This window comes from Trichogramma pretiosum, unplaced genomic scaffold (assembly GCF_000599845.2).
Source record: "Trichogramma pretiosum strain Unisexual culture from Peru unplaced genomic scaffold, Tpre_2.0 scaffold65, whole genome shotgun sequence".
NCBI lineage: Eukaryota > Metazoa > Arthropoda > Insecta > Hymenoptera > Trichogrammatidae > Trichogramma > Trichogramma pretiosum.
Window position 1 is genome coordinate 544,501 of NW_019641689.1, and position 246,340 is coordinate 790,840.

The 246,340-nt window shown below is 36.3% G+C and overlaps 27 protein-coding genes across 56 annotated transcripts; 18 read left to right on the forward strand and 9 right to left on the reverse strand.

Moving 5' to 3' along the window:
- Window positions 1-3,952: 3,952 nt before the first annotated feature.
- Window positions 3,953-10,272, forward strand: LOC106650992. Its single transcript, XM_023461753.1, has 5 exons — window positions 3,953-3,989; window positions 4,181-6,432; window positions 6,664-8,437; window positions 8,507-9,331; window positions 9,398-10,272. The coding sequence occupies exons 1-5, from the start codon at window positions 3,953-3,955 to the stop codon at window positions 10,270-10,272; spliced, it is 5,763 nt and encodes a 1,920-aa protein (XP_023317521.1).
- A 3,881-nt stretch (window positions 10,273-14,153) lies between these two features.
- LOC106651047 (protein artichoke) lies at window positions 14,154-19,939 on the forward strand. Its single transcript, XM_014369380.2, has 12 exons — window positions 14,154-14,438; window positions 15,952-16,205; window positions 16,282-16,569; window positions 16,644-16,881; window positions 16,956-17,202; window positions 17,284-17,538; window positions 17,608-17,924; window positions 18,003-18,300; window positions 18,376-18,856; window positions 18,928-19,191; window positions 19,266-19,494; window positions 19,562-19,939. Exons 2-12 carry the CDS (start codon window positions 15,956-15,958, stop codon window positions 19,905-19,907), a joined length of 3,213 nt encoding a protein of 1,070 aa, XP_014224866.1. The 5' UTR covers window positions 14,154-14,438; window positions 15,952-15,955; the 3' UTR covers window positions 19,908-19,939.
- Window positions 19,940-20,914: 975 nt separating this feature from the next.
- On the forward strand, window positions 20,915-21,651 carry LOC106651070. The gene is made up of 2 exons (XM_014369407.2): window positions 20,915-21,305; window positions 21,451-21,651. Exons 1-2 carry the CDS (start codon window positions 21,029-21,031, stop codon window positions 21,615-21,617), a joined length of 444 nt encoding a protein of 147 aa, XP_014224893.1. The 5' UTR covers window positions 20,915-21,028; the 3' UTR covers window positions 21,618-21,651.
- Window positions 21,652-23,689: 2,038 nt separating this feature from the next.
- On the forward strand, window positions 23,690-50,908 carry LOC106651054. Its single transcript, XM_014369389.2, has 8 exons — window positions 23,690-24,127; window positions 47,464-47,565; window positions 47,723-47,832; window positions 48,137-48,324; window positions 49,208-49,438; window positions 49,516-49,663; window positions 49,894-50,038; window positions 50,121-50,908. The coding sequence occupies exons 1-8, from the start codon at window positions 24,055-24,057 to the stop codon at window positions 50,288-50,290; spliced, it is 1,167 nt and encodes a 388-aa protein (XP_014224875.1). The 5' UTR covers window positions 23,690-24,054; the 3' UTR covers window positions 50,291-50,908.
- Window positions 36,837-38,204, reverse strand: LOC106651055. Its single transcript, XM_014369390.2, has 3 exons — window positions 38,039-38,204; window positions 37,844-37,960; window positions 36,837-37,765 (listed from the first exon to the last, which is right to left on the reverse strand). The coding sequence occupies exons 1-3, from the start codon at window positions 38,077-38,079 to the stop codon at window positions 37,528-37,530; spliced, it is 396 nt and encodes a 131-aa protein (XP_014224876.1). The 5' UTR covers window positions 38,080-38,204; the 3' UTR covers window positions 36,837-37,527.
- A 452-nt stretch (window positions 50,909-51,360) lies between the features above and the next one.
- LOC106651053 (methylcrotonoyl-CoA carboxylase beta chain, mitochondrial) lies at window positions 51,361-55,091 on the reverse strand. Its single transcript, XM_014369388.2, has 9 exons — window positions 54,782-55,091; window positions 53,777-54,030; window positions 53,433-53,704; window positions 52,766-52,913; window positions 52,280-52,695; window positions 52,032-52,166; window positions 51,815-51,951; window positions 51,666-51,751; window positions 51,361-51,578 (listed from the first exon to the last, which is right to left on the reverse strand). Exons 1-9 carry the CDS (start codon window positions 54,893-54,895, stop codon window positions 51,461-51,463), a joined length of 1,680 nt encoding a protein of 559 aa, XP_014224874.1. The 5' UTR covers window positions 54,896-55,091; the 3' UTR covers window positions 51,361-51,460.
- Window positions 55,092-55,276: 185 nt separating this feature from the next.
- Window positions 55,277-66,972, reverse strand: LOC106651113 (vesicle-associated membrane protein 2). 6 transcript variants are annotated; one of them, XM_014369476.2, is made up of 6 exons: window positions 66,405-66,972; window positions 64,390-64,616; window positions 64,200-64,279; window positions 64,057-64,108; window positions 63,527-63,575; window positions 56,962-57,044 (listed from the first exon to the last, which is right to left on the reverse strand). In XM_014369476.2, coding segments are annotated over exons 1-5 (375 nt in total). In that variant the 5' UTR covers window positions 66,407-66,972; the 3' UTR covers window positions 56,962-57,044; window positions 63,527-63,561. The 6 variants fall into 6 exon arrangements, with proteins under 6 accessions (XP_014224961.1, XP_014224962.1, XP_014224963.1 ...); XM_014369477.2 differs by having other exon boundaries at window positions 56,990-57,044; window positions 63,518-63,575; XM_014369478.2 differs by lacking the exon at window positions 56,962-57,044 and adding an exon at window positions 58,289-60,636.
- A 2,186-nt stretch (window positions 66,973-69,158) lies between these two features.
- Window positions 69,159-74,297, forward strand: LOC106650991. Its single transcript, XM_014369317.1, has 2 exons — window positions 69,159-70,354; window positions 70,415-74,297. The coding sequence occupies exons 1-2, from the start codon at window positions 69,159-69,161 to the stop codon at window positions 74,295-74,297; spliced, it is 5,079 nt and encodes a 1,692-aa protein (XP_014224803.1).
- A 3,892-nt stretch (window positions 74,298-78,189) lies between these two features.
- Window positions 78,190-80,201, forward strand: LOC106651052 (synaptobrevin-1). 4 transcript variants are annotated; one of them, XM_014369386.2, is made up of 4 exons: window positions 78,190-78,277; window positions 78,389-78,490; window positions 79,158-79,483; window positions 79,566-80,201. In XM_014369386.2, the coding sequence occupies exons 3-4, from the start codon at window positions 79,162-79,164 to the stop codon at window positions 79,604-79,606; spliced, it is 363 nt and encodes a 120-aa protein (XP_014224872.1). In that variant the 5' UTR covers window positions 78,190-78,277; window positions 78,389-78,490; window positions 79,158-79,161; the 3' UTR covers window positions 79,607-80,201. The 4 variants fall into 4 exon arrangements, with proteins under 4 accessions (XP_014224872.1, XP_014224871.1, XP_014224873.1 ...); XM_014369385.1 differs by lacking the exon at window positions 78,190-78,277 and having other exon boundaries at window positions 78,286-78,490; XM_014369387.2 differs by lacking the exons at window positions 78,190-78,277; window positions 78,389-78,490 and adding an exon at window positions 78,589-78,779.
- A 1,925-nt stretch (window positions 80,202-82,126) lies between these two features.
- LOC106651119 (chloride channel protein 2) lies at window positions 82,127-106,218 on the forward strand. Of its 3 annotated transcripts, XM_014369487.2 has the most exons (14): window positions 93,554-94,176; window positions 94,269-94,356; window positions 100,149-100,434; window positions 100,598-100,861; window positions 100,934-101,402; window positions 101,665-101,899; window positions 101,987-102,149; window positions 102,341-102,571; window positions 102,813-103,036; window positions 103,106-103,291; window positions 103,372-103,514; window positions 103,836-104,007; window positions 104,085-104,312; window positions 104,395-106,218. In XM_014369487.2, the coding sequence occupies exons 1-14, from the start codon at window positions 93,971-93,973 to the stop codon at window positions 104,602-104,604; spliced, it is 3,105 nt and encodes a 1,034-aa protein (XP_014224973.1). In that variant the 5' UTR covers window positions 93,554-93,970; the 3' UTR covers window positions 104,605-106,218. The 3 variants fall into 3 exon arrangements, with proteins under 3 accessions (XP_023317504.1, XP_014224973.1, XP_023317505.1); XM_023461736.1 differs by lacking the exons at window positions 93,554-94,176; window positions 94,269-94,356 and adding an exon at window positions 82,127-83,000; XM_023461737.1 differs by lacking the exons at window positions 93,554-94,176; window positions 94,269-94,356 and adding an exon at window positions 98,288-98,895.
- Window positions 86,351-89,097, forward strand: LOC106651120 (uncharacterized oxidoreductase YjmC). The gene is made up of 2 exons (XM_014369488.2): window positions 86,351-87,735; window positions 88,049-89,097. Exons 1-2 carry the CDS (start codon window positions 87,331-87,333, stop codon window positions 88,892-88,894), a joined length of 1,251 nt encoding a protein of 416 aa, XP_014224974.1. The 5' UTR covers window positions 86,351-87,330; the 3' UTR covers window positions 88,895-89,097.
- Window positions 106,219-106,332: 114 nt separating the features above from the next.
- On the reverse strand, window positions 106,333-120,127 carry LOC106651100 (carotenoid isomerooxygenase). 3 transcript variants are annotated; one of them, XM_023461760.1, is made up of 10 exons: window positions 119,949-120,127; window positions 110,532-110,788; window positions 109,929-110,075; window positions 108,805-108,949; window positions 108,543-108,693; window positions 108,239-108,468; window positions 107,952-108,134; window positions 107,110-107,520; window positions 106,940-107,038; window positions 106,333-106,698 (listed from the first exon to the last, which is right to left on the reverse strand). In XM_023461760.1, exons 1-10 carry the CDS (start codon window positions 120,066-120,068, stop codon window positions 106,522-106,524), a joined length of 1,920 nt encoding a protein of 639 aa, XP_023317528.1. In that variant the 5' UTR covers window positions 120,069-120,127; the 3' UTR covers window positions 106,333-106,521. The 3 variants fall into 3 exon arrangements, with proteins under 3 accessions (XP_023317528.1, XP_014224941.1, XP_014224940.1); XM_014369455.2 differs by lacking the exon at window positions 119,949-120,127 and adding an exon at window positions 114,579-115,966; XM_014369454.2 differs by lacking the exon at window positions 119,949-120,127 and adding an exon at window positions 110,911-111,170.
- LOC106651101 (facilitated trehalose transporter Tret1-like) lies at window positions 112,579-123,909 on the forward strand. 2 transcript variants are annotated; one of them, XM_014369457.2, is made up of 3 exons: window positions 112,579-113,324; window positions 121,740-122,026; window positions 122,109-123,909. In XM_014369457.2, the coding sequence occupies exons 1-3, from the start codon at window positions 113,248-113,250 to the stop codon at window positions 123,383-123,385; spliced, it is 1,641 nt and encodes a 546-aa protein (XP_014224943.1). In that variant the 5' UTR covers window positions 112,579-113,247; the 3' UTR covers window positions 123,386-123,909. The 2 variants fall into 2 exon arrangements, with proteins under 2 accessions (XP_014224943.1, XP_014224944.1); XM_014369458.2 differs by lacking the exon at window positions 112,579-113,324 and adding an exon at window positions 116,099-116,649.
- Window positions 123,910-123,958: 49 nt separating this feature from the next.
- LOC106651103 lies at window positions 123,959-124,991 on the reverse strand. The gene is made up of 2 exons (XM_014369460.2): window positions 124,847-124,991; window positions 123,959-124,685 (listed from the first exon to the last, which is right to left on the reverse strand). Exons 1-2 carry the CDS (start codon window positions 124,899-124,901, stop codon window positions 124,027-124,029), a joined length of 714 nt encoding a protein of 237 aa, XP_014224946.1. The 5' UTR covers window positions 124,902-124,991; the 3' UTR covers window positions 123,959-124,026.
- A 1-nt stretch (window position 124,992) lies between these two features.
- On the forward strand, window positions 124,993-127,326 carry LOC106651102 (multiple inositol polyphosphate phosphatase 1-like). Of its 2 annotated transcripts, none has more exons than XM_014369459.2 (9): window positions 124,993-125,043; window positions 125,309-125,517; window positions 125,574-125,884; window positions 125,966-126,091; window positions 126,159-126,303; window positions 126,377-126,477; window positions 126,540-126,649; window positions 126,723-126,914; window positions 127,001-127,326. In XM_014369459.2, exons 2-9 carry the CDS (start codon window positions 125,349-125,351, stop codon window positions 127,158-127,160), a joined length of 1,314 nt encoding a protein of 437 aa, XP_014224945.1. In that variant the 5' UTR covers window positions 124,993-125,043; window positions 125,309-125,348; the 3' UTR covers window positions 127,161-127,326. The 2 variants fall into 2 exon arrangements, with proteins under 2 accessions (XP_014224945.1, XP_023317529.1); XM_023461761.1 differs by lacking the exon at window positions 124,993-125,043 and adding an exon at window positions 125,082-125,113.
- Window positions 127,327-131,694: 4,368 nt separating this feature from the next.
- LOC106650990 lies at window positions 131,695-136,363 on the forward strand. Its single transcript, XM_014369316.1, has 3 exons — window positions 131,695-132,263; window positions 133,120-133,305; window positions 136,244-136,363. The coding sequence occupies exons 1-3, from the start codon at window positions 132,183-132,185 to the stop codon at window positions 136,361-136,363; spliced, it is 387 nt and encodes a 128-aa protein (XP_014224802.1). The 5' UTR covers window positions 131,695-132,182.
- A 7,658-nt stretch (window positions 136,364-144,021) lies between these two features.
- On the forward strand, window positions 144,022-166,362 carry LOC106651051 (ras-related protein Rap-2c). The gene is made up of 4 exons (XM_014369384.2): window positions 144,022-145,373; window positions 163,316-163,422; window positions 164,455-164,866; window positions 165,415-166,362. The coding sequence occupies exons 2-4, from the start codon at window positions 163,334-163,336 to the stop codon at window positions 165,721-165,723; spliced, it is 810 nt and encodes a 269-aa protein (XP_014224870.1). The 5' UTR covers window positions 144,022-145,373; window positions 163,316-163,333; the 3' UTR covers window positions 165,724-166,362.
- A 3,715-nt stretch (window positions 166,363-170,077) lies between these two features.
- On the forward strand, window positions 170,078-171,828 carry LOC106651071. Of its 2 annotated transcripts, XM_014369409.2 has the most exons (5): window positions 170,078-170,142; window positions 170,828-170,982; window positions 171,114-171,281; window positions 171,416-171,457; window positions 171,591-171,828. In XM_014369409.2, coding segments are annotated over exons 1-5 (549 nt in total). In that variant the 5' UTR covers window positions 170,078-170,140; the 3' UTR covers window positions 171,773-171,828. The 2 variants fall into 2 exon arrangements, with proteins under 2 accessions (XP_014224895.1, XP_014224896.1); XM_014369410.2 differs by lacking the exon at window positions 170,078-170,142 and having other exon boundaries at window positions 170,775-170,982.
- A 2,709-nt stretch (window positions 171,829-174,537) lies between these two features.
- On the forward strand, window positions 174,538-177,645 carry LOC106651106 (prostatic acid phosphatase). Its single transcript, XM_014369464.2, has 7 exons — window positions 174,538-175,071; window positions 175,447-175,545; window positions 175,762-176,184; window positions 176,258-176,381; window positions 176,452-176,663; window positions 176,737-176,917; window positions 176,991-177,645. The coding sequence occupies exons 1-7, from the start codon at window positions 174,961-174,963 to the stop codon at window positions 177,113-177,115; spliced, it is 1,275 nt and encodes a 424-aa protein (XP_014224950.1). The 5' UTR covers window positions 174,538-174,960; the 3' UTR covers window positions 177,116-177,645.
- Window positions 177,646-177,785: 140 nt separating this feature from the next.
- LOC106651104 (protein Malvolio-like) lies at window positions 177,786-190,123 on the reverse strand. Of its 4 annotated transcripts, none has more exons than XR_001339342.2 (14): window positions 189,918-190,123; window positions 189,584-189,654; window positions 184,491-184,704; window positions 183,810-183,932; window positions 183,495-183,721; window positions 183,282-183,420; window positions 183,023-183,178; window positions 182,782-182,940; window positions 182,662-182,712; window positions 182,194-182,582; window positions 181,919-182,120; window positions 181,774-181,844; window positions 179,819-179,979; window positions 177,983-178,069 (listed from the first exon to the last, which is right to left on the reverse strand). XR_001339342.2 is itself a non-coding variant. In XM_014369462.2 (14 exons), exons 3-13 carry the CDS (start codon window positions 184,683-184,685, stop codon window positions 178,771-178,773), a joined length of 1,731 nt encoding a protein of 576 aa, XP_014224948.1. In that variant the 5' UTR covers window positions 184,686-184,704; window positions 189,584-189,654; window positions 189,918-190,123; the 3' UTR covers window positions 177,983-178,069; window positions 178,744-178,770. The 4 variants fall into 4 exon arrangements, 2 of the variants coding, with proteins under 2 accessions (XP_014224947.1, XP_014224948.1); XM_014369462.2 differs by lacking the exon at window positions 179,819-179,979 and adding an exon at window positions 178,744-178,789; XR_001339341.2 differs by lacking the exon at window positions 177,983-178,069 and adding an exon at window positions 178,755-178,789.
- Window positions 190,124-190,239: 116 nt separating this feature from the next.
- Window positions 190,240-193,592, forward strand: LOC106651105 (lipoma-preferred partner homolog). The gene is made up of 6 exons (XM_014369463.2): window positions 190,240-190,380; window positions 191,409-191,572; window positions 191,690-192,185; window positions 192,348-192,679; window positions 192,760-193,175; window positions 193,242-193,592. The coding sequence occupies exons 2-6, from the start codon at window positions 191,435-191,437 to the stop codon at window positions 193,489-193,491; spliced, it is 1,632 nt and encodes a 543-aa protein (XP_014224949.1). The 5' UTR covers window positions 190,240-190,380; window positions 191,409-191,434; the 3' UTR covers window positions 193,492-193,592.
- A 3,462-nt stretch (window positions 193,593-197,054) lies between these two features.
- Window positions 197,055-208,329, reverse strand: LOC106651118 (trithorax group protein osa-like). 4 transcript variants are annotated; one of them, XM_014369486.2, is made up of 7 exons: window positions 207,442-208,329; window positions 203,350-203,634; window positions 203,030-203,165; window positions 202,837-202,956; window positions 202,640-202,743; window positions 201,233-201,640; window positions 197,055-200,902 (listed from the first exon to the last, which is right to left on the reverse strand). In XM_014369486.2, exons 2-7 carry the CDS (start codon window positions 203,560-203,562, stop codon window positions 199,409-199,411), a joined length of 2,475 nt encoding a protein of 824 aa, XP_014224972.1. In that variant the 5' UTR covers window positions 203,563-203,634; window positions 207,442-208,329; the 3' UTR covers window positions 197,055-199,408. The 4 variants fall into 4 exon arrangements, with proteins under 4 accessions (XP_014224972.1, XP_014224970.1, XP_014224971.1 ...); XM_014369484.2 differs by lacking the exon at window positions 207,442-208,329 and adding an exon at window positions 204,800-204,950; XM_014369485.2 differs by lacking the exon at window positions 207,442-208,329 and adding an exon at window positions 204,066-204,204.
- Window positions 208,330-210,860: 2,531 nt separating this feature from the next.
- Window positions 210,861-228,746, reverse strand: LOC106651107 (arginine-glutamic acid dipeptide repeats protein-like). Of its 8 annotated transcripts, none has more exons than XM_023461762.1 (10): window positions 228,730-228,746; window positions 221,898-222,034; window positions 221,198-221,536; window positions 221,008-221,088; window positions 216,450-220,616; window positions 216,047-216,082; window positions 215,123-215,309; window positions 214,031-214,378; window positions 213,472-213,670; window positions 210,861-212,889 (listed from the first exon to the last, which is right to left on the reverse strand). In XM_023461762.1, exons 2-10 carry the CDS (start codon window positions 221,943-221,945, stop codon window positions 212,820-212,822), a joined length of 5,475 nt encoding a protein of 1,824 aa, XP_023317530.1. In that variant the 5' UTR covers window positions 221,946-222,034; window positions 228,730-228,746; the 3' UTR covers window positions 210,861-212,819. The 8 variants fall into 8 exon arrangements, with proteins under 8 accessions (XP_023317530.1, XP_014224952.1, XP_014224951.1 ...); XM_014369466.2 differs by lacking the exon at window positions 228,730-228,746 and adding an exon at window positions 224,492-227,183 and having other exon boundaries at window positions 214,031-214,360; XM_014369465.2 differs by lacking the exon at window positions 228,730-228,746 and adding an exon at window positions 224,492-227,183.
- A 5,965-nt stretch (window positions 228,747-234,711) lies between these two features.
- LOC106650989 (ankyrin-1-like) lies at window positions 234,712-236,808 on the forward strand. The gene is made up of 2 exons (XM_014369315.1): window positions 234,712-234,972; window positions 235,108-236,808. Exons 1-2 carry the CDS (start codon window positions 234,712-234,714, stop codon window positions 236,806-236,808), a joined length of 1,962 nt encoding a protein of 653 aa, XP_014224801.1.
- Window positions 236,809-237,327: 519 nt separating this feature from the next.
- LOC106650988 (protein dj-1beta-like) lies at window positions 237,328-238,416 on the forward strand. The gene is made up of 4 exons (XM_014369314.2): window positions 237,328-237,575; window positions 237,692-237,847; window positions 237,932-238,124; window positions 238,199-238,416. Exons 1-4 carry the CDS (start codon window positions 237,390-237,392, stop codon window positions 238,324-238,326), a joined length of 663 nt encoding a protein of 220 aa, XP_014224800.1. The 5' UTR covers window positions 237,328-237,389; the 3' UTR covers window positions 238,327-238,416.
- On the reverse strand, window positions 238,347-243,361 carry LOC106651033 (mediator of RNA polymerase II transcription subunit 24). 2 transcript variants are annotated; one of them, XM_023461746.1, is made up of 12 exons: window positions 243,249-243,361; window positions 242,460-243,046; window positions 242,249-242,374; window positions 241,844-242,180; window positions 240,985-241,407; window positions 240,732-240,918; window positions 240,297-240,666; window positions 239,760-240,205; window positions 239,591-239,683; window positions 239,227-239,517; window positions 238,705-239,149; window positions 238,474-238,620 (listed from the first exon to the last, which is right to left on the reverse strand). In XM_023461746.1, the coding sequence occupies exons 2-12, from the start codon at window positions 242,586-242,588 to the stop codon at window positions 238,474-238,476; spliced, it is 2,994 nt and encodes a 997-aa protein (XP_023317514.1). In that variant the 5' UTR covers window positions 242,589-243,046; window positions 243,249-243,361. The 2 variants fall into 2 exon arrangements, with proteins under 2 accessions (XP_014224848.1, XP_023317514.1); XM_014369362.1 differs by lacking the exon at window positions 243,249-243,361 and having other exon boundaries at window positions 238,347-238,620; window positions 242,460-242,588.
- A 153-nt stretch (window positions 243,362-243,514) lies between these two features.
- LOC106650987 (putative methyltransferase NSUN6) lies at window positions 243,515-245,653 on the forward strand. Its single transcript, XM_014369313.2, has 7 exons — window positions 243,515-243,974; window positions 244,045-244,170; window positions 244,241-244,433; window positions 244,513-244,675; window positions 244,751-244,958; window positions 245,012-245,305; window positions 245,372-245,653. Exons 1-7 carry the CDS (start codon window positions 243,846-243,848, stop codon window positions 245,651-245,653), a joined length of 1,395 nt encoding a protein of 464 aa, XP_014224799.1. The 5' UTR covers window positions 243,515-243,845.
- Window positions 245,654-246,340: the final 687 nt, after the last annotated feature.

Sequence of the window (246,340 nt, forward strand, 5' to 3'; positions counted from 1 at the left end):
CTCGGCTCGTTTCGCCGAGGCAGTTCGCGAATTATTAGCAAGTACTAGTTCCGAAACATGAGTACTTAATATTTCTGCGTTTCTGCAAAAAATGATCTATATTTCTGAAAATTCTCGCATATATACAAACTCTTGCGCGGTTTAGCTACATTCGCCGAGATTTAGGGCAATATGGTTACGAGGCACTAATTATTTTTTCTTCCCAACGAGCTGTGTATACTATATATATATATTTAAGTGGCAAGCAATAACGGTTGCCAATCTTCTATAACAGAGATCGAGTATGCTCGACAACAATGTTGGCCCGAATACCGATGCTTAGGCGCTGCGCGTATATAGTTACACACAATTGTAAATCTAGTATATGATACGCGCAGTGCGCGGGGACATTATATATCGGTGCTCGCAACTCGTAATGGGCTTGTTGTGTACGTCAATGCTCATCTTCGCGCGGCATTTCTGCCTCTCTCTCTCTGTCTCTACACACGCGACACAATAGCGCAGGTAAACTATTGTTTCAGCGGTTATGTGTGTTCATTGGTGCCGCTCTCGCCCGGAACCAGGTGTAAAAATGCGAAAATGCGATGCTAATGTGCTCCGATTGCCTCGCGCTCCTGCCTCAATGACTTTATACCCGAGAGCTGTAGCACGTGACTGTGGCTGCTGTTGCGGGTATGAATTACGACTCTATCTACGCGTGGGCAGTCTGAAAATGTGTGACGTCAAAGGTCTGCACTGTTGCCTGCAACTGTATCAATTTCACGCAAATTTCTTTCTCTTTTCACCAAAGCAATTTTCATATTGATCGAAAGGATAAACTAGATTTTGACAGTTGCATACCGCAAAAACAATTGGGATTTCCTTATAAAACTCGTGACGTATCAAATCGAGGTGTTCAGTGTAGAAATAGTTGTTATTTAGATGATTCTTCAATAATTAACATCAATGAAAAATATATAATTGACGAGTGCGAAAATAATGCGTTTTTTAACGCTATAAGTATAAGCTATAACATATTTCATAGTGCAGTTTGAATATAAAAATAAAATGATTGCAATGTTTGCCGGATTAATATTACTAATTCAAATTTTATTAAACATAATGTTTTAAAGTTGTAATAAATAAGCTGTAATTGGTAATATTAGCATAGTAAATATCAGTTATACTAGCCAACTCGTTTGTAATCAATGGTGCTGAGTAAAACAAATGGAGTATTTATGCGTGAGTGATTTTCATGCTGCACTAATGAGCCGTAAAAAGTCAGCCGATATCGAATCGATGAATTCAAATAATAAAATGTCTTGTTACATGTACATATTTATGCACCAGATGAACAAAATTCCAAACCAGTTTTCGGGCTTCGAACTTACATTATCGAACAAAAATGTGCAACTGACCTGCAGGCAGAGCTTTCTGCTCCCTGGGAAATGCATTATCGAAAAGAGCTTTGGTCCACGTGCGCACCAAATCCTGCTTGACGTCGCTCGGCGAAACTCGATTCTCTTCGCAAGAAGCAAGTCCGATAAGAGTCAGTAAGAGAAGAACGCAGAGCAAGGGCCACCGCGTTGCTGCCGTGCTTCGGTACATTTTGACACTCGTGTTCGCGTATCGATTCCGTAGATCGTTTACTTTTCACTCTCGGGTGGCACGGGAGGTTTTTTTTTTATTTTTTTCTTCACTGGACCAGGAGGCAAATGGGTCGACACTCTCTTTTTCTCTCTCTCGGCTCACTCCGTCCGTTTCGTGTAGCGGTCGAATTTGAACTTGTGCCGCTGCTGAAGCACACGACCGGCGATGCCTCGGTGGCTTGCGTTCTCTCCCGCACACGCGCTCGCTCCATTCCGCACGCGGGCCTTCCAAACGTCGCCTGTGTGTGTGTGTGTGCATATGCGCGCGCGCTCGCGATCGGTCTCGTACAAGCTTTAGAAAGTTGTCCTCCCTCTTCTTTCCTTTCCGCTTTTATATTATCTCTTACAGCTTTAGTATTTACCATCTTATATGTACCAGGCTTTAGGTTATTTTTGGCTCGTCGAATAATAATTGTGACTGATGTGACGCGTGGTCCAAATTTTTTTTTCTCGAAACGTGCCCCCTACTCTTTACGAGTTTTACGTGATATTAAAGCTGCATTTGCTTAACAGTTTGGCGTGTGCATGCTAATGCCGCTGCTGCAGGAAGTCGATTGGGCATGCGACTGCAGCAGGCGCAGCTTTGATAATCCGTTCACGTTATGGGTCACTTCTATTGTATACTTACTGCGCTTTTATTCATGCCATTCATAAAATGTGTACCAGGAGCTCATCGTTATTCTTACGCTGGGCATGATTTTTAACCTACATCGGGGATAACAAATAATTATCATGTATCGTTCGGAGACAACGTTCGATGTACTATAATTTTAACCGCTACAGGTGCATTTATAAAACTTAATGCAACACTGTATAGTTTTATTATTACTAATAATAATTTTCAGTTCCAATACAATGGACTTTAATATAAATTTTCTGGTTACAATGGAATATTAAATTGCGATTGAAGATAAATTTAATCTGAATTAAACAAATAAATTTATATATTTAACGATTATTTAAAACTAAGCATGATTTCCTATATTTAACTTGTATAAGTTCATTGGTTTTTATCCAAGATAGCAATTGTTTCAAGTCAAACTATTTGCCATAAAAAATGTTCAAAAGATGAAAATAGAGAAGAAACAGTACATTTAAAAAAGGAAAAACGTTAAAGGTCATAAAAAAACCAGCTTCAAAAATTTTATGGTTATTTTACATACTATTATTACATACGTTTCTTTACGTTGCTTCACGTACGTTATTTTACTTACTACTTCACATGCAATAATTTTTCAAATTCACCATTATAATTACTACACTGATCACTGTTATTTTTATATCTACTCATAATTCATAAGTCATAATTTGATTTTTGCAAAATTACCCAAACCATTCTTTTTTACCAAAGCAAATAAAACTGTAGAAAAGAGACGAGTATTTATATCTTATTTATACATGGTTTATATTGTTTTATGTATATTCAAATAATTTGTATTTAAAAAAAAACATCGCTATCCACAAAAATTAATTTAATGAAAGTTATTATTTTTTTAGAAAATCATAAGATAGGCGTAAAAGAAAGGAGTATTTAATGGAATTATAAAATAATAATTATTTCTTTCATGCATAGAGTCAAGGAATTGTCATCAAGCACTATTTTCAAGATGTGTTTGCTCGTCGTTCATTGGCCTCTACAGTGCTTTATCCGACCCTGACCCTTCGCTGTTACGTAGATGGTAAGTGAAGAGCAGATACTAGGTACAGGTTTACAACTTCTTATTTTCACAGCATGCTCACTTACTTGCAACGAGGAGACGAGAAAAAAAACGCAGACGTGCAAAAATAAAAAGAGAAAATGAAGTGGGAGAGGGAAATGTGTTGATATAAGTACTGCGAGTGTATGACTCCGAGTGTCTCGAGAAAAGTAAAATACAACTGCAAACAAGAATGCCTTGATTTTTTATCATACGCATTTATAAAAGTCAAGGTTTTAAAAGTTAAATACATTGTTAACGATGTCTAAGTTGTAATTTAATGTTTACGGTCGGGATTCAACAATTTTTTGCTAGTATGTTAGACCACACGAATTGAATTGTAAAATAAAATTTCATTTCGTGAATACTTCTAACAATATCGATCGTAAAATATAACTGGAATTCCTCTGAGTAAACTGCCTATTAATATGTAAATGTAAAATTTACGGAAATTTTATAAGAACCCACGCCATAGATTATTTATTTATACTACTTTGGAGTCGCCTTGAACGCCAAGCTATATCTGCGCCGCTCGGCTCTAAGGGTTTTAAAGACGACGAGAAGAGAAAAATACAGATTCCTTTTGCTGCTGCGCGTCTAGAGAACAAGTCCTGCTTGCTGCAAGGCATGTACTCCACAACTCGTTCGGTTGGTTCTTATGGAGGTATAAGTACATCGGGGCAAGAGGAGGACTCGCGCACATAGCTAGCTAGGGTTGGTAGAAAAGCATCGACTGGTCGGCAAAGTGCAACATTCGCTCTGCGGCCGCAATCATGAGAGCATTCGTCTTTTCTCGGATATTCTTCCGTAAACTAAATATTTATTTTATAGCTTTTTGTTATTTCGTTTGCATAGTAAATTCGAGATGCGAGGCGCGCTTTGTGCACGACGACGTCGCTGCTGCTGGTGTCGCGAAAATCGGCTCGCTCGAAGAAACTGGATCGAAGAGCTTCGTGACGACTATTGACTTGCTCGGCGATAAAGAAAAAAGTGTTGATAGTGGCGTCGTCGGTGCCAGTGAGACGAAACTCGAAGACAAAAGTGAAAATATTCGTGTGAAAGAGCATCTTCCCGCTGCTTCGAGGGCTAGAGAGAACGTACGCTTGGGAGAATTGGAGGAGACGCTGAATAAAAAAACTCACAAATCCGAGGTGAAGTCGCACAAAAGATTCGACAAGGTCCCGTTCAGAAAATTCAAGCGGAGCATACACGAAAAAGATCACCAAATATTTCAAATAGCTCAACATGTCACCGAGTCGGAAGACCCCAAAAAAGTTACTAACATCGAGCCATTGGAGCAACTCAAAAGTGTCAATGTAGATGGAATACGTCGCTTAGACGTTGACGTCGAACAAGGTGGTAAACAAAGTACTCGAGAAATTTCAACGACCGAAGACAAGGTAAAAGAAATTAAACATGAACCCGAATCGTCAGAAAAGAAATTCCATTTGAAGAAAATTGCAATTGGAGATTCTGACAATTCGAAAATTATTGATAATATTAAAGAAACAAGTATTAGCGATTCGCAAACTCATGATAGTGTGACTTTAAAAAAATCAGAAATAAATGAGCAAAATATTGATTTGAAAGAAACCGTTTCTTCTAACTCAAAATCTAACGAAAAAGAATTAGAACAATCTGATCCAAATTTGATCCAACAACAGCCTAAACACGATGTCGTTAACATTGAAAGTCGTGCTGGAGTTTTCCGACAAAATATTCAAAAACAAATGTCTGAATTCTTGCCTAAAGTACCAAAACTCTCGGAAAATCAATTTTTGGAATTATTAAAATCTATATTTGCGAAAAAAAATATTAACGAAGAGGATAACGAAACAATAGATATCAAAGGATTGAGCCCCATTCAGCAAGAAGTTATCAAGTGCGCTCAACAGCTCGTTGCTCAAAAAGAAAGAAAATCATTTACAGATAATATAACAGAATGTATGAAAGGATTCAACATACTCAATTGCATGCGCATATTTGTTTATCCTGTCATTGTGCAGTATATGCCTGAAGCAGTTAAAGGCTTGGAATCGAAATTTCCTCTAGAGGTCAATATCCCTGAATTACTTCAGGGTAATCGCGACAAGATAAAATCAGCCAGGCAAGTTCCACTCCCGAACATTTATTCGAACAATCTTGACCCTGATATGGTAATTTACGACATGCTGATGGAAGGTTTGTTGAAAACTTCTTCTGGTGACAATTTTTACTCTTATATCAATGAAAAAAATGAAACTCTATCGAAGATTTTGACGTGCAATCGCATGAAACTGCTAACAATGACTGAACAATTTTTACCGGAAAACGAGAGGCCAAATTACTCGAATCAAATGATTTCCTGTGTAAAACGTTTCGAATACTTTAGTTGCTTAAAGTACTTTTCATGGCCGACAATCAAACGTCAATACCCGACGTTGCCGCCATTTCCATTGAGTGATACGTACTTATCGTCACTTACCAATCCAGGTTATCCTCTTATCATTTATCCCGGATCAGAGAACGAACTTCCAAACTTGCCAGAAGTCATAGAGTCCAGACAAATGACTCCTGACTCTATCATTAAAGGAATTCTTCAGAGAACTTTATATCAGTATCCAAGAGTAGCAACTCCCTTTGCCCCATTACAATTTAGTATTTTTGCAAAAGGAATTCCATTGAGCTACGATCAAATGCTTTCCCTGCATTTTGCTGAACAATTACTACCATTGAATTTGCGGTCCGAGTATACTTCGAGAACTACCGAATGTATCAGGAGATTCGATTTCTATAACTGCATGAAATATTCTTCTTGGCCTCTTCTCAGACAATTTAATCCGACACTTCCAGAATTCCCCAATTTCAATGAAATTTTTGGTAATTTCCAAATACCAGATATACCACTGATCTCGAGTTTCTTTAACTTCTTTTCGCAATTCCAATTCCCACAGTTCGAATTCCCATTCCAGATTCCGAATTTCCCTGCTTTTGCCTTGCCTGACTTTACTCAGTTTATTCCTGGACAAGTTCCGTCGACTCCCAAGCCACCGACCATTCCCGAAGCCCCTTCACCACCGGCGATTCCTGACGCCCCTACCGCACCAACTGCGCCTACTCCACCAACTGCACCCACTCCACCGACTTATACACCACCTACGTACACGCCACCTACGTATACGCCACCTACGTATACACCGCCTACTCCACCTACGTACACTCCACCAACATATACTCCGCCTACGGCACCCACAGGTACTGTGCCTTCCTTCACTCCACCTTCGGTGACACCACCTTCGGTAACTGCACCTTCGATAAATCAACTGAAATCGGAAGCTGGTATACCAAACGTTGCGCAGTGGGAATATCAAATCTATAATATTTTGAAGGATATTCGTTTATCCATGGGAGCAACACCACTGTCGACGCCATCATATACGAATAGGAAAATTTTCTTATTTCCTCTGATGACGGAAGAACAGTCGAAAATATTTGCTTTGGCTGAAAGCATCGTTCCACCAATAGCTCGTGAGCCAATGATAACTAGTATTTACTTCTGTCTCAACAATAAAAATTCATTTACAACGTGCACAAAAAGTATCATATGGCCATCCATCAAGACCTATGTGAAAGGATTTCCCGAATTTCCTGAAATGAGCTTCGTTCAAAAACAGCAAGGCTCGATATCTGATTCGAAAGCTTATGCGTTTGGAAATGATGATAATTTCTTTGTTATCAGAGAGTTGGAAAAAGCATTTTTCGAAGGCCGAGAAGATGCTATGAGTTATATAATCAGATCCATTCAGATGACCGCTCCGGAGGACTTCAATTATAAAAAAATGCTTGAAATTTTGAGATCGATTCAATTTAAAACGCAAGACTTCACCGATAACCAGTTGATTATGTATCCCAGAATACAAGAATATTCTAGTATAACGGAAAATCAGGAGAATATAATTCACGCAGTGGAAAGCATCATACCAGAAAATATACGATTCAGATTCAACAAAGATATGATTGATTGCTTACAAAATAACAAATTTTCTATATGTTCGAAAAATATAATCTATCCTGCTTTGTATCCTAAATTTCAGAACATATTTTCTACTTCGTATACAAACCCGATGGCAGAAAAACAAGATTACGATATGAAAAGTTTGAACCACCCTGGCATTTACTCAGAAAGAAAAGAAATGATCCCTGGGTCAGAAAAAATTGGAGAAAATTTTGAAATAATTGGCGAAAAATTGTATCCAGATAACCCGGAATCGATTATACTTGAAATGCTGCGAAAAGAACAAGTTTCATTGCCATCTTTACCAGAACCACCGAAGGAATCTATAAATTACAATCCAGAATTCGAACAAGCCTTCAACATAAGACAAGCCTACATATTAAAAACAGCTGAACTCATTTTGCCAGATGAATATCGCAGAGGAATATTAGAAGAAATGTACAGTTGCAATCAGAAAGAATCATTTTTAAATTGCGCTCGAGATATTCTTTTCCCGGGATTGAAAAAAGCTTACTCAAACTTCCCAGATTTTCCAGATATTCAAAAAGATCTCGACCGAACACGCATGTTGGAAATCGTGAGCAGTATTGAAAATCCTACTATGTCATTGAAAATTGATTACAAAAAAAGAACATTACCTCACCTAGATGATTTGTTTAAATTCGTCTCCGAAGATAAAAGCGAGAACTTACAAATATTGATTGATAAACTACCGGATACTTTGTACTATAATTTGTACGTAAAAATGGTTCAATGTAATAAATTTTCCGACGGAATTTCATGTGCACATGATATCGTCTATCCAGCATTGAAACAATACTATGACGCACCTAATTTCGATTTGAATAAATACTACCCAATAGATGCCAAACCAGTTTTATACGCAGCATCAGAATTTCAGTATGGAAAATTGGACTATGAAATTATTTGCAAAAACATGGACTTTTCATGCTATTTAGTACCTTTTGGATCTCAGCATGTCGAAGCTCTCCCGAATTCAGACGTTCCTCCGAGCGTGCCTAAAACATCTTACATTCCTTTTGGAAAATTGAACGCAGACAGCCGCATATTCAAACAAAGTCAAGAGATATGGATTCCTCAAAACACACCGTCAGTAGGTGAACATTTTTCTCTAAAATAATTGAATTCAACATATTTTTCATTCATAAATTGAATTTAAGTTTCAGGAAAAACAGAATTCTTAAATGAATCATCAGCCAAGTACGTTCACAGTGATATTTTGAAAAAGTTGAACCCATTGGCAAGAAAAAAACGTGATGTTGATGATTTACTTGATTCATATCCAGATACAAATCCAGATAGTAACAAAAATTCGGTTCCACGACGTATTCCTACGGAAATAACATTTCCAAATGTGACTGAAGAAGAGTTGATAAAAATTTTAAAAAATATTTTAGAAAATAAGAAAAACCACTCATCTACCGAACTGCGTCTTTCACCTGTAGACTACTTTGTCGATTCATTAAATGATACTGAGAAAGCTTCACTCACAGCAAATCAATACGAAATTTTAAAATTAATCCAAGATATAAATCCAGAAACTGCCAGAGCCAGTTTTATGTGGCAGGTATTTAAATGTATTCGCAGCCTAAGCTTTATTCGGTGCGTGGGAATATTTGTTTGGCCAATGATTCAAAGTAATCTACCCTTTTCCGGTGCGGGCAATAAAGCTCGAAGAGCTCGCATAGAACAAGAAATGCAGGTTCAAAAAATTTTCGGATTATCTACGTCGTCTTTAGAAGAAGAATTAATGAATCGTAAACAGCAAATCGAATCAAACTTTATTGAACTATACAAGTCATTAACCGAAAGTTCATACGAAACAAATTTAGGTCCAATGAATATTAAAAGTCAAGGAAATGGAGAATTTGCCATAACTTTTTCAAACTTCCGTCAGAGTAGAATTTCAAAAATCAAAGATAATAAAAATGTACCCAACATATTGACATTTATTGGTGATATTATTGAAGAGGTGTTTGACATGAAAAAAAGCAAAACAAAAATTAAAAAGGAAGCTGTAAGAAAAAATAAACGAGATCGTAGCCTTTACTCGGCAGAAAAATCGAATATCGATGGTCGTTACGAAGATCCTTTACGCTTGACGAAGGATGACGAAGTCATTAGTATTTTATTAGAAAAACTCCGACCTACTGTAACGGACTATAAAAATGAAGAAGTAAGACACTATTTGGACATCGAAGATGCTTTCAAAGCTTTCGAGGTTCTTTTTGGACCGAAGTTCAGTGGCGAGTTGACGAATAAATTGAAAAATATCAATACGGAAGATTTTAAAAAACTAGTAACATTCAGAATGGTCGATAAGTCAAACACCCCTACTGTAAATGAATTTACCAATAATTTCCATAGAGAATCATTGGTTAAGCCTTCAAGTCAGAGTAGAGCGATCAGTGAATCGAGTAATCATGATTTCAGTAAAAATTTCACATCTCCGGGAAATTTATCAAAATTAAAGGCATTTTTACAAGAATACATGGAGAAATCTCCAAATACCAATAAAAATTTCGTTCAGGGCAGTATGATACTAAGGGTTCCGAGATTGACCGACGCAATAGAAGAAAAGAAAGCCACAACAAATTTGGAGGAACTACGCAGAGATTTAAAAAGTAAAATGCAGTCAATGATGCCGGCAGCTGGCTTAGCTACCTCCTTATTGATACAGTTAGCATTAGCACACGCCAAAGCCGCAGCATCGGTTGCTGGATTATTAAGTAATATGGCTCTTGGAAGCGCAATGCTCGGTATGTTGAGGGACATGATTTTCGGCCAAAATACTGAAGCCAAAGTAAAATATGTGTATGAAACTGAAAAGCATGACTCCGACTTGGCTTGGTCGCCGCATAAATCTGACCCAACAATAAGTTTTACTCCTCCGCCCGGGCAAATTTATCCATATCCCCATCCTAACTATTAACAATAGTTTACTATAAATTTTTACTTTAGTTCGTATTTTTAGAAATACTCATTATTTTACTTTAAAATATAATACTCTACGGATACGATAACTTATGCGATCATATAAAACAGTGAAATTCAAAATGTTAGAATTCATTTTTTGAGGGAATTGAGACTGAATTAAACAATAATGCAATAATGATGCATTTCTTAATTTATAAATAAGCTCATCTACTAAAATATTTTACAGGCTTACAGAAATGAGTAAAATCTTTACAATCGGTGGAGGGAATGCCAATGTGTGATACTTTTAATTTTTTCTTGTTTTTATATATCAACTCAATTTGATAGAATAAATGAAGTAACTTTTTTCTTAAAACTATTACTTAAAAATTTACCTAAGTTACTCACTTATATTTTAGAATTTTAATTGTAAGTTTTTAAGTTACAATTATATCCCAAAAATATTGTATCTTTAATATTACATGTATATTTATTAAAATCTCAAATGAAATAAATAAAAAAGAATCAACAAAAATTTTTAATTGAATATGCTTCTCTTAACTTTTGAAATAAAAAAAAAAAACAGAATTTCATTTTCAACTATGTAATGAGAAATTAATAAAGTTCCGAGGGTTTCAATCGACCTTTGATAGGGTTAAATCCTCACAATCATCTCATAAATAACACGTAGAAAGATAGTTTTAATAGCGATAATCTGAGGAAGAAATTGAAGGTAAAACTGTGCTAATATTTGAGTTTATGCATAATAGGTAAGAAATTTTTTTTAAAGGTAACGACAAAAGGAATAACGATTTGAAATATTTTTTTATTTTAAATATTTTCTGATTACGCAGCTTACTCTAGTAATTACAGAAGTTTTTATTGTGTAGAAAATTCTTGGGACTAATCTCATGCACCTAAAGCTTACTCCGATAATGTACTGCATTTATGAGAGATTCAAGGTGACTTTTTCTGTCAAATGATTTGTGATGATATATCACATTTGAAGGGTTTGCTACGATCACTTTCTATAGTTGTGTCTAGCAAGATTTCTTTTTTGTCCAAATAATTCGTCACCATGCTCGAAGGGATTGCTCTGATGATGTACTACACTGATGTATTTATTGAGATTACTCTTATCTGACAATGATTTGTGACAAAGCTGACATTCAAAAGGTTTGTTCCGATGATGTATTTTGTTGACATGACATATGAGGTTATCTTTCCTTCCAAGTGATTTGTGACAATTCTCACATTCAAAGGGTTTGCTCAGATCATGGACTGCACTTTTGTGTCTTTTGAGATCCTTTTGGTATCCAAATGATTTGTGACAAATCTCACATTCAAAAGGTTTGTTCAGAAGATGTAGTTCGTTTACGTTATTTAAATAATTAGTTAAAATTCGTTTTTCTATTTTCACTAACGGTTGACAACTTTGATACTTAGATTTGAAGATGGCCATTGAACATAAAGGAACTAGAATTTCATTATAACTACACTAAAATTGCTATGAAAATTATATTTATAGAAACACTCTATTTCTGTACAGAGAAGGTCGAAAATTTCGACTCGAAATAGGCAGAGAAATATTCACACAAAAAAGAAGTATAAATTATAAATCTATATCGTTTTTTTGTGATAACCTTTATCAACTTGTTAAATACTTTTTTTTACAGGGTTGAAGTCATATTTTGAAATATTATTTTCCGAGAAAATTCGTTCTTTTGAAAGAACTACACCATTTTTGATGTGAAACATCTATATTCGCGTTTGGTGTCAGGGGTAAACCCGTAAAAACCGAGCGTCCGTCCGTCCGTCCGAGCGAGCGCAACTTTGGTAGTAGAACTGCCTATACAGCGTCGGTTTGCGCTACGCGCTGTGATTGGCTGCCGCGCCAGCTACAGAACTGCTTTCTGCTGCTGCCCGCTGCCGAGACTCGACGCGCGTATGCCTGTGTTTACGTATACGCACGAGGCAACGTAACAGCATAAGCAACAGCAGTCGACTCAGCTCACGGGATTGACTGCGTTGAGATATCTTTCTCTCTCTTGCTTATGCGTATCGCTCATTCATATAATACGTATGTGTTGTCTATGCATGTACGTCGCGAGACTATGCACTATCATACACGTTGTCAAATCTGATACTTATTACTGCATGTATGTATACGTGTCTATGAGTGTGTTTCTTCTTAAGGGAAGTCGAAATTTTTATCATGTTATATTAAGATACAACGAACGTTGATAGCTCAATGCACTAATTTGATTAATAAAACAAATTGAAAATTGAAAAAATTAAAAAAAATCAGCTGTTTATGAACAGCTGCAAGATGTGAAACATCTTTATCAATTAATTAAAAAAAATTGAAAAATTTTAAAGTAATCGAACAAGTAAGAGTCGAAACAAAAAAAGAAGTAAAAAATTAAAAACAAATTAAAACTTGAAAAATCAAGAAAAAATCAATTTAATACAAAAATCTAAAATCAAACAAGTAAAAAGTAAGAAAACAAAAAAACAAAAAACATGAATCAAAAAAACGAGAAAATCAAGAAAATCAAGAAAAGGGAAAGTCAGAAAATCCCAACACAAGCATCGATGTTTCACACCTGGTGCGCTAAAGCTGGAGAAACTACTCTGATTACTTAACTCAATGAGAGGGAACGATTTGAAGAATAAGCACGCATTGATAATGCACCAGATGTGAAACATCGATGCTTGTGTTGGGATTTTCTGACTTTCCTTTTTCTTGATTTTTCTTGATTTTCTCGTTTTTTTGATTCATGTTTTTTGTTTTTTTGTTTTCTTACTTTTTACTTGTTTGATTTTTTTTACAAAAGGACTGGCAAATTTTTGCACGATATTTCATCAATTAGAAATAGGTCAATGTCTTATTTTACTACCATTTCATTCATTAAAATAGGAATTATCACATTTTCACGAGCTAAGTAGTTTGCTTATACATTAGAAATATGATTTAATTGATTACAATTAGTTTTTAATAATTAAAAATATTCTTTATTAATCATAATTAATGTTAATTATTAATGGCGATATATATGGCATTAATGGCTATGTTTAATGAACATGAAATAGAAAATTTTAAATTAATAAACTATTCACACTACTTTTGTTACTGATTTTCATTAAAAAGTTAAGATAAAACTAGAAATAAGTACCCGCAGGTATGCATACAACAATTCTCGTCAATATGACATCTGGTGAAAATGTGATAAACGAATCAATTCTTCTCATTCACTTACCATACGATCATTGCAACTCTGCTCTTCGGGTAAATGCGGTAAAGCATAATTATAACATCGCCGCGATGAAAAAGTGAAAACCATACATGGTAATGTTAAACAAAGCAGCAGTAAGATGTCGCTTCTAGTACACATTCGGCGCGCTCTTTCGGTGCCGATTCAAACACTGCAGATGCCTCTCACCGAGTCGTTACACGTGTATACCCGGTGGTATAATATTGCATGTACCTGGCAAAATCTACACTTTCACCAATATGGGATATATACACCTTTTCTTGTATACTCTCTGTACACTTATTCTATTTCACAGCTGCTCACAGCTGTTCTTGTTCAACATCTTTTAAACGTAAAAATTTGAACTTTTAAGTCGAATGATTTTTATGTTTATTTTTTTAAATGTCAGTCTTTATGCTCCGTAAAGATCATTCGAATCATTAGCAATGTGTGACAGGTAAGAGCGCGGCACGAGTATATATATATATATATATTGTATATAAATGGAACGTGTGTAGGAGCAAAAGTATGAAAGTATGCCTCTCTCTCTTTCTCTCTTTACGGATCGACATTAGATTGTTGTGAGCGGCACAGTAGCTTTGCAACAGCGGACAGCAACAGTTTGCTGAACGCCGCTGACGCGATAGCACTGCTTATAAAACCTTCTCTTTTTTTCCTTCTCTATACACTGACGTCCTCACGATTTTGCGTGTCCAATCAGTTGATCGCGAGCCGAATCGGCGTTTCGGTCCGGCATTGGCCGGAGAACAGTTTTAAATAATGTTCCAATCTGTGGAGGCTGTAGCAGCGTCGCGACTCGAAATACCTCCTCAGTCGAGGTCGTCGACTGCGTGATATTTCGGCAGTACCTGCTTTTTTTCACGGCTACGAAGCGGAAGATGCCTGTGGCTGTCTCAATTTAAATCAGGTAATTCCAAAATTCTTCAATTTGTTTCATAAATACGAATGAATGGTTTGATAAACAAATGAGAATTATTTGACAAACAGTGAAACTATAGTTGACCAGTATAGTAATTGTTCCTAGTAATTCGTATTCAATTTTCCACATGACGTTTTAACAGAAATATCAACAAACATTTCCTCGCTAATAGTATACTTATATTTTCCTTATTCATTGACCGACGTGTTAAAGCATTAGTAAATAATTGTAGTTCATAAAACGCAAACTTTCATTTTGAAAGGCCATTGTCAAATTATGAATGAGGGTGTTGTATTCAAAGAGCAACATGAATCCCTTTCTAATTGTGGTGCATGAATGCTTCATCGTACGCACGTGTGAAAAATTTAGTTTCCTTTATAGCGAACAGGTTCATGCTCTATACAAGCGTGATAATGCAACCAGAATCGTGAGAAGGTGAAAATGAAAGTGCACGGTAGATATACAATTTTCTTCATTGTTTTTGACATTATAATTCCATTAAATACAGATGAAAAGCCAAAGATTCGGATCGTCGCGCCAGTCTCGCGATTCTCTGCACACTTGTGTGTTTAAAGACAGAATAAGCTCATGTTTTTTTTTACTCGTTTTGTATTTAAAATTACAAAAGGTGTTTTACTCGGTGCGTATATGAAGTGTAAGCTAAATCGGCCGTGATTTATCGCTTGAGTGCTGTCCCTAGCTTTGTTTGAAGTTTCGCAATACCAATTTATTGTATAGTATACACTCCTTTCAAAGTGCAATAGCCAATATTATGTATGCACGTAAGTAATGATTACCTCGTGCATAGAAACGAGTCGTACAATAAAATTATACTTAATTGATGCAAATTCAGTATTATTATCATCGTATAAATAGCTGTTTAATATGAATTTTTAAATTGTAAAGTATTAAACAAATTGAAAAATTATCTTTCCAAAAACCAACTAAATAGAGAGTGACTCGCTTCGAAAGGCTTTAATTCTTTCGTAAAGAGAGAGTGGATATAGCTGATGAAAACGTTATAAACGTATTCGTGACTTCATCGCGTCATAAATAAGAGCTGCGACCATTTTTTTCGAATGAAATTGTGAAATGCGCGTGCTAGATTCATTTCCATTGAAAAATGTTGTTTTGATGAAAAAGAAACGATAACTTTACCTCAACGCCGAATAAGGTTTTGCAATTTTATATCCTTATAAAGTGAGATGCAGCACGTTCGGTATCGCGGCTGAACACCAAAGAGAAGATACCATCGTAGTACCGATCTATGACTTGTGAACTGCGCGAGATCACGGAAACTCAAAATTACTTCTGTGCTCGTGCAGTTCAACTAATTTTTCATTTCATTTGAATCATCAGCGCTAATTAAATCAAAATTTATATTGTTGTTATACTTAAATTTTTTTTTGAATATTGGAGTAACCGTTATCAATACGTATTCAATAAAAAATAATGATTACTTACTTGAAAAATCATAGTAACTTGTATTTTTGACTTACAGCAAAATGCTTCTGTTGACAATTTTGGTGGGATGTATTCTTCCAGCTCTTGGTGGATACATTCCACCAGGGCCGCGGTATTCTTGCCCAAAGAAAAGCGCTTACATACATCCTTGCACGTGTGTACGTGCAGATGACCAAGGTCTCTACATTGAATGCGAAAACTCGAATTTAGCCACTCTGAGTGTAGCCTTTATCAACCTTGGCAACGAAGGCATACCGATCGAAGAATTGAGACTTATTAAGTGTAACATAGGTATAACTCGAGGCTTTATATTTCAATTATAATTTAGAAGAGTCAAATTAATTCTAAAATGATACCAATTTTTCAGCACGTTTTTATGGACCAGCATTGTATCCTTTAAATGTGAGGATCTTGAAGTTTTTGGACACTCCGTTGAGGCACATTGAAGATCACAGTTTTCTCGGGGTAAATAGAACTTTGCAAGAACTTCATATGACAGGAACCATGCTTGAGAAATTTCCCAAGGAAGCTATGAAAATTTTGGGAAATCTCACCGTGCTCAACATAAGAGGACACAAGGTAGAGGAATTGCCCTCCGATATTTTTATCGACAGCTATGCTGTGTGGAAATTAGAAAGATTAGAATTTAGTAATGGTAAGTACATTATTAAGAGTATAAATTAAATTATTTCATGCAATCATATTTTAATGAAACGTTTAAACTATTAGGTAGTCTTAACTCTTTGCCGGTTGATTCTTTTACCCCTTTGAAAAAACTCAAAAATCTCGATTTGCATGGAAATCATATAAAAGATCTGAAGAAAAACCAGTTCAAAGGCTTGCGTGACGTTGAAGCTTTGGACTTATCATACAATCTAATCGACAAAATCGATCAATCTCATCTTAGCGATCTTTCAAAGATGGGATTTCTCAATTTATCAAATAATGCCATTTCCGATCTAAAGAGGTAACGTATCTATTTCAAGTTTTTCATTGTTGCTTGAATAAATTAATCGAAAATGGCAATTGAAAATTTTACAGAGGCACATTCTCAAGAAATTCATTGTTAAAAGTCTTGAATCTGAACAGCAACAAGATTAAGAAACTAGATTCGAACACTTTCCGAGGATTACGACTGATGAGGCGCCTTTACTTGCGAGATAATCGAATAGCAGATGTGGGGCGAGGAACTTTTAGTACCATGACGAGAATCGGAACAATAGATTTAGCTAAAAATATGATTAAAAAAGTAGATTACAATATGTTTTATCAACTGAATTATGCAGAGGTACCTAAATTGCTAAAATTTTATCTTGTGAAATAGATCTGTAACGAAACTCATGAAACTTTTTTATTTAATTTTTTACAGATAATAGATGTATCTGAAAATCAAGTGACAGTCGTTGAAAAATTAGCCTTTAAAGATTTGTTTTCGGCATCAGTAAATTTATCGCACAATGCAATAAGTAATATTGAAAGTGGTGCTTTCGAAAACTGTGTAAATATATTAACTTTAGACTTAAGTCACAATAAATTAGAAAATATATCAAAAACAGCGTTCGATACAGCGACTTACGCAAGTACCTTACAACTTAGCTATAATTATCTGACTTCGTTGATTCAAGTGAGTGACAATATTTCATTTATTTAAAAAAGTGTTTCTTGAATCTTTTTCATGAAATAATTTTTGCAGGTACCCTTGCACAACATGACCGGTTTGAAAGTATTGAACGTATCACACAATCATCTTCGTTCGGTACCCAAAGGAACCTTTCCAAAACTCTACGAGCTTCACACAATCGACTTATCGTACAATAACATATCCGACATTTATAATACAATTTTTATATCGTTATTCAGTTTGAGGACATTGAATTTGTCTCACAACGCTATGGAAAGAATCAAGTCTTCGACTTTTGGAGATTTACCAACTTTGTTGGATTTAGATTTAAGTTACAATCGTTTGACCGATGTTTCTTCGGGAGGCTTCGCTAAATTAGCGAGTTGCAGGTCAGTTTACTTCAGCAGATGGCAAACGCTGTATTTTACGAGCGTGCTCGAGAGAAATTTAATTGAATAACTTTTTAGGGTACTTTCTGTGAAGCATAATCAATTGACGAAAATATTCCAAATACCGATATCAGTTGGACACATCGATTTTTCTGAAAATTTGTTAGAAGAAATACCGACCACAGAGGTTTGGCCATCGATGAATTCTTTACTTCACCTAGATTTGTCAAATAATAGATTGGGTGACCGTCTCCAACATGGGAGTTTTCAAAGTTTACTTACTCTCAGAACGTTGAATTTGCAATCAAATGGTATCAGTAAACCACCTTGGGAGGCCCTAAGTACCTTGACGAGTCTCCAATACGTTTATTTGCAGGTAAAAGATTGAAAAATTATTTAATATTCATTACAATTTACTTAGCCCGCTAATTGAACCGATATTTTTTTGTAGTACAATAATATTACGCAATTGAATAAAGCAGCTTTCGGCAAATTACCAATTGTATTCGAGCTTAATCTTGCCTACAATCAAATTCAAAATGTCAGTGAGCGCGCTTTCGAAGGGCTTCTTCAGCTTATAACCCTGAATCTTACCAGTAACGATATTCAACACATTCCGAATGGAGCATTCAGAGGACTTGTATCTCTCACAACCTTGGATCTCTCACACAATCAGCTTGAAAAACTGGATAACAAAACCAATGGCTTATTGGACGATTGTTTATCTTTGGAAAGAGTTTACCTTAATCACAATAAAATTGCAGCTGTAACGCCCAAAACCCTGCCTCATGATCCATGGATTCCATATAAAATAAAAGAGGTCGATCTTTCGTACAACTTATTGTCAATTTTGAACTTTGATTTGACACTAGGAACGAAAAAAGTAGTTTATATGAATTTGAGCCACAACCAGATTAGTGAAATAAGAAGATGTGAGTGAAAAATAATTATATTTGAAAATCACACGGCTGTACGTTATAGTAACAAATAAAATATTTTTCAGATGTTTTAGGAAATATGACAGACTTACAAACTTTAGATTTATCGTACAACGAAATATCAGATTTATCTGAGCCTGATGTTTTTATGCCGCCGCAAAATTTGACAAATTTAATTTTTAATCACAATCGGTTTCATAGCCTCCCTTGGAACAAAATCATAACCATGCCAAATCTAAAAGTTTTGGATTTAAAATTCAATGATTTCAATGCTTTCGATGAAAACATAATGACAATTTTAAATAATGGCACAATAGTTGAATACGATGGTAGGTTTTATTTTGTCGAATGAAAAAATTATTACAATATAGAGTAAGTTATGAACTCTTGCTTTGCTTTTTAGGTAATCCACTACATTGCGATTGTTACGTGCGACCGCTACGAAGATGGTTCGACACATTCACTGAGATTCCTGCAGAATGGACCAACATCGAATGCGCAAGCCCCAGCTACGTGGCGGATCTGCGTTTATCGGACATTTCAGAGGTTTTACTGAGTTGCAGTGATACAGAAGTCTTGGAGGATCCACGATACGATTTAACTCCTGACGTCAAGTATCGAGATCTTGAATAGTAAGTTTGCAAATAACCATTCTAAAGATGTTTTAAATAATTAATTATTTTTATTTCTCGTCAACAGCGATCACGATGAAGGGCTTTGGAAAGTGTCATGGTACGTTACGTCGAGAGGAGACACAGGTGACTTTTACTTGGTCGTCCGAGAACCAGGAGGCAGAAAAAATATCATGGAAAGAGACATCGTTTACAAGGAGCGTTCGTACAAAATTAGAAATTTACCTGATCCAGATGCGAAGTACGAACTTTGCGTTCTTGCTCGTGATTCAGTCGGAAATATCAAAAATTTCCGAAACTCGCAGTGTAGAATACTCGATAAAACTTCCTATAATTCTAGCTCTACACAATTACCGAATAATGTTACTTTAATTCTTTCTTTCGTAGTACTTTTATTATCAATGAAATATTGAACAATTTTTATTTTAATCAACTCCACGAGAATTTTAAGCGATCACTTTTTAAATAGTATTAAAGTTTATTATTTTTGTTGCTAATAATTTAATAAAATGTTTGTAAACTTCTGTAAATGTATTTGTTGTGTTCAATTTATAAATGACGTGGAACGTCGACTGTTTGTAAAAGAAAAATTTAGATGTAAGTGTATATAAAAATTTGGAATGCGATGTTCGTATTCATTTAAAGATATTTCTTGTTGATTAAAATTAAATGTTGGATTGTAATAAATTTTTGTATCTATTTATTTTTATATCAGGCTGTTATACTTTTTATAATTGCATATTATAAAGTCGAAAATATAAATATAGTCCATATTCACAATGGCGAAAACATGACTCTATATGCTTTTATAGATTTTAAAAATTAATGAGTTGAAGTGAAAATATTATTATCTTTCATGTATTGTTTTACCCCAAAAAACTTAATACTATTTACTGATTTGTTTTGAGACTCTTGATCTAAAAACAAATTTTGATGTTGTTACATTGTGATTTTTTCATTTTACGATAATTTTTCAATTACAAAAATCGAATAGTCTTGGTGCTTAAAATAGCGATGAATGCACTTCAATTCCACTGCTAATGATAATATCCTATCAATTCATCCGTCAAGGGTTATTGAGAAAAGTTGTAATTTATATCATAATGAAGTTTTCTATTTACTACTGATATAATTTTAAAAACTTTTATTCAAGAAAGTTATGATGATTGTAGTACCTAAATTAATTCCTAGTATTATTTTTTTGCAAATTTCAATCAAATAATCATATTAAGGATGTAAGAAATCGTCAAAGATAGTTAACGATGATACTAAATATTTTTCATGTAATTTGTTTACATCTTGCTGTGTCATGTATCTATCAGTAGTGTCAAAAATATCTACATAAGAAAATTGTAAACATATCATCATGATTTTCTAGCTTTAACTGTAACGTTATTTACTTAAAAGTTTCAATAACGATTAGTGCGTAATTTTAACTCGAGATGCGAGGAATCATTCATTAGAATTTCTAAATCAATAAAAAGTATTTTTAATTTTGATTCCAATAAAAATTTTGTTGATGTACTTGCATTAAATGCCATGTGTTGATTTTTTGCTTCGGATTTTGTTTAGTTTTACATTTTGTTTAAATTGTTCTCTATTGAATAGATTTAAAACAGACAGTAAAATGAGACAAACGTCAAGCCAATATGTGGAAATTACAGATGAACCTTTAACAGGTTCATTAGTTTCACTCGCAGAAGCAGTTAATGAAGTCCTGCAAGAGCGTATCAAAAATTTAAGAAAGGATATTGAATTCGTAAAAACTATTCGAAGATCAACTAGTTATCAACTACTAGTTAAAGAATCAGGTATATTATTGAAACCTCCATCGTTTTTAAGTACTAACATTTCATTAACTCACAATGAACTTGCGTTACATGTCATGAGAATGATAAAAGTACTAAGATACCATGATAAAAGTAACTCAATTAAATATGTTTTTGTTTTTTTCAGACCCAGCATTGGCAGAAGTTAATAATGATCTGAAAGAGCGTGTGGAAAAAATACAAATAGAAATAGCATCTATATGCAAAGTCGTTGAGGATTTACGCAGTCAAGTAAAGACTGGGAGCAGAAAATCTAAAACCAATAATACTTTTTTACCCAGTGTTGCGGTGTAAAAATATATTTGTAGTACGTAATTATTTCATTTTTTATTATAGATAAATATTCAAAATTTTATAATTAAAAAGTAACAATAATTAATTGAAAAATTGGAGTATGGAAAAATAAAAAGTTCAAATTTTTCCAAAAAAATACTTCATCCGATTGTTGTAATGATTCTCTTTATTTAAAAGTAACATATCTACACATCTGATTATGTTTCATCTACTATGTGACATCTACTAGTTCAAATGATAAATGATTGTTACGATAAAACTTTGTAATTTTTTCTATGCGAAATTTTTTCTACCGGTATACGCATAGCACATCCCGAGCAAGACACAGCAACAAACTCTTCACGGGGCGTGTAGTTCATCACAGAGCCTAATTTCGTTAGATGTCGTCGCTACCAATAAAGTAGTTTTCCAGCTAGATTCTCAAGGAAGTCGCTTGATGTATCCTGAATATTATGTATAGCGAACTAGACATAACATCACTTCATTAAGTTTACAAGTTTTTAATGAGATGGCTGCTGTTAAAGGAGGAAGAAACGCCTAATTGGGTTACTTTAAAGAAAAAAGCCTGGAAGGTATATCCGCCCTTTTTATCTTCATCTTTCTTCAATATTTAAAACTAGTTGGTTGAGAGTACGTTTTACAGGGCTATTTTTATCTAAAGGAAATGGATTTCTCGAAGGGATATAGTTATGAAAGAGAATTAAAGCTCAAATCAGAGCAGATAAGTCGTTGCGAAATGAAGGCAAGTGCAGCACTTTCACCTCTAGATTCTAGGCTGTGGGTGATTTAAATCGTTGTCTATTATTCGCGTGCTGCATGGTGTATCGAACAAAATATTACTCAACTGCGCATCAAATAATACTTTAAAATATTAATAATAATCTTTAAAAGAGAAACAATCACGAAAGAAAATTCGTTTATCTATTAGAGCTTTTAAATACGTTTTACTTAATTGTAAATTCTGAGTTTACCATATCAGGCGAAATTTTTGAATTATATTTTTTTCACGTGGTTTTATACGTGTGCCTGCCTTTCCTTAAAAGTATTTGCGTTCTTATGACGCATAGTTTACTCATCATAATGAATGCAATATGAAACTTGCAATATTTACTCGTCCATATAGTTACATCGATTTCAATACATAAGCGATGAATATAATGAGACGGCGCGTAGGTAGATTCGAGTCAAAAATTACCATGATGGCAACATCGTCTATAAATACTGCAAGTTTTTTGCACGCCCGCCGATTCGACGTTTAATTTATTCGTTAAACGATTAAAGTTTAATTATCTGTTATGTTACGAAACTTGTACTTTGCTCTGAAATTGAATTCAACATTTTTTTATCGATTTTTTGGTTGAAACAAAAAAAAAACGACGGTTAAACTCGTTGTCGACGTTAAATATTGCCCTTGTAATTCACAAGATTAATCGATAAATCTCCCGAGAGATCGTTAAAAACGATCTATTGATTAAGATTACGTCGGAGACTCAAACGAGCGATCCGAGGGTTGATCTGAAATGTTTCTCACACGTTAAAAAGCAAATATCGCCGATTGGATTTTCGGCAAATTTTTATTCTCGTTATTATGCTCTCTTCGATCTTTGGTATGGCGCATACACTTATAATAATACGTGAACTACGCAAAAGGAAACTGAGAAGGACACACGACTTGTCTGTATGTGTGTGTGTGTGTGTTGTGTTTTGTGCTGTGCTCGTGTGCGCGCACGAGTTCACGAGAGGACGCCCACACTTTATACAGGCTGCTGCTGCCTCCGTGCGTTGTGTATATATGCGCTAACTTGGGTGTGTGTAACTTTCTCATCGCGTCGTGTCTTTTGTTGGGGGGGCCCGTCGTTAAAGGCCCCACTCGCGATCGCGTCCCGCTCTCTTTCGCGGCTGTATGCTATACACACGATGCCCCTTGCTCGCTACTCTCTCTCTTCCATGCACATACACACACACACACATACACACTACACTACACTTCAAGTCTCCCAGCCGCAGGAGTGCATTGGCAAATCTTGGTTGGCGAGGCCTCGCAGTTCCTCAGTGTCTCGCGTGACTTCGTACTCCGAGCATCCGTTCTTTAATGAATTGCCTCTTTTAACTTACTTTTCGATTGCGATTTTCCTCCTCGCCTTCTGCTTCGTAGGCAGTTATCATCGCTTATTATTATATACCCTGCGTCAAATTGTTAAAAGTGTCGTCGAAGGAAACCGCAGAGATCGCTGTGTTTCTCGACCAGAGTGTGATATGAAATGACTCGGTTGAACCGTAGCACTCGAGTCTAGAGAGAGAGAGAGCGAGAGAGCTAGGTGAGAGTTCGATCGGAGAGGTGGGATCGCGGATAATTGGCGCAGTGCGAGAAAGAGGCCTGTCGCAACCTTTGGCAAAACACTACACTGCGGAGACTGGCAATAGCAGCAGCAGCAGCATGGCTCGGCTGGATATGAGACTCCTCGTCGCCTGGACCTTGTGCGCATTCGCTGGCGTATCGCACGCGACGGGTAAGCACCACACGCAGATTAATTAGTAACATCGGCTTGACGTTCGATCGCTCGAATCATAGTAAACGTCAAGTTAAACATTTACGAAAGTATCGGTGGATCTTTTACTCCTTTCGAAAAATACAAATTTGCATCGTACTTTTACGCATACGTAAAGAGAAAAAGTAGCAGTCGAGAAAGTGATAAGCCGATCCAGCCAATCGATGGACGGCATACGTAATTCAGATCTCAAGCTCGCGGGACTCGAGATCGCTCGGTAATAATTAGTCCTTACGTCCCCTGCGAGCTTGATTTGAATGGCATCCGCTATGTATCGGCTCGACGCCACACTGCACACGCGTAAATCTGAACGATCGGCAATGGCAGCAGCAGCAATGCGGCGGACGATGCGAATGATTTATGTACAGGCTTATAGCGAGCAGCCACGAGTCTCTCTCGTGTGCAGTACTTATAGGTACTGGACGAGGAGATATCTATATAAATATACAAGTGCACCGGAGCTCGTGATCGGTAAGCGATGTGTGCAGCACGTTCGGGACGTTAAAATAATATACCTTCGACGATATATCGAAAAGCTCCCCCTATGGGAAAGTCGCGCCGAGAGAGAGAGAGAGAGAGAAATTCGCGCATATGCAAGAAGGAGGAGGAGAATCGCCGGATCGAGAGAAATGTAAACACGGGCGGTGCTGGCGTAATTAATCGCCGCTTGACAAGCCCTGTCTGGGTAATGACTCGCGATCGCAACAAAGTATACGGCGGGTATATTAACTTACTCGCGCGCGCGTATTCATAAATAAATTAAATAAGCTGCGAAGAGCTGGCCAGACGATAGAGAGAAAGAGCGCAGACGTATAAATATTATAATAATAGCGATATTGCAGGTACGCACACACGAAGCGTAATATACGCGAGCTCGAGTTTTACATATGAGTAAGGACGAATGAGTGAAGAGGCGCGCGCGCGCGAAGGCGAAAGATAAATGCGAAAAAGGCAAAAGAGGGAGAGTGAAAAAACGGACGCGGCCTTGAAAAGTCTGCGTTGGCGGCTAGCGTTGGCATGAAATACACGCGCTCGAGAGCTCTGCTCTGCTCTGCTTCGGCTCTTGTGCAACTCCACTATACACTCGGACACGATATTGGATTTTATACTTTATTATGCGCGCGAACGCGATCGGTGCGCCGGCCAAGCGGCAGCGCGGAGCTGCATATACATCATATTACGAGCGCACGAGGATATAACGTATACGCGCGCGCACAATGGATAAATAAAATAGCCTCGTGGCCGCGCTGTTGTTCGTCGTCGTCGTCGTTGTTGTTGCTGTTGTTGGGTTTCGTGTCCGCAGAGTTCGCGGTGCACCACGGAAACAACATCGAAGCCTGCATATTCGCGTAGCATAGGTAGTAGTTTCTCCCGAAGCTGCACGCTGACCCTCGCAGCTCGCTTTGTCACGCTTCACCTCGCGCGCGCATAGGGAAGAGGAGAAAAATGTAGCTCGCCATATATTATGTGATCTCTCGCGAATCGCAGGTAGCTCTCGAATAGCCTCGCGTGTACACACGTTGTTTTTGCAAGAAAGGTGAGAAGTAAAAATGCCCGGGCAGGAAGGAAGAATTTCATTTACCTCGACTGTGTTGCGATGGATTTTTATTTTTACGTGCGAGCCGAGAGAGAGAGAGAGAGAGACTCGCGCTTACCGGACGCGTTGTACGCAATTTATGGCTCGAGCGAATAATACGTACTATTATACCGAAGCCTTGTGTATTATATTATACAGCGAGCGTGCCCCATCTTTTGCGCAAGATTCATTAATAAAATGCAATTTCAACGCTCGCGCGCGTCTGCACTGCTGCTCCGGATTCAAAGGTACGCGCGCACGAGGTAATTAATAAACGATCAGTTTTCGCGAAGCTCCCACATACGGTCGCAGCGCAGCTCTCATATGGTAATTGACTCTTGAAGAGGTCTCAATTAATTCCTTAGAGCTGGCTGTGCACTTGTGGCGATAAATTTTACGACTCATTATATTCCGCGCAAGGTATTATTGTGCGTGCTTCATAATGAGCGTCATTTTTTGCGCGTCTTTATAGAGCCTCGAGCGACTGAAATGAAATAATACTTCGCGATAAACGAAATTGCCAGAATTTCCCCGACGTGTATTGCCGATACGAAGAAAATGAAATTTGCCTTTATAAATTACCGAGTGTTGATACAGCTGCACTACTAACCTTGATTTGAGATTTTATGTTCGCTGATAGTTGGATAGTTTTTGAGTCAGATAAGTAGTGAGCATGACATCGGAAGAATCGATTCGTCAAGCGTCATTTAGCACGAGACGGCGGCGCGCCTTACTTAAGCGTCTCTTTTCAGCGATACCTTCACCGTAAAACCATTGCGGGTACAGACAGGAGGAGTCGAACGAATGGCGCATAGGCATTTAATAAGTATCGAAGACGGCGTCGGTCGGCAGCATGCCCGTGGCTCATTCAAAAGACGACCAAACAAAAAAGTCTGCTTAGACTTGACGAATTTTTAGCAGTCGACTTAATGACTTGATGATTTTGCTAGTAGCAGCTTGTCTGACTGCTTGCCTTGCTCGCTCGCTGCTGCTACTGCTGCTGCTTTCGTTTTCATTGAAACGTACGTGCGCGTTCGAACGTGCTATATTCTTTACCTTTTAATGATTCTCATTGTACAGGTATTAAAAAGGGCTTTCCTCATTATCTTTGATTTATCCGAGTATTTGAGAGAATTGATAGTCGACTTCAGGCTTTCAGAGGAGCTTCACTATTCTCGAGATGCAATGAATGAAATGCAAAATCCAAGAAATATATATTTCCTCCGGCAAGAACGATCGTCTTGTGCTTTTTTGCTTCGTTTATTCTTTGAGCTTTGACAAACTTTTATTACCGAACATTTTTATTCTTAAACTTTGTCCTGATAATAACACTGAAAATGAATAAAACTGACCGAAAGTAACCATTTAACTTTTTTTTTAAATATCTTACAATTAGTTGACTTGTTTTTGTCGATTTTTCTGTAACGATTATGTTTATAATATTAAACATATTTTGAATAAGTTGAAAATGATAATGTGCTTGATTTAAAAAATTTAGACCAATTTCAACCCCTTCAGATACAATCTTGCCTTTTACTAATGCTTATATTCAGCAAATTACCTTCCAGCTAAGCTTTTACCACTAGATGACGGGTATCGATATAAAAGTATTTGTTAATCTGCAAATGACAAAGTAAAAATAATTGTGTAAGCAATATGGCATAAGTATAATCATTTCTCAATATTTTCAAAACGATTGATAAATTGTCTCTTTGATCCAAGTAATAATACAATTTTGGCGAGTAAAAATTATTTGTTCCGTATTTGAAACATTTTCTATTATAAAGCGAGGCAAAAAAGTTATGCAACTTGAATTTTTACAAGTATATAATATGAAAATTTAGAATTGCACGAAGAAATGGCACGTACAAAGCATTACGCGCTCCAGTCAAGAAGCTACCGGTATGAGGAAGTTGCGGACGCTATACACTAGATGCCAAAAGACTATTTCGTGGTCAAAGATAGGCTTAGCTCGAGCGCATTCATGCGAGAGCTCTTTACAAGGATCGTAGCGTGTAAATAGCATGTAGGTACAGACTCGAGTGCAGCTACTGGCGTCAGCCACACCGGCACCGACGCACGAACGGCTGATGCTTATATGCACGTACACTTGCAGCCAAGAGAGAGAGAGAGAGAGAGAGAGAAGCTCGCTCGCGTGATTGTCATATAAATTGCTTTCACGCATTTTCTAACACCAGCTCGTCTATCGAGTCTCGTCCGAGACTGCCGCGAGTCTTCGTAGTTTCTGTATCCAGTTTTTCGCTCTTGCTCTTGCTGAGCTGCTAAACGAATGAGATTCTGAGGTTTGGAAAAGAAAAAATCGCCGAACAAACTCACGACTTCTCATTTGCAATTTAAGTAAATACATATACTGTTAGTAATGGTCGATAATGTACCCATCGGGTTTAGTACGTCTATATGCATTGTGCATGTTTATGAAATGAACACTCAAAATCATAAAATCGAGTAATAAATCAGATATATACCGGAAATCTGACGGCACCTTTTGAAATTAAATTATACAAAATTAAATATTTCTATTGTCACTCTATCTCTTGTACACATGTAACGTTTTATCTAATTTAGTCAACTTTTCCATGCGCTGACTAATACAATAATTTTAACTTTGACACTTGTGCGTTCACAGATAAAGGTACTCATCATCAAGCGGTGGTGATTTAAAGTGGTATCAAAGTGGTTGAAAACTGGTCTAAATTTTTCGAAACAATAGAATTGAAATATTCAGGACATTCAAAATATGATTATTATTTTTAACATTATTATTACATTAAAAATGGCTAAAAACGAATCAATTAATGACGATGTATTTGAAAATATTTAAAATAGCTATTTTTTTGTTATTAGTCTTTTGTTAATGCTGAATGTTTCTCCCTCGACTTGTGCTTGTAAATTTTTTCCGAATGGAGTGTATTGATCTTTGCTGCAGAAATAGTTTCAAACTCGAGGTATTGTAAAAATAAACACAAAACGTTGTAAAAGTCGTTGAAGTGGTGGGGTAATTATGAAAACAGCTTTATATCTCAAATGTCAATGATAATGCCGAGTAGTAGGAGATGAATATAAAAAGCCAGTGCGTACCTATAATTATCATAGCTGCAGGTAGTAGGGCTCACATGTATTGACGATTAAACGATTCTGAGAAAACATTAAACAAGATACGTAGAGGCACAGAGAATGTCTTTTCTGGAAGCTTACTTGTACGCAGATATATCTCGCCATCAGGTTTCGAAAATGAGGGTAACAAAAAAATTGTTTTATGCCGGCGTATAGTAGTTTGGTTTTAGAATACCGAGAATACGCCCCGCGCACTTTTTATTTTTAATGAAAAAAAAAAAAACGAGTAAGAGTTCCGACGTTCAAGGTCAGTAACTTGTAATGTGATGTGTGCACGAGCGCTTGCATAGGTATACTGCCGCGGCGCGCACGATGCTTTCACACGAATCATGTGTCTGGCTCGAGATCCGTACCACATACGAGTGTAGGTATGCAGCGCTCTAGTCACGCTAAAAGTACGTTTTGAATAGCGATGTATTTTCTTTCCACCTGTAGTAATGCTCATAATTTTCGCTTCCATAATTTCATAAATACGCATGAACTCGCGCGCATCAAATGCTGGTTATTAAACACATTTTATAGAAGGAAAAATTGGTCTTAATTCACTCGGCAATTGCACGCGCAAGAAGCGTCGTAATGAATCAGTTGTTAATTTATATCAGCCATGAATAGGACGTTCAACACTTATTATAATCCTTATTAATTTGCAATTAATTGCGACCCGTGTAACTTTACATCGGAATCTCTTCGGGTAGGCTCAGACAAAAGTCGTTTCTTTTTTTTTTTTTTCAACAAACTTTAATCTGGTGTAAATAGCTATCTCCGGATCATTAAAATTAACAATGTGTGCATGCCTTATGGGTACAGCAAGTCATTACTTTTCATGAGCTGGAAAAAAGTTGTGAGCAGCTTCGAAGTCGTATATATAATTCAAATTTGAAATTTAAATATTCTGCAATTTGTTATTGCTCATGGTTATATCGAGGGGGGAATTGTTTTTAACATTGCAGACAATTTATAATGCTCAAAATTGTTTCGTACATCGTGAAACGATGGCAAACACCGCGAATGACTAAAACGAAGAGAGGATTAAAGCTCGGATATAATGAAAAAAAAACACGCTCAGTAGTCAAATAAAGGATTTTCTCATGTTCCACGAGAGTAGTGGTGCACTTTGAAAAAGAAGGAGACGCTCGCGCGCAGGTTTTTTCACACGGAATTCCTCGGGCTTAAGGGAATCGACTTTGGAAAAAAAGCGTCTTCTCGGCTTGCTACTCTCCGGTGTAATCTAAAGTAAAGCTATTGTCCTAGCGTTCATATGAATTTACTTAAGGATTTCGATTTTTTTCTCTCGCTCTATAGCTTCTCTTCCGTTACTAAGCCTCCAATGTGTTGGCTTCGCTGGTTTGAATAATGCATGCGGAGTATAGTAAGTAAGCAGACAGCGAGCGGTGGCTCGGATCTTTTTCAGAACCCGGCTGATATCTTTCGTGGCACGATTTGCCTGTTTTTTTTTCTTTCCTTTTTTCATCAGATTTGCCACACACTCTCGGCAGTCAGCAGCGTGGCTCGGCGAGGCCTCTCTTCTTTCTTCCGACTTAACGAACTGCGTGTTAATTAAATTTACTGTTTATACTTATCAGGATAACTAATCGATACGCAGTCGAGCGAGCGCGTCTGGAAAGTAAGCGTATAATCTTTCAACGTTGTTTTATTAATTTATACCTGTAGTAGTACTGTATGCGCACCTGTATATTATGCAGTATCGAGCTTTTCTTCGTCTGCTTTGAACGTTCTTTTCGCGAATCATAATTTTACGGTTAGCGTTTGAATTCTAGTTTACTTATGGCATATGATCATTGGTGTCGAAGTATGGTGCAGTAGCAAATGATTCATCGTCAAAGGCGAGCACATTCGATGTCTGGCAAAAAAAGTTCGATACTTTGGTCCCGGAGATATCCTTGCTGGCTTTTTTTTACGCACTGTTACGATCCATCTCTAACAGCAGCAGCAGTCGAGAGGCAGAGAGTAATCAACGCAGCGATTAATCGATACCGCGGCTACACGAATGCACTCGGTATTATACGTGTATGGCTATATGGCTATGGTACACAGAGGTATTCGGTATAAACACGGAGCCATACACGCGTGGACTGCAGGTCGTTAGCGCGTACATCTTTCAGTCAGTCGCTCATATATAAAAGTTTCATTACCTGCGTGCCGTACTAGTGTAGCTGCAGTGGTACACACAGCCTCCCCGCCTATCTATATAGCCCCATAGACGCAGTCGCGCGGACTCGTTGCGCCGCAGTCGTTCTCTCTCTCTCTCTCTGTCTAGCAGCAGCTACGAGATCAGAGACACACTAGAGATAGAGAGAGCGAGGAATAGAAGAAAAGAGCACGTGCTTTCACGTAGGTGACAAAAAGCTTATATGTACACTTGTGCAGTGCTTGTGGGATTCGAGATCGAGTCGGTGCCTAGCGCGTCATGCGAGCATGTCTCGAGATTCTTCGCGCGCTTCAATAATGCATCGGAATAATGAAATAACTCGCGAGGCCTCACGCGGCTCTCTCTATGTCCTTATAGCTTTGTATAACATCCTGTGCGCGCAGCTTATAACAACAACTTCGCTCGCTCGCGAGCTCGTGAATAATTTTTAACTTGTCGAAACATGCGGCCGGTGCACTATACTATAGGCACGAGAGCTCATGGGCCTCGATTGACTTGTAATCCGCGCGCACCGTAGAGAGTGATAAATCTTGCTCCATTGCAATTAATCTTACTCAATCTTTGCAGCTAGCTCGTGGAGCACAGCGTACTGCACGTCGAGCGCGCAAACTTTCTGCCGTGCGGCCACAAAGCCTCTCTCTCTCTCGGCATTCCTACTTTATTATATCACCGAGCTCCTCGCGCATATGATGCGTACAGGGCGATGCGTGCCGTGTATTATAATATATACACGCAGGACATTTTAGAGGCGCTGTCAGACGAGTGCGCGAGCGGCTAAAATTATCATTAATGACGCTCCCTGAAGACACACACAGGCGCGCGCACAAGCCCCTTAAGCTCGGCGCAGCTCTCGAAAGCCATTCGTCCAAGTCGCCTTTTTTCACGACACTCGGCCGTATAACGCAGAATTTATATAACAAGTTTGTCAACCGGCCTCGGCTTTTACTTATGCTGTATAATGCACGTCGTTTCTTTGTGATGTTCGAGTTTTTTCAATTTCCGCGCGACATGGCTCACGGGGATCGATCCTCGCCATCTGCGCACTTGCCGTATATACATTTTCAACGATTCGAGATAGCCATTAATTTAAGCGCGACGCGGGATTATAGGCAGTTGTCTTCGATGTCTTGTTAAGTCATTTGCGCGAGTAATAATCATCTCATTTGTCAAAATGTTATTTCAGCTCGCCACGGAGGGTATAGTACAAGCGGTATCGCCATACATCGATTGAAAAATGCTGGAATCTAATTCCGATTCAATGTTAATCCTTTTGCTCAACGTTCAATTGCGCTCGATCGTCGTCTCGTGTACCGCGGCCGATTCGAATCGAGGATGGAGGGGGACTCCTCAAGCGCATATAAATACTTGGCTACAATACTTCAAACTGTCTCGTAAAATGCAAAAATAAGTGCGGACTAATTTGTAAGCGCACTCAGTGACGTCGTCGCTCGCATGCAAAACCCTTGCACTCGCTTACTCGATGCGTGTACGTAATAAATTAATTGAATCAACCGACCAATCAGTCAATCAATTTAACATAAATCTTTTCGTGTATATAATTCACCGCGTCTTTTTTTAGTGGGATCTGTACATGTAGGATATAAAACGTAATTTCATATTTCTTCAATTTCCGCTAATTAATTACAACGTGAAAATTGTACGAATATTTTAATCTTTTCCCTCCTCAACATTTAAATGTGAACAGTAGTGAAATAGTAAAATTCATGCTACTGTTTAAAAATCCTTTAATTTAAGTAAATTTAACTTTAAAGTTGTATGAAAATTCAATCATAATTAAAATCAGAATCCACCACTAGGTGGCGAAAACCTTCATCCGTAAAAATCTGCAAGTGGCAAAGTGTAAATAGTTGTATAAGTAGCACGATTTAAAATATATTTGCAGTTGATTCGGCATAATCGTCACTGGAGCAGCATCGCAAAGACCATATTAATGTAATGAAATCGCAAAGCGTATTAAAGAGCGCGTGTTACGTTTATCGGGATGCGCACCAATGTTTACTCGCGCGCGCGTTCAACATTAAAACGTCAAAGTGTAACTGTGGCCAGCGAAAAACAAACATAGTTATTACGAGGAGAAGAGGCTGCTTCTGTAGGTTAGCATCTATGCGGAGCAAAGTGATTACAGAGCTGGAAAAGGAAGGTGCGCCTATGGGCTGCGGCGATATCGGCTCGTCAGTTGTGCAGTCAGTGCGCGCGGGTAATACGATACGCGTGTTTTTGCGCCTTGGGATCGTGGAGCTCGCTGTAGATACACACACACGTACACGCACACGCACCTATACGTATCGCGGCTGATGTTCAGCAGCAGCGATTCGCAACGTGTCTCGGTCGGTCGCGGCTATTGGGTTACGAAAAAAGTCCAGATGTAACTCTGCTACCGATCGTATAATATAATACCGATCGATCGTACGTGTGCCTCGGCTCGATCCTTACTTCTTTGTACATATAGCAGGAGTCTGGTGTGCCGCAGCGTCGCTTAAGATCGGCAGCTCGTCTGCAGTACATGTGATATTGCAGCCAATTGTAAAGATGAGCCGTGACGCAAATGAATGACTAGTCCAGTCGTATTTACCACAATCGTACTATCATCTTCTAGGTTCTATAATGATATTCCGTATTAAACATCGAATATCCCTGATAGATATGCTCAACATTTTAAGACTAGTTTGTTGCCAACGAACGAGTTAGTTGGACATGACCATTAGAGCCGGACATATATCGACCTCAAGTAGAAGAAGAGAATAGTATAGAGCTATAACTCAATATTATGATATGTACTATACTGTATTACCGAAAATAAAATAGAGGGAGTCGAATGGGAGTGAGTATCTGTACATACTGCGCAGCAGCGAACACATGTACATGACGAGGCAAAGTAGAGAGCCGGTGGGTGCTAGTGTACCAATAAATGTTTAAACAATAATTGTGAATTGTTTATTTATTCAACCCCAATAGTCCCGCAGGGCGCTACATGATATGCTTTGTATTTTCCAATCCTATGCTTTTTATTATAAATTTGTTTTGACTAATTGAAAAAAGGAAGTTAATCAATGGCCATTGTAATAAAAAAAAAAAATTTTAATGGTAATTTTTAATTTCGAACACTTCTGCCAGGGATATAATATATTAACTGATGTATTACCCTTCACGCATAATCGTTAAATTGCATTGTTCATCTCGCAATGATTCTATAAAATTTAAACACCTCGTTCGATTCAATTCAACGTTTCAATTCAGTTCAAAGTCTCTGCTTCGTGATTTTGTATGTATAATATAAAAGGGTCAAATAGTCACTTACCATTGCAGGTTGGCAAGGCATTTGCATCTTTGCTCTTGTAATGAGCTTATAATTGGCCCCGAAGCACAGACTATCAATTTAGCGATGAATTAATTTACGATGCGCAAATGGAAATGTTGGCTAGCTCGAGATGTGTCCGGCTGTTAAGTCCGACGAATACGTATATCGTACGTAGGATAGTAAATGAAAAATTGCTGCAGCGCACTTGATGAGTTTTGAGTAAATGAGCTTGTATACATACATAATAATACGTGAGTTAGGCGTTGGAGATCGTCTATAATGTATATGGTATATTGCAGTCTCGGTCATAACTCTTCGAGGTACAAGGAGCGAAACGGACGGACAAACAAACAATGGCAATTGCGAAAACGCCTGCTGCATTTATATATATTGCATCGGGACTCGATAAGCTACACACACGGACATATATGCGAGTCGGCCTAGACCATGTGCAATGCAGTATTAGTACTAGAAGATAGGCGAGCATTGATAGAGCGCGCGAACGCACGCACGCACTCGGTCGGGACTCGGGCGCAGTACGCACGCGATCGCCGCAACAACTACAAGTACCTATATACAGTATAAGCTACATACACAGAGCGGAGCTCGCGCGCGGTCCTTTATCATGCGCGCGACTGACCGAATACACGATACGTATGTGTTAAGGGTGTACTTGTTCCTGCGCTCGACTTCCTTATAAACAAGACGCGCGAGTTGCGGCGCGTGTGCGTACTGCGCTGCACTAGCCCAGCACAGGCTGCTGCTGCTGCTGATGATGATGATGATGATGCAGCGCAGGAGAGCCGGGCCCCGCGTGCCGCAGAATACATTTTACGCTCGATACTCCCGCTAATCTGACTTCTCGCGGCTAATTGTTTCCTCGAACGCTTATTCGACTTCTTGTTTCTTTCTCGCTCTCTTCTCTCTCTTCTAGAGGCGTATTTATGTTGCGTGAATACTCACCCGCTGCAACTACGCACGCGGCAACAAATGTTTTCTACCATACGGTACAAGCACATCTCGCACCGAGTCGCACGACAACGAGGCTTTTTTTTCGTCGTTGCCTCGAAACAATCCAATTGTCGCGCCCCGGCATGTGCTACGACCACGGCGACTCGGCTTTTATTCACTTTTCCCGTCGGCAACAGAATGCATCGCAATTATATTCCTAGCTGCCGATGCTTTCCCTCTCGAATTTCGTACCTGCTTACGATGCAACATTGTATATAGGCGTATGAACGTTATTTTTAAGTACTTTTTTAAATGCCTCGTATTCTCGTACGGTGAAGGCAATTAAAATCTTTGCTGTTCTCTTGACCACGCAAAATTGGTATTCATGCCAGGATTTTTCCACCATTCAGCATAGCTCATTTATATTTCTTTGGGTTTATACCGTGTGTGGGTTCGTGCTAGAGGTGAGCTCGAGAGAACTACATCTTCCTGGTCACGTAATCTTGTCCGGTTCACGCGCTATAAAACAGAGTAGCATCTGATCTAATATCTTTATTTCCAAGTAGCACGCAATGAGCGAAATATACCCCTGTTACATTGCCTCCACAGCTTGCTTACAAGAAAACAGAGGAATTAATCATAATTAACTAATTGGCGTGGCTGTCATTTGGCCAAGTTGAACATCATCGGTTTGAAAAATTGATTTTATTTCTTATAATATTGTAAACCAAAAATTCGAGATGCACATATCATACCAATTTGAAATAATATACTTTAATAATTAATACAAAATTGTGTCTGCTACTGAACCAATTTAACACCTTTTCTAATGATTTTTCAATGCTTTTCTTTGTATGTTAGATTTCTTAGTTCGAAATTCACTAGCGTCAATGTCCACATACAATACAATTTTAGCGTGTCATTCGAGCATAGTCGGGTTTTTCCTTTACCAGCCTGAGCGCACCTATTGTTTCCTTATTGATGCTGCATATAAGCTGCATATGCAGTAAGAATATTACCAAGCTAAAATGTGCAAAATATATTCCCGAATGATTTATACCGATATGGACGTAGGCGTTAAAAACTGGCATAAATCCTCATATGAAAAAAAATGACGAGCTAAATAGCGTGAACAGTTTTACAAAATTCTGATAGATTAACGATTGTAAGTCGTTAGATCGATTCGATTCTTATTTGAAACGTAAGCAAGTAGCAATACAAAGCTTTTCAATTTAGAGCGTCCGAAGCACCCTGAAAAGTGTTGTATTGTAAAACTAACTTTAATTTCAGGACTTCAATTGATTACGCTTAAAATGAATACATAATAATTTTTCTTGATAAATAGTTTTTAGCACTGTAAGTTAGTGAGTCTACATTTATGAAACATTATCCATAAGGTTATTGAATTAATTTTTCTCCAAAAATGTATTTTTCAAATTGGAAGGTTATTCGTAGATAGCGAAATAATATAAAAATCAAAGAAACTCGTGATATCATGATAAAAAACATTTTTAGATTACTTTTCCGAACGCATACATTAGATTGTACATCGTCATTATTGTCACAATTGAAAATAAAATTATACGTATGTTAAAGCATAATGCAAGAACGATGCATGACGTATCGATTTTAAGATATCCTTTTTGTTTGAATTATTTAGCATCACATGTATCAACATGTATCCTTAAGAATTACCAATATGCGACGATCTAACGTGCTTATCGAGGCTGGATCGATATAAAAATATCTTACCACACACATTGCATGTATGTGATACCACGATGTACAGAATCAACTAGATCTATCTGAAAATATCCTTCAGCATGTGTTGCGTGTGTAAGTAGTACCATTATGGACTTTGACTTGCCGTCTGAGGTTAGATAGGTCTCTAAATATCTTTCCGCAAAAATCGCATGTATGTTTGATGCCCTTGTGCATCAAATCGATGTGAAGTTTCAAAGAATTCTTGCTTTTGAAGTTATTTCCACATGCATCACATGTATACCTGACGCCCTTGTGAATCACATCGATGTGAATTTTCAGATAATCCTTGCCTGTGAATTTCTTGCCGCATGTATCACATTTATGTTTGATGTCCTCGTGTACCGCATTGATATGAGTTCGAAGATTAGACTTTTGGATTAATGACTTCCCGCACAAATCACATACATGTGGTGTCATACCTTTATGAACCATATCAATGTGAATTTTCAGATAATTCTTGCTTGTGAATTTCTTGCCGCATGTATCACATTTATGTTTGATGTCCTTGTGTACCGCATTGACATGAGTTCGAAGATTAATTTTTTGAATGACTTTCCGCATATATCACACACATGGGTGATTTTATAATGTATAGAATCCATATGGACTTTGAGAGTATGTTTGTATGAATATATCACATGTATGCGAGGTACCATTACAGTCATTTTCGGGAAGCGCACGAGCCTTTGATAAAGGTAAATTTACATGAAAATTTTTGTCGAAAATATGTTATTATACACGAGATGTAAAATAATTATCAACCTCACTGAATTTTCTCGAAGAAATCCTGGAAAGTGAATATTTTGGTTAACGTGTATCTTGTCTATTACGTCATAATTATTTTCCACGAGCGATACATCTTTGAGTTCATCTTTTACCCTGAAATAAAACCAATAAGATTGAGTAAATCTATATAAGCTGTATCACATTTAGATATCTAAAAAAAAGATTTTTTACTTGACGTCAAAGTTAAATAAATCACTGGAATCCATCTTCATTCCTTGAAATTCGGTGAACGATTAATCTTTCTATGATTCAAACTAACTAACCTGAGTTCAATTTGATAATATTTACAAACCAGAATACGATGTAAACACAGGAAAAGCTAGCTATTATTTAATATAGATAGATATATAACAGAATATTGATCGTTTATTTAATGAACAATGAATTTATTTCTATAAATAATATTTCATTACGAAGAAGAAAGACATTAAAACAATAATTTAGCGATATACGATCAAACATATAATTTAAATCAGATAATACTAAGTGGAATTAAACGTTCAAATATGTCTCGTATGATTCTGCCATATTGATCGATAAACAATTATCGCGATTTACCAATTTTCTCACTCGGCACAGCTTTCCAGGGTAAAGAAAGGGAAGAAGGAAACTTGAACGAATAAAAGCACATTCGTTAAAACGAATCGGAATCGCGCTTCGAAGATGGCGCGCACAAGGCAGTCGGAGAAACGTCTTATGTGCAACTAAGCGCTGGTTTTCCGACTGACAACAATGTAGCAAAAAAGTCGCGGATAATCTCGAAGAATGTTGTACTCGAACCTTGGGCGTTCTCGCGCGCACCAGCCACGGTGCAGCAGCGGCGAGCGCGAGACTCGAACATAATCAGTAAAAGGAGATTCTCGCACAGACGCAGTACTTTGCCGCGCGCGCGCACTGTAAAGCGTATAGTGCACGAAAAGGAAGAAAGAACGAACGGAATAAAAGGAATCAAAAAAGCTCCGAAGAGCAACACACACACATATAATACGGGAGCGAGCGAGGGTAAAAGAAGCAGCAGCGGCCGCGGTGGCGGCCAGAAGGCAGAGAAGAGGCAGCAGCTCCTAGCGAAGGGGGAAAATAAAGAACACGAGACGAGCTGTGCGCGCGCGAGGATGGAGCGCATAACACACATGCCCACATGGAGCACACAAGCGAGAGCCGGGGGTACCATAAAGCACGGCATCGACGCGCAGCTCGCAAATAAATCCGCACTAGTCGCGAGCAGTAGCAAGCGAGAAAGATCGGAGAAAGAACAATTACCGTATACGTATATAACAGAGAAAAGAGAGAGAGAGAGAGAGAGAGAGAGAAGCGAGACGAAGGCGACGCGCTTTCGGAATTCGAAATAAGAGACAAAGCGCGCACGAGAGGCTTTATAGCATGTCGCGCGCGGAAGCGACTGATCACGCATACCAAGTACTGCCGCGCGGCGCGATGACATGCCCTCAGCGAGAATGCCGACGACTACCGCAGCAGTACCTGTACTACGTATAAGCCCTCTGTGTAACAACGACGCACACAAAGTGGCCTGCGGTAGTTCTAGTTTGTGCACCGGCTGACTTTTCATCGATGTGGCTCTCATTTGGGCCGCACGCTGTACTGCACTTGTGCGCGCAACTAGTGCATGCGATCCCTGCTAGCACAGTATGCGACAGCCAGTGCGCACGACTCTATATAATGTAACTGCTCGACTCAACCACTTCCTTCACCTACATCCAGCCGCGTGTGATGCACGACTTTACGCGGATTAAGCTGCTTTGATTAATGGTTCCAATCTGCATAATATACACACAACGCAACGATCTGCAAAACTACTCAAGTATCTTAATCTCTATTTTTTCTGCTCCATATTATTATTTTTTATCGCTCGTACGTATTGGCTTTTATAACGTGGCGCCATACCGATCTATGCCCGCGGTTATCGAGCCAAACCTTTTTTTTATACCGATTTAATTTATTCGCGTCCGAAAGTCGAGCGAGTATCCAAGCTTGGATCTAGAGGCTGCTGCGATTCGCAGATATCTGGGAGTGCTCTAATCCGCTCAACGCGATGAATGACTCGGGTGTGCGCTTTAGCAGCTTTTTCAGCTTTAATGCCAAACTCGCTCCAGTATTTACCGTACATTTTTCGACTCGTCATATATTTTACGCAGCTGTACCGTATGACCTTCTACACCTTTCGAGAAATATAATAGGCGATCGTCGCAATGAATCCTACTTATCACTGAATAAACTTGCGATCGCATGCCTGCCTCCAATGATTAGCGTCGAGCAAAAGGTCTCAATAAAGTTTCGCGTATGCTGCGAGTTTTCCTTCGCGCATTAAATACTTTTAGATAAAATCAAGCTTGAAAAGTTTTACGTGATACTCGAGAAAATAAATAAAGAATCTAATTGAAAGGTCGAGCTATGTACACCGTGTTCAACCTTCATGGCCGCTTGTGCACTGTGTGTGTGTACAGAAAAAAGGCATGTACAACACTGCTAACCGGATACAACGCGAGCCTCGGCACATATTGTCCTTAAAACTTGAAAGTATTTTGCAGTAAATTTTATTTAACTATGCTAACTCTTCGTGTAATTTATTTTCGAGTTTACAACAAAAATATATTAAAATTAAATGGGAATGATAAGATCGATAGAGAAGAATATATTTCGTTTTTAAATATTGTAATTTTGCAGGACTTGAAATTTATACACTAATATTATTTTCTTCGCTTAAGTAATTATTAGTATAAAAAGTAGAGAGACTTTCTGCAGAGTAAGCAACAAAGGTACATGACTTGACAGTACTAAAATTGAATAACTTTCACTCGGGTCAAAGGTACTGAAAAATTATCTACTGGTCAACTACTTTTTTTTATTGTGTGCATCCTGTGTACGACTTGTTGCGGCTCGAATACGTAGACTCGGAAAAAGTCGTTTTCAAGGCTGCTTTTCAAGCCTTCAACTCTAGACGCGATAACGATCTTCCAATGACGTAGCATTTCAATGGGAAAATTGATTCAAGTATACATTATAACGCAGTGTCACAGACATGACTTTTGATGCATCGGTGAGATAGGTGTCATGCTCGGCATAATACACGTGTTGTATCCTTTCAAGTTTGCTCGTAATTTACCAGAATAATGCGGAGTATTTTTCACTATTTTGAAACATTAATTTTCAATTTTTCAAATGAGCTCTGTTTATATCGAAGTTACTTTAAAGCTCGTTCTATGAACCAAAAGTAATTTGTTGCTTTTGTGCGGCAGTGAATGTCACGTTAAATTCGCCATTTCATGCAATATTCATTTTAATGAGATGCCTTTGAATATTCTTAAAATCGTATAAACTTGCATTGTAAGTCATTAAAAAATAAAAATTGCTATATCAGTGGCATAGCTAGCTAGTATCCGTAAAACAGTTTTTTCCTTTCGTTGGAGTGCAACAAGGACTAGCAGTCATATTCTTCTGAAATATATGAGTTAAAATTAAAAACCTAACTCGTAAGCTTTAGGCTTAAAATTGATTATGCGATCTATTGGTAACATTTGAAGCTCGTCTCCGATGCTGGTATTCAAAGATAGCTGAGTTTTATCTATAAATCTAATAACTTTTTTTAGAGCATACTTAATCGATTCTGTTTAAAAATCATTCACGTAATAAATAGTTATTTTAAAATTACCTGAAATGATTTTCTACTCAAAATAAGGAAAAAACTAGTTGCACTAAATTTTCTCTAACTTGCTAAAAATGCTATGAAGATGAAATGAAAGGTTTCGTGCCAAGTCGGCTCAAAATTATCAGTTTTGTAAAGCCTGAACATATTTTGGTCGTATGGGCATATATTCAAAGACATGAAAAACTTGCACTCAACGTATCTGATAAAAGCGCGTCAAAGTTTGGCGAGTTCGATCTCCGGACAGTCGCACACGCGATGCGAAACTATTTGCACCTGATACACCGCGCGGCCACCTCGCATATATGTATATCATACCGGGCAAGGCTGTAGCTGCAATCACAATTGGTGCAGAGAACGAGGCATCGGCCGATACAACCGTTACGGGTCTGCCACAGCCGCCGCGCTCGTACCTTTTCTTTCTTTTTCTTCTTCTGCATCATCTTCATGTCGGCTGCGGCGGTGGTGGTGCGGCGGCGTATGATGCAACCTGTCCCTGCCATACACAGGAGACTCGCGCGCGCGCGCCCGAGCGAGCCTTCGCCTCCAGTGCATCGATTAGAGAGAAACCTTGGGTACTGTTATATGCATGTGCGGCGCGTAGCATATAGATATATATGTACGGAGAACATCGACGATCCGGCGAGCTACTGCTGCTGCTGCAACCTTAACTTTTGCTCCAGTGGAAATGCGGCTGTGCTGCACAGATATCGTTTCGCCAAAGCGCAAAGACCTGCCTCGTCGCCGCGTACAGTTAGCCAAGATGCTGATAACTCATTTTGCAAATATGCTCGCGCGCTAAGCGCGTCATCGTAATATCGACTCCGTGTAATGTGCAGCAATTGTAATTGTATATTGGAAAAGTCGATCGTGTTCGGTGCGTTCGATCTCTCGAGTACACGCACCGGATATATTCTCGCTAGCTCGAGCGAGCTTCGAACGTAATGTAAGTACTCTCAAATGGACGAAAAGCTCGCGTTTTGCCTTAACGCCGGCACGGCATAATATATCGTCGTCGATCGTCGTTTTTCTGCACTTGTTTCAATCACATGTATTTGGTGATTGCATATTTGTCGAAGAATCGCCGAGGACTTCCGTACTGTAATAACGTGTTATTAGTCGAGCGTCGTACCTATACCGTTACGCGGGCGCACAGCATAATATATAGAGTTACCAAGGAAAATCTGATACACACAATGCGCGTTATGTGCGCTTAAACAGCGGCGCGTGCGTCTGTTACAGTCGCGGTGTAGGTGCCACTTGTACTTACACTCGGCATCCTGATGGCAATTTTTTTCGCAACTCTTTTTTATTTATTAAGCTCTACTTTTATTGGGCTTGCACTTTTAACTGCAGCTTCTTGTAATAAGAGTCTCGTGTTTAGCAGGCGAGCTTTGTTGCGTTTAACTATACGATATTGATACGGTATTTTGTTTTGAAATACGTGCCAACATAATCCATGGAAAAAATATTCATTTGACCGAAAAATGACCATTTCAAATGTTTCTAAATACGCGAGCATTAATGGAATTATTTTTGGCAATTTTCTGTAACAATCATGTTACAAATATTAATCGCATTTAATAAATTCGATTATGACAATTAGAACCTTTGTCGCTAGATGGTGAATACCTTTATCTGTAAATCTGCAAGTAACAAAGTAAAAATAATTGTATAAGTCAAATAAGATCAAAAGCTGTTCCTTAAAAGAATCTATTGCATGATGGTCTTTATATATGAATAAAACGTTGTTTTGTTGGCCAAAAACTAGCCGCAAGCCGTTTAGTATTTCCACCAGGGACGATACGTAATCTTTGAGAAAAATTTAGATCGCGAGTCCTGAGTTTTCGTTGCTCGCGCGTAACGTGCTTAGATTTACACGTGCGCCAAGCATAGGTCTGTGACCCTTTGCTCACTCGACTTCTAAGAGTCATACAGTACCGCAGCAGCAACAGCAACAGCAGCGGCAGCCGCGAGCACATGTACTAGCTTTATGTGTGCATAAGTATAGCGCGCGCATAAACCAACAGCTCATGCAAATGCTCCACGCGCGCGCGCGCGAGTAGTTTGAACTTGCTAATGGAGCCCATTCCTCGAATGCGCAGCGCGCGTATTATATCATTATTTGCATGCGCTTCTGGTCATAAACGCTCGCGCGCACGAATTGAAGTTGCAGCGCCGAGGCGTTTAGCTGGATGCTTTTACGTACCTTATGTATACCGTGCGCCGTGTATTATATGCGTGTAAGTACGCGATCTGTATTTGTGCAGTTAAGCTATGTGTAATACGCGAGAAACTAACGCCACGCGTGATCGAATTACTATATCTCGCGAGTACGATGTGAAACAACGGCACTATGTCCCAAGGACGTCTGATCCTTACGTGCACTATATCTCCGTTTCGATCGACAGCTTTCAATGTATATTTTACGATTGGTTTTCAATTGTTTATCTCTGCTTAAATTCTGTCAGTTTAGGTCTATGTTTTTACAAATTCTAAAAGGATTGGAGGGTTATCGTCGACCATCGAAAGCAAACATAAAAAGAAATAATAGTCGTGTAAGCGCGTACGTGTGTTAAAAAAGCCAGACTGCTTAGAATATGTTGCATTATATTTCAGGCTTGTAGTACGTGTACAACACACTGAGAACTCGCTATATACGTATAATACGAGAAGCTGTTGCACTTTGCAATAACTACAATTTGCATGTAATTCTCCACTAGGCCTGTGCGAATGCGTGCGCCTGGATTTTCGCGATGCGGGTAAAATTGTGTGTGCAGTCACAGTCTCGTTCTCATACGGTGTAGTTTACTGTAAAACCCGTTAATATTGTGTGCGTACTCGAGTGTGTGTGTGTGGGACACGTGTGTGGTTAGAAAAGCATCTCTCTCTTTCCGATATTATAAACATCTGTAACGTGCACTTATGATGTAATGCGTATCGAATAGCCGTTAAATTACTCAATTTTATTGTTTTACCCCGAACGGCTGGCATATTAAAAAAAGTGCGCGCAAGTATCTACGCGCGGAGCATCATCATCGCATGCCGCATTATCCGCAAAAGCGCCGGTAAGTGGATAACCGTTTCTCTTCGGCAGAGAGAGAGAGAAAAACACAATGCAAGCCCAGTTGCGCTACGTGCCTCATTCCAATACATATTATTATGTAGTAAAAGAGAAGACTGCACATTGACTGTACGTGTAGCGTGTATATCTTCCCGATATAACTGCAGCGTCACACGCTAATTTTTTAAAACCAACCTTGCCGAGCACTAAATCAATCTGCGATGCCGAGCGGGTCTCGATTGCGCGCCACCAATCAAATTATACTGTCATGCGAAAACAAAAAGAAAGAGACAATGCTTCTTCTATGTCTCGCAAGTGACGCCATACTTCCTCTTGGTCAGAAATTAAATTACATCTCGAATATTTTCAGAATTAGTATCTGAAAAAAATAAAATAACTCTCGGCGTAAATGACAAAAGTTTTGTTTCATTACATTAACCCATTTTTTGTGGTTGAAAAAATCTGTAAAAATTCCCTAATGGTACTTCTACATCCATGATTCTCAAAGTTGCTTTTTCGCACAAAATTTTACGTTTCTTTTTTGTTTAACCCACTATAACTTTTTAATGAAGCATCAAATCTTAAATTTGAGCCTTGATTCTGACAGGGTACACACGACTATGCCATATCTGAGTGTAATGAATCAATATCGTGTATGTGTTATACACTTATTTTCACTTTATTACTTTCGGGTTTACAGATTAAGGTACTCGCCATCTAGTGGTGGGTGCTGAATTTAATTTTGATTCAATTTTGATGTCCTTTTTGAGCAATGAAAACGTCAAATAAATAGTATGAGAGTAATTTTTCCATTAAAAGTAATTTATGTGATTTCATTTTCACGTTTTTTTTGTGCAATTTTATGTAATAAAATGAATCACAACAGCCACATTAGCTCATTTTCAACGTACTTTACATGTGAACATATCTTAGATAAAATTCATAATGGATCACATCAATTTTAATGCCTGAATTTACGTCTGCATTAAATTTAATGGGTTGTCAACAGTGCAGAAAAAAAATTTGGGCATCAAAACATTCGTTCGTGGTGTACAACTCGTGACTCAGTTTAAGCTTATTTCACCAGCTTCAACCATTTAATTAAAAAATTGCCTCTTACAAATCATGCAGCAAAAATTGTAGGTGAAATTCACAACTAGAAATTTAATAGATAAAAATTGTAATGCTACGAAAATATTGCAACATTTTCTAGCTCGCCAAGCTTTCATGCATAAATTAATTAAAATATAGATAAGAATATATAGAACTAAACGCAGTGAAGCGGTAAACGTGTGTGCTAACTTAATATCTCAGCTTGAACAAAGCTATTAATTATCGTCGCTGAAATGACAGGGTTAAAGTATGATTTGCTCGAGACAAGTAAATGGAATTATAAGTGCGGACACGAGAAAGAAATAAAGGAGGTATACAGAGGGGAATACGAAGAGAGCAAAAAACAAGCGCAGACGCTTGAAAAAACATCCGTTGGACGATCGAGGGATTGGCCGCGATTAAAGCACGACCACAGAGCAAAAAAAAAGGCAGGAAAAAAGGAAGAAGGAGAATATTATTAGGACTGCTGAACGGTGCGTTTACTCGCGTATAATGACCGAGGACGCGACGTGGACTGCACCACTGGAAAATAAATAATAAGGTCAGGGTGCTTCTCGAGCAGCTATACGCGCAGTACGTTATGTGCGGCTATCACGACATCCTGGGCAGGATGAAGGCGAGCGCGTGCGATGCGTGGGGCGCGAGCGCGAAGGAAGCAGCAGCAACAGCGAGGGAAACGCGAAAAAGTGGGGCTGGCCTTGGGTGGCAATGGGTTGTATAAGCGTCCGGACTCCTCGCAAGCACGAGCAAAACTGTTTATAAGCGAGCAGAGCAGCTCTATGGGTGCAGGTAACGCATCATGGGTGTAGGCAGCTATATAATACCGCGCGCGAGACTGGCGAGACGGACGGCAGTACACCCATACACGCTGCTCGAGGTGTGATTAACGTTGTTCGCGTTGGCAGACCCATCATTAGCCTGCCACGTCTGTGTATACGCGCGAGTCTCGCCGATCCATTTTTCGTAGCTGCAGCTCTAGCTCTCTCGTTTCTTCTTCTCTTCTTGGCTCGTGAGCTCGATGACTGGCCGTGTGCTACAAGAGCTGCGCTGCTCGCGTACGCGTATATATGCTGCTGCTGGCATTAAAAAGCTTCCAGCGAGTCTCCCTCGCCAAGGTCGTTCTCTGTCTTTCTGACGTTTTTCTGATCGCTTCGTTATAGCTTTCGCGCTGCAGCTCCGCAAATCTGCATGCACGTATCTTCGAGTACACGTATAGAGCCATTCTTCTGCATATCATCTCACGCTTGGTCTTGACTAAGCCGACCATCGCGATCTTGCTCTTAGCCTTTCCGCCTGGTTGATGATTTCATTATATATATATACTCTGGCGAGTATCAATGAGTGAATTCGATTAGCAGATTCGTGACTAAAGTTATTCGAATTAAGAAATTATGAGGTCAATTCTATAAAAAAAGGTGTTATAGCGATACGATTTTTTAAAAATTGTTAAATGCTTTGGCTCCTTTCGTTTTCCAATTGTGATTTCATTATTTTAAAATTATTGGAAAATTCGAAAGAAGCGTGGTCAGAATTAAAATATTTGAAATATATTCTTTCTGAAAAATTCCTTATAGGTCCTAGTACGCCTTTACAATTTTAGATCTGAAAATCTTCAGGAAAATTTGAATAAATTATTAACAATGGTACTGTTTTTCTCGCAGTCAAATTATTTTTATAAAAACAAATTCAAAAACAAAAAACAAAAATTATTGAACGATAACTTTATAAGGATACTAAATATTATTTCTTTATTTACAGTTCAGAGCAAGGTTCGGTGTTTTAAGAATACCATGGAAGTAGATATTGTCAGAACGACACCGGAGGCTTTGATATACCTTCAACAACTCAAGAATTATCCAGGTAATATATTTTAATATACTATTCTGAATGAGTTGAAAAATCGTCTGAATGTATATAATTTTTTAAAACATGCATCGATAATCAATTGTCATAGAATGAAAAATATAAATGCCAAAAAACTTTATAATATTTAATAATAAATCTGATATTGTTACAGATGAAGCTTGCAAGCCAAAACTCACTAACGGTATTGCGACCTTCTCACTGTCGCTACTTCCAGAAGATATAGCCCGTTGTGGTATTATGAGGATCACTAATAAGCTTACGGTGAGTATTTTTTATAAACCGTATTTCATTAATTATTTATATTCTATTTACAAAAAAAATTAAAAGAAAGACAAAAATCGTACGGAATTACAGAAAGAAAGGTATCTTACATAAATTTGCCTCAATGTATTACGGAAACATTTGAAAAATAGTGTACTTTCAAAATAAAGCAGTTTCGAATCATAAAATTAGAGATAAATCTTATTTGATAATAAATTAAAGAGATTCTTTGTACAATATTTGGATCACTTTTAAAAACACTCACTTCACATACATGCAATAGTTAAAAATAATATCATTACAGGGTCAAAAAGTATACTTCCATAAAGTAATAGTAGAAGAACCAAGCATCTCGAATAAGCACATGTTCACAGTGAAATGCAGCATAACAGAAGTTGCGGTTCACCAGCAACTACCAAATGTTTTTACTGAAACTAATAATCATACTCTACTAAGAAGAAGTGTTTTACCAGAGGATTTCGAAGCCGATGCGTAAGTAATTCTTGATCATAAATTTTAATGTATTTTATGGGGCATTTTTATTGAAGAAAAAAAGTTTAACTAATTTGTATTATCGTTTGGCGAAATTGTTTGTAGCTGCAATAACATATTGAAAACTTATTTTTTTGAAATACTAATATTAGTACTGAATTTTCATTGATGCTTTTGACAACAAGGCATAGCATGTTTCACAAACTTAAATTACATTTCTCGATAAAAAAAAATCAGTGATTGATCCATTGTTCGTCTTTAGTTTAGAACTATAAAAAAAATTCATCAAAAAAATCACTTGTCACTATATATCAAGCAACATTATATGAGAAAAAGAAAGAAAATATATTTTGATTTCAAAGAAATCGATAGTTCAAAGGAGGTCAAAATGGAACGAAAGATAAATGAAGACTATGACTACAAAAGTGTTCGATCAATCCCAGCGGGGGTCGCAAAACGCTAAGCTACAAGATCGCAACTGATCAAAGTGGCTTACCGCACAAAAAATGTACATGACTCTTTCTCTGCGCATGATACATGATCTGTTAGACCAGTCAGGTCAAAATCTTGATGCAGAGTCACATTAGAGCAAATTATAAATGATCTTTTATTATTACTTTAATATTGATTGAAGAGTCAAGCAATAGTTATGAATTTACCTCAAAAAACTTATAAGAAAAAAGATAGCCCCTATTGTATATATCATTCATGATTAAATTTTTTAAATGCTTGTGAAAAATATAATCGTGATATCTAATTTATATAAAATCAAAATTTATGAATTTATGAATTATATTAATAAGCAAAAACTTCTAGTGTTTTCTACTTTTTATTAAATGATAATGAAAAAATGATTTAAACGAAATGTTTGATTTTATTCCAGAAATACCCCAGTATTGGGTATGTTGGAGGGAAATGCTTCAGAACCAAAGTTGTTGTTCAATGTCCGACAGGGCAGCAAAATTATAAAAGATGAATTGGTCGTCAAGCCAGGCACGCCGTTGCAAATGGAAATATACTTGAGTGAAGAGGCAGCCAAGGTTTATGGACTGCTTGTCACTCACATGCAAGTTTCCGATACCAAAAATCAGGAAGAAACTATAATATATAATGGGTAACTTGGAAAATAAATTGAATTAATCCTTACAACAGTAATAGTATGATGATGTAACAATTTTCTTTTCTTTACAGATGTTCCGTTGATCCCTACCTGTTTGAAAATTTTGAGACAGTGAACGGACACTTCTTGTCCGCCAAGTTCCGAGCCTTCAAGTTTCCAGAGAGTAGCTACGTACAATTTCACGGTACTGTTACTGTTTGCGTTGGCAAATGTCGCGGGGTAAGTCGATTCTCATAGATTTTTCCATACTCAGGCATTTTTCGAAACAGAACAATAATCCTTGAGATATCATTTCAAAATATTTTTCTAAAATTTGTTAAGAAATTATTTGTGACAACCGTAAAAGATTTATTCCTTTTATTATTTCATATGTAGTCGAGATAACAATACATTTTTTCAATATTTCATTTTTTTATATCCGAAGACTAATTTATAAAAAAAACTTTCAGATTGAATGCAGCAACGGTAAAATTGGATACGGGAGAAAGAAACGATCAGTACAATCGTCGAAAAATGGTAAAAATGAAGTTTGGGAAATGGCCATGTCAGTCTTTTTAAGAGTCGATTACGACCACGATGTTCTCAGTGAAGAAGGTAACGATGCAAACGAAAATATTAATTATCTTTATTAAAAATTACAAGAAATCCAATAATAATATTTTTACATTTAAACTAGAAATTTCGAAATTCATCCGGCGAGGAAAAACACGCGAGAGAATGGTGAGGGCAGAAGACGTAGGAAAACATTTTGAGTATAACACTGACGGCCCAGTATCCAGCAGTTCCAAGATCGCACCGATTTTAAATTTTTTTCTAATTTTGTTATCGCTCTGTAGACTAGTGTAAATCTGAACTTAGTAAGCCTCTAGCGATGAAACGAGACATCTGGCAATTTACTAGACCTGATGCACAAATCAAATTATCAGCTTAAAGTGAATAAAAAAATAACAATAGCCATAAGGGCTAAGCTGCGTATAAAAATAATAAATGAACATTTTCATGTGATACTAAACTAAATCAAAAAAGTACCAGCAAACCAGAGAAGTCGTGTAACAGCTTATTAATGAACAACATAATGAAAGTGTAACACTCGGCGAATGAACGAAAAACTTGTGAACGTTGCATTCACTTGTTTTGTGTTAAAATACATGTATGTGAACTTAAAGTAAAACGTACAATTTAAGTTGCAGTGAGTGACGCGAGACTTTAACAATTTCAGCAATTAAAATGCCAAATTTAGATAATCGCTATAATCAAAGTCTCGCAATAAAGAAACAAATATGACAATGAATTTTTGTGAATAATTTTATAACTCGTTCTCTTTGCTGATACCAGCAGCCGTCACGTTGATCTCCATGCTAAAGTAACTGCTCTTGTAGAAACTACAGGGCAAAGATATCCAAGCGATAATTACGAGCAAGAAAAGACAGAGTCATCTACATTTATCCTAAAAATGTATATCTACCGAAGCAATTTTCATTTTATTATTGCTCGATTTCTATTGTATTATTATTTACTATTTTTTGAATTTAATTTTCCTCATGAGACGATTCTTGAAAATTAAATTAATTATTTTAAAAATTAATTTTTTCCACAAAGTAAGTGATTGGCATGTTATTAACTCTTTAAGAAGTAAGAGACATTGTACAGTTGAATTATTCAATGTAGTAGACTATGTGTAATATTTCAAGCAGAGATAACTAGCAGACCTAGTCGTAGGCCGACGTAAAATTTGATTAATAAGAATACTTTTACGTTATTTATGTAAAATAAATCCAACTCTACTAATACTTTTAACTTTATGATTTAATCAGTTTATTGTCTGTCAATTTAATGATAAACAATAAATATGATAAAATAAGTTGTTTTTAGGGTATAACTGAATAAAATTTTTCGTACATTATTTAAATGGTCTTATTTTTTTACATTTTATAAGGATTTTTACCATTATGATGATCTTTGTTTTATACTAGTGTATATAAAAATTCTTGCTATAAGATTATCGTTCAATCTTCGCTACATTCTGAACAGCCCAAATTTAGTTTCAGGAATAGGAGCATTCATGGCTGCTGACAAACTAAGTGCAATAACTTTTCGTGTATCTACTGGATCAATGACTCCATCATCCCATAAACTGCAAATAATAAAAAAATTTCACTATAGACTTTGATATACCTAAAATAAAACCCATAGAAAAATGAATTATAAATCAATATAGTACCGAGCACTAGCGTAATATGGACTGCTTTCTTCTTCAAACTGTTTTATTATAGGGGTTTTCAATTTATCCTCTTGTTCTTCAGTCCACTAAAAATAAGCAAATTGGAATTTTAGTATGAAATACAGACAACGTTAACATCAACTACTCACCTCTTTACCAGCTTTTTCATACTTTGTCTTGGTAATTTGAGCTAATACGCTTGCTGCCTGTTCACCGCCCATTACTGAAATTTTAGCGTTAGGCCACATGTACAAAAATCTTGGGGAATATGCCCTTCCACACATGCCTATTCCACGTACAGTAACAAATTTAGCAAGAATACTTTATTGAATGTTACAATTAATCAGATGACATATGTAATTTTACCATAATTTCCGGCCCCATAAGATCCACCAATGATGAAAGTTATTTTTGGAACTTTAGCGCAAGCGACAGCCGTAACCATTTTAGCTCCATTTTTGGCAATTCCACCAGCTTCTGCATCTTTGCCTACCATGAATCCTATTTACAAAGATTGAAAGTAATTTTAAAAGTATTTTTTCATATATCTTTTGAAGGTATGAATTAAAAAATTAACACCAAATCGACTTGAGTGAGAGCCAAATATTTTATACCCGTTATATTTTGAAGAAAAACCAAAGGTATTTTTCTCTGAGCACATAGTTGGACAAAATGTGCGCCCTTCAAGGCTGCTTCCGAAAAAAGTACGCCATTATTAGCTACAAAACCAACGGGATAACCGTGCACATGAGCGAAACCTGTAACGAGTGTTTCGCCGTAACGAGCTTTAAATTCGTGGAACATTGAACCGTCGACTATACGAGCAATTACCTCTCGTACATTGAATGGCTTTCTTAAATTCGATCCGACAATTCCGTAAATTTCATCAATTGCATGTGCTGGAGTTTCATAATCACTTTTTTTCTCGATATCAGAGATTCGTCGATGATTCAAGTTTGAAACGATATTGCGAGTCAGTTGCAGTGCATGTTCATCATCTAGCGCAAAGTGATCAGTAACACCAGATGTTCTAAAAAATTTCTAATTAATATTTGTATCTATCGTTAAATATTTCTTACTTTTTTTATTTTTAAACTTACTCGCAATGCAGAGCAGCACCGCCTAACTCTTCTGCTGTAACTTCTTCTCCAGTCGATGCTTTAACTAAGGGTGGTCCAGCCAAAAATATAGTTCCCTGTCCACGAATTATAATGTTTTCATCAGCCATGGCAGGTACGTATGCGCCTCCTGTTGAATTTAATTTCACATTTATCGTTGAACAATTTTTTAATCATAAGAGAAAAATTACTTGATGCGATAGTAGAAAGAAAGCATTTTATTACCATGAAAAATTTTTGTGCAAAAATAAATTACTCGAATGGATATATAATATTCTACTCAAAAAATTACTACCAAATTCTACTGTTCATATTTCAAATCAAGTTCTCAAGAGTACCTTAAATTTTTATGTGATGTTTTTATTGAACATTAGCTGCAAGATGTCCAAGAAACTGGTATTAGTGCCTTTTTTAGTACTCTTGAACGATACTCCAAAATTTTTAAATATAAATTTGAAACCCGAATAAGTTGAAATTGATCATTTTTTGGGCTATTTTTAATGTAGAGAAAAAAAACATAGCTATGTCCCCTCAACATGGAAACATTAATTTTATAGGAGTATGCGTATTAATTCAGCATCAACCATTTATTACAATGAAGCAGTACTAATGATTATTTTTCATAAATCGATCTGATAAAGTAACAAACCAGCTGTGCAACTGCCCATCACGACCGCAATTTGTGGAATTCCATCCGCACTCATAGTTGCCTGATTATAAAATGTTCTACCAAAGTGCCATTTATCCGGAAAAACATCGGCTTGTCTAGGCAAATTAGCACCACCACTATCAACTAAATAAATGCAAGGTAACTTATTTTCAGCTGCTATTTCTTGGGCTCGCAACTGCTTTTTCGCTGTGATTGGATAGTAAGTGCCACCTTTAACTGTCGCATCGTTAGCTATGATGAGACATTCTTTTCTATAAATATTTATTAAATACAATGTTAAAAATGCCTCAGATGTGTGATTTTTCTTATTTTTCAAACAATACCCTTCAATTCTTCCTATCCCAGTTATGATACCGGCCGCAGGAAGTTCTGCGTCATCGTACATTTTGTATCCTGCTAATTGAGAAAATTCCAAAAAAGGTGAACCTCTGTCAAGAAGACGATCGATTCTTTCTCTAGGCATCAGTTTTCCGGCTTTCACGTGTCTTTCTCTTGCTTTTTGATCACCTCCCTCTACAATTTTTCCCACGGTCATTTTGAGTTTATCTACGAGCGTTTTCATTTGGGTATATTTTTCCTGAATTAAAATGAAATAAAATAAAATAAGATCTCATCGCGCGGATTAGTTTTGGTGAGACGCATATCAAAAATATAAGATTTACTCAAATATATAATATTTTCTTATTATTAATTTATCATATGGCTTTTCGAAATCAAAAGTTAAGTTTGACGTTTGATATACCGATCTGTATTGCAAGCCAATAATTTTTTCAGTATTCGCTCATAATTATTACATGATTATTTTATAAAATTGAGTTTCGCGCTATTTCAAAGCAAAAAATTGTATATAATTCATTACGATTCATGCGTATTCTATTCACGCTTTTAATCTGAATAATGTTTACTAATGTCATGAGGTCGCAAACAGAAATACTGAAATTAAACACAGATAAAAAACACTTGGTGGCCGGTGACGTGTATTATATCATCATGTCAACAAAATATTTTTCAGAAAAGTCACGATGTAAAGTAATTTTTGGAAAGTATCGGATAATTTATAATAAAATAATTATAAACATTGAAGATTCTTCTACAACTAAAAATCGTAAATTAATCCTTGTTAAACTATGGTTTTCGAACAAAATATTTTAAATGAGTATTATTAAAAAAAATATGTGAAGTAAAAAATAATCAAGTTTAAACAATTTTTGTAGAGGTAAATTAATTGTTGTTGTCAATAAATTAATAATTTTAATGATAAGAAAATACTACATTCTTGCTAAAAGATATCACTTGGTTGAAAAATGATAACATCGTTTACTACTAACCTGATATTCTTGTGAATGTACATCTTGTTTTGTGCCAATAATACAAGATTCTTTAAAATAATGACGATTGATTGAATTAATATTTTTTATTACAAGTTTACTTTTTCTTAACATTTTTCACGATCTAGTAAAAAATTCGATTAAAAAAACTACGGTTTACGACGAATACTTGATTCGATGAATTTAAGAGTTAACTAAATTGATAGACTGCATACTTGCCTTTGAATTTTACGCCATCTGTGGATCATTACACGAAGATAAATATTTAAATTTAACGTAAACATATCGGTAGACAGCAATTTTTGAGATTGAAATCTTTTTTCTTTGAATTTGTGAAATAGTTTTAAAATTAAAAGTGAAGAGTATTCAATCGTTAATTTAATTAAAGCCTTTAAAAAGTGATTAATATTTTTTCATAAGATTGCGAAATATTCTATTAAACAATAACTAAATCTGCATGAGATATTGAGGACCAATAAATTAAAGAACATATTCTTAAATGGTATTGAAGCAACTTTATTTATATATTTATAATTATACTTTACGACTAACAGCCAAGGGCAATAATGATCATAGCAATTATCAACTATTTTCGTGATATTATTTAATAAATTTTAGTTAATTTTCAAACTGTGATCTTATAATAATATTTATATTTATATATATATTATATATTGATTCCAACACCCCTAATATTCAAACGTTCTCCAAAGAACTCTCAGTTTGTCGTTTATAGGCAAGATATTACATATTACATCATTATTTACATATTCTTGAGCAGCGCATGGTCATGAGTCACAATAAAACATCTTTATATTTTTATCTAAAAAAACGATAATTATCTAAAATAATTTTAGATTTTTAAGTTGATTTTTAACGATAATTTTCAAAGTCGTAAGCATGACAAGCTCAATCCTATACTTTATAGTCATGACATGAAGAAATAGGGCGTTCACTTTGGTATAATTGGATATAATATTTAATAATTTAATTCTAATTATAAATGAGTCAAAGACAGACTGTTCTTCCAATAATTGATAAATTATCAGCATATTTTGAAAGAAAGTGTAGATTTTTTATAAGTAATAATCCAGAGGGAAAAATTGGCATTCTTAAAAAATTAATCTAGGGTAATCCTTTTATAGTGTGATGTTTTCCCCCACTATTATTGAAATATAGATTTGAAATTTTAAAGATGATATTAGGTAGCTTTTTATTTGATTATTCGAAGCGAATAGTTTCATTCATTTAAACTATAACTGTACGAAACAAGATTATTTGTATTTTAAATTTTCAAGTTAGTTGCATTTTAAATGTTCATCTTCTATAGTGTAAAATACTATAAAGAATTAATTTTTTTCGAAATACAGTAAAAAAAGTTGTCTATCATAATCTCCACAAGTTCATACTAGAAGAATTTTTGATCTGTGACTGACATTTTACTTTAAAACAATGGACTTTTTTTAAATTTTATTTTATTCGCAAAAAACGACATCATTCCTCCACAACAGAATTATCATCGTAAATTTGCAAATTAAAAAGTTGAAGAATAAATGTTTACTTTGTTAAAAATTGGTATAGTTTTAATTTGGATCTTTTTATGATACTCATTCATAATTGATGTACGATTTTCGTAGATTTGATTTTGAATCAAATTTTCGTTTTATAGATTGCACCAGCTCGTAGTAGTAATTCTGTCTGTAGGCAGTAGCAAAATAAAAAGTCTTTCTACAATTACAGCAATTAAATTGACGTAAATTAAAGGTTCAAATACAATTTAATAAAGTATATATGGTAATGCACTTCATGAATTAATTGCTTATCAAAAGGAATCTTACCACCGAGAAAGATTCCTCTTGTGATCCGTAGATATTTTTTATTAATTCACAAAGATACGACTAAATAAATAATTGATGAAAAATTCATATGAACAAAACCATGTTAAAGTGTAATGTACAATAATCATACATTTGCTACAGTTATCAATATTATCAGTAAGTGTACGTATTGGTAGTTTTTATTGGTGACATGTATTGAGTTGCGCATAAGATGAAAGTAAAAATTCCAGTTAGAACTACTTAGCGCAGAATTAACTCAAATTTTTACAGATGTAAACTAGCTGAACCAACAAAAGCGGCGGGAGCTGATTGTGGTCCAGCTGGGGCTCCTCCAGGTACTGGAACACCAGGTGGTGGTCCTGCAGGAGGATACTGATAAAGTGGTGGAGGTTGAGCCACAGGAGCAGACTCTGGCATAAATTTAGCTGGAAATTGAATTCAATTATAATCATGAAGTGTTAATGTTATCTTGTTAGAACTTTTAAATAAATTATATGATTTTTGCTGAACATATTTTCGGTGTTTTTTTTCGAAAAATAATTCAATTATTTGATCATTCAACTAATTTATTTTATACTTTTGATCAATTAACAACACGGAATAATCTCAGAAATATATAACTGAGCTCACTGAGCGCGATTGTAATATCGCCTTTAAATAAAATTATAATGTACTTTATACTTGAAATTAGTATAGTTTTCCTCGTGGTAGTAAAAATATTTTTAACTTTTAGGCTTCGAGTGATTTTCAGCTTAAGAAGGCTTTTGTTACAAATTTACAATATGCAATGCATGCATTCCAAGAACCAAATTGTTTGATGGAATCTTGACCAATTTTTGCCGTGAAAAGATTAACAATTTTACGCTTGAAATCGGTGAAAAATGCATCCACGGATATGAAAATGAATATTTCATACCAGTGACCCGAAAGTAACTACTTTCCGGCCCGCTGCTCAAAGCAAGAGCTATTTTCGGGCCACGGGATATGAAAAATAGTATACAGGCCTAAGCCGCAAAAACAGAAAGCCTCAGGACATGTGTTTATTGGCCTCGGCTTCGCCTCGGTCGCTAATTACACGTACCCTGAGACTTTTATTTTTTTTGCGGCCTAGGCCTGTAATTTCTGTCGGGATTGATATTGAAATTCATAGAAAAATTTTCTTTGTATTGCTTATAATTAAAATTAAAGAGTATGCAGTTTTAGTTTTTTTTACCGTCAAGCTTACAATTTAATGATAGAACCGATTTTTTTGTGAATTCAGTTATATATAACAATATGACAATTATGTACAACTTATATTTTTACCTCGGATTATAGAATCTTGGGTTTCAAACTAAATCAGTTATGGATTGAAAATTATTCAGCATTTTAAATACTAATGTGTTATGTGTCTGTCATTAATTTTTATAGTGTTTGAGAATTCTGTAATTCTTTGACTTTTTGTCTGTTTGGAATCATTATAATCGTATCTGAGTAACATAAAAATTAAAGATAATAATAACGCAAGTTTTTAAAATTATACAAGGGTAAAAATTCGTTAAAAAAATTATACATGGATTCATTAAAATTTAGTTAAATCAATCATTCAAAAATATATCTTCGAAAATGCTCCTTCAAATGAAATTTTATTGTGATTAAGTATATATTAAGTATATATATAATTTATTTATTGAAGAATTTATATAAATTAAAGTTTCAACAAATGAAAAATGACGACTACTCAATGCTTCGACATTGCTCATTCTTAATTCATGTGAAATAATACGTGGATGCGCCGAGAATTCATCGGTTTTTTGCAGTGCAGACTTGATTATTTTAAAATCTTTACATTTTTAACTGATTTTTAAAATCACTTTCATTTTCGCAACAAAGTATTTATTCAAATATTCTTTGAATTTTACATAAGTTTCTCTGTAGTTTTAATGGATATAAATAAGGGTCATAATTTTAGTACTATTCTTGTGTGTACCCACATGAACGTGCGTTATTTAAATTATTTTAGTTCACGCGAAATGATACATATTCACAAATATATTTTTTGTCCATTATGATAGTTATGCATCATTCACAAATCACATCTATTGGAAATCTTTACCTGTAATATTTTTCTTATAACGATTTTTTCACTCAAACGAGGTTTCGATATTGTTTACTACTCGTCAATAAACTTGGAATGTTTATTTTCTTAATTACGATTATTATAAATTATTTCATATTTATACATATTAATACATTTATCCATGTATAACATTTTAAAATAATTAGTTTATCAACCGTAAACAACAATAAACTTGTGGTTCTTGATGTCTTAAAGCCCAAAAAATCAAACTTTTTTGTATGAAATATTATTTGTTGAATCTGTTTTCATTTTTATTCTTTATTTAAATGACTATTTGGAATTTATTGAACTTGAATGAATATTCAAATTTAATTCACAAATCATTTTCCACGTATCTTTTGTAGGTAATTGGCATACAAGCTACTTTCGAATTAAATAATAAAAATTAATTAATAAACATCAAAAAAATAATTATACAAATTAAATTAATTGAATCATGTCCACATCATGTCAAATATTATGGTTACATATTTACAACTGATTAATTTTTTACTGATGATATCATCCAATAAGCTTGTTTTCGAACTTTAAGTTATGGATAATTGTTTACTTAGTTATGAGCTAAATTAAAAAAAAATAGATTATTTAGTTCCTCTAAAACACGAAAAGTTTAGAAGGATTCTTCAGAATAAAATACTGTATTTCCCGTTGAAGAATGCAAAGAAGTTAGATTTAAACAGAGATTTTGGTACCGCCTTTGTTTTTTATTTTACTTTTTTCAAATAACAATAAGAAACAACGAAAAAACTTTAGATTTCGAATTCTTGAAAACTAGTAGAATTTTTTTAAGAAACTCGATGTTGAAATTTGGAATTTAAAAATTATTGTTTTCACACATTAAAATTTTCTTGATTAATACCATTGACAAATTAGTCTTCAAATTCTAGAAACAGTTTGTGTCACTCTTACCCATTTTATAATTAGCATGAAATAGTCTATACTTGCAATATAATACTTGCATTATTATACATCAATGACCGAAACGAAAATTAGTCTATTTCTAAAAGCCTTTAAAAATCTTAAAATCCTAATAAATGATTCACATTACATCTTCCTAAGAGTAGTATGCTGCTTTTTGCTAAAATGCGACATATTTTACCCTCTTTTTGATGACGTTAGAGAAAACTATTTCGTATGTACTCTAAAACTAACTGATTTTTAAAGATTTTCGAAATAGTCTGAATTTCGTCTCGGGCATACATATTATAGTTTATAAGTCAGATGGATACCGCAATTCATGAGTATGTTGCAAATTTGTTAATTTTAACAATTATTAGATTAGATATTATCGGGTAAAATGGACTCTTAAATAGCAATGGCAGTTTTGTTACATTCGTGAAAATAAATCCAACAATCAAACTTCAATTCAGTTTCTTCATTTTTCAAAAAAATTTAAGATGACATCACTAATCATGAATGCCATATATATCATTCTATTTTTTCATTAAATTTTTGTCTCTATTCGTGTAATCTTACTTGCTTTCAAAATCATTTTTGTTATAACACTCTTCGTTTACAAGTAAATATATTGTTTTGAAAAATTCCATTAACAAATTAACTATAGAAAAAGCATGGTAAATGTAAAATTTATTCATATTAATATTTCCTCTGCATCATTCAATAAGATATACTTAAATTTTTCATAATATTCATAAAAATGATAATTAGAGCAATTTTAGAGAAAAAAATTATTTCACCAATTCACCAATCACCAATCTATCATAATTCTGATTTAAAAAAAAAGATTTTAGTTAATTGTGCCCGAAAATTGTCTTAATACTTATTTTAATAATGTTCTTAAATATGGGCGCTTCCGTAAATATAAGTATGCAAAATGATATCTCCATCTTCTCTCTTCATCGTGAATTCAGTTTTCTCTCTTCCTCCGGTGGTACTTGCTGAAAGCAACCCATATCCAAAGACTTTAGTCGTTACAATCAATATTCACAATTTTCCTGATGGACGTCGATTTTGCGTAATATTTTACAATAAGTATTTTTAGTATATTGATGGTTTATTCAAAAGTAACATTTTAGTGCATAATCTTATTCATGCATTATAAATCTTTAGATCTATACTAAATATCTTTAAAATTATTCAAAATTTCAAGTCCATCAGTCAAAAATATAATCTTAAAACAAACCATGCATTAAAAATTTTTCAACAAATAACTACAATGACCAAACATAAATGATATCACAAAATTCATAAATGTTTAGTCAAAAAATTTGATTTACAAAATTGCTTAAGAAATTTTTGTTCACTCGCATTAAAAAACATTTTATTCGTCTTATTAGATGTGCATAACTCAAATTTTTATAAATTATAATCGAATCTTTTCGACTTTTACTTATTAATTTATTTTAACATTGATATAAAAAATTTTTATTTTTTCATAATTCTGCTGATTATGTTAAAAAAGACTATGTACAGATTTAATTGTAACTTATATGCAGGTATTGACTTTTGCTCGTAAACACCGTTTCTGAATATGCTCGAATTTAATAAAACACAATTTTGATTGTTATTTAAAATAGATATTCAATTATTCTAAACTCACTTTGCGAATTTGAAACATAAAGCCCCTCAAAAATGTGATCATTTATAATTTTATTTTATTCAAACATTCTTATGAAACTATTGACAAATCAATTTTTCATACAATTAAAAAAAGTTGCTTTTTATAAGAAAAAGATCCCATATAAAAGTTGTATCCAGTATAAATATGGGTTTTTAATTATTAATTGTTCATATAATAAGAAAATAATATCCCATCATGAACGATGTAATTAAAAAATCGTTTTTCTGAAAACTCAACATTTTATGAGCTTTTTATTATAAACAAAAAAAATTATGATAAGCACGTTCATACTGTAGCATGTACCGCAAATGGAAAATGCAATTGTAAAGTACATCAGTACAGTGAGTAAAATTTATATTCTAAAAAATTTTATATTATTGATGTAAAATTACATGACAATATTATCGATAAAATTTATTAATAGTTGTGCATAATTATCATTAGCTTTGTTGCATAAAATGTGTTTACTAACACTATGAGCTCGTAGTTTTAGAAATATATTTTTGTAAATTATAAAAAAAGTGTTTTTTATAAACAACATTTATCTACAATATAACACGCATTATAATACAGCTATTTACAAATTCATGCAATATATTCAAAACAAAGATACACACATAAAAGCTCATCACAGAATATTACTTTTTTAGTAAAATCCTAGTGTTTCTAGTAACATCTTTACTTTTTGTAAAGTTTTTGGCATTTGGATTTTGGTTTTGAATTTTTCATGTTGTGCAAGTGTTTACAGATTAAAAAGAGAATGAAGAAAAAATCATAAAAAAAGAATGTTATCGAAATACAATCGTTTGTCTAAACATGAAACGTAGTATAATAATTGTATAAAGTAGTGAATTTTGAAAATTAGTTAAGTGAAAATTTGAAGATTGAAAACTAGAAATTTTTTATTACATATAAGTATACCCAAAATAAGATGAAATAAGAAATTAAAAAAGAATAGAGGTTCGTTTAAAATTAGAAAAGTTGTCTTACCGTTACGAGCAGAGTAACATTGTAGAAAAGTAGTATAGAATTGAAGAGTTCATTTCTTTTTTTAATAGAGTACAGATAGTTTTTAGTTGGCTGCTTATATTCAAAACATTGTACAAATATTTTTGATGTTGCACGATTGAAAATCTGGCTTTTTTAGTTAGATATAAAATAAATATTCTCAATTAATTCTTATCTTTGATTATTCAAACTATCAAATCACGAAAACCTCATGATCGTTAAAAAAGCACAGTTTTTCAAAGTCTAAAACTATACTACAGTATAAATACAGTAGGGTTTGTATAAAGTTCAAATAGACAGACACATAACAGCATATTAGACAATGCTCACGTAATCTTGAATAATTTGCAACCTTAAAATCACTTGTTTGAAATAATCTAAGTGATGTGCGTGATTTTACATACATTTTTAAGAATATTTTTTGTAGGTATAGAGTATGAGCGCTTAAAAAGTCATTGGTTCGTTCATAGAGAAAATCTGTATGTTGGTATACATGGTAAAAATCAAATAATTATATTTTGTATTTGTTATAGAATATATGATCGAGTAAGGTTTTTATAGCATAATTGATTTTTATGTTATGTTGGATAATAATGTACACAGCCTAAATTCATAAAACTTGAAGGTGTTTATGCATTCTATGTCAAAGTTTTCATTCTAAAAATCACAGGCTCATCGAATTTCATACGTAATAATATTTCACAAATATGTGGTATTTTTATTAGATTCAAATTTTTCATGATTATTTGAATCAATTGTTTTATGCTAGAGTAGAAGTTTTCGTAACAACACTAAACCCTGTTATTCATAAATTATACGACTGTAATTTTGAAATGAATTTGAATGATATTTTTACTTTGACATATCCATTTATTGAAATATTATCAAACGATAATATTGGTTAGTATTTGGGCTGAAGAAATTTTGTTATTGAGAGTTGTGTTCACATTGATAAAGTAACACATTACAACAAAGATACGAGCAAATCTATGTTGAAAACAAAAATTTTAAAAAGAAAAGTAATCGACCCAGTTATCCCTAAGGAATGCTGGAAATAATATGTTAGGTAGTAGAAAATAATAAAAATAAAAACCAACGGCATACTTAACATTCAATGGGAAAAGTATTGAAATACAAAGTTAAAATTGCAACCTACACAGAAAAGAGAGACATATTATCGCGAATTCTACCTGACTCACTTATACATATATGATTCTTCCACGGATCGGCGCGTCTACATGAAGTTTGCTGGACAAAAAAAGAAACATTGAAATTCACTCGTTAGAGAAAATCGCTCAAAATTGTATGTTGTGTCCATTGAAAACATATAATTAAACTATTGAACAAAAATTCTCTTTGTATAATTTTGAAGTTGAGTTGAATTAACATAATATTAGCATGATTTTTTCATAATTAAAACGTAGATAACTTAAAATTTTTTTAATACTTATAGACCTTTTTTACTTATTAAATTATGTGTTACTCTATGCAATAGTTGTAAAAAATATTACAACACTTGAGTTTCAAAAATTGGGAAATGAAAATTCTTGTAAAAATCGTGTGATTTATCAAACCAACTCATCACTTTGAAAAAGACCAGCTTATTTTTCACAAGTAGGGGTACGGAGAGACACATCAGCGTGTACATAACACTCCATTTTCGATATGGAACAATTAAGTGATTCATTTGAAACGTCATACCATAAAATTCAAACTGTATGAAACTTACCTACGATGATGGCCAGTACAATCAATCCAATGACGCCCATTATGATCATCATCTAAAATAAGAAAATATTTCATTCGCTTGTACTGTTTCATGGATAACTATCTAAATTTCCATAATAAAATTATATGAAAAAATGTAGTTACCTTCAAATTTTGTAACCAGAATTTTCTTTTCAGCTTTCCAGCTTGCTGTTCAAATTGAGAAGCTCCTTGCTGCAAAGCATCTGAAAAGCGTACGAATTTTTCTCATTTCAAAGTGTTTTCAAGATTTATATTTCGATTGATTATAGTGTTTCGTACGAAACATATCTTTGAACTTTTAGTAAAAACATACCTGCTCTGTCGTCAAGTTCTGAGAGCTTTTGATCACGCTCCAAAACTTTTTCGACATTTGTTTTCATGATGTCGACGACTTCATCTACCTGAGCCTGAGTTTGTTGAAGTCGCTTTTGGGCGGCTACTTGCTGTGGTGTTCGTGGACCCCCGACAATTCCATCACCACCGGCTCCACCTGGAGCCCCACCTCCTGCAGCATCAGGAGCAAGTCCTCCCTCGGTAGCCCTGCACAGTTACAATACAATGATAAACCATGTTCATGAAAGTTATCCATTTAAATGCACAACTTCTTCAGGCTTTAATAATATTTTATGTTGAAAAAAATTAAATTTTGAAAAAATATTTTGATGAATGTCGTATGCAAATACTATAAATACTATCTCTTACTGCTTTTTTATTTTATTTTATTTTATTTTATTTTATTTTATTTTTTGAAGATTAATATATTTGATTTTTATAAATCAACTTGAACTCAGTTTATCGTGTAAGATTTTATCAGATGGTAGCTATCTTTGCATCAATTTAATAGAGTATGAATTTCCTCAATCTTTTAAATTCATATACCAACTGTCAATTGCGTACATAGTTTAAACAACTTTTAATGTATCAGTACATTAATTAATTATATTTGTAAAAAGTCAAATGATGACGAAAAATTTTTTTTTGAATCGTATCACGTGGTTGGTAGTGTAATAATCGATCCGTCAGTCAAAAACTGCAGACAGGCAATATCGCGCGCCACTACTATATGAAGAAATCGATTGGGCTCTCTGTAAACGTGTGAGCGTAAAACAGCCTGACACGGAGCTGAGTATTTGGCAAATATCGCACCCTTCGATTCATTAACTATAGAGAGCATTATATACACTATATACTGCAAGTCGGTAGTTAGAGCACCGAAAAATTGCGTAAATGCAATTCATGAATTATTTTCGCTCGCATAGCGAGGAACAATCGAACGGAATAGGGTTTATTGATGCAGAGCAACTATATAAGCTCGTGGATGGCGCTGTGCTCGGTGTATATTATTGCTTACACTCGTGCACTCCAAAGACTGAAAACTGCTCCCGCCTTCTTATCGATCGATCTCACACTTGCTTTCTATGTACGTTATGTGTACGAGCGTCCATCTATTTTCTGACTTATTTAATTTTTTCCACTTGGTCATTTTGGATTTTGATTTGCGACTTTTTATTACCTCTACGCGTAGGATTTTACCACCGCAGTTATATGACACAACGGCTATGCTAAATATATTCCTAATGCAATTAGTTGCTTTTTACATAAGTCTATAGCTTTTCGAATAAAACGACCATCAAGTTTTACCTACTCGTAGTTATATCATTCGAATATAATAGAACTATAAAGTTACGATCTTGGTGGTATAGTTCAAATCACGTTTTGTTGCGCAATAGGCGAACCTTCTAAATAATATTCTCTTTTTTTAATTTTATATCAAGTTTGAAGATTCAAATAATCATGTATTAATATACTTTTCACGAGAAAAAGTCAAAAATCAGACATTGACAGCATCTGGCTGCTCAAATAATATACCACTGATAACAAATGAAACAACAATTGTAAAATTAAGACTTTATTAAAATATTTTTCCAGAATAAACGCGTTACGTTTGACGTCAAAAAATCAAGGGCGAGAGCAAGAAGCAAATACTTTTGACTAGTTCAAGCAAGGGGAGCTTTCAACCCCTGTTATTATTAGCGTTGAACCGAAGAAAATTGGGTCACGAAAAAAAGCAAAATCACGAGCAAAGCTGCAATCAAGAAGAGCGTAGCGACGCTTGTTAGAAAGTATTGAAATGTACAGAGTAGCAGTCGAGAACGCGACTGGATGTACTTTTTATCGTACACTTTGTCGGTGAATCGTAAAGCCTACATTTAATTAATAGATCGAGCTCGCGATTACGGTCACTCGAGAGCTGGTAGTAAATCGAGCGCGAGACTTGGTCGATCCCTCGACACCGTAGCTGTTGATAATTTCAAGGGGATTACTCACATGTTCAGACGGGGCCTCTGGTCGATCGAGTCAGGGGCCTCCTCCTCCTCTTCCTGTGGGGGCTACGGAGCGTTGGTGCGACGGAAAAACTACGCGGCGAGCTTTGCGAAGCGAGCAGACACACACTAGTAGTAGCCAAGCGAGCCGATGCCAAGCTGCAGCAGCGACGAGCCTGCCGCTTGCGGACTGCTGCTGGCTGCCTGCGCGCGGTTAGCTGTTATTGATAAAAGTTCGTCGAGCTGCTGTGCACTGCTGGCTGCCTCTGCTGTTCTCGCTGCAGCAGCAGCAGCATCAAGCGCGCCACTCGACGTCGTGTCCTAGAGTCACGCTCTCTCTTGTCGCTCTGCTCGCGCTACCCAGCAACCCCCTGTTGTTGTAGTTGTCGTTGTTCGCGACCGACTCCTCGCCGTTGAGCTTCTCCGGAGACCGACGATCTACGAATCCTCGAAGAAGAAATCGCCACGAATCTTGCGGGCTCGCGGACAAAACCACCCCTGAGCTCTGCTGCAAGCTGGCCAAGCAGTATTATACGTGACACATCGACGAGTCATAGGCCCTTGCGAAAGCAAAGTTCGTGCCTCGTATATCTGTATCTATGCGTTCGAGAAGGCATTCGGTGCGCGCGCTGCTGCTGCTGCTGCTGCTGCTGCTGCTGCCTCGGCGCACGATGACGTGTTGTGGGGGCTGACTTGGGCGCAAGCGCCTGCTGCTTCTGCTGGTCTCCCCCGCACCCGCCACCGCCACAAACGCCTCTATGTGGCTCTCCCAGTCGATAAAACGGCGGACAGCCCCGCGCCCCGCTTCCCAACCCTTTCAATGATTGCGCGGCTGCGTCGAGTGTGTATACGTGCCAGAGCTCTTTTCTTCGCTATACGTACATGCAGGCGCGCTCTTGTATACGCTACACCCACTGTGTGTATTCTAATTTATACGTATGCCAGCGCATACACAGCCACGAAATAGTAGCCCCACTTGAACTTTCTCCTACGATGCTTCATTTGCGCTTTCACTTTCGTCCTGCTGACTTACTCGCGCGCCGCGATCCATGATACACTTTTCCTACCCTCTTTTGGTCATGTCTCTCTTTATTCGCTCTTTATTTTGCAATTTTGACTAACTGTTAACTTTATCGAATTCTGCGAGTCAAAGAAAGTTACTATCAAGTATCGAGTTACACATGAAAAGCACAAAGTCATTAACGAGACAAGAGTTGAATTATTATCGTTACACACAGGCACACAATAATGTTACAATTGTATTGTTAGAAATTATGCATGACCTGAAGTATCATTACAAACTTAGGACCACTTTTTTTATATACCTGAATGAAGTCAACGCATAAACGATGAAACAATCGAAACACTATGAAAAATTTGATGAAACATAGATATGCTCTTATAATATAAGGTTGAACCTCATAATTATGAAGCCGTATTGTCAAGGGCCACTTACAAAAATTAGTCGTGAGGGTGAGCTCACGAGTTTAGAAATAATTCTAAATTCGATTACTCGATTGAAAGAATTTTCTATCGCCACAACAATGAGAAATACTTAATAAAAATTAATAATTTAATTACATGTTTTAAAATCGGTTTTCAGGTCAATAATGAATCAAAAAAATAGATCAAGACGTGTTATTTTATCAAATTACGAAGAGTAGCATTTTTCCATTTCAATTAACTTATAAACATTCTTCTTTTCGTAAAAAGTGTTGATGTTAGTTTGTGGTTGGATTAGTTAGTCAATATACTTCTTTTTAATTTTTCTACAACTACTGCATCACTGACGTTTGAAACATTACTTATAAATTACAAACGAGTGAAATGAATATTCATCCTTACTATTCCTCCATTTTTCGAAACTTTTTCAAGTACATAAAATCTTACCAAATTTACCGGATTTTGTCAATAAAAGTTTGGGACTTTTCAAGTGGATCATTCCAAGTGAAACATTATTCAGAGACTTCGTTTGCATAAAGAAAATATAGCAAAAAAAAAACATTACGGAGCTAAAAAAAATTTTCTTCTTGCTATTCTCCCTTTTTTTGCAACTTTTTGCAACATTATTAAAAAATTCGGCATTTTAATTGTGAAACAAACATCTGAAGAAAGTCTTCGTCAATTTTCTATCTACATGTATTCATATTATAAAATTAAATTAATGCTTTTAAATTTTAGAAATTCTTTATACAGCCACGTAAATAAATGCCCCAATCTCGAACTTGCTTTCTAATAATGACCATTTGCACGATTTTAGAATTATCTATGTCTAATAAGATTTAGAATAATACTATTATCGTTTGCATTGCGAATTTTCATTGCGATGCGATTTTTCTTGAAAAGACAGGGAATAATTGCAAGGGATTTGATAAAATTTTCTAAAATATTAAAATCTTTAAAAGTTTTTTTAGTCGACTATGACGGAACTTGCACAAAATGAACATGTTCAAAATTATATCGCAATAAATTGTATTCGAATAATCACGATTCTACTGGAGGAAAACGATGCGTGCACAGTACACGTGCGTTGAAAAATATAATACGCCATCACTTCGTGTACAAAAAATCGTCTAGAATAATCACTTTTGCGTGCAAGAAGTGTACCTTGTCGTGCAATCGATAGGCTATTAAACATTGAAATCTGAATTTTTTTCCTCGTTTTACCTGAATAAAAACTCGAACAATTTTGGGCAAGAAACAGAATTAGCGGTAAAATATTTTGTTAATTTTTTCGACGTATTGTAAGGCCGTAACCATGAATCGTTTGCTGATTTTTTCGACGTTATTGCTGAATTCATTCACTCTCCAAAAGGTGAACTCTCAAAAGAACAGTGAATTTAACGAAGAAATATTGACTAAATTCACCGAAGGCCAAGTGGAATTTGACGAACTCGACAAGCATGGTGGTTTACATCAAGAACTGGTATTGCTGATAGGAAGCTCTAAAGCCAAGGAGGACTTTTTTAGCGATCACTCCTCTGAAATCGTCGATTTAACCAGCAATGTAACGATTCTGCCTCACTTGATGCTGAATACCCGAACAAAAACTGAGTTTTTAGACTTTTCCAATTTGAACGAGGATATCAAATCAGCTGGATACATTCCAAGGATTTATTTCACCAAAAAGATCGTTAACTTAGTAAGTACCGTAAAGCTGCTCCTTCTCATAGATTTTCCCTCTTTCGATAAGCAGATAGACGCTCTCTTCCAAAAAGCTGCAGAATCCATCAAGGACGTGGAAACATTTCTTGGCAGCATCGGTCTGATCGTAACGGAAGTTCAGAACGAGCAGCAAATTGAAAAAGTGAGAAACCATTTGAAAAACCTGGCCAACTCACTCACGGGATCGAACGAAACTGTCTCGATTATCAAAGCGTTACGCATTGAATACAAGGGAAACGACGATTTTAATAGATTGGGATTCGTTGGAAATTCAAAAGGTAGCTCGTTCGAGAGTCATAAAATTAAAGATCTGGAACGCGTGATCTACGAATCGATAGACTTTACGAGACACAATAGCAGTAATTTTATCTACACGCCGTGCCAAACCACTTGCGTCAGTCTCATCGACCTCCTGAGCCAAAATTTGACCAAAGGAGTCCGTCAAATCGGTCAAGAGATAATCAACTTTTACGTAAAAGTCGAAGAAAACTTGCGGGACTTCGAAGAATCATCTTTGTACTTCTCGCACGTAAATGAAAGTTTCTTCAAGTTTTTCAAGAATGAAACACTATCGACGAAATGGAAAAAGAATCCTGGACAATTGATTGAGCAAATCGTCGAGTACTCGAAAGCTGCAACTGTCGAATTGTTCAGTGAAAATCTTCAGTTATACGCTAACATTGCCAAATACTTAGTTTTTCTGCGAGGATCTGATGTTTCAAAGGAAACTTACGATTCGCTTGGCGATCAATTAATTCCTACCACCGAGTACTTGGAATCAACTGTCCAGTGGTACACATTTTTATCAAATCTCGATAAAAATATTCTATCGAATTTTATTGTACAAAGAGATATAAGTCCATACCAAAAAGTAACGTTGCAACTGCTCGAAGTTATTGAAAAAGTCAAGCGTGAAAATAATTATCTCCGAGACATTACCGAGAGTTTGAAAAACTTATTGAACTCAATACCGAAACCAAATGCCACTCAAGTTCTTGATGGCTTGAAATTGATTGATTTGGAAGAACCGAAATTAGAAGCATTAAAAAAATTATTGTCTGCGGCGTTGCAGCACCAAGGCGTAAGCAGCAAGTGCAATGACGAATTCAAAAAATTAACAATCCACGGATCGTACGTCAAATTAAGTGACGTATCCAAATTCAACTGTACTGATACAAATTTCATCGAAGTCTTCGCTTTGCATAAAGTATTTTTTGATGAAGATTTGGACCAAACTGGTAAAAAAGTGCATTTGGCAATTATATCCCCATATTGGGATGTAATTGGTCATCGAATAATCAAACTCGACGGTGGACCTGGCAAACTTCACAAGCCACTTCAGGCTAGACACTCCGTAGGGCCTGGAAATGTAGGAGAGGATGGCAAGCCAGGACTCCCCGGCGGATCAGCCGGTAGTTTTCTGGGTATCGGTAGATTTTTTACGAACCCTGGAAATCTCCATATATCCGCCAACGGTGGAAAGGGCGGCATTGGACAATACGGAGGTGATGGCACAGAAGAGGATAATGGTGGGAACGGTGGAGCTCCAGGACTAGGTGGACTCTCGGGTAAAGTAACAATCATTGGATTGGAAAAATCAAATCCAAACATAAGTGTAAGCTCTCAAGAAGGCTCGATCGGTAAAATTGGCATCGCTGGTTCTGGTAAAAATCGAGCAATAAATGGATACAATAAAAAAGGAATAAAATCGCCCGAGATGCTGCAGCCACCACCCTTTGATCGAGCTGTCAACAGCTATCAATCTTATCTCAGAGAAAACCAGATTGAAAATGTACGAGAATTTCTTTTGAAAATGTTCTCTAGGCTTTTAGCTGACACCGAAGCCGTCATCGATTTGTACGACATCGCAGGATTAATAAATGAATTCCGAGAACTGGAACATCAATTTTTCAAGTTGAGTCCCAAGATGTCTCTATTGCCAGATTATCAATCTTTGCTAGATCATATTACAAAGCATGCCAAAAAACTTAAGGGCTCTGAGCAGCTGTCCCAAGATAATAGCAACGTGCTTCGGTACCTGTACACTGCTGCTTTGAGTAAAATCATCAATTTAAAAAATAATATCAACAATAATTTGGTTGTTGATTTGAAAACATTTTTGGAAACAATCCAGACGGAACTTGCAGCAGTACAAAAAAATAAAAAAGAACACTTTATACATGGATATAAAAAAGATTATGTTCGAGAATTGGAGAGAAAAATTGAAGCAGCTAAGCGTTACGTGAACGATATAGTTTCCCCGGAAATTAACAGAGCTATTAAAGAATTGGATAAAAAAGTACTCAAATTTGTCGATGAAGTTGTTAAGCTACAGAATGCTGCGCAAGAGGAAAAAAAGGAATTAATTGAGAAACGAGAAAGTTTGAAAAGTTCATTGATTTTGAGCGCAGTATTTAACGGATTAAAAGTGGCGAGCTTATTTTTGAATTTTTTGGGTCCAGTTGGAACAGCACTGGGCACAGTCGCGGGCGGAGCCGCTTCTCTGGCCGCATCTTTGTCCGTCGATTCTTCAAACGTTGATAAAGAAACCTTACTCAAATTACCCAATGCGGTTAAGGAATCTCTATCGCCTCTGAAAGACCGCGTTAAAGAGCAGAAAGAAATACTCAAAGAAAAACTGAATGATGCTGAAAAGTTGCTCGTAAAAGACCGGTCGATACATGATACATCAGCAATCAAAAAAATTAAAGATGAAATTAAAAAATCGAATGAAGAATTAACGAAAGAAATAAACGAAGGCACATATGATACAGTTTCCGCCAAAAAAATTAATACTTTGAAAGATAACATTAAATTATTATCCTCGGAAAGAAGTAAAGCGAAGTCCTCAGAAATTGAAAAAATTGATGATCAAATTAAAGATGCAAGAAAAGAGTTAATAGAGCTTGAACAGACAAAAGACAAAACATACAATGTGGATACAATAAATGAGACTAAAAAAAAAATTGAAGATTTATGCTTGAAAAAGGTAAAAGCATTACAGGATAAAAAGACACTAGCCGATGACAAGACATCGAAACAATTAAAAGTAATCGAACGCGTTCAGAATACATTGAGCATTGTTGAAACGTCAATAGACGCATACAAAAATTATAGAGACCAGCAGGAAAAGATCGATGAAATCGGTAACCTCATTCGCAGCGCCGAGGAAAAATTCAAAGATCTGAAGGAATTTGAGCGCGATATCTACAAAAACGTCGTTCCCGTTTGCAGACAAATCGAAGACAATGTCAATGAGATGCAAGAGCAGCTGAAGGGACAATCCTCGGCAGCTCTCACCATCAGCAAGTGGAAGATCCAGAGCATCTTGAGATCCGTCATGAAGGATATCAAAACAGCGACCAATGGTTACCAAGTGCAGAGCGAATTTTTGGACATTTTCAATAAGCTCGAAGAAGGTATGAATGTCATGATCGAATTATACAATATCATGGACGAGTATCACGATAAGGCCGAGCTCGGCAAGCTCATAGCCAACATCAATACCAATCCTTCCAAAGTAGACGTGACGAACAACTCCGATCTGAGCGCGGCAGTCAATGACTTAATGCTTGTGATCCAAAACAATGTCATTATGCACGATTATAAAGTAGCCACTAATGCCATTCAACGTAACATCTTCCCATTCGCTGAGGACGTTTTCGGGCCTTATTATTTACCAGAGATTTTGAAGACTAATGACACCAATGAGATTGTGAACAGAGTTTCCAATGAACTTGAAAACTTGGAAAATAATCGGTTGCAATCGGAATCTATAATCCAAAAGAGGGATGCTTACATTTATAAAAATATTGTTTTCAATAGTAGAAAAGGAACGTTGAAGCCATTCTACACGTGGAAATACAACGAGCATAAAAGTAATATAGAGAAGCTGCTGAATGGACAGGAAGTAGTGCTTAAAGCCGATATAAAGCACGGCTTCAAAGGCAATGCGGTAAAATTCAATAAAATTGGTATTAATTTTGAATCTCCTAACAAAACAATCGAAAGCAAATTACACCAACAGTTGCAAGGCTTCAGAGTGACTCAGATCCATTTGGGTCACTCATTTTACAGATGCAAAGACAGAATATACATGATTCCGAGTGAAAACCAGACTATCCGGTACTCGATGACGCAAGATGACGGAAGCAACGACCCAGCTATTACCAATGAAGTTTACAATAAAATAGCGAAATATGAAGCTGTCCTCAGTCCATATGCAACTTGGAAAATACAATTGAATCACGACGAGGATGATTTTGATGACCTATCGAAGTACGCGAACGAAATGATCGATTTGGTGCTCGAGGGTACAGGACAGTACCTCGACTTGAACATGCCAGGGGTGTGTAACGATCAGCTCGATCAATACTACATACGGTCTGACAATCAAACGGAGGCCATTGAAATCTACGAAAAAACTCCGGAGCTTAATTTAAAAAGTGTGCAAGGAGTAATCAATGATTTATGGAGGAGCACTGCAAATTTGTCAGCGATTGTCAACGAAGCGGACTTGGAGGTAGTGGAAATTAGCGAACCAAAAATTGAAGAAGAAGTTATTGAGCATAAAGCTAATCAAGAATTCGAAAATGACTCTAAAAATAATTATAAACCAGAGCTTTATGAGAAGTTGTTCGAATATTGCAAAAATATTGATTTCTCGTCGCGCTTTTTGTGCGGAAACATTAAACCTCTTAACCATTACCAAAAAGAACAAGAAAAAATTTGAATATGAGTGCGTTTTATATTAATAAATCTATTAGCATGAAACAGATATGAAGCAAGTGTAGTTATTTCGCGAGCCTTATCCCCTTTCTTCCCTTTATAGGTAGCCAAGACGTCGGATAAAGCCGCATTTAAATTGTGATGGACAACGAGCGATATGCTTGGGTTTAACCATAGTATCGTAAGAGTGTTCTTATGATATTTTCTTTTTTTTTTAATTAATTAATACAAAACATATGATCATGAATAATATACATGATCTAAACTTGAGATTATTTTCAATTTTTCGTAAAAAATGAATCAAGAATTGAATTTAACGGCTAACATTGTTGAATGGCGTAAGGACAAGTTTTGCACATTTAGTAGCAATCATGAGGGATAAGTCCTACAGGATTTTTCCCAAATTTTCTCCGCAGTTCACACTGCAGTGCAGGTGTTAAATAATATTTTTAAACTATTTTTAGGCTAAAACAAATGTATCGCCTACGAAAAAGGTATGCGTTATCGCTGGGATTTTATTCATTTATTTTGTCGAGTAGGACTACTATAATGCTTCGCCAGCGTTTGTTCTCTGCTTACACTCTACCAATAGATTTCACTAAAAATACTCTAAAAAATTTTAAACTCGATTAATTTAAGGTATTTAATAAGACAATTCTCGACTTGTCTATCTTGAGTATTTTTTTTTTTTTTTTTTTTTTTTTTTTTTTTTTGATGGGAGCGATGGGCTCAGTTTATTTGAAGAGAAAAATGTATTACAATACATTTGTGTATTTCTGCTACATAAGTTATGTAGGGTAAGAGGTGGAAAAATAAATATAAAAACAGAAAGTGTGATAGACCCATCGACGTCTCCTTCTGCCCCTGATTGACCCCCGCGGGACCGCCGTTGGGCATTACTTCGCGGGGAGGGGCTGGGCTGGTGCACCGAGCTCGTCACGTTTGCACTGTTTGTTGTTTCGTCTTCTTCATGCCACGTCGTCCGGTCATCTTCTTCTGGCCATCTCTTCGGCTCTCAGTCTCGTTATGACTGATTTGGCGAAGGTGGCTACCGCAAGCCAGTTTTTTTTGTCTGCTAGCATTAGCTGGACGACATTCTCCGGCCTGGCAACTTCTTGGAGCTGACGGTGGAGCTTTGCTCTTTCCTCCTCAAATCGGGTGCAGTGGAAGAACACGTGCTCTGCGTTTTCGACCGTGTTGGGGCAGGCCGGGCAATCCGCGCTGGCGTTGCGGTCGTAGCGCTGGCTGTGATGTTTGAAGTAGCCATGGCCTGTCAGGAGCTGGGTGAGGTGATAGTCTACCTCTCCGTGTCTCCTGTCTATCCACAAACTGATGTTTGGGATCAGCCTGTGCGTCCATCGTCCTTTTGTCGAGCGATCCCATCGGCTCTGCCATCTTCTTAATGTCTCCTGGCGTTCTTCAGCTCTCGCATCCTCGTGGCGACGCTGATAGAGCCGGCTACGCTCGTCTGCCAGTAAGGCCAGCGGTGGTATGCTGGCAACGACGTAGGTAGCGTCGTACGAGAGGTGCGGGCGACCACTGATGACTCGTAGGCAGGCTCGCCGATGGATTGCTTCCGCCCGACGGATGCCGGCCCGTGTTTCGGCTCCGCNTCCTGGCGCAGGCTCCTCGCAGCTCCTCCAAGGAGACGTCAGGGACCTCGGCATCCGCAGGTCCCGCCGGAGGCCGAATCAGCGCCTCGGTCACCGTCGGGAACAGCGTGGCGACTGTCCGGCGCACCAGAGATGGCTCTCTTGGAGGCGTCGCCCTGGGACCCCTCAAGCGCGACATGACCGTCCCGTACGGCCGGCCCCATACGTTCCGGTCGACCTCGTCGCAGAGGGCGCTCCAGCACCGGCGCTTGCTCTCCTCGATTGCAGCGCGCAGTCGGCCTCTCACGATGGCGAAATCGACGCGTCGAGCATCCTCCGCGGGCCGTCCTCGCGCTCTTTGGGCAAGTCTGCGAGCTCGCAGGCACTGCCGACGGAGGGCGGCGATCTCGTCTGTCCACCAGTAGACGGGCTCGCGGTGGCGGCGGCGCCCTCCTCCGCCGGACATCGACGCGTCGCAGGCCTCGGTGATGGCGGCGATAAGGGCACCCGCCATGTCCTCCGGTCGCTCGGGCGTCGCATGAGGGATCCCCGCTCCAGAAAGCCGCTCGGAGAAGACCTCCTCGTCCAGTGTGCGGGCGCTCCATCTCCGTCTCGGGCCCGCCGGGCCTCTGTGAGGTCTATGATCACTCAGGCTGAATGTGATAGCTCGGTGGTCGCTGCTCGTGACGACTCCCCTCTCCACTCGCCATCCCGCCACTCTAGGGGTGAGCGAATCACTGGCGAAGGAGAGGTCGATGATGGAGCTGCCCTGCGGACCAGTGAAGGTCGGCGTGCGCCCGGTGTTCAGCAGCACGACGTCCAGGACGGAGAGCGCGTCGAGGAGAGCGACGCCGCGGGGTTTCGTCTCGCTGCTGCCCCACTCCGTCGACCAGGCATTGAAATCGCCCGCGATTATGAGGGGCCTCTTGCCCTGAGCCTCCTCCACCACGTCTGCCAGCAGAGCGGAAAACTCGATGTTGGAGAGCCTCGGAGGAGCGTATACACTGAAGATGTACACGTCGCTGACGCGGGCCCACGTGAAGAAGGAGAGGGGTCTCGATGGGCGATCCTGCACCGGTAAGCCTCCACGGACCCAGATGGCAGCCTGCCTGTTGGAGTCGGCAATCCACGTGTAGTGTGGACCAGGGTTTTTGTATTGGTCGCACACGATAGCCACGTTTATGCCGAGCTCACGCACCGTCTGGCTCAAGAGGTCTTGGGCCGACCTGCAGTGATTGAGGTTGAGTTGTAAAATCCTTATCGTCGACTGCTAAGGTGCTTCTTGGCCAAAGGGCAGCTGGGGCTGATGGTGGCGTGGCCTCTGGCGTCCGGGCCCTGGCAGAGCAGGCACACCGGTGCGCTCCTGCAGGTCTTGGCTCGGTGTCCGTCCTGTCCACACCGATAGCAGAGCATCGATCGGTCGGGACCTACGCAGCGCGCAGCGACGTGGTCGAACTCCCAGCAGCGGAAGCACCGCGAGGCCTCAGCGCGCTCGCGCACACGGCAGCTGACCCATCCGACTCTTAGGTGGCCAAGCTTGAGCGCCTTGGCCGCGAGCTCGTCGGGCAGGTCGATGACGGCGGTCTGCGTGCCCGCGTACGCCTTCCGCAGGGATCTCACGGCATCTGGTACAGGGTTTGCCATGCCCAGCTGATGACAGAGAGCCGTGCAGATTTCCTCCTTAGTAGCGCACTCGTCGAGGTCCCTGATCTCGAGCGCGGTGTCTATCTTGAGTATGCTATAGCCGATAAGTAACTAAGTACTTTCAAAATATTGCAAAAAGATAACTCAAGCATTTTAAAAATTCGAAATAGAAATGCGAAACTGATTTAAGAAATCAAAAAAAAAATTACAGACAAAATAATTTTAAACCATTTCCCATTTATTTAACTCAATTAAAAAATACAAATGCCTTATAATATATTTTTTTCATATTATTTTAAGTAAGCAAGGGAATGAACGCTAGGGTGGAGCGAGGGATAATTTTTAAAAATGGTGAAAATGCACAAAGTTATCGAAAAAACGGCTAATTTTAATAGGTTGATAAATAGGCTGTGTTATTGTTTTGTGTCAAAATGATAATTCCGATCACTATTACTAATCGAATTTCAAAAACCCCCATTTTTCATTCCGATCTACTGAACATTTCAAATTGAATCGCGTCTGATGCTGTGACTGTCTTACGCACATGAGTTGATACATATTTAGCGCGTCTTAGCACGCCGTGAGCTACCGCCATCTTCAGTACACTAGGAGAAAACACAAGACTGAAAACATCGATAATATAAACATTTCTGAATTCCGACTCATGATTCAACAGTTTCAAGCTTAGCAAACAAAACATATATGTTTCACTCTTTCGATTCACATTATTGACAGTTTGATATTATAGGTATATCTATTTGACGTTACAAACTACATCTAGTGTTCATAAGCTTTTTGTTTGCTTATATCTATTTAAATTGTACAGTGCTCATTATAACTATACTTTATCATTATTCAGGTATTGTTGAATATACTTTAAGTAAATTGTAACGACGTACAAGCTGTTGAGCAGATTTATTTTTCTTAATTCTATTAACAGCAAAAAAATTTCTTCAAGCCTGTAAGTATATTTCGTTTTTAAAATTTCATTATTCGCTTCTGCCATGACATTTCGAGTTTTCGACGTTCAAACGTCTATAGACAAATCATAATAATCAATCGCTACAACAGTTACGCGTAGCACTTTTAGTCGCCTCGCATTGCGAAAACGTACTTGCAATCGATCGTCTGCGCGTTAAATCTGTGCGACTACAACCTGTTTTTTCTCGTGCCTTTTCTTATACACCGTTTGAACGTTGACGTACTTATATCTTTGTTCATTTCATCTGTTCATATTTCTACTTGCTCAGGTTCGTCATTAAACAACTTACATTTTTTATTTCATTTAAATGAGGTTATGGGCGTGTTCAGTTGTATTAGTCACCACTGCTAGCATTTCAATGGCCAGATTTGACTTAAAATAATTGGGCTACTTTGTAAATAACTGATTTAGTTATCTTTCATTTAAACTTGAATTTGATTTGCATTAAGAGACCATACCTAACAACTATTAGTGAACCAAACACTTGTGAAATTCAAAAAGTACAACAGTAATATTGCCTCTTGTAGATCTTAATAACGACAATTTAATATAAGGTTTCAGTTAATTGTTATTAGATACCTATGTCGATTACATTATTATAAATAAGTTTTTTTCAATGATTGATGTTGTTTAATTGGTTTTTAAGAATCATGATGGACGGCAGTGGATATTCTGGAGAAAATGATTTGGGTGCAAGATCCAGTGGATCTACAGTGAATAACAAAAAATTACAACAAACTCAAGCCAAAGTTGATGAGGTTGTTGGAATTATGAAAGTAAATGTAGATAAAGTATTAGAAAGAGACCAGAAATTATCAGAATTGGATAACAGAGCTGATGCATTGCAAATGGGAGCAGCTCAATTTGAGCAGCAAGCTGGAAAATTAAAACGCAAGTACTGGTGGAAAAATTTAAAAATGATGCTCATCATTGGAGCTATTTGTGGTATTTTATTGATCATCATAATAGTATGTAAGTACATTTAAAAATATCACTGTAATCTACTACATTACAATATACTTGAATTAGTTATAATAAAAAAAAATTATTACAGCATCTGTTTCTGGTGGCTCCAGTGAATCTGGATCGCAATAATTGAATATTGCTCTTGCAACAAAATGTTTGTAAAGTTTGCGCTTGAAATACAAGACAGAATACAAGGAGAATAATTACAAGGAGACAATAAATATAAATAATTGATCAATTATCGACAATCAATGGTTGAAAGCTTACATATATTTTTAATGATAATTTCAAAGGCGGTAATGAAAAACATAGAATAAGTACAGTATTAAGTAACAGTTGTCTACACGTAAATGAATTTTATATGAAAATGTTATAAGATTATCAGAGTCTTCGCCCGAATTAATCAAATGGATGAAAGATTGAATTGTTCTTATAAGTGTTGTATTTGTGATTAATATTTTACATTTTCAAAATAGCATTTTTTCAAAAGTGTTTGTGGTTATTGATAATATTTGATATTTCATATACTTATATACATCGTATAAAATGAGTATTTTGTTATACTAATGTTAGTCTGTAAAAAATTTTATACTATATACAAAATATATCTTTGATAAATTGATTTTAAATACTAAACTGGATGGATTACCAAAATATAAGCACAAAAAATTGATTTTTCTAAGAAATTTTAAGATATTTTAATAAACATAAACATTCAAATAAAGTTTTTCCTATTTATTGATAATAAAATAGTTCATGCGTATAGTTGATTTCAACTCACTGTAAGCCCACTATGATTCACTAAAATTTATATTATATATTGATAATGGTTCTTTATATAAACATCAATATTTTTTTGTAGTCTACATGTAGATCTCCAAAAAATATTTAAAAGTAGAATAATTGTCCGAAATAAATAAATTTTACACTGGCATTAATCATGTTCAGAGGGAAGTTGAATAATTTCTATTTCTATTAATAATTTACTATTCTTCAACGTTTATTGTCACAAACAATAATTGCGCAAGAGGTAACATAATATATATATGAGTCACGAGAAATATATGATACTGGAAATGTTTTATTGCATGGAGACATACGGTAAAAAATCAATAGCTTATATAATAAAGGAAAACAAAGACTCGTTCTTGACAAAAATACGCCTTATCTTGAAAGGTTTTCCGGCCAAAGCTAAATTCGACCCTTATTTGTATTTATAACATAGGAGCAATACACCATGATAACGATCAAAAAAGGTAAGATGGAATCGTTGGTGTTAATTGAAAAAAATTCTAATGAACTTGAGCCGCTTCATCTCGCGAATAGTAATAATATACATCCTTACGCACTTCTATCGACAGTTCATACAAGTTGAGGTGTGGATCGTAAAATTCACGTATGTATCAAAGTTGAAAAACAGATGGAAAAGTGTTTGCCATTTGCATCCACTTTTATTGAGTGCTCCGAGATGGCGATAAAAATCTAAGCGGAGCATATACGCGCACGGTGCGAGACGGAGAGCTATTATGCGAGTTTATCATGCGATCTAATTAACATCTTAAAAAGCACATCGGCTGCAACAGATATTACGCTCATACGTGCCCGGTTTACTTTCCCGTAGTGATAATCAGTCGTACGAAACGGCAAACTTTTTTTTAAGCTCCAACGAGCTTGGTACAAGTTGGCATAGATATTTTAATTAAAAAAACGATAGTGTAATTTTGGCCATGATTAATTAGCTCGAAATTTAATTCTTATCGTTTTCGCTTCGCCAAAATTCAGACTTTTTTTCTCCTACAAAACCATCCGAGAGTTATACTTTAAAAGAGCTAGTATTTAATAACTTCATTAGTCACATTAAAATCTGTTGTTTAAAAAAGAGATCATGTGTCGACAGGTTAGTAATATGCAGTATCAATATTGCCAGTGTATCCGAAACGAATAAGTACGAAGCTTCGTTGTGTGAATCAGTTCTATGCGATACGTGCGTTAATAATGTTTTGCCTTGCCTTGCTTGAAAAAAAAAAGGAAAAAAAAATTTCTCATGTCAGACGAATTAGCTCGAGTACAGCATCTGAACATTACCATAAACTCGTTCGATGATTGTTCTTGCGTATTTTTTTTTTTTTTTTTTATTAATTTCAAAATTATCTCATTAGTTATTTGAATTTCCGATGATTGTCGATAGGGAATCGGTAAATTTGTCAACTCGAAATTCGATTTAGCTCATTAAATAAAAAAGCAAATCAGTGGTACGAATTTGCTCTTCGACTATTATTTCGAAAAAATTGTGCTCGAAAAAAATCTCCCATTTCATTAGGAAATTGGGTAAGAACCAGTTTTTACCAAAGCTCTTTTTTTATTACAGATAAGAAGCAAAGTCTTTAATTATGCCTATATATCGAACAATAGGATGACGTTCGTAAAATAATAGAAAAATTATCTCGCTAATAAACGTTGAATAAAATTATTCGCAATGTCAGATGGATGAAAAGGCGATCACGTAGTCTGTCTTGCCCTCTGTCTCTGTCTCCCAATCAGTAGTTGCGAAACATTGATAATATTCAAAACAAGCAGTGGTATATAATTCAGGCAAGAAGAGCTCGCTTATGTGACTAGAGAGGGCATGAAAATTAGCTATGTATACGAGGTACGAACAATCGATGAATGCTGATAAGAAAAATACGACCTCAGCTGGGTCTAGATTGTCCGGGCCGTATAAATACTCGCGCGAGTTCACCGCCGCTCAAAGGAGCCACGGGATCGGATCGGTTGTTCTCGCGACTACGACGACGACGACTCGTCGCGGGAAGGAAAGCGAAAAAGAAAGAGAGCTCGAGTGATAGTGCGTATATAGCTGCAGCCAAGACGAATAAGAAAGAGAGAGAGTCAGCTGCGGACGAATCGTTATGTGGCAAGAAGAAACAGATTGCGGACTGCTACGGAGGTAAATTCATCACGCGTGCGTGCCTCGCACGCAGATCTGCACACGAGTGCTGCTGCTGAGGCCCCCGAGGCGAGAACCGAGCATATACCAGGCAGAAGCGAGCCGAACTTAGCAGACTACGCTTCGACGTTGTGCACGTTGGAGCGCGCGCGATCTTTGACGTTACAGTCGGCCCGCGCGCGCGATATGAGCCGCAGTCGATGCCTCGGCGTGCTTATAAGCTCGTAACAATAATACGGTGAAAACACGAGTGTCAGTGCGCGATTAGCGGCTCCAGAGCCTGTGAGAATTCATCGATCGATCGACGATCGTCATGGTCCTTCGTAGCATCGACTTTACAGCGATCGTCGTCAGTGAGTGGTAGGTTCGCGAGCTAAATTTGGCCGATCGGTATACACCGTCGACGTTTCCGCTGCCTTCGGGCTTCTATCGAGGGAGATCGTCGTTGTGCCTTTCGAGAGAGCAAGACTCGAAGAAGTTGGAGCGTGGACGCCCAACCGCCGACACACCACCAACATGTCGTTCCACAGAGATTACGACTACGAGGACTATGGCCTGGGTTACCAAAACACCTTGGTGAGTCGATATTGACTTTATGGTATATACATTTTTTTCTGCATCTTTCCGATTCGAGCCGGTTTCCCTTCGCCTGTAACTATGGAATGCATGTCACTATCGTCCACGCTTGCCTTTCCTCTTCTATGCAATATAAATCTCTCTCGAGGAACAGATTCGTATAAACTACGTATACGAAGCGAGGCGCTTGTACACATTCGCCGGCGCTTCGTTGTATATTCAACAAGTAACCCAAGTAGGACACGTGTCGCTCAACACGCGCTTCTCGTCGCCCGCGCAGCAACCCAACAATTTCAGTCGTCTTTCGTGCTCTTTTTTTGAACTATGCAGCTTGTTTTCCATAGCGAGCTAGAGCTAGAAAGCTCTCGAGTAGACATCGAAATCTCAAAATACCGTGTCCGTCGATTTCAGACATGTGTGTGTGTGTGTGCTGCCATTCGCTGCGTGACATACCATGCAGTATACGTCGTTGCCGGTCACTGCCTATATGTCGTACCGTATAAACCCGACGATCGTAGCCTCGTGCCCCGTACGCGCAGCATAATACTGCATGTGCACCTCGCGAGTGTCGACACGCAGGCTCTCACGAGTGTGCCGCAGCAACACGTGCGCTCGCATTAATAAGCCTATACCGCAGCTAGCCGGTCAGCTGATTTTCGCGACTTGTATACCGAGCAACTATCGCGGGGAGTCGCGAGTCGTCGTGGGCTACTGCTGCCGTTTTAGCCCAAAGTGTGTTGCTGCACGGAAAGAACGAGAAATCGATAAATATATACATAATATGCAGAGAGAGGAGAGGAGAGGAGCTCGGCTATAGCTCGTTATATGCTGCTCATTATTCTTCGCTACCGATCATCGCGTCGCGCTCCTGCACTATACGTATACATATTCGTGCACGAGCAATTCGAAAAATGTCGACTGTGACTCATTTTTTTTGCAGTGCTCGGCAATTGTCGCGCCAGCTATAAGCTCTGTAATGTATCCGCAGATTTACATCGCGTCCTTCCATTGGTAATTTCATATATGACAACCATACGGTTCGTTTTTTTTTTTTTTTTTTATTTACGAAAATATAATCGCGAATCGAGATCTATTAATTACAAAGTGTGTCCTCTGAAAATAGTCACTGGTTTTACAGCTAAAAGATTGCCTTATAATTGCATAATATTATCTATTGTTCAAAAAAATGTGCATTTGCTTTATTTCTCCAACGGAATTACGAATTTACTATCGTGCTCCCAAGGCCGAAAAAAATTGATGATAAACTTTATTGATCCGGTTTATTGTTACAGTCAATAGATGAGTACTTCTAAATACGATTTTGTTTGCAAAACTCATCATGCTCAGAATGTTGATTATTATTTGTATAAGTAATAAAGGTTCTATTTAAATATCTAGAAGAATTATCATACGTTTAGCCATTAGACATTTTCATACGATCATAAACAATTTTTTAAAATGTTTGCATAGAAGATTCTAGTTCTATGGTCTCTAGAGTGGCTACGAAGCTTTTGGGAAATTTTTCAAAAATAGCATTTTGACTCCACTTCAGCGTGCTTTTGATCAAAATCAGTGATTTAGTAACCACAATTATAACACAAGAACATTGAAAGCATTTAAACAAAGACACTTTTCATCATTTTTTCGTTTTTTCCTCAAGTCTAATGTTGAAAAATATTTATATTTTCATTATATTAGAAGCGTCACGAGTTGGCGAGTATGCGTGTTATCAACCAAGGTCACTCAGATAGATCTGTGAAAAATATCTCACAATATTTTCAATCGAAAGTAATATATTTTAAAATTTATTGTTTAGAAAATTACTTGAAAAAAGAAATTCAATTTACATTTGTGGCTCAATGAAGCATCTATTTTGTCGAAAATTGCGCGTATGTCATATTCTGCTAGAGGTTGAAAAATACGTATAGACAAGTTCTGACATTGTAAGCACACGTCATATACATGCATTTTTCTTCACACTGAGCGCGATAAGCGCATGAATGGATCGTATACATGAAAAAGAATTCCCTTGTCTGTCGAAGATATTTTGATTATTGTTTCGACGTGAATAATATAATTCGAACAAAACTGATGATGTATATAATTTTCAATTATTAAGAAAATACAGAATGAAGCAAACTCGGTAAAACCAAGCCAAATATGGCAATGAACTAAATAACGATGGTTTTAAGTTTTAAACAATCTGATAGATAAGAAGCTTTTTTCTGTAAGACACACGGTGACAATACAAATCTTTACACATGAATATTCAAAACATCGCGGTTAAATCGATATTACATGTGGCATATCAAGTTAATATTTCATTTCCTGCTATTTTCATTATGGTTGATATAATTGTTTCGAATGATAAGAATGAAAAAACTTCTTTTCTAAAAATTGTACTGTCAAATCAATAACTTCTTGCGCTCTGACATTTTCTGCATTGAAAACAAGAGGTATTAGTCAATTTATGAATAAGTCATTATTTCTCTTTAATTGACGCAATTTCTAAAAAAACTGAACTTCTTACATGACAAGGATAAATTGTTTAATCAATTTGCAAATAGCAGCCAGACAGTTGATTATAATTTAAATATGAATTAATTACGAAGTACAACAATTATCGAATGGTAATTAGACGTTTTCTGTTATAAATGAAAATAATGAAAATTATCAACCTCATAAATATGTGAAATTCATATAAATCAGTTGCAATACTCAGTACACTCATTCACATGATCTCGTAAGGAAATTAAATTTCAATCGAAAGTTGATTTGAATTGGGTTACTGACAATGCTTTCACCTATTTTAATAGATCCCTCTGGTGCACGAAGTATGTAATAATTTAAAAATAATAATAACAAAGATGAGTTCGTGAAATAAGCGATATTTTGATTTATCAACTCTTCGAAGTATAGCAGTAGCCATTAGCTAGTACAGCAGTACAAAATACGATGAACCACTTAACGAATGCAGAAACAAACATTTAATAGACTCTCGGTGCATGCGGTGACTATGCGAAGCATCTGCATGGTTGTTCTATTTTCGAATTCAGCTCATACCTGGCGCTCCGCAGGCGTTTTTAGGCTGTTAAAATTCGAAGCTGCATATAATGGTGCAGCTCGACGCTCGACCGGCGCGACCGCATACGCATCTACTTACCCGAGTTTTAATGCACACAAGTATATAATAATACGAGAAAACGCGTGAGAACTCATCGATGCGGCATCCCGCAACCTGCTTGCCGCGTGGTAAAAGCGCTTGCGCACGCAGAAATTTTGCACGTCTCTCTGTAGATCGTGTATAATGCCACACACATGTGTAATACGAGGTAAAGCAGTGTGGAACTTGTATTATAAGCCCGCTACCAGCAGCCAAGTATCTAGAAAGCCTTTACGTAACGAGGAGCGACAGTGGCGCGCGCATATTATAATACACACATATGTACGCACGATGCCCTTGTTGAGACGGCGACTTTGCGTGCATTTTAGCAAGAATTTCGAGCTTCTGTTGACGACGACGCAGACATACGCGCACATTGATAATCGGTAGTGGACACGAATGAAGAATCGACGATAGTGTTGTTATCTTGTTGTGATTGGATATTTTTTGTTTGTTGTTCGATGTAAAGTGCCTAATAAATCGAACAAGCTGCGAGAAGACGGCGATTCTCATTGAATCCATATGAATTTAAACTGCAGCTTTTGAAAAACGCCGAAACATCAGACATAATTCAATTGCAAATTGAATTCGACTATTTTGACATTTGTATGTAACACGCGCTTTTTCCAAATCAACCAATTGAATTTCGTTAGAAAGTGTCGTGCCTTTATTGTACATGATGTTCCGTCTACAACGTCGTAAAAGACTACCTCGTTTTCAGCATCAATAAATAATCTTGGCGGGACATTTGAATGGACTGCAAAATTGTATGTTGGTAAGTTCGCTCGCTGCACTCTACGCCGCGCGACGAGTGAATGAAAAACAACACGGCAGATGCGAAAGGTCAAGCGATTGCTTGCCACCAATCCATGCTCTTGACAAAAGATAAAAATAAAACAGCGAGTAAGAAAGAGAGAGAGAGAGAGAGTAAGCGTCTGCGGAGCAAGTAAAATTTGCACAGCATATCGAAGTCAACAACTTTTCTGCGATAAATCTTGCCAAATGTGAAATTATGATAAGCGATAAGAGGCGCACAAACTGTAGCATCGAGCTAACAAAGAGATAAATCGAGTGCAAATCATCGAGGTGTACACCGAATTACAAACAGAGTACAATCATATCGAAAAAAACAAGAAAAGCTCGGCAGAGAGCAGCAGCGGCAGCATTATGGCTCTGAGAAAATTGTACGGGCGCAATTGCCGAGGCCTACTGCAGCTCCAGCAGCATCGCGGTGAAAACGAGCCCGCTTTTGCCTCGAGCTTTCGCGAGCGTCAGTGCTTGCGATCGCAGCAGCAGCAGCAGCAACAAGTGGCCAAGATGGCGAGCAGCTCGACTTCGAACTACCGAGAATCGGTCGTGCCGAAGGAAGAAGTCGTGCGATTTATCGCGGACTGCATGTGCAAGGTCGGAACCACGCCCGAAGATGCCCGCACGGTGGCTCATCACCTCATGACGGCCGATTATCGGGGCCACTTCAGTCATGGAATGAACAGATTACAAATGTACGTGGAGGATATCGCTAAGAAAATGACCGACCCGACGGCCAAGCCTCGAGTCATTAGAGATTTTCAGGTTCGTACCATCGACCGTACAGACTTGATACTGATGATAATACATGAATAAACTATGCATGCAAAGCATAATGACTTTCCAATTTGAAACATCAAAAGTAATGTTCTTTAATTCATAAAAAAACAGCACACATTTCAATTGAATTAGAGCGCATAGAAAAATGAATTTTCTGTTTTGTTCAATCAATAATTAAAAAACGTAATTAAAAAAAATTATCATCTAAATCAAAATCTGCAGATGAAAGTTTGGTGGAAAAAATTGGAGCATCTAGTAATTATGAACTGATATTGACTATGAACTGATATTCTCACAGGCTACTGCATTGATCGATGGATGCAACGGTCTGGGTCAAGTCATCGGCAAGCACTGCATGGAGCTGGCCATAAAAAAAGCCCAACAGTTCGGCATCGGTCTCGTCAGTGCTCGCGGCTCGAATCATTACGGAATCTGCGGCTACTACAGCCTCATGGCTATGGAACAGAACCTGATCGGCTTCAGCTGCACCAACACGAGTCCTCTGATGGCCCCGACGCGAAGCGTCCGGCCCGCCCTCGGCACAAATCCCCTGTCGCTGGGCATGGCCGCCAACGAGGGCGACGAATTCGTCCTAGACATGGCCACGACTGCCGTGGCTCTCGGCAAGATCGAGGTGGCGCATCGCAAGTGCGAAGCTATCCCCGAGGGATGGGCGATGGACACGGCCGGTCGAGTCACGACCGACGCGGAGGCCGCCTTGGACAGCTCGACTCTGTTTCCTCTAGGCGGCGAGGAAAAAAATTCCGGCTACAAAGGCTACGGTCTTGCGTTAATGGTCGAAGTATTGTGTGGCATTCTCAGCGGGGGCCAATACGGTCCCAATATTCGCTCGTGGAAAAGCGACAGCAACGTTGCCAACTTGGGACAGTGCTTCATGGCTATCGATCCGGAAGTTTTCGCGCCAGGTTCGAAAGACAGATTATCGCATTTATTAAAACAACTCAGGGAACTGCCAACCAGTGGCGATGCGAGTGTTCAAGTGGCTGGAGATCCTGAAAGAGCCGCCATGCATAAAGTTGAGAAAGAGGGCGGTATCAGCTACCACGAAAATCAACTCAAAGCCTCGGAAGAGTTTGCCAAGGATCTCGGAGTGAAACCGATGCAATTGATTAAAAAAATTTAAATAAAACAATCCAATGTATTTTAAGATGAACACTCGTTGTAATTAGTGTAAGGAGATGGGATATTCTCATGAACAGATGGGATATAACTCATCAAATAAGTCATGGCGACCAGAATTATTTTGTATTTTCTACGAATGTTATTTAAAGAACTATTTTTATAATGTATTTATACGCGATTAAAAAGACAAAAATATGTAGAAGAGTATTACAAAGGTTTTAAAAGAATATATTTTATACTTACTCAAACTTCAAAATATCTCAATTTATTTACATTTTTTAAGGTATCATGTGATGGTGACGCAATCGTAATTATCTTTTGGATAGAAAGCTCATTTGTTGATTGTTGCTCGCATAAGGCGTTAATGGAATGATTCTAATGATTTTTTACAGATTAAAATAATTTGGCTAAGATAAATGATCGATTTTTATTTTATATACGAAAGCTTTTTTCTACTAGATAAAACAATAAATAGCGACCAATAGCGAACTAAATATAAAAATTGAAGCTATACAGTTCCTAATTACGAAGATCTAGATGATTAGCAAGAAAAAAAGAGAAAAAAAAAGAATTATTTGAGTACACGTTTGGCAGGTACCGCTCGAGGTTTACTCGGTGTCACGCGCTCGCGTACGCCAATATTTACAGTTCAAGAGGCAGGCGGCAACGTGTGTGTAATCTAATAATTTAATGGAAACAAGATTCTCGTCGCCGTGCGCTGTAGCACGCCGTGTATACGCTACTCGTGTTTTGCTCTGCCGTGTCGGCGAGGATATCGTTCGAGTCGTCTCGACATTCGACGATCCGGTACACGGCATAGACATCGGGTTTTGCACGGTTACACGCGGCTAAATATATATAATAAAACAAATGTTAGTTCGTCTGTACCTCATTGATTACCGATCGCATTTTCAAGGCCGGCCTTGCCTCTCTCGGCTCGTCAAATCTCGCTTCTCGACGAGTCACGTGAATTTGATCCATAGTACAGGTGACGTTCATGCTGCTGCTTGTAACACGCTCGTAACGAGAAAAAAAACCCGATATCGCGATCACGATGGATCGCAGAGTAAAACATGCCACTAGACTGCCGACCACAATGCACGAAACTACATCGGTCCATAAAAAATTTGGCTTTAATAAATTAACACAGAATTTCTTAGATCATAGGAAATAATAGAAAGATACAACTTTCACATACTTGCAAAGATTCGAATTTGACATCTTTGCTGAGATTTGCTACAGAAAAATTATTTCACGAGGTTTTATTAAAATTATGCTTCAATCGCGCGGCATCTTATCGACACACGTAAATTAAGTAGAGCACGAAAATTAGTGTTCTTTAACGCTTCGGAATACTAATCACATATCTATGTTACTACACGTGTGAATCACACACTCATCGCTTGTTGTGCTACTGATCTTTGAATTACGTACTTCCAATTTGGAGGAATGCAAATATGAGATCAAAAAAGTGCCGATTTCAACAAGTGCCAATTAAATGTTCAACCCATATTTTTTACAGGATCTTCCGTGAACCAAAAATAAAGCTTGAACCACTATTGAGTTTGCATTAATATTTTAAGTTATGAAATTATCATTAACATCTGCAAAGTAGATGGAGATTTCAAAAATTCCTTTAAAAGAAGAGATTTCACATGTTGCAGCGATAAATTTCATATTTTAAAATGCAATGGTTATGTTATTCAATTGAAATAATCATAGCTTATATGCTGCGTCTATTTTTGAAATAGATCGATCTCGAGGAGTATAAGTCCAAAATAATTAGAAAATATTGTTGACCACAGCATCCTCTTAAATTTTACTTTTTGTTGCAGGAAACAAAAAAATGCTACTTTAAATGATACCGTAAAATCTGAACTAGCTAATATTCATACACAAAATTGGAGTTTTCAACTCTTATCTGATTTTGATACAATCTTTAAAGAGTGTCACAGCATTCAAACCAAATTGCAGAAATCACTGTATTGAACTGAATCCCTCCTTAAGATCGTAGTAAATTTCATATTAACTTGATTCAACTCATTTTTTCGGGTTGGTCTCGCATGTGGTATAATGAAAAATATCCAATTAGGCTAATTACTTAAAGTATGCATGCAGGTAACACATACTTTACGAGTTGATTATCAAAAATTGAATACTGTTCTTACTTATGAAAAATAATCAATCAATTGTTGTTCTCGTTTTTTCGCATCTTTGCAGCACCAAGAAATTTCACATTTCTAAACTTTTTCTGTTTATGTTTACGAGACATAGATGAATGACGTTTTCAATGTAGTAAAATATTTTCAAAAGAATCTTGTTACTATGTCACTACGATAAAAATGGTAAACGCTGAATTTGCAAACCGAATCGTTTAAATTATTTAACTATTCAAATGAAAGTCATGATATTTGAACATTTAAATAAAATTAGAGTAAAGATAAACATTATAAAACCATGAGGTAATTTTGTGTATTTCGCGGTGGTGCTTGGGCTCGGTTGTCATGTGACTCGTATTTATATTTGTCGGAAAAATGTTTCAGGCGCACTCTTATTAAGTAAACTTGAGATAAGCTAATTTATTGGTAATTTAATAACAATGATCGTAGGATATGTAGTTCATGTAGATTGAGATTTAAACTCAGTTCTTTTTTAGAGCCTGGTAAATAGTTGGTGTAGAAACTTTAGTGGAGATTGGTCAAAGTGCATAATTTTGAAAACATCTGCATTGTCAGTATATATCAAAAGTTGAATAATACTTAAAGTTTAATTTATCCCAATTCAATCAAACTGGAATACAATCACACATCATCTAGGAAAGTTAGTGTTTCATATTTCTTATGTATTTTTTCGTGTATAAAATATTATGCTTTCTCATAGTGCAAGCTCTGTGTCGAAAATGAATTTCTAAAATAAATTTTAACGGTTTGATTAACATAAATATTTGAATAACATAAATATTTAAACTAGATTAAATCCTCTACAAATGTCTATGTATTTGCGTATGTTTTTTTTTCTGTTTTTTAATGTTGGACAAAGGCAGAGTACCACCATGATTATTTTCGGTATAACACACATCGATAAACTCTTCATTTACTCTGAAAATACCAATAACATTTAAAAAATGCAGTTTCGTATTCAGTTATTCAAATTTGCACTGTAACAATTACTTTGCATTAAAGTTGAGTATGTCACTAGACTTCATTTTATTGGATGTAAGACAAGTCTACTTTTTAGTTAGTATTTACAAATTATAGAATTAAAATGGTGGCGACTCAATATAAGCAAAAGAGAGAAGTGAACCATCTCTAGTGCTCGAAGTGTTTACAAATATTGAACAGAATTAATACCAGCAGATGATGTCAAGGTGGTAGAAATTTTATTGGCATACTTGATAAACGTGATGAGTGCGTAAAATAGCTTAGAATTGTATTCTATATAATATTAAAATCTTACATTTGAGTAAAAATTTATAAATGATGAATCGATTTAAAGTAAGTGCAAAAAGTCACGCTCTCACAATGTGAATTGAAAGTTACGCTACAGAAATTTTTTCTTATACATCGTAAGCGTATTGATTGGCGCGCGTGCTTGCACATTTATGTATGTGTGACAAAGACCGCAAGTGCAGATCGGTAAGACAAGCTGAATTACAAGGTAATTTTCAGCAATGATAACTCGTGACTTTGAAGTCCGCTTCCTACAAGCCCTCGTTGTGGGAAGTGTCCTATTACTCAGCGCTACTACTCTGCTCAGTCGGCACAACAATTGGCGACTTTATAGCAGAATTAAGACTTGCCTCTTTGCAGCCCATTATTATAAGCTCGGTGCTTAATCGAACACAAAGATGAAAATGTTGAATGAAAGAGCTAGTACACAAACGCCATTGACCATTGAAACAAAAGATCCGTTTGAGAGGTTATTCTTGTAAAATAATACATCAATCAGAAAGTATGAAAATGTCTGAAATTCAAAATCGTAGGATGTTCAGCACGCGGTGATTTTGTAAACGTCATGCACGCGCTATGAAAATGAAGTAGCCAAACTGCGAAGCTGAGAAAGAAAGTACCCGGAGAATAAAAGTGCGAACAGTGCATTACAGTCCGGAAACTCGTTCATCCGATCGTTCGAGCAATCAGCAGCAGCAGCAGCAGCAGCAGCAGCTCGTCAGGACAATCTAGCGGAGAATTTTTAAGTGAAGACACGAAAAGCGTGGGAGTCATAAATAAAAAGATGACATCTCGAGAGCGAGAGAGGATTAGGCTTCCTGAATCGTCAGCGTGATAATGCTCTCTCGTCGGCCGTGTGCGCAGATACGCTGCTTTGCGCACAGATCGCGACCAAAAGAGAGACGGAGCTGCATGATGTACTATTGGTACGCGCGCCCGTCTTCCTTCATCTCTCGCTCTCTCGTCGCAGCTCCGACCTGGCTTATGCGCGGACGACAGACTCTACTACTCTCGCATGTACACACACACAGAAAGGGACAATTGATGCAGTCAGGGGAAAATTGACCGTGTACGTACACGCACACACATAGAGAGAGAGAGAGAGAGAGAACTGCGCCGCTTTACGCTCTACGCTCTGCGGCCAGGCTAATGAGTTTATAAATTGATACGTGAGCGTTGTGCCGCTGCTGGACTTGGCTGCTACTACTAGGAAGCCAGTGCAGCTGCTGCTGGAGTAGCGCCTGCCGTGTAGTGGTGTATATGCGACCTCCTCAGTCTGTGATTTGCATTGACCGCTATGAAGCGAGACTGACTTTTCTCCTCGATCCTTTCGCCGCAGACTTTTCCCTCTCTCTCTCTCTCTCTTTCTCTCACTCTCGCACTCACTCTCTCGGGTCGAGTCGTTGTTTTGCTATTGTTCTCGAGAGCTACTCAATTCACGAGGATTGGCTGACTATATTCCCTCACATGCGCTTTTCCCTTGCCGATCACTATCGGCTTAACTCGTACAACCATGTTTGAGCTCTCGAGCGCATTATGTTTCTAAATAAATTGCGGATAAAGTTCAGCATCGAATCATGACGTACATCAGTGAATTGTGTTGAAGAAGAGTAAATAGTACTTTCAATATGTCCAGAAATTACAATTCTCCGAGCGAGAAAATTAATCTCAGCAGAATGTCGCATCATCACAATGCGAGCAAAAAAGAAGCGCAAAAGGAGAGTCTTCTTCATTTGCACCCCGACGGCACGGAGGAGGAAATCGACAAAGAGTGGGAGGAGTTTTCTAGATTAATGGAGAAGTTCAAGGAAAATCAAAAAAACCAATCAAAAAGGTACGACACAAAATCTGCTCGTGCCTTGATTGCGCGAATTATTTACTCAATTAGGTAAATAACGAATTTTGATGATTTTGTCGTTTTAACAGACCTTCGCAAGCTTTTTACCCGTGCCCTCCGTCGGCTATCGATGATGATCCTCAGGAATTTGATCCCTTCGACTATTTGAATACTTACGTAAGGAAACGAGAGTATAAGATGCTAATTTTTCTCTTGAAAATCTGCCAAAAATCACGAGATCGGAGCAATGCGAGCGTTCATTTACATATTTGAATAAATATTTGCTCTCACCTCGTAAACTCTGCATGAAAAAAAACAAAACTCTCTAAATGAACATTTCTGTAAAACTCTATTGCTTTTGCATGCTTATACAAAAAGTACTTCATTATTTATATAAGCCTCTAAAAATAAATAATAAAAGTTAAATTTTTATTATTATTCATATTAAAATTCGATTTTTGATTGAATTTATTCGGCACATTTTTTTCATATTGATTTTATTAATAATGTATGATTCATCCATATTTATATACTCAAAGAAAAATTATTGTGTGACTATTAAGATTGAATGGCAAGAGCAATAATATTTATCATATCATCTTTTAACTTGAATTGAAGAAATATCTAAATCTCAATATCGGAATAGACCTGCAATATGCACCTATTGTTTGTTCAAGAAAAAATATCTGGGAGAAAAAGTAAAAGTTTTTGATTCAATGTTAAAAATTATGATATAATTTGTTAAAATCAATCCGATTATTAAGAATAATTTTATTAAAACTTGAAATTAATGATTAAGTAGATAAAAATAAGCTCTAAAAATACTCAATAAATTTAACCAACTTTAAAGGGACGACCTGCTTGATTCAAGTAAGGCAATTTGTTACAATTTTATTACTCGTTTGATGATTTATAATTCAATAAATGGCCAAAAATTTTAAATATATATAAAGATGAAGTAAAAGGTGAGAATTGGTTAGTGCAATTATTTAATTAAAGTTTTTGATAGAACGAGCCAAAATGTATTGAAAAAATATGTTTTAGATTACATCACATTTAAAGTTTTCGTAGCGAATATCACTCTATAATTTATTATGATTTTTAAAATTAGACTAAAGCCGTGTGAATATATGTTACAATTTAAGAGCAATTCATTGTCTCTGTGTGGACAATCATTCATGACGCTGCTACATTACGATCTAAGGGTACTAGCGATGAAACTGCACTGAGCTTTGAATGACTTATGCTGAAAGCATACCGATTTTAATGTAAAATCAAGATACACTGGGGCAATTGGCATGGCGTATCGAAAAACAATTGAGCATTAGAGGCGATTTGTCATGTCTCGTAAGCCATGACGAACGAGACGGTGAATAGTGTGACCTTTGGTGAGCGTCCAAATTTAATTCAAAGAAATATTATCACATGCGTATGCGTCTTTTTCTTGCTGTTCTTTGCAAATAATTGCCGGCGTTTCAGTATTGAATTCTGAAAAGTTTTAAAATAAAAATGATATCGGTAAACAATTGAAATAAAATGAGAATAAGCAATTGAGAGTGTTGACATTTTATTTTCGGATTTATTTTTATGTTACTTATTTATACCTTCAGGTTATTTATTTAAAATAATTAAATGATTAATTTAATAATAAATTATGTAAATTAAATTGATAAAAAAATCGATTAAATTGACCTATATGTTTCCCTCGAGCGACTTCCCTTTTTACATCTAATTTGACGCTGTCGAGTGATTCGTCATCATAATGTCAGTGATCTAGTTAACATTTTTCATTCTTTCATTAAACATTTAAGCAATATGATTATCGCACATTAATAAATATAATTATAGTTTGGTTATCAGCGTTGAAAATTTATTCAAGTTTTAAAGTAATTAAAAGAATTTACTCTAATATCTGAGCTTATTAGATAAAAATTTTATAACAGAGCCGTACGGTATTACAATGAGGTGGGCCTACAATTCCTAAAATGTTCATTTTACGTAAATGGGAATTTTAATACGATTGTGTTAGATTGAATACATTGAAATTTGAATTGCTTAAAGTCCATCAGTAATTCTCATCAAAGATTTTTGAAGATAAAAAAAGAGAAGAGTGTAAATTTTTCGATTCAATTGGCTCTTGGCTATAAAATTCTTAAGCCTCGTCGGTCGTTGAGCGCAGTGGAGCGGACACTCTAATAATTGCTTTTTAACAATAATTTAATATGATTGAAGAGCCACGTAATATGTATCTTTTTTGTTGGTGCTTAAGATATTCCCACCTCTCATGCAAACACTTGTGAGACAATTATCAGGAAGCTTTTATGCATGTATGATTTTATCTGTGCCTACTTGACTGTTGATGACGCGTTTGATCAGATTACACCTTGGCACCTCTGCGACTGTGCAGCTTGTCGACATTCAAAAATGTGCGCAATGAAGCTTGGTGAAATGTGAAAAAAGAATTCATAGATTATTTGATTTCCGAAAAAAATTTACATTGTTCTAATTATAAATCGTGAAACGTCCATAACAATTTTTAGAACTACCGTTTTAAGTTGTTAGAAATTTTTTGTAATAAAACGACCTCAGTGACTATTTTGATATGCAAGCAAGCCTCTTTAATGTAACAATACATTCTAGTGAAAGAGAAAGTGAACGCTAGAAAATTGGAGCGTCTCTCTGATCGTCGCGACTTCAGGTCATATTTATAGTCGGACACGCGTTCTGACGCGGGCAATCCTTGAAACAATATACAATAACCACTCTCTAACGTCGATGTAGCTGCAGATCAAACGTTGAACGAGAAATGAAGTTGCGCCTCGAGGAACTCGCTGACGCTCTCTATACGCGGCCGCTCGTCGACGCTCGCCTATGCGTCTTTGGATACGAATATTAGAGCTGCTCTCGGACTGTGACGATGGCTGCGACGATTCGAGCGGGCCTCGAGAGCTCGAGCTCAACGGAGGTAGCGCACGTGCCGACGCGACGCGGCGCGAAATTCACGCGCCAAAAAGAAAGTCGCGCTCGTTCGGGCCGCTGCTTCCGTTGTAATGTGCACACGCACGCGATCGAAGAAGCACTAGCTGCAACGAGAACGAGCGAAAAGCTCGAACGAATGCCAATCACTGCGCAGCTTTTTGCTCGAGTATTATTATTTGTCGTGAGAATTTCACGCGTCGCGTATGAGAGATGTTCTTACGCGGTGAATAGCCGTAATAATCTCGAAGATGATGCGAAGATTAAATATGCATCGATTCATTCGACGCAATAAGCTGTACGATCGGTTGCTGATCGGGACTGAATTTTTTCATCTAAAAATTGTTTAATTTCAAAAGATTCTGAATTTGTTCTCAATTTCAATAATTTAATAGAAATGATTGGTACTCTTTTGTGGTAAGAATATTATTAACGGTACAATTTTGATCTGTTTCTGTCTGTTAATCAGACAACAATAATAAACTTGCTCAAAAACAGTTATTTTCATAAATGATACAATAATCAGTGCATAATTCTACCTTTAAAAATGATGGTTTCAAAAATACATATGATTCTACATTAATCAGTTCCCAATAATCTAGCCACCTCTGATTACTGAAAAGGAATTTGAAATTATGTTCAAGTCAATCTGCTTGTATTTTATTTATAAAAATGAGCTCCTTAAATTAGCCGAGCGTAAAGAATTAACGAATTCTTGAAAAAATCATTGGCCCAGGCTGGAAAACGAGCTGCTGCCGAAGACTCGCGCCGGTAACCTTCTAGCTGTCAATCAGCAGCAAATCAATCCGCTTCGACTCGCGCTACCTCGGGCGTGACGAAAATCGGGAGAGCAGCATCCGATCGTCGAACGCCGCGCGGAGACACACAGGCACTGTGAGAGCCACGCAAAATATAAACAAAAAAATCGGACAGGGGTCAGTTTTATTGTGCTCGAGCGTTGCACACGAGGGAGGTAGAGAGAGGGAGACAAAATGTCGCGGCATACCGATAGCTCGTACCGAGGGCTGCTAAAAATACAAGCAATATCGAGTCTTGCCAAATTTCGACAAATTCACGCGGCGACGAGTATGGCAGCGACGAATACCTCAGTTGTAGCAGCGGCAAACCGCGAGACACGCCATCGATTTTTACCTGCGCGCTCGTTTCCGCGTGTGCACAAAAATCGCCTATACAGAGAAAAAAAATCGGCAACGATCGACGAGTGCCGCGCTCGTGTGTGTGCGTGTGTGTGTTTGTTCGTGAGAGTGCAAACGTATAAACAACGAGTGACGCGACGCGCAATGCATAATATCTCGCTCGCACGCGCCAAACAGCTAAGATGAAAAAACAATAACGGACAGCTCGAATGCGCCTTGATATATCTTTATATAAATCGAGTCCGAAGGCGAGGTAAAAGTCGCAGAAATGAAAAAGTAGAAAGTGCACTCTCCAGTGATTCTAGAGAGCGCGCCGAAAGCGTCACGAGTTGTCAAGGGTTGCGCCACGGATGCCACCCCGAATCGGAGTAAATATTGCAGCGTGCGTGTGATAAGCGCGTATGAAAGAGAATAGTGCGAAGCCTAGAATAATAATAAGGCAAGAGTGTGAAACAAGTGCCGTTCAAGCGGCAATAGGCGCGAAAAAAACGTCGCAGCCGTGGATCCCCTAGCACCGCATCCCTATGTGCAGGCCATTAGCTGGCCCGAAAGGGCCTTTTTCGTCTGCAACGATGACTACGTCGTAAGTACTTGTAAAATATATATAGTGAGAAAAAAAGTATAAGCTCGAGAAGCTCTCGATGCAAGAGAGCTCGCAAGTTTATAGTAGTACGATTTCAAGCGTCGAGTCGAAAGTTGTCCTTGACTTTGCGCGCAGACCGCCAGCCAGCCAGCCAGCTAGCTTCCGACAAGTCTATATGTACGAGGCGATATATCTGGCAATGCCGAGCGAGACTTTGGCGTTTGATTAAAGAGGCGATCGATGCCTCTTATACAAGCGATCGCGATTAGCTGTAAAGCCCTTTTCTCCTTCTCACATGTTTGCCTATCCCATACTCGCAGGTATGATTATCTTCATCGGTTTGTCTGTAACAACTTCATGTATCGTAATTAATCTCAGAGTGATTTCCGACAAAAATCAATGTAAAATATGTAATACACCAAATGTATTATACAATTATGCTTTGACTTATATAGTTATAATTACTTTACCACTTTCGAGTCAACAGATAAAGGTTTTTGCCATCTAGCGGTGAAATTAAAATCAAAATGTTCAAATTTGAATATAGAGCTAAATTTCTTTTGTTCATTTTTTCTTTAAAAATAATTTATTTTATTGCATTTCATACATTTTTATGTTGTTAATGTAAAAAAATAAACGAGTATTAATACATAAATTTTTAACAAATATTTCATATAAAAGTACCTAATTAATAATTAGTTTAATTTTAATGTTTTATTTTACTTGAAATCTGAGTTAAATTTGAAGTTTTTTTAATAGTACACTCTTGAAGTTGATCATGCTTTTCAACAAAAATGTATCATAAAATTTTCTGACTTAAATTCAGGAAAAATCATCAAAGATTTTTAGAAATTAATTCTATTCTTGAGCGTTAATATGCTCAAAAAACAAACGTTTTCACTCCGTTGAAAATTAAAAAAAAATTTAACCGTGCCATTCGAAAAAGTTAAGTTGGTCGAAAATGTTGAATAAATGGCTAGAGATTTTTTAAGATTTGTGAATTAGTTTCCCTTAGTTTTTTAACGAATTCTGACCGTGTACCTTTTTTTTAATATCATCGATATGATTAATATTCCAAACTTCGTCATTAAGAAAAAAAGGCAAAAAAAAAATTAAATTCAGCTCTTGAAAAATTGATTGACAAGCTTCAATCAAGATGCAACCTTGCTTACTTTCATCTAAATCTCCTTTCATACCAATATATTAATCCACGAAGCAATGCCTAACGATGAGTTTTTATGCTCGCGACGCAGATGTATGGTCGCTACACCAAGGATCTCGGCGAATACGCAAAGGAAGAGGCCCGCAAACTTCGACGCGAACGATTGGCTCGCAAGAACATCGACAAGGTACGCGTCGAGGAGCTCAGCAAGACCAGACGCGGACCGCTATGTCGCAAGTTTCTGTCATTGCTGGCAGTGATATGGAAGCACACCGGCGCGCGACTCGGCGAGGACTGGGTGTTCCTGGCGCTGCTCGGCGTCATCATGGCCCTCATCAGCTACGCCATGGACCGAGGAATATCCATGTGCAATAACGGTCAGTTTGTCACTTCGGCGCTTGATTACTGCGCGCGGCGATTTGATACATCTTAACTTATACTACATTTCTATCTAATGGCAATTTTTCACAAGGACTAATCAAAACAATATTTCTAAACGAACTGGTTAAATATCCTTCAATGATCGTACTTTTTTCCCAGCCAGGATATGGTTGTATCAGGACCTCACATCTCACAAGGCGTTGCAGTATTTGGCGTGGGTCGTACTGCCCGTCTGTCTGATACTCTTCAGCGCCGGTTTCGTCCACATCGTGGCTCCCCAGAGCATCGGATCCGGAATACCCGAGATGAAGACCATCCTGAGAGGCGTGGCTCTGAAAGAGTACCTCACGTTCCGCACACTCATCGCCAAAGTCATCGGACTGACGGCTACCCTCGGATCGGGTCTGCCCGTTGGCAAGGAAGGTCAGTGCTCGCGAGCTCTTCGATCGATCGCACGATTATAATTAATTAATCAATGCCTCTGTGTGTCGATAGGTCCGTTCGTGCACATAGCAAGTATAGTCGCCACACTGCTGTCCAAGATGGTGACGAGCTTCAACGGCATCTACGAGAACGAGAGCAGAAACGGCGAGATGCTGGCGGCGGCCTGCGCCGTGGGTGTCGCCTCGTGCTTCGCCGCCCCGATCGGCGGTGTCCTCTTCAGCATCGAGGTAACCACCGTCTACTTCGCCGTGCGCAACTACTGGCGAGGCTTCTTCGCCGCCGTCTGCGGCGCCACCATGTTCAGGCTGCTGGCCATTTGGTTCCAACGCGAGGAGACCATAACGGCCATGTTCATCACCAACTTCACCATGGACTTTCCCTTCGATCCGCAAGAGCTCTTCGTTTTCGCGGTCATTGGGCTCGTCAGTGGGGCGTTGGGCGCCTTCTATGTCTGGCTCCACAGACAGTACGTCATATTCATGCGCAAAAACAAGAGCATGAATCGCTTTTTGCAAAAGAAGTAAGACATTTCGTGTGTTTCGCAATGTGTTTATTTTCTCCTCGCTTTTTTCTAACGAGCGTATTGTAAAAATTTACTTTTTCAATTTTCAATTTTATTTTTAAAGGCATGAAGTAGCATATTCATAAAAATAATGAACCGTTCGAAAAATTCGACGATAATTCACTGAACATTGCTTTTAGATTCGAATAGTAGGGTCTTAATTGAATACACTTAAAACATAATAGTAAGCCAAAATAAATGAAAAATAACTAATTTACAGTCGCTTCTTGTACCCTGGCATTGTTTCGCTGCTGGTGTCCTCTATTTCGTTTCCTCTGGGTCTCGGCCAATTCATGGCCGGCGATTTGAACACTCACGATCAAGTGCACGGGCTTTTCACTAATTTTACGTGGACCAAAGAAGATTTGAATGTCGAGGAGAGAAATGTAGTTAAGCACTGGTCGACTGAGAGCACTAACGTATTCGTCGGACTTTTAAGTTTTACTGCTTATACGGTAAGAATAATTTTGTTTTCTTTTTTGTTGAACAATCGACGTATCTTTTATACAATAATAATTATTACGTGCTTGTGTGTTTTGCAGTTTATTTTTTCAATCATCAGTTCAACTGTACCTGTGCCGTCAGGCATATTCATTCCAGTTTTCAAGATAGGAGCCGCTCTGGGTAGGGCGATCGGCGAAGCCATGGCTTTGCAATTTCCAAATGGCGTTCGATACGGAGGCATAATAACGCCAATTGTACCGGGTGCGTAATCACATTATCCTACACATGTCACCCTTCTATAAACAGATATAGCGAGCGAGCTTGAAGGCATTATTATTATAAAATTGCGTCACTCACGCGTGCGCCGTCAATTTATATACCTAGATAGAATTATACGCATATTTCGTAATCGTTTGCGTGCTCGAAATTCTAATGTTGGCTGCGCACTGCAGGTGGTTACGCTACGGTCGGCGCGGCGGCTTTTTCCGGTGCCGTCACCCACACTATATCGGTGAGCGTGATAATCTTCGAAATGACCGGTCAGATCACGCACATCGTGCCAATGATGATAGCCGTGCTCATCGCCAATGCCGTGGCGGCCCTGTTGCAGCCGAGCATATACGACAGCATCATACTGATCAAGAAGCTGCCTTATCTACCGGACCTCTTGCCGTCTGGCTCAGGTATTGTATTTTATTTATTTTTTTTTTGTCGCCTGCACTTGAGTAGAAAAGTTAATCTTTGTATCGATCTGATTCAATCGTTGAACTTTTTTTCTATAACCAATTGCTCTCATAATTTTTATAACTATATTTTCACATTTTTTTCGCTTTACAATAATTATTTGGATATTAGGGGTAAGGAATAGCATCATTCGTACGGGAATGAACTTTCGATAGATTTGTTACAGTTTTGATTTTTCAGGAATGTACAATATTTATGTCGAAGATTTTATGATAAGGGATGTCAAACATATTTGGCATGGAATATCATATCAAAAGCTGAAGGAGGTACTCAAAGAAAATAGAAAACTTCGGGGACTGCCGCTGGTTGATAGCCCTGATAATATGATATTGTTAGGGTCCATTCAAAGACTTGAACTAATCAAACTTATAGAAAAGCATATAGGAAGAGAAAGAAGATTACAGGTTAATTTTAGACAGCTTTTTATAAAAAAAGCCTTAAAATGTATAAATAAATTTTGATGAAATATCTAGGTTGCCCAAAGACTTCATAAAGAAGCAGAAGAACGAGCGAAAGAAGAGCTGGAAAGACAAATTAAAGAGCAAGAACGAGCACGCAGACCATCGCGTTTTGAAGTAATTCCAGCTCCTGATATTTTAAAAATGCAACGCCAGAGTGTCAATGATTTGACAATGTCACCAGGCAATGGAATAGATCACGTAATATTTACTTGGCCTTGAAAAAACTATATGGAAATAATATTTGCGTAAATTTTTTTTAACTTGATGAATACTTTTAGCACACGTTTCATTCGCCGGTATTTGGCACTCAACCGAAAAAGTCAATTCTCAAAAAGACTAACTCATTCACCCTCAAAGGCTTTAGTCCACTGATCAGCCCATCTGTGACACCTTACACAACCGTCACTGGAGCTGAAAGCAGGTGAGATAGTCCTCATAAATTGAATACTTGAATCAAAGAAATGTGAAATTGAAAGAAAGGAATTTGAGGTGAACGAAACGCACTACGGAAGAGACAGGCTAAACTTATAATATTGCAACAGCTTGAATTAGAAAAAATGTCAAAACTGCTACGATAGAGGCAACATTTTCGCTTAAACGTAGCATCAATTATAATATCGTTATGGTGTGAGACAAGATAAACCCCGTATTACCCTAGATTTTCATTGTAATATCGCTACCAAATTAAATTGCTTCAGTATATTTACTGCGAGGAAAATAACATTAAATGGTATTATTTTAGGATAAGATTAGCATTCGAGGCAATTTTCCGTAAATCTGCAACCCTTCAGGATGTTGATCCAGACCCTGAGCTCGGCGAAGCTGGTATTACGAATAATCGTCGAGAGAGTATAGACGGTACTATGCAACCAATGCTTACTCCAAGCCCCGCCGTTTCAAAAAAAGTTCAATTGGTAATTTTTTTGACTTTATTACGTCGATTGATTTCTTATTCATGAATAATTCATAATCTTTTAAATTATCTATGCAGCCACGTGAAAGAGTAATAGATATGTCTCCCGAAGACCAAAAGCGGTGGGAAGAACAGGAAATGGCATTGGAAGTCGACTTTTCACACATCCATATCGACCCAGCACCGTTTCAATTGGTCGAAAGAACATCATTGCTCAAAGTCCACAGTCTTTTTAGCATGGTTGGCGTGAATCGCGCTTACGTGACCGCTATTGGTCGACTTGTGGGTGTCGTTGGTTTGAAAGAAGTAAGAATTAATTTACGTGCATAGATAGATTTTCCATGATTGTATCGACAAACTAATTTTATCACTCATTATTTTTTCCCAGTTGCGGAAAGCTATTGAAGACGCAAACGCTGGCATTTTACCGGCGCAATCCAGTGGCGAGAATACCCATACGACCGCTTCGGAGGCTAGCCTGACCAGGAGTAGCGATGTGGAATCGTCGATCGACTCGTCGGTCAAAAATCAATTGGGTTCCGCGGTCATTACAATACCACCGAATACCGATGACTTGAATAAAATCGAAACAGTCTGATACTGCTGCGCCGAGCTCTCGAGTGACTTATTTACAAGTGCACATCGCTTCAGGGATCAAATATATGAAATAATATAATTGTGATAGTCACGCCAAAACGTGGCCAGTGTTTGTACCCTAGCCAGTAATGTCCTTCATTTTACTGCTGCTGCATAGCACGCATTGTTATATACGATGGAAACTTCGTATTTTTATCCAAAAAATTGTTATGTTTAAGAGAAAATCCGTGAAACTTGAATGGTATCTTTCAATTTATACAAAATCACGGAAAATTTTTATTAATTGTCAGTCATATTAATGACTTATTTTATCCGTCATAAAAATGACACTTGCATAATGACGAAAATGGTTGTTTAAAATTTTTAAAAAAATATTTTTATGAAAAAAGAATAGAGTTATAAATGAGCATGCTCGAATGTAGACTGACAGCATTTCGTTGACTTACGATTCGGGCAAAATAACGATTTGGGCGATAAGTTAAATGATCATTATTCATAATTTGAATATTTTAATACTTGAAATGTAAACGAAAATACTTTTGTCAAAATTTCACGAAAGTAAATTTCTTGATTATCGCCATTTTGAACAGAATCTCAAATATTTTAAAACTCTTACCAACATCTGTTTAAAACCCTGATTTATACGTACTTAATTCAATACTGTTGCGAAGATACTCTTATTATATAAATAAAATTGTAATCAAAATTAATTTATGTTTTTACTGATAACTTCATAAATGATTTTCGAGGAAATTTTTATTTTATTGCTTTCAAATCTTTATGAAAAAAAAAGGATAAAATTCCGTTGAAAATGTTCATTTTTATAATAACTACGGAATCTTTACGAATAAAAAGTAATTGAACTATTCTATAGATGTTTTGCATTATTCAAAATAAGTGGCTAAACGTGTCAGTCTACATATCCATAGTTATGCTAAAGACACGTTTTTAAACATGCAAGCAAGGTTTTACGCGCACTTACAAGAAATATATTTTAAATTATTAAGTGGATACAACAATTATAAAAAATCAAGTTAAAATTTCATTTCTAAAACTTATTCTTAAGCTTGAATTTTACGTAAGATCTCGTTAGAAAATTTCTTAACTGGCATGCTTGTATAAGTGTAAAAACGAATAATGAAAATCTCAAGTTACATCTACGAAAAATAGAACCTCTCAAACGTCTTATGGTCTATGTTGTAAATAGAAGAAAATGTTTGAGAATCAATTTTTAAAACTATTGAACTGATAATACAGTAAAGTTGTATTTAAATATCTAAGATGAATTAGCGAAATTTTTAATTTTAATTATAATTATTGCGTTAATAGATAAATCTTCATAAGCATCCAATAATTCAAACACGTATTAAATAAAGTTTGAAGATTTCTTTTTAGTTCTACCATAATATTTGTTTCGCTCAATTTTTGCATGGACAAATATATTATACATTTTTACGCATGTTTATAAGAATATTTTACATTCCATCCAAAGTAAGAAAAATGTAGTCATCTGAAATATTACTGATACCAAACTCTAGTTTCTGAGGTACTATTCTCAATCCTATTTGTAAATAGTCTGTATTGTTTTAGAAATGTTTCATTAAAAGATAAAAATATAAAAGATCATGATTATTTTATTATTCTTAAACGATTGAAAATTAATACAAATCATTTGAAAATAATAATAATAACATTAATAATAATTATAGTAATATTTGCTGTAGGGACTTTGTAAATAAAACTCTCTAAAAATATATCTTTTTTTGTGGATGTATAAAAACTAGATATCCTTATTAGTTGAAAGCAGCGTTGCTGTACTTTTGTTGATGTCTATTCGTTGTCTCTTCAACATTTATTTCAAGCTGATTTTTTCGGATTACGCATACGTCATATGCACTCTATTAGTTAATATAAAATATTAAGAAACAAGATCACAAAACCATCCGTGTAAGCATTTAGGAACGGGGCCAGGTGTGTCAAATACGACTCTGCCCACTTCTTCAAAAGATGACGCGTCCAAAATCAAAAGTCCGACAGTTGTTTCCCTCTCTTGACCCCAGACAAGTGCACTCAACACGACGCCGTCATCTTCATTCTGAAAACATCAAAAATTGTTTTCCTACACTCAACTCTCAATTATACGGTGTAAAATTAAATGAAAACCGAAATTGGATCGATCTCGTGTATTCCACAATACGAGAATCAAATTAGCATAACATGATTAATTGTTATTACAACATTTTGCACTCAACATGTTTCGAAAGAAAATTTTATATCCATTGATTTTATTTCTTGTAAATTGATAATTCTGGCAAAACAATTTGAAAGGCACGCACCTTTTTATTAGGATCTTGAACGAAAATGGGTTCACTGGGGTATATTCCTTTTTCAGACCAAATTTTTTTGGTTTTGTTTTTAGTGTCTACTTTGATTATCTGAAATGAAGAGTTTTCAATGATTATTTTACTTTTTAACGTTCCATAGGATTGAATAAAAAATAACGTACAGTTCCAGGATTTTCTATATCAACGTCACTGGAAACTGCGTAAAAATATCTATATTCTTTGCCCAAGTGTAAACTATTGTTTATTCGAGGCGTTTCACATCCTAAGTCACAAAGCAACTCTGGTTTAACAAAAATTTCGCCATTTGGTAATTTGTAAGCAGCTGCTTTTTTGTTTAAAAAGTTTTCTTCTACTGAATTGTTGTCACCACCGTCATTACTGATCCCTTTTTCTTTTGTTAATTTTGACATATTCAATCGATCGTCAAATGTATCAGATTTTTGATATACATCATTGATTGTAATTAAATTAGTATCAGACGAAATTTGATCGTCAGGAGTTTTCAATGGTAAGATAAATCGAAGTGGTCTTCCTCGAAATAGATTTGAATAATCTGGATTCTTATGCATGTTCTGTTTCCAAAAAATATAATAATTATTTCAATTGTTACTTTATACTCATTATTTTTTCTAAAGGTTTTTCATTTTTCTACTCTGGATAGCGTCAAGAAACGCTAAAATTTGCAACAAGAGTCATTCAATTTTTGCAGCAAACTCTAGCAAATTTATGGTAATATTCTTACTTATTTTTTTATTAGTATAGTTTGAAGTTATATTAATTGATTTTTGAAGCAAGAGAACTGGATAGATTTCTTTATATATTAAAGAGATAAACATTTTTAACTATTCTTTGATGCCTGAGAAAATAAACAATTATGATTACAAAAAATATTCAAAATCTTAAAAAATATTTGCTATAATCTTTCAATATTTGAAGTCAACAGTTATTTTAGAATTTCATAGTAAGTAATAAAATTCTAGCATAATTAAACGAAAAGATGTACCTCCATGGCTTCAACGTACATACAATCTAACATTTTCGCATCTCTATAACAACATAAATCTAAAACAACGTATCCTCCATCTCTAGTTTCATATTGATTGATGACGTGCAAGTAAAAGAATCCTTCTGCAATAAACGTTCTCTCAATTTTTCCAGATTTTCGAGAAATAAGGTGAATGTGGGTCTGAAAAAATTTTTTTTAATGATTATACTGATTGTAAAGATCTCTTACATTAACGGTAGTAGGAAGTATATAAAACGTTTTTATAAAGAAAAAATCCATATTACATTTTCGTTTTCATGAAACTTCAGGCATCCACACATTGGCTCATTTTTTATTTGACAAGTAACCATTGATACAAGAGCTATAGCTAATGGCTGTTCGATGATTATGAAATAATTGTCTGTTATTCCAAATGAATGCATGTATGCGGGGTTCAAAACCCATCTGGAATGTACAGTCGATACAATTTTGGCTTCATCAAACATGGAAATTTTCCTTTTTTTTCTCTTTTCGTCTAAAAAACAAAGGTAGATTTAGTATAAGATTGAAAACTGTATAGGTATGTTGGTTCACTTATTTATTTCTCACCCGCGGTATAGTGAAATGGTGAAAATTCAACAATGCTGTATGCCGGTCCTTTTTTAGTTATACTCATACCCAAATTATATACTGTTCCATCACTCATAACGTGAGGGTGTGATGTATGACTTACTATACTTACGTAATTTGCAACATTGACCTATGTAAAGATAAATTTGATCAATATTATTATATCGGTTTCATTATAAACGCAGTATAAAAAGATTTTGATAACTCATGAGTAAAGTGTACAAAATGTAAAATTCAATACCTTATTTATAGTTTCTAATGATTTTGGATCTATACGATGAATTACAGGAGATTCTGTGAAAGTGTAATATTCATCACCAAATGGATAAACTGATATCATGGAATTGTCCGAAAGATTCTCAGCTGGGTGGAATGCTGCAGATACTCTAAAAATATAAAAATATAATGACGTAGGAGGACCGTTTATTTTATTTTGACGACACTTATTTCCACTACTGCTACCTTCCACTCATTCTCAAGGTCATAAGCAAAAAAATCGGCACATATTTCTGGTAAGAATGCTTAACATTTTACGGCTAGTTTTTGGTAAACAAAAAACTTGTCAAGAAGTTTCATTAAATTCAGCAGTGATTAGTGAATATACATTACATGATTTTGTATTGCTTGCTAACCAAGCTCCAAATATAATTAAAAATTTTACTGGCAGGAAAGTTCAGTTCGATTTTAGTTGCCGAGAAAGATTATCATCTGTCAAAAATATTCAAATGCAGTGAACCGTGAATGTGTTCATTGATCGTGCTTTGACTTGTACAATTACTTTTACTTTGCCCCTTGCAGATTTACAAATAAAGGCACTCGTCATCTTATGTTAAACGTTTAAAGTGGTATTATCATATTTATAGTGGTTGAATTTTTTGACCCAGATAAATTGTCATTTTCTGATAATTTAGAATGCTCTTTATTTTGGTATCATAATTGTAACAGAAAAATCTACAAAAACTTATACTTACAAAATAAACATATTAATGATAATTTTTTTTCCTTAGCCTATTTATAATTTGGAGTATTTTTGCTAAGGTTATTTAGTAAGTGTTTTTAGGTCCGGTTTATAAAGTGATATTTACGGCACGTAGCTAATATTTTTTTATGGTCCCATGGTAATTACTCAAATTCATAATCATCGTACTATAAATAAAATAAAAAGTTTATGAACTGATTTTAAATTATTTTAAAATTGATATTATTGATATTTATTTGAAGCTATTTAACAAAAGCTTATCACCTCCATATGTCAGTTCTTACAACTAAGCACCCTTTCTTCATAATACCGGATAGGCTGTATCGACATAGTTACATCTGCAAACTATTTGGTACATGCTTTTTATTAAACAAATATTAACTTACCGTTCAAATATACTTTGGCATGGATCAGGAGTGGCCCTTGTTCCGAATTCGGTGACTACGATCCTTTTCGCAGCCTGATTTTTTTTGAAAACATCAGTTTGGATAAATCGTCTTTGATATGTTACTTTTCCATTATTAATTTCAAACCTGAAAATGTTGTATGAATACTCTTTAAATTAAATTTAAAAATGTATTGATATATTACTGTATTGTTGCCTTGGGCTACGTTGGACTTAAGTCCTTAGCCTCAAATAATAAATATTAATAAATATTAAATATTAAATATTACAAATGTATTGCAACATTACAAACTTCCAAAAATCTGCATAAGCTATGTTACCATGAGTCTTTTTTGGTGATATTTATAAAATTATGACATTTTCTTTTATTTTTAATTTTATGAAAGCTTCAATATTTTTAAATCTTCAAAAAATAAACAATTCATTGTTCATTTTACCGTATTCAACATTAATGATAATGTTCGAAAATCTTTATTCAAATATTTGGCATAACTCAAATAATTTTTAAGGGAAGTAGGAAAATAATTGTATCAAACATACGAAATAGATGTTTGCTTTTATATAATGCCCATTTAAATTTTACCTGTGCAGTAGAGCAGAGCTATCAAAAAGATGATCAAATCTGTATTCCCCAACTTTAAGAGATCCAGGTCCATTTCTCAGAAGTGTACCTTTCAGCCAGTCGGGAATATACCCTGTAAGGGTACCTGACATCGGCTCCACAACTTCTTGCTCGCATGAACGCATCCAAATAGATGTGTCCACATTCGGATAATAATTAATAGAATCATCCTGCCCTGGCAAACCTTTAGTTTTATTTTCGGATGTCTTCTTGCATTCCTGAAAAAAATATTTCCTAATTATTTTAACTATTTAATGATTTCATTTTCCAATGTTGATAAACTCTAATATCATACAATCAATGGTCACACCAAAAGGGTTTTAAATAGTTTAAAACTTACTAAGTTATTTTGAATTTTTGGAAAAATTTGAAGTGAATTTTTTCGATCTAGATATTTCTTTATAACATTCCATTTGGATGTATTAATATTGTCAAGTGATTTTGATTTTCGATATGCGAACATATTAAATTAATAATTTAAAATTACACTTTAGTTGTAATTGCTCGTTAATGGCTCGATCAGCATGCCATCAAATCCAATAAAATCAATCAATCAATTAATCATTGAAATTAGGTGAAATTTATTATGTACACTACTGTTCCGAATAGTAAATATCCGACAACTGAATGAATCTTGACCTTAAAAGTTTGTTTGTAATCTTCTTAAAGCGGAAAAGGTTCCGGAGAAACCTTTTTGAAGTATACAAACACATGTCGATGTTTAGGGCTTCCTATCTGTGTCATACGAAATTCATACCATTTCATAGGCAACTTACATTCGAGCATATACTATTCAAATTGCGTCGCATATTTAGTTACGTATATGTTATTATTTTTCAAACAAATAAGAAAGAAAACCATTTGATAAGGCGTTTTTATAAGAAGACAAGTATATTTGCAATAGTTTTCATTGTGAATTTTGCTTAAAATATTTATTACACGCCGACGAACTATAATCTTATGTATGTACTTAGAAAACTTAACATCATCAATAGCTTTTTATTTCTTTGTTATTTATGCAACAATTTACTAAATTTTGAAAAATTATTAAAAATGTATTCAGCTTAAATTTACCTTAAAACGAATAAATTCTAGTATCATTGTTAAGGTAAGTTTTTAATTCAAAAGTTTTAAATAATACTGTTTAATATTTCGACAAATGATATAAACGTGTAGTGTTTGTGTTTTTTTAATTACTGTGTTCTTAATTACTATGTTTGCTGATCCACTAAGCTCTGTCAATGCTCTTGCACTTACTTAACATTTGCTAAAATTTCGTGATAATTAAGTAGGATTCTTCGGGGAGCTTGATTCGCACCTCAAATTGCATCTGAGGATATGGTAAAAACGCTCAGCATTATTAATGGCTCAATTGCCAAAAAATGGCCATTTAAAATAGATTGTATAAAATGACTCGTTTTTATCGATTTTTTGTTACTAATGTACTAAAAATATTAAGTGCATTTAAATAACTCGAAGATGACAATTTATCTGTTTCGAAAAATTTAGACCAGTTTTCATTCACTTTGCATACGATAATACTACTTTAAGCATCTACCACTAAATGGCGAGCACATTTATCAGCTATTCTTCAATTGGCAAAGTGGCTATGAAAAAATCTTCAAGAATTTCCAAGAGTCCTTTAAAAAATTATTTTTATCCTACCAGACAATTTTGTATGGTCGAATTCAATGTTCGGTGCAAGATTAATGTTGATTTTCGAAGTTAATGCCTGTAAAAATATTTCCACCGTAAAAACTGAACGAGCCTTAGGTATACCATTAGGTAATAGATGGTTTGACTATTAACTACATAAAATTTGTAAAAATGAAATATTTCATATAAATGAAAAAAATGATCAATTTCACACGAGATTTTTTTTCAGATTTTGAAGTAAAAATTACTAATTACTTCTTTTTAATGTTAATTATTTCCTATGAATTTTATTTATTTTTATCTTATTTATAAGTATAAGTTTTGTAACCAATATTCGTTTTCAGTGATAAAAAATAGTAATTTTTGGTCTTATTATCTTTGACATTTTTATGGAATTTTGTCTGCTGATTACTGTTTAGCTCTTAGTATGCTTTACAATTGTGTTTGTATGTTTCCTTATCAAATCAACAGCATTATGATTCGTATGCAAAAGATAAAATATTCATACTAAAATTGCATTAATCTCGAAACATTGAAGGCTTTAGATCCAATAAAAATGGTAAAACATACAAATAATTGAAGTTAACTTCACGCTTTAGCTAATCTTTTGCTAAACAAATGTATTACGACATTGTTTACGATGATCATAATAAATCATGTACATGTCGATGCACAATGATAAACAAAGTTGTAATGATTCAAATTCAACAATCCGAAAGTGTAACAGTCATCGTTTTGAACGGCATTTATAAAGACAGAGATAGAGAGCGATTGACTGCAAATTCAGAGAAAAAGAGAGCAAAAGAGAAGAGCGTGCGCGTGTTTAAAATGGTTAGTATGTCTTGTGCGATTCTGAATGCAAAAAAAATTGCAAATAATGCGCGTAGCACATGACTTGTCTCTGATAATGCAGACTCGTGACTGAGAGCCGATAAGGGCCGGAAAACATTTTAATCTAAGCGACCAGATGTCCGCGTGAAACAACTTCTGTCTACAAAGCACAGTAGTTTGAACCGCCAAGATGGCTAGTATTCGAAACTATCAGACCTTTCCGAGCTCGAGTACCACGGAATTAACCCGCAGTGGATCGTCTTCTGAGTGAGTTTGCACATGCTTGAAATTTTTCTTGTATACACCTTTTCTCGGTACTTCAGACATAACGCCTGCGAATCGTCAAGATATATTATAACAATCGACTTATCTCTCGATCTTAAACGTATACGAAATTAATCGATAAAAGTGACCAATGCAGTACCACAGCTGATGACGTTTAGTGTCAGTCGTAATGCTGATGATAATTGAAAGTGAGCAGCATTGGCTAGATAGTGCAATTGAGGTGCACATTGAGGCCGCAACTATTAACCCACCTGATAGTCTTATCTCAGATCAATTGATAAGCTCGTATGTGCGCGCGAAAATCAAACAATCTGGAAGTTTTTAGCTTTGATTACACCAAGTACAGAGCTACGTACTTAAACTTAAGATTTTCCATTATTATCAAAATTGTTCATAAAATTTCATCGATACAGTTTATAAAACTGTTAGATAATTTAACGGATTCAATCTTGCAAGCTTGTAGACATTATTATCGTTCTTTATCGATTAAAATTAAAATAAAACTTGAATAAAAATTACAAATAGTTGGTTTTCAACGAGTGTAGAAATTGTTTTTCAGCTAACGCTGACAGCTCAAACCAAATTTGAGTGCTCTACCGTCCAAACACCATAATTACTTTTTGTCTAGCAATAGCTTAAAATAAATTAATTAAAGTGGCAAGTCTATTTTAGCTTAGCGTAAGAAACAATAATATTAATGCAAAAATAAAAAATAGTTGCTATTCGCAAAAAGAAAGTCTCAATGTAGTATATGGAATAATTTATAATCGAGGTAATTTATCTTGTTCAAGACAAAAAAAAACTAATGTCAAAATTATAAAGTACTAAAAAGTTCAGAAAAAAGGTGCCCGATAAGAGATTAAAATTCTGTATCATTTTTACTTTTTTTCCATATTTTTTACATGATTATCTTCCAAGTTGAATTTTTAAGTCTCATAAATTTTTAGAGCAAGTGTTTCGAACAAAAATTTTTGTTCATGAGCAACAATAATTTTTTTAAGTAACTATTAATAGAACTATCTATTGATTTTATTAATCATTAAACAGATTAATAATATTGATATGCTGCTAATAACGGTACTACTTATGCTCCACTAATGTTCTGGTAATTGTATTGATGTTTAAAATAGACTGGCCACACATTAAAGTGTCTATATCTTAATTTTCCTTCAAGTCCATTTTATTTCTATAGCTCAAACGAAATCGATCGTTCGATAAAAAAAATTACAGCATTACCTTTTTTATATTCCTATGGCTTATTTGAAACTGTAAATGTCAGATTATAAAAGTACATTAGATTCGATATGAGAACTCGTGATGGATAATTATTTTTTACACTATTGATATCAAAAGAACTATTATCACTATTATTAGGAAAAGATTTGAAATTGACGATTTCTCTATAAAATTGAACTGATTAATCCATTAAAGTTATTATAATCATTCTTTTATAAGCAACTTTTATGATTATTAGTTTTGTCGAAAAAAGTAAGGAAGAGAGTAGAATAAATAAGTAAAAATTGAGATGGCTAGTTTTGAAAAATGAAATCTAATTTTGTAGTTTTCTTTTTAGATAGTAAACCAACTTGATCAGGTCTTACCCAGCGTTTAGATATTTTTTCATTATTTCAAATAAGTAATAATTTCAAATGTTATAATTTGATATTAAGAATGACAATATTTTGACTGTAATTAAAATTCGAAAGCACTGTATTCATACACATTAATAAAAGTTAAAATAAATTTGATAAAAATTATCATGGACAGTGGTAATTTGTTTTACTCGCACGATGCATAGACCAACGAAATGACACATTCGAAAATGATTTAAAATCAAATGATAATATAAAATATAGAGAATTTGTAGGGTGTTGAAAAAGAATGTCCAGTAAATACTTAATAATTACGGAAAGTTTATTATTAACTATAAAATAAAAAGGACTAAATGATTTATTATATTTGTATAGCTAAGTTGTTAAGAGAGAAAATAAAAATGAAAAGAGATATAATTGATAAGTTAATTGCATTTGGAGGCACTCGACGTAGCTAGGATTTTTTCGTGGCTCGCAAAAAACAAAGAAGTCTCTCGGACGGAAATAGACTATTTGTATTAGGCTCAAGTTGAATGCACAATTATAATTGTGGCATATATAAAGAATGAAATTGGCGATATAGATAATAAAGATGAAAAAGTGAGCGCTTAGGCCTGTGCAGCTCCGATGCACACATATAGAGCAGCAGAAAAGCTCGGGCTTTGCCAGCGCAGCAGAGAGCCAAGATCAGGCTGTGCACAAGAGCTCGAGAGACGCACGCCGCGTCGTCGACAATTTACATAGAGACGAGCAGACCGCTCGGCGCTATCGATATTTAATGTGGCCGAAGAGAGTATAGGCAGTATAGGCCGAAGTCGTGCAGTGCAGGCAGCAGTGCAGTATATATACGTACGAGACGAAAGCTCGCTCGCGCGCGCTCGAAAGCAGCAGCAGTACACTGCAGCGGGCTCGCGAGTCGACGTGCGCGCACAAGTGCACGCGGCAAGTGTCGTACACGCGGAACATGCGAAGCAATTATACAATGCCGTGTCGAGTCGGTCGCTGCTGCACGCGCTGGCCGACTGCTCGCCGTTGTTGCTCTCTATAACTGCATGTATCGCCATTATATCGTCATTGTCATTGTTGACTATTGTGTGTGTGTCGGTATGTTGTCGCGCGCGACTCGTTAATCAGCGTGCGCGCTGTTTTTTCGCGCTGCCTGTAGCGACGGTGTTCAGATCGTGCAGCAGCACCAAAAGCGCGCACACGTTACGCACGCACTTATACGACACGTCTAGTCGCGTTGCGCTCGCGACTCTTTTGTTTTTTGCCCGCCTTTGTAGCAGCAGCTGCAGCTGGCAAGCGCAAAAAGCTCCGATCGCTCGCGTATGCATATAGCTGTCGTGCGCGCTGCTGTCGTGACAGCGTTCAGAGCAAAGCACACTCGGCTGCCCGGACTACTACGGACTACTACGGACTACTACGGACTACTACCGACTACTGCTGCTGTGATTATCAACGATCGACTGCCGCGGCGTGATGATACGCGAAAACGTTATTCCGCCGCCGCCGATGCTGCCGTTGCTACCGATGCTGCTACCGCTGCTGCTGATCGAGACGTCGCTACCACCGACGACCACGACCACCATCCACTACATCCGACACGCTCCCTGCGCAACTGCCCACGCTAATAGACGATCCGAATAGCCGTTGCTGCTACCACCGCCGCCGCCGACGCCGCAGCAGCCACCGATTATCGCTATGGCTAAGGCCGAGTGAGTAAACCTCTTCTCTTGGCTCTCTCTCTCTCTCTCTCTCTCTCAGCTGCTACTATCGTCCCGCTTCATCAGTCATCATCGCCCTTCATCATCGCCCTTCATCTTTCGCTCGCTCTTGTTCACTTTTCTAGAGAGCTTTTCTCATTTTCGATCGCTCGTTCCGCTCATTTTTTCTCGAGTTGCGGCCATTCGAGAAAGAAAAAACCGACCGATACTAGATTTTTCGTGCGGAATCATCTCGAGGCGTTGGTATATAAATTGGCACCTTTCCCGCATACAACAAGTGTTTAAATAGCCGATCGTTCCGCCTTACCTTTTCAAATCGAAGCTAGTAAATTACATTTTGATTACCCAAGTTTAAATAGCATGAAATTCGCAGTTTTCTTACATAAATAATTCTTTTAGCATCGAAAATTGCTCACGTTGTTGTTGTTTTTTTACCAAGAGCTTTACTGCTTACTTTATACATAATGACCACGCTAATATCGACTAAAAAACAAGTCGGTCCATCAGAATTTTCTCAAAGAAATCGAGACATCGTGGCAAGTTTCTACTCAAGCTCGAAAATCGACTAGCCGTAGCTTTTGAGAACTCGCTCGATTTTAACGTAAAACAGCAGGAGCAAATAATGCATGGATACCCGCGTATCTGCGTATATGTTTTGTGTCCATGATTCACGACAATGCCGCAGTCGGCGTTTTTTTTTTCGTGATACACACAGGCGGTAATCGTTCGCAAAAGCCTGGTCAACTCTCGCCAACTATCTGTCCATATATTAAAAGTACGCTTGTTTGTGCAACAGTTTGTCGTCGCTCACTGTACGTGTCACTGGGTGCATTTTTACCCGATCTATATAAAGGCATGCTCTCCACGACGTGCGCAATAAACAATGACCGAGGCGCGTGCGATCCAGTCGATATTTTGCCTGGCTTTTTCCGATTTTCCGTACAAGTGCGGCTGCTGCTGCCGTGCGTGCGAATCGCTCCTCTCCCGAGTCTCGTGCCTCGCAAGCGCAACCAGCAAGAGAGAGAAACTTCCAACATTCTCGTGAACTTTTATTTATAGAAACTAAAAATGTCTTCTCTCTCTCTCTCTCTCTCTCTCGAGCTCTGTGAAGAAAGAGGTTGAAACGAAATTGAACGGAGAGATACATCGCGAGGTCGTGCGGAGCAAATGCAAAACTTTCCGCGAATCAACTTTTATTTCTCACAATAGAAAAGCTATATAGACGCGTGTGTACGTGCCTCTAGACGCTGAGGTCAATTTGATGCTTATGCTATCCGAGCAAAATTCATAAACGAATCTATGCATTTTATTTTTACTTTATGTAAGGTTGACGTAACTCGTTTAAGTTGCTATTGATCGCGGCAACGAAAATGCCGAAATGCATATTGGCTTTTGAACGTGGCTAAACAACGAAAACGGTTAAAAAAAAAAATTTCGTCATTTGGCAATATCTGTATCCTCTTGATAAATGTATGTGTCATGAAAACAAGACAAAACTAGACTTTTTTTAAAAATATGTAAACACGCACGCACACAAACAAGCGCGAGGGAACGATTAATTCAGACAGCAAACTCATCAAACCATAGGCAACGAGATAATTATCAATTTAACTTTAAAAAGTTTCAATTGAAAAAGCACTCGGGTTACGTCACTTTTGCGATCAAATAAAAGAGTGTTTCCTTTGCACGTTTTGTTAAATAGTGTGGATCATTGTGAGTATAGCAAAACGATCCCCGCGTTTGCAAAAGTCTGCAACAACGTGCGTGCTTTTTTCTTTTATACAAAAAAATGTACATGAGCAATACAAACTCGTGCTCGAGCGATAATTTATTACAGCTTTAAAAGAGAGAATAAATGCATATTCATGATGAAAACGGTGGCCTCACTGCTATTCATCATTACCTTCCAATATTTAATGTGTATCGTGCGCACTTACACACATGCTGTATTCGGCATCACCTGTACGTACATATAAACACCTACATTTAACCGCTATAATTAATTTTTATATACGCACAGACGTGTACTTGATGCGCTCGTGATGCAATGAGCCTATTAATATTATTTATCTGCGACGAGCTTCGGACTAGTGGCAATGATTGACGAATGATGAATGTTGAGTTCGGGTGGGTTGTACGTATTAAATAACTTGTTCCGATACCGAGCCAAATAATACGCAACGATCGCTTATGTACGAATTATAAATGCAAGTAACGTGAGATAATCAAAAAAAAAATATGTATATTCAAAACTGTAAGATTACATTAATGGAGAAACAGGTCTCTAATCACGCACACAGTGATAGTGTTTACCAAAAACTTCCTAAACCGATTTGGTCATTTGCTGTCAAAATCAGCCTCCCTCTTTGACGATGGTTTTTCACTAAATTGACACGACATTTTTATGAGAATTTCATCGATGACTGATCTTCTCCAAGTATTACAATTTCAGAGTTCAATTTCTTTAATCTAAGAAAAATTATCCTAATGGGTTTACAAATTTTTCATTGTACATTATAAACTTTTGAAAGGAACAAAGCAAGGATTTTTTTCAGGTATCGATAACACGCGCGCCTGTCTGATAAATTTTAAAGAAATTTATCAGTTTTCTTTGGCTATTTTCCAAAAATGTTTCATTAGTTCGTTATTGATGTTGACCTTTAAAAAAAAAATTACATAAGAAGCATCACAGCTTCGGATACAAAGAGAGAACTATATTCGTACGAAAAACGTAAATATTTTGACTGGAATTTTTGCATGTCGACGGAACGTGCGAAAAAAATGATAGTTAAATAGCTTTGGAGCATTGAAATCATTGCTTTCAAAGAAACGGACTTTTACGATCGTTAACAAAGCTACAAAAATTGAAATGAGCTCGGGGCTCAATTCAATCGTAAACAAGTTCATTCTGATCCATTCCAACTAATTGCGTTGCAGTGCGTTGAAACATTTTGCGTGAAATATCATCTTCAATGAAGGTGATGTATCATAATATGCCTGTATCTTGATATGAAAAAAAACCGACAATTAACACGTCAATTAAACAAACTAGACACTTGATACTTCATCAAACAATAACAATTGTCGTAGGTTGTGGAGAGCCTTAATGAACTTACTGATAGGCCCGAACCATTTCGAAGAAATTCTGCATAATAACCTAACCAAATAAAATTGGACAGATCGCGAAGTTAATGTATCGTACGATCAAAGCGGAGAGCAACGTCGATGCGGCTTCGCATATTAACATAGAAATCAAAGAAGCACATGCTCGCTACTGTATTGCAACTCACCGGAAACACAGATGAAATTCGTCTGTTAATGATGAATCGTCTAATTTTAATCCGACGAGTGGCAAACGGTACGCACTGAAAGCGGTTGACAGCCGCGAGTACGACGGCCATGACTACCATGCAACGCACTCGATGCTACAGCATATTAGCAGCGGCGGCAGCTTCGTTCGTCGTCGTTCTCGGACATTGTACTCGAAGTATACACTTCGCACATATACACACGCATACATATGTCGGTGCAGTGTGCGTGAGAGCCGTGTGTCGAGCTGTAAAAAAGTATAAAGAGAGAAAAACGAGCGCACGTGGGAAGCCTGCCGCTTACGCGCCGACAGTATCGCGCTTTAAATCGTACGCTCGAATGCCCGTAATGTGCAGCTGAACGCTGGTAGCGCGTGTGCACGTGCGTCACGCATGATGCACGATAGCTCGAGACAGCTAAACGCAAGTTCACGGACTGTTTGGGTCTTTTGCACGCCGGAAAACACATTTTCCTTGCGGAGCTATTGTGTAGTTGACGCGATCTTGTAGAGTCTCGAGGAATTCCTTTGAACCGATCAGCAGTAAAAACCATTTTACCTGGAGAAATTTCATGATTTTTCTTTTTATAATTATCTATGAAATCGTGGGCAACAAAGTTTTTTATGCTTTCCTTTGTAATACAATAAACGCAACGAGATAATATCGTTATCGCGCTTTGTATCTATTTCAAGAGTTATACGGTAGATATATAGGCAGATCGTGCTCGAGTTATAAATTCGTCGCCGACGATCCGTTTTAATTCGAACTAATTTAGCGATTACAGGCGCAAATTATACAGGCCAAGGAAAGATGCAAACAAAAATAGACTACAAATATCGCGTGTGATATACGATATATTTTATAAATCCCGCATTTGATGCCGATCGCTCTAATTGCTTTGCTGCCTTGTAAATCGAAACTCCAAAAACGATACAAGTCGTGGCGCTGAAACGAGTGCAGCAAAAAAAAATATATAATAAACTAAGCACTCGTGAGTTACGAGTTTATCGAAAAATATATCATCGATCTCGAACCAATTCGCCCAAAGTACATATACAACGATCGGAATCGCTGCTCGAATTGACTTCTCGATTTAGAGTAAGTGCGGCTTCTTGCGAGCCAACAGCACGATATGCTCGGTAATGTTACGCGCGGATCGTTTTCTATGCATATCCATCGAATGCTTGCAGCCTGATCCGATCGCGTTTGCCGCAAAGAGAGAAAATTTTACATCGACCGAATAAATTGGAGGCAGAGCGACATTGAAAACACAATTTGCTTTCGGTTTTTTTCGCGACTATGAACGCGCGACGATCCTTATGTAACTATATATTGCATACACAATAAATCATCGATGAAAAACTGCAACTCGCAGCTTTATTGAAAATAACATCGTGCCTTTTATATACATATCCAAAGTCGTTATCGTTAATAGATATTTTAAGAAACGGCATGTAGTACGTTGTACACTGTGTGTAACTGTAGTGTACACGAGCTTGCAATGTATTCAAATATTTACAAATGATATGCTTCGAAATGCGGATCGCGCGCGCTGCATCGTGTGTTTGAGCATGAAAACACTCACAGAAACCCACACACGTGACTCCTAACATATTTACATTTTCCCAGATGTTACAACTATGCATAACTTATAATCGTATTGACGAGTTTACCTATAACGATAATTTTTGTATTGTATAAATAGTATTATTCATGAAAATTGACTTCAACTTTTTGTTTAAAAAAAAATGTTTTCTTGATTATTTTTTTTAGTAAAAGTACCGTCTCTCTTGACGATGCCGAGAAGGCTGGCCTATTCGATCAAAACTGCAATGCAACTATACAACCCATTACCAATGGTATCCACAAAAATCTTTCGACTGAAAACAAGCACAAAAAAGGCAGCCCCAATCGACAAATTTTGGCTGCTCTGGTTGCCCAGCTAGGGACCATCAATACTGGCTTGGTTTTTGGTTTTTCAGCCATAGCTTTACCACAAATGAAAAATCTCAATAGTACTTCCACAATCCACGTCAATCAGTACGAAGGATCTTGGATAGGTATAAACTCAAATTTTTAAGTACTTAAGTTCATCATAAATGTGATAAAGTATAACTAACGATACATTGAATCTTTTTGCAGCTAGTATGTCAGCTGTTGGTACCCCAATTGGATGTCTTTTTTCTGGTTACCTCATGGATATACTTGGTCGAAAACTATCTCTTATAGTTACTCAAGTTCCAGCGCTATTGGGTTGGCTTTTGATATTTTGTGCATCAGATGTGCGCATGGTGTATGCTGGAAGATTCTTTACCGGCTTAGGCTCAGGAATGGTTGGAGCACCATCCAGAGTTTACACCAGTGAAGTTACACAGCCTCATTTACGTGGTACATTGACTGCTTTGGGTAGTGTTGGAGTGTCCACAGGAGTATTTATAGCTTACACTTTAGGGGCTATACTCTCATGGGATGTGTGTGCTGGTATCATGGCCATACTACCTGCAATAGCCTTACTACTCATGTTCTTATTTCCTGAAACACCATCTTACCTTATGTCTGTAAACAAACCGGTGGAAGCCAGAGAATCATTGCATAAATTTAGAAGTATTTCTTACGATTTAAATGAAGAAATAGATACATTAGCTAATTTCAATAATAAGAACAATATCAAAAGGCTCACTGGTTTCAAGGAAATCTTTACTGCATTGATAAAACCTAATGCACTGAAACCTTTTATATTATTAAATCTTTATTTTGTCATTTATCAATGGACAGGAACAAATCCTATGACATTTAATGCTGTTGAAATTGTAGCAATGTGTGGTATTCAATTGAATGAAAGGTGGGTTGCGGTATTATTAGGATTAATACGTTTGGCAGTTACTATAGCATCATGTATAGCTTGCAAAAAGTATGGCAGACGACCAATGACTTTCATTTCATCTATTGGATGTGGAGTCACAATGTTAGGTCTTGGGTCGTATTTGAGCATGAAAAACCATTTGATTGGCTATGAATGGATTTCATTGATTTGTATAATTGGTTACACAATTACTTGTACAATGGGCTTTTTAGTAGTTCCCTGGATAATGATAGGAGAAATATATCCAGTACAAATTCGTGGTGTAATTGGTGGTTTAACAACTATGATTAATCATATAGCTGTATTTTCAACAGTTAAAACATATCCACTATTACTAGATTCTCTAAGTAACTATGGAACATTTTTCCTTTATGGTGCTGTCTCAATCATAGGTACCGTTTACTTTTACATTTACTTACCAGAGACCAAACATAAATCTCTCCAAGAAATTGAAGATTATTTTTCAGGTCGAAATGATAGCTTGAAAACTGGTAGTTTACTGGCAAGAAAAACTAAAGTTTTAGAAGCAACAAAAGGACAAGTTCTTCCAATGTGATAGTAGCTTTAATAAATAACTTTGTACTTTTTTAAAGGCAAAAGCTAGAGGAGTAGTTGCAACTGCACGGATTGCAATCAAAGACATTTTTGAGTGAAGCATGCATTAGAATAATAAATAGCAGAATATATAAATAATGATAAATTTCCAAATCTTTTAACTGTAAATAAGTAACAGAGATCTCTATTGATTTGGTTTTATGGAAAGGTTTTGAGTATAATTCAGTTATTCATCATTGAGCCACATATTTGTTTTGATAGAGATGAAAATTTAGTATATATTTTAGTAATCTAATATAATCTGTGTTTTCATCTGATTATATAAATAGTATTATTTTTTTACTTGCACAATATAATATATAATGCTGATAAGTGACTTAAAAAGTACTCAAGAAGAAACTGTTATGAATCTGTATTCAATAATTTATATGATTACTTTAATAATACCAATCTTAATTAATAAGCAATTTAAGTTATGTACTGTATCAGATATTTTTGTACTAAATAAACCATTAATATAAATGAGTAATATCTTTTAATTTGATTTAAAAATAAAAGTGCTAAAAAAACAATAGAGTAAGATTTGTCTTTTTCTGTTTATTGCAAAGTAGTTAAAATAATAATAAATAAAACTTACACAAATCAATCATTTTCTAACTTAATTCTATACGTACATCTACGACGGTTTTCAGCTTTTCTTTCAGCTTTTTGTCTTAAAAATTCCTTTACTTGGTCTTCAGGTAAAAGTTCACCTCTATATCTAGTAGGTACCAATTCTCTTTGGTGAAGATAAATGCGTGAAGCAACATACGCCTTAGCATCAAATTCTTCAGCTTGTTGATAAATGTCTTGTAATTTAGCTTGGAAAATTTTTTCTTTTTTCAACTTTCTTTTTTGCTCTCTCTTTCGAATAACAAACTTCATTCTCTTGAGAAACTTCTTTCTTTTATGCTTCTTTATTTTCTTTCTCCTTATGACTATCATTCTTACTGCTTGTTTCTCAATGATATTTGTATCATTGGGAATTTCAATCACTTTGTTGGAATTAATTTCATTGATTTCTTTTTGGTTTTTTAATGGATTATCAATTTGAAGTAATGGTAGAATTGGGCACTCTATGATTTTATTGACTGGTAGTGGAGGTTTTATTATGTTTAAGTTTAACTCAATAGATCGACAGGTAATCGAAAAATTAGTTTTCAAAGATTCAACATTGGTGTACTCTGGATTAGACAATAAATCCGATGATGGCTTGAATGGCAGTTTAACTTGAGTAACTGGTTGACATTTTATGAAAAATTCTGAAAGTAAAAAAAAACAAAATGTGAACATTTGAATTCATAAGTTGACGTCCAAATTTAAATTTTTAAAAAGTGTTATTGTAAAACTAGGTTATGCATTGATAGCATGTCATTGCAAAAAATTGAAATACTACTTAAAGAAGCTCAAGTTAATAAATTACCTGGATTCCTGATATTTAATTGCCTAAAGGCTTTTGATAACATGTTAACAGCCATAGTGTTAGAATAACTATTATTTTACCAGATCCATGCGTCTATAACAGAAAACGTAACGCAGAACCTGGACATTACGAGGTATCATGAAGCATGACATAAATAAGCGTCTGCTATCAGTTCACTCATGATTAACCATGTTTAGGTAATTTCCAAAATTTTTTGCATAACAAGACCATTGTATATTAGTCGAACTGAGAACAATTATAAATTTTGTATTTTTAATATTTTTATCATTTTCATGATTGCATCCACCGGTTGCAATTAATTTAAAATAGATTAGATAACATTTAATTTTTTTATTTTAAATAATCACATGATTTTGATTAGAAAGTTTTTTAAGATTGATTAACAGATTGTTACAATATAAAATGTAAACATTTATTATATATATTTCATATACTTTTCAGATCCCTTAGAAGTTTCCTATAGTTTAAATTTTAATTAATTATGGACAGCAGAATTTTTTTTTGGGTTTTACAACTTTTTGTATTTTACTTAACAAATGCATCTAGTGAAAAATGTTTAAAAAATAGCAATCAACCTGATTGCAAATCTAGTACTATGACACCGTATAGATTTGTTGCCAACTACAATGATTCCCAACTCCAGTTTGCAGGTAATAATTTAAAATATTTATTTAAGAATATGCATTAATAACAATATTCATTTTAGGATGCACTAAAAAAAAAATATGGTTAATGATTCGACATGGAACAAGACTTCCTGCTAGGAAATTCATAAAACCTATGACTGAAATTTTACCTGATATTCAAAAACAAATTATTAAAAACTATCAAAATGGAAAATCAAAATTATCAGCTGATTTTATTGAAAAACTTGAGAGGTGGACTATAAATTTAAAAGAAGCAGAAGCTATGAATTTAGCGGAAGAAGGACAGAATGAATTAATTGATCTTGCTGAAAGAATGCAAGCTAGATTACCAGAATTGTTTCCCGATGATTATGAAAAAAACTTATTCAGAGTACAATATTTTATTAGCAAAAATAGTAACTTTTTTAGATTTATTAAAATTCACTAATTTACAATAACTTTTTTTATATAGTTCAAATACACTGCTACCCAACGAACAGAGCTAAGTGCCAAATCATTTGTCATGGGACTATTTGGACAACATCAAAGTAAAAAAGTTGTATTTGAACAACCTGAAAAGAAAGATCCAATTTTAAGAGTTAATTTAATTTTATTTATGTGCCTTTTTATTAATTAAATATATTATAATACTTTTTATTTTACAGTTCTATAAAAAATGTAAAAAATGGCAAAAAGAAGTTCATGATAATCCAAAAACCCAAAAAGAAAGAGATCTATTCATACAAAGTAACTATGTGCAAAAAGTTGTAAAAGATGTATCAAAGCAAATTGGTTTAAAACTTGATTATGGTAGAATTATAATTTTTTTATTGTTTTTAAAGAATATTAATAATTTTATTTATTAATTGTTCAACTTTTACAGCACATGTTAGACTTATTTATATGATGTGTGGTTTTGAAACTGCTTTTAATCAAGCTGAAAATTCACCATGGTGCGATCTACTATCAATCAATGACTTAAACGTATGAACTCAAGATATAGTTTTCAAATTTAATTCAATTTCTCATAATAGTCTTCATCGTAGGTCTTAGAGTATGCAGAAGATTTGAAGTATTATTGGAAAGATAGTTATGGCTACAAACTTAATTATGAACAAGCATGTCCAGCTTTACATGATATGTTTACATTTTTTGAGTATGTACAGCACATTTCTTTGAAATCATTTACAAATTATTTGTCTGAGTGTAATTAATATTTAATTTTTCAGCAAAGAAGATGAGACTTTAGTCACAGCTTACTTTTCACATTCAGGAACTATTCTTAAAATTTTGTCTATTCTTGGAATTGCTCAAGATGAAAAAGTACTTACTCATGATACATTTCCTATCAATTCTTCAAGAAATTGGAGAAGCAGTCTTATTGATGCTTTTGCCAGCAATATAGCTTTTGTTTTGTATGAGTAAGTTCAATACTGATGATTATTGATACTGATTAACACTGATAATAGTACAATGATCAATCATTTTTATTAAAATTTAATTTTAGCTGTGATAAACAAGGACCTAGTATTCTTGTCTTACATCAAGAACGTCCTGCACAAATACCTGGCTGTCCAGAAGAAGGTTTATGTCCTGTATCTATTATGAAAGATATATTTCCAGCAGCTGCGAAAGATTGTAAATTTGATGTTGTCTGCGAAAATTAAAAGTTAAAGTTATAAATGTATATAAATGATAATGATTGTATATATTTTTATATGTTGACTTTAGATGTTGAAAAACTAATGAAACTTATTTTTTTATTGTAAATATTTGAAATATTCAATAGTTGTTACAGTTTAAAAATAACAACTTTTCAAGGTGTTGATTCTAGATACATTTCATTTCTTAACTCCCATTTTAATTTGCTCTTTCTTGAAGTATTTACTTAAATTTACCAAACATAAATTCAATGCAAGAATACATGATAAATAACGATTGTGACGAATCCTTGTCTATGAAGTCAAAACTAATACCAATTAGAATAAAATAAATATCGGCCTGATCCTTGTCCAGAAGCACTGGTATGTCACTATAATATACGTCGATGGCTTCAGAAATAGTAGAATGTTGTTTAATCTTGCAAACCTAAATATTGTCATAAAAATTGTCTCTCTTCTGTAAATCGGGCTCTTCGAATCAATATTCCAAATAATCCCAAATCAGTTCATGGCGTATGGATGGCAAATTTTTGAATGAATATATATTAACATTTTTTATTATGCGTGTATATAAAGAGCTATTTACTCGATGTTTTTTGGGTGATCTCGATGTTATCTGTCGGCAGTTTTTTCGGAAGAAATTCATCGAAGAAGTCGTCAACAAGTAACAATTTTAAATGTTTTCAAATATTGTAAGGATAACATATAAGCAGATAAATTGGCCCCTTAAGGACGTTAGGGAAGCAACCGAATTCAAATCAGCAACTATCAAGAAACAGCGGAAGGTAGATACTTGATTTGACTAGGTGGCTCGCGAGTCAGATTGCATGTAGAGCAAACACGAAATTTTTTTATTTTTATAAAATTACTTTGAAATATGCTCGTGAATATACAATATAACCGATACCATTTGAAAGGTCATAACTTCGTCTTTAATTACGTGAAATTTGGTCACGATCTTCCATCTTTATCACAAGTTATACTTAAAATCGTGTGAAATATCTTGTGCGCTTCTATGTTAGCCATGTCAAAAAGTGTACTTTTGAAATTAAAATTTACAAAATTTAATTCGACAAACGAAGCTGAAATTGCGGGAGAAAATTATAAGGGTTTTTAACTATCAAATCCTGAAGTTTCAACTTCGTGACCCATCTTGACCCAAAGGTCCCCAACGTCCTTAATTGTAAACAATATGATAATAAATGATTTTGCCATCGTCCCACGAACACTGATCATGTTTATTAGTAAAATAAAATTAGTTTGAATGCTGTCTTTCCCGATGAAACAAAGCAATAACACCAAAAGATAAATTTTATTAATTTATTTTCCGTGGCACTAAGTTGAAGGATTTATCGTTCAATTTAGGCACAAAAATGAATAAAAGTGAAGAGAATTTCGAGAAATTTGTCTCTAACGACAGTTCAAGTGAACACGACATTGTCGTTTCGGACGACAAACAAAACATCGATGATATTTGTCAGGAGGTATTTATGCTAGAATCAAGTATGATAACACACCGAGATGAAATTCACAAAGAACAAAAAGATTACTCATGCGACAAGTGCGAAAAGAAATTTGAGTTCCGAAGTCATTTGAGTAGACACCAAAAATTAGTACACAAAGATCGCGAAGATTTTAGGTGCAACAAGTGCGAGAGGAAATTTGAAAATAAATCCACTTTACTCAGGCACAAATGATATTCCACGAAGTTTTCAAAGATTATTTATGTGAAAAGTGCACCAAGAGATTTGGAAAAAAACATAGTTTGCTCATGCACATAAAGGCCGTCCATGAGGGTCGTAAGGATTACACACGCGACAATTGCGAGAAGAAATTTAGTTTTAAGCAGACTATGCTTCTCAACCAAAAGACAGTACACGAAGGTCGCAAAGATTATGCATGCCACTATTGCGAAAAAAAATTTGGATACAAATACAAATTGTTCTTGCACATAAAGACAGTCCATGAGGGTCGCAAAAATTTCGCGTGTGACAAGTGCGAAAAAAATTTAAACTTGAACAGCATTTATTTGTCCACCGAAAGACAGTTCACGAAGGTCGTAAAGATTATGCATGCGACAAGTGTGAGAAAAAATTTGGACAAAAAGGGGCTTTATTCATACACCAAAGAACAGTACACGACGGTTGCAAAGATTATGCATGCGACAAGTGTGAGAAGAAATTTGGATACAAATACAATTTGTTCTTGCACATAAAGACAGTCCATGAGGGTCGCAAAAATTTTGCGTGTGACAAGTGCGAGAAAAAATTTAAATTTGATCAGCATTTACTTGTTCACCAAAGGACAGTCCACGAAGGTCGTAAAGATTATGCATGCGAAAAGTGTGAGAAAAAATTTGGACAAAAAGGGACTTTACTCATACACCAAAGAACGGTACACGACGGTTGCAAAGATTACGCATGCGACAAGTGTGAGAAGAAATTTACGCGGAAATCGAACCTGCTCTCCCATCTAAAGACAGTACATGAAAGTCGCAAAGATTACGCATGTGAAAATTGCGAGAAAAAATTTGGACAAAAATCGGATATGATCAGGCACCAAAAGACAGTACATGAATGTCGCAAAGATTACGTGTGCGACAAGTGCGAAAAGATGTTTGGGTGTCAAAGCAATTTGAGAAAACACCAAAAGACAGTCCACAAGGGTCACTAAGATTTAGCTTGCGACGAGTGCAAGAAGAAATGATGACTCACAGTTGTAAATATATGGATACTCATGCATACATTTTTCTCTAAAATTACAAAATGATTGTATATTACCTGAACCTCGAACGTTCAACTATCATTGCACGTGAACTATTGCGCATTGAGCGTTCAACTATTGTGCACTTATTATGTTTTTTGCATGTCTTATTTGGAAGTGTGAATTTTGATAATCCCCGAATATTCATACGCGAGCCTGAATTGATCAAACATACGCTATAATGAGATTTTGATAAACGTGCTGGCAAAGTAATCCGACCAAAGAGAAGTTATCAATAATAACAATGGGGGTAATAAATATGTTATATCTAAAATAACTAACGTGGGAAGCATTTCATAATTTAATTAAAACCAAATAACTATTTTTTAAATTTTTTTAAAAGTAGTAAAAACTCTCATAATTTTTTTCGAATTACGTTTACAGTAACTGTAAACTGGAACGTAACACTGCTACTCTACATTAAATCTTAATTATATCACGATTGTTTGTAAATCACCTGCATGGTAATAAAGTAATTTGGAAACAATGAAAAAAATAATTTTCTTCGATTAAAAAAAATGTGTTTGGAAATTTTGATAAGGTTCGGTATTCGCTTACCCCTAGGACATCGATGAAGCTTAGTAAGATGTAGAAAAAAACTTTTTCGTACATTCAACACAAAACAACCGTTTTTTACACAATTATTTATAAAATATTTAACTAAACATCGATAGTTTTCGGGAAAAAATATATTAATAGGAAAAACTTTATTATTAATTTAGAGTTCAAAGGAAAAATGAACGTTTTTTCAACAAAATTTTTCAATATGTTTTTTTTAATTTTAACTCTAATCTGTTTTTTCAATTTGGTTCAAAAATTTTATATGTAATAGAAATAAAAATGACCATTATTGAATCAATGAGCACAATTGCTAATTAGTAGAGGGGTGTGTGAGGGTCCGAAAAAATTCGACTCGAGTAAGTCGAGTACTCTAATTTTAGGGCATCCCTGTTTTTCAAGTTCTCGAGTTTTTCCGAGTATTGAAACTTTGTTTCGCAAGGCTACATACTATATTAAATAAGCATGTTTGTATATTTTTATATTTCTTTTCAATTTTTATTTTGTTTTTGTTCTAAGTAAATAATAATATTAACTCAATCATTATGACTTAGTTACTCATCCAAGTAACAAGTAGAATAAAAAAATTGTAATTATTTAAAATCCATGTTAAAAATTAGAATTTTCATTACGGGTGCTATAATAATCTTAGGTATTTGATAAGTCGAACAATTCGATAATTGACTGGTTAAAAATGCTTTATCAAATATATAGTAGATAATCAATCGACTGGTGTTGTCCAAAATGTATAAGATATAAACAAGCTTGCATGGAGTCTGGAGCAACGTAATTTATAACTGCAGTAACACATCTTCTTTTAGCCGAACAAATAAGCTCGAGCGCGCACGTTCGGCCATAGAAATAAAAGAAAGCAAACATCGGTAGAGAATCAAGCTGCTGCATACACACGTACGGGTACAAAAGATATTCGATTGCAACGAGATTGCATCTGTTCGCAACGTGAAAAATATTCCTTCCGAACTTGTCGATTTTCTCGGCTTGCGAACGCGCGCGCGGGGCGGACCAGCACGTTGCTTTTGATTCGAAAAAAAACATCCGTAAATTACTGCTTGGTCAAGGCATACACATACACACGTACACGTACAAAAGCGTATATACGAGAGGAATTTTTATGCCGCTCCGCTCGTAGATGGCTTGTTTTCAGATTGTTCCGTGCAGAAGTTCAATTTCCGTCGTAGGTGTCTGCAAAATTGCAAACGCAAATACTACGTCGCGCCGTCGCGTATTATCGTGCCAGACTCGCAACATGGTTTGTTTGTTATTATTTTGCCAAATAGCTACACAGGCTCGACGTCGCTTCGCGGGTACCTAAATAAAAGTACCTCGGCGATCGCAGAAAATTAGCAGCAACGAATCGATAGTATGCGGAGCGTTGCCGCTGCAGCACGAGGCGCTATTTTTTGATCTTACGGATCAGACTATTCAATTATCGCTCGGACATGATCGATCGCGCTACCGAACTAAGTAAATGTCATTGCTTCAAAAACAAGTAAAATCAATTCGAGCGGATATCTGTAACGTATCGTGCCATTTTCTTGGGCGTTGCGCAAAATCAAGTTGTTGGAGCCAGTCGAATGAAAATTGATTGATCGTTGCGGCTTACAATCGAATTCCGGACGCGACAATATATACCGTTGGCGTAAACTGCTGCACTGGCCGGAGGACTGCAGCGGGCAGGCCTCTATCATGCAGACGCAGTCGGTGACATCGACACGACACATTCTGCATCCACACGATGAATTAAGTGAAAACAGCTATTATCACAAGGTGCGCTACTTGTAAGCTATCGCATGAGTCGTACCTAACTCGTTTTATTTATTTGCCGCATAATACAAAACTACTTTCACGGGTGGCTACTTTTTGTTTCACATTTTTTGGACCGCTGGCTTTTTAAAACTGAGTAGGAGTTTGGAGGAAACGTTTTTCATTACATTTAACTGACGTATATTTCATACCAACCTTAAAAAATGTAATCTTATTTTAATTCTCATTTTCCAATATTATTGACATCAAGATATACCATCTAAACGATTTCGTTAATACTTTGGTGCGCCATTATACATTTGATCTTAATTTATGAAATTTTAACTCAACTTTTTTTATATAGTAGTATTTAAAAAGTACACCAAGTTATAGCGAAATTCTCACTGTTTCGATTTAAGAGTGTCAAAAGAGTCCGAGTGAAAAAATAATTATAATTTTAAAAAGCTTTCAGCATATATGACCGAGTGGAATCGTCAATAAAAAAGTTGTGTTGGTAGCATGAATTTTCATTCACTTTTTATAGTTCGTTATGTACACAGGCTTTTTCATGATTTGCGTAAACGCGCAGTTAGTGGGAAGAGCAAAAAACAAGCATTCGAAGGTTATTTTTCTTTTTGACAAATGGAGTGGACCTTAACGCAGATGCAAATTACTCTACATTTTTCACAAAAGTTACGATTAGTTCTTTTCCCTTGAAGGTCCTCTAAGCCCATTCAAGTTTTTTGTCAAGATAAATGTTAAGTAATATCGTTGAAAGCCACCGCGTGTAAATAAAAACGCATCGCAAAAAAGTCTCTCAGTCGTATTAAATCCTTATTTATTTGGTTTTTTTACTCGCAACGACGATAACGTTGAGCAGGAGGAGCGAAGGCGTACTGGACGTTACGTCGCCGTAGCAGCGGCCTTTGTCATTCTTCTCATTGGATTCTTTCACATTTTTGCGCGAGGCGCATCGTCAACTATAGCTGGAATTTGCATTCCTGCCGCTATAATGGCCACGTATATCATTTGGATGTTGTACGCGGCTCGCAGAGATCGAATAAAGGTAAGCAGAACCTATCCTTGTTTGTCCTTTGATCATATCGAGCAATTATTTATAAATTTGTTTCACGGCGAAGCTAGACAAGTCCTCTGAACGTTCTCAAACAATTTTCAATGATAATTTTTCATACTTTTGTGAGAAAAAAAAAGTATGAGAAACTTCCTTATGACTATATAAATATAACTAAAATAAAAAAACACAAAAAATTAAAATTTAAGCAAATTAATGAATGACATTTTTTTATTTAAATTGTAACACTCATTTTTAAAAGAAAAGGCGTTGGAAAGCAGTTGGAGCGTTACAAAAAAAACTATAACTCTGTTCTTATATTAAAATATGTAACAAAGCTAATGATTGTGTAAATATATTTATGATTTTTTCGAAATGCAGTTAATTCTTACTGTTGAAAATGTTTTCGTTCTTTGAAGTATTAATAATGGTTATGGACATGAAAGAGTCATCACAAGCTTTGGTTTGTAGCCGCCAAGTAAATATGCCATAAATCCTTATTCATCAACTGCTTGATGATCATTTCACAGCATAGAATTGGTAGCCGGTAGCGCGTCAAGGTAATGAAAAATTCTAGTGTCCAGTGTCGAAAAAATCGTCTTGATACTATCTCGCACAGATGCATGGTACAAGCCTCTTCATGTCTATCGGAGAAGTTGCACGGATCTCCACTTGAGAACCTGTAGTAATTTTTATACGTGAGTAATTTTTTCGCATCTTCGGGGCTCAACTGGATCAGATCGTAGAACGACAGATTCGGCTTCATCATTATCTTTTTCGCTCTTGTCGCGAACTTTTCGCGGCCACGCAAACGTTGAACAAGATCCTGCGAATACTCGAGCAATCTCCACTTAGCGAATAATGCCATGATCGTCAAGGCGTCGCCTCGGTCCATCTCGTATCCTCTTTTTTCAAGACGCTCGATGACAAACAGCGCGCCAGACGCTAACCTCAATTTGGAATCGAAATTACCCGAAACATACTGTGGATTAAATATCTTGATGAAGTCATTCTCAGGGGGAAAAATAAAGGTAGAAAGATCTGCACCACGATTCAAAAGTACATGGACCGTATCTGGCAAAAGACACAGGACTGCCCATTGCAGTGGTGTTCGACCGAAATTGTCTAGGGCATTGACTTGCACCGGCTGTTCGAGTTCTTTGTTGATCTTGAAGAATAGCTTCGCCACTTCATGATGTTCGTATCTTGACTTACAAACAACGTGCAGAGGTGTCGATCCCTCTAAATCGGGTTCATTCGGATTGGCACCATTTTTCAGCAGCAATTCGATCGTTGTCTTGTTCCGGCGTTTCATAGCCAAGTGTAATGGTGTTTGGCCCAACGCGTCTACGGCGTCGATCTGCACCGTTTGCTGGATATCTTCGTTGATGTTTAAGAATGTCTCCATCGAGTCATCGTCGCTGTATGCCGTATCGCAAATAATGTGAAGAGGGGTCAATCCTTCGGCATTAGCTAAATTTGGATCAGCTCCATTTCTTAACAGCAATTCGACCACCTCCTTGTTTTGGTTCTTCAAGGCCAAGTTTAAAAGCGAATTACCAGTTTTTGGCTCGAGGCAGTTAGGATCCTGGCCGAGTTCAAGAAATTTTTCGACGACTTCAGCACAGCCAGATAGGCAGGCCACGTGAAAATGTGTAATACCCAACTTGTCGGTATAATTCACATCGAACCTATCGTATATTTTAAAAAGCTCACTGACCGCTGTTTTCCACATATGAAATTTTTTTCTACTCGCGTGATGCACTGCAGTGGTGCGAAGCAACAGTGGCTTGCCGTCTTCATCAACTTTGGGCACATTTTTGTAGCCACTTCGAGCCACAAACTGTATGAACTGTTCTCCATCAGGATTTAAAATCCCTCCTTTCAATGCGGCATCCGTGAGAAGACACTCGATTTCTTCCTCTCGAAAAATGTCTCGGAGATTTGGAAGTTCGCCCACCCAACGTCTGATTAAAGGCCAAACTTGATCGAGAAATTCGTGTCGCCCTTTTTCGATCTCTAAATTGACCTTTTCACGCATACTTATTAACCTTTCTATAGAATTTTGGTTAGGATGATCCACCTCTTCAATGGCATAGTCATCGCTATCGCTGCTTGTGTCAGATTCGTCGTAGAAACTGTCGTCGGATAATTCGTTGTACACATCCATCATCGGCACATTCACATGCACACAATTAAGTATAGTCGATTATGTAACTCGAACTGTTTGCTTTTTCTTAACAAGAATCACTTCTGCACTCGATGCGTAACTTCTTCTTTGTTCACGCTGCGCTCATCGCAGTAGAGAACGATTGGACATTCCAGAGGCATCGGCCAATTACAGCGCGCGAAAGAATATCTCGATTGTCGAACCCGCTCATACTCGTTTTTCACGGCTTAACTCCTTTTACCCAGCACGCCGACAGAATCTCACTTTTAAAAAAGTTAAGTTTTAAAGGCCTTTACGTTGACGGTAATTTTAAAGCCAAGGTAATAATAAAATGATGCAAGAAAGATTTCGAAATTTTTCTAAAAATCATAGTAATAATAAAATAAAGTTTTCGTTAGTAAAATAATTTTATTATCAATATAATAAATATAATCTTGTTTAAACTCGAATTTAAAACATGGAATTACAATGACACTTAAATTAAGAAATTACCGCATAGACTTGAAAAATTTTATGACACTGCAGCCCGTTAGTTAGCTTTTTGGTACTTATAGTTACATCCAAATTGATTTCATTAGAGTAGTACATTTGTTTTACTATCAAGTGGATAATATGAGTACGTGTAAAATATTATATGAATTTTCGTATTTTATAATCATAAGGAGAATACGTGAGGATTGCTATTTAAATAATATTTAACGATGTAGTTTTTTATATATAAAATAGCTTGAATTGAATTGTCAACAATTATTTTATTTTTAGGCAGAGCGACTTGCATCCATGGCTCATCTGGTTGAAGTAATTAGTGACTCCAGCACAATTAAAAAAGACTGTGTGAAGAACCACCTAACACCAATACATCAATCTACGACTCAAAAATAAAAATAAATTGTTACAAAATTCATTTGTAAATTTTATTTTATTATTTAAAAAACACACTCAATTTTCGTATACAATTTATTCGTTGAAGAATTTTCATAAGTGTATAGTTAAATTATTTAAATTTAAATGACGGTTTACAAATTGAACTCAGCAAAGCTGTGAGTGAATTATCAGCAAAACAAAGTTATACTATTTTTACACCGACACATGTTTTATATTCATGCTTTGTTTGAGTAGCAGTTATTTTGTACTGTCAAAAAGTTTTTTTCTTTTTTGAAGTATGTAGTGGTTACGAGAATGCTATAGGCCATTACGAACCTAAATCGGCGGCTGCCAAGCAAATACGACATAAATCTTGTTTCGCTAGATTTTCGATGATTTCTTCACAGCAAAGAATGGGCAGCCGGTAACGTGTCAACTCCAAGATGAAATCCAGTGCCCAACGTCGGAAAAATCCTCTCGACATTACCTCGCACAGATACTCAAAACAAGCTCTAGAGTCTCGTATGCAGTGAACAATAACATTAACCGCGGAATTGAAGTAGTCCGTATATGAGAGTAATTTCGCTGCCTCTTTGGGTCGTAAATGTAGGAAGTCGTAGAGCGACAGACTTGGCTTAATCATGAATATTTTCGCGTTTATCACGAATTCTTCGTCGTTAAACAAACGTTGAACAAGATCCGACGACTCCATGAACCATTCACACTTAGTGAATATTTTAATAATCGTTAAAGCGCCACATCGGTCCATCTGGTATCCCCTTTTCTCTAAGCGCTCGACGACGTCTAGCATTTGAGCCGGTAGTTTTAATCTATATGTTCTCAGCATTCTATATCTTCCTGCTTCAAATCTTTTGTCGAAGCAACTCTCAGCGGGAAATACTAAGCTAGACAAATCAGCACCACGATCTAAGAGTATATCAACCTCATTCGGCCAAAAATTTCCTACAGCTAGTTGTAGAGGTGTCCGACCCAACTGGTCTTGAACGTTCACCTGAACCGTCTGTTGAAGGTCGTCGTTGATCTCAAAAAATATCTTCACCAAGTTGGCATGTAAATAGTTGTTGCAAATCATGTGCAGAGGAGTCAGTCCTTCGGCGTTGGCCAAATTAGGATCAGCGCCTTTTTTCAGCAGCCATTCGGACATCTCGTAGCATCCTCTTTTCAGGGCCAAGTGCAATTGATTATTACCCACTATGTCTCGAGCGTCGATTTGCATCGTTTGATTTTTATCGTTGCCGAACTTAAATAACATCTCCGCCGCCGAATCATCATCATTGCATCCCACACAAAGCATGTGCAAAGAAGTTAACCCCTTAATGTTGGCTAAATTTGGATTCCGCCATTTCGTAGCAGTAATTCGATCAACTCGTTGCGTCCGTGCTCCAGAGCCAAGTGTAACGGCGAATCACCTGTTTCTTGCCAGAGACAATTGGGTTCCTGCCCAAACTCGAGGATTTTTTGGACAGCATCGTCGCAACCATATTTGCAAGCCACGTGCAAGTGTGTGAGCCCAGACTCGTCGGTGTAATTCACGTCGAATCTGTCGTATATTCTGAGAAGATCAGAAATGATAAAAGCATTAGGAAGTTTGTTCGCATGATGTATTGGTGTGGTGCGACGAAACAGTGGCATGCCATATTTATCAAAGTCAGGCTTGTCCTTGTAGCCGGTGTTGATCACAAATTTGACGAGCGGAGTTAGCTCATCATAGTAGTGACCCGACTTTGCGGACTCTGCGAGAAGCCAATCAATTTCTTCGGGCCGAAATATGTCCCGAAGATCGGGAAGTGGGCCCTTCCAATCTTTGACCAACGGGTAAAGTCGGCGGAGAAATTCATGTCGCTCTGTCTCGATCTCCCAATTGGTCGTATGCCGTAAGCTCTTCAGTTTTGCCAAGTTCAGTTGGCCATGGTAATCCATATCCATGTCTTCGTCGTCGATTTCACCTCTTGCTTTATCTCTGCCATCGAAACTTTCATCGGACATGAACATCGTTTTGCGCACTCACATACAACACGAAGTCACTTTTTCATATAAAATATTTTTGACACTGTTTGCTTGAATCACTCTTTGCAGTCGATGCGATCTTTTTCTCTGTTGTTCACGTTGTAGCGTCGTGACGTGCACTGAGTACTGACTATACACATACGCTATACACGCACGAACTTGCACGACGCGAGACTGCGTGAAACAGAGCAAAGACACAGATACATACCCAACCCAACTCTACTGCAAAGGCACGAGGGCCGAACTAAACAGTGAACGCAGATAGAAACGAGTGAGTGCGACTCGGCCCTGGCCAACCCCAGTCTCCAGCACGTGTAACAATCATTGCTGGTTAATCGTTTTTGAGTTCGTTTTTCACCCCATACCTTAACCTTAAAGAAATTTTACTTTAATGTTTCAATGTCACCGAATAAAAAAATCGAATGACAGTAATTTTATACTAATTACGGTAATTTTTGTAGGACTACAAAACCTGCTGAATAACTTTTTGGCACTATTTGCAAATGCAATGTACGTTAATGACATTATAGTAGTAAAGTTATTTTATTTTAAAGTTGACAAGATGAGTGGGTGTAGTAAGTATGCTACATTGGTTGTGGTGAATTATATTCATAAGAGAAAAACTTGAGAATTGACTAATAATATTTAACGATGCAATTTTCCTTACATAAAATACCTTCAATTGAAAATTATTTTATTTTTAGGCAAAAAGATTTGCATCCATGGCTCATCTGGTCGAAGTAATTAGTGACTTCAGCACAATTGAAAAATAATGTGTAAAGAACCACCCAACACCAATACATCAATTTACGTCACAAAAATAACAAATAAATTTCCATAAAATTTATTTATAAATTTGATTTTATTATTTAAAAAACACACTCAATTTTTGTGTACAATTTATTCATTGCAGAAATTGCATGCGCATCCGGGTAGCTGCGTTGAATTTGAATAACAGTGAAATTGAGGTTTTACAAATTTGACTCGGCAAAGTTTTGAAACTTGCGTATAAACTAATCTCACTCAGAATAACAAATTGTAAATAATAAAATAAAAGAAAATGTAAACTTGCATAATACATGGTTCTAAATATTTAAAGTATCAATATAGGCACATAAAGTCTTTATATTAAACCTTATAAAAAATTTACATTATTAACTCAATTGAAGCCTATTAGGGAAGAAGAAACGAAGAAGGAAACAAAACCTCCAAGCATGTTTTCTGGAACTTCTGCTTAATATTTCACCAAAAGGCTACCAAATATAGAGGACAATAAAATGTATTATATTCAGGAAGCTTTTTAAAAATTTTCGTAGATACTTCTGGAAACACGTGGGAAAATTTTAATTTAATTCTAGTTACAGTATCTTGAAAGTGTAATGAAATTATAACACGCACTAACTCAATTACCTCGAAAATTAAGTTTCTCTTAGAATTTGACTTTTCATTATCCATCGTGTCTTTTTATGAGTTCAAGTTCTTGGAGAATAAAGCGTTATATACGGTAAACCATTTTCTCTCCCTGTATATATTTGGCGTTATCGAAAGATCCACTATATTTATGGTCAAAGTTCATAACTTAAGATAGAGTATATAGTTCCGACGCCAGAGCTATTTATCGAGGCAACTGCATTCCGACACGGTAACTTCAGGAAATATTCTACAAGTGTATACAACGAAACTACTAGCTCAGAACTAATACGAGCAGACTCTAAATACGCACTAAAAACTTCTACTTATCTTTTGTATGCTTCAAATTTTTCAAGTGCATTGATATAATTTCACACTTGTTACTTATCATTTAACGATTTTCATTAATTCATATTTGAATCATTCGATTAATTTTCCTACTCCGAAATGCAACTGCGGGATGTTGAATAAAATTATTTTAATGGGTCAAAAATCTTCTGATAATAATTTAATACTCGTTTCATACCGATAATAATATTTACATTGAAAAATATATAAACTCGGCTTTAATTGAATTAAACTTGTTTGCCGTATTTGGGCCAAGCACCGAGGCAAATACATCAGTTGGATATTTGTCGGTGTAGCAGCAGCAGCAGCGGCAGTAGTAGCAAGTGATGTATATCATTAAAACCAATCATGCCGTCGATTGTAGACGCGGGGGTACACTAGTTGAAATGGCTTGTGATTACAATTTACTTTGACAATTTCCGCGTGTTGCAGCTATATACGATATATGCGCGCATATATACGTATTGCCCGCGCAAACACACGTGTACATATATCGGTGCGCAGTACTAACGCATAAAAGGATACTTGATAAGCAGATGATTCGAGATGAATCGATTCAGATATTCCGCAGTATTATGTCCGTATACGTTCGCGCACGCACGTGCACTGACATAGACACGCGCGGGGCATAACTGAATTGCAAATTATCTCTGCGCCGCTATACTATGCCTACGTGAATACTCGAAATCAAGAATGCCACGCTCGAGTGCTCCACGCAGTTCATAAAAACGAAAAAAATGTCTGAATACCGCGCCGCTCTGGGTGTTCCATCGAGGCATCATAGATCTTTGAAAATGCTCGGGAAAAAATTTAAAAAAATTGATGTAATTTTCAAGTTATAGGCATAAAGTTCGGTCGCAGGAAACAATGAATCGTAAAAGTTTTCTCCTGCGCACTCTTTTTTTATCGCTCCGAAAATTCCTATTACAGGAAAATGAACCTACATACGTTACGAGTGCACAGGCACATGTATGCACGCGCGGCCAAGCATCAATATCGATTATGTAATGCTTACGACTCGAGGCCTGAGTAGCGTGGCATACATATATATAGGATCGACGCACACAGCAACTAGTGCCTATATAACGTCGAGGTATATCGCGAGCTGTCGAGCCCGTGGGCTGATAAGCCCGAGGAGATCTCTCCCACGAGGCAATATAATAAAAGCTCGGGCGATCGGAGGCAATAAAGCGCCTTAACGCTGGAAATTGCCGTCACACTTTTGTTCAGCAGCAGCAGCAGCAGTGTCTCCGTCGGAGACGACGACGACGACAATCTTGAAGCGCATCGCATCGCGTTTACATGTTATTATCGTCGCATCGTGCGCGGCCAAAATACGTCTTGAGCTCTCAGTGTGTCGAGGCCGCTGCGACTGAGAAACTGCGTTATTACGAGACACAGAGAGATCATTATATCCACCGAAAATTTGAGCCTCGATATTTAAGCTCTCCGAGCACGTTATATCGCGCGCGCGCCTGCCTTGCTCCGATTTTCAAGTAGTACAGCTACGCCACTGGGTCAGACGCTTTATGCTAAAGGAAAAAAAGTGAGAAAGATAAAAAGCCCTATACTAAATTTAACGATGCTGTCAGTCAATCAAAGAGCCCGCAAGTCGGACGTTATGTTGCCAACTTTTACAGACTTGCAGACAACGGACTGCTCTCTTTGCCCTCTTAATTCTTTTTTTTTCTCGTTGAAAAGCCAACTATTTTATATTCTAGTCCGCAAGTATTGTAGCTTTCTGAGTTACATCAGTAAATAATATGAAAGTTAGACCTTGCAGGATCAAATTTACTTTTTTTGACGCGATAAAAACCCAATATCCAACCTGTCGATTTGAAAAGATTGGAATACACTGTATATTCAAATAAAGCCACGCGATATTGCATTTTTATTCAAGTTTTATTGGCTGAAAATACAATACTAGTATACGTATGGCAAATTGAATGGTTAGATAATTTGAAATGTTTAGTAGTAATTTTCAGCTAACTTTGCAGATAAAAATAATTTTTTAAGCGAGTATAGTCGTACTGCATTTGCATAAGAATCAAATTTGACACAACAAAAGTAATTCATCATCCCGCAGTGGATCGTATACGGATAATAAAATTAACATAATTTGCAATATAAACTAATCGCGATTGATCGCCCAGGAGCACGCAGCGGCGCACACCAAGTACAGTATATATAATAAAAGTAGTAGCGAGACTCAAGCGTCATAGTCGATCGGATTAGATTAACGCTCGCGAGCACCGAGAAAATTAGTTGCGCCCAGCGCGCGCGCGAGTAGGCGAAAGTTGCCGAGGCTCGTGTTTACACCCTCGACTCTCCCGCCCCCGTCTCGTCCTCGGGCTCCTATACAATAACCTCATCAGCTTATATAATTTGTTTAGTGTAAAGCTTATCTCGACCCCGTATACAGTGTCTATTTGTTCGTGTATATTGAATTCACACATGTACCCGAAGAGCACAAAGACCGTCAAAGACAACAAAGAGTGCCATGTATACGCTTGCACACACACACACACACACACACACACTGCGACACGAGTCTAGCGAGCTCGTGAGATTAAAACGAGATTAGATCAACCTGAAGTAGGTGACTCATATTTATAATTTATTTGCAAAAAATCACTCGTTCGTCGATTACACAGTTATAATTATAATACGACAACGTATTTTGTTTCATCAATAATTTATCTTTGGGAAAAAGTATTTTGATTATAAGAAGGAAAGATGTAGCACTCATCTACCTTTGAACATTTGTTTATGTAAATTATAAACTTGAAATCTTTCTCATTTAAAACTAGAAAAACTTCTTTTTGAGAAGTATAATTTAGCGCAATCTTGAGTGGCCTTGAAGAAATCCTTCTTTTTTTTCGTTTGATTTGGTATCCTTACTTTGGCGGATTACTTTCTGAAATTAAACTAAAACGATCGGATAAGTGCACGCTCGTACTCATAATTAACCAGAATAACATGAAATTGAAAAAGGGATTAATTCGTCGAGAGTTAAAATCAACTTTTTAAAGTAGAGGATTTAGTAGGAGATGGATGCTGATCAAAGCTTTTAAATTAAAGAAAATATTTTTTCTTTTCATGTAATTCTCACTATCATGTGCTTTTTTAACACTTCTTTGTAATTACAATAAATTGCAATGAAACTTGTTGTTAGGCCAGTACTGTATTTTTTGAATAAATTATGAAATTTAAGTAATAATAGGAAATGTATTAAACAGTATAAATGGAATTTTCGACATTGTAAATATTATTGCGACTGCAGTTCAAGAGATTAAATTCTCTTACAAAATAATTTTTTTACAAATATTTATAAATACGATAATTTTATTGAAACGTTTGCTAGCTTTTACAATTGGAAAAACAAGAGTATTACTATACTTATTTTGTTTTGCCATATTTTTCGAAATAAAATTAGAAATTAAAATTTATAAAATTTCTAAAAAGATATTCTAACGATAAGATGTTAAAATTGAGTAAATGAAGCTTTTTTTGTTTTATTAGAACTGATGTATTTAAAATAAATTAAAAAATGGAATTAAAATAGCTCGATTTGATTGATACGTAAATGAGAATTAATTTAAAAATACAAGTGAACAATAAAAGTTTGCGTTCCATCCGAATAGTCAAAGAGAGTTGCGACTAGCGCGATAACGGTTGAATAAACGTGTCGTATCTAAATCCGGTGCGAAGTTTTGTTTTGAAAAATAATAATTCCTAGAAAATTGGCTCGACCACTCGAGAGCTGCATTCAATCAGTCGGATGCTCTCCATAAGTGCACACCAAGTTGGAGATATAGAGTAATTTCATTTCCTTAAAAAAGCGCGCCCAGGCTAAAAACAGCAGCAGCAGCAGCAGCCGCAGCGGCGCACATACGAAGAGAGCTGTCAGGCACGTACGTTATATAGAAAAGCTCCTCGGTAAACGGGCACACGGCAGCAGCACGGCATGTACGCGAAATTCGTGTGCGGCAGCAGGTACTCTTTGATATGAAATATCAGAAAAGCTCAAAGTATGTATACGTGTAGGTAGAGTTGGCGGCGGTGAACAGTGGCGCGGATTATTCTATAGGTTTATGTAGATGCAGAAGCGTATGGTCTGTTTAGCCTAGCGCAAGGGAGCTAAATTGATGAGTACGTGCTCTTGTAGGTAAAGTAGTGGAGCATCGAGCTGGAGCGAGTGAGAGAGAGAGAGAAAGAAGAAAGAGGAGAAAAAGGAGGAGGTGGACGAGGAGGGAGGAGGAGAAAAAGGTTGTGCAGAGCGCATGGGCAATAGGAGTAGCTAGCTAGCTAGCCGCACAGGAGCTTGCAGCAGGCAGCTCGGCTTGGCGAGCGCGCGCGCGTCAGAGGGCGAAGGGGGAGTCGCGCCCGAGAGAGAGAGAGAGACAGAGAGCAAAGCAGCTTGCAAGTTGCACCCGGCACGGCACAGCCAGCAGCAGCGAGTCGCGCGCCAGAGAAAAACCGAGGCGGCAGTGGAGTACAGAGCACAGAGCAGCACCACAGACGGAGCGCGCATCAGCAGCACGACTGCAAGAGCCGAAACTCAAACTCGACGCCTGCCGTCGCGCACACGTTCTCTCTCTCTCTCTCTCTCTCTCTCTCTCTCTCTCTCTCTCTCTCGATCCTCGTCTCGCGCGCGCGCTCCATCCTATACCGTTGCTACCGCCGCTGCTCCCTGTGTATACATGATACGCGCTACAACACCACGGCGGACCTGTAATTGCGCGTGTTCGCATTACGCGTTCGCCTCCTTGGCTTTGCTCTGAATTTTGATTCGCGTGCAGCAGCAGCAGCAGCAGCAGTCTCCTCGTGCGCGTCGTCGTATAAGCTGCTCTTCTTTGGCGAGTACGACTAAGAAAAGAAAACATCAAAAGGAAATTAAGGAAAAAAGAAAAACTGTTCAGTGTCGACGATCATCATCGTCGTCGTCGTCGTCGTCATCGCCAGTGTCCAGTTCGAGAGTGTACTCTCGCATTAGCACAGTTTTGGTGGGCCAATTTTTGTTTACTCACACACAGAGACACGCGTTGTTGTTGCCTGCCTGCCTGCCTGCCTGCGGATCCGGGGTGGCAGAGCTCCATCAGCGCGCGCCCGCTACCTGTTGACCCGCAGAGCTCCTCGTTTATAGCCGTGCGTGTTGCCTGTGCCTGCCTGTACCTGCCTGCCTGCCTGGCGTTCCACATAGCCAGCGCTGCTGCAGCGGCCCCTCAGGTCAGACGCGCAGGTGAGTCGAGCTATAGCTGTATTATATACACCTGCACTATACTCTATGTGCACTATGTGCACTCGCGCTTTTATACTGCACACACGGCCGAGAGCTAAACCAGCCTTATCTTTATTACTTGTATATACCCGTGTTCGCTCGCTCTCGTTCATGTTTTTTGCAGCTCTTACCGATAATAAATGTCCGCAACCAACTCTCGTTCGAGCAAATTACTTACACTTTTCTCTTTTGCTTTTTTTTTCGTTTCTTTTTCTGTGTGTTCTTTTTAACGCAGTCAGCGCGATGAAATCGAATTTTTTTTTGCCCAACGTGTTCGCAGCGAGAACGCGTGGATAGCGAATTCGGAGCAAATCCTGTCGTATAATACCTAAGAGTATATTTAATATCTATATACTTACATCTGAGATTAAGGAAAAGACGCCACTCCATTAACGGCTCTCATCCAATATCATCCAGTCGTATAACGCAAGATTTAACATTTATTTCACTCTTTTTTCATCGCTTAAAATGAGTACATTTTTTTCAACGTACTTGATCATAACTTTTTAAGTATCTAATTTTTTTTTTTAATGAGTTTGAACGAATGGCTTTTAGCGTAAAATACATATCTAAATTTTTAATCATCTAAATTTAGTGCATACGTACATTTTTTATACTTTTTTAATCAATTTTTATCTTAAAATTGAATTCAGAAAATAATGATAAGGCACTGAATTTTCCAAAAATATACTCTTACTGAAATCTTATTGAAAAATTAGATTAACTTTGGGAAATATCAATTGTAAAATGGAGCAAAAGCACGCTTACGTATAAATATGCAAATGAACGGTACGAACTAAACGTAAAGTCAATAAACTACGAAACATAAAATAGAATAAGCCGCTTCGACTGTTCATAAATCAATAACGCAAATACTTTCGCAATGATAAAGATCATCGCATCAAAAATCAAAGTTTTTTTTTTTGCAGAACGGACGTGCTCGCCCTAAATAAAATCTCTGTTGTCCCTATATGAATTTCGCTAAAAAGAATAAAGAGTTTGCATATTCTTTTTTATCCGAAAATAAAGAGAGAAAGAAAAATATCTCGACCGAGAGCACGAAACTTCCACGCGCTCAAAATTTACACGCATATTCAATGGAAAACCTTGCTTTCGAAATTTCGATCAAGCTCGAAATTTATTCCATATATTTACATATTTATTTAACTTTGAATCAACGCGTACCCTTCGGTTTTTTTTATAAAAAAGTTCATACTCGTACAAATTGTTAAATAAATTCGAGTGGGACAATTGTAATTTTTCTTTGAAAAATTCACATTTTGTAACTTATACCATCTAAACGTAATTGCCACCTTTTGCTGAAGAATCGTGTTTTACAACTTCATAGGGGCGTGAAAGTACACGCCTATTTTCCAAACTTTTGCCTCAACTGACAATTTACAGAAGTAACACTTAATATATGTAAACTACTAATTCGGTATTCTAGCTCACTTCGCAACTATGTTTAGTTTCTTACCGAAAAATTGTTAATGCAACTAGCACGAAGAAACTATTTTGGTTATAATTGTCATGTTCTTTAGTATATATATCGTAAAGAAAGAAAAATTTAATTGAACCGCAGATTAAAATTTTTTTCAATTCTTGATAAAATTTGCCACGTAACTAATGCGACGTAGCAGCATTTTGATATAAAATTTCAAGAATTTCAATATTTGTCTGACCCAACCGATGATATGCACATTCTGAATTTGCCGTTAAATGTGTGCATGATTGTACATTATACTCTTTTCTTTGTGCTTTTAAAATTTTTCATCGTAACGACGGTCTCTGGTTCAGGTTCGCAGTTTTACATTTGTTTTGTTTTTTTGAATTTTTTTTTTCAAATGAGTAATTTCGCTCATTGTGGAAATCAGACACACAAGCGCTTCGGGATATAGGATCTAATTTCCAGAAGCATCAAAATTCCACACAATGCTCGGCGGGTGAATGTATATAGAAGCTGCTGCACTGTCAGCAATACAAAGCAGCGGAAAAATCTCGAGGAACAACAGCAGCAGCAGTAGTAGTAGTAGCGACGAGCTATTTTTCCTCGGTGACAGCACAGAAAGTGCGAGTCAAGGCAAAAACGCGTGGCAAGGGTGCGTGTATCATATAGCCGTATATATATTTATATAAGTATGAAATATATATATATAGCACCCGACTTTTGCGGCGAAAACATAATTATGCGCGATAACTGCGTGACATTCAGAACCTCCTGCTTTTAGATTTGATTTAACTCGGCTGCGACGTAATACGTACGTGCAAAATTGAAAGGCGCATCGAAAATAGACGCGTATCATTTAATTTGTTCAGTAAACGTATTCGAATCTTGTAAAAAATCTGCCTCACGCTCATTATTTTTTCACTTACAAATTTGAAAATGTATCTCATTTCGTTGTGGTTTAATAATATTTGTTGTCTCCTTTGTGTAAATAATAACGGTCAATGTGTGCTGTGCTATCAAGTTGCTTACACTATATCTCTCTATTCAATTTAGGTAGTACGAGAAGACCTTGAAATATAAACTATATGTATATCACATGCATAGAAGCTAATCTATTACTAATTACTTGAGTTCATATTATCAACCTTAACTGCAGATTAACAGTTTCCAAACCGTAGCGAAGATAATTCGTAATCTTGTTCAACATGAAACGCGTTAACTGCTTCATTGTGATCGGGTTGTCAAATCTGTATACTTGATTTATCATTTAAAGACGAAAATTCATCACTTCTCGATTTCTTTGTAAAAGGATAGCATATTTTTTTAGTTTTATCCCAAATATTTATAATTGAGGGGGGAAATTGAATACGTAGCAATGAATTTATAACTTAAAAAAAAGTTTTAAGGCTTGTAACCACGAAAGTTTAGTTCAGCGTATTGGTACAATCAGTGCTACTGACTGTGATTGGCATCACAGCATATAATTTGCTAAATTGATGCGGTTTCGTTAAATAGACCAATGGCAATCGTTATAATAATCAATTAATCGTTTAATACATTTCAATCAATTAACTTATAATGTTTTCGTAAGCGCATAGATCATTGGCTATTTAGGAAACAAAAGATCAGCTGAAAATAATAACCAATTTACCATCAATTGATCAATTGATGTCGAATTTGAAAACTAAAGCTTTTTTACAATCTTTATTATTGACTAAATGATTATTTAATTCAAGGAAATCGAAAAATTTAATAAAATTGTTTGGAGTTATCAGAACGTTTTTTTAAATAACTACAATACAACTCTTTAGCATGAAAAAATTATTGAAATCTATGAAGTATTTGCTCAGTATCAAGAAATTAATTTGAACGATTCAATACAACATGATATCCTTCATTCTGCATGACTTCAATTATTGTACAATATATTAAACTGATTTATTTCATATTAAATCATATCTCGATAATGGTATTACGAATTAAATACTGTAATTTTACTTTAATAATCATAGAAAGCGACGCAAAATGTACGCAAAAATCACTTTCTTTGTCAATTTTGTACGAAACATCGAATGAATTACTCATATTAATCTTGGATTCATTCATAATGTATAATATTGAATAGTAAATATCCCAAGAAATGATCATAAAATCAGCCTCAATCAGCACGGTAATTCTTTGTCTAGCAATAAATTGATTGCTGTACTTCGTGGCTCTGTACATCGAGGCCGAGGAATTTTCTTTTATTACATTCTCTTCATTTGTCGTGACATCTTATCGATAAATACGATATTTTATTATACTATGTAATATTATGTAATATTATGTGCATGAACGTACACATTGTCATTATCGATTATGATAAAATTTAAGGATAAGCCATACGTAGGGACAATCGTTGAAGTTATCATAAAAATGTATCTTTTCATGAATATCAGAAGGTTTATAATTTGCTTCGTGTATCCAACATCTTTAATCTAATTTTTATTCTTTTTGCCCAAAATGTGTATTGCGAAGGAGAGATGTACCGAGTAACCGACGGAAACTCGTTCAGCTTATAATCCTTTAACGTATTACATTATAAACTCCGGCCTCTGAATGAAAGTCACGACAACGATGGCTAATGAATTAATTTAAGGACTAACAAGGGGCTTAATTATTTATCATTTTTCAATTACAGTATTAGGCTGTAAAAGTAAAAAACATGTTTTTTTTCAATAACACAAATGATAACTTTTTTCAATAGCCTATTTGAAAGTATTTTGTCAAGTTAGATACTTAGAAACAATTGAGTACAATAATAATGAGGGTATTGGTCATCAACGCAAGCTATACTCATATGTAAGCTAACTGTCGTAGAAATCCAAGATCAAGCATTCAGCTAAAGGAGCCTATGTAGTTTCATTTTGTATCTAACTTGACAAAATACTTTCAAATAGGCTATTGAAAAGGCTTATCATTTGTGTTATTGAAAAAAAACATTTTTTTTAACTTTTATAGCCTAGTACTGTAATCGAAAAATGATAAATAATTTAGCCCCCTGTTAGCCCTTAAACGAAATTAACCCCTAATGGTCGTGGTTATTGTGCACAGTGTTTGCTCTGGATTCCCATCTAGGTTAGTCTAAAACATTTTCTGCAAGGCTCTAGAATTTGGGCGCCTTTGAGCGTACATTCATTACGCTCAGCTTTTCTACTGCACAAGTACATCAATTACTATCTAATATCCGAACAACTGAAATCCGAGCTTTTTCCAAACGAAAAAGCTTGACAGTCAAATTATTCCCTCGCGTACGTGCTTCTGGTAATTGAAATTCTTGTAGCTACACGCGGCTCTTATCAAAATCCCTTGATTCGCTATCAAATTCTTTGCAGCTAACATTTCATTGTACAATAAATAATGTATCTGTAAAAAAGATCACATTTTATCGAGTAAATGTAAATAAATTTTTCTGAATAAGTCATTTATAAGAACAGACGACGAAAATTGCTTCATTATTCTTGACAAGTGATGCAGCTCTCGTTTTAGTCAGCCCGGCGACGTTTTTTAAATTTTCATTCTGTCGTAACTTATTTGTTGCTTCAACGTGATAGTTTTAGTTCGTGTTCACACCGATAAACTTTTTTTTACTTTTTTTTCTGCAACGTTTTCGAAACATCCATAAAACCCTCTCGTCGCTGTCGGTTTTGTTTAAGTATTATATCTACCTGCTCGTATCACTCTGCAGATTAATTAATCTGTTTTTAATCAACTTAACGAGAACAATTCAATCGCCCGAGGCTCAGTTTTTGAGGTTTTAATAATATACAATGTGTTGACTTATATTAGATTTATTATCATTCATTTCTTAAATTCATTTCTCAATTAGTGCATACGACATTTATTATAGCACTTTGATCAGTCGACCGTCAATCATTGGCGTCAATAAAGTACCCGAGCAAGGAGGTGGTAAATTGGAAGCAGTTACAACTCTCAATTTGTCATATTTTTTACATCTTTAGAATTATTTAATTACTTTCGCGTTCGTTTCATTCGTCAATAAGCAAATAAATGCTACATTGAACTGATTGTCAATAGCCATCGACGGCAGAGCCTGTAGGTACGTCATATAATGCAATCTATTCAATATTGAAAGTGCAACAATTATGGGAACCCAAGCACTGCGTTTAATATGAAAATCTTGCCAGTTGGTAGATCATAAAGTATGCCATGCTCGCATTGTGAACTGAAAATAACTCGACTAAATAACCTATTCGCTGAAAGCACTGCACTGCAAAGCTTCTCTCCTGGGACGAATTCAAATGTATCGAAGTATAATTTATATCAAATAGTTTCATGCTGAACGTTCATTTTTATGCGTACACCTTTGGAATTTACTACGGAATTAAAAAGTGATCTATACATTAATATTATTTTTTTTCTTTTTAAAACGGAAATGTGCTGAATGCACGTCAAACAAGTAATTGGAAATCAATAGGACTCGTTACAACTGTGGCACCGATGACAATACTCGAAATTGACAATCGGAACGAAATTTATTATGCAACGAATCTTTTGAAAGCAATATAATCGGATAAAATGAGCGGCGCGCTCGTTACCCGTACTCGAAACAATAAAATTGTCGCAAAAATCCTCCCCGAAACCCGCCGACAGGTGTTATCTCGCCACGTTCACGTTTGATTGACGTAAAGGAATGACGCACACACACACACACACACACACACATACATACACAAGTATATTTGCCATAGGAAATGGCGCAATCGAACACGTTATTTCCGCTCAAGTTGCCCTAATGCAACGACTAATTCGGTGAAAGGTGCGAGGGAACATCAACCTCTGCGAGTTCGGCAATCGCTTTTATAACGAGTGAGGCTGCGAAAGGTTAACACGTTTGGTGTTTACGTGAAACGATTCGGCTGGTGATAGTATATTTCTCAACGGGTGCACATATGGTTTTTTAGCAAAACGAGGGATTATAGCACGAGCCGAAGGCGAGTGCTGTAACGAGTTTTGTTAAAAAACCATATCTGCACCAGTTTGAGATACTATTTTTTCCTACGAGAGCCTAAAATTAGCGGCAAAGTTGCGTATTTTAGGTTAGAGTGGGAAAAAATACTTTTTCGATACTTCGATTTCATTTGAGCTCTAAAAATATTTTTTTAAACATGATTGAAAATTAATATGAATATGAATAGCAAAATAAACTTATTAATTTAGTAGACACGTTACAAACTCGAAAATTAACATGTAAATTTATTTACGTTATAAATAGTGAACCATTGATTTTATTAATATTTGCATTATAGAAAATAATACTGATTAGAACAAGGACAATGATACGAGCATTTGCACGTTGGTAAAAGGATAGATCACGTCTGATGAATCTGACACTCAAAGGAAACGACTATGCTATAAACCAATTTGTTGTACGGTGCTAATTCTTATCAGCATGAGTGAAATAATCAGCGTGGGTGTTTTCCATTAGTACCTCGTTTATCTCTGAGATAACGAAATTAATTAAAATAATGTTTAAATACTTTGTATTATCCTTTGTAGCTGTACAGAAGGTTGAAATGTTATTCCATAAAACATCAAGTTCATTTGTGGTAAATTTTCCTCGTTAAAACCTCAATCCAAAGCATACGTCATTCATATTTTTACATCAAGTTGTAGTTGAATAAGCAAAGGTAATCATAATCACACAAGCTTATGAAACACGGAAAAAAATTGTCTAGAATTTTGAATAAAAATTTTGGTTTTCATTTCCACACAAAACGCATTTTACCTAATCGTAAAACGAATCTCATTCAGTCCATAATAAATGATAAAATAAAAATCTTGATCTACACAAGTATCCTTTATCTGATTTTATTTATGAGAATATCGCATTTTGTAGAAATATTTTTATTCGTGTCCTGAAATTTTTTTACTACGATTCTTGAACCATAATTATTTAATGGGATTTGTTATGATGTACTCTTAAGCATAATTGAATAAAATAAGATATTATTTTATTTGCTCAAGACTCGAGATAATCTGGCGAGAAAAAAATTTCCTGAGCAAATAAATATCCAACTCGATTTAGAAAAAAAAATTGGCAATATCCTTATCAATTCGTGGCATGCCCTGCAGCCACATCATATAATGTCGGTACAATGGCGCTTAAATCTCTACAGAAACCAAGGTCCTCTCAAAGAAATTGAGTCTGCCGTCTACACGCAAGAGTAAATCGAAAACTGCTGTTGCTGTTACTGACTTACCAATATATTTGATCCTGAAAGAATCACACGCACTCCTAAATACGTGTCTTTTAAGCTTACAAAATCTATCTTGGTGAAATATTAGAAATATTTTTTAAAGCATCTTTCAAAATACGTCAATAGTATATCTATCCAGAGGTTTTAATGATATCAGACAGCGTCAAGTTAATCGTAATAATTTGGATAAAAGTTTAATATCAATCTAGATATAATGATTCTTCATATTGGATTCTTCTTTGTTTTTTAGATTATTCTGAAAAAAATTTTATTTTTATTTTTATTAAAACGTCCTCCAAAACAGATGCTCGTATGAAATATGAAATCTTCAAAAGTGTATTAAAATGACAGTGGTTCTTGTGGGTGAAGCTCTTGTAGCGCTTTAGGCGACTTCAAGAGCCATTATATTAAACACTAGTGTTACAGACTCACCCTTTTTTCTCATATACAGCTGTTGCGTTTTCTTCAAAACGAGTATCCTTGAAAGGTTCTGACACTTTATAAGCTCTCATAAATTATCAAGTGTGCTCATTAGAATTTTTTTCGTGTTTGCGTTAATACTCCAATTGAATAGAAGCTATTTATTTTATTTGAATTTTCATCTGAACGTCAAGAGTATTGCTTTGTGGTTGTGGAAAATCGATAGAAGGTTTGAAAAGTTAAATTGATGATACTTTGGCCTCGATTCAGAACATATAATGTAATAATTGAATGACTATCATAATAGTTGTTGAATATTATTCATGGTCTGCCACCTGTCTTTGTCTAAGTATGAATATATGTTTATTAATTTATTCAATTGATCATCCATCGTGAATGATGAAATTACTCTTAATGTAATGTGACATCATCGACTGAATTTTTTTGATTCTATAGTAATTTTTTGCTTTTAAAATAAGAAATGATATTTATATTACAACTGTTATAGCTCTTCAAGAATTTCAGCAATCTTCAGGTAGTTTCTAATTCAGGAACCAATTTTTACCTATTTTCTTTGTCAGAATAAGAGAAAGAAAAAATCCATCTAAAGCCTTAGGCGATCAATTATTGAATCTTCACAAAAAGAATAATCAATCTTAAGATTGGACTGATACCATTATAACTCAGTCTTTGCTCGTCATAAAGCGATGCTCGAAGATCGCATTTGTCGTGCTGTTTTAATTTATTACGCAATGAATCCTGAGGCTCGCCTACTTGTTTTTAAAATATTACTTGTACATTTACGTGGTGAGTTTGGTCTCTTAACAAAACACTATAATGCACGCAATGGCACTATGAGCAGCTGCTTTCAACTTTATTGATAATCGATACTTTCGAATCTAGAATCTTGTACTCTTGAGTGCGCGAACGCTAAGACACAAGTATTATAGTTTTATTATTTTTATGAGCCAAAGTTGGTGTGCGTATTACCTCACATATTGTTGGCAAAAAAATCTACAGAAGTTATTCACTTTTCGTTTTAAATGAAGTTTTCGAGACTTCTTTCAATACTAAATGATGAAGCACTTGAACATTATACTCGAAGAATCCCTGAAACTCAATAAACTCCGCTTTACAAATGTAAAAAGATTTTATTTCTAAATAAAATCATATTTTTCAGATTTTCAAATTTAATGATATTAAAGAAAAATTAATTCCAAAAAGCAAAAAAAGATTTTCGGTTGATAAAAAAATTAAACGATTTTAGAGAAAACGGATATAAAGTGCCATTATTAAACCTTGAATGATTACACGGAGATAGCGTGGATTTCGATAAAGTGAATGGTAAAATCCAGAGTGAAACAGCTAAGCAATTTAAAATATTTAAATTATTTTAGTACGTAGTTCAAATGGAAATAAAAATAAAATTGGCTGTTAGCTGACTTTTAAATAGGTAGGATAAAATCAAATATGCAGAACTTATTACTGGAACTTTTCCTATATCTAATCCTTTTTAAAACAGCTTTAGTATACATTTAACTTGATCCAAATAAATTGTGTAGTAAGTTAGCAATAAATAATTGTTTACCATTGACTATGCTATATAACATAATATTTTTGTTCGTTATATTTTTAATCATACAACTTTTTTTAAAAAGTTTACATAAAATACCGAAATCAGAGTAAAAATGAACATTTTTTACTTAACTGTACAATTTCTGTCTAAGTTTTTGTAGAGTCTTACACATTTCTTCCTCAAGAAAAAAGGGTTATAGCATTGAATTGTAACTTACCTTAATTCTAAACCAGTTTAGTTTTTGATTAATTCACAGGCATCCGATTTTTTGAATAGTATTCCTATAAGTTTAATTTACAAAAATTAAAATAATTCCAAAAATCAAATTGATAATTACCTTCTATTAATTCAGGTAATATAAAATCATAAGAATGTTCTTTGAATTGAATATAATAATCTATTACAAATTGAAAGTCTATGAAAAGGTTTGCCAATCACGCCCAAATTCAGTATGTAAATCATTCGTATTTTCTCTGACTCCTTTGTATCGTGAATCGCAGACATGAGATTGAAAAAAAATTCAAATTTACTTTCTTTAATGCGCACAAAATTTTCTTCGATCTCTTGAATGTATAAGCTTACTTTAGTATGAAAAATTATTATACTTCGTGATAAGTTCGTGTCAAAAAATGTATTGTGTTAACATTACTGAAACTTTATAACAATAAAAATTATAATATGATTTAGTAATAATTGAAATTTAAAGCGCATGATTTTACAAGTCAATCATACAGCTCATTTTACAATATTACATTCAATTTTACTTATAAAATGTATGAAAAACTTTATTTATGAAAGAGTCATTAACAAAGTCTTGCCTTTAAAGATTCCTGATATTGTTAAAAGTTAAATAAAATTTAAGTTACCAATTAAAAGTTTCTTCTATTTCGAGCATAATTACGAAACCTTAAAAGCTTTCTATTAAAAATCCTATATATTTTACGTATGATATTTTACGTATGATGACGTTAATCGCATCAATAAATGCTTTAATATCATTTTTGAAAAACAAAAAAACTATAGTTACTTTGAAGATGCTGATGATCATACATCTGCACTTCTTTATTTCTTAAAATTGAATTTAATCAATAACTCGTTATTTTATTATGCTCGGTTGTGCACAAAGTTTTTTTTTATTATTTAGCTTAATCTTACTATAGGTGTCACCACTTTTTGTGCGTCATTTTACTCAAGGATATTTTTTTACTTGTGGAACATCGAAAGTAGTTCACTTCAACGCCATTTTTCATAATATTTCTTCTCAATTTTAAACTTTATCCAATTTTCAAATTTAATCAGGAAAAAATGATTTTGCTGACTTTCGAATATTATATGAAAACTTTTCAATTCTTTATTGCTATTTGATGTTAATATTCTATCAAAATATTATTTACTTGACAAAACCTTTTATAAAATCTCAAACATAGACCACTACAGATGTGTCCAAGGAATTACCTTACAGATAGATGAGAAGCCTTCTAAAAAAACAACAACATAAAACGTTGTCACTTCTTTGTTGCAAAACAATCGTGCTTTTGAAAGCTAATGAATTAACTGGCATTTTCACGTTTTGAATTGCAAAGTATAAAGCACATCAACGATGCGGGAGCGTTTCCCATTTCCGACAAGTTCAATTAAAAATAAAGTCACAGCACGCTCTTTGTAAACGCATTATTTTCGTAACTAGTGTCAATTATCATCACATATAGTTTATTTTAAAATGTAAATTGAAAATAAATGACTGAAAACACCCGCGTTAATAATGAACACTTTCATTTAAAAGTAATACGTTATTAAACAGCTTTAGAATGAAAAAAAAACACACTGAATAGCAGCATACATATAAATAAGCGTAGACGGTTATGCTTTTACTTCACTCCGCAAGCTTGAAAAAATTTTTCACGCTCCTGAAAAAAAAATTTCATCCGCAGTCAAGCAATCTCGGTACAGCCAAAAAAATATACGCGTCGAATTTTAATTTAACTGATATTTTTCAAAAGTAAAGCCAGCTGCGCCATTTCGGTATCCAATATAAAAAGGAACGTTGATCGATGATAAAAGAGCGCTGCTACTCGTAAAAATAGTAGTCTCTTGCCGGGGGATTTTTATTTTTTTATTTTTACTGAAAAAGACAAAATGTCGTGCAGAAAAGATGCTAGATGCAGTAGATAGCAGATGGTGCCGTGCCGATGATGATTAAGATTAGACCATGAGAGGGGGAGGAGCCGAGAAAAAGTTTCGGAAAGACGGATGAAAATTCGAGTGGGCAAAAGGGGGAGCAGTAGAGATAGCTGCTTGCTATACCTACGATGCTCCATTATACAGGTCACCGGTACATTGTGCGCACGAGACAAGAGGGAGACTATACACAAGCTTATTTAGTGGTGCGCAGGTAGAGAGAGAGAGAGAGAGAGAGAGCGGAGAGCCGCGAAAAAGAATCAAAGTAGTAGCAGTCGAGACGACGACTAGTGGCGTGAGACGATCAAGCGCAGCACAAAAGAGCGAAGAATGGAAAAGAAAGTCGAGTAGCGCGCGCGTCGCGATCAACGAACGGGCTTGTACCTATTTAGATTGCTCCAGGTCGTCGTTCTACTTGTAACACATATAGAGAAAAGTCTTTCGCGCTCGTAGAACGCTGAGCTTCTGCACAGTCTCCCTCTTTTTCTCATTCTCTCTGTCTATATGTATTAGCTTCCAACGTCTGCGAGCTTGTGTTGGCGTACGAATATTTCATGCAACGAGCTTGTCTCTCTCTTTCTCTCTCTTTCCTTCTCCCTTTCTTGGTTTATGCTTTATTGCTGGCGTAAGCCCAGTTTGAGTATAATACGGTCTCGATATTTCCTTCAGACACTCGCTCTAAGCTAAAATAGTGTCTTGTTTAAACAAAAAATAATAAATTTTTCATTTTTGTATACAAAACTCCAAATAATCCTGATAATGATCCTCTAGAATTTTGTGTAAATTTCCCCTGAATAGACACTACGTTTTAATAAATGACCACTAATATTAACTAACTAAACCTCTATTATTAATAAATAAATTATATTAACTATAATTCTTCTATTTAAGCTAGTAAAAAGATAATGTGTCGAGGCCAACATACATACTGACATTTGTTGGTAATTCAAAGTAGTTTCCAAATATGTACCCAAATTTTCTTACGATGTCTGATTCTAAATATCACTTTCGAGCCTATCACATAGCTTCCTCTATGAAGAAGCAATATTCCAATATAAGATATTGAACCGCTTGACCAATAATAAAAATAGTTTAAATTCTTGAAAATCTTTTAGAAAGCTGTGAGAGCCTAAAACATATCAAAACTTCATACATCTCATAACTTAAAACATCTCAAACGCACACTCCTAAGTACATGACGTACTCGAGCCAATACAAAATTGGCTATTCAGTCAACTGAAACTGTTTCTGAATAAAAATATATAATTAAACTACAGATAAGTTAGGCGAAATGGCATCATTTTTTTCTAGTAGTTGTCTTTTCTCTTCGACCTCAAAAATTGAAAGTATTTGTTATATAGCTCAATTTTTTGTAATTTGTTTTTTTTAAAGTCGTAATTGTGAAGGCCTTACATTAATTAAATATTGGTATTTGAAAAACATCATTCTTCAAATGCGTTGCTTGAAGTTGTAACTTGACATTATTGAATAGAAAAAAACACTATAAGATATATTTGTTAATTTCCTTTCGTTTATTAATTATTTATTTTTGTTATAATTATAGTTACCATCAATTTGCGTATTTAGTTTAATAAATTCAAATGTGACGTGACAAAGATAATACCGGGAGACAACAAAGCTAACTATCGAAGTAATCGAATGTGGTTTTCACATAAGAGCTTCTGATATACGAACTATCACTTCTACATCGAAATTTAATCGTGAAAAACCAAAAATTCATAAAGGCGCACATTGTGAAAATGAAAACTGTGCAACGGCCTTGCAAGTGTAATTTTCGTGCAAGTCGATATACAGCAAGAGATAACAGTACTACGCGCAGAGGCGCCTGAAGTTCCAGAGGTGATCGACAAAGCTTTCAAGCTAGAATATTCCGTAGGGATTCGGCACTCCATTCTTGTAAGACATTGGACCATTATCTATGCATAAAATACTGACACAGTGGGTATTTGCTTTGATTTATAAGCTAATTATGCGCACGTACATCGCTAAACAATTCGCTCCATTCCATGTACGTGTACGGAGGCTCAAAGCATGAGCTCAAAACTATTGTCAAGCTATCGCACCCACTCTATAATAAGTCTAGTTGTCTGAGATATCTATCTACATCGATCATCAAAGTTCTCAATGACAAGACATTGAACAAATACCCTAAATTTGCACAGCCAACAGCCACTAGATATTATTTCGAAATGCTTACTGCGTCGAAGAATAGTCAGACTACACGATTCTATTGGGTAAATTTTAGAGCCAAAAATTTAGAAACTAATGCGTGCAGTATCAGGATTTCTAATAGTATACGTTTAGAGGTCATTTTTCATTTTTAAACTATTTGAATTTATTTCGCGAGTGAGCGTTATAAAAACTTTGCCACGAAAAGTTTCTAAAGCGAGTCATTTTCGGTATAAGAAAAGACAAATTCAAAAGTATCTAAGAGTTGGAATAGGTATGCAACTTTCCAAGTATCATCGTTTTTAGAATTTTGTCACAATTCAGAAATAAAATTTTTCTCGCGAGAGTCAAGCCAACTCGTTTATCGTGTTTTCTTTGCTTTATTTATATGCATACATATCGTGTATGCAACTCGGATTTAAAAGTTACAACAGCTGTGCGAACTTGCAGGTGCACACACGCGTAATGATTTACGATCTCGATTCCTTTTTTTTCTTTTTTTTATTGATTTTTTTTTCATCGGCATGCGTGTATCGTCCTATTCTGCGAGGTGTTTTTCATTGATACGGGCAGAACGCCACTATGGAAAAAGAGAGAGAGAGAGAGAGAGGCGAAGAGAAACTGATTTGAAGTGTTCGGAAGTAAACCGACTGCAGCGTACATGATATATAATTGAGTTATGTGTGTTTCGCGGAAAAAGCACTATAGGCGAGAGGGGGAAATTGATGCAGTTGCGTGAGTCATTCATTTGGCTTTTCCCCCTTTTCTGACATGCTCCTCTGTCTGTCACTTTTCCGAGTTATATTTACAATATACGCGCGCTGTATGCCGTACAAGTTGTGTGTTTGCTATACAACGCTTATATGCACATAAAGCACGCGGGGCTAGTTAAATGTTGACGCTAGAGCAGAGCCAAGTTGAAACCGCATTCACACTTTTATGCACGTCGTTAATTTATATATAGTTGGCGAACGTGTGCAGGCGCGATTTGTATTTGTGTATCGCGTGTAAGTGCGTACACACACATATAGCTTGTAGCCGAGTGAAAACACAGATGGAAAGGTGGTTAAGCAAGTTTACAAATTGCGCGCGCGCGGCGTGAATATATACATTGGAAATGGTCGCGATACGGCAAGTTTGCTCGCGATATGAAAGGGTTTCTCGGTCGCAGGTGCAATTTACCACACGCACGCGGCGGCCCACGACTATCATCCGCAACGATGTGCACGGTGTGGCGCGCTTACATCAAAGTTGAACGGTAATTGTTCGTACGTCCGTTTTCTGTGTGTGTGCTTCTCAGAGGGGAGGCTGGCGGCATAATATGTACCCGAAGAAGAAGAAGAAGAAAGACGCGTAATCCTATCCTCGGCCCATAACATTGACTGCGAACGCAGCTCGTAGAGCAGTCGAGGCGCGAGCTTTTTTCACGAGCTTTTTTCGCGAGCTTTTTTCGCAAGCTTTTTTCGCGAGCGCAGCAGCAGCTGCGTCGTGCGTGACCACAATAAACCGCAGGTACCGCTGCCGCCGGAGCTATAACGACCATAGTTATGCAGTGCATCAAGGACGCGGCGCGCGTTTGGCAGCGCGCGGCTACGTATCACTGCGGCATGGACATCGCCGAGCGAGCGACGTCCTCCTCGCTGTAGTCTCTCTCTCTCTCTCTCTCTCTCTTCTCGTCTTATATACACGATTCGCATGTGCTACATGGCTAGCTGCTGCTGCTGAGCCGCAACTAGGTCAAACGGGGAATCACCACCCTCCGACGTAGAGTTTACGGCGTACACGCGCCTCGCATGTGCACCTTCTGTGTGTGTGTGTGTGTGTGTGTGTGTGTGTGTGTGTGTGTGTGTGTGTGCAGCCGCTGTAGGAGCGTATTGTGGCTACATGCGACTGAGTGGGTGTGTGTACGCAGCTGCAATTCTACGAGTAGCATGAGGCATCACGCTAGAGAGTAACGTGCGCCTGACACACCAGGAGCTTTGCGAGATATATACAGAGCTCCTGTGCACGTTGCCATCCGCGCTTAGTCGCTCTCTCTCTCTCTCTCTCTCTCTCTCTCTCTCTCTCTCTCCAAGCTAGACGTTATTTCACTTTTCATTAAGCTTTTGTGCATACATACACGTATGATACCTCGAATAGCGGCACACAACGTCCTATACATATATGTATAATTAAATGTATCATGATTATGTACTCACGCGCTCGTGCTCGGCAACGAAACCGTCTTTTGCTGTTTGTTGGCCCATTCGCTCTCTGCTGCTGCTGCGTGAGACGTAACGCGTGCAACAGTCCCCCCCGTTGAAAATACCTTAATCCGAACTTTGCTGCTTTGCGTATTATGCTACTCTTACTTTGCCTGGCGCGCCGTCGCGTCCTTGCTCCGTGCTGATTATTTTCAACTTGTACCTCGAGCTAATTATTTTCTTCGCGAGTTTTATGCAAATAATTCATCCCCCTTTCTCCATTGTATCCGTGTTTCTCTTGTTTCGAGTCTCGTGCTATTTGGTACGCTAAAAACACACACACAGGTGCACAGCACATACTCGTGCTGTGAGGTCTTTCGAGCTTCTCGCTGAAATATTACATTGCACAAGAATGCAAAAAAAATGTATGCTCCACTCCTACCGTATGAAAAAAAATATTTCAGCAATTTTCCTACATATATACTCGTACGAACGTTCAACATACTTTTCAAATGAGATGCGTTCGCGTAACATTTTATTTTACTTCAGCGATATTACCGGATTTTTTATTTCGAATTATTGTTTTATCGTAACGCTCAATTTTCATACTTCAGTATACGCTACTAATGACGAAATTAACGAATTCCTCGAAATGAACTCCAATATTATATATGAATTACAACTGATTGCGAAGCGTGCGAAAATTAAACTGTAATGAGATGGAATAACTTTGCATAATTCAACGGGAATACAAAAATGTTTGCCCGATGTATCGTCGGCGTGCGCTGTGAGCACACTGAAATTTAATTAGCGTGTTTTTAGCTGACATCATTTACTTCGAAAATACGCTTCGGTCTCCTTTTTTTCAAATTAACTCTGCACGGGAATTGACGAGGCAAGAAATTTTACTGTACCCAGAATACTACCCTCCTGCAATATTATACTGATATCCATTTGATGTATCACTGTACTTGTATTAAAAACAAGCAAAAAATAAAAAAGTAAAGTATTCGAACTAAATTTAACGATTTATAATATGTTAGCGTCAAAAATAAAATTTTACTAAATACATTTTTGATCATCAATAGGACTTGAACCAATCATTTTTATTTTAAGAGATAAACTAATACCGGTCGAGGCTTCAATTAGAAATGAATGAAACGATGAGATATCATAAATAAAATTAACTTTTCAAAAAAGCAATATATATTCTTAGAAATCAACCTCGCACTAACATAGAATCACAGCAGTAAACAATGAAATTTTCATGCTTTAAAATTACAATATTAAATTCGTTATAGCGCTATTTTTAATTATAGTAAATGAACTCGCCTTTCTTTCCAACTCAAAACTTCAATTTTGTAAAAATATTTTATATGTACAACATCTAAATATTAAAACATCTTCTCTCAATGATAATCCAAACGCGAATGCATTATGAGCTCATTACATTTGGCCAACTATTCCATTATAAGCTTTATTAAATCCCTTATTGTTATTAAAATTTAGGATTAAAATTTTTGAAAATAAATTGAGTTTCTTAAGATATTGTATGAAATTACGAAATTGTTCTCATTTTTATTTGCCATAATTTGAAAGCCATTATACATCGAATAAAATCTTAAAGTTATATACTTCTTCATTTACAGCACCTGAAAGAGCGGATAATGATGGGACGTTTTCCGCTCAAAAGGCGACTAAGTTTGCAACCATCATCCGTGAGAAACAATCCAGATGACGATCACAGACATTCTAGGTGAGCTCGACATGAACAATTTCATACGTTTTTTTTCGAAAATCATTTTTTAAAATTTAAAAACTATAAAACATATAGAAACATTAAAGCTGTTGCTGTTGAATAGACACTATCTTCCTTTTTTTTAGTTAGTTAAAAAGCTATTTAGTAGAAAAACCAGAATACACGTTTGGAAATATTTACTGTTGCACAGGCGGTGATGCTCCTTTCATTTAGTTTTTATAGTTTAAACATTTGAACGAGTCAAGATTGATTTTACTCTTGAATGTCAAGCGGTTCAAACAACGACGTTACTATTCAGATTACGATCAATCCATAAAGAGCAAATGAAATTAATGGAGCAGATACTCTATCTCAAACTTATTTTGACACTCACTGGTTAAACAAAAATAAACTCATTGCCAATTTATCAACATTTTATTAACTATTATAAGATTCTACGAAGTGCAGAATTTATCGACTTAAACATGTTAATGGTATTCAAGTGTTTTGAGTTTATAGTTATATGTAAGTGGATCCAAGATTGATTTTATCAAACGAAAGGAATTATAAGCCCATGAAATATATACGTAGATATCATCTAATGCGAATGTGAGCTAATATGTTCCAAATGGTTTTTTATGAATCAACACAAATGAGATTCGCAATCTTAAGACGCACAGACGAAACGTATACACATTTAATATATTTTAATAAAACATATTAAAAGTCATATTTCAAGTCTTAGTTAGAGATGAAAGAACTCTTAAAATAAGCGTGTTGTTATTTTTCTATTCTCATCTTTTCCGATGCGTATCAGCGAGGAAAGAAATTAAATTTATCGAACTTCCAAGTCGTCAGAGAATTTCATTATAAATGACGTAGCACTTCAAGTTCACTTATTATCCTTTAGTTCAACAAAAAAAAAACAATATCTATCGGATAATCACTGATCCTTTGGAACAGTGGGCCAATCAATAAATAGCATACAATTTTATTAATTTTAGAAAGTTCGGGTACAAGAGAAAATAAACTATTAACTTGTGTTTACAGTAGGAGTAGTCAACGTGGCGAATCGGCAGCAAACGGTGGAAAGCCAATCAAAGTGATAGTACTGGGACTCGCGAAAGTTGGCAAAACCGCATTGATCTATCAATTTCTGTACAATCAAATTCCAGACAAATACAAAGCAACCGTCGACGACACGCACAAGGCTACATTCAACGCGGCGAAGGATAAAAAAATTGCCTTTGAAATTCTCGACACATCTGGCTCCCTTGAATTTCCAGCAATGCTTGATCTCTCCATTAAGCAGTATGATGTTTTCGTCCTCGTCTACGACGCTAGCGAGCCGAGCACTTTTAAAAAAGTCAAAGAGCTTCGTGAGCAAATTATGCGCACCAAAGATAAAGCTCCAATTGTCGTTGTGGCCAACAAAATAGATATTTGTGAAGATAAAGAAAAGGTTTGTGTATAGACATTTATTATCTCATTTTACTAAAAATAATATCATTTTTTGTTGAGATGATATTCTTGTTATACTTATTGATGATAATGAAAGAAACGCGTCTTGTGAAAATATAATGTTGTTAATCCTGATTCAGTGATTTAGTTTATCGATTTATTCGGTATTTTAATTTGTTTGAGGATCGTCTCGCAAAGCATGGTAAACATATTATATAAACTTATAAATTATAAGGGTTAGTTACATTGGATAACATTATGAATCAACCAATTGTTAATTTTTTTTTTTACTACTGATTAAATTCATTCAGAATATTAAGTTTATTAACTAGATATAAAAACAACTTGTTTTTACTAATAATATTTAATACAATTTTCGAGTTAAAAATATAATCTAAAACTAATAAGGTTTTAATCTTCAAGAAATATTTCGGAAACATGAACTAATTGTATAAAAAGTTAAATTTCAACTTCGGCCAAGTATTGATTCTATTGATTGTAGTAGATTGTTAGATCTAAGTATTGATTGATTTAAAAAAATTTTTACAGGAGGAAATAAAAGAAAATGAAAATATTGTTACAAAAGAGTGGGGTCATGGTTTTGTAAATACTTCGGCAAAGGAGAATAAGAATACCTGGAATGTATTCCAGGAATTATTGAAGCAAGCCAACATCGAATATGATCTACGGCCAGCCTTGAATAAGCGACGTCAGTCATTGCCACCCCCTCAACATAATTCGCGAGCGAGTATAGCTCAAGTCTCTCTAACGCAAGCTCAGCTGCAGCACCTCGAAAAAATTCGCGAAAATTCTGATAGAGGCGCCGACAAAGGTCGTAATTCGTGTAGTGTTTCGTAAAGTTTTTCAAATCGAAATGAAAATCTTCATCCTCAATCCTATTGAATGTTACCCATGCAAGAGTAACTTTTGACAGATAATTAACGTGCAATCATGTGTCGTTTTAGTGACTTCATCGGCATGTTAATCTCATTTCAACTTTACCTATTTCCAAACAATTGAACATTTTATCTGAATGATATTGACAAATGTATTATTCTTCAGATACAATATTAATCCTAAAACAACGTCTCTTTCGAAACGTTCGTCGGTATTTTGTTAAAATTAGGCGTACAAAATTACATATAATCGAATTTGATTGATAAATAAATACTGATTCTTTTTTTTATATCATAATTGCTGTATTATTTGAATGAATTTTGATTCACACCTAGAATAAATGGACGAATCATTTTCATTTTTAAACTGAATTTATTTTAAATCACGAAAAAAATTTAATTTAAAACTATGGCCTTTTGATTGAATTATGTTTGATTGAATCACCTATGTCATATTATTGGATTAAAATACTAAAAGAAAAAGAAAGCTTAAAACGTAAGTCCTCAAAAAAATCCGATGTAGAAAAGTATAACGATCGCAAGTCATAAAAATTTTAATTTTAATTGTTATTTCAATAATAATAAATAAATATATTTATTACTTGTATTTGATGAATAATTTTATGCTTATTAGTTTAATTTCTCTATAAAATATAAAATATCTCGATAAATTCGATAAAATATTTGTTAAAAAAAGTCTATAATATCCCTTGCCCGTTGCACTATTTTTACTTATTCTGAAAAAATCTATAAAATATTTCGTTATTCATTTTTATTAATTCCAACCCAATTGACCCTTTGAACGAAAATATTCAATACACGCGATATAAGAAGTACAATATATATTTAATATAAAAATAAAAATTATTTTATAATAGAGCGATTACTAACTTAAAATGTTATAGAATTAATTCTAAACACAGTAATGTTCCTCTTTAAAATTAAAATCATATTTAAATCCATCTAAAATTAATATTTTTAACGAAATTTGTGATTCTTCATCGACATTTCGTAATTAATCATTCATAGATACAATTCAAAATAAAATAAAATATTTCTTATACTCAATAACTATTTTTCATTTAATATGAAGATACAATTAAACATTTATGTGTAATTCAAGTATATTGCTTGTTTTCAATATAGTTGAATTAAATTAAAAACAAAAAAAATTAAGAAATTATTGCAATAAATTGAGAACAATTTTACAGATAATGAACCTTTTTTCGTAAAAACATACTTAAAAGACTTAAGTATAAATACTGCAACAAATAACAAGAAAAAAAATGACCAAAACATTGATTAGAATTAATAATAAACTACTCAATTATTCTATTAAGAAAATAATTGTATTCAGTCAAGGAACGCCCCTCATAATGTCAGAACTACAGTTATACGTTCTTTTCATGTACATCATAATTTTGTCGCTAATTATTTTTATAAATACAATATTATTTCATAAAATCGAAATTTGAAAAATACCCAATCAAAATTAAAATCAAACTTATTCAAAATAAATTTTAAGTTGTCCTCTTAGGAAATGGTTTGAGGGCTATCAATAAAATAATTTTGAAATTAAAGATACTAATTTAAATCATGTCCTAATTAATTGCCTCATGATGTTGAAAATATTTAAAACAATTAAATAAACATTAAACGATTTTCTTACAGATATGATCATACGAACAACATATTTTTTAGTAAAACAGAGTCTTTCCATAACGTTTTCAATGTACTGTTGGCTGTAAAAAAATTTTTTAACGTATTAAAAAATAAAAACATGCAAAAAGCTTGATAATACCAATTAAATCAAACCATTTAAAAAGATACCATAATCAGGTTAAAATGATTATTTTCCAACCTATTTTTTCAAATTCCCACTGATTATTTCTTATTTTGTTTTCTAGTAATCCAAATAGCATATTAGAAAATATTAAGTGGGAATCACATAAAACGTGTTTGAAAATTTCCAGTTTTGCGTAGGGTCGGTGCTTTCTTAATACTGATTGGTAAGTGGAAATCAAAAAATAATTTAATCAAACGTAGTTATTATATGGATTTCAAATAAAACTGTAAATAAAAACACTTCAAAACTCTAAGACTATCAAATGATCTCACAAAAATGAAAAAGAAGCTGGACTTCTTCAAGTGTCTTCAATAATAACTAATTTATATTTTTTCATAAAGATATTCACATGCACTTTGATCACCATCATCGAATTTTGTATAAAAGGTATGGATTTATGTGAGACCAGTTTACATCTTGAAATGTAATTTCTTGATTTTTTCGTGAAAAACGTATGTGTGATACATTTTCGAGTTGCAGTAGTTGATGTGATAACGATTTCATTTTACCTTTCCGACAAAAACCTCATTTAAAAATTGTTGTATAATGTATATATTATAAGTACTAAAAATACATATATAATAGTGTAACTTGGTACAATTTTTCTGGTACTCAAAATTGTTCCATACATCTAGAAATAATTTATAAAGCTTAACTGCAACTCAATCATTTGTATGTGCTAAAATAAATCTATACAAATGAAATAAATTTATAACTCTATCAGCAAAACTATTGAGCTATCAATAATTTCCAATCTAATCCAAAGATTCTGTAACTCAAACATTAAAAGTCAATACAATGATCTAAGACGGTGTCCGAAAATATATAAATTAAATTATAAATCGTAACATTAAGTGACACGATAAGATATCAATTATTCATGCTTTATTAGCAAATGTAAGTTATAATTATTAAAAAATTTCTTGATGCTAAAGTTACATCGAAGTGCAATAAACTTCTTACGATCAACTACTAGTTACCTGGATGTACGGTTTTTATCACTATCATTAATTTAAGACAACTTTATTCAATTCCTATAAATAATATATCTTGAAATTCTCGAAAATTGATCAAGGTTTTTTGGATTCATTGAGAACACTGCATGTAAAACTACTTGACGGTTTTATGTTGAGCCTAATTTGATTCAAAAATCATGTTTGTAAATAATCTGTATTCGATATAATCGAAATAGACATTTTTTAGTCAAGCTCCAGTTCGTAATACTTATTTCACGCTTAAAATCATAAAACTCATTAATTTAAGCAATATATAAACAAATAAGTCATACAGGAATGATGTCGGTATTATGAAATATGATTCTGTAAAATTATTATGAATTGACGACGCAAATCGTATACATTTTTATATTTATAAATTAACGATATTAGTTTTGGTAAAATAAAATTAAACTTGATTTATCCAATGTATCCGAAGTTATTTTAGTATTCAGTTATACTTTACAGTAAGCAAAAGAATAATTGTCAAATTCTATATAGCAAGTAATGATAAAATCTAAATTTACATGGTTAGTTTTATCGACACCAATAAATATGAAAACAGATATTTAAAATATACAAATTGATATATTGAAGTGTACATTGTTCATTTCTGCAATATTCGAATCTTACCAATACTAAAGTAATAGTATCGGTAAGGGGTCTGCCTCTATCTTCGGTCTCAGTCAAGCCCTATTTTCACTGAACTTTCAATTAACTTGTTATGTCGAATTGGATCTTGATATTGCTATTTGAATGATATGTTATCTGTTGATGTTGTTCGGTTTATTCAGACAATTTGAAAAAAAAATTTGTTTGTGCAACTGTGTCGTTAATATTAAACCAGTTATACGAATACGATCAAAAATAGAGACAGACCCCTATATATTACATTATAAGCAAAGCACAAATCACATAAATAATATATAAATAATTCAAGTACAACAATATTGTACTTCATTATCGTCAATAGAGATTTGTATATTATGATCAGGAAAAATAGCGTGGACGTTTTTATTGATAATTTTCCTTTTAAATCATATTGAAGTTGTGAGAATAATAATAACTTCTTTTGTAAATAAAAAGTTAATTAATCATTAAATATATAAATCATTCATTTCAAGTCCTCAAATTCATTCTGTAGTATCAAAAAGTACGATGATACATAAGTAATGAACATAAATTCTTACATAAAATCCAGTTTTTTAATCCGATTCCTTAGTACGCGATTTTCTTTTTAAAACAGAGAATGTAATCGATCTATGCTTTCCCTCCTTTCCTTAGCAAACTTCTATAATGGGTAATCTACTATTATTTATGCGAAATTGTTAACTTGTTACTCATATCTTGCTCTTGTTGTTTGTGTATACATACACTGCTCGTCAATCATTTTTGTTGCACGCGAGCGTAAAATTATTAAACTTGAAGTTACGTAGTTCAATGATTGAGTCAAAATTTGAAAAAAACCATTCGAATGATCTTCAAAATTACTTTGTAGCTACATACATCATTTTAGGATTTATTTAATCATTTATCAAATGTTAGTTACACTCCACGAGTCGATAATTTTATCCTTAACTGCGTAACTTTGAAATTGAATAATTTTTCTCTCAGTTATGGCAAAAGTGATTGACGGGTAGTGTATATACGTAGTATAGCCATTCGGAGCACGACACGCACTCCTCGATTGTGTGTGAGTGTGTGTGTGTGTGTGTGTGTGTGTGTGTGTGTGTGTGTGTGTGTGTGTGTGTGTGCGTGCACGTATATTAATAAATCTAATGACATTTTAACATTTGATTTAGCGCAAACACGATTATTAACAAACAGGTCATGTTAATATTATTTGTAACTTTTTCATTGTGCACACACACATAAAAAGAAAAGTACCATTGGATTCTGCGTTCTGTTCCATCGGGATTTATCTCAATTTTTTTAGAAAAGGTGGATTTGTGCCGCAGAATCCAATGATACTTTATTTTTTAGCATGCATGCATAATGAAAAAAGTTACAAACAATATTAACATGACAATATTAACCTATTTACATCGTGTTCGTGTTGAATGAAATGTTAAAATTTTACTAGATTTACTCATATACACTATGGCGAAGCATCTGCATGTAAGACGTGTATTTCTTGAAAAATTCAGCTGAGCGACATAGGCCGAGTCAGTCGAGCAGACGTAATGCGTTCCTAAGTATAAGTTGAGTATTTTGTACATTTCGAGGCTCTCAATTGTGTCGGATGGATCGTCGCGTCGCAAGCGCGAGGGAGTTTCGAGTCATCGGTCATTCGTTCAACATCGTCCTGCAGCTAGAATGTATCCCAAAATCTGCGCCGCTAACTCGCTCATCCTAATCGCTGTATTTTTCATTAATTCAGGTTGACAATTTTTTTTATAACATCCCTCTATCTTATTATTTATTTCTGTTTCATTAATTGTGAAAACGAGATTATCGATATATTTTTTTGTCCTCTTTTTTTTCAATATTTTGATGTTGCTTCGACTACAGTGAATAGTTTGAAATGCTATTCCTGCGTATCAATCAACAGTGGCGACTGCTTCACCAATCCGTCCCAAAGAAAATTCATAACCGAGTGTAATCCAAGCTCGATGAGAAAGCGAATGGTCGACGTTAGCGGCATGTCAGCGTTGATTGACAACTTGATGGAGGAACTCAGTAAGAACATCATTTATTTTTTTGTCTCGGAGGATTCGTATCGACGAGTGCCAATTTCTAATCCTTCGCGTCTTAGATTACTATATCAATAGTATAAACTAACGCACAGACGCGCTAACAATAAATTTTTCCAGATTCCATCGACCTTAAGTGGGAGTGTGTCAAAATCGTCTCTAGTGAGTATATGATGTCGATTAAGTTAGCCTCATAATTTTCTCTCTCTTTCTCTCTACGTTTTTTAAATGAGATTTATTTTCTCTTTGCCCTCCTACGCGCATTCTTTATTGCTGCACTCAAACAAATACGCAGAGCCCATGGGACAATTGACAACTGTACGGTCGTGCGCCCCGATCAAATTGCCCTGTCCAAACGAGCCAGATACCCGCTGCTACCACTGCAAAAAGCAGTTGTGCAACTCCGCCGAAAGCGCGAGCCTCACCATGGGAATGTTTGCCGTACTTGGCGTCGTCGGCGTCTACTCGGCCAAATGAAAGAAGATCTTGTGTACTCATTGAACTCTTGTAATCATAAAAAAAAAAAAAAAATTAACAACGCGACAAGAGTTCGGTTGTATTTTTTGTTATACTACCCCGAAATTTTCAAATTCAAAATATTTTAGGCTTGTAGTTTTTCTTTAGTGTAGAGGGTAAAACAAGAGAAAAAGGACACTTTCACCATTGAGGTAATACGTTGATTGCACATATAATACGTGTTCAAAACTATTATAGGGTTTTAAATTTTCAAAAATCGTTTCAGAATCTATGAGGGCTCTGCTGTAACGCTCTCATTTTTTGAGATAACCCACTGAGAAAAAATTAAAAGTGATTCTTTTAGTTAGACTTGGTCTGTGCTTCCCATTAAATGTTAAAACTTCGAAATCGGATATGTCAAATTTTAGGCCCGTTATCCCCCCAAACTTGAAGAATTCTTAAGCCTAATTAAAAACATCAAATCTTTGAAAGCTCAAGGTTATAAATGAGTTACCGCTCATAACAGTGGTGTTCGTAAAAATTATTTACAACGCATCAATAAGATCATGCTATTTCCTAGTACTATTGAAAAAGGAAGGGCTCTTATCACCATACCGACCTAGAAGTACTTTTTTATTGTACTTTCTAAGATTTATCAAAAATTATTCTATCAAGAATCAATCCCATAATTTAGAGGAAGGAGCTCATTCCCGACCACCAATTCAGATCCATCGCCCCACTGTTGAACAAGTTAACCATATTCATATTCTGGTTTGAAATTTGCTCGAGAATAAGCTCCACTGGTCGGCCGTTTCACAAGCCTTCGATGTGGCTCGAGGGCCTGTTGTATGTTCATAATTGAAAACAATTTTCTAATATTAATGTTTTATATAGAGTAAAAGTAAACGCAGCAACTTCGGACCTACATTATCACAAAACAGCATACTTGGTTCTACTCTTTTTCCTGAATTTTTTAAGATTTGAAAATTTATAAATACTATAGGCTTGAAGTTGAAATGAAATCATGTTTGCGACGTTGTTCGTAACGTTGCCGAGAAGTGGTGTTACCGCAACGAATGTTCACGTTAAAAACTCAGTTAAAATTGAGGAAATGTAGCCGCAACCTTATAGTCAAAACAAACAACGCGTAGGACTTTTGTGACGATACTTTTATAACAATAGGGATATTTTATGCGTTGCTGAAACTGACAATATTTCCCATACGGAAACATGAAAAATTTCATGGTTGCGACAACGTTGCCGCAACTTTCCGTGCTATCAGAACCGTACTTGATTTTATACCCAGCCTATAATCCAGTTTCTCAAAATATCTTCACTGCTACATACGTTGATGACTATTACTTTGCCTTCAAGCAGACAAGCTACAAGATTGGCTTAGAAAATGGCAAAAATGAACGAGAGCAAATTGTTGCATACATGGAGAGAAAGCCAATAGTAAAAATTGCTATGTTCGCTCGAAAAGGTGCCCCAGAGTCACACTATGATGGTTAAATGTTGTATAAAATGTAGTAATCTTTACTGATTACTACACACTTATAATAATTTTTGACATAGAGTATAATAAAAATGAACGTTACACTGAAAAAAATCTTCGGGATGAATCCAGCAATACTGGACAGCTGCAGAAAAAAAAACATTTCGCTGCCACGGAAAAATGATTGGGCTATATTTTACAAATAGACACCAGGCTAAAGGTCTTTGAACACCTGAGAAGAGTCAGCGAAAAGGCATCGATAATGATCGGAACCCTCTCTAGAAGCATCCCAATCACTGATGGATCCAGATCATGCAGTTGAAGGAAGTTGCATGCCAACTTCGTAGGCGCCATCCTCCTGTACGATGCCCATATCTGGAGCAACGCAACCGAGACGCCGTCCTACATACGCCAAGTGGAGTCGATCCATAGACGAGCCTGCCTGCGCGTTATCAGCGGCCGCCCACACGTGTCATACGAAACGATTTACATCCTTGCAAGCATGCCACCCCAGCTGGCTCTACCCGCAAATGAGTGCGTCCGACTCTGTATACCAATGCTGCTGCGTCTGTTATGCTTCAACTATTTTGGAAAAAAAAAGTTTTGATCAGAATTTTTTGTCTACGAAAACTATCACTGTTGATTTATCTTTTCTGAAATAAATAACTATGAGATTGCGGCCATTGAAACGAATAGCTTTAAATTTAGTGACAGGAAATAAAATTAATTATTCCATGCTTGTAAATAAAGAATTGTATCTTATAACTAATTTTCATTCAAGTATAGAATCTAAGTATACAACAACACTATGTCAACATCAAGATACTTTTTTTGATTAAAATTGTCTAATTACCTCAAAAAAGGTATTAACGGGTCAAAAAACATTAATTTTTAAATTTTTTTATTAAAAATTGTTGAAACTACTTACTGATCAATTAAGCGTTCGACACCATACAAATTTGTGTTCAGCATCAAATTTTTCATGGAAAAATGTTAAAAAATTCGACGAGAGTAATTTCTCGCCCCCCCCCCCCCCTTTTCCTCGCATTAGTTGGCTTAATCTTGAGATCGAGCTTTATAAGAAGGTATAGTCCCTAGCTCACCGGTTCATATATAAAAGTACAGGGGCCGCTCGTGCGCATAAGATATGCGTCAATATAATGACAATTTTATAAGGGCTATAGCATAAGAAGCCCCTATTTCGCTTTGTGTACTGTAACATGCATAACAATGCTCGTCATTTGGGGCCTTCCATTAATTACGTAAACAGGTTAAACTGAATTGTGAATTAAAATTGATTTAAATTTTTACAACCCTGATTTACAAACTTGATTTAAATCTCGTCAACTGTGAGAAGGTATCTTTCCAGCAGTTGCGCAGTTCTGCTGGCCTGCAACAATATTTGTCAGCTGCTAACAATATGCGTCTGCTGCACAGTGCATTTCACTTCCATAGCTCAGTACTTACTCACATCTCGCTGAATGAAACACATCAGACGTATATAACTGACAGTAGTGTAGTGTATAGTTTACCGGCCGCTACCGCGACTACTGATTTAATTAATGAAAATTCGACAAAAATGTTTCACCATCTAAAACACCCGTGATTATGCTCGTTACGAAGTGCGATCATTCTGTAAACGATGCTCATTAGTTAAGGCCTCCAAACTTTGATTTGTTAAGTAACGTAAATTGCGCTGAAATCTGCTACGACAATGCGGCTGTTATATATTGTCTGGCAATTGCTCCTGTTACAATTGTCACAACTACGCCTATTCGATGCAACGACTGAAGACCCATTGGGCAAAATTATATTTGCTAATGTTGTAAGTACCCCTATATTTTTATTGTTATTTTGATTTTAATTTTAATTTCAATATTTTCAATTCACCTCCAATGCATTTAATCATTTCAAAATTAATTTTCTTGAATTGTTATTCAATTAAATTTTCAAAACTCAATGATAAGATAAGCAAACCTTGTAACTGTGAATAATTTTTACACTTATAATGGTCATGAATGCATATCATATCAAATTTCAATGAAGAATCTCTGAGTGTCTCATTTCAATGACATTGTACTTTTATTCCAAGCATATGCCAACAATTCATATACAATTTAATCTTTGTTATTATAATGATATTACATCAAAGCTTATCAAAAATTCAAAATTATGATAATATTCGTATTTTCTGTTTTAGCTTTTTAGGCATGGCGATAGGACACCTATAAATCCTTATCCTAATGATCCATATAAAAATGAAAGTTCTTGGCCTGTACCATTTGGTCAATTAACAAATGTTTGTATATTTTAATACTATTATTCAATCTTAAATATTGCTTTTTTATTATATCAAAATTATGACAAATTAGTGGAATACACTGGCTTTTTTTATAAGAGTTACATATTGGACAGTCAATATTTTTTAGGAAAAATTCCAATATAATAAAAAGTTACCAAAAATTATATTTTCATTGATTTTATTTACTTGTTAACTTATTAATTTTTTTTACAGACTGGAAAACATCAGCATTTTCTTCTAGGTCAATGGCTTCGTAAGCGGTATGCTGATTTACTACCTGAAAAGTATTCTCCATATGAGATATACATAAGGAGCACAGATGTTGATAGAACCTTGATGTCAGCCGAAGCTAATTTAGCTGGGCTCTATCCACCTATTGATAATGAAAAGTGGGATTTACAACAGTGGATGCCAATACCAGTTCATACGGCTCCAGAATCAGAAGATAGTCTTTTGGCAGGAAAAAAATTTTGTGATAAGTATTCAATTGAGTTACAAAAGGTTTTAAATTCCCCAGAAATAAAAGAAATTGAAGAGAATAATGCAGAGCTTTTTGCTTACTTGAGTGAAAAAACCGGAAGGAAAATATCTACTTTGGAAACTGTGAATTATTTATACAGTATTTTATACATTGAGGTAATTATTTTTTGAGGATCTAAATACTAATTTTTTATTCAATAAAATTTCTTTTGCAACTGTTGTGTTTTAGAGTCTATATAAAAAAAAATTACCTGAATGGACTTCAAATGTGTATCCTGAATTGTTAAAGCCTCTGGCCGAATTAAGCTTTACAACTCAAGCTTATAATAAAATACTTCAGAGATTCAAATCAGGTTGGTGAACTGTTAAAATTAAACTTTTAATTTACGAATTATTTTATTACCAATGTCATCTTTACATCAGGGCCTTTATTGAAAGAAATGATCAATCACATGGTGCTAAAATCCAAAAATGCTTTAACACCTGATAGAAAAGTATGGGTTTACAGTGCTCATGATGATACAGTTGCAAATTTAATGATGACTCTAAATGTATTTGAACCTCATTGCCCACCATATGCTGCTACATTACTTGTGGAATTGAGACTTCATCCAATCGTTGGTCATGCTGTTACCGTAAGACATTTAAATATCTGTTATTAAAAATAATTACCTCTCTATTGTAAGCACGAAAAATAATGTTTTACAGGTATCTTACAAAAATTCTTCAGATGAGCCCACTTTATTAACAATTCCTGGATGTTCAACAATTTGTCCTTTAGCGCAATTTATCAGACTCACAAAAAGCGTTGTTCCTACAAATTGGGAAAAGGAGTGCTTAATGGACTATGAAAACTATCAAATGGGAATAACAACAACTAATATTATTGGTAAATTTTTATTAATTTAGATTACTGAACTCACAAATGACAATGATTAATTTCCAATCTTTTAATTTTTTAGCGCTTTTAACAGTATCAGTTTTGATGCTCACAACATTGATTATGATTATTATTTTATTTGTTTATTGGTTGTACAAAAGAGAATATAATCAATACTATTCAAAATTATCCATGGAAGTTGCTTAAATATTGAAGATTACAATTTTTAAATAAAAGATCATTTAAATTGAAAACATTAAATTTGTGAAAACTTCAATTTTATTGATATTTTGTGCAGATTATTTTTTTGCATCATGTGTAACTGTTATCATGTGTTAATTATGGCAATGAAGAATGTCTAAGTATCTCGTTGATAATATAAATGATAAATCTTTATCAAGTTGTTTAATGGTTATAAAAATCCTTGTTAATGAATCCTATTAAAAGTAAAATACTATGGTACAAAATTTATATAGTGTAAAATGTATGTTATTGAATGTACAAATCAAAAAGAAACTTAACTTACTATCATGAGACTGATCTTTCATAAAAATTGTATAAAATATGTTCAGCATTTATACACAATTTTGTTTATCCACAAAATGTTCCCCATAGAAATGGTTTGTGTTCAAGTTATGCACGTTGAAAAAACTGTATAGCTTACCATTTTACTTGTCAAATTTTTAAATCAAAAATTTTAAGCATTTAAAAATAACTGTGATATTTTATGTAAATAATGATTAAACAATAAATTTTACTTTCAGTCAATAATAATAGATGTTTGTAAAAGTATTTCAACATTTTATTAACTCAAAAGTAACAAAATATTTTTGTGCAGCTTTAATATTATTCATACAAATTATTTTATAAATATACCTAGATTCAATCGCATTATTTATTACAATATTTTAAAGCTCATTTACATCTTTAGTTAATAGTCCTGCCTTTAACATCTGAATCTTGCATGGGTCTTCATGAATTAAAATTTTAATTAATTTCGTAATGAAACTAACGCTTTTTACACATATTAAAATATATAACAATAAATCATTTATGGCGAAGCACACTTGTATTATCAATTCAATTTAGGATAAAGCAACACTGTTGCGTAACTTGAAAGTTCCGTTTACTCCTTCATCATCACAGAATACCGGATTCCTTCTGAAAAAAGTTATGATAATTATTAATTTATGATCAGAAAATTTAATCCTGCGTATATTAGACTGGTTTTTATTTCTCAAAGCGTTTCGATCTTTGCTATAGATGTTTTATTAGGTTTTCAGTGTTCAAAAACTTTTAAAAAATGCTTCACTGGGTCTAAAATAGTACATTATGTTACTGAGTTGCGTATAGTATTTTTCATCATCGAGTGCAAGACGTCGATTTAAAGATTTTCCCGCACGCTGTGATGAAAACTAATTTTTTGACTAGACTTTTTTATTCTTTGTGTTTTTTCATTAAGTCGTTTTTATTCGAAATAGAAAATCGTAAATATTGAAAACTTGTTTTTAACTAAATCTTTCAAAAGATGTTTTATAGTTTTTTATTATAACGTTTTTAATCTTTACTATTTTCTATCCCTAAAAGAAATGACTTAATAAAAAATAAAAAAGTCTTAGAATTAGTCAAAGAAAATGTTCGAATTTTAATAGATTTTTTCCGGTACTTTTTTGAAAAATCTATTTCAGTTTTTTGAGTTATTCTTCTAACCCTTCAAGCCGTAAGAATCTACAAGAGTGTGCTGTGAAATGCGAAACAGTTGGCAAAATTAGAACCAGTCTAACGTATGTTGAAAATGACAAACAACATTCAACCATAACTAATTTAATTCTCACCTGGTGAACGACAAATTTTTAAAATCCTCAGCTACGATTTTTCATACTTTGTGAGTAGAAGAAGAAAAGTGCAAACAGAAAAAAATGGTTAGTCTTTCATGAAAATAAAAACCGCATTATTAAAAGATTTTTGACTCGTTTGTTGATGTTTAATTTTATAAGTATTGACTTCCAATTATTTGACATTAGTACGGTCAAACGTTATAGGCCTCGGGTTATGGTTCTATAGAATTTTTTTTTGAAATTCCTCAAATATTGGTCTTCTATGGGTTAATAAAAAATAAATTTTCAGCAAATGAGTCATATTTTGTAAAAGCAATTCAAATACAATAAAAACACACATGTCCTCTAATTTTTTTAGAGTAGATTTTAAGCGTTTGCCCACGTTCTATCTAAACTCATTGATTGATCATCATCCAAAATGAAAAATTTATGAGATGAAAATAATTTTGATGTCGAAATGGCAATCAAGTAATTTATGAGATTTTCATCTGCTTAGGATGTAAAAGTTTCGTTCATCACCTTATTGATAACCGTAGATTTGTAGGTCGTATTTTTATTTATCAGTGTATGCTCTTTAAACGCTTGGCCTTGAAATTTCAAAACAATACATCGCGTAAATATAATACGATGTTTTCACTCTCGCACAAGTTGATAAATTGATAAATGCAATGAGTCATAAGAATCCCATGATTCGACGTGCAAAAATTAAAACTTTCAATAATATTGAATGAAACATTACGATTATTTTCTAATAAATTTTGAATGATAGAAATCTGAAAAATCAAAACTAGTCAACTCTGGAACGTTTCATGTTTTCCTCCTTTAATAGATCATTTACATAATTTATTTTTCAAATCTTCAAAAGTACTAACTACTTTTAGTATAAGTTTCAAATTTTATCGATTGATATCACTCGGATGGCATCACAATATTTGAACCCAATTATTTTTTGAATACTTCGTTAAATCATATTTATCAATACGGAAATTTTTATCGGAGACAAATACACAGGCAGTTTTTTGCGATGAAGGACGCAAACAAATCGCATGCTAATCAACTTAAAACTACGTACCATGCGAACAATATGAAGACTATGTGACCATGGATGACAATGAATTTCTGAATCCCTAAACCACGATTGCATTTGTATTTTTACTATTTTAGCATGAGTCGTGTACGTGGTACTATTCAGATCTTTAGGTATCCAGCGAGGTTTCAGATGTATTGTTGAAACTGTACATACAGATGAACAACATATTAAAATCTTTTGCTGGTACAATATTTTTATATTATATTACATTTCTGCAGCAAGTTTGTTAAATAATTATCCACTCCAAAAGTCAAAACTAAAGTTTGATCATTACTGCAGAAAAAAATACTGTCTGCCATTAAAAATAATATAAGTATACTCTCTAACATTAGTAATTATTGATAAAAAAAACTAGTGTTACACAATACCGCAATCGTTTTAAAAACAGTTATTATATTTTTAATGGTCAATACTCATGCCGAATGTAATTATTTGTTGAAAACCACCTATGTATTAGATGCTTTTTTTGATAACTCAATTATTTATTAATATAAATGCCAATTAAATTTTACGATGAACTGAAGAGCTCGTAGGTACTTGAAAATGAATGAACCAATTTACTTATTTAGCCCCAAAAACAAGCACTTCTGAAGTGATCGAACCCATAGCTCGATAAGTATAGTTCAACTTTAATGGTTGACTCTGAAAGTTACAGCGCGTAAATAAATTTTAACAAATTAAAACTATTCAAAAGGATCCCCGGACACAGTTGCATGGAAAAATTCTAATATAAGATTTAAAAAAAGTAGGATTTTTTTAGAAAATCATTAAATGCAACATTTTCAATTTTAAGAAACCATTGAACCCTAATTATCTTGTACGATCGATTAGCCGCAAAGTGCGCCTTGCCATCGACACCGCATATTAAAAATTGATACAAACGGTACTAATATTTACCATGTAAAAATGAATATTTATGATGAATTTAATTAGGTTTGGTAAAGTTCGTTTTGGATATAATGGTAAAATTAAATTACTTGTCAATGTTATCGATTACACTTGGCAATATTCTTAACGGTCGATTGAAGAATTTAAAAGAATTACTGAAAACGCATATACACTGTTCCAAGATAGTTTCCAGTCTTGGTTCGTTACATTTTTAAATAAAATTGTTTTCATAAATTATCTATTGAAGGATATGAAAAAATAAAAAAAAATAATATTACATAATGTGAGTTATAATTTTCGTGCAAATATCTTGTGTATGTTTTACAAATCATTTATCATTTGCTTTATGGAAGCAAAATGATTTTAAAATTTTAACAAAATTGTCCTAATGCATTTTTCATAATTACAATGTTTTTGAATGACACCAGAACATATGGATAAAATAAAATTTTAACAAGTAAATGAATATTTCCTGTGAATTTTCACAATATTTCATCGTTAAACAATTCTTTTACTCTTCTTCACATTTAATGTACGATATATTTTCATAAAACAAAGACTTTTCACCTACGATCATATAAAAATCGTTCATTATATAAAATCTTCCATCATAAAAAATATCTATAAAAATAGAATTAGGTTCTACGGGAAATTTTTAAAAAATTATTTTAAAATAATTTGTTCTAATTCCTATTTCTAACTATACAGTTTATAATATTTTGTTTCGTTAAAATCCTATCTAAAAGCATGAATCTTCATTGTAACTCACACCATAGCAATTAATATAAAGCACGTGATGCATAATAGATTCATAAGATAATTGCAATGACTGTTATTATACATTTAAAAGCATACAAGTTCCCATACCATAAAGATTAATAAAAAAACATTTAGTGCTTAGCAACTATGGTAAGGTTTACGAGTATTTTTGTGTATAATGACTGCAGGTACATTAAAATATTCTATAATTTTCAATAAACATGCTTCTCTTGTGCTGCAGATTCTGGGTAATTTAAGATCTATTTACAATTATTGATCACAATCCTTACCTAGAATAAGCGATAGGGTGGGAAACATTTAAAATTGTTTCTACTGGGCCACCAACATACTTTTCAATAATCTGTAAGATAAAAATAAGAAAATTAGAACATAAAAATAACAATAATTATAATTACACATTTTATAATTACTTACGGGATAGTCCTTAAGAGAAGTTGCTCCCATACAGATAGCCATATGAATCACAAGGTATAAACAAAATATCAGATACAAAACTGCATAAATGCAGATTAATGTTTTTCCCAGTGTTCCCATATCAGAAACCTTATCATATGCAAAATAAATATTTATAGATATGACTAGGAGAGATAAAATTGTGGCTACAATTTTATTGAATCTGAAATAATAAATGCACAATTCAGTAAAAAATTAATAATAAAAACAATTAAATGTATAAAAGCTATACATACAATCCATTTCTGAATTCACCCATAATTGCGACACTGCTAGTAAAGGCAATTGTTGGTAGAGCTGCAAATGGCAACTGAATACTCATAACAGCATTAAGAATATCGTTCATTTTAGTCAGCTGACCAAATTCAGCATACAAGGCGACGAATAATGTTGGCACAATAGCTATTGTCCTAGTGAAAAGAACCCGCTTCCACCTGGCCCACTGTAAATTCAAGAATCCTTCCATAGCAAACTGACCGGCGTACGTGCCAGTCATAGTAGATGATTGACCAGCTGCCAAAATACCAACGGCCCAAATAATCATGGCAATGAAACCAAATTTACAACCCAAGAAGATACCTCCTTTGTATAAATCTACTTCAAGCCCTTGAGCATCAGTCATGTTCTACGGAAAAATGATATTTTCATTTCAATATTATTTAAACAAATTGAAGATAAAATAAAGTAGCAGAAATAAAACTTACCGAGAAGATATCAATACCTTCTTGGAAATGGTTGGCCTCGCAGAGTTGAAGCTGCAAAGAAGTAAATACTTGAAAAAACGTTCACTTTTAAAATCATATGGTAATAACTTTTTTACTTACAATATCTGATGGCTTTTTTTCGAAAAGACCGTTTGCAAAAACAGATACTACGAACACATTGATTACAAAAGAAACTAATAAGGCGATAGTAGCTTCTATGAAATAATACATGTTTGCTTCTTTAACTTTCTTTGGCTGTCTCCTGTCGATATCACGAGACTAAAAAAATAAACAATTCGACGAATGAAAAAAAATGTTAAGTGTAAAAATCTGTATTTTCAATTGCAAAAATTATAATTACCTTGACAAGAGCACTGTGTAAATATAAATTGTGGGGCATTATTACAGCTCCTATTATACCCACGGCTTGAGTTAAAGCACCACTACTGCAATCTTTACACCAAGGGAAGAACATTCCTTTGAGTATTTCTCCTTGGGGTGGAGCAGCAGTGATGTACTGAAAAAACCAAAAACAAAAAAAGAGTTAATCCATCAACGTTCCAGAAGTCAGAAAAAAGTATGCACTTCCAAATCAATGCAAAAGCAAAAAAAAAACGTACCTCGAATCCGAATGTCACAGCCATGACCGTGATTAGGAAACCGAAGAACAGTTCCAACTTTCGAAGACCGTACTTGTCCAAGAACAAGAACGTAAAAGTATCGACGATCGTGAAAATAACACCTCCCCAAATTGGAAGCCTGATAAACCATAAAGAGACGTTTGAGAAATTAGATTGAAATGAGGATAAATCGAGCCAATCACAAACACTTACCGTCCTCCAGTTAAAAGGAAAAGAGCAATGGCCGTGCCAATGACCTCTTGCATATCGCTACCTATGATCGCTATTTCAGTCATGATCCACAGTAAGAATCTTGGCAACTTTTTGTACTGGCGATGGCACATCTCAGCCAGATGAAGACCCGTCACGACGCCCAAGCGAGCGCTGAGCCTTTGCATGAGCAGTCCCATTATCGTCGCGCTCAGCAAAACCCATAAGAGCTGTAAAAATACAATGCAAGTTCGTATGAAAGTGTGACTTGAATTATGGCGCAATTAAACAAGATTCAAAAATGTATTTTTTGCTTACCTTGTAGCTTGCCTCGACTCCCGATTGCAAGTCGGATTCTATATTGCCGGGATCCAAGTAAGCAATAGACATTAAAAATCCAGGACCGGTGAAAGCCCATAATTTTCTCCAACTAAAAGCACCCTGAAATCGAAATGTTCAATAAGAATTAATGTTCCGTGAGAGCATTAGATTTGGGAAGAAATATAGAAATGAATAATTATAAGTATTTTAAAAGTTTTGAAAAAAGATGACGCTTTCGATTGTTGTAGCTTTGCAGTGAATCATTTTAATTAAAGAGATTTGATTTTTCATCACGCGCGAATGACTGAACGATTGCGTGAGTCACGGATCATTATATTTCTCGTTGAATAATCCGACAGCGAGAAAAAGAGAGTGAGAACTTGAGAAGATGATCCGAAACTTGAATGCTTTATCGCTATCACGTCACATTTTCAAACTTGCCATTATTTTTTACGTTATGGTTTTCCAAAGTTTTAATCGAAACTGCATTTATTATAGGACGGTTTTCCGTGAATCGGAATCCTCGGATCATCGGGAAAATCCACGAGGAAAATGAATGTTAAAAAAAAATTCAGCCCGCGAGCTTTGTTCAATAGGCTCTACGTGGCGTTTTAACGACGCAATAAACATCGATTTCGTATGCACACGTTTTCCGCAATGATCGCACAATATACTCACGCTTTCGATCTCCGGAATGGGAATTCTCGTCTCGGCGAAGTAGGTCTGAGCGTTGAGGTTGGTGCTCTCGGTGGCTCTGTCGCCGTTGCTGGCTCCGTTCCTGTTCTTCGCGCCTGGGCTACTCTTGAGCTCGTCCGAGCCCTGCGTCGCGCCTCCGTCCCCGGCGCCAAATCCGTTGTCCGGTCTTGAATGCATCGCGGGCTTCGGTTGTCGACTGCCAACAAACATTTAATTTATCAATTAAACACATTCGAGTTACATCTTTAAGATTATTGTTTCATAAGCATGCGTGTGTGGGTGCGCAACATAAACAATAGCTGCCGCTGCACGCCAACATCCACATACGTACACATACAATGCGGACGGGCTTGCCTCGCAGTGACGCGTTTAGCGCGAAGAAACGGAAAAAAAATGATTCTACTTTATAAGGCAAAGTTAGTTAGCTACCGCGAGCGCATCGCGCGCCAGACGTACTCAAGCGCGCACGAGACCGATAAGTTATCTAACTTTTCACACTCGCGGCGCGCGTCCGAGAGTTTATTGGCACCGCGTAAGTGAGCGCGCCGAGGACTTGGCGTGACTCTCGATTGCTCCTTACACCAGTACAAATTATGTCGAACGTAGTCGTCCATTTTTGAAAACAAAAGCAGCGAAACTGCACGTGAGAGCCGTGCGGCCAATTTCTAGCGCATCGTAAGCCGTGCAGCGTGTAAGAGTCGGCGAACGGGCTCTTACGTAAGGACAACTGCAGACGATAATGTACTCGCGAAACTCGACAGTTGCATGCAAAGCTCGTCCTTTCGTACAGGTGTAGTACAAAAAGTTGCAGATGAGCATGAGATCCGCGGGGAATTTATCGATGGAAAAATCTGTTGACCGAAGCTTCGTAGAATAGCCCGACAGTGATCGATCAAGTCTGAATCGTGTGCTAAAAAGATCGGCAAGAGGAGAATGAGTGGACTGAGTCAGCTGGCCGCGAAATAATGGCGATAACTACTACTCTCGGCAAACTCGTTGGCACGCTCGTGCGATGATTTTCAATTCGTTCAAATCTCGAAGATAGCGTATACAACGGAATATACGATCGCGGATTTGAAAGCTCGCGGAGCGACGACAACTCGCGAACACGAGGTCGCTCACGGCTCGAAGCTCCAAGTCGCGTACGCAAATGAAGGCGCACGGGAATGACCGAGGAAGCGCGCGAGGAAACGATCGAACCACATGCTCACTTCCGGCTCGACGAATCAAAAAGTCACGTCGAAGCGCCAGACCGAACAGACACGATGATCAAATTTTCAGACGTCTGCGGACGATGATTCACGCCAATGTATTCGATAACGTTCTATCGCACAAACTTTTATGGATGCGGCGCGAATCGGCGCGCATTAATTTTCACAACTTTTCAAATCGAGCGTCCGCGTGTCGAAAGTCCACAATTAGTTATCGGCAACGCTCGACGATAAGCCGCAGAAGACGTCGATGAAAGCCGATGATCGCTCGATCGAATATCTCGATGCAACTGAGAACGCGCTTCGTACACGGCACTCGCAGAAAAAAAAAGAAGAAAAGCCGTATATCTTCACTTAAAAAAAAACTATTCGTACTCACTCTTCGTTTTTTTTTTCTTATTCGCACTCTAACTCTGCGCACTAACTATTACTACTAGCAGCGGACAGGCGCTGCTCCGAAAAGTACCGAGCAAGATTTTTTAAGAGACAACGATCCGAGACGGTGGAACACGAACGATGTGCTGGCCACGACGCGTCGTACTTAAATGCTGCCACACTAGACCCACACGCGACGATTTATGTTAAAATTATCAGTGGACGCTAGCCCGCCCCGCTTCTCTATATACACGCATGGCGGGGCATTTTATCTTACGAGTATTTTTTTCTTCATCTTCGATGCCTGAGCCGTGATTCCAGTCTAGTAGCTTTCTCATTAGCCGATTATTCAATCGTTTATCTTTTGTATAGCCGCTATAAGCCTGTGTACGTGTGTGTACGCGCGCGAGTAATTGTATGCGGCTGCGTGTGTATATATTTCATGTTGATTCTCTTCGGAATGAGATAAATAACAAGAGCTACTGCACATATGTATGTTGGATTACAGCGATGCGCTACTCACGGCCATTTTCAAGCTCGAATCGAGCGAATATGGAATTTGGAGGATGAGCTTAGCCCTGTAATGGCTAATGACATTCTGAACCTATTAAGAACCCATTAAAGGTTTTCAATAGAGTCACGTAACAGCTTTGATCGTTTACTCAATAATTAGGTGGCAATATCTTCCTTCTCAAGTACCCTTTTTAATTCATCATAATTACGATGAAACAGCTCAATCTAGCATAATCCCGTTAAAAAACTTTCAATCTTTAATTTGAGAACCCTCCATTCAACTTGAATATCGTGAATAATTTTACTGATTCGATTGATGATAGCTTTACTTAACTTTTTTACACCTGTTAAATGATTTACTGTGCATTTTGTTATAATCTTACGTTTGTATTCAGATACTTAATAACATGTCCCGAGATTTCGTCGAAAAGTAAAAGTTGTCAAATTCTTATTGACTTCAACAATTAATAAATGATTGAATTGAAAGTAATATCACAAATGACGTTTTTTTTATTCAAAGCAAGTGTTATATCTTCAAAAATTGTATCCAACGTGCAAGATTCGAAATTTGCTTACAGAATATGCGCGATAAAAGCATTTGTTATCAACAGTTTTGAATAAACTAGACAATACAATGGCTTTTCTCTTGATGAAAAACAAAAAGTTTTCGTTATTGATTGTTATCGACGCTATATTTAACCAGAGTAATTAATCAGGAAAGTTAAAATAAAAATGGAAATCCAGACTTTTAAGCAAATGATGTCTCCAGTAAATTTTTTTTATTCTTAAGCAAGTGAGACAGGACGCAGGTGCTTTAATTAAATGGCACGCTTCTGAGCATAATATTTTCAATAAATATTTATGTTGTCTCGATTTTTGACCTAATTTTAATTTTTCAACTTCTATGGCTCTAACCTTGAAATGATGAAAAACAAACAAATGAAATGGAAACAATATAATTGAATAAAAATGTTATTAAATCTAAAATCGAACGAGAAAAATCAAAAATTCACAACGATATAAATTTACTTGAATTTTAAAGTTGATCGAAAAAATTGCATCTCAACAACTTTAGAACAAAAATTAAAAGGATTCAGATTATCTATAAATCCAACGATTTACCAGCTGAGATAATTTACTTTTTTAAAGCCCTAAAGATTAATTGCATTTATAATTATCGTGTAAGCTTGGATTTAATCAATAATTATAAATAATATGAAAGTGTCACCATAAAATTAAAATGATACAATGTTCGGTGAAGTTTGACACGTATATTCATATCTACATCAATTACTACAAATGATTAGATATCAAAGTACGTGAGCATTCCAACCGCAGCTCATACACGCACGTGACCAACTGTTCGATGTTATTTTTATAATAAAATATTGTAAATCGATTTGAAGAATACTTCATGGCGAGAAAAAAAAATTTGCAAAAGTTTTTTAATGCAGATGAAAATAATAATGGAGGTATTGTTTACTTTTACCGAACAATTAAAAGCATTTAAAATGAAACTGATACGATAATCATAGCACTTGAATTTTTGCTAAGGAAACAAGTACGTAAAATTGACGAAAAGATATGGTTCTTCTACCTGCGGTGAAAACAATAGAATCGCTTATTGCTTTGATTGATAAACAGATTAAAAAGTATTACCCATGTAAAGAACTAATTATTTCTAATTCTTTTTACGTGATACTGATAAGTTTACTTCATAAAATTGTGAATTATCTTAATACCAATTACAATAGAAGATAGTACTTACTATTTTAAAAGAACCTTACAATAATTAAATGATAACTACTTTATCCAACTAACAAATCAGACATCATAAAAAATAAATTGTATTGTAAATTGTTTAAAAAAATTTAGTTTTTAGAAATAATTTTATCATAACAGTATTTTAACGCAAGTTTATTAAATATTTGCCAATGACATAACGCACGTTTTATCATAAAATCAATGATCGCTTTAAAATTACGCACGTTTCTATTAATTAATTTAGGCTCTATTTTTCTTCGACTCGCGTGTTTCATATCTCAATAACATACGAGCTTTCCGTCTCGCATTTTTTTCTGAAACAATATTTAATGATTGTAGAGATAAATATTATGTCGAAATTCAAATTCATTTTAGGAAGAATGAACAATTTTTTAAGCGGAAAAATATTTCATTACCAATACAATTTTTGTCATTTTTCTGCGCATGGCTCAAGTTATAACATGAGATTAGCATTAAAAATTAGAGAATAATAAACAGTCACAGAATCAATACATTAATGAAAATATTCATTTACCTATCCAAAAATTCATGTAAATAGCATCAATAACACCCAAAAGTTCAAATCATAGAAAAACATGAATGTACTTAAAACAATAGCAGAAAAGAATTATAGTGTAATTCTCATTATTTTTTGCATAAGTTATTCTTAATTATTGACAATATTTTATAAGATTTTAAGAATTGAATAAAAAGTCTTCAAAATGTCAAAAGGCTTATGTGGGTTCATTAAAATTTCAAAATTATTCAAAGCATCTTCATAATTTTTGTTATGAAATAATTCTATACATCAAATTAAGTGTATCAATAAAACCATTTATTTTAATAATTTTTTATTTTCAATTTAATAATAAAGTTATAAAAGGATAATAATATAAAAATCTTTCATGCAAAAATATTCATAATTGTCTTGTATGAGTACAAATAATCATGCCAACATTTCACACCAGATTCATCACCTGGTTAGTTGTTAGTAATAAATTAAAGAGCTTTCATTAATTTATTTAACCATAAATGACTTCACAACTTCTTAAGTAGTTACATATGTATGTATCATTAATTTTGAGTATAATTGTGTGTGAAATTATAGCATGCAGTTACTCTACACAATTAAAAATTATTTATTACAAAGCAGTTATAGGCATTAATTTTTTGTCTAAATTACAGCTAATTAAATAAATAAAATCCACTTACAAGTAAAAAAATCATAAGAATATCTAACGGTAAAGCCTTATCATCTCAGTTCACTTGTGTATCTTCATCAACTGTTCACAAAAATAGTTTTTAACTTGTTTTATTAAAATGTACGAAAATTATGCAATAATGCAAATTAAATTTATAAAAGGTTTGAAAATAGTACAGAAAAAAACATATTTAAATTGAATTTTAGGTCAACACTAAATTTTGAGGATTTCACTTGTCTAGGTAATAAACAACATACATTTGTATTATTATAAAAAAATATAAAATAGGTGAATTGTTAATTTATTCACATGGAAATAATGTCTATGTTCGAGTAACTTTTAACCTCCTCAAAATTTTTAAAATATCTTGCTGCAAATGCTAAATTATTCTTCCTCGAATATAAACTTTCCGTTATTCAAATAACTTTACTAAGTGTATTAACATTGCGCAAAACAAGGCCAAATTCACAGAATATTTACAAAATCATAAAACAGCAAAAGAAAATATACACAATACAAAACGTTGAATTGGCCAACAATTTTATCGTCAACTCTGGTTGACATAACAGGCAGCGCCAGGTAATGCATGTGTCATTGGCAAAACTCAAAACTAATACCAACACCGACGGTACATACAAAGATTCGCATATACACAGATACCTTACACCACATAGCATTAGTATAGCCAAAGAGCCAGTTGAAGCCTGGTTGAGATATTGTGCACAGTGCAAACTTGCACACTGCACAGTGACTGGTGAGGAATACACATATACAACTGCATACACGCATCAGCACATACACATACAAGTAAGTATAACAACAATTTACCGACGACTAAATATATATGAGGCAAGCTAAACGCTTTGCCGCAGTGGAAGCGGCGAAAAATTATATGACCGCTTGACCAGTGTAAAAGTGAATTCTCAAAAGTCGCTAGAGCGCCTTATGTTTACTGTTGTCGGTGGGCTTGTCGGCGGTGTCATTAGGAATTATAATCGACATCCAAGGTACTGTCAAAGGGTTATGAGTTTCGGATTTTCCTCTCGAGTCGCTGTCAAATAACAGCTGTACTGGTGCGTGTATATTGCTTGCGATGTGTGACATATAGATTTCTGAGTCATCGATTACACACTCAGCAAAAATCTCTTACAGTACTTGCTGCACGTAAAGATTGAATCCAGAAACGTCTTCGCTTATCTTTGTAAAATTGGGTGTTTTAAATATTTATTGATTGCACGGGACCTTGAAAATACCGGCGGCAACTTTTAGTGCTGCATTTGTTAAATACCTGCAGGTATTTGTTCTTAAATTCCTTATTTTGCTGAAGGAGTTTCCCATTATAACATATGTAGTTTACACTCATTTTTGCCCTTTAGCCAATCTATAGAATATTGAAGTGCTTTCTTCAACTTATTGATTTTTGTGCTCCTACTCTTATTCTTTTAACATTTTTTCCTAAAATTTTTTTATTATAAATTTTCATCATCAATTAATGTTAAAAGGTGTGTCATTCAGTAAATTGAGTAATATTTAAAAAATCATCATTTTACCACTTTTTGAATACATAATAAAAATCAAAATTACAACAATCCTATTCTACAAAATATTACTTCGCTAATCTGTTGAATATACTGAATATAAACAGGATAATAGTTGGATACATTTTTTAAAAGGAACTATTTTACTTGAAATCTTTGCAATAATCTTAATATTATTTTTCTTTATTGCTGTTTATCTTGGTATATTATTAACCCAGCAAATTTCAATTATTAAAACCTTTACTTCATGTTTTATCAATATTTTTATTTTATATAGTAAATAAATTTATGTTTTAGAAATTTTTTCACTGTATTGAATTAAAATGGCCAATATTGGTAATTTGGAACACGAAATTGCAAATTTGCAATTAAACAATGATGGGAGCCCTGTAAAAACAATCAAAATTGGTAAAAAGGTTGGACCAGCTGTTCCACCAAAACCTAAAAAATCTATACCCCAGGTAAATTAAATCTCAAAAAAATTCAACTTTTTAATTTCTATCAATATACTATTAATTTATTGCTCTCAAAAATAATATTTATCATATTAAAGATGATTGTACTAACAATATTTCTAGGTACCACAAAGTTACACTATAAAAGCTGCATCAATTCCATCCTACAGTACAGTTCTTAATAATGTTGGTGCTAATGAAAAGACATCGAATCTGTATATGAATACTCCAGCTCCGTTTACACCTCAAAATTTGAATAAAAATGAGTACTTAGGTCAAACATCACTTAATGGAACTAATTCATCAATTAGTTATCAAAACAGTGAGAACTTCTATTCAAATGAACCAAGAGAAAAATTTAATTCAGCTTACAGATATGATGATAAAAATGTTTACTCCAATATTGGTAATTTGCCAGCTCCACAAGTGCCAGTATTAAATGAAAGATCGCACAATTCAACAAGAAATGCTGTTTACAGCAATATCGAGCCTGCAGTACCAATACCTGTTCCTCAACCCATTCAAAAAGAAAAAGATATTGTATATAGCAATATTCAATGGAATAACTCAAAAGTAGAAAATACTTACTGCAATGTACCTTCACAAGGCAATTCTAATGGTAAGCTATAGTTAATAATGAAAACATTATGTTCATGCATACAAGGAATTCCATTTTTCCTGATTTAATTTTTTATTTTTATCCTTTTTGACCTCATGAAATTACTTCAACTTTTTTAGTTTTTTTAATTTGTTTAATTTGTTTTAACCCCTGATTTTTTAGATGAATTACCTCCACCACCTGAGTCTTCTGAATTTATTACTTGTGTACCAAGTAGTTCCTTTCCTCCTCCACCAGAAGAACTTCCTCCTCCTCCTAGCCCTGTTTCATCAAGCTACAGTGAATTAAGATGTGCTACTTACCAAACAGATTTTCCATCTGAATCATATCCTAATGATATATATGGTCCAAGTTCTCAATCAAGTTCTACCTATGAATCTATTTATGAGCCAATAAATCCAAGACCACCGTCACAGCTGTCGTGCAATTATTCTGTATATTCTGGATATGGTTCAGCATCTCAACAACAGGGAAAAGTATCTTCAGTGAAAGAAGTATGAGACAAATACTTTGTTGTTGATTTGAAAAAATGTTTAAATTAATTAATTGATGTCACTGACTCATTTATGCATAGGTTGATGTATTGACTGACCTGTTGGTTCAAGGAATGGAAGACAATAGTGATGATAGTGATATATATGGAATTTGTGCACAGTGTGGTAAAAGAGTTGAAGGTGAAGGCACAGGTTGTTCAGCAATGGATAAAGTTTTTCACATAAATTGCTTCTGCTGTTTTGTTTGTAACATAAATTTGCAAGGCAAGCCATTTTATTCTCTTGAAGGAAAGCCACATTGCGAAGATGATTATTTAAATACTCTAGAGAAGTGCTGCGTTTGCACTCTACCAATTTTAGATCGAATTTTACGAGCAACAGGAAAACCATATCATCCATCATGCTTTACTTGTGTTGTATGTGGGCAGAGTTTAGATGGCATTCCATTCACAGTTGATGCTACCAACCAAATTCATTGTATTCAATGTTTTCATAAGTGAGTATTGGATAACCGATTTATATTTTTTCTGTTATATCACATATATAATGCATTCTTTTGTAGGAAATTTGCTCCTCGTTGCTGTGTATGCAAAGAACCAATTATGCCTAAGCCAGGAGAAGATGAAACTGTCCGCGTAGTGGCTTTAGATAGAAGCTTTCACATTCAATGTTACAAGTGTGAAGATTGTAATCTTGTTTTATACTCCGATGATGAAGGAGGATGTTATCCACTCGATGATCATGTATTATGTAAGAGTTGTAATGCAAAAAGAGTTCAAGCTTTAACATCACATATGATAACAGAATTATAAATTTGCCTTCGTCCTTCCAGAAGACTATCGTTTTTCACTTTTATACTATAAAACTATTTACTAATTTTATTGTAGAAAAGTGTTGCCTATAGTTTGAGCATTTTTACATTTTTGATAATCTACAGCAAGAAATGTTAGTAAACAAAATTGTTTTGAATGGCAGTATATCTATAATGAAAGAAAAAAAAATTCCAATAATATAACTTTTAGAGTATAAATTATGTTACTTTAAAAAATTCAATTTTTCTTTTTTTTAATTTTTGAATGATGTTATTTAATTTGTATTATACATGTGTAAATAAGAGAAGATTAATCAACAATCTTTGTTATATGTATCTATTGTTAAATGATTTTATAGTGTTTTTATAAAAAGGATGTATTGAAGTGTTTTTGTAGTTCAGATATTATTTCATTTGAATTATAAATTCTCAATATTTATTAAGATTACTTAATAAGTGTCATTACTTATTAACTATCATAGAAGTTATGTATTGTGATGCAATAAATTTTCGTAACTAAATAAAAGAAAAATAAAATGAAAAAAGCTTTAAAAAATACCTAAAAAATTTCGTATAAAAATACTCTACAATGTGATGTGTCAACATGTAATCGAATATTTGTAATAAACTAAGGTATTACAGACTAAAAAATAAAGATTCTATATTAATGGAATCATTCATTTTAAAGATAATAGCAAAAGAAAACTCATTGTTTCATCATTTACATCTTAGTTTTTAGATGAGATTTATTTTTCCACCAAATTTTCCATTGATTTATAATTATGCGGAGTTGTTCATTTTTAATTTCGTTATTACTTTTCCTACATAGTTATTTTTTATTTATTTTCATTTATTATGCATGATAGTTAATTATTGGTTTAATATATATGCATCTTTAATGTAATATATATATATACATATTTGTATATATACATACATGTATTCTTTTTCATATATATGCGTATTTTTATTATCATTAAAGATCACTTAGACCTTATTTTTATACTTTTGTATCATAAATCTACATGATGTATATTTCGGAATTATACATTCATACATGCGCAATTTTTACGGAGTTTCGTGCATGAGCGATGCATTTTAACAGTATTTGGTACAAATAAAATCTTTAAATTAATGGAAATAAGTTTTGAAAATCTGATTGATATTTATAATTTTAACAGTTTTTATATTTTTATCATACAAGTAGTGATTTAAGTTTTGATGAATTTAGTCAAAAGCGATCAACATCAAATACTATGATGTCAAATTCACGTTTTATCTTTGTAAAAATGCTGATATATAATTGTATTTTTATACAATGTTTTCTAAGTCTTTCGATATGTAAAGGATAATTTATGAATAAATAAAGTTCTGAAAGTGTGTAATGATTATAAATTATGAATAATTTCCGAAGCCCACAGTAACAATAACACTGTTTCATTATAAAACGAATTGCGAAAATCTACATTTTCAGTCCTACAATTCCAACGAAAACTGAAAATTTATTTATAAAAGATATATTTTTTTGTATTTATGTACTTCTAAATTATTAAAATTTTTTCTCAACTATTTTTAAAATTTGTCTAAATGCTGTAAATTATAGAGATATACAAATCCATGAATATCCTTTTAATAATTACGGTTGGTTTCTAGTGTCTGCAGTTTCAATTTTTTTCGATCAAAAATATATTATTCTATGTAAAACGTTCATTCAATTATTTTCAACAGTGAATCATTAGACAATAATTAACAGTATCGATGACACTATCTTTGGTTGATAATGATTAACAATTTGGCTATGAAGGAAATAGAGATAAGGATATGGCTTCAAGGTACTTATGAATTCTCATGTAAACATGGAATCATGTCAACAATTTTTTTTCTTTTAGAAAAAAGTAAACAATCGTTCGTGCACTTACTCCTCTGTAAATGATCATTTTTGTTGACTCCGTTCAACAAAGTTATTTCATACATATATATTTTAAATTTTCCTTAAAAGTCCGTATGGCTATTAGGCAAAATACACATATGACTTTTATAATCTTCAAAACCAATTTCCGACGAGGTGACTTAAGGTTTTGACTATATTTTTTGGTTGAATAATTATAAAAATCAATTAATAGTACTGTAAAGAATTATATAACTCTAGCGTAAAGTGGACAGTAAAATTTCGATAAACATTTAAAATTGTTCATGTTCATTGATGATTAGCCACTTACAAAATGTTTGCTGAATATCAAACTTTTCGATGCAAGTTAGCATTTATATACATTGTGCCGTAATTTAATTTACATAAAAAACTATAAGTAAATCAAGGTGAAAAAAACTCGGGAGTTCAAGAGGGCAACCAAAGTTAAGAAAATAGTTTTTAGAAGTTATGTACTCAACTTTTGTCCACTTTAGCCTACACTCACGAGTCAGTTAAATATCCTAATGCGTTTTTCATTTTCGTTTGGATGAAACATACTTTCAGTTTCATTAACGGAAACATATCACCAAGTGTGTGTAACACATTGGTTGTAATATTATCATGTCTCACTATATTTCTAGCATCTTTTAAGATTATATTACTAGATATTTTAATTTGTAAGCTAATATATATACCACCACGATCAAATTATTTCATGTTAAATTTTAGGATTTACTTGCTCGAGAATAACAATTAACAATTATCAACGTTTCTGAAAACGTGATCGCAAGTAAGTTCTAAATTTAACACGAAAACTTTACTTATAATTTTTGAAATTGGTATATGCTCTTTGCATTCGTTTATATATTTTATGAATGTATTTTCTCCTTCAGGGGTATTTTCATACAAATAGATTCATTCGTAATCCATGTGTACAATCAATCACACGCAAAGTCACAGCCACTTCTCTCATTATTAGGGTAAATTCACACAAATAATTTTTATAAAATAAATACACAAATTTCATCTGTTCTCTGAATCCCCACGGCATATATTACTAGAATATTGCTAAGAACTGACTGAGTTTGCACGAATCTGCTAAAAACATTAGCCAATTCACTATAGCTCGTGTTTTCACTACCCAAAAATATTTTTCGAAGTATAATTTTTCAAGCCAAAACTCTGAATAATTTCATTATACAAGTCAAACATAAACGCATCTTCTATCATCAGTTTTTCAACATTTAATGTATCTCTTAGCAGAAATATTTCATCAACGATAGAATTAACGTGTTATATAAAATGTCATTTTTAAATGATTAATTTGAAAATATATATTGATTAAAAAGTCCATTGGATTAATAGCAGCGAAAACTCAGCCAATGAGTAAATTACGCTTTGAGTAATAGATGCCGAAATAAGCCACTGCTTCATGTTCAACAATACTTTTTGTTAGCAATTTCTCAGAGTATTATACATTTTAGCTGCTTACGTTTAGGCATCATCTTTAATTTGTTATTTGTTCTCGCTTGTTTCTTACAAAAATCGTCAATACCAACGTAACAACATGTAGTTTTGAATTCCCAAATGTGCTGAGTTACAGAAATCCAGCCAATGGGTACGCAAATCAATAAATAAATAGAGGAACAACATTCTTCCAACGATTATCATTTTCATTTATTATAACAACTTTAGAGGCTCTGGGAACGCAACTTAACAAACGTTCAACAGTACAATCACAAAAACAAATAGAAGGCACTCTTCATTTAATAAATTTGCAATCTTATAACAATTCTCAATTTCTAATTCTGTCTAGGCCTTGTAAATTTGCAATTGTCATTTAGTCTTTGTAAACACGAGTTAAGTTTCATTTGTTTATAATTTCACGGTGAAACTTCCGCATTTTCTTGACATTTTTAAATTTTTTGAAAATTACGCTTATATTTCACCTTTAATTTGCTAATCGGCAATAATGTATCCAGTTCACGTATTCAATGCTCGAGTTATCATATTTAAGACCGAGCTAATAAATTTTCCACTTTTTGAAAAAAGAAATTCGTATTCGTTACAATTAGGTAGAATATCATATAACTTTTACAATATTATAATAATTTAATTATTGTTATTCGCTTGGAAGCTCACAGCCAACACATTTGAATCCGCCACACTTTTAAATATATTTTATTCGTTTTCTAACACGGGGCTTCAATATTTTAGCTTACTTTTCTACATTCTCTTAAAGAATTGAATTGAAACTGAGAATGGAATCGCAAACAAAACCTCCATATTGTAATCAACAATAGGTCGACTGATGATACTACAAAGTAATATTTAATTATTCAACCTTTTGTAACAATAGATTGTTCACATGATCAATCTTGCAAGCGATGCATACAACAATTTCTTACAGCGAATAGATTAGAAAAATGTTTAATATTTGGCTGTTTCTTTATGGTTTTGAAAATGACAAATTCAGTGCAAATAATAAGATAATACGTTCGATACAATAGACTATCTTTCTCGTAGAAAAAAAGAATGTGGCAGTGCTTTGAGCAACTGTATTTACTTTATCAACGAACTATGTAATTGTCCTCTCGATCAACCGCAAAGACCTCTTAATTTTTCAACACAATCATGTATAAATGTGTGTATTGCATTGTTTGAATTTTTGAATGTTCGTAATCGTGTGTGCATGTTTCTGTATTTGTATAAATTTACGTGCATTTGCGAGTGTATTTGCGCGATAACGCTTCTTCGAATCTGCCTCTAAAACGTTCCGTCTATGTATATAGTCTTTCTCGTGAGATTCTTATTTTTATGTTTTTTTTTTAACAGTCGAACCTATTGTTATCGCTCATTCATGCATTATTACACGCAAGCACGTCACGTTACTTTTCGAGACTTTTAACACGTACGCGTAATCGACATCGTTAATACACACGTAAGTGCGTTTTTATACATTTTGTCTACATGAAAAAAAAATCGAATTTTTGCTGATAATATTGTATTACGATTTTTTACCCGTGTAAGTTCGTGAGAGTTAGTACATGGTATGCATGTATACTATCTTTTAAGTATTTTCTGTATACATCGTGCCTTCATTACATCTAGAATATTTTAACTTTTACTCGTGTATACACATACACAATTCATATCATTTTAATATTTAACGTTCATGAAGTTTTATAATTTTCTCTCACTCGCTCAATTTGAATATATTAATCTTTTAATTCGTCGTTATAGTTATGATCGCTTAATAAATAATCAACAAGTCACCGAGATTTTGTTCGATGGAACGTTTTAACATCCTCATCTTTATATCATGTGTCGCGCAGTAAAAGAACGCGCACACGCTGCACGTACATTCTTATACATAATATATATCTTGATATATAATAATATATTGTATAATATATTTTTTAGTGTATAATATAATAATTATCTTCGTCATTTGTTTCACGCGCGCACACACCCACTTGTAACGTAAGTGATAGATACATATTATCGTGTTAACGTGTATAACGTGTATAACGTGTATATACGTTCATTTCTTCATTTATTTATTGTAAATATATGTACACTCATATTTACGTCATGCGTGCGTGTGTGCGTGTGTGGGCATATTTAGGTATGAATATGTATATATTAACGATTAATCAGACATTCGCTGCGCAGTACGTTTGAGATCACATCGCGTGCACAAATAATTGCGAGAGCGCTCTATCTAGACGTTGAGGCTCGTAAACATGCTAGCGTAAATATACACTCATACTTGCCCGAGACTGCTCTTTCTCTTCCTCTCTCTTCGTGTAGAAATCGTTGAGAGCGGATGACGCGCCATCGCCATCGAGCTCAGAATCGAGAGGAAACGAAAGCGATGGTTGAATCGATCATCGTCGACAGTCGAGTACGATGCGTTGACTTTGAAATTGTATGTAGATAGATAACAGAAACCGTAGAGAGAAGAGAAGAGGAAGAGAGCGAAGCGTATTATTTTCGAGATGTAGGCTCAAAGACTGAGAGCCTGAATTTGATGGCACGACTCTTGAATTTGTTGCTCGGTGCTACCGATAACACCGCTGTTAGGACTCTGCTGCTGGGGCGTTCCTGGTGGTGTGAGAGGAAGCCTCGTTATCGAGACCGGAGCGTCGCCGCCCCCTGCATCCTCGCTTTGCTGCTGCTTCGTTGTCACCGCTGACACCGATCCGGCCGTTGACGTCGCCGTGGTCGTTGGGTTAACGCCGTTGATCTTGAACTTGGACTGGCGCACTGCGCTGGACTTAGGAGCTCCACGTACTCCGGAAGCGCCACCCGGTGGATACCTGCCTGGCCCTCGTTGACCATTGAAGCGTTGTTGTTGCTGCTGCTGTTGTTGCTGCTGACTGCCGAACGATTGGACCTGGGTGGGATTGGGAGATGGTGAGAGATTCGGATTAGGATTCGACGACGTATTCGCGGGGCTCGTGTTCGAAGTGATCGGTGTGTTAGTGGTAGCGAGTGCGCTGCTGTTTGCATCAACGGTTTCGATCGCGTCACCCGATTCGGAAGCAGTTACGTTCGCGTTACTATCGGATTGCTGCGCTTGTGTCTGTGGCTGCTGCTGTTGTTGCGGCTGCTGTTTAACACTACTCGGAATGTCCTTGCTCGCGGGCTCGGCGGAGCTCATCGTGAGGTTGGAGCCACGGTAGTTGTTCACGTTGAGCCTGCGCTGAGGACGCTCGGCTCGCGCGTACTCGAAGCCATACTTGGGTCCGTACGGTGCGGGAATTGGCTGTTGATAGATGTAGCCTGTCGCGAGAGATCGCGCCCCGAACTGACAAGCGGCTGGTTTATGCACGTATAGCGTTGGCGGCAGCTGTTGTTGCTGATGTTGGTGATGCTGTTGTTGCTGATGTTGCTGTTGCTTTTGTTGCTGCTGCTGTTGCTGCTGTGGACCAGGAGCCGAGGGTCGACGGCCGAGCTGTTGCAGACGCGCGGGAGGAGTCGAGACCCGCGGATACTTCTGCGACTGAGGCGGTGGATGACTGATGTAAGACTTGCCGTAAACAGGCCCCGAGCCCTGCATAAGAGCTCTGGGGTACTTGCCCGTCGAAGACGAATGATAGGAATGCGGCTGTACGGAGGGAGTGGGAAGAAGACTAGTTGCCTGACTGGGGTACTGGGTATGATACACGGCTTGTGGATACATGGCCAGGCCGCGGTAATGCAGACTAGATTTCTGCTCGCTCGACTGCGCCTCGGCTAAGTCTAGCGCGCTGTGCGCGAGAGGGGCTGGAGGGGGTGGAACCTCCTGAAGGTTACTCACGGGGTGGAAATTGGCGGAGGGATAGCGAGGATACTTGGGATGAGGCCCGGTGCCAGCGGACGACGGATCTGGTGGCTGGGCGTTCGTGTTATTTGTGCCGCCTCCGCCACCGCCACCGCCCCCGCTGTCCGAGGTCACGTTGCTGTTGCCGCTTCGATGATGCTCCGCTGAGAGGTGGCTCGATGTCGAATGAGTCTCCTGTGCAAGTACCAGTATTGCTTTTAACATAAAGCCTTTTCTACTTTTTTTTCTCGTTATCAGAGTTGTGAGCCATTAAAATACGTGTTCGCAAGAATACGTACTCATAATCCCATAATTAAATCCGCGAAATAATTTTAACTGCGTTGATAGTTCTTACCGGACGTAAAATTTTTAAAGTTTTGAAATAGCAACAGCAGAGTGTTAGGACTTTAAAATTTTCAAGAGTTAGTATATGGCCTAATTCGACTTTTTTTTTAAATTATGTGATTTTCATTAGTTTAAATCCGAAGTTACTTTGTTAAAAGCGATATAATAATAAATATTTACCTCTTGATTAATAAGTGATTCATTGGCAGATCCTTGCTGAGGTGGGGGTACAGCTATTTCAGAATAAATGAGCAGTTGTTGATCAGCCATGTTTAAAGGTCCAGTATGATGCTGATGCTGTGGTAGTACATGTGGTGGAGGATAAGAGTAATATATATGTTCCATTTGATGAGACTGAGGTGGTCCTGACTGAGATCCACTTGATCCAGCTGTTAATGCATGATGTGAGTTTGGCCCTCCACCGTAAAGATGACTTTGATATGGAGTTGAATTATTCCCAGCCCCATTTCCTGTTCCACTGCTGTTGCCAGTGCTTCCGCCTCCAGATTGATTCTGACTACCGCCTCCGTTTGACGTGTACATAAAAGGCGGTCCACCCGCAGCCGCCCCGGGGAAGTATGGCTCATACTAAAAAAATATCATTTCTTTATGAAAAAAACTGTTACAACATGTAGAAATAACATCAATTGAATGTGAATAACATAAAAGTGTTCTGTGTTGACCCTAAAAATTAAAAATTTTCAACTTAATCAAGTATTTGACAACTTTGTTATGCGATAAAAATATACTATTTTATAAATTAACTTTTTTTTTTAATTTCAGATAAGGTACTTGAATTTTCATTAAACTTGGAAGAACCAAGTTTTTACTCCAAATTAGAACAAAAAAATGTTTCTGCAATTCTATATCTATTCCATATCAAAAGATTTAGAAAGACTTTTATGATTTTAATGTTTTATAATGGTTAAATTAGTTCAAAAATAGGTTTCTGAACTTTTTTTCTTCTCTCTAATAGTCACTATTGCTAAGTTCAAGTTAATATAATATGTATGACATTATATTTTTAATCATAGTATTTGCTATAAAATAATACTTTTCAATAGCTTATGCTGAATAATAGTGTTAAATTGGTTAACATAGAATAATGTGTGAGTATAATGGTCAAATTCATTGTTTCAAAGCTATTCAAAATAAAATTGATCAAATTATTAAAAATCAGCCATATGTCACATGCTTAAAATAGGGCCATGCTGTCAAGTGCAGTTAGAAGATGGAATACATCAGCGAGTTTTACGTGCATGCAAGACACGTTTAGCATTTAACCATGTACCTTTAGACCTCAATACTGTATAGCGTCGAGAAGAACGTAAGTAGGCATTTGCTGAGGGTTGGGTAGAAATGCTGGTGGTATTGCTTCTCCCATCAGACTGTTTGTCTGTTGAATTGTAACCGTAACGACAACTCAATTTTAATTTACAAAATAGAGAAAAAAAATCACTATTTCTTTGGTAACACATACAATTTAGCTAGTTGCAGTTACAATTGAATATGTTCAAGACAACACATTTGTAAATTTTGTGAAGTGAAAAAACAACACACTATTACATGAAATTAAGTATAACTTACAGGCATTGGAGAATATTGATATTGTTGTGGCATGTAGATTGAAGGTGTTGGCATAGGATACATCATTGGTGCAAATGTTTGATGACTGGATGATGCTTGAGGCCCTGAAAAAAAATTCAGTACAAAAAAAAAACTGTCATGTCACTTAAAAAAATATTATCTAATATAACATGAGTTTATTGGTAAATAGTTTGTACCAAACACTCCTGCTGCTTGATACAAAGTTGTAGGATCTGTAGGAGGAGCTAGTCCCGCACCAGGGGCAGGACCTCCTGCATTATAAAAAGTCATTCCATTTTGATACGGAAGACCCATTCCTATAAAAACAATTTAGATTATAATCATAAAATGAAAAATAAAATAACTATAAATAATTTTTTTTAAATTCACCATTAGCATAATAATAAGTACTAGTCGGCACAACAGGAGGAGATCCACTTCCTCCATCAAACGAACGGTTAAATGATTGCTTTTTTATTGCTGGTGCAATATTTAATTTTCTTTCTCTGAGTATGATGCATTCCGACTAGAAAAAGTTGATAGTAAGAAATTAATAATTTTAAACAAATGAAGTAATGTATGAAATAATAATGTTGCACAGATGTAAAATTATGGACATATTATTTTAGATTTTGAAGGTTATAATTAATAATCAATGACTTAAACAAATAACAAGTGTTGAAAAAAATTGCTTTAAAGAAATGACAAACCTCTTGCTGCAGACGTTTAGCTTCCTCTTCTGTTTCAAAAGTCACAAAACCATAGCCCTTTGAAGCTCCTCCTCTATCAGCAATAATTTTTGTAGCTTTGACAGTACCATAAGCAGAAAATAACTGAGCTAATTCTGCTTCACTTGTGCTTGGTGATATACCACCAACAAAAATTCTGTTTGGTACAAGAGTTCCAAATTTTGGGGCTGCCATTGCAGCTAAACTTGCTGCTGATGCAGGACTGGAGGCTGGACTTGAGCCTTCGGTACCACCAGTAGATGAAGCCTGAAAAGAATAAATTTTAAAATGTTGAATTTACTTAATTACAATAAAACAAGTGAAAGTTAAGAAGAAAAATGTATTTGATCATTGCATAGACTAGAATCTATACCTGATTAAAAGCTTCAAAAGATAATTTTAATGGTAAAAAGCCTGACTGGGCATGCTCAACACAATTACAAACCATAAAATTGTTACTTTAAAACATTTCAATGAACGAACAATACCAACAAAACCAATCAACTTCTTTCTTTAAACCTAGAAAAACTTTGATTCAGATATCTTCTAAAATAAACAAGACAAAAAAACAATTGAAGTTGCAGAAGCGCCTAGCTTCAAAGAACGACGACAAACATGACGTTAGTATAGAATATATAGGTATAAACGTATATCTATATACAGGTATTCGTCTGCAGCTATATTACCTATATACCTACCATAAAAAAATAAGCGACATCAGCAGATTACGCTCGCTGTCAGAGCCACTGTTTTTACACTTGTAAAATAGAAATTAAACGAAGAAATTACAAGAATGACACGCACAGGAGAAAAAAGCTCTCAAGTCTTTAGCGAGAGTAAAGAAGAAATGAAGAGAGTGGGAGAGAGGGAAAGACAGTGAGAGCGAGAGAGCAAGATACATGCGCGAGTGAACTGTATAGTACTAATATAGATATATGTATACGTTCACCAATGCATCATGCCTGCACATGGATCTATTCGGGGAAAATCCAATGGAGGAGCGAAGCTCTGGATCGTAGAGCATGCAAAACGGTGTGCAATTGTAAGAAAAAATAGTTGAACGAGAAAAAGATGGCTAAGGAGAACGGAAAAAAAGCGAAAATCCAAAGAGAAAAAATGAGTAGATAGAGAGAGAGAGAAAGAGAGAGAGAGAGAGGGAGAAAAACAAAACACTGCCGAGCGCATATAAAAGTGTGCGTACGAAAGTACTGCGAGACAGCTAGAGCGCGCGAGCGGAAGCTCTGTTCAACAAACTTGTGGCAACGAAAGAGAAAGAAAGAGAGACAGAGCAAAGTGCATGGCTCTATGTGTTTGCCATAAGAGAGGGAAATAGAGTGAGAAAGAGAGAAATAAAGAATAGAGAGCAAAGAGAGAAGCTGACTCGCATCGAGCAGTAGAATAGCAGTTGAAAAAAGCTAGAGACGGGACTTACCATCTTCGCCTGGGATGGTCGCGCGGGTGATTCCATTGGGAGCTGCAGCAGCAGAAACTGTAGCTGTAGCAGTAGCAGTTATATAGTATTAGATTAGCACTATTAGTGGTGGTGGTGGTAGTGGTAGTAGTTGTGGTGGTGGTGGTGGTGGTGATAGTAGTAGCAGTAGTAATAATAGTAGTCGTAGTAGTTGTAATAGTAGTAGTTAACAGTGGTGGTAATAGTAGTAGTAGTAAAAGTACTAGTATTAGAGGTAGCAGTAGTAGCAGTAGTAACAGTAGTAGTAGTGGTAGCTAGTTGACGTTTTTTTAGTAACGCAGTGGGCAACAATGTAGTATCACTAGCAGTAGATAGCAGTAGAGCAACAGTAACAATATTAATGCAGCAGTAGAACGGAGGAGAAGCAGTAGCGCGTGTTCTCCGGGCTACTGCTTCGGCTGTCTCGTGCGGGGCTTGCAGAAACTGCTGCACTGTGTGTGCACTGGCTGGCACAAGTACTGCTGCTGCTGCTGCTGCTGCTGCTGGCTATGCATACGCGCGCGCACACTCAGCCAACACACACGTATAGGATGCAGATATATATGATGCACACACGCACGCGACGACGACGACAACGACGACGACGACACACCAGTCGATCGCAGCAGCAGCAATCACAGTGTGCAATTCACCAAGTTCTCGGGGCTATATGTTTCTGCTTCGAATCGAGACTCGAAGAGAGAAAAAGAGAGAGAGAGAGAGAGAGAGAGAGAGCTCAATAGTCGAGTGTCGCGAGACACAATGAGCCACTGACACTCGCACGCGCAGCAGCACAGCCTCCTGAGAAGCACACGATCGCGGATATTATACATATCCTTCGACGAGCTATATTTGCCAACTTGCGACGACTAGCATCATCCCCCCGCGCATCAACACGCAGTCTCCCAAAAATCTCAGTCAGCCACCCTCCGCCAAAACTGAAGCCAAAATCGCATTTCGAGCTTGTCGAGTCGGCGGCTTTATTAAAAGGCCGACGAGCTTTATCAGAATACCGAGCTTTTGTTCGTTATACCCTCTCTCCTCAATGGTTAGCTACTTGCGCAGCTCCTACTAATTACTGCTGGTACTCGTGCCAGGACCTCGGGTCGACAATTTCGTCATTAATGTTCTAGCTTGAAATTGGAGTATCGTCAAACGCAATCGATTACAAAATTTAACTCGGTCCGTTTGCGTCTGCGATGCTTGCAATCCTAGTGCAGATGACTCATTCAGGTCGTCGTTGTTCATTTCAATTCGTTTCGTTCTTTAACGAGTCCTAAGTATAGCAGCAGGTGTGTACACCGTGCATTAATATTCCATGGCATTAAAGTTGGTGTGCAGCAACGACGAAATGCCCGTGTATGTGTGTCCGTGCGCACAATTATCGGTCAGTGCAGCTCATGCGCGCTCGTCTCGGTGGACACGCGTATGTGTATATGTAGCTAAGTCGGAGTAGGCAAACGCCGATAATGCACAAACGAGCTGTCGAGTTGCCACTAACAGCGAATGAGAGAAATTGACGGGGAGAGAGGGAGAGGAAGAGAAAGAGAGAGAGAGAAAACCATCAAAGGGTTAAATATAAGAAAAATTAAAAAAAAAGCAAATAGAATTAATTACGAGTAATTACGATCGCTTATCTATGTGAACACTTTTGGTTCCTGAGGATCTATATGATACGTAAAGACCATTAATATAACTCAAGCATCTGGGGAAAGTATTGCTACCCAAGCTCAATGAAGATATGAAACATTTCAATCAATGTATAAGATTTGATAAATTTCAAGCAAACGAGGGATTGCTTTTCGATTAATCTTTGATTGAAAATTGAGTGTTTTATTTGTTGGTAAAAATGAAATTAAAAACGAAAGTGAAAAGAGGATAATTTTCGCACGAGAAATTTCATATTAATAAAATGTGACTTTTAGGTTAACAAAAAGCCCATGAATATTTACATTGATCAAACATCACAAGAACATAAAATAAAACAAAGCAAAAATAAAAAAAAGCCCTTAATAATTTTCAGATTCCGTTTTTTTTCTTTTGTACAAAACGAATAAATTTCTCATTAATGAAGTGAACGAGTTAATTGCTTATTAAATGACATCGATGATTAAAAAAGTCGATGCTCAACGTACTTATTAATTATGATATACCCAAAAGTCCTCGTCCGAATGTCAAGATAATCAAGAAATACTAAAAGATTAAAACAAGCAAGTCGTCCGTTATTCTTTGTGCACACGATCACGCTATCGGCGGGAAAGCAAATCGCATTATACTGATCGAGCTGAATACGGGGTCAAATTCGAATGCAGAGCTTTGTAACCCAAGTAACACGATTCTTTACGGTTTCGGGTTACATATCAATAAAGTCAAAATTTTCAAACGTCTCTCTCACAGTCACCGATAACTTCCGTTTACAATGGTGGAACGAGTCGTCTCTCGAGAGAAGCAATTATATTCCGAAGTAACAAAAACAATTGAAACATATTATTCATGCCGTTTTGGCCTTGGCCGTTTATGGCGGAACGACGAAACGTTTTCTCAGAATTGGATTAACAAAGAAAGCTCGTTACGGGCGTAGATACGCATGGTATTTGAAATGATCAGAGATGAACGGATCTTACCTGGTTTTATCGAGTGACAAGTTGTCCCAAGAATGGATGGCTGCTCCTTGGTGATAATATGATATCCGTCCTCTGAAGCTGTGCGTCACGAGGCTTGTAGACGCTCGCTCAAACGGTGCGAGCGCGAGGAGGAATCGGACCCTGAACCGTGATTTTCTCGAACGCCAGAATCACTGCGATTAAATCAGCAGCTTCTCCGTCAGGCGAGTAGTAGTGGTGTTGTCCGGGAGAAAGTCGATATCGATCGCAGGCAATCGACGTGCAAACGACGAACGAGGAGACCCGCGCGTGTCGACGCGACAACAAATTCCGCCGCACACAAGACGAGCTTGACCGTATTTATTCACGCGGAACACAAAAACACAAAATAACGACTAATAACAACATGTAATTACATTAACACGTATTTCTCTCGATCAAACGCGAATGAACAATCAAACGATCTCGAACAAACGAGCGAGGGGAAAGAAAGGGGATGCAGGTTGGTGCAGAACGAGCGAACGAAAGAACGAACAAAAAAAAGGGTGAGGAAACAAACAAAAACGAAAAAAAACACAGCGTTGAAACAGCACAATCATCAACTCATGATTGATAATACTTGGAACGAGGCTTGCGTCCGGCAAAAGGAGCAAGACGGCGACGAACGACACAACACATAAGGCACACAACGGCGCACATGCACTACTATACTGATCACACTCTGTCTCGCGGCGCGGCGGCGGGCAGGCAGAGCGCGTGATTACACGCAGGATTAACGCGCGGAGAACAGCAACGAATCGGTCGGGCCACGACGTCGTCGTCGAGTGAGCGCTCTGGGTCAAGTGTATAGCAGCGTTCGATGGTGTCGCGCGGCGCGTGCAGGCCACAAGCAACTGAACTCGCGCGCGCACACAGTCTCGCAGCGGCGCAAGCCGTGTCCGTGTAAGGTGCCCCGTCGTCTATATTGGCGCGCTATACAGCAGCAGCGTCTTAGAACGTCGCCTTATCTCGTAGGTATCTCGTAAGGAAACAAAATCCTAGCGGCATACGAGCCTTACTTAATTGCCCAGATTAATGAATCGTCCTGTTCCTTTTTCGTACGTCAACTCCGCGTGGACTGTAAATAAACAAGCAAGCAATGATTGCGCTAGCTAATTTTTAACGTTAAACTGAAAAAAAAGTATTTAAGGAGTCATTAACCAGACGGAGAAACCTGATGATGCGACTCAAACACCTGTGATACCTAATAACAGTGAGTGAAGCGATACGTTCATTAAAAAATGAACTCGTTAATGAGAGAAAATCATGATGGGTCGAGATCGAATTATGTGAATGATAGAAATTTCACTGCTGTGGAACGGCACTGACTGTCATTCGATGCTCGTTCACAAAACACGTGTTTTTCTCAAGTTTCCTACGAAAAAATCCATGCCGTTATATTCTACCATCATACTAGATATGTGCATTGTATTATCCAAATGCATTACAATTTATATTCGATTTATAGGACCGGATGCGATTACGGGTAGTAGATTTACCCGTACCTAAAAGCAGTGGAGTATTACTAAACAATAAAGTGATAATACATCCAAGCTGTGCGAGAGCGTGTTTATATACAGGAGTACACCGCGCATAACATAACGTCACATTATGTGCGTGTGTGTGTATATGTATGTATAGGGAGGTTGTTACTCATGGAATGTCGTCAAGTCGTCGATGAGCGAGACTCGCGTTTCGTAGAATTCCATCCGTCTCTCTCTCCTTGGCGTTCTCGCATGCTCACGCGAGCCGCACTGCTACTATATACTTACTCGCTTTCGGTTCATGCCCCTTTTCGCGCCTTGTATGAGATGTTGTAGCGCTCTGTTCTTAACGCATCTCGCGAGTCCCAGTGTAATGTAATGCGCGCCGCTAAATATGTGCACGCGCGCGCGCGTGTGTATGTGTTTACGGAGTCTACACACGTCAAGCCAATCTTACATAGTATAGGGCTTTTACTTGAATATATCTTTTACCGATTAGTCGATGGATAATTGCAATCGAACCTCTGCACCGGTTGAATCAATGCCGATCATCTGCACACGTACGCTTTACGCCTACGGTAGCCGGCAAGGGGGTACCGAATCAAACGGACACGAGTGCACTTGTCGTGCTTTTTGCTCACTTTATCGACGTATCGATCGTGACGAATCCTAAGTTGCAACTATGATACTTATTAGGCGCATATTAAAAAAGGATTATGACAAAAAATTTATACGCAAACTAATTAGCTTCGATAATCTGTTTACAATTTCCCAGCATTGCTCATCTTTTCTATCTGTACCTATAAGTTTCAAAAATTTTTCGTTAAAGCACAATTTTACCCACAACAAATCTCTGGATAAACAAAACTTTTCTTCGATCGAATCATAAAGTCGTATACTAATTTAAACTGGTGTAAGTAAACGGGAGAGTACTGCGTACTTCTTTGAACACAGGGGGTAGATATCTATCCATATGATAACGATTTTTTAATGAAATTTACAATTAATCATATCTCCCTGTATCTTCCTAGTAATCAATCTGTACCATTAAGGTAGTGCATACCTTTTTTTGAAGCTTTGAAAGATAAAAAATTGGATCTTTACAAATACATTTACCTATATAAAAGAAAAAACGGGACGTATTGTTAATACTTATTGTATGTAAGAGTTATCGCATGTTATGCGGTATAAGAATTTCAGTGTTGCGTTTTAATAGATTTATCTTAATCTAATATATTAAAACAAGATCTTCTTATTTCCCACACTAATTATAGACATCTATTTCAATTCTTTTACTTATGTACTACATAAGATACAAAAGATTAAGTACTTTAATATTTCTTTATATTTTATTACTCTTTTTATGATGAGAACATTATTACTGATGATCAAAAAATTAAAATATTTTTTTGAAATATTCGGAAACTTTAAGACGACCTTGAAATTAAAAATTTTTTAAATACAGTTACGAGGCTTTTCCAATATTTCATTTATAAAATTTAATTAGATCAGTACTTATGTTTTTTACACCGCATTATCTAGCTTTATTTGGAACCATTCTTTTTTCACTCTACTTCATTATATTTTCTAAGAAATGCGAATACGTAAACAAGGTAGTCCCTTGCTGCAGTAAAAAATATCAATTCCTGTTTATATGAATTCAGGATATTGAGTAATCTACTGTGTACAATGTATAAAAATTATAATTTCGTACTCTGTAGATTATGAGAATGAAAAAAAAACACCGAATAGCGATTTTAGTAAGATCAAATGCTTTGATATTTACATCGTACGGTCGAAATTGGAGTCACAATGGCTTCACTGTTTTCCCTTGCTTTTAGAGAAACATAAAAGCGGTATTTAACATTTATCGAATAATATGATGGATTATGTGAATAAATAAACATAACATTTTTGTTTCTTCTTAAAATGTTTATTTTAAAATACAAAGTAATTCACTCTGCCTATAATATCTTTCAGTGTAATAATAAATCATCAAATACTGTATAGATTAAGTATCAGCATGTCTCGGGGGTAGGGGGGGGCGAAGGTCGGTATTCAAGGAATAAAAAGTGAAACCTTGCAAAAGGTTTTCGCATTTTCTTTTCTCAATATGGCCTGACTATAATTATAAGAAATATCAATTAAAGGTGTCGCGAATAAGTTACATCATCATTACGTTACTGAGTCAATCATTATAATTGATCATTATTACATTTTTATTAGTACATTCTTCATTCTTACATACTTTGATTAATTTAGATTCTTCATTCAACTAAGCTTAAAATTTACATGCCTCTTTCTTTGACATAGTCACGATTTTTTCAACTTCAATTAAAAAGATACAAGCAAATCGTTTATTTTCGTGGAAAACAGAACCTGCACGTGTGCTGATCAGAAAAATATTGTTCCTAGTCCATAGCAGAAAGAATATTTCATGATATAGCACAGTCCATGCTTTTATAAATATTATCTAAAAAGTGTTTCAACATTTTAGAGAATATTGTATATGTTGCTGACACGCAAAGGCGCGATCGCAATCTGCGGCACGTTAAGAAATACTCCAAAACGTATGCTTGTTGATAACGCTTCATTTCTACAAATGTTTATACTTTGGTCATTTTGTAGCATTGTTTACAAATATTTTATCAACCAGTCACAAGTTGGAAAAGTTAGTATTCCAAATTTTTTCAGTGATCTATGATAACATAAGCGTAATCAACTTTAAACTTGTTAATTATGAGTTTACATCAAATTGTACACTATGTTTCATCATTCGTTTTTCATTTTTTAAATATACATTCTTATTATGCAAATGCATCACCAAATACTCAAACTTAGCTTACTTGATTAAGTAATGAGATTTCGTTCTTAAATATTTAAAAAATCAATATATAATTGAATTGATCGTCAAATATATTTTTTGATATTTAAAAAGAAACTATAGTACCAAGTTATTAAAAAAAAACAATAATTTCACACAAAATAGTAAAAACTGGTGTTAGTTTGTACATAGTACAGACATACTTAAACTGCCATTGTGTTAACATCAGATAATGCCTGAAACGGCAATTATACAAGTTAAATTATTCTCTTTCGTTCAAACACAGAAAAACTAATAAAAATTCGTCAGGATAAAAAGAGATTGTAGCACAAGAGAAATTGCCACCAGTTGAGGCGCGTCAACCTTAGTCGCGCATAAAATAAAAAATAATATACATATCGCTTAGTGCTTCTTGTAAAAATTGATCGCTATATTCAGAGAAGCTAGACTATGCTAGCTGTTTGTAAATATATCTATATTAATATGTATATATATAATTGCTGCGTGTTTATTGTATTTACATCAACATGTTACATACGACCGTAATCGCTTTATTATTTTTTGGAGAATTAAAGAATTCCTTTATTTATATGCATATATCTAATGTTCCATTTTTACGATCAGTTATGCAACTTTGAGGAAACGTAAAGTTTAGCCAACGTATAAAACTAATCAATTATCATTATTCATGACACGAGGCATTTTTTAAAAATCGAAAGACGATTCACAAGATTTCGAGAAAAATGGAGAGAGAATGTTATTTACGGTTGTTTTTAAAATACTGAATAGAATTTGATTTGCATTGCTCTCCTTTTTTCGACATTATAATTGATTTTCTGGTACATATAATATATGTACGATACGAAAAATTCGCATACACACTTATAACAAATAATAGTTCTAAGCGAATTTTCGCTCTTTACTTCATTATACGAGTTTTCGTAATAACTTTACTTATAATACCTATTTTTCTAATCGTTTCATCTTTGCTTCAACAGTTAGGTACATAAGCAACGAGATGATTGTGTTGTTGCGTTTATTCGATCTTCCCTTTAAGGGCGTGATCCACGCGAGGCTTCTTCCATTGCACGAACTTTGAGCTCACGTTCACGTTGTTGCTGCCTATAAAATATATTATTTTATTTCGCTACAGTTAAAATAATAAAGGCATCAAACTTTATCTTACTCGAATATTATGTTTAACGGGTATTTTGACGCCCATTAAAGACGTTTATCAAATTTATTACACTTGAATTAAAAATTATTTGAATCAATTATGTTTCAAAAAAAAGATAAAATTCACTTAATTATGACATAAGCGACTTCTATAATCAAAACGATGTTGATATTTTTCTAAAAGCCTCCATGTGTTGCGAATAACAATAAAACAATGAGTCACTGTAGAACCTTTTTTGAAAAATATATTGTAGAAGTCTCAGAAAATTTGTTTGAAAAATTTAATTTTCACTTTGGTTTCGATATGTGTTTGTAAATAAAAAAAACATGGTGTAATAAGAAGAATAAGTAAGATTGGATTAAACTTTAATAAGAATATTAAATCAAATTTCATATGTACAGAGGTAGTTATAAATAATACAAATTGATAAATTGCAATATCAACATAAAACTCATCAAGAATACAACTTTACAATAACGAAAAATCAACGGTTTTGGTCGAAAATACGGGAAAGGGCAAGATTATACCTTATATATTCTTCGTGATGTGCAACAATCGATGGGTGAGTTTGAAACCGGTCACGCTCGAGCATTAGGTGACGCTGCAATTGCTCGTGGTGTGCTGCTGCCATGTCTGCGTAAGGTCTGCCAATAAGCTCCGTTGGATGCAGAGCCAACGTGGACTCTCGTCCAATAAGACCAGGTCGTGGATAATTACTGCTTGCCGCTGTAACATTACAAACACATACAAAAAATTATTAATATTGAATGTCATTTTAAATATGAGGATTAAATTGAAAAATCAAAAAATTTGATTGAGTAGTGAAATTAAGATATAAAACTGAAGAGCTACAATTATAAATTGAAAATTGTTCTTCAACATTAAGGCTTTTATATTAATAGGTTTTAGTAAAATTAATCACGCGTTTATGGTTGATTTTGCTTTAGTACGGAAATATATTAATAAAAAATATTAAATTGTATTAATAAGTTGCCGCGTAGAATTCATTCATATCATTCACACGAACGGCTTAATCTAGACTACATCATGAAGTGTGCAGATAGGACGAGGAGAAAAAAAACGTACCAGGCAGAGGGAAGCCAGCAGCAGCAGCGGCAGCTTCTTGCTGTTGTTGCTGCTGCTGTTGCTGCTGTTGAGCCGCGGCGGCTTGCTGTTGAGCAGCAGCTTGCTGCTGTCCAGGATGCAGATGGAGATGAGTATGGGCATGTGTGTGCGCGTGCGTGTGCGCATGATACTCCGGTGGAATGCCTGCCATTTGCAATCGCATCATTGGATCGGCACTCAGCGCAAGTCTTTCGTCCAGGGATCCGTGGGGATGGTTCGCCGGGTGGGTCGTCGCAGCTGCCGCTCCAGCGGCCGACGCTGCGTTAGCTGCTCCTGCCGCGGCAGCTAAGCCTAAATTCGACATCATCGCTTCAGCACAAACATACATCGGTCATTTTATTTGCTACATCTACTTTCAACTAGAGCCTACTCTCGATCCGGTCGTTTCCTTACTCATTTATCTCGAAAAACGCGTTTTGCTCCGGCAGATGCCTTGCTTAGCTTATTCCGATCTGTGAGATTTATGATTTTATTTTTCGTAACTACGCGACTACTAACTACTGCTAATTATTTTTTACTATTATGATACGGTGCAAAATCAAAGCATAAATAACATGAATTTAATAATAAATTTTACTCTAATAAGGTTTCAAGCAAAAAAAGGATGGCTAAACTATTAATCAGAAATTAAAACATACTCTACTTCTAAGTATATTCATGTAACTAAACCAATAAAAGCTTATCTCTAGCATCGCATGAAAATTAAATGTAATCATACAATTCTATATACCATTTGGAACATTACAGGCACGTTATCCATAGGTTTACTTTTATTATCGACTATTCAAGTCAACTATTGCTCTAAAAAATTACAAATACTGCCTTTTTAAGTTTTCTAAATATAATGATTAAAAAAACATGGTAATATGATAATCAAATTCTAGTGTATAATCGCGCCTTATAAATCATTATTTACCAAAAATATTACAAAAAGAGCGGACAACTTTCATACATTAGGTTACGGAATTATGCAAAGATGTTCAAGCTAGTAAACCTTTCAATCCCGAGTTTGTGCTACATTAAAATTAAAAATAACAATCGATATGAACTTACCCAGCCTCTCAAGACGTTCTCGATCCATTTGGCTGGGTCCAGGTGGTACTGCATAAAGACCAAACTGATGTGGACCTGGGGCACCAGGGTGGGCTAAACCACCGGCAGCATATCGCCTATGAATTTCCAACCAGTGAGGATCTACTGTTGTAGCCATTGTTCGAGGAGCTCCTTTCAATAATTCCTCCTAAAGATTGAATTATACATTATGAGATATGTTTTTCTTAACAAGATATAAAAGCTGATTAGAATCAATGTAATTGATTTATGAACAAAGATAATGATGTAAAGACGATTTAGGAATTTATGTAAGACATGATTTATATGTATTTCATGCACACTAAAAAAATTTAGCTATTTACAACTGGTTTACGTAAAATTAGTAAATAATTGTTTAAATTTGCATGTTTAGTAAATTCAAACAGATATTTCATAAATTAAAATAAATTGTTCATCGATTCAGAGAGAATTTTTCGAATTTCCGCGAAAAAGTCTTGAATTAATTAACTATTGATGCTAATTAAAGAAACATTTGATTAAAAAAACTAATTTTTTCGATGCTTCAAAATATTTATCTAGGTAAAACAACTATTTCATTGACACCAATAAATTGTAATATTTGGTGTACCTATTATATTTTAATGGCCCGATCCTGCAAAGCGAGTTACTAGTAGAATTAAGTTAATATACATGAAATGTTAAAATCGGTCATCATACCAGTTGAATGAATGTTAATAAATGAAAGCAAATTATATACAAAAATATTGTATTATTATACGTTTTTTTAAATTTTTAATAATTATTAGAATATACTAAATGGTTATTGATGTAACATATGGATGATTATGAAAATATGAATTAGTTTTGCAAATAGTTAATAGAAATTTGGTTCATTAATTAGTATACAATAAATCACTGACTTACAGTTGGAAATACGCTACCAAATGGAAACTTTTGATACTATAATAAAAAATAAGGTAAAATTAAAAATTGATTTTCATTTAAAATATCATTTATCACCGAGAGAAAATTTTATATTATTTTTTGACAAAAATTTAGGAAAAACATGTTTTTTTGATAGCAATAGTTTAAACGCAAAAATACGAAATTAAATAAAGCAAACTATCAATATTAAATTAAATGAATTGAAATGAATAATTTGTTTTTAGGTATCATATTTTATCAAATCTTGTTTATCGTCAAGAAAATGGTTTTTCTCATACAAAAATAATGTTTGATTCAAAGCGAGAAATAAATTTAATTTAATAAATACGCGTAAAAATATAAAAGTAGTGAAAAATATTTTTAGAAAACAAGTATTACGCACCTTAAGTCTGTCATTGAGCTCTCTTTCTCTGAGTTCTCGAATCTCGCGTTCACGTTTTTCACGTTCTAAGTGTTCAAGTTCAATCCGTTCTCGCGTAGGACCGTACATATAATGTAGCATGGCAGCGTCTTGAGAGCCAGGATGCCTAGCCGGAGAAAACCCTGCATGTGGCCTTGCATACTCAGAAAGCTGTCTCAACGCAGGCGTGTCTGGATAAGCACCGGGTCGAGCGGCATATCGATCATATGGTGAAGCCACAGGTTCAAGAGGTCCTCTACTAGGAGGCTTACAACCATCAGCACCGCCAGCGCCTTGCTTTTCTGGTGTAGCCATCTTTCGAGCTTGTTGCTGTTGCTGTTGCTGCTGTTGTTGCTGCTGTTGTTGTTGTTGCTGTTGCTGCTGCTGTTGCTGCTGCTGTTGTTGCTGTTGTTGTTGTGCTTGCTGCTGCTGTTGATGCGCTCGGTCGCGTTCTTCACGTTCTCGTTCGGCTTGTTTACGAGAACGCTCTTCACGTTTGCGAGCTAGCTTAGAGTCTGGTACAGGCTTAAAAGTGAGATCAGTACGCGTACAAGAGTTATTTTCTCCACGATTCCAATGCCGCAAGAAGATCGCGGACTGCGAGCGATGGCACTCGGAGTCTTCGATACGCGGTTCGGGCGACGGGCCCGTCCGCGGACTCGGTGGTTCCTCCGGTTCGGGCTCCATGAGATCAGGTTCGATTTTAGGCTCGGGTAGCGGTGGCATTAATGTCACCGGTGGATGAGATATAACTGGTCGATGATGATGCGAATGTAGCGAACTCGAAGTCGACATACACGATGCCGAAGACACCATCGGCTTATTGGAACTGCTGCTGCGCTGATTGCTACTACCGTGGCTCGTCGACGAAGACGAATGACTATGTGAATGCGAAGAGTGAGACGAAATTGTGAGCATCTTTTCGTGATGCAGCGTTGTTGCTTGATGCATCGATGAATGATGATGATGAGTGGCTATCAGATTCTCGCCTTCTTCACGCGTCGAGACGCTCGACGTCGTGCTTGAATGATGAGCCGTCATCATTGTCGTGGCTTCACTGCGTTGAGGGGATGGCGGTGGAATAGCATGAGGCAACGGTCCGTAAGGATAACCAGGGAACGCTGGATAGCCCGGTACGGCTGGATATCCCGGATACGCATGGGGATGATACGGGTGCATAGCTGCGAATAGCGAGGGATGCATTAACGCTGGATGCGAATGGAACGCCGGGTGCGCCATGTGTGGACTCGTCTGCTGCACCGGGTGCATAACCGGTTGAGGGATCGATGTTGGCGCCGGAGGTAATCCGGGTTGCGGCGACGCTACGACAGATTGCAATGGGCCCATGTGTGAACTCGGGGTAACAGATGAAGAAGACGAAGACGCATGTTTACTGGGCGTAGACGGTTTTAGAGCTGAACTCGTGCTCGACGACGAACCCTCTGGTTCTTTCTTTATATTGTCCAAACTTGGACCAGGAAAACTTGCGCTTTGGAATCCCGGTACCTTGACCTCTTTCAAGCTTTGTAATGGATCAGGTTCCGGTGGTAATATTTCTTGTTTAATTTTAAGATTTTGTGGCTCCATAGGAGGTGTTCTAGATAATCCATAAAGTGGCCCAGGACGATCCGTGGGGAGCATTTGTGGTGGAGGCGGTTGAATAGGTTGGAACAAATTCAAAGGCTCCGGTCGGCTTTGAGGCAGTGGCGGAGGTGGTTCGTGATCTCTGTCGTCCCTTCTGTCATCTATTCTTTCTGTTGTTCCTGATGCACGTTCAGAAGCTAATCGATCGGACATTCTGTCTTGGTGAGGTGGAGGTATTCTCTCATGTGACATCCTTTCAAGTCCTCTTTCAGTGGGTAGCCGATCAAAAGGCCTACTATCCCGAATCCGTTCAGGCGCAAGTCTTTCATCTGGCATCATGCGTTCAGGAGGACCCCTACTCTCGCTTTGCATGACTGTCAGACCCAGAGGTTGTGGGGATCCTGCTAATGGTGGTAGAGGTGGAGGAGGCAAGCCACTCGTTGACAAGTTTTGTGAAAGATTGAGGTTTAATGGTCCAGGCAAAGGTGGCAAACCCAAGCTTGACGTAATTGTCGGTGGAGCACTTGTTGACATATTTTCAGGATGTGTCTGAGGCTGTAACAAACTTGGCGGGGGTGGCACTTGCAATCCTGGTGGTATTTGGATACCAGTAGCCGACAAATTTTGAGGCACGCTTTGAGTGGCAGTAACGATTGACGGTGGACCGCCATACTGCATGTTCAATGGATGCACTTGTGCTCCCACATTGGTCGAAAGGGACAAGGCAACTTGCGCTGGACCCGAAACGATGGCTGCAGCCGTTGGTGGCATTGGAGGCATATTTGTCGGCATTGGGCCGCTAGAAATCATTGGACTGCTCAAAGAATGCGAGAGATTTCTTGGTCCACTTTGACTCAAGTCGGCCACTGTTAAAGTTGGTTGCGATGTGCTGTGTGCAAGTTGTGGCTGTGGTGGGGGCGGTGGACCGGAAGGCAGTGGTGCTAATGTCAATTGCGACTGTGTCGTTGGTGGGGGCAACGTAACTTGAGGCTGCTGCGTAGGAGGTGGTTTGTCAGAAGCTTCCAAGGGTTCATCTTTTATGCTAGGCGGGGACACCGTTCGATCATGAGGAACAGGCATAGCCAACGGAATGGGCACCTGCATAGGCTCAAGTTTTATAGGCATGGGCTCAAGCTTTATTGGCAGTGGCTCGAGTTTGAGGGGCACTGGTTCAAGTTTGATTGGCTGATTAAGTGACATTGGCATATCTTCAATGTGTTCTTTCATGTCAACTGGCTCGTCTATTCTTGGCTTCTTTTCGATACAGACCTCTCGAGCATGTATGACCGGTACCGAAATCGGTAAACTTTGAATTAGAGGCTGAGATTGTGTAACCGTAGGTGCCTGTGACTGCATTGTGGTTGCAATCTGTGGTGGTGTGATTGGAGTAATACCAGGCGTTGGTGGACCGGAAGGCTCTTCTGGTGGTGTAGGCGGGCTTATAGGTATGTGCTCCACATTACTTAACACACTTGTACTGCTGGTCGATGCAGCGGCAGTGATAGTGGCGGAGCTCGTGACCGTCGATACCGGGGCTATGATGATATTGGCATTACTACTAGCATCCATTGCATCACTATCAGCTTCACGCTCTGGTTCATCCATCAGTGAATTACTGTCAGTCGTAAGTGACTCTGAAGGACTATCTGTACGGTCACCTCCTCGTTTGCGCTTAGGTGTATCTTTCTCGTCTTCAACTTCGTCAGAGTTTCCTCGCTTCTGAGTCTTTTTCGGTGTTTCCGCTTTGGAGGAAGACTTTGATTTTTTCGACTTATCATTAACCTGAGCTTGAGATTGCGACTGTTGTTGTTTTTCTTGATCAGGAGTATCTGTGCCACCAGTGCGACGAGGCCTAGAGTGCCTTGGATTTTCTTTAGCTTTGTTACGCGTTCGCATTCTTCCAGGACTATCTGGAGACTCGACCGGCACTGGTCGGAAGAGATACGACGGCGCAGGTGGCAGTTCACCGTTCTTTTTCAAGTGCGCCCGGCATTCCGCACAGAGCAGCAATCTGTCCTTGCCCGTGACTTGATAGTCTTTCGAGCCATTGGAGAAACAGTGCTGACAGGTATGGGGAACACCGTTGGTATTGGTATCACGAGAGTCACTGTCTTCCTCGGAATTGTCATCTTCCGTGACAGAGCTCACTTCACCGCCGGTAGCAGCATTTATGTTACTATTGGTCGCTGCCTGAGTCGGCTGCGAATTGTTCGTGCTCGTGGCAGTCGTGATGGTAGCAGTCAATGATGCAGCTGTGGAGGCGGCAGAAGCGCTGCCGGCGAGCGGCCCGCCGCCGTTGCTGTTCGTTTCGTGCTCCGTTGTGACTGAGGCTACAGCAGCACTAGTCTCCTTAGAATTCGTTGCCGTGCTGGCTTGGCCGTCGGAGTTGCTCGCTGAATTAGCCGCAGCGGCTGCTCCAGCTGCTTCTTCCTTTGGAGTACCAGCTCTTGAATTTCGTGTATTACGAATTCGACGAAGAGAGCTTTGCCTCCTTCGTCTATGTGGTCGATTATTATTTGCTCCTGGTGTCTTCTTCCACAGGTAATAATATTCGACCAATTCGGGCTGTAAATTAAATTGAATTTCATTAGATTGTACATAGTCATGCATAGGTCATTTTAAAATTGATAGAAAATAGATACAGTATAAAATTAAAGACTAATGTAGCATAAGTTTAGTTAAAATCGATTGCGGTACAGTGACAGCGCATAAGATTGCTGGCCGTGTTAATTATTGTCTTTTATGCATGATATTCTAATGAAACCGCCAGAAACCAGAAAATTGTTGCATGTTTAATCAATTCTATAGTTTTAACAATTTTCTCAAAATTTTATCATCCAAAAATTTTGACAAAGATCGGTAAATTTAGATGTGAACTGTCGATAGTCCGAAATCGAATTTCACTTAATGCAAAAAAGTTTCATGCCATGAATTCAATAGATTTCTTATAACTTACAGTATCTTTATGAGGTAATAAATCTTTCCTAATACGAGTAAAGTTTTTTCCAAACTGTCGTAATCCTTTGACAAAACGTTTCTGTAATTATTAAAGTATTGGGTTATGAGGAGATCTAGCATAGATTATTTTTTATATCAAATTTATTAGTAATATACTATTTTATTGAATATTCAATGAAAACACTTACAGTTTCTTCGTCGCTCCACTTTTTTTCAATATTTTTGGGTACAGCACATTTGTACAGAGCTTGTAAGGCTTTTCCAGCATCATATCCAGAATCATGCAATGTATCAAGTGCATTAATGGTTGTATCGTCTTGTGATGCAGCTACACAACCTTCAGGCGATCCACCATCACACATACCGGCAAAAGCAGCAACTGACCTCGCTGCTCTCAAGTACATCAGGAGGTCTATATCTAGTGTCATTGCTGGAACCCATCTTAATTCTTCTCTCTCTTTGGAGAATTCCGGATCAGGAGTAAGTTCACCAGGAGGAATACCTGGTCGGTACTCGGGCAATAGGGCCTTATAAAAAAAAGTTGCTATTATTTAAATATTCTAAACTAATGATTAAATAAGTGAAATGTTTCTCATTAAACTTTGATTTAAATGATTCTATAGAATTAAGAAACTATTATATATTTTGTTATTCAAAAGTTTGAGTTAACACAAATACATTAACATAAACTAAAGTTAAGATTATCCATACCCCAGCTCAAAATTCAAATTTTCAAACATGTTTTCTAAAACTTTTACTGAAGCTTTCATACATATTTTATTACAAATTTGTTATCAAATTTTTCAAATTAAACTTTTAAATATTAAAATATTATTCATTCAATAAAACTTAAGAAAGCGATCTCAAATTGAAAGAGATTATGCTTACCTGGTGTGATGGTCCAACCCTTATCTCGCCTTGGGAGCCAGCTGACATCTCCTCTCCTTCGGAATCTATCTCGTCTTTCTCCAGCTTTCCAGTTGGATTTTAGGACTTTGTTTGAATAAAAGCCTACCATTCACTCTCTGCAAAAAAATTAATTATTATTGATTAATATAATTATAGAATTTATTAAGCTTTTTAAAAAGTTTAATGAAGATTTAAATTTTTTATTAGTTTAAGAAATATACATAGTCTATAATAAAATGAACCTATTTCGGTAAGTACATCAACAGACAGTGATTCATCAAATTCAAAAGTTTGTTCCAGTAGTTAAGTCATGTATCAATTTTCAATTTTGGATTAGCAAAAGTATACTTGATTTTAAAAAAATACTTGCTCAAACTATGAAGTTGTGTATTGCTTATTCAGTGTGTACAAACGTTATCTTCTTACAAATCTATCTAATACACTTGTAAACTAAATGTATCAAATAAAGAGTCGGGAATATATATCTCTAAAGATAACTCGAAAACGTGACGCAGAGTGACATTTCAATTTATTTCAACGAGTTTTCGAACCAAAGAAAATATGAAAAGCATACATTAAAGGCCAATACTACTATAAAAACAATATCTAACCGTAAATAAAGTAAAAAATTCAAGACGCATAGTGAATTATGACAGATGGATGGATGGGTTCTGATTCGGTTCTGATTCATGCGTGCGCAGAAGAAGCCAGAAACACGCAGCGTAGTGGGGCAGGTTGGAGTGAAGCAGCGAGCCGAGAATGATATTTATAAAGATGGGCCGCGGTTCGCCTGTCACTACTTGTCAATGATCCCAAGAGGGAATCGCGATAATTCACGCACTGTAGTGCTGTTTAGACACGGCAGCTGATAGTCAAAACTCTGCCGTTGCTTCAAGAACAACAATGCGAGCGTAAAAAAACACGTTATACACGGCAGCTTTTCGGTATAATTCCGAATCCAATGCACACACGCCGACTCGCGTGCGCACGCGTATGCGGTGGTGGGTCGGTACTGTTACAATATATAACATGACAATATGTCGAAAAAAGTGAGGAGTTTAATGGCCTGCTGAGATAAGATTTTTTCGATGATTAGTCGACATCGTGTTTAGTTGTTGGGTTTTATGAGAAAAAAATAGATAAATATTTATTTTGACACACCACTTGCACCAATGTTCAATTTTTTTCGATTTTTAACAAATACCAAAACGTGAAACTTGGAGCAAAAAATCGTTGTCTTTGTTTATAATTGGAATTTCATCTTGACACGAAGTTTTCGACATTGAGTAGGTGTACATTCTTGGAGGATTTTGAGATGAGAGAGCCTCGATGGTAGGAGAGAAGAGCGAGAGAAGAAAAATGAAGAAGATGGAGAGAGAGAAGGAACAAGAGAAAAGAAGGAGGAGGACGAGGATGAGGAAAGAGAAAAAGGAACGAGAAAAAAAATTCGCGACCATACAGACGGTAATATACGTATATGTGTATAGAAAGAAGGATCTCAAGCTCGGAGAGAATATATATGTGTATAGCTGTATGTTCCAGTCTATACACCAGGTGCGCGATCATTTTGTACAGTCATACTTAACCGCGCGCGTGCTTTGATCTCGTTGCGTCGCTACTCGCTGCTGCTCAATGGCTTTAAGTTTAATCGAGCGGCGGGACTGCTGCTCCGTAAATACGTTCATACGCGATATAACACGCGCAATCACATCTTTATAAGTACATGCAAATATATACTGATTGCCGATCAAACTTGTGCCGTGCGGACGCCCGCAGACTTAATCTCAAGCAGCTCGTATTTTAACTCCGCGACGTACGATGCATTCGTAAACATACATCGATACACAAGCAATATATTTACGTATGCAAGCATTTATGCGCGCGTAATAGACAAAAGTGTATACAAATAGATTTGTAAACATAAAAATAAGTATATCAATGCGTGTGTTGGCACTCTCTTTCGAGAGTTGACTCTTTCAGCAGGAGCTCCACACGGTGTGCTCTGGTCGCACATATATGCACGTTATGTATAGAGAGAAGAAACATATAGTGGTATATCTGTATATAGGTGTATACGAACGCCAAGCAGAGCATTGGGCTCGCACAGTGCGCCACGCACCTAATGTGCAAATGGCTATGAGTTAGGGGGCTGTCCTCGGGGTGGGGGTAGCTAGTTGCTGCTGCTGAAGTTCGTCTTTCATATTATATGTATAAAGTACACACAAGTCTATGGACAAGCGGCAATAAATACATGAGGGCACACAACTAGCTGTGTGTCCGAATATACATATAGGTATATGCGGTTATATGCGTACAATGTGCATCGTTGAATCGCTGAAAATATATACTAACTAAACATATTCGATCCACTGCATAGCGAATCTATCGGGCGCAGGACACGATCCTGCGATTATATGAATTAATTAAGCGCGACGCCTTGTCACGAGAGCTGCAAGGCGAGGAGGAGCAAAGCCGAGTATACATAATACACACCTACTGCACCGATGAAGAGAGCGAGCGAGAGAAGGAGGATGGAATATTATGTATAGACAAAGTGAGTGATAGAAACTTACCGCGTTGAAGCACGGAGCTATTGGCCCCGGGCGGTGGCACGTACGTCTAGTAGAACTCGGCAGTCGATTATCTTTCTTCTTGCCAGTGCAGGAGACACAGCAGAGCAGCGGTGTTATAATATCTCGCGCTCCCTCTCGCACACACGCACACACAGGCACACACACTTGCACGAGTAGGTTGTTGCAACTAGACTACTCGAACGAAGCAGCGGTAGCAGGGTGCTGCGAGCTCATGGAGCATGAGCGGTACAGGACGGCCAGATTTCGGCGTCGTCGTCGCGCACCTCGCATTGTTTTCCACCAGTTGACGAGTGTCACCGAGTTCTCACTCACACACGCACGCAGTCACCGTCGCCGCCACGATATTATACTGGTATATAACGCGCACAGCCAAATGCACACATGCGTGCAGTTCTGCGTGTGTGTATACGTGTCCATGTATGTATTCTCACATGCACATATACAGAGAGATATGTACGCGTGAGAGATGATGCGTATATATTGCACGGGAATAGCTGCTACCTTTTTGTATGAACGCACACACGCACGCACACAGACACGCACAGTCAGTGAAACTGTTTAACACGAATGCACACGAACACGAGGACACATGCACTGGAAAAATAACGCACAGTGTAACTCTCTCTCTCTCTCTCTGCTCTCGGATGCTAGTTGGACGACGAGCAGCTCCGAGGTTGTTGCTGCTGATGCACGGGGCCTTGCAAGTTGGCGTCGACCGTCGGTGTCGGGCGCGCCCGCATGTGTCGCGGCGCTTTTTCCGCGACTATATCCTTGCGCGGCCTCTCCTCGCTTTGTTCGGGGGCGGCTGTATACACTGCACTTCACACCGTGGCGCGCGCGGGGTCGCCTACACTGGTCCCACCGATTGTCTTGGCGGCGGCGTCGAGCTGCTCCGAAACGCTGCGTGTGCTCGGGCACACGTCTGGCTACTGATCCGAGCGATGTATAGCGCTCGTTCGAGCTGCAGCACTGCGGGGCCCGTCGTATTTAGTAACACTAGCAGTGGAAGCGGAGCCGTCGAAAATGCATTCGTAGCACACTACTATACTCCTACGAACGACGACGAGTACGGCCGACCGACGTCTATTACACCAAGACAGAGTTGCGCAGGCAGACACAGACACGCACGACGCATCGGTCAGACGATTGGGCATGTGCTGCTATACGCGTACATCTCACTCTCTCTCTCAGTCGGTCGTGCTTCTCTTATCTCTCGGCACTGTGTCTGCGCGCCCGTTTAGTATAAAGAGTGGCGGGCAGCACACAACAATTGCTGCTTCGACGACGAGGACGAGGACGTCGTCTACTTCTTGCACTCTCGCACAACACCGTGTCGTCGCACGTTAAACACGTATTCGCATGCCAAAGGCACACACGCACACATCAAGATGCACGCACGCAGGCACGAGCAGCAGCAACGGAGGCAGGCGCAGGGAGAGCGGGGGGCACTGGGGAAGGGGGGAACCGCTGAGCCGAGTCGAGTCGAGCAGCGGCGGCTAATATAATGTACGCAGCAGCACCAAAGGCCCTACTGCTGCTGTCGTTGTTACTGCTGCTGCTGCTGCTGCTGCTACTGCACAAGCCTACGCTCGTACCCATACGATAATAATGCCGTATTGTAATGTATCGTATGGCAGATGTAGAATTTGCGTGCGCGAGATCGAGGAGGCTCGCTCGCTGCCGGCCCAGAGAGCTCACACACATACACACACACACACACGCACACAGCACCGCAGCAGCTTAGCACGCAGCGATGTGTCGTGGCACAGCCGAATAGCCGCGCCAGTCAACTAATACGAGGCGGAGTAGCAGCGGTGGACGTAGTCGACGACGATGCGGTGGCAGCGCTGCTGCTGCTGCTGCTGCTGTTGATGCGGCAGCGGTGGTGGTGGCGGCGGCGGCGGCACACGACTCCGAATCGTACTCGAGTAGCCGGATGACGAATCTGCCTTCGGCCCTGCTGCTGCTGACTGCTGCTGCTGCTCTCCGACGCTTTTCACTGGCTTGGAACTGCTGCAGGTCGTCGCGCACATCACCTCCGTGGCAACGACAACACTTACTGTTGCTCCTAGCCGCGATGTCACGCCAGAGACACGGCTGCTGCTGCCAATGCTGATTTTGGCATTCGGGCGCATACACCAAAGCACTGAGATCGCCCGAGCGCGGCACAAGACAGTCTCTTTCTTTTCTTTTCGCCTCGCGCGCTAATTGCACGCGTCGCACCGCCAAAGAGCTCCGAACTCTATGTAACGGGGATTATACATGTACGCGAGAATTCTAAATGTATATAGGATGGCCCACTGACGAGCAAATCCGAACGTCCCGTGCTTGGACTCGCGGACGAAGTCGATGCTCGCTGTTACAGTGGAGGAGCGAGTCTGCGAGAGGGAGAGAAAAAGAGAGAGAGAGAGAGAGAGAGAGAGAGAGCGAAAGAACCTGTAGAGGTGCTTGGGCGCTGATATCGGCGATACGCGGATCGAAGTTGGCTCCGTCTCTCCCTGCAGGCCAGGGGCCACCACGGGCCAGACCTTATTAATTTTTTTGCTTGGCTATAAACGCCGTCTATTAGACGAGTCTCTCTCGACGACGACGACGAGGCTCGCCAACGGTAGCAGCCAGTGGGTACTGCACTATTTTTTTCTCCTTCCTTTCTCGCTCTTTCGCACGACTCGCGCTTTAACAGCAGCAGCACCCACGACAAGCAAACGACGCCATCTTGTGCTCGTAATGCTGGGTGTGCGTGTGTGCGCGCGAGCTTGTGTACGTATGCGTGCCGTGGCCCGTGTACGTGTACGAGCTATGGCCTATGTATCGTATACATATACGCGTGGTTGTGTGTGCTCTGTCTTTTTCTCTCTCTCTTTCGCCGCTCCGACTCTTCCTCCGGCCGCTTCTCTCTCTGCGCTCGGCGCTATGTGCTGCTTCGTGCCGCGCGACTGTTGGGAGCGCTTTGCTCGCCTCCACCACACTTATGCACGCTCCAATGTATACGTACACGCCAGCATCGTATGCGTGTGTGTGTGCGTGTGTGTACGTTTGTAATATACACTCGTGTATATCTGTGTATATGTATAGGATTATATGAGGCTAACATTATACACTACTCTATAATCTGTATATATGTATAGAGAACGGAGCGAGATATATGTATGTGTATGTACGCTCAGTGTAATGTGCATGCGACCAACGAGCGGCGGCCCGCGGGTGGAATGAGTGTACGTGTGTGCGTGTACGTGTGTTGGCAATTTCGCACACGCACACGTAGTAAGCAGCGAGAGATGTGCACTCGACAGCTAAGGCTGCAGGACGCTCTGCTCCGGTGCTGCGCTATGTTATGCTGTTTGTTATGCCGCGCGGACGGGCGACGCGCGCTCTCGGCTAACACGCAGCGTTCGTTTGCCTTGCTCGTTTTCGTCGTTTTCCGGCAATCTTCGGCGCACGAGCGAGAGACGCTGCTCTACAGTCTACCTTTCTCTCTCTCTCTCTCTCTGTCTCTCTGCCTCTCTCTGATCGACTCGCTCCGCGATTATTCGCGCGTACTCGGCTGGTGTGCAGGCGAGTGCGATTCGAGCCGGCGTGCGGCGGCCGCACCACTACTATCTGCTGTCGGCAATTGCATCTTTCTTTCTCTCTCTCGCTTCGCTTTGTGTGCCGCTCTATATCTATATCTGTAAATGTGTAATACTGCACGCATGCTTAGCTTATATTGTATCAACGCAGTACGCCTATCATGGATTTGGGGGCACGCGAGGCCGCCGCGGTCTACGCGATCGTCGATGCGCACGAATGTAATAGGGACTTGCTAAAGGGACTTGCTAAAGGGAGCGCGACGAGGGACGATCCGGATAAGAGCAGCAGCTCCGACTTGGTCCTTTGCTCGATATTATTGCTTTGGCCACCATTGCCACTGTACATGTATTGGAGTGATTTTGACGGTAGCTCAACCAGCGGCTTCGAGACCGTCAACCGCTGCGATACTCGCACACGGGCCTCGACGAGCAGCGACTCTCCTCGACTTGCCGTGATCGTGTGGCTTGGCCCGTGAGCGGACTGCGGTCTCGTATTATGTACCGCCATGTATAGCTACCCAACTATATAGGTATATGACGAGAGAAGCTATTGCCGAAGCTCGAGTGTGTCGAGCTGTCGAGTCGATCATCGGCTTCGCTTGATTCTTCGCCTCGGCACTCGCTTATACCGTATAAAAGTAGGCTTACCCCTCCAAAAGTCCTAGGCATTGACTGGTATAGGCGACACGCGTACAGCAGCAACTACAAAGAGACGAAAGCCGCGGGCAGCTACTCCGAAACTAAACATCGGGCCCGTCTCGTTTGTACCAACACATCATGCTATTGGACTCTCGGCCTGCTCCGAAATCTCATTACGAGACTACGACGACGACGACGAAGACGACGACAAAAACAATTGTCGCGTGTTACGGTGTATTAGTCCGAGCGCACACTCCCCCGCTCTCGTCGTTTCTTTAATTACTTTATTCAGCTTAGAATCTTTATTTGATACAGCGACGACGACATTTCGCGCGAGGGCCCATTAGCATCTTCAATGGCCTACTCGTAAGGCATATTTAATCTGCGAGAATATTAAGCGGCAGCTCATCAGCTCTCCGCCTCTTTCTCTCTCTTCAGAGCTCCTGCGCTCAATTAAATACAATACTCGATGTCGCGCGCAGCAGCAGCAGTGCAATGCGCTTACATATATTTCATGTGGACTTTTACTCGGTGCACTTCCGCACTGTTACATTCGAGTTGGCTATATTACGCTGCCTGCGCCTTCTTGTATACCTACTTGATGATGCATGCGTATGTATATAAGCGTAAGATTGCGCATACACGACTGCAGCTCATCATGGCATTATTTATATTGCTATATTTGTAGTTAGATATAGGTATAGTAGGCATACATAGAAGGCAGGCAGCCGCATAGTCATATGCGTAAAATATATATATCAAGGGTGGTATGAGAGAAGCCGTGGGGTGGGTGAACGCGCGCGCGGAATATTACAACTCCACTTTCCGTCTCAGTTTGCCAGTGTGTATGCGCATACAAGTGTATGTGTGTGTGTGTGTGTGTGTGTGTGTGTGTGTGTGTGTGTGTGTGTGTGTGTGTGTGTGTGTGTGTGTGTACGTGTATGCGGAGCTATATGATACAGAATATATAGATGTGCTTCTGAGCGCTCCCTTCTCTTCTCTCTCTCGATACACAACGAATACTCAATACTCGGCACTACTCGCGACAACGAATATATATAAGCCTGTCGTATACGTGAGTCAGTGCCGCTGACTCTGTGTGCGTGCGCGAGCACATATGCCGGGCTGCGCGCGTGTGTGAGTGCAAAAGCGCGAGAGAGAGAGAGAGAGAGGGTATCAGTGAGAATACAATACACTGTCAAGCCGCAGCCGTCAGGTCCGTGCATGCTGTGCAGAGACTCTATGTAATATGGGAGTTGCGCGCGATGGGCCGCCATGTAAGAGCGCAATATTACGTGCCAGGGCATTTGGACGAAGAATATTATTATTATATAGATACACGACGCACACGGGGCTATATGTACGTAGCTCCACCGTGCATGGGGGCACGCGCGACGATCTGCATGCGCGACGATATTTAAGCGCATAAAGAAACGCTTTAATGCGACGATGATCGAGTACGGTGTACGAGCATGGCCCTCCGCGTGCACCTTGTATATGTTGCGCACGAGAAATTGCTGCGGGAGAATCCGCCGTCGATACCTGATAAGCTTATATACTCCTAAAAAACGGAGCAGGCCAGCCATTATCATTATTATTATGTAAGCGCGCGTGTATAGGTATCTAATAGCTCAGTTTTTCTAGCGCTTGTCTGTATATACATTTGTACGCGATCGCGGCTCGGAGTAATTGACGAGCGTACGCTCAGAGAGAGAGAGAGATATCCATCTTATGTATACTATACATGCTTACACCGTGCGCGTATGAGCTCTTAATTACGCTCATCCGCCACTCACCTATATAATCTCATCCTTTATTCTTAATCGCTCACAATGTGTAGTATATACCTATTAATAGCATCTCTCTCTTTCTCTCTCGGCTCTTTTCTCTGTTCTTCGACTTGGCTCGAGATCGTAGCGAACGCGACGGCTTTTAGCAAATGCTCATTGCCGTACTCGAGTGTGCATCATTATTTTATAATATGTAAGGCAACAAATCGTTCAGCCAAACACTGTGTCATTAATTTATGCAAAACGGGCGCAAGGTGCATTATTTATGTACAGCGAGCGAGACCCTTTTCCGCTTTGTGGTGGGAGAATAAATCAGAAATTTTCTAATTTTAATTTGTTATCGCTCGCTCGATCGCGCTTACCCAAAATTTTGTAGTAAAGATAAAGCTACTAATTGGAAAGCGTCATTCGAACGCCCGTTCGATTATCCATCAAGTTGAAATTATAATTCTAATCGATGATCGACTTTTTCGGTTTTGATTTGATGAACAGATAATAACAACACCAAAAAACTTTTAATGGTGTTTACCAGCAATAGTTTTTTCCTTTTCTTCCAACAATAAGTCATTGTGTCTTTTTTCTCGCCAGGAAAAAATTGGACCATTTAGTACTAAAGCATAATTCAGTGACAAATATTCCAGATAATAATAGCTTCGATGGATCATCACAAGGCGTATATTAAAAAAATGTCTGACTCTGACAAATTTAGATCGACGGCTATACTCTCTCGTAATGTCGAACTCTCGTTGCCGAGGATTTTTTATGAACAAATTTTGATAGAGGGAGAATATGAAAAGCAATTAGGAGACGGCCACGTGACCGAAGCTCTGAAAAAGAGTGAAAGTAATTACATTATCGCTATAGGAGCCAGCTCGATTCAGAAGCCCGAACGTAAACAGATATAATTCGAACGAGTTTCCTGTGTCCGCGGCATATGATCTATTTATGAGACAAGAACACCTGGAGTGCGAGAAGAGAAATTGAGATAAAGGCAACGAACGAATAGAGAGAGAGAGAGAGAGGCCGCAATTGTAGTAGAATTTCATTGCGCCTTCTTGCGCTTCGTTGCTTTGACTTTGCATTATATTATGTGCACAGACTATTCAGTACACAGCGCACTACAAGGTGTACAAGCTAAAGGCAGCTACAGCGCCAGAAGTAGAGGGACAAGATAAAAAATATCGCCTCGCAGTATGCGAAGGGTTGAAATCGTGTACATATATACTACACCGCTCGAGCTCATACTATGTAATATAAACGCTTGCGAGTCTATTTGCGTAGTCTGCGTGTGGCTCGATGGGTGTTTAAAGGGTGCTTTCCACGAATCTCTCCTCATATTGATTACAAAACTCTACTCCCAGTGTACGAGCGTCGCGCTGTTGCTGCTGCTGCTATACTGCTGCTGCTCCACCTCTTCCGCATATACGCGCAGATAGATATGTATTATGTAGAGCCGCGTCGCGTATACACATGTGGCTTTGAATCCAGCATCAGCAGCACGACATTGAATTTTCGGATCCACTGCCTCTCGAGTATACCGAATCGACACCTGCGGACAAGCGGCTCTGGCCTTTTTTTTGTGCCCATTAGCACTGGGCTGCGCCCTTTACTTGATTGATTATATATTAATGACGGATCGGTTTTTCACTTTTAGCCTGTAACCGTAATTACATAGACTTGTGTTTTGTACTTCAGAAAAAAGGGGCAGTCAACTTGAGACCTACCTTGGCTATTCAATTGGACTCGTAAAATGGCAAGTGATAAAAGAAGCTTTCCACGAATGAGGTGAGTCATGATAATTGGAGCTCTTGTGTCCAGCGCGAGGAAAGTCTATATGGTTCACTGGCCCATGCGAGAGACTTTAGTGTGTATAGTGTATACGTAAACGGGACGCTTTTTATTCTGTATATAAATCGAAATCGTCGAGTCATCTTCAATTCAACATATCACGAAACAATTTTTCACGCATGAAAATCTAGGGTCCGTCGCATAAAATTGAGAAATGTTTTTCATGCGACAAACAAAGCATTCATAATATTTTTTGTATTATATAATTGATTAATGAAAATCATGTGTATTATTTCAATTCAAATAAAGGCTTGATAACAAAAAATAGTCAAATTGAGAAAATATGACAATTTCGTCGTTTGATCGCTGTAAACTTAATCCTAAACTTTTCATTTTAATCTCTATTTTCTTGAAAAAGATGCATTTTTGGAACTTGGACACATACAGATTTTTCTTCGTGATCATGATTTGCATGCTCACATATTCTTGATTACTGCCTATCTTTAATTTGCATCCATACTTATGGTAACATTTACCGGGACTCATACATCCATTAGTCACGAAGGTGACTTTTCTTATGTGGCTTGACGAAGAATTTCTTGCCACAAACGATTTTATTTAATGTCTCATAAATTTTCAGATTTCATAACACGTGAAACGAATTTTTCTTGATGTGATAGACGATTTTTCCGGTGCAGCGGTTTTATCTTTAATCATTAATTACTTTTGTAACAAATAAAAGAAATGTTATGTTGCACGGATATTGTGACCTGAAAATACAATTTTTGAAAATAATTGCTTTAGTACGGCTAGAATATTAATGCTTAAGATTGATAAAATAATACATTATTTTTAGCACTTGAGAAAAAAAATGCACTTCTTGCCAATGTAAAAAACAATGACGTATAATTTTTTGAATTTTAATCAAAAAATACTCATCGCCAACTCGGACAGAACCAAGACATTATTATAACGTTACTAAAGTATCAGCAACAATAGGCTGTTCATAATTCTGGAGTTGACCGCATCGAAGATGATGAAAATACGACGAACGAACAAATGAAGGAGAGAAAAAAGGACTGCACGGATAACTGTTATGAAAAGAAAAAAATCAAGCAAGACCACCCGCAACGAAATTTAAAAGTCGATCACTAATGTCAAATATTCTAGACGGGATTAAGTCGGAACAAAAAATAAGCGTTATTTTTTTCTTAATTTTTTCTTCTGCGCGTTGACATTTGTCAAAATAAAAAAGACGAGCAAGAAAATAGTTATCGATTATTAATGCAAGAAAGGAAACAAATATAATTGTATTCAGCTATGTAAATTTGAAGAATGTGCTGTTTCGGACCTTTCTCACTTTCATTCTTTATTAAAAAATCATGTACTCATATAGAATATATTTAATACTGATTTTTAAAATATTAATTGATCTCACCGCGATTACTTATTGAGATCAAATGTTTGTCGCATTTTGTCGGCGCGCCAAGTAAGTTCAATGTTCGCAAGTAGTCGATAATTAGATACATTGCTCGATTATTTACGACTAGTTATCAGTATTTATGCTTGAACCGACACTTTGTTTTGACATTTGTGAGTTTAAAATGATCCATCTGTTGATGGAATTCCAAAATCTTTCGATTAAATATTGCACCTTTCATAACGATAAAACCAGTCCCAATTCAAAATGAATTTTGGAATATTATTTTTTATATTTTTCAAAAAAGGATAATTCGTTTTATAAATAAATAAGCAGTTGTATAAGAACAGCTATTAGAATTAAAACTTCGATAAAATTTCACATAAATTGTAATTCTGAACAAATTAATTACATTCATTAAAAATGTCCACAAAAGTCAAACAAGAAAAAAATTCACAAATGAATTCGTATTGATAAAATACGTTCGATTTTATTTTTCAAATAGATACTTTACGTAACGGTAGTTAGTAGCGAGGATTGACGGTGACGCGAGCGAGCTTATGATAATCGTTGACTCCACGAATGTGTCGAAAAAAATTTTTTGAACATTTCGAAGCTGGAGCCTGGACTAGAAGGACGAAGACAGTTTTTGCGTGGCTGACGGCTGCGATTAAGCGATAGTGGCGCTCGATTCTGCTGTGGCGACCTATGTTCGAGTGTAACTGTTTAGTGTCTCTCTCTTATTCGCTTGCCTCGCTCGTGCCGTGCGTGTTCGAGCGGATTCGTTGCAGTCAAACCGACACATCATTTTCAAAAGTATACTGTTATTGCAGCTTTGCGCAAGTGTTTACAAAATAGATCGTAGTGTACGTCAGTACATGTGACGAAGTCACAGCGAAAACAACAAAGAAAAGTCTCGTCGAATACAACAGTGATTCTTGTGAAAAAGAAAAAATACTCCACTTTTTAAGCGATTGTGAGTGCGATAGAACCATGGCCGACGACGTGAAGTGTTTGAAAAAATTGAAAGCTTTGCGAGAAGGGGTCAATTGGGAGATCGAAGAAGAGCGACGTGAGCTTCTTGATCAACTTGATTCTTTAATCAGCGATTGGGAGGGCCAACTTCCAAATCTCCGAGACATTTTTCGACGGGAAGAAATTGATTGGCTCCTCACAGAGTCAATTGACGGCCAAGATGAGCCCACTTCGCTCATGGATTTTGTGATCAAGACAGGTTACAAAGACGAGCCCGAAGTTGATAAAGACGGCAAGCCATTGTTGCGTCGCACCACACCAGTGCATCTCGCAAGTTCATTCAATGTCGGTCGTACCGTCATCCATGAACTTTTTAAAATATACGGTAAATTCGACGTGAATTACACCGACGAGGCAGGCCTAACTCACTTTCATATGGCCTGTGAGTATTGCCTTGAAGACATCGTCGAGAAATTCCTCGATCACGGCCAGGATCCTAATGGCCTCTGGCCACCATCAGGTGAACCGCTGATACACTGGGCTGAGACGGAGGGATCGCAGGAGATGTTTGAATTGTTGCTGAGACGTGGCGCCGACCCGAACTTGCCTAACAAGGACGGATTGACTCTTCTGCAAATAATTTGCTCGAGTGGCGACGATGCATTGGCGGATATAATCTTTGAGCACAGCAGCGAAAAGTACCAGGTTCAGCTCGATACCCGAGACAAGTTGGGTAATACCCCGCTACATACGGCTCTGGAAAAAGGGTTCAAGTACATAGCCGAATTATTGTTGACAAACGGCGCAGATCCTAATGCAGTCAAAGAGGATGGAACGACTCCTTTGCACATTATTTGCAACCAAGAAGATAAAAATTATCACTGGTTCATTGGTAACGCTGGTGATGATTCCACGTTGGAGTTATTTTTCAAGGTCAACGAGGAAAAACATCAGGTGGTGCGAATCGACGCCCAAGACAAGATGGGTAACACGGCGTTGCACTTGGCTCTGCTGCGCGATGACCAGCAGATGGTCGAACTACTGCTGAGAAAGGACGCTGATCCTAATTTGGCCAACAACGAAGGATTGACACCTCTGCACATTGTTTGCAAGAGACGCGTCGATTATGAGAACGACGAATACGACGATTATGACTACGCGAATGAATTCTTCAATATCATCGACGAAAAACGTCAAACGTTGCGAGTCGATGCCCGAGACAATTTGGGCAACACGCCATTACACTATGCTGTGGCCGACGACCATAGAGAAAATACCATCGAAAAGCTGCTAAGCAAAGGCGTCGAGCTGAATTTGACCAACCAAGATGGATCGACTCCTCTCCACGTTATTTGCACGAGAGACCCTGATCCAGACGATGATTTGCCAAAAACGTTTCTCAAGCTCGTCGATGATTTCGGTGATTGGCTGCAGTTCGATACCCGGGACAAACGGGGTCGGACGCCGATGCAATTGGCCGTGGCGAATTTCATGCCGCACGTGATGCGCGCACTCTTCAAGCACGGCACTCATCTCTACAATCACGCTATGTCGAACTTCACTTTTCCCACCGAAAGTTACTTTGGCGAGAGATACAATTCAGAGAATAAATTTCAACTAGCGTCTGGCGCTCTGGCCGTCGTCGAGCAACTCGAAACAAGACGATACAATTTCGGCCGAAGCAACGCCCTGACGGTTATGAAATTTTTCCGCGCACGCGGATTGTTCGATAAATCGGCGGATGATCCTCATAAAAGTTGGTGCGACGACAAGGTGTTTACAAACAAGGCGAAAAATACAATGGTAGCGCATGGGCACACATGGATGACGCTCTACCAGCTGATCCAATTGCGACCTGAAAAGGCGGCGAAAGAACTCACGTACTGGGACTACTACAAGTTGGCGTTCAGCGATCCCGTCGAGGAGGCTGTTCAGGCTTGCGCTGAGCATCTGTGCGAAAAGGTAGCGAGAGGATTTTTCCTACGATGGGCCCTGGATCCTTTCTTGGAGATGACGAGCCACCAACTGCCGACCGAGTGCTCTGACATGATCATCAAGCAGCTAATGAACGAAGATTTATGCAATATTTGCTTGGCGGCTGCAAGCCAAAATTAACGATGACGATTTTCATATTTGTAGTGCGTTTTTTATATTGATAACATATCGATAACTTTATCAAATTATATTTCATAATTCAATCAAGTTGGTATAATTATTGAAATTAACAACACCTTATGCGAGATAGTTTGTTTATTTTTTTATGCTACGAACGGTTTTTTTTACATAATAACGACGAAATTTTAATCGAAGCTTTTTTATAAATTGAATGAAATTTGAAAAATGTTCAAACATTAATCGAGAAGTGTCTTTTATCTTGTATTGAAAGCTGAGATGTAACGATTTCATTAAATTTTTCTAAAAAATATTGAGTGTTTATATTTCATTCCATAAAAATAAAAAAAAAACAATAATTTACGAAAATGTCACAAGACTCAAATATGAAAGCGTGGCTCGCATTTTCTAGTAGAGCCTTACGCGGACTTTATCAAATGAGATGTAGAGTCGGTGGCACTTGCAAGTTCAACACAATTGACTCGCTTATATATTAACACACTTCTCGCACTGCAAATTGGACAGTCTGTCACCCTCACTAGCGTCATCTACAAGCGTTTACGTCCGATGAATAACATAATTTGATGTCGATAATTCTCACGTGCTTAGCGCAAATTCGCCCTCCCAAGAGTTATTTATTTCGTCGAATTTGTCAAGGGCATTGCAAATTTTTGTCTACCATGGCTGACAAAACGGCGGTGTGTCTATTGGCCGAAGGTGCCGAAGAAATGGAGGCCATTGTCACTGTCGATATTTTGCGACGTGCCGGGGTATGTATGTGTCGAATAAAACGCACTCTAATGCGCGCTGATTTTTCGACTTATAACCCCTCAGAAGTGCTTATAATATCAACTATTTCTTAACACTTATATTTTATGCATTTCAGGTATCAGTAACTGTAGCAAGCATCACTGATAAAGAGTGCGTAAAATGCAGTCGAGATGTCAAAATTTGTACGGACGCAAAGATTGATGATATCAATGATAAAAAGTACGATGTGGTTATACTTCCTGGTGGAGTAGGATGGAAACATTTAGCCGCTGTAAGCGCTGACAGAAAAACTCGCTTTGCTACGCATTAAATAAATAATTTCTTCATAATGTTAAACAAAAGCTTTCTTTTCTAGTCCCCTAAAGTTGGAGCAATATTGAAAGCTCAAGAAGCCGAAAGTCGTATGATCGCCGCAATTTGCGCTGCACCTAATGTTCTTAAAGCGCATGGAATCGCTAAAGGAAAGAAAATTACATCTTACCCTTCTGTCAAAAGCGACTTAATTGAGGATTACACATACGTAGATAATGATATCGTCGTTTGTGACGGTATTTATACAATAAGTTTCCATTTTTATACTAATACCAATGAAGTTCCACTATATTATAATTAAATTTTGCAGGTAATTTAATAACTAGTCAAGGACCAGCAACTGCCTATGCATTTGGCTTAGCAATTGTTGAAAAGTTGGTTAATAAAGAAGCAGCAAAAAAAGTTGCAGAGGGTTTGCTGTACAAAGATTTGAAATAAAAAAAATAAACCTTTTTGCATTTTGACTTAATAAATTGTAATTAGTTTTGTAAAAACAATTAAATATGCAAGTACAAAATGGTATTTTGATTTAAGTGTCATTGCTATTTACAGTAGAGTTTTAGAAAATAAAATAAAATTTACAAATTATTTTGTAGGCTTAAGTTGAATATTACGCAACATGCATAAGTCTCGAGCTATTGCTTTGCGACCCATTATAGTCTGAACATCATACAATCTAAGCAATAAATCTGTTGTGAAGCATTCGGGAAGTGCTTTTAAAAGACTTGGTACCTGAAAATATGAATAATCACAAAATATTATTGGATGCAAACAAGAAGTAGAAATTTTTAATAGTCAATCATTTAAAAATCTCACCAAAGTTTCTGGCATTTTTTGAAGCACAATACAAGCTCTATCTTTTCCACATTGGACTGTTAATTGAAGAAATTGTAAAATGAAATGAGTATGTTGGGAAACTTCTCCATTTCTTGCAGCTAAGAAATTAAAATTAGCAAATAGTTTTTCCAATGCAGTATGAAGTGGTTCTCTTAAAATAATTGATTTGCCTCCATTGTTGGCTCCAGGTACTTGAGGAGAATTAGAACCAAAAATTAACTTTGTATCAGTAGCTTCATTCAGTCTTAAAAGTTTGGCTGGTGGCATTCCTATGTCCAAGTCTTCATTGTCTACTTCTACTCTTACTCTTTTTCGACTATTTACTTGTGGTGGATTGTTATTATTATATTCTAATGCAGAAAATATACAATAAACACATAGTTTTGCTAAAGCTGATGCTTGTGGTTCAACTAATTTTTGACCCCTACAAATTAATAATTTTTTTCTATTGTATAATTTTTCTTGATACTATAATAATTTAATTTTTATGAAGATACTTACTGCAAAGAGTTATATAAGTACTGCGGTAACACTTGATTTATCAATTCTAAAGTACAATTTTCAATATCTAAGTGTAAAATTGAAAAAATTAAATCTAAAGAACGATCCAGTTCTTCTTGATACTGGATTTTAAATAGTTCTTTAACTAAGTTTGTCACAAACCATAGAGGACCACCAGTTTTCAAAAGTGATTCAAGTGATTGAGAAACTTGAACATTAACCCAACCACGTTGATAAATTCCTTGCCAAATCTGTTGAAGTTGTTCCAGAATTGGATTTTTGGAAACGATACTACAAAATTGAAGAAATAATTCAATTCAGTGAATGTACTCAGAATACAATGAATGAATAATCAATTACTTACCTGTGAGATACTGAAAGTACTTTAGTTTTAGATTGTGTTGGAGGGTGAATCTCATATTGCATTTTTCGTATAATTTGAAACATTAGACTTGACCTGCAAGAACAATTTTTTTGTGTAAAAGAATGTTCAATTTGAAAAAAATTTTAATTAGTTAATAAATCAAACATACCTCTCTTTAAAATTATCTTGTCTTTCATCAATATTAACTGGAGTAAGGAACTGTTGGACCATGTTCATGGGTTTGAGTAAAGCATCTTGATGAGTTATACCCATGTATGCACAGAGCCATGCAGTAGCGCAAACAGGTAAGCAGCAAGAAGTAGCTCTAAGTCCATTTAAAGCTCGCTTAACATCTGCTGCACTAATAGCATTGCTCTCCCAAGCATATAATAATTCTTTAGCTACAGCCATAGCTGCTAGGCATGAAACATGCCATTTATTGTTATTTGATTTAAGATCTGTGTCAGTTGAATTAACCTGAGCCAATAAAAGATCAACTTTGGTTGAATCAACATTTTGAAGCATTTTGTAAGGAGATTTTGGTTTTTCTTTCAATGGCATACATTCACGAACCCATTGCTCAAAAAAAGAATCTCCGCCTTCTTCGAGAACTACCTAAATGGCACATATATTATTGTAATCTTAGTAGATATACTTTTGAATTTTCTTCATACACAGATATGAAAAATGAAAATTAAATACAAACCTCGGGTCCATGTGTTTGAACAATAGAACACAGCATTAAAAATGAAATTTCAAATAGCAATGCTCTGGTTGTTGCTGTTTTACCAGGAACTTCATTGATTTGTTTGCTACATTCATTGCACTTAATTAATCTAGAAACAAATGTTTTCATTTTCCCCTCAACTGTAGCTACAGAACACATCAACTCAAAACTATTACCAGTCAGTACTTGACAAAATAAACTAAGTAAAGAATCTTGAATTTTAGTATATTCTGCATTTAATGTCTTCAATAACCCTGCTAGAGTAGGTTCAGCACGCATTATAATAGTTCCAATCGATGAACCAATGCTCGGGGAATCAAATTTCTGCAATGATGTAAGTAAACCATCCCTAAAGAAACAAAAAGATTAATTTATGACTTGCTCTGATTTTAAGTAAATATTATAATTTTTTACCTTCGACTACTGATCTGTTTTGCCTGTTCTTCAGTAACTAAATTCACTTTTTGCAATTCATTCAGCAAAAATTCAATGCTATTTCCAGAGTATATAATATCCATTTTATCTAATAAAGGTGTATATTTCAACAAAAGTTCAAAAGCATCAATAACATCTTGTGAATATTTGAAATTTTCATTTTCACCTAAAAATAAAAGTAAGTTCAGCAAAATATCACAACTCAACATTTACTTCAATTACTGATAATTACCATGAAGGGTACTTGAATGAAGTTCTTTCAAAATTTGAGGTAATTTCAAAACTGTGAAACCCCCCCAATGAGATTCTTTAAAAGTACCAGTTACATCATGTAAACACATCATACATGCTCTTATTACTTCACAGTACAATCTTGAGTTAGAGTAGTTCTTCAGTCTTTGTATCATATGTAATTGACTAATATATGTACTGGTTTCAGTACTTGGATTAATTAAATTTTGAACAGCCAGTAAAGGTTGTAAACAGTAAGTAATTGGCTCGGAATCGGGTTTTGAAAATTTTAAAATCATATTTTCGATTTCCAAATTACCCAATTTTTTCAATGATTCATCTATTGACGTGGAACATTTTAAATTACTTTTCGATTGTTCTTTGTCAATTTCCTGGCATTTTTTCAGAATATCAATGTACAAATCTGCAAAAAAATCGGAGTTAATGCGTATATTTTTAACGTGAAAAAAGTATAATTTGTAACGAGTGCAATAAAAAAGAACATTCCTAAAATTACAAATAAATTGAAAATAATCTCAAGAAATTTAAAACATCTTTTTTTAATTTTTGATATACATGTAAAATTTTAACTAAATCCTTTAGCAGAAAATAAAAATTATGCACTGAAATTTCTATATAGTGAACACTCTAATTAGCTGACATCTCCTAATAGCAGACACTTATAAAATAATTTTTTTATGTTCCCCATTTTATTACTCTTCCAAATAAGGGACATTTTCCGATATTGGATAGTTTTTAACGTTTTTAGGATGTTGTCTATAGAAAGATTTCACTGTATATCGGTCACCTTACTTTCAGTTACAATATTCCAGAAAATTAATATTTTGATTTTTTCTTACCTTTATTATCATGTTTTGCTGAATATAACATTGCACAGATAAAATCAGATGCTAGAAGTGCTTTTAAAAGATGTGCTGATTTTTCCATTAACTCTGTCGGTTGTGGCGCTAATGGATTGCCTTGAGGTGTTTTAGTAATAGAATGATGATAGCATTGCAATAACCAATGAACAATTGAAAGACAGGCAGCAGCTAAGAGATCTTCTTCAGGTTTACCGCGACATGTAATACCCGAATGAATTGTATCAAGAAAATCAAGCAGACTAATAATACAGTGGAGTTTATGAAAAGAATCATATTTACTAATTCTTTGTAATACTGCAGCATAGGATACAAGCTATAAAAAATTTTTTTATGTAAATATATAAATTCAAAATTGAAAATAAAAAATTGTACAGTACTTACTTGTGAACAAAGTGAATGCTTCAGATATGAAAGTACTAATTCATTTGGTCCTGGACCAACTAGTGCTTGTTGTAATATACAATCTGCCAAGTTATGAACATCACCGCTTACTCCTCTTGGTAATATCTGAAAAGTTCATTTTTTGAAAGTCAGTATGAAAATAGAGGTAAGTTTAGAAGCTTTTGATAGTAACTCTTTTTAAAGCACTCACTGTTTTGATGTTTATCCCCCATTGAAGATCGCTCCATCGTTCTCTCCAAGCTCTCAAAAGCAATGCTTTCAAGCTGCTCGTTTTACTAGTAACTTTACTTTCCATTGCAGAATTGAGCAAGATGCACATAATCTTTAATGCTTCTTAAATAAACTAGTACAGAATTACTAGTTGTAATATCAAACCAACTTAGTGAACTTATTGTGACATCGTGTTTTTAAACACAATGATATCCAAATACCATTTTAGAAATGAAAGAGCAAAAAAATCTTCAAATTTACTTAAAAATAGTAGTTCTAAGTTTAGGAAAATTTGGTAAACATGAAAACCCAAATCAGCCAAACTTAATTTGACGTTAGAAATGATTAGTTAGTGACGATGCAAAGAGGAGCAAAGCACCTCGTGTTTATCGTGTCAAAGGTTGAAGACAGGCAATATGTATACTACTGGAGTTGTGCCATGAAACTACAGCGGTGAGTGGACTCACGCACACTGTATATTTGTGGCTATACGCAGACGAGTCGCGAAGAGCGCAGGTACGGAGTACGGACTTTCATGCATAGGCATTAGCAGTCAGCGCCGAAAGCCTGACGGCCGATACCACAAACTGTAAAGTTATCGAAAGAGCCGACACTGTATGTACACTAGACCTACTTTAATTCTGTCCAATTTTTCGGGTGGAATAGGAATTGGAACGTGTATAAGCATACAAAAATCCACATTCCTCCGGACAGAATTAAAGTAGGTCTAACAGTACAATGCACTTGTGTATGCAAAATTCTATAGCACATCATCAAGTCCTAGCTGTCGTTGCTGCAAATTACAAAATTATCGGATACCTAGTTACACGTGATTAATGAGTAAACCGCATTGCTTTCCCTCTCTCTCGAAAGGAGCACTATACCGCTATGCTTGTATTTTGATGACGTTTATGTTATCTGTTTGGTAATAGCCAAGAATTCTAGGCATCGACATTCGACCATCGTTTCGAAACAATATTTTATTGCTTAGCCGCGAGAGGCAGCACAATTACAGGATCTATTCTAAATGTAGCTTGCAGGATAATCAGAATAGTTCCTTTACTAGATATTCGGTGAATCTTTTCCTGTATATTTACAGCTTCCTGGAACTTGTGTTCAACAACTTGCAATTGAATAGCGCCAAATTCAAACATTGAAAACATTTTATCAAAAAATATCATGCTTAGATGTAAATCAAATCTTTGTTTATAACCGCGATAGTGATATGAAAGTGAACAATATAGTGCCAATTAAATTCACATGTAAAAAAAAAACAATTTTGGAAAAGCAGCTTATTTTTCATATTATTTTATATTTTGTAATTTGATATTTTCCATCTTTTTTATGAGTAATCTTTAGAATTTTGATGTTCACAATGGAGTGTAATACAAAGTGTCACAGAGTTAAATTGAAAAATGAAATACTGTGTGAGTTACTGGAAGATTTTCAAAAAATCAAAATGAACAATTGTTCCATAAGCCGAGCTGAGGCTGAGGTAAATATTTTTTTTAATTATGTTGTTTTTAAATTAAGACTTTAACTTTAAATCAATTTTGTATTCGTAGATGATTTTGAATGCGTTTATCGCATGGTTAAGTAAAACTCCAAAAAATTTGGTTTATCGAATAAATACACTTTTGTGTCAAGATCAGCAGTATGTGTGTGAAAAAATAAAAAAAGCTTTAATGCAGGTATGAAACTGATTAATAAAATTGAAAACAATCTGCAATTTATAATTAATAAAACTATTGATAAAAATAGGCTGAAAAGATGATTGATCAAAAAATCTTGACTTATCAAAAAGTTCCGGAATTAGTAATTATTCAGTGTTTGAATATCAATACTCTTAACTTAGAAAGGTATAAAAATGAAATAATAGTAGATGCAAATTGTGGTACAGCACTATTGCGAGGAGCCAACATTTATGCACCTGGCGTTTTAGGAATGCCTAGAGGTAGATACTTAAATTAGGGATATTTTTTATATTTATAATTTAAATGGTAAAAAATATATAATTTAAAGATACTTCGCAGGTTTGAGTGTAGATGATGTTGTAAGTGTATATGCTGATCTTGAGCATGGTTGTAAAAAAGGGGCAGTTAAAGAGTATGTGAAAGAAAATAAATTGTTCATTGGTAATGGAAAAATTCAAATGACTAGAGAAGAAATTTTCAATCATAGCAATGGAATCTCAAAGTACTATTCACTAAATATTATTGTACATATTGAACCAGATTAAAAGTACATTTCTAACTTCCTCAACATTTTTAGTGGAATTGCAGTAAAAATGACACATGTAATTTCTTCTGTACCGCAATTAAATAGTGAAATTTTACCAACGGGTCACATATTATTACAAAATTTACCATCCATTTTATGTTGTCGAGCATTAGATCCACAAAGTGATGAAATTGTACTGGATATGTGTGCTGCACCTGGAAATAAAACTACTCAAATTTCTGCTTTAATGGGAAATAAAGTATGTACAAAAAGGCTTGGTTAAAAGTCAAAATACTAATCATTTAATTTTAGGGAACAATAATTGCCATGGACAAAATAAAAAATAAAATAATCAAGTTGGATGAAACTATAAAAAAATTTCATACTACAAACATCAAGGCCTTTTGCTTTAACTCTGTAAATGCAGTGTCTACGGTTCCGAATAAGTCCATTTTGGAGGGACCACCTTTTTCCAAAGATAGCTTTGATAGAATATTATTAGATGGACCATGCAGTGCCTTAGGTCAAAGACCTCAAATTAGTAATTCAATTAGTTTATCTCAATTAAAATCCTACGTACCATTGCAAAGGAAACTTTTTACTGCTGTAAGTTAATATTTATAAAGTATCTTTGATATTGTTTTGTAATATAAAATTACATTTATTTTATAGGCAGTTGAACTTCTGAAGCCAAGAGGAATTTTAGTTTACAGTACCTGTACAATAACTATTGCTGAAAATGAAGGAATTGTTGCTTGGGCACTTAAAAAGTTTCCAAATCTTCAGTTACAAAATGTTCACGAGATTTTTATGAATTTTGATGTCGATCATTTTACTTCAACAGGATTTGAAGTGGAAGGTTTGTCTACAGAAGAAGCTAATAAATTATGCAGATTTGGATGGAAGGAGGATTTTGTTGGTTTCTTTATAGCTCGTTTTATTAAAAAAGAATAAAGAAATAAATAAACTTTGTCAAAAATGAATTAAATTATTTATTAAGTCATTGGAATTATAATTACAAATATGATATATTTTATATCACTGTATTTATTAGCAATGGGCACTAGCTGATCCTTTCAAAATACATTTACCTACTAGCCCATCGAATTTTGAATAAACTTCAATCACTGATTCGTAATTTGTAATTTCCCTGGTGTTAATTAAAATATTGTTTTAGGTGAAACATGAAGTGATATTACTCTATGATATACATTTATTAGGTAAAAATTACTTAGGGTGAAATGTAACTTCAATTTGAGTAAATCTCTTATCAGCACATGAGGAAGAAGCCAACAAGATGTGTTTAGGATAATATGAAAATACATTCCTGAGATCAGTAGTTTTTAAATCAACTGTTTGACGAAGTTCTAAACATCAAAATTAAAATGGTTGGTGATGCGTTAAAAAATGCGCTTTAACAGATTTTACCTGAAATATTTTCGACGTCGAATGTTAAGAATTTATTACTGCCCATTGGTACTCGACCAAAATCGATACAAGTACTGGAAACTTTTATAGTGGGGAAATAAATTTTTATGGGCAGTTCCACTAACTGCGAGAAAAAACATCAACTGTTAAATTTATTCATTTTGAGCATATAATTTCTATTTACCTGAGTGAAGCCTTCCTTGAACGTAACAG

Excerpts from the sequence above, each read along its gene's own strand:
- LOC106651047 (XM_014369380.2), top strand. The coding sequence starts at position 15,956 with ATGCTTCTGTTGACAATTTTGGTGGGATGTATTCTTCCAGCTCTTGGT. Across the intron at positions 16,570-16,643 it reads AAGATTAGAATTTAGTAATG|GTAGTCTTAACTCTTTGCCG; the intron begins GTAAGTACATTA and ends TTAAACTATTAG. Across the intron at positions 18,301-18,375 it reads TCCAATACGTTTATTTGCAG|TACAATAATATTACGCAATT; the intron begins GTAAAAGATTGA and ends ATTTTTTTGTAG.
- LOC106651104 (XM_014369461.2), bottom strand. The coding sequence starts at position 184,685 with ATGCATTCAAGACCGGACAACGGATTTGGCGCCGGGGACGGAGGCGCG. Across the intron at positions 182,583-182,661 it reads AAGGTATTGATATCTTCTCG|AACATGACTGATGCTCAAGG; the intron begins GTAAGTTTTATT and ends ATTTTTCCGTAG. Across the intron at positions 178,070-181,773 it reads CACCCTATCGCTTATTCTAG|AAGGAATCCGGTATTCTGTG; the intron begins GTAAGGATTGTG and ends AACTTTTTTCAG.
- LOC106650988 (XM_014369314.2), top strand. The coding sequence starts at position 237,390 with ATGTCGATAATTCTCACGTGCTTAGCGCAAATTCGCCCTCCCAAGAGT. Across the intron at positions 237,848-237,931 it reads GATGGAAACATTTAGCCGCT|TCCCCTAAAGTTGGAGCAAT; the intron begins GTAAGCGCTGAC and ends TTTCTTTTCTAG. Across the intron at positions 238,125-238,198 it reads TGATATCGTCGTTTGTGACG|GTAATTTAATAACTAGTCAA; the intron begins GTATTTATACAA and ends TAAATTTTGCAG.
- LOC106650989 (XM_014369315.1), top strand. The coding sequence starts at position 234,712 with ATGGCCGACGACGTGAAGTGTTTGAAAAAATTGAAAGCTTTGCGAGAA. Across the intron at positions 234,973-235,107 it reads GTTACAAAGACGAGCCCGAA|GCAGGCCTAACTCACTTTCA; the intron begins GTTGATAAAGAC and ends TACACCGACGAG.
- LOC106651119 (XM_014369487.2), top strand. The coding sequence starts at position 93,971 with ATGTCCAGAAATTACAATTCTCCGAGCGAGAAAATTAATCTCAGCAGA. Across the intron at positions 101,900-101,986 it reads TAAGTTTTACTGCTTATACG|TTTATTTTTTCAATCATCAG; the intron begins GTAAGAATAATT and ends TGTGTTTTGCAG. Across the intron at positions 104,313-104,394 it reads GTGTCGTTGGTTTGAAAGAA|TTGCGGAAAGCTATTGAAGA; the intron begins GTAAGAATTAAT and ends ATTTTTTCCCAG.
- LOC106650992 (XM_023461753.1), top strand. The coding sequence starts at position 3,953 with ATGTACTCCACAACTCGTTCGGTTGGTTCTTATGGAG. Across the intron at positions 3,990-4,180 it reads TTCGGTTGGTTCTTATGGAG|TAAATTCGAGATGCGAGGCG; the intron begins GTATAAGTACAT and ends TCGTTTGCATAG. Across the intron at positions 8,438-8,506 it reads TCAAAACACACCGTCAGTAG|GAAAAACAGAATTCTTAAAT; the intron begins GTGAACATTTTT and ends TTTAAGTTTCAG.
- LOC106651120 (XM_014369488.2), top strand. The coding sequence starts at position 87,331 with ATGGCTCTGAGAAAATTGTACGGGCGCAATTGCCGAGGCCTACTGCAG. Across the intron at positions 87,736-88,048 it reads GAGTCATTAGAGATTTTCAG|GCTACTGCATTGATCGATGG; the intron begins GTTCGTACCATC and ends ATATTCTCACAG.
- LOC106651101 (XM_014369457.2), top strand. The coding sequence starts at position 113,248 with ATGGCTAGTATTCGAAACTATCAGACCTTTCCGAGCTCGAGTACCACG. Across the intron at positions 113,325-121,739 it reads CGCAGTGGATCGTCTTCTGA|TAAAAGTACCGTCTCTCTTG; the intron begins GTGAGTTTGCAC and ends TATTTTTTTTAG. Across the intron at positions 122,027-122,108 it reads GTACGAAGGATCTTGGATAG|CTAGTATGTCAGCTGTTGGT; the intron begins GTATAAACTCAA and ends ATCTTTTTGCAG.
- LOC106651107 (XM_023461762.1), bottom strand. The coding sequence starts at position 221,945 with ATGTCAGCTGGCTCCCAAGGCGAGATAAGGGTTGGACCATCACACCAG. Across the intron at positions 215,310-216,046 it reads TTGGTAGCGTATTTCCAACT|GAGGAATTATTGAAAGGAGC; the intron begins GTAAGTCAGTGA and ends TTCAATCTTTAG. Across the intron at positions 213,671-214,030 it reads TGCTGGCTTCCCTCTGCCTG|CGGCAAGCAGTAATTATCCA; the intron begins GTACGTTTTTTT and ends GTAATGTTACAG.
- LOC106651118 (XM_014369483.2), bottom strand. The coding sequence starts at position 203,815 with ATGGTTTGTAATTGTGTTGAGCATGCCCAGTCAGGCTTTTTACCATTA. Across the intron at positions 203,166-203,349 it reads CTAAACGTCTGCAGCAAGAG|TCGGAATGCATCATACTCAG; the intron begins GTTTGTCATTTC and ends AACTTTTTCTAG. Across the intron at positions 202,744-202,836 it reads TCAAGCAGCAGGAGTGTTTG|GGCCTCAAGCATCATCCAGT; the intron begins GTACAAACTATT and ends ATTTTTTTTCAG.
- LOC106651070 (XM_014369407.2), top strand. The coding sequence starts at position 21,029 with ATGCCATGTGTTGATTTTTTGCTTCGGATTTTGTTTAGTTTTACATTT. Across the intron at positions 21,306-21,450 it reads ACTACTAGTTAAAGAATCAG|ACCCAGCATTGGCAGAAGTT; the intron begins GTATATTATTGA and ends TGTTTTTTTCAG.
- LOC106651100 (XM_014369454.2), bottom strand. The coding sequence starts at position 111,033 with ATGTTCGCATATCGAAAATCAAAATCACTTGACAATATTAATACATCC. Across the intron at positions 110,076-110,531 it reads AGCTCTGCTCTACTGCACAG|GTTTGAAATTAATAATGGAA; the intron begins GTAAAATTTAAA and ends CAACATTTTCAG. Across the intron at positions 106,699-106,939 it reads TTCAAGATCCTAATAAAAAG|AATGAAGATGACGGCGTCGT; the intron begins GTGCGTGCCTTT and ends TGATGTTTTCAG.
- LOC106651106 (XM_014369464.2), top strand. The coding sequence starts at position 174,961 with ATGCGGCTGTTATATATTGTCTGGCAATTGCTCCTGTTACAATTGTCA. Across the intron at positions 175,546-175,761 it reads CATTTGGTCAATTAACAAAT|ACTGGAAAACATCAGCATTT; the intron begins GTTTGTATATTT and ends TTTTTTTTACAG. Across the intron at positions 176,664-176,736 it reads TCGTTGGTCATGCTGTTACC|GTATCTTACAAAAATTCTTC; the intron begins GTAAGACATTTA and ends AATGTTTTACAG.
- LOC106651103 (XM_014369460.2), bottom strand. The coding sequence starts at position 124,901 with ATGGCTGTTAACATGTTATCAAAAGCCTTTAGGCAATTAAATATCAGG. Across the intron at positions 124,686-124,846 it reads ATTAAATATCAGGAATCCAG|AATTTTTCATAAAATGTCAA; the intron begins GTAATTTATTAA and ends TTTTACTTTCAG.
- LOC106651052 (XM_014369386.2), top strand. The coding sequence starts at position 79,162 with ATGATGGACGGCAGTGGATATTCTGGAGAAAATGATTTGGGTGCAAGA. Across the intron at positions 79,484-79,565 it reads ATTGATCATCATAATAGTAT|CATCTGTTTCTGGTGGCTCC; the intron begins GTAAGTACATTT and ends AAATTATTACAG.
- LOC106650991 (XM_014369317.1), top strand. The coding sequence starts at position 69,159 with ATGAATCGTTTGCTGATTTTTTCGACGTTATTGCTGAATTCATTCACT. Across the intron at positions 70,355-70,414 it reads TACTTGGAATCAACTGTCCA|AGATATAAGTCCATACCAAA; the intron begins GTGGTACACATT and ends TATTGTACAAAG.
- LOC106651053 (XM_014369388.2), bottom strand. The coding sequence starts at position 54,895 with ATGTTAAGAAAAAGTAAACTTGTAATAAAAAATATTAATTCAATCAAT. Across the intron at positions 51,952-52,031 it reads TTATGGGGCCGGAAATTATG|GCATGTGTGGAAGGGCATAT; the intron begins GTAAAATTACAT and ends TACGTGGAATAG. Across the intron at positions 51,579-51,665 it reads CCATATTACGCTAGTGCTCG|TTTATGGGATGATGGAGTCA; the intron begins GTACTATATTGA and ends TATTATTTGCAG.
- LOC106650987 (XM_014369313.2), top strand. The coding sequence starts at position 243,846 with ATGTTCACAATGGAGTGTAATACAAAGTGTCACAGAGTTAAATTGAAA. Across the intron at positions 243,975-244,044 it reads TAAGCCGAGCTGAGGCTGAG|ATGATTTTGAATGCGTTTAT; the intron begins GTAAATATTTTT and ends TTGTATTCGTAG. Across the intron at positions 244,171-244,240 it reads TAAAAAAAGCTTTAATGCAG|GCTGAAAAGATGATTGATCA; the intron begins GTATGAAACTGA and ends TGATAAAAATAG.
- LOC106651033 (XM_014369362.1), bottom strand. The coding sequence starts at position 242,588 with ATGTGCATCTTGCTCAATTCTGCAATGGAAAGTAAAGTTACTAGTAAA. Across the intron at positions 240,667-240,731 it reads AAACAGATCAGTAGTCGAAG|GGATGGTTTACTTACATCAT; the intron begins GTAAAAAATTAT and ends TTGTTTCTTTAG. Across the intron at positions 240,206-240,296 it reads TTCAAACACATGGACCCGAG|GTAGTTCTCGAAGAAGGCGG; the intron begins GTTTGTATTTAA and ends TGTGCCATTTAG.
- LOC106651102 (XM_014369459.2), top strand. The coding sequence starts at position 125,349 with ATGGACAGCAGAATTTTTTTTTGGGTTTTACAACTTTTTGTATTTTAC. Across the intron at positions 126,092-126,158 it reads AGAAAGATCCAATTTTAAGA|TTCTATAAAAAATGTAAAAA; the intron begins GTTAATTTAATT and ends TTTATTTTACAG. Across the intron at positions 126,915-127,000 it reads ATAGCTTTTGTTTTGTATGA|CTGTGATAAACAAGGACCTA; the intron begins GTAAGTTCAATA and ends ATTTAATTTTAG.
- LOC106650990 (XM_014369316.1), top strand. The coding sequence starts at position 132,183 with ATGCAGACGCAGTCGGTGACATCGACACGACACATTCTGCATCCACAC. Across the intron at positions 132,264-133,119 it reads AAAACAGCTATTATCACAAG|GAGGAGCGAAGGCGTACTGG; the intron begins GTGCGCTACTTG and ends AACGTTGAGCAG. Across the intron at positions 133,306-136,243 it reads CTCGCAGAGATCGAATAAAG|GCAGAGCGACTTGCATCCAT; the intron begins GTAAGCAGAACC and ends TTTTATTTTTAG.
- LOC106651055 (XM_014369390.2), bottom strand. The coding sequence starts at position 38,079 with ATGAAGATGGATTCCAGTGATTTATTTAACTTTGACGTCAA. Across the intron at positions 37,961-38,038 it reads TTATTTAACTTTGACGTCAA|GGTAAAAGATGAACTCAAAG; the intron begins GTAAAAAATCTT and ends GTTTTATTTCAG. Across the intron at positions 37,766-37,843 it reads CTTCGAGAAAATTCAGTGAG|GCTCGTGCGCTTCCCGAAAA; the intron begins GTTGATAATTAT and ends CCTTTATCAAAG.
- LOC106651054 (XM_014369389.2), top strand. The coding sequence starts at position 24,055 with ATGGCTCGGCTGGATATGAGACTCCTCGTCGCCTGGACCTTGTGCGCA. Across the intron at positions 24,128-47,463 it reads TGGCGTATCGCACGCGACGG|TTCAGAGCAAGGTTCGGTGT; the intron begins GTAAGCACCACA and ends CTTTATTTACAG. Across the intron at positions 50,039-50,120 it reads CGATGTTCTCAGTGAAGAAG|AAATTTCGAAATTCATCCGG; the intron begins GTAACGATGCAA and ends CATTTAAACTAG.
- LOC106651113 (XM_014369475.2), bottom strand. Across the intron at positions 64,109-64,199 it reads TCTGGTTACAAAATTTGAAG|ATGATGATCATAATGGGCGT; the intron begins GTAACTACATTT and ends TTCTTATTTTAG. Across the intron at positions 57,045-64,056 it reads TGTACTGGCCATCATCGTAG|CTAAATTTATGCCAGAGTCT; the intron begins GTAAGTTTCATA and ends TTCAATTTCCAG.
- LOC106651105 (XM_014369463.2), top strand. The coding sequence starts at position 191,435 with ATGGCCAATATTGGTAATTTGGAACACGAAATTGCAAATTTGCAATTA. Across the intron at positions 191,573-191,689 it reads CTAAAAAATCTATACCCCAG|GTACCACAAAGTTACACTAT; the intron begins GTAAATTAAATC and ends CAATATTTCTAG. Across the intron at positions 192,186-192,347 it reads TTCACAAGGCAATTCTAATG|ATGAATTACCTCCACCACCT; the intron begins GTAAGCTATAGT and ends CTGATTTTTTAG.
- LOC106651071 (XM_014369409.2), top strand. Across the intron at positions 171,282-171,415 it reads CAACTTGATGGAGGAACTCA|ATTCCATCGACCTTAAGTGG; the intron begins GTAAGAACATCA and ends AAATTTTTCCAG. Across the intron at positions 171,458-171,590 it reads GTGTGTCAAAATCGTCTCTA|AGCCCATGGGACAATTGACA; the intron begins GTGAGTATATGA and ends ACAAATACGCAG.
- LOC106651051 (XM_014369384.2), top strand. The coding sequence starts at position 163,334 with ATGATGGGACGTTTTCCGCTCAAAAGGCGACTAAGTTTGCAACCATCA. Across the intron at positions 163,423-164,454 it reads GACGATCACAGACATTCTAG|TAGGAGTAGTCAACGTGGCG; the intron begins GTGAGCTCGACA and ends TTGTGTTTACAG. Across the intron at positions 164,867-165,414 it reads TTTGTGAAGATAAAGAAAAG|GAGGAAATAAAAGAAAATGA; the intron begins GTTTGTGTATAG and ends AAATTTTTACAG.